The sequence below is a fragment of the Ambystoma mexicanum genome, chromosome 2p (assembly GCF_040938575.1).
Source record: "Ambystoma mexicanum isolate Mex_15411 chromosome 2p, UKY_AmexF1_1, whole genome shotgun sequence".
In the NCBI taxonomy this organism is placed as follows: Eukaryota; Metazoa; Chordata; class Amphibia; order Caudata; family Ambystomatidae; genus Ambystoma; species Ambystoma mexicanum.
Window position 1 is genome coordinate 555251850 of NC_090923.1, and position 288358 is coordinate 555540207.

Genomic DNA, 288358 nt, shown 5'->3' on the forward strand with positions numbered 1-288358 from the left:
TGTCGTCCGCGTAGTTCGTGTACGTGATGCCGTATGAGTCAAGTTTGTCAAAGAGGGGCTTGGTGAACAAGTTATAGAGTGTAGGTGCAGTGCAGGAACCTTGAGGGACCCCGCAGTGGATTGTCGTGGGAGTGGCGTTGGCGATGCCCGAGAAGACTTTCATGGCCCTACCTTCGAGGAAGGAAGTGATCCAGGCGGCTGCTTCTTTGGAGAAGTTGGCTGAGTGCGTGAGGTGGGAAGTGAGAATCTTGTGATCAACCAGATCAAACGCGGCTGAGAGATCTAGAAGAAGCAAAAGAGCCGGCTTGCCTTTGTCCATGATTTGGGTGATCTGGCTCTTCAGATCTACCAGGGCTGTTTCTGTGCCATGTCCTTTCCGGAAGCCCGATTGCCTCGTCCCGAGGATGGAGTGGGTTTCCAGAAAGTGTTGGATTTGGCAGTGTGCGGCTTTGTCCAGTAATTTCAGCAAGAATGGCACAGTGGTTATTGGTCTATAGTTGTTGGGTTGTGAGGGGTCAAGAGTCGGTTTTTTTAGGAGAGGCCCGACCCAAGCCTCTTTGAGGTTGGCTGGGATGATGCCTGTTTTAAAGGACGCATTGATAAATGCCGTGAGGAGCGGCGCAAGGCAGTCTGCGCAGTCTTTGACTAGTTTAGGTGGGCAAATGTCGCCTTTGCATGGGGAGGGTTTGAGGTTTATTAGAAGGTTAATAACTTCTGTTTCAGTGACATCTCTGAAGGAGAAGTCAGGTATGGTGGGCTTGGAGGAAGTGGGTGGGGTGTTGGTCGGTTTGGTTCCTGTCTGGTGAGGAAGTGCTTTGCAGTGGTCTTTGATTTTCTTTTGGAGAAGGTCAATTTTGTGAAGCATGGCAGCTTGAATGCTGGTACACCACGCTTCATCTTTGATTATTTCATCTGGAGTATTGGGGGGGAGATGAGCTCATTAAAGATTGCGAAAATCTCTTTGGAGTGTGACTTGGCATTGGCGATACGAGTGTTGAAGGCGTTGGCTTTGGCATTGGAGATAGCTCTCTTGTATTGGTGGGAGATTAAATTGAATATGTTTTTGGTATTGGTGCAGGGGTCAGATTGCCAGTTTTTTAGTGCTGCTCTTTTGTGGGATCGCATTGAGTGCAGTTCTTCAGTAAACCAGGAGTTGGAGTGTAAGGATTTCTTCTCTTTTTTCCATTCGAGTGGCGCTATTACATTGATAGCTTTGGTGAGGACATCTTTGTAGATGTCTGCTAGGATATTGGGGTCGCTAGCGAATGGGGGGGCTAACACTGGGGTATTGAGGTATGGGCGTAGGTTCTCCTCTGTGAGTTTTTTAGAGCTTCTGACTTGTGCAGCGCTGGCAGGGGTCAGAGTCTTAAGGTTTTTGGTGATAGGAATAGAGAACTCTATGCAGTTGTGGTCAGTCCAAGGCAGTGAGGAGTTGGAGGTGATAGAGGAGAGGCAGTTATGGTCTGCGATCCAGTCAAGTATGCGGCCTTTGATGTGAGTAGGACTTTCTACTTTTTGGATGAAGCCCAAGTCATTGAGTTCCTTGGTGAGAGTGGCTGCAGATTTGTCCTTGGGATCATTAAATCCGAGGTTGAGGTCCCCTAGTAGAATGGTTTTGGTGGAGCTTTTGATATTGTTGCTAAGGATGTGTAAGATGTTGTCCTGGGAGTCTGGGGAGTTGCCTGGGGGCGGTATAGTAGGTGAATGTTGATGGTGCTGTTGGGTGACAATGTGAGTTTGGCCGATAAGAGGTCAGAGTTGTTGGTCGAGGGGTGACTGACAGGTCGGAGCTGTAGGTTCTCTTTGTAGATGAGGGCTACTCCGCCTCCTATTCGATCTGGCCTATCTTGTCTGAGTATGGAGAAGCCCGGTGGTAGTGCAAGTGTAACGGCAGGGCCTGATGCTTCATGTAACCATGTTTCGGTGATGGCTAACAGGTCAATGTTATTACTGGTTATAATGTCATGAATATCAGAGGCATGAGCTGGGAGTGATCGGACATTGAGGAGGGCACATTTGATGTGAGGTGTGTGATGTTTGCTTGTGGAGGTGTGAGTGATGGTCGTGTCTGGTATGTTCTGTGAGGTGGTATTGCAGGGTGTGGCTAGGTTAGTGGGTGGTGGACTGTGGGTGTGTGGGTATTCCGTGCGGGGGCAGCGTGTGGAGGTGGTGCTGGAACTCAGTCTAGAGTTTCTGAATTCAGTGGGAAGGGCTAGTGTGCTAAGTTTTGGGGTCTGTGTGCGCGCTCTAAGTCTTTCTAGTCTGTGCAGAGTTACTACACAGGGTGTACGATCTGTCATGGTTGGTGTGATATCCTTAATAGCGAGATGCTTGTGGCAGAAGAGTGGGCTAGGTGGTGTGTGGATGAGGGGATGGATGGGAGGATAGAGTTTGAGAGTAGTGAGTGTGGAGAGGAGGGTGAGCAGCGTGGTGGCGGCAGCGGTGAGCTTGCAGGACGCTATGGGCATGATTGTGTACTTGGTGGTGCTGTGAGTGGGGGGACTCAACACACAACTTCAAAAGTGGTCTGTAGGCGACCATAGGGCACAACACAACTTCAGAAGTGGTCTGTAGGCGACCATAGGGCACAACACAACTTCAAAGGTGGTCTGTAGGCGACCATAGGGCACAACACAACTTCAGAAGTGGTTTGTAGGCAACCATAGGGCACAACACAACTTCATAAGTGGTCTGTGGGTGACCATAGGGCACAGCACAACTTCAGAAGTGGTCTGTGGGCGACCATAGGGCACAACACCAGGCACAGCATGAGCCAGACCCGTATAACGATCAAAAAGCACAGCATCGGACAATGGGTGGCTGAGCTTGGCCAAAGGGCATAGCAGTGATATGGGTAACAGGAGAGCACTATTGTAACTAGTATAGAATAGCAATTGAACAGCTAGTGACAGTACTCACGTTGTTTATGTCCTAGTAAGAATTTGATCATCCACGTCCATCCATGAACGAATGATACCTTAATGAGGAGAATGTGTGTGATCTTGGAGGTCTAACGGTAACGGTAGCTTCCCGGTGCGAACAGGGGCAAACAGGGCAATCGGCCTTATGTTGGCCTTGGGTGGCCGCCGGCTTCCGCCTGCCGGCGGATGTGTGGCCTTAAGAGCTGCCTACACAGCGTTGCTAGGCAACGTGCAACGCCCAGCCTCGCTTTCGGGCCGCATCGCGCCCGACATTTTGTTTTTTGGAAAAATGTCGGCGCGAGCGGATCTGGGGGCTCTGGAGGCGCAGGGGGCTCCTGTGAAGAGGTGGGGTGCCCAGGGGGGGCAGATGGCCAGATGCAGTTGAGGTCTGCTGCTGATCCTTAGAGGGGATCCACGCCGCCTCGGTCGAGTCGGGGTCTCCGCTGAGGTCCTGGACGGTGGTGGGGGGCTCCTGCCCTCTCCACGGCGATGGGGGTCTGAGGGGGGCAAACAGGGCAATCAGCCTTATGTTGGCCTTGGGTGGCCGCCGGCTTCCGCCTGCCGGCGGATGTGTGGCCTTAAGAGCTGCCTACACAGCGTTGCTAGGCAACGTGCAACGCCCAGCCTCGCTTTCGGGCCGCATCGCGCCCGACATTTTGTTTTTTGGAAAAATGTCGGCGCGAGCGGATCTGGGGGCTCTGTAGGCGCAGGTGGCTCCTGTGAAGAGGTGGGGTGCCCAGGGGGGGCAGATGGCCAGATGCAGTTGAGGTCTGCTGCTGATCCTTAGAGGGGATCCACGCCGCCTCCGTCGAGTCGGGGTCTCCGTTGAGGTCCTGGACGGTGAACAGTTTCAACTTGCAAGAGAACATTACGGACAGATATAGTGTCCTCAGGACACTTACATTTTCATTTATTTACGAACATTTCCGAACAACCGCGCTGTCCGTGGACACCTAAATTGGTTTTAACACAAAGAACTGAAAGTAATTACAACACAATATAAAAAAGTTACTTTATTTGACATATATAAACAATTTATGACTGAGAAGGTGGGGCAGAAACGGAAACAAAAACAGGAGAATTAAGGATTTCAACATAATTGGGACCAGGTGAAGAAGGGATGGAAATGTCATCAAAATGTTTTGGTCCATGTAGAGGGTTTGGGGTTAAATGAGTGGGATATGGTGAGGGGGACAAGTACAGGTGGGACAATGGTATGTTGTTAGTAGTTTTAGGTGATCTTCCACAAAGTTCTTTAAATCGTAAAAATGTGCCATAAGTTGGTCCATTTTTTGGTTAATGTGTTCCAGAGTGTTATCCACCGCTTCTTTTTCTGTGGTAGTGGCAATTTTTGTATGGTCTGTAAAAAAAAAAAATGTATATGTTAAATGTATACAAAATAATATTTATTAATTGGTTTATATAGTAAAGTGTGTACCATTAAGTGCACTATCTTCTGACATTTCGTCTTGTGGGAAATGCTCCTCTAGCCACTCCAGAGTACTACACATTTCTGTGAGAAAACAGAAAAGTAATATTTTTTTTATCTAATACAGACATTTTATAAATATATGAGTAAAATGAAGTGCACTTACTATTTCAGGAAAGTATGTGATGAGTAGTCCGTACGTCTGGTCTTGCTCTTAGTTGTGGAGTGTATGTGAGGTAATTATGTTGGAAGCCACTTTATCTTCTTTTGGTATATTCCATTTTAGAACATATTGTATTTAAATGAATTGTTAGTGTGTTACATATATGGGTTACATTTCTTAAGTATTACTAAATATACTTTGTATGTGTGCTGCTTTGTGAATTTGTTAAATGTTTCTATGTTATGATATAACAATTACATACACCCCCCCAGAGTTTTTAGGTGATGGTACTGTTGTTCGAACATGTCCGCGGACAGTCAAATTCAGTAAAAAAGGTTCAGTATGTTCCATATTACATGTACATAAAGTCAAAGTTATTATTGTTAAGTTGTGCTACTAAAAAACTATGAAATTCAGTAAAAAAACTTTGTTAAAGGGACGTTATGGTTCAGTTGCGCTACGAAAAACCTAAGAAATTCAGTAAAAAAACTTTGTTAAAGGGACGTTATGGTTAAGTTGCGCTACTAAAAACCTATGAAATTCAGTAAAAAAACTTTGTTAAAGGGACATTATGATTAAGTTGCACTACTAAAAAGCTATGAAATTCAGTAAAAAAACTTTGTTAAAGGGACGTTATGGTTCAAAGTAAAACCGAAAAACCCCTGAAATTCGGCAGTTATGGTAAGATAAGCAACCATAACTCGCGCCACCGTGCACTGCTAACACTAACACCCAGGACATCAAAGATGACATCACAAATGTGATTTTTCTCAAGACGTCAACTGAAAGGTGAATCGGTAGATGCTTATATTGCAGCATTGAGGGGACTCATGTCCACATGCAGATTCACCGAAGTCAGTGAGGAGTGCCTCAGAGATCAGTTGGTGTTAAATGTGGCTGTATCACGAATACAACAGAGACTGTGGCAAACCAAAGATCCTTCATTAGAACAAGCTATGGATATTGCTAGGGCCATGGAACTTGGTGACTGATGCATGAACGAAAGTCTTGATAAGACTGAGGATAAGGAGATCAAAATGGTTCAAGAGGAATTGAGGGAAGACACAGATGAATCTTTAGTTACAATGGTGAGAAGAATGTCCACCAACAATTCGAGAGCCAGTTCCAGGAGAGGTAGAGATACCGGATACAAGAATCAGAGTCAGAATCGATGCCAAAAGTGTGGCTGGTATAGACACAATGATGTTGAGAAACAATGTCCTGCTGCAGCTGTTGAATGCTACAAATGCGGTCACATAGGCCATTTTGCCAAGGTATGCAGGAATACCCGTGGTAGAGGAGAGAGATTCAGTAGATACTCATTCAGCAGGCCATCAGGAAACACAGTGAGAGTGGTGGAAGAGAACCCTGGACCCGACAATATGTTAACCATCGGTAGTGAGAATACACAACATATACAGATCCTCACAGTCACGTCAATAGAAGAAAAAAAAAGTCCATGGGTAAACATGCAGATCAATGGAGTATCCCTCCCCATCATGGTGGACACGGGATCTCTGTATACCATGGTTGATATCAACATATTTGTCGACGTACTGTCTGGCAATTTACAGAAAATACAAGACACAGGAGTGGGAGCAACGGATTATGGAAAACCCCCCATTGATATTATGGGATGTACCTGGGTAAAGTTGCGTTTCCGTGAATGAGAAACATATTGTAAACTGTACATAGCAAAGAATGGCTCGTCCGTAGTAGGATGGGAAGAACAAGCTGCCTTACGTGTCAGGATTCACCCAGGAGAGGAAGTTCCCATTTTGAGTGTTTTAAAAGACAAGAATGACTTTAAAGCTACACTTGCAAGGCAGTTTCCCAAAGTGTTCAATGAGAAAATTGGACTTCTGGAAGGATTTCAACACAAGATAATTTTTAAGAAGGGGGCAATACCCATAGCACCTAGAGTAAGAAGTGTTCCCATTGGCACAAAAGAAGCACTTAAAAAAGAACTTTCTCGTTTGTGTGAGCAAAATATAATTGAACCTATAGAAAGTTCAAGTGGCTGGCCTCTATAGTATTAGTTAAAAAAAAAACAGATGGAAACATAAGAATGTGTGTAGAATTGAGAGACCTTAACAAAAATATCTGGATAGATAGACACCCCCTTCCAAATATAGGAGAATTGTTGACGACCATGAAATCAGCCAAGTTTTCGCTATGTACAGATTACAATATGTTTCTCTTTCATGGAAACGCAACTTTACCCAGGTACATCCTATAATATCAATGGGGGGTTTTCCATAACCCGTTGCTCTCACTCCTGTGTCTTGTATTTTCTGTAAGTTGCCAGACAGTGCATCGACAAATATGTTGACATCAACCATAGAGAAGAAGAACAGCAAACAACTATATTAATCGTAGTACATAAAAAAATGTATTTTTCATGTAGGCGCAGGTGGCTCCTGTGAAGAGGTGGGGTGCCCAGGGGGGGCAGATGGCCAGATGCAGTTGAGGTCTGCTGCTGATCCTTAGAGGGGATCCACGCCGCCTCCGTCGAGTCGGGGTCTCCGTTGAGGTCCTGGACGGTGAACAGTTTCAACTTGCAAGAGAACATTACGGACAGATATAGTGTCCTCAGGACACTTACATTTTCATTTATTTACGAACATTTCCGAACAACCGCGCTGTCCGTGGACACCTAAATTGGTTTTAACACAAAGAACTGAAAGTAATTACAACACAATATAAAAAAGTTACTTTATTTGACATATATAAACAATTTATGACTGAGAAGGTGGGGCAGAAACGGAAACAAAAACAGGAGAATTAAGGATTTCAACATAATTGGGACCAGGTGAAGAAGGGATGGAAATGTCATCAAAATGTTTTGGTCCATGTAGAGGGTTTGGGGTTAAATGAGTGGGATATGGTGAGGGGGACAAGTACAGGTGGGACAATGGTATGTTGTTAGTAGTTTTAGGTGATCTTCCACAAAGTTCTTTAAATCGTAAAAATGTGCCATAAGTTGGTCCATTTTTTGGTTAATGTGTTCCAGAGTGTTATCCACCGCTTCTTTTTCTGTGGTAGTGGCAATTTTTGTATGGTCTGTAAAAAAAAAAAATGTATATGTTAAATGTATACAAAATAATATTTATTAATTGGTTTATATAGTAAAGTGTGTACCATTAAGTGCACTATCTTCTGACATTTCGTCTTGTGGGAAATGCTCCTCTAGCCACTCCAGAGTACTACACATTTCTGTGAGAAAACAGAAAAGTAATATTTTTTTTATCTAATACAGACATTTTATAAATATATGAGTAAAATGAAGTGCACTTACTATTTCAGGAAAGTATGTGATGAGTAGTCCGTACGTCTGGTCTTGCTCTTAGTTGTGGAGTGTATGTGAGGTAATTATGTTGGAAGCCACTTTATCTTCTTTTGGTATATTCCATTTTAGAACATATTGTATTTAAATGAATTGTTAGTGTGTTACATATATGGGTTACATTTCTTAAGTATTACTAAATATACTTTGTATGTGTGCTGCTTTGTGAATTTGTTAAATGTTTCTATGTTATGATATAACAATTACATACACCCCCCCAGAGTTTTTAGGTGATGGTACTGTTGTTCGAACATGTCCGCGGACAGTCAAATTCAGTAGAAAAGGTTCAGTATGTTCCATATTACATGTACATAAAGTCAAAGTTATTATTGTTAAGTTGTGCTACTAAAAAACTATGAAATTCAGTAAAAAAACTTTGTTAAAGGGACGTTATGGTTCAGTTGCGCTACGAAAAACCTAAGAAATTCAGTAAAAAAACTTTGTTAAAGGGACGTTATGGTTAAGTTGCGCTACTAAAAACCTATGAAATTCAGTAAAAAAACTTTGTTAAAGGGACATTATGATTAAGTTGCACTACTAAAAAGCTATGAAATTCAGTAAAAAAACTTTGTTAAAGGGACGTTATGGTTCAAAGTAAAACCGAAAAACCCCTGAAATTCGGCAGTTATGGTAAGATAAGCAACCATAACTCGCGCCACCGTGCACTGCTAACACTAACACCCAGGACATCAAAGATGACATCACAAATGTGATTTTTCTCAAGACGTCAACTGAAAGGTGAATCGGTAGATGCTTATATTGCAGCCTTGAGGGGACTCATGTCCACATGCAGATTCACCGAAGTCAGTGAGGAGTGCCTCAGAGATCAGTTGGTGTTAAATGTGGCTGTATCACGAATACAACAGAGACTGTGGCAAACCAAAGATCCTTCATTAGAACAAGCTATGGATATTGCTAGGGCCATGGAACTTGGTGACTGATGCATGAACGAAAGTCTTGATAAGACTGAGGATAAGGAGATCAAAATGGTTCAAGAGGAATTGAGGGAAGACACAGATGAATCTTTAGTTACAATGGTGAGAAGAATGTCCACCAACAATTCGAGAGCCAGTTCCAGGAGAGGTAGAGATACCGGATACAAGAATCAGAGTCAGAATCGATGCCAAAAGTGTGGCTGGTATAGACACAATGATGTTGAGAAACAATGTCCTGCTGCAGCTGTTGAATGCTACAAATGCGGTCACATAGGCCATTTTGCCAAGGTATGCAGGAATACCCGTGGTAGAGGAGAGAGATTCAGTAGATACTCATTCAGCAGGCCATCAGGAAACACAGTGAGAGTGGTGGAAGAGAACCCTGGACCCGACAATATGTTAACCATCGGTAGTGAGAATACACAACATATACAGATCCTCACAGTCACGTCAATAGAAGAAAAAAAAAGTCCATGGGTAAACATGCAGATCAATGGAGTATCCCTCCCCATCATGGTGGACACGGGATCTCTGTATACCATGGTTGATATCAACATATTTGTCGACGTACTGTCTGGCAATTTACAGAAAATACAAGACACAGGAGTGGGAGCAACGGATTATGGAAAACCCCCCATTGATATTATGGGATGTACCTGGGTAAAGTTGCGTTTCCGTGAATGAGAAACATATTGTAAACTGTACATAGCAAAGAATGGCTCGTCCGTAGTAGGATGGGAAGAACAAGCTGCCTTACGTGTCAGGATTCACCCAGGAGAGGAAGTTCCCATTTTGAGTGTTTTAAAAGACAAGAATGACTTTAAAGCTACACTTGCAAGGCAGTTTCCCAAAGTGTTCAATGAGAAAATTGGACTTCTGGAAGGATTTCAACACAAGATAATTTTTAAGAAGGGGGCAATACCCATAGCACCTAGAGTAAGAAGTGTTCCCATTGGCACAAAAGAAGCACTTAAAAAAGAACTTTCTCGTTTGTGTGAGCAAAATATAATTGAACCTATAGAAAGTTCAAGTGGCTGGCCTCTATAGTATTAGTTAAAAAAAAAACAGATGGAAACATAAGAATGTGTGTAGAATTGAGAGACCTTAACAAAAATATCTGGATAGATAGACACCCCCTTCCAAATATAGGAGAATTGTTGACGACCATGAAATCAGCCAAGTTTTCGCTATGTACAGATTACAATATGTTTCTCTTTCATGGAAACGCAACTTTACCCAGGTACATCCTATAATATCAATGGGGGGTTTTCCATAACCCGTTGCTCTCACTCCTGTGTCTTGTATTTTCTGTAAGTTGCCAGACAGTGCATCGACAAATATGTTGACATCAACCATAGAGAAGAAGAACAGCAAACAACTATATTAATCGTAGTACATAAAAAAATGTATTTTTCTCGCTCATGTTTTTTTGATGTACTACGATTAATATAGTTGTTTGTTCTTCTTCTCTCTCTTTTTTAAATGTTCTAAATTGGTCTTAACACTTAATAAATTAACGTGGACTTATTGAAGAATAGTGATGTTGTTAGTGTGTTTTAATTGAGTGGGATGGTTCCACTCCTTTTTCCACAAAGTATGAGATATGTCTTGTATGAACTGGGCTTATCAAATTCGAAGGTGTAAACCCGTGCCACAATAACTCTGTAGATCACCACGCCTGCCCTGGTTGTACAAAGAGTGGGGTAGCCAGTTGTCTCGCTTTAGTATTTTTCCTGACAGTGTGTCTCCTGTTCTAAATACTGGCCCCCGAAAACAAAAATTGAGGGAGATTACCTTTGTAGAGGTAACAGTACTACAAGTAATCCAAAAAAGAGGGCTCACCTTAAACTTGAGAAATGTAAGATCAAGTGCGATAAAGTGTCATATTTGGGCCACTTTATTGACGTCAATGGAATCAGTCCCAAAAAGGAATTGATGAACACCATTTTGGGCATCTCCGAGACAGGAAACAAGGACCAATAGAGAAGTTTCTTGGGCATGATGGAATATTATTCTATGTTTGTTAATGATTACACCAACAAAACTAAAAACATGAGAGGACTCGTAAAGAAATCTGAAAAATTCTTGTGGACAAACGAATGTAAGAATGAATTTGAACAGATAACCACGATAAATGAAGCGCCAACACTGGGGATGTTTGACTCTAAGGTCAAAAGCATAATACCAGTCAACGCCAGCAAAATTGGTTTGGGTGGTTTATTAGAACAACTTCAAGACAAAGATTTGGTCACAATTGCATTTGCATTAGGAGTCCTGAGAGGTGCAGAGTTGAACTATTCTACGATAGAGAGAGAAGCCTTCGGGGTAAAGTGGATCTTAGAACACTTTAGGAACTTAGTATTGGGACTACCCATTTTACACAAAACATACCATAAGCCTCTTGTACATGTGCTACAATCTAAAACACCACATTTAATTTCACCAAGGATTAGGCGCTGGATTTTGGACATAATGCAGTACAACATCTGTGTATGCTATACCCCGGGCAAACTGACAGGGTAATTCATAGAAATTTGCACAAAAGTGGCGCACGCGACTGGCGCACAGCGTGCCCGTGCGAATGTCTGTGCCAGCCGCGTGCGCTAAAATCGATTTCCGCGCACAGCGTATTCATGGATTTTCGCATCCAAAACCAGCCGTGGCGCAGCGTGGTGCAGCGACCCTGCAGCAGCGCCAGTTACGCCCCCAAGAACGTCCTCGCGCAAGGAAAAGCCTTCAAAATCCCCAAATAATCGCAAAGGGCTGCGCTAACCCTGGACCAGTTCACAGGGCTGGCAAAGAGCAAACGCCAAGCGGGGAACGTGTATTTCAGTGGTTCGCGGGAAGTTCCACACGCGATTGTCCTGTGTACGTGTGCATCAGGGGTGCGCGGGAAGTATCACACGCAAAATCAGCAGGGTATGTGTATTTCAGGGGAGCGCGGGTAGTATCACACGCGATTCCAGCAGGGTACGTGTATTTCAGGGGTGCGTGGGAAGTATCACACGTGATTCCAGCAGGGTACGTGTATTAAAGGGGTGCGCGTGAAGTTCCACACACGATTTCAGCAGGGTACGTGTATTTCAGGGGTGCGCGGGAATTTCCACACGCGATTGGCCCCGTGCGAGCAGGGTACGTGTATTTCAGGGGTGCGCGGGAAGTTCCACACGCGATTGGCCCAGTGTGAGCAGGTTACGTGTATTCCAGGGGTGCGCGGGAAGTTCCACATGCGATTTCAGCAGGGTACGTGTATTGCAGGGGTGCGTGGGAAGTTCCACACGTGATTGGCCCCGTGCGAGCAGGGTACGTGTATTTCAGGGGTGCGTGGGAAGTTCCATACGCGATTTCAGCAGGGTACATGTATTTCAGGGGTGCGCGGGAAGTTCCACATGCAATTTCAGCAGGGTACGTGTATTTCAGGGGTGCGCGGGAAGTTCCACATGCGATTCCATCAGGGCACGTGTATTTCAGGGGTGCGCGGGAAGTTCCACACGCGATTGACCCCGTGCGAGCAAGGTACGTGTATTCCAGGGGTGCCCGGGAAGTTCCACACGCGATTTCAGCAGGGTACGTGTATTTCAGGGGTGCGCGGGAAGTTCCACACGCGATTTCAGCAGAGTACGTGTATTTCAGGGGTGTGCGGGAAGTTCCACACGCGATTGGCCCCGTGCGAGCAGGGTACGTGTATTCCAGGGGTGCGCGGGAAGTTCCACACGCAATTTCAGCAGGGTAGGTGTATTTCAGGGGTGCACGGGAAGTTCCACACGCGATTTCAGCAGGGTACGTGTATTTCAGGGGTTCTGGGGAGTACTACACGTGAATTGGCCGTGTGGGTCCTCCCAGGGCCCCTGCAGGCAGCCCACACCACGGGGGACTACCCTGCACCCCTGCTCATGTCCCGCAGGCAGCCCATCCACCATGGGCATGCCCCCCAGCCAACCCACATGTCACCTTGCACTACTGATCAACAATGCATGTCTCCCAGCACCCCCCCCCCCCCCCCGCAGTTAGGGGCACCCTCCACCAGGCCCCCACTCCTGTCTACCAGCACCCCCACCCCCCAGCCACCAGGGGCAGCCTCCACCAGGCCCCCACTCCTGTCTCCCTGCACCCCCCACCCCCAGCAGTCAGGGGCAACCTCCACCAGGCCCCCACTCATGTCCAACTCATGTCTCCCACAACCCCCACCCCCCAGCCACCAGGGGCAGCCTCCACCAGGCCCCCACTCATGTCTCCCATCACCCCCACCCCCCAGCAGTGCAGGGGCAGCCTCCACCAGGCCCCCACTCCTGTCTCCCTGCACCCCCACCCCCCAGCAGTACAGGGGCAGCCTCCACCAGGGCCCCACCCATGTCTACCACCACCCCCACCCCCCAGCAGTGCAGGGGCAGCCTCCACCAGGCCCCCACTCATATCTACCACCACCCCCAACTCCCAGCCACCAGGGCCAGCCTCCACCAGGCCCCCACTCATGTCCCGTATTACCCCCACCCCCAGCAGTGCAGGGGCAGCCTCCACCAGGCCCCCACTCATGTCTACCACCACCCCCACCCCCCAGCCACCAGGGGCAGCCTTCACCAGGCCCCCACTCATGTCCCCTATTACCCCCACCCCCAGCAGTCAGGGGCACCCTCCACCAGGCCCCCACTCCTGTCTCCCTGCACCCCCTACCCCCAGCAGTCAGGGGCACCCTCCACCAGGCTCCCACTCCTGTCACCCAGCACCCCCACCCCCCAGCCACCAGGGGCAGCCTCCACCAGGCCCCCACTCATGTCCCCTATTACCCCCACCCCCCAGCAGTGCAGGGGCAGCCTCCACCAGGCCCCGACTCATGTCTACCACCACCCCCACCCCCCAGCCACCAGGGGCAACCTCCACCAGGACCCCACCCATGTCTACCACCACCCCCACCCCCCAGCAGTGCAGGGGCAGCCTCTACCAGGCCCCCACTCATGTCTCCCATCACCCCCACCCCCCAGCAGTGCAGGGGCAGCCTCCACATTCCCCCACTCCTGTCTCCCTGCACCCCCACCCCCCAGCAGTGCAGGGGCAGCCTCCACCAGGGCCCCACCCATGTCTACCACCACCCCCACACCCCAGCAGTGCAGGGGCAGCCTCCACCAGGCCCCCACTCTTGTCCACTATTACCCCCACCCCCCAGCAGTGCAGGGGCAGCCTCCACCAGGCCCCCACTCATGTCCAACTCATGTCTCCCACCACCCTCACCCCCCAGCCACCAGCGGCAGCCTCCACCAGGCCCCCACTCATGTCTCCCACCACCCCCACCCCCCAGCCACCAGGGGCAGCCTCCACCAGGCCCCCACTCATGTCTCCCACCACCCCCACCCCCCAGCAGTCAGGGGCACCCACTCCTGTCTCCCTGCACCCCCTACCCCTCAGCAGTGCAGGGGCAGCCTCCACCAGGCCCCCACTCATGTCCAACTCATGTCTCCCACCACCCTCACCCCCCAGCCACCAGGGGCACCCTCCACCAGGCTCCCACTCCTGTCTCCCAGCACCCCCACCCCCCAGCCACCAGGGGCAGCCTCCACCAGGCCCCCACTCATGTCCCCTATTACCCCCACCCCCCAGCAGTGCAGGGGCAGCCTCCACCAGGCCCCCACTCATGTGTACCACCACCCCCACCCCCAGCCACTAGGGGCAGCCTCCACCAGGCCCCCACTCATGTCCCCTATTACCCCCACCCCCCAGCAGTGCAGGGGCAATCTCCACCAGGCCCCCACTCATGTCTACTACCACCCCCACCCCCCAGCCACCAGGGGCAGCCTCCACCAGGCCCCCACTCATTTCCCCTATTACCCCACCCCCCAGCAGTCCGGGGCACCCTCCACCAGGCCCCCACTCCTGTCTCCCTGCACCCCCTACCCCCCAGCAGTCAGGGGCAGCCTCCACCAGGCCCCCACTCATGTCTCCCATCACCCCCACCCCCCAGCAGTGCAGGGGCAGCCTCCACTAGGCCCCCACTCCTGTCTCCGTGCACCCCCACCCCCCAGCAGTGCAGGGGCAGCCTCCACCAGGGCCCCACCCATGTCTACCACCACCCCCACCCCCCAGCAGTGCAGGGGCAGCCTCCACCAGGCCCCCACTCTTGTCCCCTATTACCCCCACCCCCCAGCAGTGCAGGGGCAGCCTCCACCAGGCCCCCACTCATGTCCAACTCATGCCTCCCACCACCCTCAACCCCAGCCACCAGGGGCAGCCTCCACCAGGCCCCCACTCATGTCTCCCACCACCCCCACCCCCCAGCCACCAGGGGCAGCATCCACCAGGCCCCCACTCATGTCTCCCACCACCCCCACCCCCCAGCAGTCAGGGGCACCCACTCCTGTCTCCCTGCACCCCCTACCCCTCAGCAGTCAGGGGCACCCTCCACCAGGCTCCCACTCCTGTCTCCCAGCACCCCCACCCCCCAGCCACTAGGGGCAGCCTCCACCAGGCCCCCACTCATGTCCCCTATTACCCCCACCCCTCAGCAGTGCAGGGCAGCCTCCACCAGGCCCCCACTCATGTGTACCACCACCCCCACCCCCCAGCCACCAGGGGCAGCCTCCACCAGGCCCCCACTCATGTCCCCTATTACCCCCACCCCCCAGCAGTGCAGGGGCAGCCTCCACCAGGCCCCCACTCATGTCTACCACCACCCCCACCCCCCAGCCACCAGGGGCAGCCTCCACCAGGCCCCCACTCATGTCCCCTATTACCCCACCCCCCAGCAGTCCGGGGCACCCTCCACCAGGCCCCCACTCCTGTCTCCCTGCACCCCCTACCCCCCAGCAGTCAGGGGCACCCTCCACCAGGCTCCCACTCCTGTCTCCCAGCACCCCCACCCCCAGCCACCAGGTTCAGCCTCCACCAGGCCCCCATGCATGTCCCCTATTACCCCCACCCCCCAGCAGTGCAGGGCAGCCTCCACCAGGCCCCCACTCATGTCTACCACCACCCCCAACCCCCAGCCACCAGGGGCAGCCTCCACCAGGGCCCCACCCATGTCTACCACCACCCCCACCCCCCAGCAGTGCAGGGACAGCCTCCACCAGGCCCCCACTCATGTCTCCCATCACCCCCACCCCCAGCAGTGCAGGGCCAGCCTCCACCAGGCCCCCACTCATATCCCCTATTACCCCCACCCCCGAGCAGTGAAGGGGCAGCCTCCACGAGGCCCCACTCATGTCCAACTCATGTCTCCCATCACCCCCACCCCCAGCAGTGCAGGGGCAGCCTCCACCAGGCCCCCACTCCTGTCTCCCTGCACCCCCACCCCCCAGCAGTGCAGGGGCAGCCTCCACCAGGGCCCCACCCATGTCTACCACCACCCCCACCCCCCAGCAGTGCAGGGGCAGCCTCCACCAGGCCCCCACTCATATCCCCTATTACCCCCACCCCCCAGCAGTGAAGGGGCAGCCTCCACGAGGCCCCCACTCATGTCCAACTCATGTCTCCCACCACCCTCACCCCCCAGCCACCAGGGGCAGCCTCCACCAGGCCCCCACTCATGTCTCCCACCCCCCCCCCACCCCGCAGCCACCAGGGGCAGCCTCCACCAGGCCCCCACTCATGTCTCCCACCACCCCCACCCCCAGCAGTCAGGGGCACCCTCCACCAGGCCCCCACTCCTGTCTCCCTGCACCCCTAACCCCCAGCAGTCAGGGGCACCCTCCACCAGGCTCCCACTCCTGTCTCCCAGCACCCCCACCCCCCAGCCACCAGGGGCAGCACCAGGCCCCCACTCATGTCCCCTATTACCCCCACCCCCCAGCAGTGCAGGGGCATCCTCCACCAGGCCCCCACTCATGTCTACCACCACCCCCACCCCCCAGCCACCAGGGGCAGCCTCCACCAGGCCCCCACTCATGTCTCCCTGCACCCCCACCCCCCAGCAGTGCAGGGCAGCCTCCACCAGGGCCCCACTTATGTCTCCCATCACCCCACCCCCCAGCAGTGCAGGGGCAGCCTCCACCAGGCCCCCACTCCTGTCTCCCTGCACCCCCACCCCCCAGCCCAGCAGTGCAGGGGCAGCCTCCACCAGGGCCCCACCCATGTCTACCACCACCCCCACCCCCCAGCAGTGCAGGGACAGCCTCTACCAGGCCCCCCACTCATGTCTCCCATCACCCCCACCCCCCAGCAGTGCAGGGGCAGCCTCCACCAGCCCCCACTCATGTCTCCCTGCACCCCCACCCCCCAGCAGTGCAGGGGCAGCCTCCACCAGGGCTCCACTCATGTCTCCCTGCACCCCCTACCCCCCCAGCAGTCAGGGGCACCCTCCACCAGGCTCCCACTCCTGTCTCCCATCACCCCCACCCCCCAGCAGTGCAGGGGCAGCCTCCACCAGGCCCCCACTCCTGTCTCCCTGCACCCCCACCCCCCAGCAGTGCAGGGGGAGCCTCCACCAGGGCCCCACCCATGTCTACCACCACCCCCAACCCCCAGCAGTGCAGGGGCAGCCTCCACCAGGCCCCCACTCTTGTCCCCTATTACCCCACCCCCCAGCAGTGCAGGGGCAGCCTCCACCAGGCCCCCACTCATGTCCAACTCATGCCTCCCACCACCCCTCACCCCCCAGCCACCAGGGGCAGCCTCCACCAGGCCCCCACTCATGTCTCCCACCACCCCACCCCCCAGCCACCAGGGGCAGCCTCCACCAGGCCCCCACTCATGTCTCCCACCACCCCCACCCCCCAGCAGTCAGGGGCACCCACTCCTGTCTCCCTGCACCCCCTACCCCTCAGCAGTCAGGGGCACCCTCCACCAGGCTCCCACTCCTGTCTCCCAGCACCCCCACCCCCCAGCCACCAGGGGCAGCCTCCACCAGGCCCCCACTCATGTCCCCTATTACCCCCACCCCCCAGCAGTGCAGGGGCAGCCCTCCACCAGGCCCCCACTCATGTGTACCACCACCCCCACCCCCCAGCCACCAGGGGCAGCCTCCACCAGGCCCCCACTCATGTCCCCTATTACCCCCACCCCCCAGCAGTGCAGGGGCAGCCTCCACCAGGCCCCCACTCATGTCTACCACCACCCCCACCCCCCAGCCACCAGGGGCAGCCTCCACCAGGCCCCCACTCATGTCCCCTATTACCCCACCCCCCAGCAGTCCGGGGCACCCTCCACCAGGCCCCCACTCCTGTCTCCCTACCCCCCAGCAGTCAGGGGCACCCTCCACCAGGCTCCCACTCCTGTCTCCCAGCACCCCCACCCCCAGCCACCAGGGGCAGCCTCCACCAGGCCCCCATGCATGTCCCCTATTACCCCCACCCCCCAGCAGTGCAGGGGCAGCCTCCACCAGGCCCCCACTCATGTCTACCACCACCCCCACCCCCCAGCCACCAGGGGCAGCCTCCACCAGGGCCCCACCCATGTCTACCACCACCCCCACCCCACAGCAGTGCAGGGACAGCCTCCACCAGGCCCCCACTCATGTATCCCATCACCCCCATCCCCAGCAGTGCAGGGGCAGCCTCCTCCAGGCCCCCACTCCTGTCTCCCTGCACCCCCACCCCCCAGCAGTGCAGGGGCAGCCTCCACCAGGGCCCCACCCATGTCTACCACCACCCCCACCCCCCAGCAGCGCAGGGGCAGCCTCCACCAGGCCCCCACTCATGTCCCCTATTACCCCCACCCCCCAGCAGTTCAGGGGCAGCCTCCACCAGGCCCCCACTCATGTCCAACTCATGTCTCCCACCACCCCCACCCCCCAGCAGTCAGGGGCACCCTCCACCAGGCCCCCACTCCTGTCTCCCTGCACCCCCTAACCCCCAGCAGTCAGGGGCACCCTCCACCAGGCTCCCACTCCTGTCTCCCAGCACCCCCACCCCCCAGCCACCAGGGGCAGCCCCAGGCCCCCACTCATGTCCCCTATTACCCCCACCCCCCAGCAGTGCAGGGGCAGCCTCCACCAGGCCCCCACTCATGTCTACCACCACCCCCACCCCCCAGCCACCAGGAGCAGCCTCCACCAGGCCCCCACTCATGTCTCCCTGCGCCCCCACCCCCCAGCAGTGCAGGGGCAGCCTCCACCAGGGCCCCACTTATGTCTCCCATCACCCCACCCCCCAGCAGTGCAGGGGCAGCCTCCACCAGGCCCCCACTCCTGTCTCCCTGCACCCCACCCCCCAGCCCAGCAGTGCAGGGGCAGCCTCCACCAGGGCCCCACCCATGTCTACCACCACCCCCACCCCCCAGCAGTGCAGGGACAGCCTCTACCAGGCCCCCACTCATGTCTCCCATCACCCCCACCCCCCAGCAGTGCAGGGGCAGCCTCCACCAGGCCCCCACTCATGTCTCCCTGCACCCCCACCCCCCAGCAGTGCAGGGGCAGCCTCCACCGGGGCTCCACTCATGTCTCCCTGCACCCCCTACCCCCCCCAGCAGTCAGGGGCACCCTCCACCAGGCTCCCACTCCTGTCTCCCATCACCCCCACCCCCCAGCAGTGCAGGGGCAGCCTCCACCAGGCCCCCACTCCTGTCTCCCTGCACCCCCACCCCCCAGCAGTGCAGGGGCAGCCTCCACCAGGGCCCCACCCATGTCTACCACCACCCTCACCCCCCCAGCAGTGCAGGGGCAGCCTCCACCAGGCCCCCACTCATGTCTCCCATCACCCCCACCCCCAGCAGTGCAGGGGCAACCTCCACCAGGCCCCCACTCCTGTCTCCCTGCACCCCCACCCCCCAGCAGTGCAGGGGCAGCCTCCACCAGGGCCCCACCCATGTCTACCACCACCCCCAACCCCCAGCAATGCAGGGGCAGCCTCCACCAAGCCCCCACTCATGTCTACCACCATCCCACCCCCAGCCACCAGGGGCAGCCTCCACCAGGCCCCCACTCATGTCCCCTATTACCCCTACCCCCCAGCAGTGCATGGGCAGCCTCCACCAGGCCCCCACTCATGTCTACCATCACCCCCACCTCCCAGCCACCAGGGGCAGCCTCCACCAGGCCCCCACTCATGTCCCCTATTACCCCCACCCCCCAGCAGTCAGGGGCACCCTCCACCAGGCCCCTATTCCTGTCTCTCTGCACCCCCTACCCCCCAGCAGTCAGGGGCAGCCTCCACCAGGCTCCCACTCCTGTCTCACAGCACCCCCAGCCACCAGGGGCAGCCTCCACCAGGCCCCCACTCATGTCCCCTATTACCCCCACCCCCCAGCAGTGCAGGGGCAGCCTCCACCAGGCCCCCACTCATGTCTACCACCACCCCCACCCCCCAGCCACCAGGGGCAGCCTCCACCAGGGCCCCACCCATGTCTACCACCACCCCCACCCCCCAGCCACCAGGGGCAGCCTCCACCAGGGCCCCACCCATGTCTACCACCACCCCCACCCCCCAGCAGTGCAGGGACAGCCTCCACCAGGCCCCCACTCATGTCTCCCATCACCCCACCCCCAGCAGTGCAGGGGCAGCCTCCACCAGGCCCCCACTCCTGTCTCCCTGCACTCCCACCCCCCAGCAGTGCAGGGGCAGCCTCCACCAGGCCCCCACTCATGTCCCCTATTACCCCCACCCCCCAGCAGTGCAGGGGCAGCCTCCACCAGGCCCCCACTCATGTCCAACTCATGTCTCCCACCACCCTCACCCCAGCCACCAGGGGCAGCCTCCACCAGGCCCCCACTCATGTCTCCCACCCCTCCCACCCCCCAGCCACCAGGGGCAGCCTCCACCAGGCCCCCACTCATGTCTCCCACCACACCCACCCCCCAGCAGTCAGGGGCACCCTCCACCGGGCCCCCACTCCTGTCTCCCTGCACCCCCTAACCCCCAGCAGTCAGGGGCACCCTCCACCAGGCTCCCACTCCTGTCTCCCAGCACCCCCACCCCCCAGCCACCAGGGGCAGCACCAGGCCCCCACTCATGTCCCCTATTACCCCCACCCCCCAGCAGTGCAGGGGCAGCCTCCACCAGGCCCCCACTCATGTCTACCACCACCCCCACCCCCCAGCCACCAGGGGCAGCCTCCACCAGGCCCCCACTCATGTCTCCCTGCACCCCCACCCCCCAGCAGTGCAGGGGCAGCCTCCACCAGGGCCCCACTTATGTCTCCCATCACCCCACCCCCCAGCAGTGCAGGGGCAGCCTCCACCAGGTCCCCACTCCTGTCTCCCTGCACCCCCACCCCCCAGCCCAGCAGTACAGGGGCAGCCTCCACCAGGGCCCCACCCATGTCTACCACCACCCCCACCCCCCAGCAGTGCAGGGACAGCCTCTACCAGGCCCCCACTCATGTCTCCTATCACCCCCACCCCCCAGCAGTGCAGGGGCAGCCTCCACCAGGCCCCCACTCCTGTCTCCCTGCACCCCCACCCCCCAGCAGTGAAGGGGCAGCCTCCACCAGGGCCCCACCCATGCCTACCACCACCCCCAACCCCCAGCAGTGCAGGGGCAGCCTCCACCAGGCCCCGACTCATGTCTACCACCACCCCACCCCCAGCCACCAGGGGCAGCCTCCATCAGGCCCCCACTCATGTCCCCTACTACCCCCACCCCCAGCAGTGCAGGGGCAGCCTCCACCAGGCCCCCACTCATGTCTACCACCGCCCCCACCTCCCAGCCACCAGGGGCAGCCTCCACCAGGCCCCCACTCATGTCCCCTATTACCCCCACCCCCAGCAGTCAGGGGCACCCTACACCAGGCCCCCACTCCTGTCTCTCTGCATCCCCTACCCCCCCCCAGCAGTCAGGGGCACCCTCCACCAGGCTCCCACTCCTGTCTCCCAGCACCCCCAGCCACCAGGGGCAGCCTCCACCAGGCCCCCACTCATGTCCCCTATTACCCCCACCCCCTAGCAGTGCAGGGGCAGCCTCCACCAGGCCCCCACTCATGTCTACCACCACCCCCACCCCCCAGCCACCAGGGGCAGCCTCCACCAGGGCCCCACCCATGTCTACCACCACCCCCACCCCCCAGCAGTGCAGGGATAGCTTCCACCAGGCCCCCACTCATGTCTCCCATCACCCCCACCCCCAGCAGTGCAGGGGCAGCCTCCACCAGGCCCCCACTCCTGTCTCCCTGCACCCCCACCCCCCAGCAGTGCAGGGGCTGCCTCCACCAGGGCCCCACCCATGTCTACCACCACCCCCACCCCCCAGCAGTGCAGGGGCAGCCTCCACCAGGCCCCCACTCATGTCCCCTATTACCCCCACCCCCCAGCAGTGCAGGGGCAGCCTCCACCAGGCCCCCACTCATGTCCAACTCATGTCTCCCACCACCCTCACCCCCCAGCCACCAGGGGCAGCCTCCACCAGGCCCCCACTCATGTCTCCCACCCACCCACCCCCCAGCCACCAGGGGCAGCCTTCACCAGGCCTCCACTCATGACTCCCACCACCCCCACCCCCCAGCAGTCAGGGGCACCCTCCACCAGGCCCCCACTCCTGTCTCCCTGCACCCCCTAACCTCCAGCAGTCAGGGGCACCCTCCACCAGGCTCCCACTCCTGTCTCCCAGCACCCCCACCCCCCAGCCACCAGGGGCAGCACCAGGCCCCCACTCATGTCCCCTATTACCCCCACCCCCCAGCAGTGCAGAGGCAGCCTCCACCAGGCCCCCACTCATGTCTACCACCACCCCCACCCCCCAGCCACCAGGGGCAGCCTCCACCAGGCCCCCACTCATGTCCCCTATTACCCCCACCCCCCAGCAGTGTAGGGGCAGCTTCCACCAGGCCCCCACCCATGTCTACCACAGCCTTCACCCCCAGCAGTGCAGGGGCAGCCTCCACCAAGCCCCCAATCATGTCTCCCTGCACCCCTTACCCCCCGGCAGTCAGGGGCACCCTCCACCAGACTCCCACTCCTGTCTCCCTGCACCCCCACCCCCCAGCAGTGCAGGGGCAGCCTCCACCAGGCCCCCACTCCTGTCTCCCTGCACCCCCACCCCCCAGCAGTGCAGGGGCAGCCTCCACCAGGCCCCCACTCCTGTCTCCCTGCACACCCACCCCCCAGCCACCAGGGGCAGCCTCCACCAGGCTCCCACTCATGTCCCCTATTACCCCCACCCCCCAGCAGTGCTGGGGCAGCCTCCACCAGGCCCCCACTCATGTCCAACTCATGTCTCCCACCACCCTCACCCCCCAGCCACCAGGGGCAGCCTCCACCAGGCCCCCACTCATGTCTCCCACCCACCCACCCCCCAGCCACCAGGGGCAGCCTTCACCAGGCCTCCACTCATGACTCCCACCACCCCCACCCCCCAGCAGTCAGGGGCACCCTCCACCAGGCCCCCACTCCTGTCTCCCTGCACCCCCTAACCCCCAGCAGTCAGGGGCACCCTCCACCAGGCTCCCACTCCTGTCTCCCAGCACCCCCACCCCCCAGCCACCAGGGGCAGCACCAGGCCCCAACTCATGTCCCCTATTACCCCCACCCCCCAGCAGTGCAGAGGCAGCCTCCAACAGGCCCCCACTCATGTCTACCACCACCCCCACCCCCCAGCCACCAGGGGCAGCCTCCACCAGGCCCCCACTCATGTCTCCCATCATCCCCACCCCCCAGCAGTGCAGGGGCAGCCTCCACCAGGCCCCCACTCCTGTCTCCCTGCACCCCCACCCCCCAGCAGTGCAGGGGCAGCCTCCACCAGGGCCCCACCCATGTCTACCACCACCCCCACCCCCCAGCAGTGCACGGGCAGCCTCCACCAGGCCCCCACTCATGTCTCCCTGCACCCCCTACCCCCCAGCAGTCAGGGGCATCCTCCACCATGGCCCCACCCATGTCTACCACCACCCCCATCCCCCAGCAGTGCAGGGGCAGCCTCCACCAGGCCCCCACTCCTGTCACCCTGCACCCCCACCCCTCAGCCACCAGGGGCAGCCTCCACCAGGCCCCCACTCATGTCCCCTATTACCCCCACCCCCCAGCAGTGCAGGGGCAGCCTCCACCAGGCCCCCACTCATGTCTACCACCACCCCCACCCCCCAGCCACCAGGGGCAGCCTCCACCAGGCCCCCACTCATGTCTCCCACCACACCCACCCCCCAGCAGTGCAGGGGCAGCCTCCACCAGGGCCCCACCCATGTCTACCACCACCCCCACCCCCCAGCAGTGGAGGGGCAGCCTCCAGCAGGCCCCCACTCATGTCTCCCATCATCCCCACCCCCCAGCAGTGCAGGGGCAGCCTCCACGAGGCCCCCACTCCTGTCTCCCTGCACCCCCACCCCCCAGCAGTGTAGGGGCAGCCTCCACCAGGGCCCCACCCATGTCTACCACCACCCCCACCCCCCAGCAGTACAGGGGCAGCCTCCACCAGGCCCCCACTCATGTCTCCCTGCACCCCCTACCCCCCAGCAGTCAGGGGCACCCTCCACCAGGCTCCCACTCCTGTCTCCCAGCACCCCCACCCCCAGCCACCAGGGGCAGCCTCCACCAGGCCCCCACTCATGTCCCCTATTACCCCCACCCCCCAGCAGTGCAGGGGCAGCCTCCACCAGGCCCCCACTCATGTCTACCACCACCCCCACCCCCCAGCCACCAGGGGCAGCCTTCACCAGGCCCCCACTCATGTCCCCTATTACCCCCACCCCCAACAGTCAGGGGCACCCTCCACCAGGCCCCCACTCCTGTCTCCCTGCACCCCCTACCCCCAGCAGTCAGGGGCACCCTCCACCAGGCTCCCACTCCTGTCACCCAGCACCCCCACCCCCCAGCCACCAGGGGCAGCCTCCACCAGGCCCCCACTCATGTCCCCTATTACCCCCACCCCCCAGCAGTGCAGGGGCAGCCTCCACCAGGCCCCGACTCATGTCTACCACCACCCCCACCCCCCAGCCACCAGGGGCAGCCTCCACCAGGCCCCCACTCATGTCTCCCTGCACCCCCACCCCCAGCAGTGCAGGGGCAGCCTCCACCAGGACCCCACCCATGTCTACCACAGCCTCCACCCCCCAGCAGAGCAGGGGCAGCCTCCACCAAGCCCCCACTCCTGTCTCCCTGCACCCCCACGCCCCAGCCCAGCAGTGTAGGGGCAGCCTCCACCAGGGCCCCACCCATGTCTACCACCACCCTCACCCCCCAGCAGTGCAGGGGCAGCCTCCACCAGGCCCCCACTCCTGTCTCCCTGCACCCCCACCCCCCAGCAGTGCAGGGGCAGCCTCCACCAGGGCCGCACCCATGCCTACCACCACCCCCAACCCCCAGCAGTGCAGGGGCAGCCTCCACCAGGCCCCCACTCATGTCTACCACCACTCCACCCCCAGCCACCAGGGGCAGCCTCCACCAGGCCCCCACTCATGTCCCCTATTACCCCCACCCCCCAGCAGTGCAGGGGCAGCCTCCACCAGGCCCCCACTCATGTCTACCACCGCCCCCACCTCCCAGCCACCAGGGGCAGCCTCCACCAGGCCCCCACTCATGTCCCCTATTACCCCCACCCCCAGCAGTCAGGGGCACCCTCCACCAGGCCCCCACTCCTGTCTCTCTGCATCCCCTACCCCCCAGCAGTCAGGGGCACCCTCCACCAGGCTCCCACTCCTGTCTCCCAGCACCCCCAGCCACCAGGGGCAGCCTCCACCAGGCCCCCACTCATGTCCCCTATTACCCCCACCCCCCAGCAGTGCAGGGGCAGCCTCCACCAGGCCCCCACTCATGTCTACCACCACCCCCACCCCCCAGCCACCAGGGGCAGCCTCCACCAGGGCCCCACCCATGTCTACCACCACCCCCACCCCCCAGCAGTGCAGGGATAGCTTCCACCAGGCCCCCACTCATGTCTCCCATCACCCTCACCCCCAGCAGTGCAGGGGCAGCCTCCACCAGGCCCCCACTCCTGTTTCCCTGCACCCCCACCCCCCAGCAGTGCAGGGGCTGCCTCCACCAGGGCCCCACCCATGTCTACCACCACCCCCACCCCCCAGCAGTGCAGGGGCAGCCTCCACCAGGCCCCCACTCATGTCCCCTATTACCCCCACCCCCCAGCAGTGCAGGGGCAGCCTCCACCAGGCCCCCACTCATGTCCAACTCATGTCTCCCACCACCCTCACCCCCCAGCCACCAGGGGCAGCCTCCACCAGGCCCCCACTCATGTCTCCCACCCACCCACCCCCCAGCCACCAGGGGCAGCCTTCACCAGGCCTCCACTCATGACTGCCACCACCCCCAACCCCCAGCAGTCAGGGGCACCCTCCACCAGGCCCCCACTCCTGTCTCCCTGCACCCCCTAGCCCCCAGCAGTCAGGGGCACCCTCCACCAGGCTCCCACTCCTGTCTCCCAGCACCCCCACCCCCCAGCCACCAGGGGCAGCACCAGGCCCCCACTCATGTCCCCTATTACCCCCACCCCCCAGCAGTGCAGAGGCAGCCTCCACCAGGCCCCCACTCATGTCTACCACCACCCCCACCCCCCAGCCACCAGGGGCAGCCTCCACCAGGCCCCCACTCATGTCCCCTATTACCCCCACCCCCCAGCAGTGCAGGGGCAGCCTCCACCAGGCCCCCACTCATGTCTACCACCACCCCCACCCCCCAGCCACCAGGGGCAGCCTCCACCAGGCCCCCAATCATGTCTCCCTGCACCCCTTACCCCCCAGCAGTCAGGGGCACCCTCCACCAGGCTCCCACTCCTGTCTCCCATCACCCCACCCCCCCAGCAGTGCAGGGGTAGCCTCCACCAGGCCCCCACTCCTGTCTCCCCGCACCCCCACCCCCCAGCAGTGCCGGGGCAGCCTCCACCAGGGCCCCACCCATGTCTCCCATCACCCCACCCCCCCAGCAGTGCAGGGGCAGCCTCCACCAGGACCCCACCCATGTCTACCACAGCCTCCACCCCCCAGCAGTGCAGGGGCAGCCTCCACCAAGCCCCCAATCATGTCTCCCTGCACCCCTTACCCCCCAGCAGTCAGGGGCACCCTCCACCAGGCTCCCACTCCTGTCTCCCATCACCCCACCCCCCCAGCAGTGCAGGGGCAGCCTCCACCAGGCCCCCACTCCTGTCTCCCCGCACCCCCACCCCCCAGCAGTGCCGGGGCAGCCTCCACCAGGGCCCCACCCATGTCTACCACCACCCCCACCCCCCAGCAGTGCAGGGGCAGCCTCCACCAGGCCCCCACTCATGTCTCCCTGCACCCCCTACCCCCCAGCAGTCAGGGGCACACTCCACCAGGGCCCCACCCATGTCTACCACCACCCCCACCCCCAAGCAGTGCAGGGGCAGCCTCCACCAGGCCCCCACTCCTGTCTCCCTGCACCCCCCCCCCCAGCCACCAGGGGCAGCCTCCACCAGGCCCCCACTCATGTCCCCTATTACCCCCACCCCCCAGCAGTGCAGGGGCAGCCTCCACCAGGCCCCCACTCATGTCCAACTCATGTCTCCCACCACCCTCACCCCCCAGCCACCAGGGGCAGCCTCCACCAGGCCCCAACTCATGTCTCCCACCCACCAGGGGCAGCCTTCACCAGGCCTCCACTCATGACTCCCACCACCCCCAACACCCAGCAGTCAGGGGCACCCTCCACCAGGCCCCCACTCCTGTCTCCCTGCACCCCCTAACACCCAGCAGTCAGGGGCACCCTCCACCAGGCTCCCACTCCTGTCTCCCAGCACCCCCACCCCCCAGCCACCAGGGGCAGCACCAGGCCCCCACTCATGTCCCCTATTACCCCCACCCCCCAGCAGTGCAGGGGCAGCCTCCACCAGGCCCCCACTCATGTCCAACTCATGTCTCCCACCACCCTCACCCCCCAGCCACCAGGGGCAGCCTCCACCAGGCCCCAACTCATGTCTCCCACCCACCCACCCCCCACCCACCAGGGGCAGCCTTCACCAGGCCTCCACTCATGACTCCCACCACCCCCAACACCCAGCAGTCAGGGGCACCCTCCACCAGGCCCCCACTCCTGTCTCCCTGCACCCCCTAACACCCAGCAGTCAGGGGCACCCTCCACCAGGCTCCCACTCCTGTCTCCCAGCACCCCCACCCCCCAGCCACCAGGGGCAGCACCAGGCCCCCACTCATGTCCCCTATTACCCCCACCCCCCAGCAGTGCAGAGGCAGCCTCCACCAGGCCCCCACTCATGTCTACCACCACCCCCACCCCCCAGCCACCAGGGGCAGCCTCCACCAGGCCCCCACTCATGTCCCCTATTACCCCCACCCCCCAGCAGTGCAGGGGCAGCCTCCACCAGGCCCCCACTCATGTCTACCACCACCCCCACCCCCCAGCCACCAGGGGCAGCCTCCACCAGGCCCCCACTCATGTCTCCCTGCACCCCCACCCCCAGCAGTGCAGGGGCAGCCTCCACCAGGACCCCAACCATGTCTACCACAGCCTCCACCCCCCAGCAGTGCAGGGGCAGCCTCCACCAGCCCCCAATCATGTCTCCCTGCACCCCTTACCCCCCAGCAGTCAGGGGCACCCTCCACCAGGCTCCCACTCCTGTCTCCCATCACCCCACCCGCCAGCAGTGCAGGGGCAGCCTCCACCCGGCCCCCACTCCTGTCTCCCTGCACCCCCACCCCCCAGCAGTGCAGGGGCCGCCTCCACCAGGGCCCCACCCATGTCTACCACCACCCCCACCCCCCAGCAGTGCAGGGGCAGCCTCCACCAGGCCCCCACTCATGTCTCCCTGCACCCCCTACCCCCCAGCAGTCAGGGGCACCCTCCACCAGGGCCCCACCCATGTCTACCACCACCCCCACCCCCCAGCAGTGCAGGGGCAGCCTCCACCAGGCCCCCACTCCTGTCTCCCTGCACCCCCACCCCCCAGCCACCAGGGGCAGCCTCCACCAGGCCCCCACTCATGTCCCCTATTACCCCCACCCCCCAGCAGTGCAGGGGCAGCCTCCACCAGGCCCCCACTCATGTCTACCACCACCCCCACCCCCAGCCACCAGGGGCAGCCTCCACCAGGCCCCCACTCATGTCTCCCACCACACCCACCCCCCAGCAGTGCAGGGGCAGCCTCCACCAGGGCCCCACCCATGTCTCCCACCACCCCCACCCCCCAGCAGTGGAGGGGCAGCCTCCACCAGGCCCCCACTCATGTCTCCCATCATCCCCACCCCCCAGCAGTGCAGGGGCAGCCTCCACCAGGCCCCCACTCCTGTCTCCCTGCACCCCCACCCCCCAGCAGTGTAGGGGCAGCCTCCACCAGGGCCCCACCCATGTCTACCACCACCCCACCCCCCAGCAGTACAGGGGCAGCCTCCACCAGGCCCCCACTCATGTCTCCCTGCACCCCCTACCCCCCAGCAGTCAGGGGCACCTTCCACCAGGCTCCCACTCCTGTCTCCCAGCACCCCCACCCCCAGCCACCAGGGCAGCCTCCACCAGGCCCCCACTCATGTCCCCTATTACCCCCACCCCCCAGCAGTGCAGGGGCAGCCTCCACCAGGCCCCCACTCATGTCCAACTCATGTCTCCCACCACCCCCACCCCCCAGCCACCAGGGGCAGCCTCCACCAGGCCCCCACTCATGTCCCCTATTAACCCCACCCCCCAGCAGTGCAGGGGCAGCCTCCACCAGCCCCCCACCCATGTCTCCCACCACCCCCACCCCCCAGCCACCAGGGGCAGCCTCCACCAGGCCCCCACTCATGTCCCCTATTACCCCCACCCCCCAGCAGTGCAGGGGCAGCCTCCACGAGGCCCCCACTCATGTCCAACTCATGTCTCCCACCACCCCCCAGCCACCGGGGGCAGCCTCCACCAGGTCCCCACTCATGTCTCCCACCACCCCCACCCCCCAGCCACCAGGGGCAGCCTCCACCAGGCCCCCACTCCTGTCTCCCTGCACCCCCACCCCCCAGCCCAGCAGTGCAGGGGCAGCCTCCACCAGGACCCCACCCATGTCTACCACCCCCCCCCACCCCCCAGCAGTGCAGGGACAGCCTCTACCAGGCCCCCACTCATGTCTCCCATCACCCCCACCCCCAGCAGTGCAGGGGCAGCCTCCACCAGGCCCCCACTCATGTCTCCCTGCACCCCCACCCCCCAGCAGTGCAGGGGCAGCCTCCACCAGGGCTCCACTCATGTCTCCCTGCACCCCCTACCCCCCCCAGCAGTCAGGGGCACCCTCCACCAGGCTCCCACTCCTGTCTCCCATCACCCCCACCCCCCAGCAGTGCAGGGGCAGCCTCCACCAGGCCCCCACTCCTGTCTCCCTGCACCCCCACCCCCCAGCAGTGCAGGGGCAGCCTCCACCAGGGCCCCACCCATGTCTACCACCACCCTCACCCCCCAGCAGTGCAGGGGCAGCCTCCACCAGGCCCCCACTCATGTCTCCCATCACCCCTACCCCCCAGCAGTGCAGGGGCAGCCTCCACCAGGCCCCCACTCATGTCCCCTATTACCCCCACCCCCCAGCAGTGCAGGGGCAGCCTCCACCACGCCCCCACCCATGTCTACCACCACCCCTACCCCCCAGCAGTGCATGGGCAGCCTCCACCAGGCCCCCACTCATGTCTACCACCACCCCCACCTCCCAGCCACCAGGGGCAGCCTCCACCAGGCCCCCACTCATGTCCCCTATTACCCCCACTCCCCAGCAGTCATGGGCACCCTCCACCAGGCCCCTACTCCTGTCTCTCTGCACCCCCTACCCCCCAGCAGTCAGGGGCACCCTCCACCAGGCTCCCACTCCTGTCTCCCAGCACCCCCAGCCACCAGGGGCAGCCTCCACCAGGCCCCCACTCATGTCCCCTATTACCCCCACCCCCCAGCAGTGCAGGGGCAGCCTCCACCAGGCCCCCACTCATGTCTACCACCACCCCCACCCCCAGCCACCAGGGGCAGCCTCCACCAGGGCCCCACCCATGTCTACCACCACCCCCACCCCCCAGCCACCAGGGGCAGCCTCCACCAGGCCCCCACTCATGTCCCCTATTACCCCCACCCCCAGCAGTCAGGGGCACCCTCCACCAGGCCCCCACTCCTGTCTCTCTGCATCCCCTACCACCCCAGCAGTCAGGGGCACCCTCCACCAGGCTCCCACTCCTGTCTCCCAGCACCCCCAGCCACCAGGGGCAGCCTCCACCAGGCCCCCACTCATGTCCCCTATTACCCCCACCCCCCAACAGTGCAGGGGCAGCCTCCACCAGGCCCCCACTCATGTCTACCACCACCCCCACCCCCCAGCCACCAGGGGCAGCCTCCACCAGGGCCCCACCCATGTCTACCACCACCCCCACCCCCCAGCAGTGCAGGGATAGCTTCCACCAGGCCCCCACTCATGTCTCCCATCACCCTCACCCCCAGCAGTGCAGGGGCAGCCTCCACCAGGCCCCCACTCCTGTCTCCCTGCACCCCCACCCCCCAGCAGTGCAGGGGCTGCCTCCACCAGGGCCCCACCCATGTCTACCACCACCCCCACCCCCCAGCAGTGCAGGGGCAGCCTCCACCAGGCCCCCACTCATGTCCCCTATTACCCCCACCCCCCAGCAGTGCAGGGGCAGCCTCCACCAGGCCCCCACTCATGTCCAACTCATGTCTCCCACCACCCTCACCCCCCAGCCACCAGGGGCAGCCTCCACCAGGCCCCCACTCATGTCTCCCACCCACCCACCCCCCAGCCACCAGGGGCAGCCTTCACCAGGCCTCCACTCATGACTCCCACCACCCCCAACCCCCAGCAGTCAGGGGCACCCTCCACCAGGCCCCCACTCCTGTCTCCCTGCACCCCCTAGCCCCAGCAGTCAGAGGCACCCTCCACCAGGCTCCCACTCCTGTCTCCCAGCACCCCCACCCCCCAGCCACCAGGGGCAGCACCAGGCCCCCACTCATGTCCCCTATTACCCCCACCCCCCAGCAGTGCAGAGGCAGCCTCCACCAGGCCCCCACTCATGTCTACCACCACCCCCACCCCCCAGCCACCAGGGGCAGCCTCCACCAGGCCCCCACTCATGTCCCCTATTACCCCCACCCCCCAGCAGTGCAGGGGCAGCCTCCACCAGGCCCCCACTCATGTCTACCACCACCCCCACCCCCCAGCCACCAGGGGCAGCCTCCACCAGGCCCCCACTCATGTCTCCCTGCACCCCCACCCCCAGCAGTGCAGGGGCAGCCTCCACCAGGACCCCACCCATGTCTACCACAGCCTCCACCCCCCAGCAGTGCAGGGGCAGCCTCCACCAAGCCCCCAATCATGTCTCCCTGCACCCCTTACCCCCCAGCAGTCAGGGGCACCCTCCACCAGGCTCCCACTCCTGTCTCCCATCACCCCACCCCCCCAGCAGTGCAGGGGCAGCCTCCACCAGGCCCCCACTCCTGTCTCCCTGCACCCCCACCCCCCAGCAGTGCCGGGGCAGCCTCCACCAGGGCCCCACCCATGTCTACCACCACCCCCACCCCCCAGCAGTGCAGGGGCAGCCTCCACCAGGCCCCCACTCATGTCTCCCTGCACCCCCTACCCCCCAGCAGTCAGGGGCACCCTCCACCAGGGCCCCACCCATGTCTACCACCACCCCCACCCCCCAGCAGTGCAGGGGCAGCCTCCACCAGGCCCCCACTCCTGTCTCCCTGCACCCCCACCCCCCAGCCACCAGGGGCAGCCTCCACCAGGCCCCCACTCATGTCCCCTATTACCCCCACCCCCCAGCAGTGCAGGGGCAGCCTCCACCAGGCCCCCACTCATGTCCAACTCATGTCTCCCACCACCCTCACCCCCCAGCCACCAGGGGCAGCCTCCACCAGGCCCCAACTCATGTCTCCCACCCACACACCCACCCCCCACCCACCAGGGGCAGCCTTCACCAGGCCTCCACTCATGACTCCCACCACCCCCAACACCCAGCAGTCAGGGGCACCCTCCACCAGGCCCCCACTCCTGTCTCCCTGCACCCCCTAACACCCAGCAGTCAGGGGCACCCTCCACCAGGCTCCCACTCCTGTCTCCCAGCACCCCCACCCCCCAGCCACCAGGGGCAGCACGAGGCCCCCACTCATGTCCCCTATTAGCCCCACCCCGCAGCAGTGCAGAGGCAGCCTCCACCAGGCCCCCACTCATGTCTACCACCACCCCCACCCCCCAGCCACCAGGGGCAGCCTCCACCAGGCCCCCACTCATGTCCCCTATTACCCCCACCCCCCAGCAGTGCAGGGGCAGCCTCCACCAGGCCCCCACTCATGTCTACCACCACCCCCACCCCCCAGCCACCAGGGGCAGCCTCCACCAGGCCCCCACTCATGTCTCCCTGCACCCCCACCCCCAGCAGTGCAGGGGCAGCCTCCACCAGGACCCCACCCATGTCTACCACAGCCTCCACCCCCAGCAGTGCAGGGGCAGCCTCCACCAGCCCCCAATCATGTCTCCCTGCACCCCTTACCCCCCAGCAGTCAGGGGCACCCTCCACCAGGCTCCCACTCCTGTCTCCCATCACCCCACCCCCCAGCAGTGCAGGGGCAGCCTCCACCAGGCCCCCACTCCTGTCTCCCTGCACCCCCACCCCCCAGCAGTGCAGGGGCAGCCTCCACCAGGGCCCCACCCATGTCTACCACTACCCCCGCCCCCCAGCAGTGCAGGGGCAGCCTCCACCAGGCCCCCACTCATGTCTCCCTGCACCCCCTACCCCCCAGCAGTCAGGGGCACCCTCCACCAGGGCCCCACCCATGTCTACCACCACCCCCACCCCCCAGCAGTGCAGATGCAGCCTCCACCAGGCCCCCACTCCTGTCTCACTGCACCCCCACCCCCCAGCCACCAGGGGCAGCCTCCACCAGGCCCCCACTCATGTCCCCTATTACCCCCACCCCCCAGCAGTGCAGGGGCAGCCTCCACCAGGCCCCCACTCATGTCTACCACCACCCCACCCCCCAGCCACCAGGGGCAGCCTCCACCAGGCCCCCACTCATGTCTCCCACCACACCCACCCCCCAGCAGTGCAGGGGCAGCCTCCACCAGGGCCCCACCCATGTCTACCACCACCCCCACCCCCCAGCAGTGGAGGGGCAGCCTCCACCAGGCCCCCACTCATGTCTCCCATCATCCCCACCCCCCAGCAGTGCAGGGGCAGCCTCCACCAGGCCCCCACTCCTGTCTCCCTGCACCCCCACCCCCCAGCAGTGTAGGGGCAGCCTCCACCAGGGCCCCACCCATGTCTACCACCACCCCCACCCCCCAGCAGTACAGGGGCACCCTCCACCAGGCCCCCACTCATGTCTCCCTGCACCCCCTACCCCCCAGCAGTCAGGGGCACCTTCCACCAGGCTCCCACTCCTGTCTCCCAGCACCCCCACCCCCAGCCACCAGGGGCAGCCTCCACCAGGCCCCCACTCATGTCCCCTATTACCCCCACCCCCCAGCAGTGCAGGGGCAGCCTCCACCAGGCCCCCACTCATGTCCAACTCATGTCTCCCACCACCCCCACCCCCCAGCCACCAGGGGCAGCCTCCACCAGGCCCCCACTCATGTCCCCTATTAACCCCACCCCCCAGCAGTGCAGGGGCAGCCTCCACCAGCCCCCCACCCATGTCTCCCACCACCCCCACCCCCCAGCCACCAGGGGCAGCCTCCACCAGGCCCCCACTCATGTCCCCTATTACCCCCACCCCCCAGCAGTGCAGGGGCAGCCTCCACGAGGCCCCCACCCATGTCCAACTCATGTCTCCCACCACCCCCACCCCCCAGCCACCAGGGGCAGCCTCCACCAGGTCCCCACTCATGTCTCCCACCACCCCCACCCCCCAGCCACCAGGGGCAGCCTCCACCAGGCCCCCACTCCTGTCTCCCAGCACCTCCACCCCCCAGCTACCAGGGGCAGCCTCCACCAGGCCCCCACTCCTGTCTCCCTGCACCCCCCACCCCCCATCAGTCAGGGGCACCCTCCACCAGGCTCCCACTCCTGTCTCCCAGCACCCCCACCCCCCAGCCACCAGGGGCAGCCTCCACCAGGCCCCCACTCATGTCCAACTCATGTCTCCCACCCCCTCACCCCCCAGCACTGTGGGGCACCTCCCAGCAGGCCCCCACTCATGTCCAACTCATGTTCACCTGCATCCCCACCCCCCAGCACTGTGGGGCACCTGGCAGCAGGCCCCCACTCATCTCCAACTCATGTTCCCCAGCCAACATGTCATCACAATCTAGATCCCTGGTCCCTATGGTCAGCCTCCAAATGCAAAACACCCACCCGAGTATTGCATCCACCCACTCAGAAATGGCAATAACATGATAGAACAGCAATTGCAAGTTTGGAAACGAACACATGTCCCTCACATATACCCAATGGGTGTCAGTGAATCTCAAAACCCATATCATGATATGCATGAAACCAATGAGATGATACTACACATTGAAGTTTGATCAAAACATATGTATTAAAGAAAACATGAATTGAATCAAAAATAAACTAACAGAAATGGGAATGTAAAAAAAGTAAAAAGAAGCATGTCCATGAAAAAATGCAAAACCAAAAATCAGAATCCAAAGGAATGGTGTCCAAAGTCACAGTCCAGAAAAGAAAATCCAATGGGAAATTATAATTGAAAGCCATTGCTCCACGGGTAAATTGTAAAAAGAAAAGAAAATCCAACATTGAACTATGTACAGGTGAACAAGCCAGGGTCCATGATCCCAACAAAAGAAATGAAACCTATCTAACAACACTACCTAATAGGTCCAAAGAAAATGCAAAAACAAAGGAAACTTAACACTAACTACATAACTATTTACATGGGCAGCGGGCTAGTCCAACGGCTCACTGGATGTTGTCATGGGCCAGGGCATCATCGAACTCCTGTTCAATGGCTTGGAGGCGGGCATGTTCCCTGGTCCCGAGGTCTCGCAGGGATAAAGCAGTGTCCAGCTCCAACTCCCTGCGAAGACCCTCGAGGCACTCAGCCCGCCTCAGCGCCCTCCGCATGGAGTTCTCCGCCCTGACCATTGTGAGCCGTTCCTCCTCTGCCCGCTGCCGCGCCGCACCTATCTGCTGGCCCAACCGCTCCCACACGGAAGCCACTCCCATTCCAGGGTTCTCCTGCCCTCCGGCCGATGCCTGCACCCCTGATGTTGATGGCCCCGAGCCATGATGCCTCCCACGTCGAGCCTGCCGCTGCCTCCGACGCAACTGCCTGTGCCAGCACGACGGCATCCAGGCTGATGGTATCCACCGACGCCGTCGTGCACGTGCCCTGCCCGATGATGCCGTCACATCCTCCATCTGCTGGGGTCCAGTTGCTGGTGTGTCCACCCCTGCTGGACCTCCGACTCCCGACTGTGGCTGGGATGGGATCCCCACCGAGCCGGCTGCATTGGTCGGGGAAGGTCCACAGGGGGCCCTGGTGGCATCTGGGCCGGAAGACGGCATGGAGAACGACTGGTGCATAGTCTCCACAGAGGAGGAGAGGGTCGCCAGATTGGCCGACACATGTAGGAAACCCCCGACCATGGCCGTTCCCAACTGGGCCACGTCGACACGGTGCTCTCCGCGATGACGTGCATGCTCCTCCCGGGAAGCACGCACCTCATCACGAATTGCACCTGTGCGCAACGCAACACCAATCAGGACCTTCTCCATACGGCCAGGGGTCCCCTCGTCCGCAGGTGGAGGGGAGTCAGATTACATGGACATCCCCCCTACCTGCGGACGGGCCTGGGATGGGGCATCCCTGCTGGTGCATGGTGGTGCAGTCACAGTGTCAGGGACAGTGACATGCACAGGCCCCTCCACGGCGACCTGTGCTGCCTCCTGCCCCTGCCCCTGGACTGCAACACTTGCACCAGCAGGGATGCCCCCACCAGGCCCCATGTGCGCCTCAGTAGCGGCCTCCTCCTCTGTGGAAACCACCAACCTGGATGGCTCCACCCGGTCTTCTGCCGTTGCAAGCCCCTGTGGGGGCTCACCCACCCCTTCCGCTGCAGCCGTGGGGGCATCCCCGCCGCTTTGCTCCACAGAGCCGTCTCCGCCCGCTTCTTCACGTGGCGCTGTGTAGAGGGAGACATAGAACACAAGCATCAGGGTACTGTACAATGGTCCCCTAGACAGGAAGCAATAGCAGATGAGTGGCACTGTCAAAGATCACTTCCATCATGTCCCTCCACAACACATAGCTCAGTGCAGGTAAAACACATGCGGTAACAGGCATGGCACATGCTATGGACATTAGCATACATGTCCAAGTGATTCTTGAAACATACACTGTTGTTTTGGAACTCACATGCATCATGGGCCATGCCTATCACATGCACACACTTCACCCTAGTTTCATCCATCTGGCCTCGTACACCACAGACACAGTGGATACAAGGATGACTAGGTTGCATCAGTGAACCTGAACATTGCGACAGACATGTGTCATGCATCCCTGGCATTCACAAGTCACAGACATGCAGGTCAGACACACAGACATGGACAGCATACATGTACATGGCATCAGCACCCATCCCTCACCCATGTCCAGGAACAGAGACTGGCATGCTTTCATGTGGCCATTCCGCATAGGGCAACCCATGTTGCATTTGAACACATGCACCAACCGTGTGGTTCACACATTACTGGTCTCACATGCATGACGTCCCTGCACACACACATGGCCTATGTCACACATACAGGCAAGTATCAGACAACCAGCACACTGCGACATGCCCTGTCTCACACAGCAATGCTTGGCCACTTACCGCTCAACTCCAGACGGGTCTGCCTCTGAAGGTCGGGGCGTGGAGCGCTGGGCCTACACGTTCTAGGACCCTCATCTGGATGGTACTCATGCGGCCCGTGCCCCCCTCCACGAGGCGCCGGGCCTTCAAGAGCGTCCTGGACCTGCAGTCATCCCAGCGCTTCTTGACATGTTGGTAGTCGCGGACTGCCACCCCCTCCGCGTTGATGGCAGTCACGATGTCCGTCCAGATCCGAGTCCGTCCTTCCTTGTTGGCGCGCTTACTTCCGAAGAGGGCATCCTACTGCCCCAGGACTTGCTCCACCAGGACACCAACTTTGGTTGCAATGAAGCTGGTGCCACTCTGCCTCTCTGGCCGGGGGTTGCCAGTGGTGCCAGATGTTGCAGTGCCAGACATGGCAACCCCAGAGGCAGGAGTGGGTGGGCAACTGGGTCCTGGGGCTGGGCTGTGGAGTGATGGTATCCCAGTCGGGAGTCTTCTGTTCCAGCAGGGGTGGACACAGCAAATGGACCCCTGCAGATGGCTGATGTGCAGGCACCAAATGGCAGGGCACGGTGGCAGCAGGCAGGCAGGCAGGCAGGCAGGCAGGCAGGCAGGCAGGCAGGCAGCAGCAGATGGCTCGTGGGAGGCTGCTCGGGGCTCTGGGGGGCAGTAATTCGGCCTTTTGGTCAGGAGCATGGTCTTCCGTGTGCTTACGCATGGCCAGCTTGATACGGAGTGATTTGGCACGTGAAAATCCTGCACGTCTGTGTGTAAATCGAGGAAAGGCCCTTAGCGCGTATGCACGTCAGCACGCATATGCGATTTCATTGGACCAAAGGCCCTTAGCGCGTGAGCGTGTCTGTGACGTGAGGCGCGCAGGTGTTTCCCTCATTACACGTGATGACAGAGCACACGTGGATTTCCACCAATCGCGTGTGGAACTTCCTGCGCACCCCAGAAATACACGTACCCAGGCCAATCGCGTGTACGCTCACTTCCCTCCGATTACACGCGATGACACTCGGACATGCAGTTTTACCACGTGTGCTCGCATATGCGATTTCATTGGCCCAAAGGCCACCATGCGCAGCTGTGACGTCACGCGCATGGCCGTAGAGAATGGCGCGTGTAAAAATGAAGAGATACACGTCCGAGTGTCAAAGCGCGTAATTGGTGGAAATGGCCTCATCGCGTATGCGCGTCTGTGACGTATCTATAAAAGGTACGTGTAGAACGCCATTTCCTTGTACGTGCTTTTCGTGGAGAGCGAGTGGGTGAAATCTGTACTTCTTGTCGGTTCACACGCGATTTACTTCACGGCGTTTCCAGTTCGTACTCCCTGTTACCTCTGACAGCTTTTTCTCTTTTCCTCTTTTTCCTGGGCCTGTTTCCTCAAACAGCGTTCCCTACTGCTGTTGTCCTGTCTCCTCAGACAGCGTACAATTCTTCTTTTGGCAGGGGTGTTGCCAACGTGCATACGCGCATATTTTTCACGCTTTTGTTCCTGGCAGACTGTAACTCGCGCACGTATTTAACATCTGTGCTTGCCTTGTGTGTCGCGTACCCCTTCAGAGGTCATTCTAGGCTGCGTGTAACACGCATACGTTCATTCTTGTGTTCCTGGGTGCCACAGCGTAGTGCAGGTTTATTTTTCCACGCACGTGGTCTAGGAGGGGTTGCATGCACCTTACTTCGCTTTTTTGGGGTGCCTGTGCGTTGCGTGACCTGTCATCTTTCCCCAGGGGTGACATACAGCCTTGCTAGAGCACTAGGGTACGATTACCATCTGGTACCCAACCCCTTTGACCCCCAATTGCCCAGGACAATAGTTCACATCGACTCCCATACGCACAATAACATCAGTGCCATGGCTGGGAGGCGAACAAGCCGTAAGGGTGGCAAAGGTGGCCGAGCCCCAAGTGGTGGCCGTGGTGGATCCAGTAGGGGACATAGCCGTGACTTGCAGGGTGCCCCTAGCCCCCCATGTGTGGAGGAGCAGTCAGGGACACCCATGCCCCCCCCCCTGGTTGAGGTTACCGTGACTGACACCATCCATGCTCAGCCCTTGTTGGACCAGCCCACTGTGGAACCAGACCTGGCACAGGGTGACTCCATGGCTGACTTCCAGGTCAGCAGGTCTAGGCCACGTGCGCCGGTGAACGTTGGTGTCATCAGGCCACGTGGATCAGGGGCAGCTAGGTCATCTGCTGCCCCGCGTAGGCAGGCTGGGGAGGCTGCAGGGGCAGCTGCGGCTCCATCCACCCCACCTCTCACACACCCATCCAGGACAGTATCGGTCCAAGTCCATCATGCTGACATTCCCCCTGACACCATCAGACTTGAGATAATGCCTGCACCAACTCCCATGCTGAGTGTGCAATCCCACGCTCCTGCCCCTAGTGTCCAGAGCGGCGTAGGACACTCAGGATCCCCACCACCTTCCAAGCGGAAGAGGAAGAGTGCTCGTCCAGTAGAGGCTGATGCCCCAGACACGGCTATACAGTCCAGGCCCGTCAAGGAAGACGAGCTTCAATGAGGCCGAACTGAATGCACTTGTAGAGTATGTCTCCGCACATGACCGCGAAATGGTGATTGTTGCAGGATCCAAGACCACACCTGCACAACGTCAGGCACACTGGCAGACCATTGCGGACATCATACGTGCCCTTGGAATCGTGAGGCGCACAGCTAATGAATGCTACAAGCGCTGGAATGACCTGGAGCGCAGGGCAAAGAATAAGCTGGCCTCAAGCCATGCCGCAACTCTAGTGACTGGAGGTGGGTCTCCAGCAGACAACATAGAACTCACTCCACATGAGCAGGTTGCTGGGACCTACGTCACGGAGGAACAGATCCAAGGCGTGGGAGAACTGGCAGATTACGAGGCATTGTCCGGTGAGTGCACATGCATGTGTGTGTCATCCATGTGCATGGTGTGTGTGGGAGGGCTTCTGTTTGGGTGCCAGGGGAGTGTGTGTGTGCCTGAGTGGTTCGGCTCACCCATGTGCCTCTTCCTATACATTCTTGGCAACAGCATTTGGGTATAGCAGCATCCCTTCGGCCAACATTAGACATCCAGCCCAACACCACGCCAGTTGCCCTTGGAGTGTCATCTTGCCACAACACTGTTGCTTATTTACCTCTGTTTATTCAGGCAGATTGTTTGCATACCACCACTTTTACTCGGGATTTCTCAGTCCTATTGTCACATGTCTGACATGGCTATGGTACAGTGGACTGGCTCAGTTTCGTGGACATGATTAGTTTGGACATGTCCCTGTGCTATAGGACCATTTTTGACTGGCAGCTGCAGGTTAAACATTTGAACCATTACAATGAAAATAATAAATGATATGAACAAACTGGACTGAATGAACAATTGGTGACCTCCTCTCCCTCTTCACTTCATGGCTAGGGTACATGCCATCTGTGTGATGGCATGTGTATTTGACCTGCCAATCACTGGTCAATGTGTGATGCCACTGCTAGGCAGCATGCAGCAAATGTGTTCATCTTCCATCTTGGTGTCATCAATGTGTGCCATCTGCCTCCCCATCACACGCAATGACGGTGCATGCATGGGAGTGTTTTAGTCATGTGGGACATGTGTCAATCAAGTACTGTTTCTGTAGCCTCTCAGCCCTAATTGTGTGCCATAGTGCTAATGCCTGTTTCCATTTGTTTTCTTTTATGTCTTTGCAGGGGAAGACGCACTTGATACTGCTGGGGTTGTGGAGATGGTGCAGACCCAGGAGGGGTCTGAGGGCCGACCGACCACCAGTGAGGGACGTGGTGTGGTGGTGGGTGAGAACCCACAACTGCTGCAGGTCGTGCTCTCAAGGGGTGTCTCTGGCTGCACCTCCCCCGAGCTGTACTCAGGTGTCGTTTCGGATGATGAGACCTACGTGCCGTCGCAGGTGAGTGTTCCTGGGAGGGATTCTGTTCTGTCCGACCCACCTGCACCAGGGTTAGAACCCTCAATGGGGATGTCAGTGTTGGCAGGTACGCCTTTGGTGGTTACGGATGCAGGGTCACACTCCGCAACATCTGATCCTCTTCCTGGGCCAGCAGATCAGAGGGGGAATGCAGTCCTGCAGCCTCAGGCAGTGCCGGCACAGCAAGGCGCAGTTCGCCTTGCCCCAGACAGGTGTGGTGCCCGCCGACGTGGTGGCCGTACGCCACCTGGCAATACCGCATGGGAGCAATCCATTTACAGTATGGCAACCCAACAGGCAGCATCATCAGAGATGATGGCTACGGCCATGGATAGGGAGGCCACTTCCATTGTCCCCCCCGAAAGGCTGATGGAGCGACTACAGCAGGCAACCGACTCCATCTGCCAGTCACACAGGGAGGACATGTTGGCGTCCGACAGGGACAGGCGGGCGGCACTGGTGACTCTGCAGGAAGCCATCTCCATAGTACCAGGGCCACAGGGAAGCCCTGAGGCTGGAATTCCTTCACCTCAGGACGACTCTTGTTGAGCTTGAGGCTTCAACAAACCGAAGGACAGAACAGCAGCTGGAGCGTCTCACCCATACGCTCTCAGCTGAGATGCAGGCAACTAGGGCGAAGGTCCGGGCATCCCGTGAATTGTTGCATGGGGACCTCCGCACACTTATCCTCCAGAACGAGACCTACCACACCCGCATGCTTGCAGCCATGGAGGAACAGACTAGGGCTTTGCGTGGGCTACCTCCCAAATTGCCACCACCTCCTGATGCAGCTGCAGAGGGTGAGGATAGCGACAGCAGTGATACTCCCACAATAGGGTAGCCGTGTAGGCCATGAGCCCATGGAGGTGTTTTTTTTTCTCAAGATCCACACAGGTGGGTTTTGGTGTGCACCCTGTCCTCGGACCTCCTGGGTGGCCTCCCCAACACCCCCCCCCCCCCCAGGCCCGTTAATGGCCATTTTTGATTTTTTTTTTTTTTTGGGACAGTGTGTTGCCTTGTGTGGCTCCGGTGGGCATACGCTGCATTGTGGCTGGGCACATGCAGGCTTGTCATGGATTTGGTTCAGTTGCTTGGGTTTTTGTCACACACACCCCTCCTGCTTCCCGTTTCCATGGGCTTGCAAAGGGTGTGCCCAAGTGACATTGACGTACATTGTGACATTGGACTCCCATGAGCTGTGTGGGCAGTCTGTAGTCAATACTGTGTATACATTCATAGTGCATATTGTTGTATTGTACACTGCGTGGTGTATTGATATGTGCCTCTGCATCCATCTCATCCTCCATATTTGCATGTCCATTCCTCATGTCTTCACAATGCGGTCCACCTTGGAAGTGGAGTCCATGTTGTAAGCAGTGCACCTACACTCTTGCGTGGCGCTAACACTGTATACTTGGAAGTGTTTGGAGGGCTGTCATCATCAGGTGGTGAGGCTGGCTAATTTTTAAGTCTGTAATGTCATGTTTAAGGTAGGTTGGAGGTTGTGTAGGTGATTGGTATTCTTGGTAAGTATTTGGTAATGTGGGTTGTAGGTCCTGCATTACTGTGAGCATTTCATGTGTGGACATGTTTCCATTAGGGACACTGTAGCTTCTGACACTTGGGGCATGTTGTGGGGATTAATTTCTTTCCTCTCACATTGCATGACATGCCATGGTGTGTTGTGTGGCCGTGCCGGGGAGGGGGTGGGTGACATGGCACTGTTTTCATGTAGTATTTTGCAAGTGGGTATTCATTTCTGCAGCATGGAAGTGTCTTTTCATGACACTGCATTGGTGGTGTTTGTGTAGGTAGGGATGCACACATTGTGACACTTCCACATGAACAATCTCAGGCTGCTATGGTTCCGACAGTTGACAGTCCCTTTGTTCGTTTTAATTGTCAGGTCGAGTCATCATTGCTTATCAGATGGTATGTGCCAGGCCTGTGTGCACTCCACTGGGGTGTGATTTCTATGTGAAGTAATTAGCCACCAGCTACGTACGGGCTGCCTCACCCCGTGCCCTCTCCCCTCCCATGCGCAGCGGGCATGCATGTGGTTGGGGATGTGGGGGCACCACCATGTCCACGGCCAGGCCCCGGCATGTTGCAACATTGTGCAGGACACATGCTGCCACTATGATCCTGCACACTACTGGGGGCGCATATAACAGCTGCCCGCCAGAACGGTCAAGGGAGCGAAAGCGTGACTTGAGCACTCCGAATGTGCGCTCCACTATGCCCCGGGTTGCAATACGGGCTGTGTTGTATCTTACCTCTGGAGGCGTGATGGGGTTCTGAATTGGCGTCATCATGTTTGTGCTCAGAGGGTAGGCACTGTCCCCTGGTGAGGAGGTGATGGGTATCATTAGTGGGGTAGTGACATAACTCTGCATCTGACATGCATGCATGTGCAGTGGCATTCATACTCACCAAGCATCCATGTATCGCCAATGCCGCCCAGTTTCTAGGTCCCGGCTTAGGGTAGACATTCGGTAAATGAAGCTGTCGTGGGTGGACCCTGGCTAGTTGGCATATACTGAGGTGATGATTCCCTTAGCATTACATACTACCTGCACGTTGATGGATGCCAGTGCTTGCGGTTCCTATAGATGTGCTCAGATGCCCTGGGGGGACGTAGTGCCACATGGGTGCAGTCAATGGCACCTAGCACTTTTGGGAATTGTGCCACACCGTAGAAATCGAGGGTGGCAGCCTGCCTTTCTGCAGGTGTCCTGGGCAGGTATATGTGCCTACGGACTGATGGGCGTGCAGTGATGATATTCAAGACCTGGTGTAGGCAGCGTGACTGCGTGGCCTGTGACACCCCACCCACTATGGCACTTGTCCGCTGAAATGATCCTGTGGCCAAGAAGTGCAGTACATTGAGGACCTTCTCCAGGGGGCTGAGTGCTTGGGAGCACAGGGTGGGTGATGTGAGGTCATCCTCCCACTCACTGACCAGGTCCAGTATTATGTGTGGGGGAAACCTGTACCTCCCATACACCTGGTCATCAGGCATCCCAAAAAGTCTGGTTCTGGGAGTGAAAATTCGGGCCCTCCCTATCCTCCTCCTCCTCCTTTGGTAACCCACGGCCACTCCTGCTAGGAATGGTATATTCATCCTGGCGTATGAGCTTGTTTGTTGTTTGCGCGCACTTTTATGCTGCGCGGGTCGACGTATGCCTGCTTCAGGCTGGCGTACCTGTCTCGGGATTGGACCATTTATTTTTTGGCACGTCGTAGGCGAACGTGTGAATCTTCCCGCCCACCCCAGGAATACACCTAGCACGCTCTCACAGGCACAGTCGCAGGTAAATATTCCCGCCCACCCCTGGAATACATGTACCCCACTCTCACAGGCCCAATCGCGTGTGGAAGTTCACGCGCACCCCGAAGTACACGTACCCAGGCCAATCGGGTGTGGGACTTCCCGCGCACCCCGAAGTACACGTACCCAGGCTAATCGCGTGTGGAAGTTCACGCGCACCCCGAAGTACACGTACCCAGGCCAATCGCTTGTGGGACTTCCCACACCGTAGAAATCGAGGGTGGCAGCCTGCCTTTCTGCAGGTGTCCTGGGCAGGTATATGTGCCTACGGACTGATGGGCGTGCAGTGATGATGTTCAAGACCTGGTGTAGGCAGCGTGACTGCGTGGCCTGTGACACCCCACCCACTATGGCACTTGTCCGCTGAAATGATCCTGTGGCCAAAAAGTGCAGTACATTGAGGACCTTCTCCAGGGGGCTGAGTGCTTGGGAGCACAGGGTGGGTGATGTGAGGTCATCCTCCCACTCACTGACCAGGTCCAGTATTATGTGTGGGGGAAACCTGTACCTCCCATACACCTGGTCATCAGGCATCCCAAAAAGGCTGGTTTTGCGAGTGAAAATTCGGGCCCTCACTATCCTCCTCCACCTCCTTTGGTAACCCACGGCCACTGCTGCTAGGAATGGTATATTCATCCTGGCGTATGGGCTTGTTTGTTGTTTGCGCGCACTTTTATGCTGCGCGGGTCGACGTACGCCTGCTTCATGCTGGCGTACGTGTCTCGGGATTGGACCATTTATTTTTCGGCACGTCATAGGCGAACGTGTGAATCTTCCCGCCCACCCCAGGAATACATGTAGCACGCTCTCACAGGCACAGTCGCAGGTAAATATTCCCGCCCACCCCTGGAATACATGTACCCCACTCTCACAGGCACAATCGCGTGTGGAAGTTCACGTGCACCCCGAAGTACACGTACCTAGGCCAATCGCGTGTGGGACTTCCCGCGCACCCCGAAGTACACGTACCCAAGCTAATCGCGTGTGGAAGTTCACGCGCACCCCGAAGTACACGTACCCAGGCCAATCGCTTGTGGGACTTCCCACGCACCCCGAAGTACACGTACCCAGGCTAATCACGTATGGAAGTTCACGCGCACCCCGAAGTACACGTACCCAGGCCAATCGCGTGTGGAACTTCCCGCGCACCCCGACGTACACGTACCCAGGCAAATCGCACGGCTGGGGGGGTGGGGGTGCAGGGGGACATGAGTGGGGGCCTGGTGGAGGCTGCCCCTGCACTGCAGGGGGGTGGGGGTGGTGGGAAACATGAGTGGGGGCCTGGTGGAGGTTGCCCCTGGTGGCTGAGGGGTGGGGGTGGTGGGAGACATGAGTTGGACATGAGTGGGGGCCTGGTGGAGGCTGCCCCTGCACTGCTGGGGGGTGGGGGTGGTGGTAGACATGAGTGGGGGCCTGGTGGAGGCTTCCCCTGCACTGCTGGGGGGTCGGGGTGGTGGGAGACATGAGTGGGGGCCTGGTGGAGGCTGCCTCTGGTGGCTGGGGGGTGAGGGTGGTGGGAGACATGAGTTGGACATGAGTGGGGGCCTGGTGGAGGCTGCCCCTGCACTGCTGGGGGGTGGGGGTGGTGGTAGACATGAGTGGGGGCCTGGTGGAGGCTTCCCCTGCACTGCTGGGGGGTGGGGGTGGTGGGAGACATGAGTGGGGGGCTGGTGGAGGCTGCCCCTGCACTGCTGGGGGGTGGGGGTGGTGGGAGACATGAGTGGGGGCCTGATGGAGGCTGCCCCTGCACTGCTGGGGGGTGGGGGTAATAGGAGACATGAGTGGGGGCCCGGTGGAGGCTGCCCCTGGTGGCTGGGGGTGGGGGTGGTGGGAGACATGAGTGGGGGCCTGGTGAAGGCTGCCCCTGCACTGCTGGGGGGTGGGGGTGCATGGAGACATGAGTGGGGCCTGGTGGAGGCTGCCCCTGCACTGCTGGGGGGTGGGGGTAATAGGGGACATGAGTGGGGGCCTGGTGGAGGCTGCCCCTGCACTGCTGGGGGGTGGGGGTGGTGGGAGACATGAGTGGGGGCCTGGTGGAGGCTGCCCCTGCACTGCTGGGGGGTGGGGGTGGTGGTAGACATGAGTGGGGGCCTGGTGGAGGCTGCCCCTGCACTGCTGGGGGGTGGGGGTGGTGGGAGACATGAGTGGGGGCCTGGTGGAGCATGCCCCTGCACTGCTGGGGGGTGGGGGTGGTGGTAGACATGAGTGGGGGCCTGGTGGAGGCTGCCCCTGGTGGCTGGGGAGTGGGGGTGGTGGGAGACATGAGTGGGGTGCTGGTGGAGGCTGCCCCTGGTGGCTGGGGGGTGGGGGTGGTGGTAGACATGGGTGGGGGCCTGGTGGAGGCTGCCCCTGGAGGCTGGGGGGTGGGGGTGGTGGTAGACATGAGTGGGGGCCTGGTGGAGGCTGCCCCTGCAGTGCTGGGGGGTGGGGGTAATAGGGGACATGAGTGGGGGCCTGGTGGAGGCTGCCCCTGCACTGCTGGGGGGTGGGGGTGGTGGGAGACATGAGTGGGGGCCTGGTGGAGGCTGCCCCTGGTGGCTGGGGGGTGGGGGTGGTGGTAGACATGAGTGGGGGCCTGGTGGAGGCTGCCCCTGCACTGCTGGGGGGTGGGGGTAATAGGGGACATGAGTGGGGGCCTGGTGGAGGCTGCCCCTGCACTGCTGGGGGGTGGGGGTAATAGGGGACATGAGTGGGGACCTGGTGGAGGCTGCCCCTGCACTGCTGGGGGGTGGGGGTGGTGGGAGACATGAGTGGGGGCCTGGTGGAGGCTGCCCCTGCACTGCTGGGGGTGGGGGTGGTGGGAGGCATGAGTGGGGGTCTGGTGGAGGCTGCCCCTGCACTGCTGGGGGGTGGGGGTGGTGGTAGACATGAGTGGGGGCCTGGTGGAGGCTGCCCCTGCACTGCTGGGGGTGGGGGTGGTGGGAGACATGAGCGGGGGCCTGGTGGAGGCTGCCCCTGCACTGCTGGGGGGTGGGGGTGGTGGTAGATATGAGTGGGGGCCTGGTGGAGGCTGCCCCTCGTGGCTCGGGGTGGGGGTGGTGGGAGACATGAGTGGGGGCCTGGTGGAGGCTGCCCCTGGTGGCTGGGGGGTGGGGGTGGTGGTAGACATGGGTGGGGGCCTGGTGGAGGCTGCCCCTGCACTGCTGGGGTGTGGGGGTGGTGGGAGACATGAGTGGGGGCCTGGTGGAGGCTGCCCCTGGTGGCTGGGGGGTGAGGGTGGTGGGAGACATGCGTTGGACATGAGTGGGGGCCTGGTGGAGGATGCCCTTGGTGGCTGGGGGGTGGGGGTGGTGGTAGACATGGGTGGGGGCCTGGTGGAGGCTGCCCCTGCACTGCTGGGGGGTGGGGGTGGTGGGAGACATGAGTGGGGGCCTGGTGGAGGCTGCCCCTGGTGGCTGGGGGGTGAGGGTGGTGGGAGACATGAGTTGGACATGAGTGGGGGCCTGGTGGAGGCTGCCCCTGCACTGCTGGGGGGTGGGGGCAATAGGGGACATGAGTGGGGGCCTGGTGGAGGCTGCCCCTGGTGGCTGGGGGGTGGGGGTGGTGGGAGACATGAGTGGGGGCCTGGTAGAGGCTGCCCCTGGTGGCTGGGGGGTGGGGGTGGTGGTAGACATGGGTGGGGGCCTGGTGGAGGCTGCCCCTGGTGGCTGGGGGGTGAGGGTGGTGGGAGACATGAGTTGGACATGAGTGGGGGCCTGGTGGAGGCTGCCCCTGCACTGCTGAGGGGTGGGGGTAATAGGGGACATGAGTGGGGGCCTGGTGGAGGCTGCCCCTGGTGGCTGGGGGGTGGGGGTGCTGGGTGACAGGAGTGGGAGCCTGGTGGAGGGTGCCCCTGACTGCTGGGGGGTAGGGGGTGGTGGGAGACATGAGTGGGGGCCTGGTGGAGGCTCCCCCTGCACTGCTGGGGGGTGGGGGTGGTGGGAGACATGAGTGGGGGCCTGTGGAGGTTGCCCCTGGTGGCTGAGGGGTGGGGGTGGTGGGAGACATGAGTGGGGGCCTGGTGGAGGCTGCCCCTGGTGGCTGGGCGGTGGGGGTGGTGGTAGACATGGGTGGGGGCCTGGTGGAGGCTGCCCCTGCACTGCTGGGGGGTCGGGGTGGTGGGAGACATGAGTGGGGGCCTGGTGGAGGCTGCCTCTGGTGGCTGGGGGGTGAGGGTGGTGGGAGACATGAGTTGGACATGAGTGGGGGCCTGGTGAAGGCTGCCCCTGCACTGCTGGGGGGTGGGGGTGGTGGTAGACATGAGTGGGGGCCTGGGCGAGGCTTCCCCTGCACTGCTGGGGGGTGGGGGTGGTGGGAGACATGAGTGGGGGCCTGGTGGAGGCTGCCCCTGCACTGCTGGGGGGTAGGGGGTGGTGGGAGACATGAGTGGGGGCCTGGTGGAGGCTGCCCCTGGTGGCTGGGGGGTGGGGGTGGTGGTAGACATGAGTGGGGGTCTGGTGGAGGCTGCCCCTGCACTGCTGGGGGGTGGGGGTAATAGGGGACATGAGTGGGGGCCTGGTGGAGGCTGCCCCTGGTGGCTGGGGGGTGGGGATGGTGGTAGACATGGGTGGGGGCCTGGTGGAGGCTGCCCCTGCACTGCTGGGGGGTGGGGGTGGTGGGAGACATGAGTGGGGGCCTGGCGGAGGCTGCCCCTGCACTGCTGGGGGGTGGGGGTAATAGGGGACATGAGTGGGGGCCTGGTGGAGGCTGCCCCTGGTGGCTGGGGGGTGGGGATGGTGGTAGACATGGGTGGGGGCCTGGTGGAGGCTGCCCCTGCACTGCTGGGGGGTGGGGGTGGTGGGAGACCTGAGTGAGGGCCTGGTGGAGGCTGCCCCTGAACTGCTGGGGGGTAGGGGTGGTGGGAGACATGAGTGGGGGCCTGGTGGAGGTTGCCCCTGGTGGCTGAGGGGTGGGGGTGGTGGGAGACATGAGTGGGGGCCTGGTGGAGGCTGCCCCTGGTGGCTGGGCGGTGGGGGTGGTGGTAGACATGGGTGGGGGCCTGGTGGAGGCTGCCCCTGCACTGCTGGGGGGTCGGGGTGGTGGGAGACATGAGTGGGGGCCTGGTGGAGGCTGCCTCTGGTGGCTGGGGGGTGAGGGTGGTGGGAGACATGAGTTGGACATGAGTCGGGGCCTGGTGGAGGCTGCCCCTGCACTGCTGGGGGGTGGGGGTGGTGGTAGACATGAGTGGGGGCCTGGTGGAGGCTTCCCCTGCACTGCTGGGGGGTGGGGGTGGTGGGAGACATGAGTGGGGGCCTGGTGGAGGCTGCCCCTGCACTGCTGGGGGGTGGGGGTGGTGGGAGACATGAGTGGGGGCCTGGTGGAGGATGCCCTTGGTGGCTGGGGGGTGGGGGTGGTGGTAGACATGGGTGGGGGCCTGGTGGAGGCTGCCCCTGCACTGCTGGGGGGTGGGGGTGGTGGGAGACATGAGTGGGGGCCTGGTGGAGGCTGCCCCTGGTGGCTGGGGGGTGAGGGTGGTGGGAGACATGAGTTGGACATGAGTGGGGGCCTGGTGGAGGCTGCCCCTGCACTGCTGGGGGGTGGGGGCAATAGGGGACATGAGTGGGGGCCTGGTGGAGGCTGCCCCTGGTGGCTGGGGGGTGGGGGTGGTGGGAGACATGAGTGGGGGCCTGGTAGAGGCTGCCCCTGGTGGCTGGGGGGTGGGGGTGGTGGTAGACATGGGTGGGGGCCTGGTGGAGGCTGCCCCTGGTGGCTGGGGGGTGAGGGTGGTGGGAGACATGAGTTGGACATGAGTGGGGGCCTGGTGGAGGCTGCCCCTGCACTGCTGAGGGGTGGGGGTAATAGGGGACATGAGTGGGGGCCTGGTGGAGGCTGCCCCTGGTGGCTGGGGGGTGGGGGTGCTGGGTGACAGGAGTGGGAGCCTGGTGGAGGGTGCCCCTGACTGCTGGGGGGTAGGGGGTGGTGGGAGACATGAGTGGGGGCCTGGTGGAGGCTCCCCCTGCACTGCTGGGGGGTGGGGGTGGTGGGAGACATGAGTGGGGGCCTGTGGAGGTTGCCCCTGGTGGCTGAGGGGTGGGGGTGGTGGGAGACATGAGTGGGGGCCTGGTGGAGGCTGCCCCTGGTGGCTGGGCGGTGGGGGTGGTGGTAGACATGGGTGGGGGCCTGGTGGAGGCTGCCCCTGCACTGCTGGGGGGTCGGGGTGGTGGGAGACATGAGTGGGGGCCTGGTGGAGGCTGCCTCTGGTGGCTGGGGGGTGAGGGTGGTGGGAGACATGAGTTGGACATGAGTGGGGGCCTGGTGAAGGCTGCCCCTGCACTGCTGGGGGGTGGGGGTGGTGGTAGACATGAGTGGGGGCCTGGGGGAGGCTTCCCCTGCACTGCTGGGGGGTGGGGGTGGTGGGAGACATGAGTGGGGGCCTGGTGGAGGCTGCCCCTGCACTGCTGGGGGGTAGGGGGTGGTGGGAGACATGAGTGGGGGCCTGGTGGAGGCTGCCCCTGGTGGCTGGGGGGTGGGGGTGGTGGTAGACATGAGTGGGGGTCTGGTGGAGGCTGCCCCTGCACTGCTGGGGGGTGGGGGTAATAGGGGACATGAGTGGGGGCCTGGTGGAGGCTGCCCCTGGTGGCTGGGGGGTGGGGATGGTGGTAGACATGGGTGGGGGCCTGGTGGAGGCTGCCCCTGCACTGCTGGGGGGTGGGGGTGGTGGGAGACATGAGTGGGGGCCTGGCGGAGGCTGCCCCTGCACTGCTGGGGGGTGGGGGTAATAGGGGACATGAGTGGGGGCCTGGTGGAGGCTGCCCCTGGTGGCTGGGGGGTGGGGATGGTGGTAGACATGGGTGGGGGCCTGGTGGAGGCTGCCCCTGCACTGCTGGGGGGTGGGGGTGGTGGGAGACATGAGTGAGGGCCTGGTGGAGGCTGCCCCTGAACTGCTGGGGGGTAGGGGTGGTGGGAGACATGAGTGGGGGCCTGGTGGAGGTTGCCCCTGGTGGCTGAGGGGTGGGGGTGGTGGGAGACATGAGTGGGGGCCTGGTGGAGGCTGCCCCTGGTGGCTGGGCGGTGGGGGTGGTGGTAGACATGGGTGGGGGCCTGGTGGAGGCTGCCCCTGCACTGCTGGGGGGTCGGGGTGGTGGGAGACATGAGTGGGGGCCTGGTGGAGGCTGCCTCTGGTGGCTGGGGGGTGAGGGTGGTGGGAGACATGAGTTGGACATGAGTCGGCGCGTGGTGGAGGCTGCCCCTGCACTGCTGGGGGGTGGGGGTGGTGGTAGACATGAGTGGGGGCCTGGTGGAGGCTTCCCCTGCACTGCTGGGGGGTGGGGGTGGTGGGAGACATGAGTCGGGGCCTGGTGGAGGCTGCCCCTGCACTGCTGGGGGGTGGGGGTGGTGGGAGACATGAGTGGGGGCCTGGTGGAGGCTGCCCCTGCACTGCTGGGGGGTGGGGGTAATAGGAGACATGAGTGGGGGCCTGTTGGAGGCTGCCCCTGCACTGCTGGGGGGTGGGGGTGCATGGGGACATGAGTGGGGCCTGGTGGAGGCTGCCCCTGCACTGCTGGGGGGTGGGGGTAATAGGGGACATGAGTGGGGGCCTGGTGGAGGCTGCCCCTGCACTGCTGGGGGGTGTGGGTAATAGGGGACATGAGTGGGGGCCTGGTGGAGGCTGCCCCTGCACTGCTGGGGGGTGGGGGTGGTGGTAGACATGAGTGGGGGCCTTGTGGAGGCTGCCCCTGCACTGCTGGGGGTGGGGGTGGTGGTAGACATGAGTGGGGGCCTGGTGGAGGCTTCCCCTACACTGCTGGGGGGTGGGGGGGTGGGAGACATGAGTGGGGGCCTGGTGGAGGCTGCCCCTGCACTGCTGGGGGGTGGGGGTGGTGGGAGACATGAGTGGGGGCCTGGTGGAGGCTGCCCCTGCACTGCTGGGGGGTGGGGGTGCATGGGGACATGGTTGGGCCTGGTGGAGGCTGCCCCTGCACTGCTGGGGGGTGGGGGTAATAGGGGACATGAGTGGGGGCCTGGTGGAGGCTGCCCCTCGTGGCTGGGGGTGGGGGTGGTGGGAGACATGAGTGGGGGCCTGGTGGAGGCTGCCCCTGCACTGCTGGGGGGTGGGGGTGCATGGGGACATGGTTGGGCCTGGTGGAGGCTGCCCCTGCACTGCTGGGGGGTGGGGGTAATAGGGGACATGAGTGGGGGCCTGGTGGAGGCTGCCCCTGCACTGCTGGGGGGTGTGGGTAATAGGGGACATGAGTGGGGGCCTGGTGGAGGCTGCCCCTTCACTGCTGGGGGGTGGGGGGGTGGTAGACATGAGTGGGGGCCTTGTGGAGGCTGCCCCTGCACTGCTGGGGGGTGGGGGTGGTGGGAGACATGAGTGGGGGCCTGGTGGAGGCTGCCCCTGCACTGCTGGGGGGTGGGGTGGTGGTAGACATGAGTGGGGGCCTGGTGGAGGCTGCCCCTGCACTGCTGGGGGGTGGGGGTGGTGGGAGACATGAGTGGGGGCCTGGCGGAGGCTGCCCCTGCACTGCTGGGGGGTGGGGGTAATAGGGGACATGAGTGGGGGCCTGGTGGAGGCTGCCCCTGCACTGCTGGGGGGTGGGGGTGGTGGGATTGACATGAGTGGGGGCCTGGTGGAGGCTGCCCCTGGTGGCTGGGGAGTGGGGGTGGTGGTAGACATGGGTGGGGGCCTGGTGGAGGCTGCCCCTGGTGGCTGGGGGGTGGGGGTGGTGGTAGACATGAGTGGGGCCTGGTGGAGGCTGCCCCTGCACTGCTGGGGGGTGGGGGTAATAGGGGACATGAGTGGGGGCCTGGTGGAGGCTGCCCCTGCACTGCTGGGGGGTGGGGGTGGTGGGAGACATGAGTGGGGGCCTGGTGGAGGCTGCCCCTGGTGGCTGGGGGGTGGGGGTGGGGGTAGTGGTAGACATGAGTGGGGACCTGGTGGAGGCTGCCCCTGCACTGCTGGGGGGTGGGGGTAATAGGGGACATGAGTGGGGGCCTGGTGGAGGCTGCCCCTGCAAGGCTGGGGGTGGGGGTAATAGGGGACATGAGTGGGGACCTGGTGGAGGCTGCCCCTGCACTGCTGGGGGGTGGGGGTGGTGGGAGACATGAGTGGGGGCCTGGTGGAGGCTGCCCCTGCACTGCTGGGGGGTGGGGGTGGTGGGAGACATGAGTGGAGGTCTGGTGGAGGCTGCCCCTGCACTGCTGGGGGGTGGGGGTGGTGGTAGACATGAGTGGGGGCCTGGTGGAGGCTGCCCCTGCACTGCTGGGGGGTGGGGGTGGTGGGAGACATGAGTGGGGGCCTGGTGGAGGCTGCCGCTGCACTGCTGGGGGGTGGTGGTAGATATGAGTGGGGGCCTGGTGGAGGCTGCCCCTCGTGGCTCGGGGGTGGGGGTGGTGGGAGACATGAGTGGGGGCCTGGTAGAGGATGCCCCTGCACTGCTGGGGGGTGGGGGTGGTGGTAGACATGAGTGGGGGCCTGGTGGAGGCTGCCCCTGCACTGCTGGGGGTGGTGGGAGACATGAGTGGGGGCCTGGTGGAGGCTGCCCCTGCACTGCTGGGGGGTGGGGGGGTGGTAGATATGAGTGGGGGCCTGGTGGAGGCTGCCCCTCGTGGCTCGGGGGTGGAGGTGGTGGGAGACATGAGTGGGGGCCTGGTGGAGGCTATCCCTGGTGGCTGGGGGGTGGGGGTGTTGGTAGACATGGGTGGGGGCCTGGTGGAGGCTGCCCCTGCACTGCTGGGGTGTGGGGGTGGTGGGAGACATGAGTCGGGGCCTGGTGGAGGCTGCCCCTGGTGGCTGGGGGGGAGGGTGGTGGGAGACATGCGTTGGACATGAGTGGGGGCCTGGTGGAGGCTGCCCCTGCACTGCTGGGGGGTGTGGGTAATAGGGGACATGAGTGGGGGCCTGGTGGAGGCTGCCCCTGCACTGCTGGGGGGTGGGGGGGTGGTAGACATGAGTGGGGGCCTTGTGGAGGCTGCCCCTGCACTGCTGGGGGGTGGGGGTGGTGGGAGACATGAGTGGGGGCCTGGTGGAGGCTGCCCCTGCACTGCTGGGGGGTGGGGTGGTGGTAGACATGAGTGGGGGCCTGGTGGAGGCTGCCCCTGCACTGCTGGGGGGTGGGGTGGTGGTAGACATGAGTGGGGGCCTGGTGGAGGCTGCCCCTGCACTGCTGGGGGGTGGGGGTGGTGGGAGACATGAGTGGGGGCCTGGCGGAGGCTGCCCCTGCACTGCTGGGGGGTGGGGGTAATAGGGGACATGAGTGGGGGCCTGGTGGAGGCTGCCCCTGCACTGCTGGGGGGTGGGGGTGGTGGGATTGACATGAGTGGGGGCCTGGTGGAGCATGCCCCTGCACTGCTGGGGGGTGGGGGTGGTGGTAGACATGAGTGGGGGCCTGGTGGAGGCTGCCCCTGGTGGCTGGGGAGTGGGGGTGGTGGTAGACATGGGTGGGGGCCTGGTGGAGGCTGCCCCTGGTGGCTGGGGGGTGGGGGTGGTGGTAGACATGAGTGGGGCCTGGTGGAGGCTGCCCCTGCACTGCTGGGGGGTGGGGGTAATAGGGGACATGAGTGGGGACCTGGTGGAGGCTGCCCCTGCACTGCTGGGGGGTGGGGGTGGTGGGAGACATGAGTGGGGGCCTGGTGGAGGCTGCCCCTGGTGGCTGCAGGGTGGGGGTGGGGGTGGTGGTAGACATGAGTGGGGGCCTGGTGGAGGCTGCCCCTGCACTGCTGGGGGGTGGGGGTAATAGGGGACATGAGTGGGGGCCTGGTGGAGGCTGCCCCTGCAAGGCTGGGGGTGGGGGTAATAGGGGACATGAGTGGGGGCCTGGTGGAGGCTGCCCCTGCACTGCTGGGGGGTGGGGGTGGTGGGATTGACATGAGTGGGGGCCTGGTGGAGCATGCCCCTGCACTGCTGGGGGGTGGGGGTGGTGGTAGACATGAGTGGGGGCCTGGTGGAGGCTGCCCCTGGTGGCTGGGGAGTGGGGGTGGTGGTAGACATGGGTGGGGGCCTGGTGGAGGCTGCCCCTGGTGGCTGGGGGGTGGGGGTGGTGGTAGACATGAGTGGGGCCTGGTGGAGGCTGCCCCTGCACTGCTGGGGGGTGGGGGTAATAGGGGACATGAGTGGGGACCTGGTGGAGGCTGCCCCTGCACTGCTGGGGGGTGGGGGTGGTGGGAGACATGAGTGGGGGCCTGGTGGAGGCTGCCCCTGGTGGCTGCAGGGTGGGGGTGGGGGTGGTGGTAGACATGAGTGGGGGCCTGGTGGAGGCTGCCCCTGCACTGCTGGGGGGTGGGGGTAATAGGGGACATGAGTGGGGGCCTGGTGGAGGCTGCCCCTGCAAGGCTGGGGGTGGGGGTAATAGGGGACATGAGTGGGGACCTGGTGGAGGCTGCCCCTGCACTGCTGGGGGGTGGGGGTGGTGGGAGACATGAGTGGGGGCCTGGTGGAGGCTGCCCCTGCACTGCTGGGGGGTGGGCGTGGTGGGAGACATGAGTGGAGGTCTGGTGGAGGCTGCCCCTGCACTGCTGGGGGTGGGGGTGGTGGTAGACATGAGTGGGGGCCTGGTGGAGGCTGCCCCTGCACTGCTGGGGGGTGGGGGTGGTGGGAGACATGAGTGGGGGCCTGGTGGAGGCTGCCGCTGCACTGCTGGGGGGTGGTGGTAGATATGAGTGGGGGCCTGGTGGAGGCTGCCCCTCGTGGCTCGGGGGTGGGGGTGGTGGGAGACATGAGTGGGGGCCTGGTGGAGGATGCCCCTGCACTGCTGGGGGTGGGGGTGGTGGGAGGCATGAGTGGAGGCTGCCCCTGCACTGCTGGGGGGTGGGGGTGGTGGTAGACATGAGTGGGGGCCTGGTGGAGGCTGCCCCTGCACTGCTGGGGGTGGGGGTGGTGGGAGACATGAGTGGGGGCCTGGTGGAGGCTGCCCCTGCACTGCTGGGGGGTGGGGGGGGTGGTAGATATGAGTGGGGGCCTGGTGGAGGCTGCCCCTCGTGGCTCGGGGGTGGAGGTGGTGGGAGACATGAGTGGGGGCCTGGTGGAGGCTATCCCTGGTGGCTGGGGGGTGGGGGTGTTGGTAGACATGGGTGGGGGCCTGGTGGAGGCTGCCCCTGCACTGCTGGGGTGTGGGGGTGGTGGGAGACATGATTCGGGGCCTGGTGGAGGCTGCCCCTGGTGGCTGGGGGGGAGGGTGGTGGGAGACATGCGTTGGACATGAGTGGGGGCCTGGTGGAGGCTGCCCTTGGTGGCTGGGGGGTGGGGGTGGTGGTAGACATGGGTGGGGGCCTGGTGGAGGCTGCCCCTGCACTGCTGGGGGGTGGGGGTGGTGGGAGACATGAGTGGGGGCCTGGTGGAGGCTGCCCCTGGTGGCTGGGGGGTGAGGGTGGTGGGAGACATGTGTTGAACATGAGTGGGGGCCTGGTGGAGGCTGCCCCTGCACTGCTGGGGGGTGGGGGTAATAGGGGACATGAGTGGGGGCCTGGTGGAGGCTGCCCCTGGTGGCTGGGGGGTGGGGGTGGTGGGAGACATGAGTGGGGGCCTGGTAGAGGCTGCCCCTGGTGGCTGGGGGGTGGGGGTGGTGGTAGACATGGGTGGGGGCCTGGTGGAGGCTGCCCCTGCACTGCTGGCGGGTGGGGGTGGTGGGAGACATGAGTGGGGGCCTGGTGGAGGCTGCCCCTGGTGGCTGGGGGGTAAGGGTGGTGGGAGACATGAGTTGGACATGAGTGGGGGCCTGGTGGAGGCTGCCCCTGCACTGCTGGGGGGTGGGGGTAATAGGGGACATGAGTGGGGGCCTGGTGGAGGCTGCCTCTGGTGGCTGGGGGGTGGGGGTGGTGGGAGACATGAGTGGGGGCCTGGTGGAGGCTGCCCCTGGTGGCTGGGGGGTGGGGGTAGACATGAGTGGGGGTCTGGTGGAGGCTGCCCCTGCACTGCTGGGGGGTGGGGGTAATAGGGGACATGAGTGGGGGCCTGGTGGAGGCTGCCCCTTGTGGCTGCGGGGTGGGGATGGTGGTAGACATGGGTGGGGGCCTGGTGGAGGCTGCCCCTGCACTGCTGGGGGGTGGGGGTGGTGGGAGACATGAGTGGGGGCCTGGCAGAGGCTGCCCCTGCACTGCTGGGGGGTGGGGGTGGTGGGAGACATGAGTGGGGGCCTGGTGGAGGTTGCCCCTGGTGGCTGAGGGGTGGGGGTGGTGGGAGACATGAGTGGGGGCCTGGTGGAGGCTGCCCCTGGTGGCTGGGCGGTGGGGGTGGTGGTAGAAATGGGTGGGGGCCTGGTGGAGGCTGCCCCTGCACTGCTGGGTGGTCGGGGCGGTGGGAGACATGAGTGGGGGCCTGGTGGAGGCTGCCTCTGGTGGCTGGGGGGTGAGGGTGGTGGGAGATATGAGTTGGACATGAGTGGGGGCCTGGTGGAGGCTGCCCCTGCACTGCTGGGGGGTGGGGGTGGTGGTAGACATGAGTGGGGGCCTGGTGGAGGCTGCCCCTGGTGGCTGGGGGGTGAGGGTGGTGGGAGACATGCGTTGGACATGAGTGTGGGCCTGGTGGAGGCTGCCCTTGGTGGCTGGGGGGTGGGGGTGGTGGTAGACATGGGTGGGGGCCTGGTGGAGGCTGCCCCTGCACTGCTGGGGGGTGGGGGTGGTGGGAGACATGAGTGGGGGCCTGGTGGAGGCTGCCCCTGGTGGCTGGGGGGTGAGGGTGGTGGGAGACATGAGTTGGACATGAGTGGGGGCCTGGTGGAGGCTGCCCCTGGTGGCTGGGGGGTGGGGGTGGTGGGAGACATGAGTGGGGGCCTGGTAGAGGCTGCCCCTGGTGGCTGGGGGGTGGGGGTGGTGGTAGACATGGACATGGGTGGGGGCCTGGTGGAGGCTGCCCCTGCACTGCTGGGGGGTGGGGGTGGTGGGAGACATGAGTGGGGGCCTGGCGGGGGCTGCCCCTGGTGGCTGGGGGGTGAGGGTGGTGGGAGACATGAGTTGGACATGAGTGGGGGCCTGGTGGAGGCTGCCCCTGCACTGCTGAGGGGTGGGGGTAATAGGGGACATGAGTGGGGGCCTGGTGGAGGCTGCCCCTGGTGGCTGGGGGGTGGGGGTGCTGGGAGACAGGAGTGGGAGCCTGGTGGAGGCTGCCCCTGGTGGCTGGGGGTGGGGTGGTGGTAGACATGAGTGGGGGTCTGGTGGAGGCTACCCCTGCACTGCTGGGGGGTGGGGGTAATAGGGGACATGAGTGGGGGCCTGGTGGAGGCTGCCCCTGGTGGCTGGGGGATGGGGATGGTGGTAGACATGGGTGGGGGCCTGGTGGAGGCTGCCCCTGCACTGCTGGGGGGTGGGGTGGTGGGAGACATGAGTGGGGGCCTGGCGGAGGCTGCCCCTGCACTGCTGGGGGGTGGGGGTAATAGGGGACATGAGTGGGGGCCTGGTGGAGGCTGCCCCTGCACTGCTGAGGGGTGGGGGTGGTGGGAGACATGAGTGGGGGCCTGTGGAGGTTGCCCCTGGTGGCTGAGGGGTGGGGGTGGTGGGAGACATGAGTGGGGGCCTGGTGGAGGCTGCCCCTGGTGGCTGGGCGGTGGGGGTGGTGGTAGACATGGGTGGGGGCCTGGTGGAGGCTGCCCCTGCACTGCTGGGCGGTCGGGGTGGTGGGAGACATGAGTGGGGGCCTGGTGGAGGCTGCCTCTGGTGGCTGGGGGGTGAGGGTGGTGGGAGACATGAGTTGGACATGAGTGGGGGCCTAGTGGAGGCTGCCCCTGCACTGCTGGGGGGTGGGGGTGGTGGTAGACATGAGTGGGGGCCTGGTGGAGGCTTCCCCTGCACTGCTGGGGGGTGGGGGTGGTGGGAGACATGAGTGGGGGCCTGGTGGAGGCTGCCCCTGCACTGCTGGGGGGTAGGGGTGGTGGGAGACATGAGTGGGGGCCTGGTGGAGGCTGCCCCTGCACTGCTGGGGGGTGGGGGTGGTGGGAGACATGAGTGGGGGCCTGGTGGAGGCTGCCCCTGGTGGCTGGGGGGTAGGGTGGTGGTAGACATGAGTGGGGGTCTGGTGGAGGCTGCCCCTGCACTGCTGGGGGGTGGGGGTAATAGGGGACATGAGTGGGGGCCTGGTGGAGGCTGCCCCTGGTGGCTGGCGGGTGGGGATGGTGGTAGACATGGGTGGGGGCCTGGTGGAGGCTGCCCCTGCACTGCTGGGGGGTGGGGGTGGTGGGAGACATGAGTGGGGGCCTGGCGGAGGCTGCCCCTGCACTGCTGGGGGGTGGGGGTAATAGGGGACATGAGTGGGGGCCTGGTGGAGGCTGCCCCTGCACTGCTGGGGGGTGGGGGTGGTGGGAGACATGAGTGGGGGCCTGGTGGAGGCTGCCCCTGCACTGCTGGGGGGGTAGGGGTGGTGGGAGACATGAGTGGGGGCCTGGTGGAGGTTGCCCCTGGTGGCTGAGGGGTGGGGGTGGTGTGAGACATGAGTGGGGGCCTGGTGGAGGCTGCCCCTGGTGGCTGGGCGGTGGGGGTGGTGGTAGACATGGGTCGGGGCCTGGTGGAGGCTGCCCCTGCACTGCTGGGGGGTCGGGGTGGTGGGAGACATGAGTGGGGGCCTGGTGGAGGCTGCCCCTGGTGGCTGGGCGGTGGGGGTGGTGGTAGACATGGGTGGGGGCCTGGTGGAGGCTGCCCCTGCACTGCTGGGGGGTCGGGGTGGTGGGAGACATGAGTGGGGGCCTGGTGGAGGCTGCCTCTGGTGGCTGGGGGGTGAGGGTGGTGGGAGACATGAGTTGGACATGAGTCGGGGCCTGGTGGAGGCTGCCCCTGCACTGCTGGGGGGTGGGGGTGGTGGTAGACATGAGTGGGGGCCTGGTGGAGGCTTCCCCTGCACTGCTGGGGGGTGGGGGTGGTGGGAGACATGAGTGGGGGCCTGGTGGAGGCTGCCCCTGCACTGCTCGGGGGTGGGGGTGGTGGGAGACATGAGTGGGGGCCTGGTGGAGGCTGCCCCTGCACTGCTGGGGGGCGGGGGTAATAGGAGACATGAGTGGGGGCCTGGTGGAGGCTGCCCCTCGTGGCTGGGGGTGGGGGTGGTGGGAGAAATGAGTGGGGGCCTGGTGGAGGCTGCCCCTGCACTGCTGGGGTGTGGGGGTGCATGGGGACATGAGTGGGGCCTGGTGGAGGCTGCCCCTGCACTGCTGAGGGGTGGGGGTAATAGGGGACATGAGTGGGGGCCTGGTGGAGGCTGCCCCTGGTGGCTGGAGGGTGGGGGTGCTGGGAGACAGGAGTGGGAGCCTGGTGGAGGCTGCCCCTGGTGGCTGGGGGTGGGGTGGTGGTAGACATGAGTGGGGGTCTGGTGGAGGCTACCCCTGCACTGCTGGGGGGTGGGGGTAATAGGGGACATGAGTGGGGGCCTGGTGGAGGCTGCCCCTGGTGGCTGGGGGATGGGGATGGTGGTAGACATGGGTGGGGGCCTGGTGGAGGCTGCCCCTGCACTGCTGGGGGGTGGGGTGGTGGGAGACATGAGTGGGGGCCTGGCGGAGGCTGCCCCTGCACTGCTGGGGGGTGGGGGTAATAGGGGACATGAGTGGGGGCCTGGTGGAGGCTGCCCCTGCACTGCTGAGGGGTGGGGGTGGTGGGAGACATGAGTGGGGGCCTGTGGAGGTTGCCCCTGGTGGCTGAGGGGTGGGGGTGGTGGGAGACATGAGTGGGGGCCTGGTGGAGGCTGCCCCTGGTGGCTGGGCGGTGGGGGTGGTGGTAGACATGGGTGGGGGCCTGGTGGAGGCTGCCCCTGCACTGCTGGGGGGTCGGGGTGGTGGGAGACATGAGTGGGGGCCTGGTGGAGGCTGCCTCTGGTGGCTGGGGGGTGAGGGTGGTGGGAGACATGAGTTGGACATGAGTGGGGGCCTAGTGGAGGCTGCCCCTGCACTGCTGGGGGGTGGGGGTGGTGGTAGACATGAGTGGGGGCCTGGTGGAGGCTTCCCCTGCACTGCTGGGGGGTGGGGGTGGTGGGAGACATGAGTGGGGGCCTGGTGGAGGCTGCCCCTGCACTGCTGGGGGGTAGGGGTGGTGGGAGACATGAGTGGGGGCCTGGTGGAGGCTGCTCCTGCACTGCTGGGGGGTGGGGGTGGTGGGAGACATGAGTGGGGGCCTGGTGGAGGCTGCCCCTGGTGGCTGGGGGGTGGGGGTGGTGGTAGACATGAGTGGGGGTCTGGTGGAGGCTGCCCCTGCACTGCTGGGGGGTGGGGGTAATAGGGGACATGAGTGGGGGCCTGGTGGAGGCTGCCCCTGGTGGCTGGGGGGTGGGGATGGTGGTAGACATGGGTGGGGGCCTGGTGGAGGCTGCCCCTGCACTGCTGGGGGGTGGGGGTGGTGGGAGACATGAGTGGGGGCCTGGCGGAGGCTGCCCCTGCACTGCTGGGGGGTGGGGGTAATAGGGGACATGAGTGGGGGCCTGGTGGAGGCTGCCCCTGCACTGCTGGGGGGTGGGGGTGGTGGGAGACATGAGTGGGGGCCTGGTGGAGGCTGCCCCTGCAGTGCTGGGGGGTAGGGGTGGTGGGAGACATGAGTGGGGGCCTGGTGGAGGTTGCCCCTGGTGGCTGAGGGGTGGGGGTGGTGTGAGACATGAGTGGGGGCCTGGTGGAGGCTGCCCCTGGTGGCTGGGCGGTGGGGGTGGTGGTAGACATGGGTGGGGGCCTGGTGGAGGCTGCCCCTGCACTGCTGGGGGGTCGGGGTGGTGGGAGACATGAGTGGGGGCCTGGTGGAGGCTGCCTCTGGTGGCTGGGGGGTGAGGGTGGTGGGAGACATGAGTTGGACATGAGTCGGGGCCTGGTGGAGGCTGCCCCTGCACTGCTGGGGGGTGGGGGTGGTGGTAGACATGAGTGGGGGCCTGGTGGAGGCTTCCCCTGCACTGCTGGGGGGTGGGGGTGGTGGGAGACATGAGTGGGGGCCTGGTGGAGGCTGCCCCTGCACTGCTCGGGGGTGGGGGTGGTGAGAGACATGAGTGGGGGCCTGGTGGAGGCTGCCCCTGCACTGCTGGGGGGTGGGGGTAATAGGAGACATGAGTGGGGGCCTGGTGGAGGCTGCCCCTCGTGGCTGGGGGTGGGGGTGGTGGGAGAAATGAGTGGGGGCCTGGTGGAGGCTGCCCCTGCACTGCTGGGGTGTGGGGGTGCATGGGGACATGAGTGGGGCCTGGTGGAGGCTGCCCCTGCACTGCTGGGGGGTGGGGGTAATAGGGGACATGAGTGGGGGCCTGGTGGAGGCTGCCCCTGCACTGCTGGGAGGTGTGGGTAATAGGGGACATGAGTGGGGGCCTGGTGGAGGCTGCCCCTGCACTGCTGGGGGTGGGGGCGGTGGTAGACATGAGTGGGGGCCTTGTGGAGGCTGCCCCTGCACTGCTGGGGGTGGGGGTGGTGGTAGACATGAGTGGGGGCCTGGTGGAGGCTTCCCCTGCACTGCTGGGGGGTGGGGGTGGTGGGAGACATGAGTGGGGGCCTGGTGGAGGCTGCCCCTGCACTGCTGGGGGGTGGGGGTGGTGGGAGACATGAGTGGGGGCCTGGTGGAGGCAGCCCCTGCACTGCTGGGGGGTGGGGGTAATAGGAGACATGAGTGGGGGCCTGGTGGAGGCTGCCCCTCGTGGCTGGGGGTGGGGGTGGTGGGAGACATGAGTGGGGGCCTGGTGGAGGCTGCCCCTGCACTGCTGGGGGGTGGGGGTGCATGGGGACATGAGTGGGGCCTGGTGGAGGCTGCCCCTGCACTGCTGGGGGGTGGGGGTAATAGGGGACATGAGTGGGGGCCTGGTGGAGGCTGCCCCTGCACTGCTGGGGGGTGTGGGTAATAGGGGACATGAGTGGGGGCCTGGTGGAGGCTGCCCCTGCACTGCTGGGGGGTGGGGGTGGTGGTAGACATGAGTGGGGGCCTGGTGGAGGCTGCCCCTGCACTGCTGGGGGTGGGGGTGGTGGGAGACATGAGTGGGGGCCTGGTGGACATGCCCCTGCACTGCTGGGGGGTGGGGGTGGTGGTAGACATGAGTGGGGGCCTGGTGGAGGCTGCCCCTGGTGGCTGGGGAGTGGGGGTGGTGGGAGACATGAGTGGGGTGCTGGTGGAGGCTGCCCCTGGTGGCTGGGGGGTGGGGGTGGTGGTAGACATGGGTGGGGGCCTGGTGGAGGCTGCCCCTGGTGGCTGGGGGGTGGGGGTGGTGGTAGACATGAGTGGGGCCTGGTGGAGGCTGCCCCTGCACTGCTGGGGGGTGGGGATAATAGGGGACATGAGTGGGGGCCTGGTGGAGGCTGCCCCTGCACTGCTGGGGGGTGGGGGTGGTGGGAGACATGAGTGGGGGCCTGGTGGAGGCTGCCCCTGGTGGCTGGGGGGTGGGGGTGGTGGTAGACATGAGTGAGGGCCTGGTGGAGGCTGCCCCTGCACTGCTGGGGGTGGGGGTAATAGGGGACATGAGTGGGGACCTGGTGGAGGCTGCCCCTGCACTGCTGGGGGGTGGGGGTGGTGGGAGACATGAGTGGGGGCCTGGTGGAGGCTGCCCCTCCACTGCTGGGGGTGGGGGTGGTGGGAGACATGAGTGGAGGTCTGGTGGAGGCTGCCCCTGCACTGCTGGGGGGTGGGGGTGGTGGTAGACATGAGTGGGGGCCTGGTGGAGGCTGCCCCTGCACTGCTGGGGGGTGGGGGTGGTGGGAGACATGAGTGGGGGCCTGGTGGAGGCTGCCCCTGCACTGCTGGGGGGTGGTGGTAGATATGAGTGGGGGCCTGGTGGAGGCTGCCCCTCGTGGCTCGGGGGTGGGGGTGGTGGGAGACATGAGTGGGGGCCTGGTGGAGGCTGCCCCTGCACTGCTGGGGGGTGGGGGTGGTGGTAGACATGAGTGGGGGCCTGGTGGAGGCTGCCCCTGCACTGCTGGGGGTGGGGGTGGTGGGAGGCATGAGTGGGGGTCTGGTGGAGGCTGCCCCTGCAATGCTGGGGGGTGGGGGTGGTGGTAGACATGAGTGGGGGCCTGGTGGAGGCTGCCCCTGCACTGCTGGGGGTGGGGGTGGTGGGAGACATGAGTGGGGGCCTGGTGGAGGCTGCCCCTGCACTGCTGGGGGGTGGGGGTGGTGGTAGATATGAGTGGGGGCCTCGTGGAGGCTGCCCCTCGTGCCTCGGGGGTGGAGGTGGTGGGAAACATGAGTGGGGGCCTGGTGGAGGCTGCCCCTGGTGGCTGGGGGGTGGGGGTGTTGGTAGACATGGGTGGGGGCCTGGTGGAGGCTGCCCCTGCACTGCTGGGGTGTGGCGGTGGTGGGAGACATGAGTCGGGGCCTGGTGGAGGCTGCCCCTGGTGGCTGGGGGGTGAGGGTGGTGGGAGACATGCGTTGGACATGAGTGGGGGCCTGGTGGAGGCTGCCCTTGGTGGCTGGGGGGTGGGGGTGGTGGTAGACATGGGTGGGGGCCTGGTGGAGGCTGCCCCTGCACTGCTGGGGGGTGGGGGTGGTGGGAGACATGAGTGGGGGCCTGGTGGAGGCTGCCCCTGGTGGCTGGGGGGTGAGGGTGGTGGGAGACATGAGTTGGACATGAGTGGGGGCCTGGTGGAGGCTGCCCCTGCACTGCTGGGGGGTGGGGGTAATAGGGGACATGAGTGGGGGCCTGGTGGAGGCTGCCCCTGGTGGCTGGGGGTGGTGGGAGACATGAGTGGGGGCCTGGTAGAGGCTGCCCCTGGTGGCTGGGGGGTGGGGGTGGTGGTAGACATGGGTGGGGGACTGGTGGAGGCTGCCCCTGCACTGCTGGGGGGTGGGGGTGGTGGGAGACATGAGTGGGGGCCTGGTGGAGGCTGCCCCTGGTGGCTGGGGGGTAAGGGTGGTGGGAGACATGAGTTGGACATGAGTGGGGGCCTGGTGGAGGCTGCCCCTGCACTGCTGGGGGGTGGGGGTAATAGGGGACATGAGTGGGGGCCTGGTGGAGGCTGCCTCTGGTTACTGGGGGGTGGGGGTGCTGGGAGACATGAGTGGGGGCCTGGTGGAGGCTGCCCCTGGTGGCTGGGGGGTGGGGGTGGTGGTAGACATGAGTGGGGTTCTGGTGGAGGCTGCCCCTGCACTGCTGGGGGGTGGGGGTAATAGGGGATATGAGTGGGGGCCTGGTGGAGGCTGCCCCTGGTGGCTGGGGGGTGGGGATGGTGGTAGACATGGGTGGGGGCCTGGTGGAGGCTGCCCCTGCACTGCTGGGGGGTGGGGGTGGTGGGAGACATGAGTGGGGGCCTGGCAGAGGCTACCCCTGCACTGCTGGGGGGTGGGGGTAATAGGGGACATGAGTGGGGGCCTGGTGGAGGCTGCCCCTGCACTGCTGGGGGGTGGGGGTGGTGGGAGACATGAGTGGGGGCCTGGTGGAGGTTGCCCCTGGTGGCTGAGGGGTGGGGGTGGTGGGAGACATGAGTGGGGGCCTGGTGGAGGCTGCCCCTGGTAGCTGGGCGGTGGGGGTGGTGGTAGACATGGGTGGGGGCCTGGTGCAGGCTGCCCCTGCACTGCTGGGGGGTGGGGGTGGTGGGAGACATGAGTGGGGGCCTGGTGGAGGCTGCCTCTGGTGGCTGGGGGGTGAGGGTGGTGGGAGATATGAGTGGGGCCTGGTGGAGGCTGCCCCTGCACTGCTGGGAGGTGGGGGTAATAGGAGACATGAGTGGGGGCCTGGTGGAGGCTGCCCCTCGTGGCTGGGGGTGGGGGTGGTGGGAGACATGAGTGGGGGCCTGGTGGAGGCTGCCCCTGCACTGCTGGGGGTGGGGGTGCATGGGGACATGAGTGGGGCCTGGTGGAGGCTGCCCCTGCACTGCTGGGGGGTGGGGGTAATAGGAGACATGAGTGGGGGCCTGGTGGAGGCTGCCCCTGCACTGCTGGGGGGTGTGGGTAATAGGGGACATGAGTGGGGGCCTGGTGGAGGCTGCCCTGCACTGCTGGGGGGTGGGGGTGGTGGTAGACATGAGTGGGGGCCTTGTGGAGGCTGCCCCTGCACTGCTGGGGGGTGGTGGGAGACATGAGTGGGGGCCTGGTGGAGGCTGCCCCTGCACTGCTGGGGGGTGGGGTGGTGGGAGATATGAGTGGGGGCCTGGTGGAGGCTGCCCCTGCACTGCTGGGGGGTGGGGGTGGTGGGAGACATGAGTGGGGGCCTGGTGGAGCATGCCCCTGCACTGCTGGGGGGTGGGGGTGGTGGTAGACATGAGTGGGGGCCTGGTGGAGGCTGCCCCTGGTGGCTGGGGAGTGGGGGTGGTGGGAGACATGAGTGGGGTGCTGGTGGAGGCTGCCCCTGGTGGCTGGGGGGTGGGGGTGGTGGTAGACATGGGTGGGGGCCTGGTGGAGGCTGCCCCTGGTGGCTGGGGGGTGGGGGTGGTGGTAGACATGAGTGGGGGCCTGGTGGAGGCCTGCCCTGCACTGCTGGGGGTAATAGGGGACATGAGTGGGGGCCTGGTGGAGGCTGCCCCTGCACTGCTGGGGGGTGGGGGTGGTGGGAGACATGAGTGGGGGCCTGGTGGAGGCTGCCCCTGGTGGCTGGGAGTGGGGGTGGGGGTGGTGGTAGACATGAGTGGGGGCCTGGTGGAGGCTGCCCCTGCACTGCTGGGGGGTGGGGGTAATAGGGGACATGAGTGGGGGCCTGGTGGAGGCTGCCCCTGCACTGCTGGGGCGTGGGGGTAATAGGGGACATGAGTGGGGACCTCGTGGAGGCTGCCCCTGCACTGCTGGGGGGTGGGGGGGTGGGAGACATGAGTGGGGGCCTGGTGGAGGCTGCCCCTGCACTGCTCGGGGGTGGGGGGTGGTGGGAGACATGAGTGGAGGTCTGGTGGAGGCTGCCCCTGCACTGCTGGGGGGTGGGGGTGGTGGTAGACATGAGTGGGGCCTGGTGGAGGCTGCCCCTGCACTGCTGGGGGGTGGGGGTGGTGGTAGATATGAGTGGGGGGCCTGGTGGAGGCTGCCCCTCGTGGCTCGGGGGTGGGAGACATGAGTGGGGGCCTGGTGGAGGCTGCCCCTGGTGGCTGGGGGGTGGGGGTGGTGGTAGACATGGGTGGGGGCCTGGTGGAGGCTGCCCCTGCACTGTTGGGGTGTGGGGGTGGTGGGAGACATGAGTGGGGGCCTGGTGGAGGCTGCCCCTGGTGGCTGGGGGGTGAGGGTGGTGGGAGACATGAGTTGGACATGAGTGGGGGCCTGGTGGAGGCTGCCCCTGGTGGCTGGGGGGTGGGGGTGGTGGTAGACATGGGTGGGGGCCTGGTGGAGGCTGCCCCTGCACTGCTGGGGGGTGGGGGTGGTGGGAGACATGAGTGGGGGCCTGGTGGAGGCTGCCCCTGGTGGCTGGGGGGTGAGGGTGGTGGGAGACATGAGGTGGACATGAGTGGGGGCCTGGTGGAGGCTGCCCCTGCACTGCTTGGGGGTGGGGGTAATAGGGGACATGAGTGGGGGCCTGGTGGAGGCTGCCCCTGGTGGCTGGGGGGTGGGGGTGGTGGGAGACATGAGTGGGGGCCTGGTAGAGGCTGCCCCTGGTGGCTGGGGGGTGGGGGTGGTGGTAGACATGGGTGGGGGCCTGGTGGAGGCTGCCCCTGCACTGCTGGGGTGTGGGGTGGTGGGAGACATGAGTGGGGGCCTGGTGGAGGCTGCCCCTGGTGGCTGGGGGGTGAGGGTGGTGGGAGAGACATGAGTTGGACATGAGTGGGGGCCTGGTGGAGGCTGCCCCTGCACTGCTGGGGGGTGGGGGTAATAGGGGACATGAGTGGGGGCCTGGTGGAGGCTTCCCCTGGTGGCTGGGGGGTGGGGGTGCTGGGAGACAGGAGTGGGAGCCTGGTGGAGGGTGCCCCTGACTGCTGGGGGTAGGGGGTGATGGGAGACATGAGTGGGGGCCTGGTGGAGGCTGCCCCTGCACTGCTGGGGGGTGGGGGTGGTGGGAGACATGAGTGGGGGCCTGGTGGAGGCTGCCCCTGGTGGCTGGGGGTGGGGGTGGTGGTAGACATGAGTGGGGGCCTGGTGGAGGCTGCCCCTGCACTGCTGGGGGGTGGGGGTAATAGGTGACATGAGTGGGGGCCTGTGGAGGCTGCCCCTGGTGGCTGGGGGGTGGGGGTGGTGGTAGACATGGGTGGGGGCCTGGTGGAGGCTGCCCCTGCACTGCTGGGGGGTGGGGGTGGTGGGAGACATGAGTGGGGGCCTGGCGGAGGCTGCCCCTGCACTGCTGGGGGTTTGGGGTAATAGGGGACATGAGTGGGGGCCTGGTGGAGGCTGCCCCTGCACTGCTGGGGGGTAGGAGTGGTGGGAGACATGAGTGGGGGCCTGGTGGAGGCTGCCCCTGGTGGCTGGGGGGTGGGGGTGGTGGGAGACATGTGTTGGTGATCAGTAGTGCAAGGTGACATGTGGGTTGGCTGGTGGGCATGGCCATGGTGGATGGGTTGCCTGTGGGACATGAGCAGGGGTGCAGGGTAGTACCCTGTGGTGTGGGCTGCCTGCAGGGGCCGTGGAGGGTGTAGAGGGAACACCTGGGGGGACCCACATGGCCAAATTACGTGTAGCATTCCCTGGCACCACTGAAATACATGTACCCTGCAGAAATCGAGTGTGAATCTTCCGCGCACATCGGAATACACGTACCCAGGCCAATCGCGTGTGGAACTTCACGCGCACCCCGAAGTACACGTACCCAGGCCAATCGCGTGTGGAACTTCCCGCGCACCCCCACCTACCCAGGCCAATCACGTGTGGAACTTCCAGCGCAGCCCGTAGTACACGTACCCCGGCCAATCGCGTGTGGAACTTCCCACGCACCCCCACCTACCCAGGCCAATCGCATGTGGAACTTCCCGCGCACCCCGTAGTACACGTACCCAGGCTAATCGCGTGTGGAACTTCCCGCGCACCCAGGAACACGCGCACCCGCTATTTTTCACACAGCGGGTGTCCGTGTTTGTCTGTGCCCCTTTGCACCTCATTTGTCCTAGAGGGCCACTGTATGGGCCATTCATCATGGCTGTATATGGGTGCTTTTTGTTAGCGCACATTTTGGCAAACATTTTTTTCAGTCGCAGGGGCGCTACCGCCTGCTTTCTTATGGCGTACTTGTTTGGCCCTGTGCGCGTCTTTGACCGTGCGCTGGTTTGCCCTATTCGATTCCATGAATACGGGTTGTAGGCGAGCGTGTGGGCGTTCCGCGCACTTGCCTCCTGTGCTTCCCCCGTGACGCCCATATTTTCACGCGTTGTTCCCCATTCCGAGTGTTGCACCCCGTGTTCCGCCTACTTTTGTGATGTGCGCCGCGTTATGTGCGATTTTGCAGTGTCCGTGGCGCACGCTGTTGGATGACCTGTGCGCCGGCGTGCGCGGCGCACATTTTTAGCGCACATCCAATGTTTTTCTCGCGCACGGACTTCCATGAATCACTGTGCGCTGGTTTTCCTGCGATTTTCGCACTTGCACTGCGATTTTCGCACTTGCACTGCGATTCGCACGTTTTGGCACCTCTGCGCGGGAATTTTCGGCGCACATTAATTCCATGAATCGACCCCTTAAACTAGTGGCTGATTGTTTGTCCAGGCTGCCACAAGATTATGAAGATACTAATGCCGAGATTATGAAGGAATCAGGTTGTAATGACATCATTGCTACCATAAACCCTCGTGTGACAAAAGAAGAATGGAAGAATATGGCTGATACCGACCAGGAACAAGCAAATATCAGAGAAGCTATTGGTAACGACTGGAACAAATATTATCAAAGTTTGAGAGAGTATGTTCAAATTAAGGAGGAGTTGTGGATGGACTCTGAATACCTTCATAGAGGGGATTGCGTTATTCCTCCAACGAATTTGAGAAACAGGATCATTATATTAGCCCATGAAGGACACTTAGGGAGAAGTTTAAGCAAAAGAAGAGTGAGAAGCAATTACTGGTGGCCTGGCATGAGGAGGGACATTGAAGAGAGTGTCAGGAACTGCATTGCATGTGCCACAAGTGACAAGGAAAAGAACGTGAGGAAAACACTGTTACAGCCTGTAGAAATTCACAGAGTATGGTCTAAATTAGCGATTGACATCATGGGACGTATGAAAATCTTGAGGCTGACAAAATGTACATAGTAGTCCTAATAGACTACACCTCAAAGTGGGTTGAGTGGGGTGTTGTAGAAGGATGCGTCACTACCAAAAAGATCCTTAATTTTCTGAACGAGATGTTCAACAGAGAAGGTGACCCCAAAGAGATAGTTTCAGAAAATGGGGCTCAATTTACCTCACTAGAATTCAAGGTATTTTTGAAGGAGAGAGCGATTAAACATGGAACCACATCACTTTACCATCCCATAGCAAACTGACTTGTTGAGAGGATGAACAAGTTTGTGAAGGGTGTGATTCAATTAGCCATAGCCAACTTACTCCCATGGAGAGAAGCTCTCAAAGAGGCTCTTTGCACATATAGAACAACTCCACATTCAACCACAAATGTAGAACCTAGAAGAGAAGAAGAGAGCAATTGGATATTGATCAAATTATAAAGAGAGTGAGAGAGAAACAAACTAAGTATAAAGAATATTATGATTGCCGAAATGGAGTGAAGGAAAAGATAATCAAGGAAGGGGAATGGGTTTGTATCAGTGAACCTAAGAAGACAATCAAGGGTGAATCCAGATTCAGAGCACCACAGAGAGTACAATGCTGTGTTGGCAAATCAGTTGTGCTAGAAGATGGGAAGATGTGGTCCTGTGATGACATTGTAAAGGATGATAACAGACCAAGTACCAGCAAACATGACATTGGGCAGAAAATGCTGTAGGGGCGCTGCTGTGTGTGGACAGTGTTGTTCAGTAATAACGGCTGTCATGTAAAAGCATGGTGCATGCTACTACCATGGATCCCTAAGGGAAGGCAGAATCAACAGATCCAAGACGCCATCAGAATCAGAGGAGCAAGCAGATTTCTTGCACGGAGCGTATTTGCTGCTCTATGACGTGCTCATTCAAGGAAATCTAGTGGCACAAAAACACCTCGAGTCTGTATGTGCTCAGTTTGAATCTTCATCAACACGAGGGTGTGAGGAGAGTTGCCGTTGAAATGCTTCCATCATCTGAGTGGACCTTGTGAAAAACCAAAGGGCATTTTCCTACCTACTCCCCAGGTATCCGTTTCTTAGGTGACCAGGGGAAAGACCAGGGGAAAGGCATTGCTTATAGATACAGGCCCTGCGGGTAGACTAGCGAAGGAGGCTCACCTGGATATACGGTCACCAAGGATTGGGAAGGGAATACCCGTTTCTAACCAAATCTATCCTACCCTCCCTCTAGTGTCATAGGATATTGTCACTTATGTCCTATACTACCTCATGACTTTCCATCAGCTACTCAAAGGAGAGGATTTGACGGGTCATAACCTTAGCATCCTAAACATCGCTCTAACATTGAGGTGGGGAAATAAAACTAAAAATAATGCAACCTTTCTATCATAAATACCCCTCAAGAATTGAGACATGGTATCTCCCCTTCTCTGACATTGACCTTTGCAACCCCCTCTCAGCCTTCATGAGATATTAAAAGTCCCACCATCTTTTTTGTTAGAAATGTGTTTATTGGTTTTCAACATAAACAAAAATGAACAAACAAGCAAAACCATGCAAAACAATTATAACAAAAAGAGGTCGCATTTCAGGTACATTATTACACATTGTGAGAACAATACTGAAAAATAAGGATTACATTAAAAAACAATACATAGCGGAGGGGTTGTAGATGTCCCAAATCCCCAGGCTCCACGTTCCCAATGAGCTCTATGACATGGGGTATTCCCTTGCCCAGTATTCACCCTGCCCCTTTCCATTTCCCCCAGACCTTCTGATACTTCCCGACAGCTCCTGGCATTGTAAATACGTTTCTCTAGGGATGCACATCGGTCCATTTCATTAGTCTAGCGGCCGAGGCTCAGTCGGTCTGAGGATCACCACTTGGAAGCCATGAGCTTCTTCCCAAGTCCCAACGCCACTGAAAGGAATGCCTTTTCGTGTTTAGTGAACTCTGTTTCCCCCCAGATTCCCCGTATTACTAGTTTTGGGTCTAGCGGAACTGGAGACCCCAAAATACTAGAGATCTTACGGATGCATTTTCGCCAGAAGTCCTGTACTATATCACAGTCCCATATCATGTGGTAGAAAGTGCCTTTGGCCCGCCGGCATTGCAGGCATTTTCTGTTATCCACACCTCCCAGCTAGCCTTCGCTGCACGAGTGTAATAGGCCTGGTGCAGTATTTTATACTGTATCAAGCAAAGTCTGGCGTCAATACCCACTTTCAGAGGGAACATTAATGCCGCTACCCATTCTTCCTATTCCAGCGGGCCCATCACCCTCTCCCATTTCTCACAGAGTCGGGTTAGATCCTTGGCGCCAGATGTAGTAAGTACTTGGTAAAGTGTGGATGTGACCTTTGTCGGGATGCTAGCATGCATGATATTTGCTTCCAGGGGGGAGTACATAGGGATCTCGGGCAGTGCTGAGAACTGGGCACGGATGGCATGTGTGAATTGTAAGTTTTTGGAGTGTTCCCCGGAGGGTAGTGCATACTTCCCCTGCATGGCTTCGAACATCAAGGGGCACCCGTCTTGTACTGCTTCTGCACAGGTGCGTTTTGCCCTATCTTCCCACCTAACGAAGGGCCCCAGTTTTAAAATCTCAGGGATATACATATTGTTCCATAGCAGTTGGTCCATGGTTGGTCTCCCTGCCCACCTGATGTGATGGTGAGTTTCCATCTAAATTTGGCAGACGTGTTTTATAATTTTGGACACACCAAGAATATCCTTCTCCATCCCGTACAGCACTTGGAGAGGTGAGATTGTAACCATGCTCCTAATCTCTCCGCCTATGTGTGGGAGTTCCAAGTCCCCATGAAGCCAGTCATTTACCACTCCAAGCTGTGCAGCCCAGTAGTATGTACGTAGGCAAAGCAGACCAATTCGCCCCTTCTCAGACGGAGCGCTGAAGGGTTTTGAGGGCTGTGCAAAGTTGTTTTTGCTTCTGAAAGACGACGTCCACAGACCTAAAGATTGTGTGCGGGAAATGAAGTGGGGTGTTTTGGAGAACATATAGGAATCTTGGGAGTGATAGCATTTTGAAGAGAGCTGCTTTGCCCATTAGTGTTAGCGGGAGGGATTTCCAGTCGGTTACGTCAGTCCCGAATCTAATCTATCTTTTATCAGTTATAGGTTACGATGGAGGAAATAATCCGAACTGGGGCTGATGTGGATGCCCAAGTATACAAAGCTCTGGATGGTAATCGAGTATGGGCAGTGTCGTGCAATCACCTCAGCCCCACCCTGAAGGGGAAAATGTATAGTTTTATATTTATTCACCTTGAGGCCACAGAAGTCTTGATACTCTGTGAGGATGTTTGATATTACTGGGCAGGAATTCCTTGGGTTGCTCATGTATATGAGTAGGTCATCGGCATAGGGTGAAACCCGGTCTTCCCTCACCACGGCCACACAAATTCTGACCAGTCCATCGCCACCCTGAGTCTAATTGACAGCAGCGCTACAGCTAGTGTGAATAGCAGGGGGGAGAAGGGCCAACCTCCCCAATGCGAAGGGCCTGGACGATGTCTCGTTCACTTGTATCACTGCTTCGGGGGAGTTGTATAGTAATTTCACCCAGGACATATACTTAGCTCCAAAACCCATGCTACCCATGATATCCCATAGGGCCGCCCAACCCACCAAATCAAAGACTTTTTCAAAATCCGCAGCCAAGAGTGCAAGCGTATCATCAATTGCAGTTGCTCGGTCAATGGCAAACTGTACCTTTCGCAGGTTCATATGACTGGACCTAGATGGCAGAAAGCCACATTGTCCGGGTACACAAGGGAGTGTATAACCCCCAGCAATCTGTTTGGCAAGACCAGAGCGAGGACCTTGGCTTCACCATTGATAAGCTATACTGGCCTGTAGGAGGCACAGTGTTCTGGTGGTTTCCCTGGCTTTGGAATCACCACAATGGCTGCCTTTCTGAGATCATGAGGGAGACACCCTTCCTCCGGGCAGCGCACAAACATGCAATGAATGTGGCCTATTATTGATTCCCTCAGGCACTTCAGGCGTTTTCCCAGATTGCAGCTAGCACATCCTCTGTGATGTCTGCTTCCAGTTTCTGTGCCTGGTGCTCAGAGAGCTTGGGGATCGTGATTAAATCAAGGAAGTGTGAGCCACCTGTTTCCCCTGACAACCCAGTGGGGGAGTAGAGATGTTGATAGAATGTGGTGAATGCCTCTGCGATCTTGTCATTATCGGTCAATAATTCCCCTCCAGTTGAGCGTATGGCTCGTACATGCCCCTTGTCCCTGTCTCTTCTTTCCAGCCATGCCAAGGTCTTCCCAGTTTTATCCCCTGTTTTGTATATCTGACTACGTACAGTCCAGTGGGCAGTCCGCGCATTGTCCAGCACCAGATTCTTTAGGATCTCTTGAGCTGTAATTAGGGCTTTGCGCGAGGCCTCTGTCCCTAGTGTTAGGCAAACCTCCTCTGCCCTGGCCGCCTGCTCCTCGGCTTCTACTATTTTGGAGGTTTGTTGTTGGCGATGGGCCGACACCAAAGACACCAAAGAGAGAGCTTCCCCAAGTAGCACCGCTTTATAGTCTTCCCACAGCGTGATCAGGCTGGTGATGGAGCCTTCGTTGAGGGAGAAATATTCTCTGTTTTTTGAGAGAGTCCATCTGCCACCGCTGGAATGCCAAGGTAATATGCATTGAGATGCCAGGTGGGTTTGGTTTTGGCACGGCCATGTTTCAGCATTATACTCAGCGGGGAGTGGTCTGAGATACCTCTGGCCAGATACGTGGCAGTGAGAAGTTTGTGTGTCATGTCTTGTGGGACAAAGCAGTAATCTATATGGGACAGGTGCTCATGTGCATTAGAAAAGAAAGAGAACCCAGAGCCCGTGGGGTGCAGTTTCCACCAAGCATCCACCAACTCAAGTGCTGTTGTAGAAGGAGTTTCATTTGTTTGGGAGGCCGGGGTTTCTAGTGCCCCTATAGGTTCTATCTTTATCCACTTCCATCACCTCATTAAAATCACCCCCAGCACCCAATAGTCTGCTTGTTTGTCTAGCATTGATGGTTGGAGGTCGTTCAGGAGTTCCAGTGTGAGTGGAGGGGGCGCATATACTGCCGCAATGCCCCATATGCGGCCCCCAATGTCACCAGTTACCACCACAAAGTATCCTCTCGGATCCACCTGGAACCCCCCCAAGTGGAATGGGACCCTTTTATGTATAAAGATCATCGTCCCCCTAACCCCTCTAGAGAATCCCGCATGGAAAGCCGTTGCGTAGTTAGACCTTTTAAAGATCATGAATTCTGTGCTCATTAAGTGTGTCTCTGTGAGGATTGCGATGTCAGGTGAATGTCGATTTAGGAACTGGAGCACCAGTCTGCATTTAATACTGTATCCCAGGCCATTGACATTCCATGTGAGCAGGGTTAATTGTCCCTCATGTATCATTGGGGTCCAAGATAGTGTTGTTAGGGCATGGGACAGGTCACCCCTCTAAGTTGTCTACTACCCAGGGGTCCCCCTCAGAGGTGTTGCTAGGGGGGCTGAGGAGGCTAAAGCCCCTGGTCTTTTGATTTTAGTCCCTGATAGAAGCTCAGGGGTTACAACCAAAAAGGTTAGCTAGTCCCCAGTCCCGACAGTCCCAAAATTAGTGTAGCCCCGGATCTTTTCCAGTCCTGGCCACACCCCTGGTCTCCCCAGTGGCATAAAGATCACTGCCCAAGTGATGAGCCATAAGAATGTTGTGTCTGTACTTACATTTACCCGGAGCCAGCAGAGCGCCTGTCTACACTCTGTGTTCCACCCCTCCACCAAATCATGCGACCGACCAAAACAAACCTTAAGTGCTAACATCCAGAACCGAGAGTCTTTAACCATTGTGTGGGCCTGGTTCTGGTCACCGCCGATTAGTCTTTCAAACTCAAGCTCGGGCATCCTGCAGCAGTGGCGTCCCCCCAGTTGGCTGCCTCAGCTTTGTGTGATAAGAACCCCCCTGATTACTCATGGGATGATATGCATAGTATACTCCGTTCTGCTGTACACCATCAGGTCCGCCAGTGAAGATGCCCAGATATCTGGGAGTGATGGCGGGCAGGGGAGGTGTGTGGGGGGAGCGACTGTCATGCCCACAACGATTCCTGGATAATGATGTGTTCCTTCCCCAGGTTCCGGGAGTACTTTCCGGCAGGAGATACTCAATGCCCACTCCCAAAAGTCTGGTCTGATGTGGGAGGCCAGCCCTCCACAGGCAGGAGCAGCACACACTCTGCGGCGGTATATTCTCTGTGTGAGCCTAGTGGTTCCTGGAGTTCAGCCAAGAGTTCAGTCACTTACCCAGGTATAGATACTGTATTTCAAAATTGGCAGGCATGTCCATAGCAGCCCGATGTTAGAGAACCTCCTCTCCTGCTTCCCCAGGGTTATGGAGGCCGTGCACCTGTCCTTAAGTGCTGGCCGCGGATTGCCATCCCTCTCCCTCACTGCCTGTCCTATACGAGGGCTGAGGTGTGCGGCAGGGCCGCAATTGCAGTCTCTCATTCGATGGGGGCAAAGCCCAGACACCCCCCTGGCTCAGGCGGGGAAAGCAAGTCTGCCCCGTCCAAAGTTGCACACTAGTCAGCCTGACATTGTGGTCGCCGCCCTTCCAGTGGGATACATGCCAAGCAGTAGCGCAGCAGGGATCAGGGCCACGACATGTCACCTTGATGGAGCGAGACCCATAGGGGCTGTCAGCCTGTCCCTGCACACAGGGGGGCCCACAAAGCAGGTCCCACCCGCTCCAACGCACACCCCTCTCGAGCCCACACGAGTACTCCCACCTCCAGTATCACTGCTGGCTCATCGAGCCGCCGGCCACCACCATAGGTTCCAGGGTGGGGAGCCGGGCACCCACAAGCACCGATGAGCAGGGGGGCAGCCGTATGCTCGGCCCAGCCTCTCAACCAAGATGGCACCCGTCAGGCTCTCAGCAGGGTCGTTTGGTCCTTGATAGGGTTCCCGGAACCGATTTGTGTCGGGAATGTCACAGGTGGTTGCTGCACTGTTCCGCCTGCAGTGTATGGGGGTTTCCACTTCGGAATGCCGCAAGGAGCCAGGATGTTGGCGGCCTCTGAGAATGATGTAGCTCACATCCACATGAGAGCGTTGCACATGCACAGTCCTCCAAAAGTCCCACCATCTTAATTTCCCAAAGTACCTTTCAAGTACTGTGACGAAGAAGAGGGAGGCAGGAAGAATACAGACTTCCTATGTGAAAAACCAATATGGTACTGGGACAAAGAAGATGCAAACAGAAGCACACCAGTACACTCAATCGAGATGTGTCCCAATAAGAAGATCAGGCAAGGTCAGGCAATTAAAGTCAAGCATGCCCACCTGCAGCCTGTTATAAACTCAGGAGAGTATAAAATGGACACAGTTAGAAAGTAAGGTGAATGAGTTGGGTGCAGAGCTGAGATCCAGGACTGTCCAGGACCAGCTGGAGGAGAACGGGATGCTGAGACGCTGAGGGTCTGGAAACTAAGCAGCCAGGAGAAGAGTGGCTAAGTAGCTGTGTCTCCAAAGCCACAGAGAAGTCTGTGGCAGGGAGCCTCGAGGTGTGCTAATCCCTTTTGAACTATATTCTAGAAAGTGCTCCTTTCCCTGGGCCAGGACAGGAGCCAGACGTGTCTGAGGGGCATGCAGTGAGACCCTGACCACTGAAAGAAAGGACATTGATAAAATAGTTGAGAAAACACAACAATTGAGTTGAATGTAGTGAGAATCCCGGTATGTGACAGCTGCGGGTGAGATACAGTGTAACAGCTCCATCGCATAGTAAGGGAGATGCGCGGAATGAAATTGACGAATGATGAAGAGAAAAAAGCATTGATATAAAGTTACAGAGTGGACGTGTGTATAAAGACATGTTCTCGGAAGCCTCTGTATAACTCACGGAAGCTTTCTGCAAAGAAGTGAACTGTGCGCAGACATAAAGGGAGAGCAAAATAGAAATCACAAAAGGGGGAACCACGGGAGAAGGTGAAGTGGGAGCAAAACACCTAAGGAAAGCAAGGAAAACATATAATTAAAAGAAAGCATGATGATAAGCATTGGGGTGGCTACCAGGCGGGAGATTGATCCAGGATGGCTGCAGAGACCCCACCACAAGGAAAAGAGGACACGACTAAAGCCGAGGGTACCTGTTTGTGCAACCTGTAGTGGGTGGACCGTGCAGTCTGACAACTGCGCCACGACCAAGCCCCATTGAAAAAATGAACTGCCTGCCAAACTAAAGTGAAATAAGCAAAGAGGAGCCATTATAAATGAGGAAGGGAACCCCAAAGGAAACCTGTTGAACTATCATAGTTTTACAAGTGGAACCTTTGTGTTAAGCAAGCTGAACGTTTGTGTTAAAGAAAGTGGAACTTAATCAGTTGAACATTGGTATTGTGAAAGTGAACTCTGTGGAACTGAAAAGGTTTAAGTAGGCAACAACAGTTTCACTCGTGGGTCAAACATTTTGAGTCTCCATAATGTTCTTCTGAGTTTGAGGCTTAGCTTATTCTTCATGAGCTTGCACCTTTTGCCTCTGGTACAGGACTACTCTCCCAATATTCCATATGTTACTATCTCAACTTTAACCTTTCTATGTGAGATGTATGGATACTATGTGGGACATTAGATGCCATATCTTTAAGTGATGAAACCATGTATGTGTTATATAAGACATTCTACAGAATCCATCCAGCCTTCCCAAGACTCCCAGCATGTATCCCCCTAAACATCCCTCAAGATAAGCCATGCTCTTATGAAACACCAAGAGATAGGTTAAATGCAGATCGATAAAGGGCATAGAAACAAAGTGTGTTCTGTCATTGAGGAAGGAGGCAAACCAGTTGAGGATGGTGCCTTAGAGCTTCATTCTGTGGCGCAGGATTTTGAGGAAAATTAAGTGGTTTATGGTATCGAAGGCTAAGGGGTCAAGGAGTATGAGTAGGGCTTTGTGTCCTTTGTCTGTGATGTTGTGGCCGTCATTGAGGATGTGAAGTGTGGCGGTCTCTGTGCTGTGGCAATGTTGAAATCCAGATTGGAAGGGGTTGAGGAGACTCTTTATGCTATTGTGTTGTTGGAGTTGGGTTGTGACAAAGTGTTCCATGATTCTGGTGAGGTATGGCAGATTAATGACGCAGCAGTACTTTTCAGGAAGTGTGGGGTCGAGGAATGGTCTTTTCAAGTAGTGGGGAGATTTGTGCAGGTTTGAGAGTGGAGGGGATAGTACCATGTGAGAGACAGGAGTTGATGATGTTGAGTCAATGCAGAGAAAGGGTGGTGATACAATTGGATACGGCTTAAGGTGGGCATGCGTCATACAGGAAGTGTACAGGTTTTGTTCTGGCAGTGAGGTTGATCAGGGTGTCTCTGTTGATATGGTATGATATGATATGATAGGTTATTTATATCGCGCTTAATACCCAGAGGTTTCTAAGTGCGGACCCGGGGATTGAACGGGTCTTGCTTCCAAGGCGAGCATGTTGCCCCTGAGCTATCCTCCCGAGACAAAATAGGGTAGAAAGTGCCTTAGGGAGCGGGGGTTGGGAGTGGGACAGCACAGGGGAGGGCTTGTCTAATGTTTTGTATTTTAGAGTAGACATAATACATGAGGGGGTTACGTATTGAAATGTATAGGGGTGTGGATACTGATTTGGAGACAGACTTGATGTTGAAAAGTTTCTGTGTACAATTGGTGGTGGATTGAAGTTCTTAGAGGAAGTGGGTGGCTTTGGCATTGCACATGGCTGTTTTGTATTTGTTGTGGCAGTTTTTGAGGGGTGTCTCAGTGGTGGTAGCCAGACTTTTTCGAGGAATCTGGCTTGATAGAGAGGACTGAACTGTTGAACTATGCGTTATGGTGGTGCTTGCAGGGCTTTTATGATTTGAGGGGGGATATTCTGTCAATGTGTTTGTGGGATGATGGCATTGTAATTATTAAGGAGAATGGATGGATGCGTGGGATGGTAAGAGGGGGTGGTTTGAGTGGTGCTAAGGCTGTGTCTGTTTTTATTTATTATTATTATTATTATTATTATTATTATTATTATTATTATTATTATTATTATTATTATTATCATTATTATTATTACTACTATTATTTAGCATTGACTAATTTGGCTATTGGATCCTGCAAGTAAATTAATTGCCTTTCTTTTTCTTGAGAAATTAAAATCTTGGGTGGAGAAGCAAAATATCATATCTATTTTCCAGACTGGTTTTAATGCAAAAATGGCTACTTCACATAAAAGATATGTTAATCAATGTTTTATCTGAGAGAGCATTGAGATTGAAAGATTCACCTCTGTACATTGTGCTTTCAGATCTAACCCCAGAGTTTGACAAGGGTCATAAGGCTATTCTTTGGCAAAATGTAGTGGTACTAAGCATGTATACATGTCTATTAAAACCTATCATACTACTGAATGAATACCTCATGGAAAGGGTCATATGAAGATGTCTGGAGCCATGTCATTGTTGATAAAAACACAACACAGAGTTAAATCAAGAGTGCATATTAGGGCAATTATTATTCAACTTTTTCTTCTTTGTTTTTTATTTAATACGGTTTATACAAACCTTTTAAATAGCACATCATTACAATACCAGTATGACAACTTATATATACCAAATTTGGGCAAGGCTTTAAAGACTGTGCAAAACTGGGAGACTGTAAAATATATCATGTGTCAGATGCACATGATGAATTAATACTAGATGTGACTCCCACAGGGCTACAAAGGAGTTTGTATACCATAACTGACGACTTGCATGGAATAGCTTTGGCAATAAAAAAAAAAATCCAAAAATATGATATTTACTAGAAGGCAAAAAGACATTTTGAACGAAAACAGTCTTCAGGTGAAATTGTAGTGGTGACTGAGTTTACTTATTAAATGTTTTCACATTAATAGCAAACTAAAGATAAACAGAGCTATGGAACAAATTCACTGAAACCTTTCATCTGTAATCGGTGCAATTAGAGGATTTGATGCAATAAATGGAAGTCATTTTTTTACCCTGGCAGCAAGAGGCTCTAATCAAAAGGTGGTTCCAATCTCACTTTATAGCGGTGAAATGAGATTAGTTTAGGATTACATTGGCTTGAATTATCTGGAGAGTCATATTTGGGAAACACTCTTAGGCTCATCAAGTTTATTCCAATACAACAATTGGAATTAATGTCACTCCAGAGAAACGTACATATGAGATTTCTAAATATGTTTTTCAAAATGATCTTGTCCGACTCTAAAAGTCTCTCACCAAAGAAAGGCATTTTTTAATTCACAACAATAAATAATTCATGAAATTTGCATGATTTAATACAAATGTTGTCGAATCACCGAACATTACAATTGACTGGTCCACACCAATATAGGCAATAGTTTGAGAAAAAAAATCGGAATATGATTACTATGCATATATGTAAAATGCTATCTGATATTTATACTAATGTCTCAGACAGAAATTGAAGAAGACTGTTTATGCTGTTCAGAGTTAACAGATTTAATACTATGGAAGGATTACGTGATTTCAATCGAAGATGAATTCTGGAAATTTTGTAAGACAAAAGAAAATGTAGAAACTTTAAAGCACTTAATAGTTGAATCTGCTAAGATTGATGATTTACATCTTGAAGTTCCAGTTGTCTTAAACAAGAATGTTTTTAAAACTGACAATTGTTGCAATAGAATTAAAAATGGGCCACACATTTCTTTGACCTAGGCAATTTTATGTTTTTTTAAAAATAATTGTCATTCTTTTCTGTAAATAACATTTAGAACATTTTGAATCTTTGTCCAAGATTTATTGTAAACAAATGATCTGATTAATATTTGGAATATTAAATGAAAAGTATGTTATGCACAGTTTTTTGGTAAAGATTACGGTCAAAGTGGGCTTTAATTCCTTGGTGAGTCCCTTTTCATTCCCTGATATGTAGTATTCTTTTTTTAGTTGTCAGCACAAGTGAATACCTTCATTGTGACTGCTACAATATATTAGAACAGTCTGCATTCTTGGTTGATTTACTTTCTTTTTTCTTTGTCAGCTATATTTTAATTTTTAGGGTGATTGAATTTTCAACAGTAATCAAAATAATCCATTCATAATTTCATAATTTCAGATCTTACTTGTTTTAATTTGCACATTTGTCAATCGGCGCAGAGAAGGTCAATCGCATCCTACAACCATGAACAACAAGGTCATTCAATAGCGACCAGAAAAACACTAAAAATCGTCAGAAAAGGAAAAAAGGGAAATAAACTGATAATCAGTTTCAAAACTGCAAAAGGAAGTTTAGACAATGCCAAAAAAGGGGATTATCTCCTGATGAGCCATGAAAATAAAACATGCTGAAACGCGTGTATAGAGAAGTAATTAAGTGTGTGGAATAAGAGAGAGAAAAATTAAGTGTATGTAATACACAGAAAATGTGGAAAGCAAATAAAACAAGCAAGATCTGAAATTATGAATGAATTATTGTGATTCATGTTGACAATTCAATCAGCCTAAAAATGTACATATAGCTGGCGCACAGAAAAGGATACCAACATAGAATACCGTATGTTGTGCATAGCACATTACAACACAATTATCAGCTCCTACTGACATGTTGTGTCAGTAGGAGCTGATAATTGTGTTGTAATGTGCTATTCCAGAAATAGTGCATATTTTTGTGTAGTATCAAACATTTGAAACCAAAATCGCACTTTAAATAAATACGACAAAATACATTTCATTGATTGCTTAAACTGATGCTTCTGGACATGGAATAACAGCGGCACTCTCCCAACTTGATGAACAGAACCGGGAACATCCCATCATCTTCATTAATAGGAATCTCAAGGGCAGAGAGCATATGTTGGCTAACGTTGAGAAAAGTGCTTTTCAATTTTGTGGGCCTGTTAATAAGTAGACAGGTGCCAAGTTGAAATAAAGACAATAAGGTCCCTTTTATTCAGGCTGTACAAGAATACGTTCCTGTGGAAAAGGAAAGGAAACTGGACTAGAGATGTCACCTGCTTCTGGCTAGCAGGTGATTAATAAGCCCAGTGGAAGCTTGTGTCGTTCTCACTCCATTCTTCACTGTCACCATCTGTCTGGTCAAGTAAGACAGAACAGAACAACCCAAAGTTTCAGTAATTCCGGCTTTTATCAGGCCAACCTCCCTGTCCCCCCTAACAGCTGCTTTCTTGGATACCTCCCCCGTATACTTCCTGGGATGGGACCTACTCCCAGGCCGCCATCATTCGTCCCAACCTCCTCCAGATCTGAATCACTCTCCCGTAGTCCCGGTTGCAGCGGTAGTTACAGCCATGGTCGAAACACGTCCATGAGGCCATAAGTATGGGGTCTTCCTATTGAGAATTTTTCTGCTGGTTCTGGTCTTTCGGGAGTATACTGGGGTCGGCTTCCATTCATGCCTTCCAGCTATGCCTGGTAGGGCTGGACTCCGATGTTGTATTGCATTCTGGAAGTCGTGGTGTAGATCGAGGAAGACCTCTCGCAATGCTTTCTTGGTGTTGTGCCTGCTCCGGCATTACCATGCATTCTGGGTCTCGTAGTACAGACAGTGGGAGGTCTCTCGCAGCGCTCCTTTGGTGCTTTACCTTTGGGTTGGGCTCCGACGATATCTCGGGCGCTGTAGTGCAACTCCCCCCAGGCATTGTAATGTAAGGTCATATCTCGGTGTGCCAGGGGGCTCTTGAAGTCGGGGCGCTGTGGTGTGCTTGGGCACTGATGGACACACCCTCACAGTGCTCTAAGAAAATGTCAACCCTACCTCAATGGATTCTCTGTAAGGATCCAAACAGACCACAAATCCACAAGTCATTAATACATATTAAGGGGGATGGGGGAACTAAGGCTGCTGAGGTGGGCTATCAACGTACAAGGGATATGTTTTTGCATTGAGCACAGGCCTGATCATGACCATGACAATGCAGACGGTCCTCCTAGACGGTACAACCGACCAACAACTGAGAGCCATCTCAAGGAGATTTGTTTTCCTGTTATTGTTGGTGGGGGTGGGGTGGTTGGAGTGTTAGGTAGAAAACCCACTTTTTGCCTGATGCCTGTGAGGTTGCATCATCTGTACTGGGTTTTGGACTTTATATTTCTCCCAGCTAACCTGAATCCAAAGCCTGACTGAGAATGTAGCTCAGGTTTTATGTGTTGTGTTCTAAGAGTCCTTAAAAAGACAGTGGTACCTCACAGATGCACCAAATTTTTCAAGATGACTGCCTTCTCCGTTAGCCATGCGACTAGACTGGTGGTGGCATTTACGCCACTATAATATATGGCCCTCGATGGAATCCATTTTACATGACTGGGTCCTTTTCAGCCCCATACTTAATTCACCAAAATCCAGGTTGTCTTTGTTGGTCTCAAATGCCTAAGGGGTCACACAACTACCCCTTGCCCCTTTTTGTGTGTGTGAGAGAAAGGGGCCCCCTTACTGGATGCTTTTATTCCCAGAACTGGTGGCTGGAGTCAGCCTAAAAAGGTTCAGAATGGCATATGTGGATGCCTGTCTAGGGTAGTGTGGATTTGTTATTTTTTGTGAGAGACCGTTCCTGAATGCATGGATGTCCTCGGAGGGATGGTCTACCATTGGCTGACCAACCCTCTCTGTTTGGTGTTTGATTGGGTGCTGTGTTCACTCACTGCCTCACTGCCTCCTAAGGGAAATTAAAGCAGCCCCCCTTACCCACTCCCCTTTTCTACTTAGGGAACCTGGTAGCTGCATTCCTGAAAGGTCTGCTGCTCAAGGAAGGACTGGAGCTCTGCATCTGTATCCTTTGACTCTCTGAAGAATCTGATGGCAACACTCTCCCTCTCCAGAAGACCAGAAGGAACCCTTGGTGGTGATCCTTTCCCTTGATCTGGTGGGGACAACTGGATCACAGGTCCTGCTTGAAGGCCTCGTCTTCCTGAAACTCCTGACCGTGTCGGCAACACCTGATCCAGAAGAAGACACCCGTTTGCTTCCAGAGAATCTTCATCTTTGAACATTGTGAATGCACCCTGATTGCATCTCCCCTAACTGGGAAGTTCCAGGAGCCAGTGGTGATTTCTTTCTGAAACCCCACTGCTGAACCTGCCTGGTGGTCTTTCTTCCATGCCTGACTACTCTCCTCTGTGGCTACACTAAATATTCATTCTTACTTGTGGTCTCTCCAAACTGACCCTATCCTCAGAAGCCAAAATCACCAAATTGTGAACAATCATGCGTCCAAAAGGTTTTGTGTTTCCTTCTGCACCAGTGTGTCATCATTGGACTTTAAGGTGGTCGCCAAACAATGTGCGCAGCCACTATCTCCAGAAACTGGTAATTTCTTGCTGCAGAACTACTTCTTCATTCCGAGGGTATTGCTCGCCTTACTCATCGTTGCTGCTTGCGAGGCTCTTCTTTTGTTACTACTTCATCTGTGGGCCCCGTCTTTTTCATTCACTCCTGCTTTGCAGAAGGTAACTCTTCTGAAACCAAAGACTGCCCCAAATCGCATAACTGGTCTCCCCCAGTCTCTTGAAAAATGTTTGCCTAGAAAGGAGAAATGTGTTGCTTACCTGCTACTATATGTCCTTTTCTAGCGAATACTCTTTTTACTGAACCCTAAAAACACTTATTGAAAGTGTTTACTATAGGGCATCTTTTGTTTTACAAAGTTCACTTACTTGTAAGAACAGTGATTTTTCTCTTTGCTTTTGTCATAAAAGCATTTGATTTTCATAAAAATACATAGTCTGTGGACATTCTCTCATTGACATAAATGAAAAATGTGGACTGTGCCTGTTAACCACTCCACTCCGCCACTTGGGAGTTAGGGCTAGTCTCTTCTGCCACGACTACCACTTAGAGAGGCTGGTGAATTTGAGGGAATGACTAGCAATAGTTAAATCAGGAAAATACACATAAAGACCCTGACCACAGGGCTTTAAGAAAGTCTCCCAACATTAATGCAGCCAGAAATGTGGATTCTGAGTGACATTTCTCCTAGTGGTAAGCAATCCTCAAGCCTAGTATGGTAAACACTTTAGCTCTGTTTGGGGAACAGCACCACCTCCGTTATGTTGGACATTGTAAAGTTGTCAAAATTGGTTCTTTGTTCAGGCTTTCCAGATTGAGAAAGATTCTCAACTTCTTTGTTTCTGCCGTCCTAGTGACTAAAATGTGGCTCAAGCCCTCGGCTGTTACCACAAGCTCTATAACTTTGCTGTGTACAGTTTGAGCAGTACTTCCTCAAGGTCTTCTGTTTCAGTGGCAGTCAAATATCTCAATTTTCTTTGCCAGGCATACTTCTATCTTGATGCTTATTTCATCATGGAGGTGGCCTTCCAAGGTCCAGATTGACAGTTGAAAAACCTTTGTGCTTGTCAAGTATCTCCTGTAACCAAGGTCTGGATGACCACTAACAAAACAGCTTCCCTCACATCTAAATGCCTCAACAACTTAGCCCCCCGTATCTAATGGAAAAAATCAATAGGCAAATTCCCACGCGGCCCACAAGATCCGCCAACACCTTTAAACTAGAGACTCCAAGGTTTAAACTATCCACTGCGGGAGGAACTTGCTTTCCCGTCAAAGCTGCTCACTGCTGGAACAACTTACCTCTTGAACTTAGAACTGAACAACCGTACCCGAAATTCAGGCACAAGATAATCAACTGGCTGCGCACCAAGGACTAGCATACTCCCACCCAGCCACTACCGATTTGTTGCCTGGACACCCCAAGACATGCCCTGCTCCTAGGCACTTGTCTGTATATATTCTTGTATATACTTGCTTCTTCCCGCCGCTTGTGTTTTATTTAGGCATATGTTTGTATATAGTCGCACATATATTTGCTCGTGTTCTGCTATGTTGTATATATTCTTGCCAAATACTGTAAACAAGCTTAAGTTGTCATGAAAACTGTTGCGCCCGGCTACCCCTGGGTTTGGCACGCATTACCAAAAAACCTTTCCTCTAGTCTTCCTGTCTTTGAACTGGGGGTAGCCTTCTACGGTTAGTGAATCACCCTTGTAATTATCCAGGTCTGTTTGTCTTATGTGCGTTGTACTTATCTTTGCCCCTTAACCCTCTGAACATTTTCTCAGTGATATTGGTCAGTTGGGATTTTGATTTTCTTCTGCCTACAATTATTTCACAATGTAGTTTTCTTCTCACTCAATTGCCCTCCTATAAGATGATGCTATGTACCATTTCATACCTCATGCTTTCAGCTTCATAAAAACTGTTCACACGTGTTCCCTGTGTGACAACACTTTGATATACCTCTGCACATTTTGCCACGTTGACCTACTTATTTGTATTTGGAGAACTTTCTCTCTTGTGCCATGTGTCCTTTAATTCCGCATCTGTTGATCTCTCTCCTTCTGCTGTCTGGGTTTTTCTTTGCTCTGCTGTGGCTGCCTCCAATTGCCAGGAGGATGTCTCAGTGGCAACGCACTCGTCTTGGAAACAAGACAATGCTGAGCAACATGGGTTCAATACCCGGTCCCCTGCTTAGAGGCTGGAGTCTGGCAATAGGTACTATATGAATAACCAATAGTGGCAATAGAGTCACTTGGCTCTCCTCACTGTTGTGCGGTCCTGATTCTTCAACACTATGGGCAATGTTCATGCCTTCTTCCATCTTTGTATCTTTGTTCTGCATGATCTTTTCTCTTAAACATCCGCTCCTGCATGCCACCAAGATCATGTGTTTGATGGCTATATCAGTGTTTTCGCCAAAGTTACAGGCTGCAGCCCGATTACCGTGGTTTCACTGTGGCTATTTTCACCGTGGTGCTTGTTAGGGGAGTGTTCTTAAAGTTCACTTCAGGCAAGACTTCATAAAACGATCCCTTGGTATAATTAGAATTATAATTGTTCTTTTATACAGGTCCCTAACTCTTAGTATACGTCTATACTTCCCAAAGGATCTTGGTAGAATGGCAGAGCAGTCAGGCATATCATAGGAGGAAGATGTGAGCTGTAGGTAAGTACACTGAACTTAGTAAGTACAATAGTCCAAAAAACACTTACACATAAAATGTTATATTAAAATATACATTTATTATATTTACACAGGGAAGGTAGATAAATACTTAATTTACTTAACCAACACACATAGGAATTCTTTTCAAAGGGCATTACTTAGATAGTAGTTGCATGCGATACACTTGTTACAGAGTTTGACACTAATGATAGTTCTACCATATTATCGGTACTACCACGCACTTGCCTTATTTCACAGGTGTACGGTAATTGTATGAAGTTAGTAAAACCACATAAGATAAACGCCTCATCACGAGTTGGGCGTTATCCCGGCGGTATTACCATCAGGATACAGCCTGGGCAAATAACAATATCACCAACCGGTCCAGCAGTATTACCGCTGGGTTACGGGCTTGGCGGTAGCAGTAACTTCCTATTCCCCATTGGGTCCATTGGTGGTGATCCTGAATGTTCTGGAGACCCATAGGTTAGTCAAAGAAGCAGGGATCATTATTTTGGGTGACTTCAATTTTGAGTGTTTAGATGATTTTCAATATGGTTTGAAAAGTGGAGGAAAATCTCTGCTATAGCGAGGAATAGAGGGAAGATGGTTAATTCTGTCTTAGATTCATGGGTCTTGAAACTTTTGCATGGCAATATTCAGAGTGATGTGCTGCCAAAATGCACTTGGACTAATGGTTTGGTGCACTCAACTCTGGATTATGCATCCGTCTCATTGAATGTCGAGAGTAGATGTGTTTCTTTGGAAATCATAGGTAATACGAGCCGAGACCACGCTCAACTGATCATTTCTTTAGCTTGGCTGAAAAAAAAGATCACTTTATTGCCCGAAAGGGATTTTTAAAAATAAGGGAGCGTGATCATGCAGTTATATTTAAGGCCAAGTTGGATTAGTGTTACTTGGAGGGTAGGTTTGGAGACATGTCCCCACATGATTTTGCACCATTTCTCCAGCAATAATTTCAAGGGTTTAACATCGGCGAAAAGCTTTAACTAAAGGTGGTACTTTTGCCAGCCCTGCTCTCAAATTTAATGAGTTGGTTCGGCTCAAGAAAAAAGTGCTAAGAAGAGAGGTTAGGCAGCAGCCAAATTGGGAGTTCTGGGACGTTTAAAAATAAAGAAATTGAAACAGGCCTGCACAAATTGGGTTAAAGGGTATAGACATCTGTTGCTTCAAAGAGATACTGCAATTATGTTGCCCACCATTAACTGTAGAGATATTTCTACTTTCTGGAGACTATTAGGGGGAAACTCTTCCCAAACTCTTCCCAAAGTTCTCTACAAGCTGAGTTACATTCTGGGGCACAGTGGGAATTGTATTTCAGTATATATATATGAAAGCCCTGAAAGTACGGCACTCATGGTCTTTCCTTAATGTAGACTTGGATGGGATTTTGACTGCCATTAGTAGGGAGAAAACATTGAATGACCCAGGGCCCAATGGCCTTACCGATGTGACTTTAAAATCGGATCCATTGCTTTGGGCCAAGGTGTTATGGCAAGTCTTTCAAAATTAATTACTACTCATCGATTTCCTTCTTCTTGGAAGGATGCAATTGTGATTTCGATTTTTAAAAAGGGAAATAGGATGGATCCAGTTAATTGTCACCCCTCCCTTTTGGATGCATCCTACAAGAATTTTTCTCTTGAAAGCTGGGTGAACGATTCGGAGAAGTTAGGCATACATCAATCTGGCTTCCCTGAATTGCTTGTTGATCCATCTTTTAGCCAAACCGGTGGTCACAACTAAGAGACGGCTTTACTTGGCATTTTTGGATGTCAGTAAGGCATTCAACTGCGCTGATCGCCTAAACTTGTGGAACAAGATGAGGGCTGTGGGTTGCCCGGAAGTATTGGTGGATATGCTTGAGTTGTTGCATAGAGACATCAGATTAAAAGTAAGGTTAGATCAAAGGGGTCTCATTCAGGCTGGATCTATGTTAAGATGGGGTTGCGCCAGTGTCGCATTTTAGCCCTGTTTTTGTTTAATATGTATATTTTTGATATAGGTGCTTCCTTGTGCAGCATTGGAGCTATTCCCCAGAAACCGGGCTCCCTAAAAGTGCATTATCTTCTATATGCCAATGATTTGGTTTTACTAGAATACACTCCATTTGGCCTGCAAAGGTCATTGAAAGCGGCTGGTGTGTATTTCGACGGTATCCATCTGAAAATAAACATACCAAAGTCAAACATTTTGAACAATTTAAGGGGAACGAACCATATACCTAAATTTGCTTAGAACATCAACTCACAGAAAATTGAGGTACTGGCCGACTTTGAATATCTTGGAGTGCTAGTTAAGTCCAAACCATTGGTAGGAGACCTTAACCAGACCTTAAAAATTGAAGCAATCTCTGCTGCCTCGCAATTATGTATGAGTGAAAGAAAGTATGGGCGTTTTCTTAACTGCCAGTACTTAAAATGACCAATCAAATGATTATTCCTTGAATTATCCATGGGGCAGGGGTACGTGAAGAAAAGCTGTATTGGTCTAAAGTTGAGTCTCTTGTTTGAAAACGAGTACTATCTTTGCCAATGGGGACCCCCTTTCCTGCTGTCCATCACATGTTGGGTTTAGTCTCCTTGCAGGCACGGGTCAGTTGGAGGAGGTTACAGTTACTGAGATCTATTTTACTTCCTCTGAGAGCACTCTGTGAAAATAAATGTATTTTGGAGGCAGAGTATATGTCGATCTCTGAATGACTGGGTGAGTGTTTACTTAAATTTGCTAGCAATTAATTCACTCACGCTAGACAAATTAGTACAGCGCCCTTGTAGAGTTAAGAAGAGAATCTTTGAAAATGATTGGATTAATAACAGAAAATGATTACTTATAAGATATTTGATCATTTTAGTATGGACATAAAGCCGTACAATACTCTACAGTCTTTTCTTTTGAGGTGCTGGTCTAAGAAATTAGGAGAGTTTTCGGTCCAAGTCCAGATAAATCTATTCTTTACTAATGACTTTAAGGGGCAAGGAATACAATTCCATAGGAAGAGGGGTTATGCCGATTTTGCAACAATCATAGGGAAACGCTGATACACTTGTTAATTAATTGCATTCCCCTGCTTAATCTTTGCAGAACATATTTTTATGTGTTTTTTTCAAAAAATGCCTTTCTTATCCTGGGAAACTGTGTGGTGGCACCTGATCATAGATCCAAATGATCAATTGGCATTTGCAGCAATGCATTTCCTGCAAACTCTTTGGTGATGAATGATTTCTTTTAAACAAAGTGGTATGTAATGTATGCTTTTATTGGAACTTTAGCTCATGTTTTTATTTTTCGATGTTCTATATGTGGTTATTAATGTTTTTATTGTTTCTTAATTTGTTGAAATGTTGTAACAATTTTCTATGTGAGTAAAGTTTTGCTAAAGTTGAAACTATATCACACAATATATAAATAAGTTTATTTAGTAATATAGCACAATGCGGGGGACTCTGCAAATGCACTCCCTAAAGGGACACAAGCGGCAAGAATGGGTCAGAGGTAGGGTGGACCCCCAGACACCTCTTCACTCACTCCAGTCATCCTGGAGTGACTCTTCGGTTCAAGGTAGGTTCTACCTTTCACCCCACAGTACCTTAGGTTAGAATAAAGGCTCATAGCTGGATTCTCCTCTGTGCAGCAGCGATAGACCCGGTCTCCTGATTCCCTGGTCTGGTGACGAAAGGAAGTACTCTGAATGGGATGTCTCAGCAGTAGTTCATGGGCATGGATTTCTTCAATCTCCTTTGTCGGTCTGCATTTTTGGTGCCTTATCCTTGGCACCAACAAATGACAGTATTTGCCCAGTCGATCTTCTTTGATTCTGCAGACCTGGACTCTGGTGAGGGGATGTAGATGAGTTGAATGGAGCCTCTGGAATTCCAGCTGGAACGCACCAAAGTTCTGCATGTATTTGGCCTCTCAAAGATGTTGCACTGCAAATAGGTCAGAGACCTCCTGGTATTCGCAGTATGCAGCTCTGCAAAGGCACAGCAACTTGGAAGATGGCTCAATTTGTAGTTTGTCTCAGGGCTGGGTGGTCCCACTAGCCAAAGGGAAGGAGTCGTCCTCTTTGCAGCTCCTCTGTAGATAAGAATGCAGGTTCAGGACAGCAGTGGTCACCTCACAGTGATTGGAAGGGTGTGCAGGCATCTCTGGTCATCTTCAGCTTCGGTTCTTCTGTTTCAGTGGTGGACTTGCCTTTCACCTCAGGGACCTCACCTTTTATTCAGTTTTTCCACACACTCCTCGGCAAACTCTCTCAGCATTTTACAGAAAGGGGCGGGTGGCTGTCCAGTCAAGACATCCACCCCCCAGTGGGAACTGGTTCCATTCAGGCACTCTGGCAGACACAGTGAGGGAAGTGAAAAACTCCTCCCCCACTTCCTGCCGCCCAGACACACTGGAGCCTAGGCCGGGACAGCCAAGGGTTCCCACCACAGGCAAACCACACACACAGACATCCCTCTCCCAGAATGGTAGAGCAAGGGCTAACAAAGAACAACCACGATAGAAATGGTAAAAAAAAGGAACCATGTTAGAGCATAAGTGACCCTATTGTGCACAACCGGGACTGTGAACACAATCTGCAGTACAAAAATAGCACAATAGTTGGTACAACGCGTCCCCTGCCACCAGCCATAACTATAGGATTGCCTATGTGACTAAATACTTACAGGAGCAGTGAGAAGGGAGATACTAGGTATCCCCTCAGCACTCCGCATAAGATGGTGTGTGCTAATCTCTCATAGTATAAAGTTTTAGGAAGGATGCAAGGTATCCCTCTGTCGTTAAGATCTGTAGTACGTAAGGATAATGAAAGAATCTAAAAGGAGAACCCAAAGGGTTTCGCACAACACTGCACCTAGGGTACTGTGTGCTTCAAATGTTAAACACAGATGCCTTTAAGGAGGTATGGAGGAAAGTAGACTCAATAGTAAACATAACACACTGCAAACAAAGTTCCAAAAGCCTGAGAAAATAAGAATGAATGAGTGGGAAAAAGCTGCCCTCATTCAGGATACAAAGAACAAGATCCCGTAGTCCAGAAAAATATGCTGGGGGTCTCACTAGGAGAGGGGGTGAAGCATATAAATGATAAATCTCCCTAACAGTGCTTTCACTGCTGCCGTTTTTGGTGAATTGTTCTTTAAATGCATATGTGTGTTATGTGTTGTGTGCTTGGGGTGGGGGATTGGGGGTGGTGGGTGGCAAGGTGTGGGTATAGGTTAGATGGGAGTTTGGGGGCTGGGGCACCCCTTTAAAAGACATCTCCAAAAAAACATCATCGTTGAAAATAGCAGTAGTGAAAATAGCTGTGAGAAAAACATGGGAAACCCTACAGCCACCTCCGTCAAATCACTTGGAAATGTTACTACTGTGTTCCTTTTTTCATAGTGTAGAACTTCAAATGGTGCTTCATTATGTTCACCTTTCTACGAAATGCTGCTTGCTTGAAAGCCTCTTTGTGTATGTCTTGGATGACTGTACTCTTTGTTTCCTTCTCGGCAGAATCTCTGTTCTTCTACTAGCTGGCAGAGGCGTTGCTAGGGGGTGGGGGGGCTAAGGAGGCTATAGACCCGGGTCTTTTGGTTGTAGCCCCGGATAGAAGCTCAGGGGATACAACCAAAAGACTAGCTAGCCCCGAGTCCCGACAGTCCCAACATTAGCCTAGCCCCGATCCTTTCCAGAGCTAGCAACACCCCTGGCTGGCACGTCCTCTACATTCACAGCATGTAGGTATATCATGAAGTGTGTGCTTGATCGCCTTCACGGGATTGCTGGCAGGCCTGGAGTGGTCAAAATTGCAGGCAGCTGTATCACACTGTGGGTTATGTGTAGCTGTTTGTCCCTCAATACATGTGTGGTTGAAGTCTCCTTGTTCTTCTGCGCCCGATTCAGCTCTGCTTTGCTAAAAAAACACAAAAAATACAGACTTTTGTGAAAGGGCACTTTGGGTAGATGAGCAGGGGTGTTCCGACACAACTTTGGTGCAAGTTTTACTGTTTAAGGGAATGTCTTAAAGAACAAGCTAGAGAAGGGAGGCTTAAAAGTCACTATGGTCCAAAAAGTGGATGAGGGGTACTGAACTTCTTCAAATACCTTATGTTGCTGTCTCGGGGCTCAACACCGTTAAGCAAAGCTTTTTAGCATTGAACTGCGTGTCTTGTCTCTGTGCTTTCAGCAGCAAGTCGGTGTCAAATCGGCTAGCAGCGGTGCCAGGTCCTATGATGCAGGGCTGTCCATTAGCTATGGCTTGGAGGTTGAATATACTGGGAAAGGGAGGCTATATCAGGTTAGTGGTGCAGGAATGCTCAGCGACCTTGGGTGCAGAGAAGCAGAGATTGGCCTTCAGTGTGGCCTGGTTGGCTAGGCCTATGATGGGTTATGGTCTCAGCAATGGCCATGAGCTACACCATTATGGGCTACCACCAGATACATATCAAAGATTAGCAGGCTGACTCACACCAAAGGACTACAGCATTGAAAATCCCCTTCGAAGGGCAAGTGTTTGGAGATGCACTGGAGGATTAAGTGCAAAAGGTTTTTAAGGCCGATATACATGCTGGGAAACGGACAAATAAATTGGTCCTTAAAACGAAGTCATCTTCTGTAACGCTCACCTGTTTCCCACAGAGGCGCAGGTCTAGTCTGGATTGCTGTGGCCTCTTCAAGCGTGATGCGCAGAGCCCAGAACACCGATTGAACTGGTTCCCCAAATCTTGCTTGACTGGCCCGTAGGAATATCCTTCTGCAGATGAGAAAGGGAATTAACCGTCTGCCGAATAGTGTGCTTGATTCCCCCCTTGTTCCCCTTCGTTCCCCTCTAACTTCCTCCTCCAAACCCCCGGTTTAAGCTCACCTTATGGTTTGGAAGGATGAACTCTCCATCCTGCGTCTGGTGCAGGGGCGCACGTTAGTCCAGTTACTTCACTGGTTTTCAGAATGGCACTGGCAAAATCCTCTTGACTTTTCTGAGCGAAACGCTGTAAGTATGAAGATTCAAAAGTTCAAGAGTGAGCCCCCTTTTATGTTGTCTTCCTAACTTGTGATCTGTCCCTTATTTCAGATGCAGAATGAAGACGATGCGTTGAAGGGGTTAATTGCCGATGGTAATCTCAGGTGAGTTAGTGAGGGCGATTCCTCTAAATGTCTTTATCATTTCCCAATAATGTCTTTTGTCCTTTCCCCATAGGGGCCGGGGTGCGATACCTGCCAACGGAGCGGCGCCGACCCGAAATATGGGATGACACCAAGAAAAGCTGGTAAGTATTATGGCTGTAAATTAGGCTTTCCCCCGGTGTTCCCTTTGCTCACCTTTTGTCTCTTCTTCTCTCCCCTAGGCGCAGAGATGTGGCGACATGTGCTGACAGCCGCGATGGAGCCGCGAGATGTCTTGAGGACAGGTGAGTGAAGAGCGCGCTGCAGCGAGCAACGCAATGCTTTTAAATGGAAGTCCTTCTTCAGGGATGCTGGAGTGAAGATTCCGGATGCAGGTAAGAAGTTTGAAATACTTCATGGTTTTCACCTTTCTCTTCTTTCCTAACAGGAGTTCCAGGTTCGAGGCGGGCGTGGCTGGAGTCCAGGAGCAGACACGGTGAGCGTTCAGCTGCTGGAATGCAGAACAACGCGAAGCATGAGCTGCAGTCTGGGCGTGGCTTAAATAGCCTCCAAAGAAGTCCCAGGTATGTATCCTTCCCCAACTAGGTATGTATCCTTCCCTGGCCACGCCCGAGTGAAAAAATAGTCCCTATGAAAAAATAGTCCCTTTCAGGTCTCAGGGAGGCCTGAAGCGTGCAGCATGGTCTGCATCAGGTAAGTGCACCAAACACCTCCCTTTATGAGCCTGGCGCCTAAAGCACCAGGACTGATGTCCAACATGAGCCTGGCGCCAAAGGCGCCAGGACTGAGTCCAAAGAGCCCCTATAAGGGGCCGCTGCGCTTTTACCCGAGGGCATGATGCCTGCTTCCGGGGATGCTGGGCCTGGTCTGGTGCTCCGGGGGCAGGCATCATGACAGCACTCCCCCCCAAGGCCCCTCCCAAGGTCGTTCCTTCTGGAGGTTTCGGTTTGTTTGGGAAATTCCGATGGAACCTTTTTACCAGCCGAGGTGCATGTACGTGGTCACTGGGTTCCCAAGACCTTTCCTGAGGCCCGTAACCTTTCCAATCAATTAGATAGAAAAGTTTTGATTTTGAGATCTTAGAATCCAAAATGTTCTTAACCTCGAATTCAGGTTCCCCATCTATCTGAATCGGTTCTGGTGGCTTTGTTAATATGGTTCCTGGGTGCACTGGTTTCAAAAGTGACACATGAAAAACGGGGTGAATATGTTAGCTGGTAGATCGAGCTTGACTGCCACTGGGTTGATTATAGCTTTGATCGAGTAAGGGCCTAAATACCTTGGATTAAAAGTTCGAGGCCCCTTGAGTGATAGGTGTTTGGTAGCCAACCATACTTGATCACCTATTTGGTATGGAGGCGCCTCTCTTCGATGCAGATCCGCATTCTTTTTGTATTTCCCTTTCGCATGTTGCAAATGTGCAGTTGCATTCTTGAAGGCTTGAGTAATCGTAGAATGCAAATGGTCCACTGCGGGCATTTCAAGGCTCAGAGATGAGTCCAAGTCTGAAGTACGAGGGTGATGTCCATATAGGGTATAAAAGGAGCTCTGACCAGTTCCAGAGTGTATCGAGTTATTGTATGCATATTCAGCCACCCATAAAATGTCCTTCCAATTAGCCTACGATAGGTGCAATATACATCGTAGATATTATTCAAGGGTCTGGTTCGTTCTCTCCGTCTGACCATCGGTCTGTGGGTGGTGGCTGGTTGAGAGTCTTACGTCGATTTGTGCCAGTTGACAACACTTTTTCCAAAAATGAGAAATAAACTGGCTTCCCCGATCTGAGACTAGTATGGACGGGAATCCATGCAATCGGATGATATTTCCGAGGAATTCCTTGGCAAGAACAAAAGCTGTAGGTAATCAATAGAATAAAATGGGCCATTTTGGAAAATAAATCCACCACGACCAGAATAGTATTGTATCCATTACAGGAGGGCAGGTCCGTGATAAAATCTAGTGACAAGGTGTGCCAAGGTGCTGGTGGAATGTCTAAGGGCTGAAGAAAACCGGCGGGTTTTGTTTTCTGACCTTTGTTTTGGGCGCAAACTCCACAGGACATCACGAAAGATTTAATATCCTTTCGCCAGGAAGGCCACCAGAATTGTCGTTTAATCTTTTCCTCTGTTTTGGCAATGCCAGGATGTACTTCCATCAGGGTAAAATGGTGACGGGAAATAACCAGTTCTTGCAATTCCTTTTCTGGCAGAAATAAGCGTCCTTGGAAGTAAGGTAAGCCATCGGTTACTGAAAAGTAAGACCCCCTTTTGATCCAATCCTGCAAGGCTGAAGAGTCCAGGAATTGTTTTACTCGTGCTTGAATGTCTTCAAGGGATTGTAAAATCCCCAAAATTCTTTGTTCGGGAATTATCGGCACAGGCTCTGAGTTTGTGTCTATTTCTCCCATTCCAATTCGAGATAGAGCGTCCGCCTTGCCATTCTTACAGCCGGGGCGGTAGGTGATTACAAAATCGAACTCAGCAAAGAATAAAGCCCATCGGAGCTGTCGAGACGATTGAGCCTTGGGAGTTTTTAAATATTGCAAATTTCGGTGATCAGTGATCACGGTGATGGTATGCCGGGCGCCAAGAAGGTAATGCCGCCAAGCCTTAAAGGCGGACTTAATGGCTAATAATTCCTTATCGGTGATTGCATAATTTATCTCCGGCGGCGAGAACTTCCTGGACCAAAATGCTACGGGGTGCAGTTGGTTAGTTTCACGGTCTCTCTGAGACAGGACAGCTCCCATGGCTAAACTGGAGGCATCGGTTCCAACTATATATGGGAGATCGGGACGTGGGTGCTTCAAAATAGGTGCGGACGTAAATTTAGCTTTCAATTCCTAAAAGGCCTGTTCGGCTTCCTTGGTCCATTCAAAACGTCTATTTTTCCGTAAGAGTGCAGTGATGGGTTGCACCACACATGAAAATTCCAGGATAAACCTGCGATAAAAATTGGCAAAACCAAGCATGCTTTGGACGCCTTTCACCGAACTAGGTGATGGCCATTTGAGGATGGCATCCACTTTCCGTGAGTCCATTCGGACCCCTCTAGGTGTCAAGATGAATCCAAGAAACTCAACCTCGGTGGTATGGAAAACGCATTTTTCCAGCTTTGCAAACAGTTTGTGCAGGCGCAATTTCTCTAGAACGGCCCTGACATGCTTTCTGTGATCAGATTCTGAAGAGGAGTACACAAGAATGTCATCGATATACACGACAACACAGACATCGATGAGTTCCCGAAGGACATCGTTCATGAAGAATTGAAAGGCAGCAGGCGCGTTGCACGACCCGAAAGGCATCACCTGGTATTCGAATAGTCCATATTTTGCACGGAAGGCCGTTTTCCATTCGTCGCCTTCTTTTATTCGTACCAGATGATAAGCCCCCCGGAGATCTAACTTGGTGTATATGCAAGCGTCCTTCACCTGGTCAAGGACTTCAGGGATCAGAGGCAGAGGGTAACGATTTTTAACAGTTATCTGGTTCAATGCGCGGTAATCGATACAAGTTCTAAGGTCGCCTTCTTTTTTAGGCACGAAGAACAAAGCCGAGGATGCCGGAGACTTTGACGGGCGAATGAAACCATTGGCTAGGTATTGATCTAAATATTGTCTTAAATGCTGATTTTCCGGTTCTGTAAGGGCGTAAATCCTGCTACAAGGGGGTTGTGCACCGGGCACCAGATCGATTTGGCAATCGTACGATCGGTGGGGAGGTAACGTGTTGGCCTGTTCCTTTTGGAAGACGTCCTGAAAGTCTTGGTATTCTGGAGGTAGTTGCATGGAGTCAGAGGTTACTGATGCTAGACTAATTTTCAGATTTTCTGGGTAGCAGGTTTGTGCACAATCCGGGAAGGTTATTCTCTTCGCTCGCCAAACAATTCGAGGGTTATGTGTCTCTAACCAAGGAATTCCAAGAATAACCTGAAACTGTGGAGCCTTGATTACGTCAAACACAACAGCCTCCCGATGGCCGTCTGGACCAATAAGAGTCACTTCAGTAGTGGAATGTGTTACCGGTCCAGAGGCAATTTCAGTTCCATATGACTGTGGTGATGACATCTTTGCTGGTTTTAGGACGCAGAGGGCGGTTAATCCTAGAGACCAATTCACAATCCACATAGTTTCCTATAGCCCCACTATTGATGTATGCCTTTATTGCATGCAACCGTTTAGGCTGTTCCGGATCTACGAGAACCATTGGCACAATGAAATGCGAGGTCTAAGAGTTAGTTTTCAAGCTCGGCAAGCGGACCCCTACGCTTGTCGGGCGGGGTTGTTTCCCGAAACAGAGTCTTCATGGTTTTTATCAGCGGCTCCTATCACCTTCTTGGGCGGTTTTGCCGGGCAATCTCGTAGAAAGTGTCCAGAGTTCCCACAATAAAGACATCATTTTAACTGCCACCTCCTTTCACGTTCCTTTTGGGTTAAGGGTCCTTTAACCTCTCCAATTTGCATAGGCGCGGAGATATCGGCACCCTTGGGATTCACGTGGGTCTTGACCAACGGCCGGGTTTCAAACTTGGACCGATCTGCTTTTCTGTTTTGAAGTCTGTGATCCAATTGGATCACTAAGTCTATATATTCTGTGCATTCTTGGGGCGGATTCACAACTTGGGCCAGGACATCTATAAGTTCTCCGCGTAAACCTCGATAAAATAACGTGATTCTCTTATCCTCTGGCCACCCAGTTTACACAATTAGTCTATTAAAGGTTGCAATGTAGGATGGGAGGTACTGATTGCCCTATCGCAGTGATAGAAGTTCATCATCCAGAGCCTGCCCCTGAGAGTGTCGAGCAAATAACCTTTCCATGCTTGCTTGAAATCCTTGAAAGTCACGGAGAATCGGGTCATCTTGAGTAACCAGTGGAACTGACCAATCGGCAGCACAGCCGCTGAGATATGAGGCTACCTTAGTCTGGTCATTAGGGAAGGCTTCAGGTCTGCATAGGAAGTGCAAACGACACTGATTCATGAATACGGCAAATCGTTTGGGGTCCCCTGCAAAGCGTTCGGGTGGGGCCAGCGGCATGTTTCCAGTTAGATTAATCTGTACAGGGTTACTGGAAACCACAGGAGTGGGGTTCCCCCCGGAACCGGGTAAAGGGGTTTGTCCAGCTTGACCTTGCAAAAGCTGTCTAGCCAGGTCATCAGTTCTTTCCCTTGTTACAATCACTTCTCTCCTGAGGGCATTAGTCTCTTGACAAGCGCCGTGTACCTCGACCCGTAATTCCCCCAGTAGTTGGGCCAGTTGGTCAGTCTCTGAAGTTTCCATAGCGCCTAGGTGGGAAGTGAAGAGCGCGCTGCAGCGAGCAACGCAATGCTTTTAAATGGAAGTCCTTCTTCAGGGATGCTGGAGTGAAGATTCCGGATGCAGGTAAGAAGATTGAAATACTTCGTGATTTTCACCTTTCTCTTTTCTTCTTTCCTTACAGGAGTTCCAGGTTTGAGGCGGGCGTGGCTGGAGTCCAGGAGCAGGAGCAGACACGGTGAGCGTTCAGCTGCTGGAATGCAGAACAACGCGAAGCATGAGCTGCTGTCTGGGCGTGGCTTAAATAGCCTCCAAAGAAGTCCCAGGTATGTATCCTTCCCCAACTAGGTATGTATCCTTCCCTGCCCACGCCCGAGTGAAAAAATAGTCCCCATGAAAAAATAGTCCCTTTCAGGTCTCAGGGAGGCCTGAAGCGTGCAGCATGGTCTGCATCAGGTAAGTGCACCAAACACCTCCCTTTATGAGCCTGGCGCCTATGGCGCCAGGACTGATGTCCAACATGAGCCTCGCGCCAGAGGCGCCAGGACTGAGTCCAAAGAACCCCTATAAGGGGCCGCTGGGCTTTTACCCGATGGCATGATGCCTGCTTCTGGGGGTGCTGGGCCTGGCCTGGTGCTCCGGGGGAAGGCATCATGACATCTTCCTACTCAGTAAGAATATGTCACGGGCAACAGATTTCAAGCAATTCCCAAAGGAGATATCCTAGGGGAAAGGCATAAGTGGTCAGAGAAGAAGGAGGCCTCTGTCTCCCCAAAACACAGAAGTCCTGATGCAAAGCCAGTCGGGGGCCGATTCCAGTAATTTTTGCAAGTGTGGTGCAGGATGTCAATGGATTCTTGAGTCATCAGACTGGTACAATGGGGGTACTGGATCGAGTTCATTACAATATCAGTGAAATTGGGAATCATTTGCACTCCTATGCTCAGGGGTAGGGCCAAGAGAAGGGGAATGTTGCAGGCCATTTAAAACCTGGTCTGAAATAAGATCATTTTTAAAGTTCGTGGGCAGGAAAGGGGGAAAGGAATCTACTCCATGGTGTATCTTGAACCAAAGCCTTTGCGAAGTTCCGGCTGGTCTTGAACCAGTAGGTCACCACTAAAAACGTCAACATGGAATGTCGCAGAAAGTGAGACCCTTCATATGGGAAGGAGATTTTCTGTCATCATTGGACTTGCATGACATTTTCTCACATTTCATTTTGGAAGGAGCATTTAAGGTTCCCGAAATTTGCAGTGGGCAAACGCCATTCCAGGTCAGGGCACTGTCATTTGGGGGTGATGTCGCTCCTTAGATGTTCAGGAATGTCCTAGGGCCGGTAATGGCATTTCTCCTCCAAAAGAGAATACAGACATTCCCATATCTGGATGACTGGCTCTTCAGAGCATCACGCCAGTAGCAACGTGGCCGCTATGTGGAATTCACATGTCACACACTGGGGTCAGTGGGATTCATCATCAAAAGAGAAACATCTCACATGGCTCCCACTCTTTATCTCAAGATTCTGGGGTTCCATGTAATAAAAGCCCCTCATAAATGTCTCCAGACAAAGTCGCAGTTTTTTACGGAGACATTATTACATTGAACATGCGGGGAACACCCCGGCGGCACCCAAATTATTTTCTTATTACAACGGGAGCATACATAATGCACCCATAAATAATGTTGCCAATGGGGACATTATGTATGGGGACATTATTACCTGATACTGATTCTGGGTGGCTGTGGATGATGTTGCTGGAGCACAGGGCAATCAAACTCCAGCTGACCCGCTGATATCTCTTGGCCCTGAATCAGGCTTCAGCAAGAGACTTTCTTTAGGTGCAGGGCCATAAGGCTTGCTGTGTGCTCTTGGGGCTCTGTGGACACGGCTGTATTGTCTCATCTGCACAGACACTAGAAGGCGTGGTCCCAGGACTTCTATAGGGTTGCCCCAATTCCGCAGGGACTGAAAAGCATGCTGCAGTGGTTGTTGCAGAAAAGCACTCTTCTGCGATGGTTCCCCTGGCACGGCTTTTGACGATTATTCTTACCACCAATGTCAGTACGATAGGATGGGGGGCAGTGGTCGAGGGCCAAAGCCACCGGGAAAAATGTACTTTACAAGAGACAACTCGGTCTTCCAACTGGAAAGAACTAGCAGCAGCTCTATGAGCCCTGAAGATCTTCCTGCCAAAACCTCCCTGAAAAGCAGTGGTTCTGCAAACAGACAACACGTCAGCAAGGGCATACATCAATAGGCAGGGGGGTACCTGCTGCAGAGCCCTGGAGCAGTTGACGAGAAAACTGTGGCAATGGGCAGAGAAGAACTTCTCGTCCATCAGGGAACTACATATAAGGGTCATGGACAATTCCGAGGTGGACAAACTGAGCAGGGTGTTTCCATCAGGAAACACTTCACAATATATGCAGGCGGTTCGGAACTACAGTTCAGGACCTCCTTGCATCACAGCGGATTACAAAAATCCCACAGAGCTGATGTATGGGGGGGGGAGGGGTGCTGTGGTTCAGGATCAGTGCCCCTGACCTCCTGGGCAGAGGTCAGCAGGAAAATGAGGTGGTTCTTTGTACAAAATATTTGGACAGTGTTCATAAACAGCCATATGGCGGTGGCATAAAGCAAAGTTCACACAATAAATGTCTATCTTTCAGAGTTGCGTCTTATTTTCTGGCTACAAAGTGAGGTCATAAACTATTGGCATCCTTGCTTAAATTCTAGAAAGGGTGTCAAAGGTTTAACACACCCAGATCTAACAATCATTGACAAAGACATAACTTTGGTGTAAAGTGACAGACTGAAGTGTTTAGTGTAAAGACGTGCTGAAATTAATACAATAGGTGTTAAATGGTAACCAGACTGTGCTCTCTCGGCGTAGAGATCAAAAAAAGACTGACCATGCATCTAAACATTCTCTTTTTTTCTGGGTAGGTGCAAAGCACCCTAGTGAGCAGTCTGAGATGCTACCAGCTCTTCTAATCAGGCTCGTAACGGCACAAAAATCAGCCTCTCCCAGCACAGCTGCCTTGCCTCAATCAAAAGGAAACATTTATTTTGCTTTTGATCAGATCCGTGACATTTTTAATGCACATTAACAGCATTTCTCCGAACTGTTGCTATACTTTTAGAAACAATGTCAGGACTTCTCAGCATGAAGATATACTGTGTAGTGGGTGAGAACCAGCACTGCTGAGAAAAGATGCAATACGTTCAATGGCACAATTCCGCCACACCTTGGCAGTGTGAAGGGCAAGACAAAGGACACAATGGGCATTTTGGTGGGACCCTCTCCCAGCCTGACTGAGCAGGCATGATAAAGACTGCTTGGCATGATGTCATTAAGTTTACTTTATTTTTTTTATACATCACTGAATGCTGCTTCTTCTTGAAGCTCTGCCAAGGCACCTTTTAGAAGAGCTACAAGAAATTAAAGGAATGGTTCAAATCACTTCTGAGAAGGGCAGGTCTAGCTTAACGTGGCAGTGCACTATTCAGGTGGCCAGGGATGGGCTGATGCTCTCAGATCTCAACCCCTGGGAGTGGACGAGCGTGCGAGGATCACCTGGGTAGGGGACCCCGGTGGTTATGCTCACCGGAATGCCCCAGGTAGACGTGGTACTATACCAGAGAAAGGGACGCAGAAGACGAGGTCCTCCAGTCGTTTATGGGCCGTACCAACTTGCCCTCCCAATGAACCTCCTTTTCTAGAATCCACCATCCCCTCCGCATCTTGTGAATCCATTAGACACCCTGTTGCACTTATGATATGATATATTTTATTTGTATCGCGCTCAGACAGAAGTGTTTCAGAGCGCAACAAGGCAAGGGAGGGGAACACGGGAGGAAAAAAACAACGCTCTTACTAGGCCCAGTGACAATGAGAACGTGCAAGCACAGGGGAAAGGGAAGAGGGAAAGTGCAAGGGAGAGGGGAGAAATGGAAAGTGCTGAGCAAGGGATAACAACACAACAAAAGGCAGTGCAGCCAGCAAGGTAGCAAGTGCAGGATTAAAGCGCAGACATGGGATATCTGATGATAAGTGCAAGAAGGGGACTGTAGGGTTACAGATACAGAAACAAGTGCAAGTGTTGCCAGGAGGCAGTGCGGGAGTGAGGCTGGGTGGGCATGGACCTGGGCCCAAAATCAGAGGGTAATTCAGGTGTGCGGTGCGGAAGCAGATAGAATCAGCAGGGGAGAAGAAGACCGAAGGCAGAAGCAAAGAGGAAGGTTGTGAGGTGCTTCCGGAACCCGGAGATGATTCTCCTCAAGTTTCAGAGTGGCAGGGAGGCTGTTCCAGAGGGAGGCACCAGCCGGTGAGAGATATCTGCCACCAACTTGTTGCATGGAGAAGCGACTGACCCTGAGGGAGTTGGAGGTGGAATAGCGAACAGCATGAGTGGGAAGGTATTTACGAAGGGAGAGTTGAAGGTATTTTGGACCCAGGCCCCAGAAAACCTTGTGGACAATGCAAAGGGTCTTGAATGTAATCCTTGCAGCCACTGGGAGCCAATAGACATATTTCAGGGCTGGAGAGATACAATCCCAGGGCTTGAGGCCAAGGACCAGTCTCGCTGTCCCGTTCTGGATGAGTTGCAGAGGGCGGAGAGTAGAAGCAGACATATCAAGAAAGCCTGGAAAGAACCAGAGCTCTAGAGACAGTAAGCTTCTGGGGGAAGAAGAGGAAAGGAAGAATAGGTGCTGTTGGTAGTTTGACTTTTTAGAGATGTGAGGAGAAAAGGAGAGTGTGGAGTCGAATATGACCCGAGGTTCCTAGCTTCAAAGGTGGGCGCAGGAGGAGGGCCAAGGGAGGCCAGCCAGAGAGTGACAGGAAAGGAGGTTGCAGGTGTGCCGTAGAGGAGAATCTCTGTCTTACTGGCATTGAGGCACAGATCATTAGCGGCACATTCCCCAGAATCGCTGTTTCCCTGTTTCCTACCTGAATACTCCCAGTCATTCTTCTTCACGTCCCTTTGATTATTCTTTCCCGAAACCCCAGTAACTGCATTGACAAGACACTACCATTCCCACAATCCCCTCTATTCAGGTTTCGCTAAACACTCAGGCCATTTTTGTTCCTTCCACAACCCCTACCAATCTCACTCTTCCGAATTTACCCAAACCCCTAGTAAGAGGGCTATAATACCATATAACACCCTTTCTCCATCCTACCCACTAGGATACTCAGAAGCTCTACCACCCTCCTTTTCCAACCCAAACACTTCCTTACAATGTGACAGTCAATGGATTAATGCTAAAACTGTTTATCTGACATGTCCCAACCCAAGCATCTGGCAGAGTCAGGCAATTGATAATAACCGCACACACCAGACGACCGTTTACCTTCCCCACAGGGATAAATGGTGGAGCGCGAGAGCACAAGAGGGGCAAGGCAGACTGCACGACGAGAGAGCTAACTCAGCATGGCAGTTCAGGAGTTGGAGAAAGACGGCGCGAATCGAGAGGGTGACTAGGAGAGAAGCGACCTTGCCCTTTCCGAGCCAGACCTGTGAATCCTCTGCAGAAGGAAGTGTAAGACCGGAAACAATAGCCAGAGTGTGTTGCAGCAAATATCAATGGTACACGGGGCCCTCCTCCGCTGATAACCAAGCCGGGAGAGACACTTGCCACCATGGTACCAGTCTTGACTTCAAAAGACAAGAAAAGCCAAGCGGTTCATCACAGCCGGTGAGTCGAGGGGAGAGCCGATAAAGAAACCGAACTGTGTTGAACCAAAAGTAGCAAACGGCTAATTGAACTGTAAAAGTACAAAGGACTATTGATACTATGAAGGGGAAATCCAGAAACCGAGGGGTCCCGCACCACGTGGGTGCTTATTCCAGAGAAACTGAGGTATTAACCGATTGTTGAAACTACAATTACCAGAAGGCCTTGGGAAAGGCGAGAAACCAGTCAAAATGGTCATAATGCGGTCTAGTAAAATCCTCAGTACAGTCGAAAGTCTTTGACCGACAGATGATTGTGAAGCTAAGCAAAGTGAATCCCGCAACGTAAGAGTTGAATGAGAAAATGTGCGATTGACAAGATTGGCCAGAGTGAACCGAAAAGAGGGATGCTGATAAAGAGGGCGCAAAGTTTAAAGTCCCGAAATACAGGGTGTTGACAAGAGTGAACCCGGCTGAGGGATGTCCACAGTGAACTGTTTAAAAAGACATTAAGATTTGTGAGAAGTAGTGGTCAAAGTGGGCGGGAGCGGTCGGGAGCGATGCTCCTCTACTTCTTTTAATTCACTTTTACCGTTCCAAAAAGAAACTGTTCTGGAATGGTTTCATTGTAAAATAAAAGTATAGGAAGAAGTTGAAACTTGCACTTAAACGCATGGGAGGGGGCATGGCGATGGGTTTTGTGGAGACCGGTGCAGGCCAGTAGGGAACATAGCTCGACTACTACTTTTTGTACACTTCGACCACTGACTGAAAGCCGCAGTGAACCCGACGAAGGGAAGCTAACATTCGAGAAGGGTCTGAGCCCAAAAGAGGGGGATCCAAGTGGTGAACAGCCGTCACCCGAAGACTTGTGAATGCCAAAGGAGAAAGTGTGTGAGTGAGAGCCTTGGTGAACCCGACATCCACCAACACGTGAAGGTGACAGAACAGATTATTCAAAGACAGAAGAGCAAACCCGAAAGGAGAAAATAACTTTTGTTGAACCTTTGTTTTGTACTTTGAACCTGTCAGGCCCTCGGAAAGCAAGAAAACATAGCTATCAGAGGTCCTGATATCATTAAGTACTTTTGTGGATCTTAGCCCGGACAAGGGGAGCATACAGGGGTGAAAAGGTATCACCCAACGTACAAGCAGAGAGCAACATTTGTTTGTTATTGTTGGATACATCAGGTCCATGGAGACAAGAGACTTTTTGTAGAAAAAGAGACTTAACCACCGAAGGCCCTGATACCTGAGAGCGGAACTGTTGGCTTGTTCTGGGAAAGCTCAAGCGTGTGCTGTGCTCTGGAATCCTACCTTATCCCATGCTTAAAACGTGGGGAAGGGAGACCCCAACTACCGCATCCTGACCTATTCTTTGTGAACACTTCCTTCTTTCTTATGAACATTAGCCCACACTTCTTTTGTATTTAGCGTAAGGATTGGCTATAGGTCTTTCTTATTGTTAGGCAGAAACCTGTGCAGTTCCCTTGGGGAACACTGCAAAAGATTTAAGACTACAGGTATAGCAGTAAACCCACTTGGTAGCAGTCTGTACCACCCAGATTTACCTGGTAGCTGTGGCTGAGCAGTCAGACTTCCCTCAAGAAGAGTTAGGCAGTATGCAAAGTATACACAATATGTACTCAGGCACAATAGCACAAGCAAACACTGACCAGAGCTTGGTTTCAAAAGTATATAGTTATTTATTTTTAAGAACACACAAATTGAAAACACTCTAGCAAAATATAATAAAACACTCCAAACACAGTTATGTGGAAAGCAGTCCCAATCCTTATTCCTATCTAGACAACTCTAGGTTAACACCACATAATTAAAACAGAGGTGAGCGCTTAACGTTAGATGACACTCTAGTAGGTTAAAGAAGGGAGGGAAAAAGAGCAGAATTAGGATAAACACACCACTCTAAGGTCAAGAACACTTTTGGTAAGCTCAAAGAAGCACAAAGTCACAGGTGAGCAAAAGTCACTAAGCAGGGCCCACTCTTAGAGCAGACAGAGCGAAAACGTGCCCAAGATCACACAGTTGGTAGGGATTCAGAGTCTTGCAAAAGAGTTCGGAAAAGAGTTAGAGAGGCTCAGAAAGTTTAGCCAAAGTGTCCCAAGCAATCCCAGGATCGAAAGCCGAGGGCTAAAACTACCTCGTACAGTCGGTGGCAAGGGAAGCCAGGCGGAACACGGTACCTTAACGGAAAGGATCCTCCAGCGGGGGCAGTTGTTCCAGGCAGTGGCAGCAAGGCTCGACGTCGGTCAGGGGAGAAGAAGATCTCGCTGAAGAGCAGAAGAAGAAGGTCGTTGCACTGCCCGGGAAGAAACCAGCCGCGGAGTCCTCCGGTTAAAGGGTTGCACCGACTTTCGTGGTTGGGGTAAAAGTGGTGGGGTTCCAGTTGCCGGGGTGCTTGGCACTGGCAAGGCGGCCACGGGATACCTCGAAGAACGGAAAGAAGGTGAAAACTGGTTGTCCCCACCAGTCAAGGGAAGGAGCCACTCCGTTAAGAGTTCTCCTCGGTCGTCGGGAAAAGTGGTGAGATGGTTCAGCAGGGCTCCACCGGCGGTGTCGTCGTAGCAGATCAGCTCAGCTCGTCCCTCGTTGGATTCTTAGGTCCTGTGGCGACTTCTGAAGTTCCAGTCCCCAAAGCCCTGCTTTTATGCAGCAAACCCCCATTCACCCAGCCTAGCTGTCACTCAACCATGCTAAGTGGTGAGCCGGCCGGCTCACCCCTTGGGCCAATCAGGACGGAGTGCGACTTGAGTTACCTAGGTAACTCAGTCCAGGGTGCCTAAATCCCCCTCCACCCCTCCTAAGTACCCCAGACAGAGTGGCACCACTTTGGAGGGCTTCTGTGGAGAAGCCCGCCAAAAGTGGGACAAAGGGCTCCACTTTGGGTCAGAGTTACAGAGGCGAACGCCAACGCCATTTTAGTATCAAGTTTTGGCAAAAAAATCCCAACCGGAGTTATAATAATAAATATATAAACCGGCGGTATGTTTAAGGCTACCGTAAATAAATAATTAAATGTGTTAGCCTAAAACAATGGGAAATCCCATAGGAAAATATTCGCGGTCGAATATAAAAAGTAGTTTCCACTGCCACCAGCCAAAACTCGATCAGGGGGGACGGAGACGTGCCCCCTCAACTAACAGACCCTGGGGCAATCGAATTGCCCCAGCCAGTACGTCCACAATATGATGGTTTGTACTGGTTCTGTTCAGGATTTAAGACTAGTAATGTCTTTGGTGACTTTACATGTCCTGGGAGACAGTAGTCAGTCCCAGGGTATGGAGTCTATGTTGGGGAGTCCCTAGGACACCCCTGGGTTACGGCACAGAGGGTGCTGTGTAACCCACATCCAAAAAATACATGAGGCCCTATGGAGTAAAAGACCCCATAGCCCATTCAACACAAGGTTTAACCAAGACAACACACTTCAACATGCCCAAGAGTGAGGGTAAAAGAGTCTCACTCTTGGCAGGAGAAAAAAATAAACCCCAGAAATCCAGCAAAGCTGCTGGGGGACTCACTAGGTAGGGAAATTCAGCCTAAACAGAGAATTCTCCCTAACACTCGCCCCCCCCAGACTAAGGGACAGGAGGATTTAATCCACTCCTGGATGAACCTCATACCTCTAGTCGATGATATACATCCTAGAGAGTCCATCAGCATTTTGATGGTGACACCCTGACCTGTGCTCAATGGTGAAATCAAACCCTTGCAGGCAGATTGACCATCTCAATAGTTTTGGATTTTCCCCTTTCATTTGCATTAACCATCTCAAGGGTTGGTGGTCAGTCTGAATAACAAAAGTAGAACCATACAAGTATGGCCTAAACTTCTTCAGTGCCCACACAATAGCAAAGCATTCTCTTTCGATAGTTGCCCACCTTGTCTCAGGATCCTTCAGTTTCCTACTGATGAAGCAAATGGGGTGCTCCCTACCCTTCTCATCCAGTTGGCTTAGAACTGCACCTATACCTACATTGGAAGCATCAGTTTGTACAATGAAAGTTTGGTGGTAGTCAGGAGCTCTTAACACTGGAGCTTGGCAAAGAGCTCTCTTCAGTTTTTCAAAGGCCTGATTGCACTCCTCATTCCATTTTACCTTTTTTGGGAATTTGGGAGAGGAGATTACATTCAGTGGAGAAGCTATGGTCCCATAGTTCTCAATGAAATTCCTGTAATACCCAGTGAGGCCTAGGAAAGCTCTCACTAGGGTTTGAGTAGTTGGTGTTGTCCAATTTTGCACAGCTTCAATCTTGCTGAGCAAAGGCCTTATTTCTCCACCTCCTACCTCATGTCCAAGGTAGACCACCTTACTTTGACCAATCTGGCACTTACTGGCTTTGATTGTCAAATGGGCCTGTTCAAGGGCCTGCAACACATGTCCTAGGTGGTTCACATGCTCCTCCCAGGAGTGGCTGAAGACTGCAATGTCATCCAAGTATGCCATGCAGAAATCTTCCATCCCAGCTAGAACTTGGTTCACCATCCTTTGGAATGTGGCAGGTGCATTTTTTAGTCCAAAAGGCATGACCTTAAACTGGTACAAGCCAACTGGGGTTGAAAATGCAGTTTTCTCCTTGGCATGGTCTGTCAGGGCTATTTGCCAATAGCCTGACGTCAGGTCAAATGTGCTGAGGTACTTGGCTGCACCAAGTTTATCCACCAACTCATCGGTCCTGGGCAAAGGGTGGGCATCAGTCTTGGTGACTGCATTTAGAGCTCTATAGTCCACACAGAATCTCAAGTCTTTGGATCCTGCCTTTGGTACTAACACAACTGGGCTAGACCATGGACTAGTAGAGGGCTCTATTACCCCGAGATCAAGCATCTTCTTGACCTCTCCTTTGATGTGGGTTCTGATATGTTCTGACATTCTGTATCCTCTGCTTTTGACTGGCAGACAGTCACCAGTGAGTATCTCATGCTGGCCCCAAGGGGTCAAGCCTGGTGACAGTGAGAACAGGGAGGCAAACTGATTTAACATAGATTTGCACTCCTCTTGTTGCTCAGGTGTCAGGTCTGAAGAGAGATTGACTCCTTCAACTTTTTCATCTAAAGGCACACCTCTGAGGAGATCAGGGAGAGATTCACTCTCTTCTTCCTCTGCAGCTGAAGCTAGAAGCAAGGCTCCTACATCAGGTCTGGAGATGTATGCTTTTAGTCGGTTGGTGTGGAAGACTCTAGGAGCTTCCCTGGGTCTGCCCAGATCCACCAGATAGTTGACCTCTCCAAGTTTTCCCACAATCTTGAAGGGTCCCATCCATTTGTCTTGCAAGGCCCTCTGCCTTGTTGGGAGCATAACTAGAACTAGCTGGTCTTGAGTAAACTCAACCATGTTAGCCTTCTGGTCGTGCCAATGTTTGACCAGAGCTTGACCAGCTTTCAAGTTGTCACTTGCTTCTGCCATCATGTGTGACATTCTCCTCCGGAGACCTATCACATAGTCAGTCACTCTGACTGGCTTGAGGGGAGGAGCACCTTCCAATCCCTCCTTAATCAGGGCCAATGGACCTCTGACTGGATGGCCATAGAGAAGCTCAAAGGGAGAATAACCTACTCCCTCCTGAGGGACTTCTCTATAAGCAAAGAGAAGGCATGGCAGTAGAAGGTCCCACTTTTTCTTAAGGGGTTCTTCTAGAGCACCTATCATGCTCTTCATGGTTCTGTTAAACCTTTCAACCAACCCGTTTGTCTGAGGGTGGTATGCGGTTGAGAACTTGTAGGTAACTCCACAGGTTTTCCACATGGCTTTCATGTAGTGGGACATAAAGTTTGACCCCCTGTCAGAGATTACCTCCTTAGGAAACCCAACCCTGGTAAAAATACCAAGGAGGGCCTTAGCCACAGCCGGAGCTGTAACAGTCCTCATAGGAATTGCCTCAGGGTACCTAGTAGCATGGCCTACTACAACAAGGATAAACCTGTTGCCTGAGGAGGTTGGGGGATCAAGGGGACCAACAATGTCAATCCCTACCCTCTCAAATGGGACTCCCACAACTGGGAGAGGCACTAAAGGTGCCACATTCTTGGAACCAACTTTACCAGAAGTCTGGCAGGTGTGGCAGCTCTTACAATATCTGTCTACTTCAGCCCCCATCTTTGGCCAATAAAAGTAGAGAGAGAGCCTTTCCTTGGTCTTCTTGAAACTCAAGTGACCAGCCAAAGGTATCTCATGGGCTAGTTGTAAGAACTGTTGTCTGTTCTCTTGTGGGACTACAAGGCGTTTGTAGTCTCCAGGTTCAGACTCAGTTGGTTCACTGTAGAAGAGGCCATCTTCCCAGTGTAACCTATACTTCCCAGGCTCTTGCCCATCAGCCTGAGAAGCTGCCTGGTGGCGGAGGCCTTCCAGAGTTGGACATTCTCTTTGCCCCTTACGAAAAGCTGCCCTGCTAGGCCCACCTTCTGCCAGTAAAGACTGCAGCTCAGGATGGTCCTCAGGGTCCAAATCTCCAATAAGGTTTGGGCCTCCTTCTAGCTCTTCCTCAGAGTCTAGCTCAACCACACAGGGTTGTACCTCCCTCTCAGCCTCAGCTGGAGGTGGAGTTACAGGTGTAACTTTGGACAACCTAGGGGAAGTCCTTGTTGGAAGCACTGGAGTGCTTGCTGCTGGCTTTTTCCTAGGAGTCTTGGGTTGCCCCTTTGCTCCTGATCTGGTAGTTACTGCAGTAAGTTGCTCCAGTGGGAGAGGAGTGATCTCTGTCATCATCTCCTGAGATAACCCTCGCAGGGTTTTCTCTCTTGCAGGTTTTGTGAGCTCCTGTAACCTTCTGCTAGGTGGTCTGGGGGTATGTGACACAACTCCAAGAGCCTTGAGGTCATTACCCAACAGAACCCTACCTGGCACTTCACATTGTACACTGACAGGTATTTTTACAGCCATATCATTACATTGGATGAGAACTGGTAACTGGGGACACATCTGCACAGGCCCACCAGCTAACTTGGTGAGGCATTTGGGTGCCTTAGCAACATCCTCTGCCTTGAAAAATGATTCATCCACCACAGTTATGCTGGCTCCAGTGTCCCTAATGGCAGGAGTCTCCTGACCATTCACCTGGACACTGTCCTTATAATACTCTTTAGTATTATCTGGGATAGAGTTATAGACATCTAAATTCTGTTGTTCCCACAACCCCAGAGAGACTAAAGAAACACTAGCTGAGACTCCAGTGGGTTCATCAGCTAGTAATAGAAAGTTTCCACTTGCCATATGTACTTCCTCTTCTGGAGCGAAGGCTAAGGAGGCAAGCTGGACCCCTGAAGGTTTACCCTTACATCTGGGATCTCCTTTCACATGGTCAGTAGCCTTACAAACAAAGCATGAGCCAAAGGCTCGCTGGAATGGAGGCTTGTTCTGACCTCCTTCTGGTCTGGGACCAGAAGGTACACTAGCCTGATTCGGTTTCCCTGGTGGCTTACCCTTATAGTTTTGTTTGGGGCCCTCTTTGGAATTTGTAGTATTAGAATTCTCTTTGGAGTCCTTTTTAGGCTGTTTCTCCCCATCCCTCTTCTGAGTTACCCCAGAGTCCTTGTGAGTGGCCCTGTTGGCAACCCACAAGTCAGCAGCCTTAGCTAGCTTCCGGGAATCTAATTCCTTGGAATCAGCCAAGTGTTGTCTGAGCTCAGGAGAGCAGGCATCATAAATAGTCTCCAACATAAACAAATTCTTCATACCTTCATAAGTGTTCACCTTGTAACCCTTAATCCATCCCTCTAAGTTTTTCAACCCTTCACTCACCCAGGTAGCCCAAGGGGTACCATCATGCTTTTTGAGGCTCCTAAACCTCTTAAGATACTGGGAAGGGGTCTTCCCAAATCTAGCTATCAAAGCTAGCTTCACACATTCATAGTCCTTCTTATCCTCCTCCCCCATCTCCATTACCACATCAGTTGCAACAGGGGGAAGCCTAGAGAACAACCAGGTGAGTAAGTCATTTCCTGTGATGTTCTGGAGCCCATGATTATATTCAAACAGAGACAACCAATCCAACACATCCAACTTAGGCTCATACATACCAACCAATTCTTTAGGCATCCGGGGTCTTTTAGGACTGGAACTTCTAGATGAGCCAGAGAGAGAAGCATTTTCAACAGATAATTTCTTCATTTCTAAGTCATACTTGAGCTCCATTTCCCTTAGCCTTAGTTCTTTGTCAGTTTGAGCATTAAGTTTCTTATACTCCAATTCTAGTTTCATTTTCTCCAGTTCAAAGTACTGAGGACTAAATGTGGGACCTGGTAAAGGTCCAGTGGGTACAGCAGGTAGAGCAGGCAGAGGCCTAGGGGGGACAGTCACAACAGCCTCACCCTCCTCTTCTGACTCTTCCTCAGAATCATCAACATTTTGCTCCATGTTAATTTCAATACTGTCATCTACAGTTGCTGGAGTGGTAGGTTGCTCTGAACCATCACCCAGACTTTGGTTAGCTAACAATCTTTCAATCAGCTCCATTTTCTTGCCCTTAGTCAGGAGATCCTTATGTTTACAGAGCACTCTTAAACAATCAGCAGTTTTGGCTGCAAGGGACTCTTGACTATAGCTTTCTATAACTGACATGTTAGAGGATTACTTTTACAGTGCTAAGCTTTGTGGTTAGTTGCACTAAGGTATCTAGAGCACAATAAAATGTATACTCAATACAAATCCCACCGCTGTACACCAGTGTTAGGCAGAAACCTGTGCAGTTCCCTTGGGGAACACTGCAAAAGATTTAAGACTACAGGTATAGCAGTAAACCCACTTGGTAGCAGTCTGTACCACCCAGATTTACCTGGTAGCTGTGGCTGAGCAGTCAGACTTCTCTCAAGAAGAGTTAGGCAGTATGCAAAGTATACACAATATGTACTCAGGCACAATAGCACAAGCAAACACTGACCAGAGCTTGGTTTCAAAAGTATATAGTTATTTATTTTTAAGAACACACAAATTGAAAACACTCTAGCAAAATATAATAAAACACTCCAAACACAGTTATGTGGAAAGCAGTCCCAATCCTTATTCCTATCTAGACAACTCTAGGTTAACACCACATAATTAAAACAGAGGTGAGCGCTTAACGTTAGATGACACTCTAGTAGGTTAAAGAAGGGAGGGAAAAAGAGCAGAATTAGGATAAACACACCACTCTAAGGTCAAGAACACTTTTGGTAAGCTCAAAGAAGCACAAAGTCACAGGTGAGCAAAAGTCACTAAGCAGGGCCCACTCTTAGAGCAGACAGAGCGAAAACGTGCCCAAGATCACACAGTTGGTAGGGATTCAGAGTCTTGCAAAAGAGTTCGGAAAAGAGTTAGAGAGGCTCAGAAAGTTTAGCCAAAGTGTCCCAGGCAATCCCAGGATCGAAAGCCGAGGGCTAAAACTACCTCGTACAGTCGGTGGCAAGGGAAGCCAGGCGGAACACGGTACCTTAACGGAAAGGATCCTCCAGCGGGGGCAGTTGTTCCAGGCAGTGGCAGCAAGGCTCGACGTCGGTCAGGGGAGAAGAAGATCTCGCTGAAGAGCAGAAGAAGAAGGTCGTTGCACTGCCCGGGAAGAAACCAGCCGCGGAGTCCTCCGGTTAAAGGGTTGTACCGACTTTCGCGGTTGGGGTAAAAGTGGTGGGGTTCCGGTTGCCGGGGTGCTTGGCACTGGCAAGGCGGCCACGGGATACCTCGAAGAACGGAAAGAAGGTGAAAACTGGTTGTCCCCACCAGTCAAGGGAAGGAGCCACTCCGTTAAGAGTTCTCGGTCGTCGGGAAAAGTGGTGAGATGGTTCAGCAGGGCTCCACCGGCGGTGTCGTCGTAGCAGATCAGCTCAGCTCGTCCCTCGTTGGATTCTTAGGTCCTGTGGCGACTTCTGAAGTTCCAGTCCCCAAAGCCCTGCTTTTATGCAGCAAACCCCCATTCACCCAGCCTAGCTGTCACTCAACCATGCTAAGTGGTGAGCCGGCCGGCTCACCCCTTGGGCCAATCAGGACGGAGTGCGACTTGAGTTACCTAGGTAACTCAGTCCAGGGTGCCTAAATCCCCCTCCACCCCTCCTAAGTACCCCAGACAGAGTGGCACCACTTTGGAGGGCTTCTGTGGAGAAGCCCGCCAAAAGTGGGACAAAGGGCTCCACTTTGGGTCAGAGTTACAGAGGCGAATGCCAACGCCATTTTAGTATCAAGTTTTGGCAAAAAAATCCCAACCGGAGTTATAATAATAAATATATAAACCGGCGGTATGTTTAAGGCTACCGTAAATAAATAATTAAATGTGTTAGCCTAAAACAATGGGAAATCCCATAGGAAAATATTCGCGGTCGAATATAAAAAGTAGTTTCCACTGCCACCAGCCAAAACTCGATCAGGGGGGACGGAGACGTGCCCCCTCGACTAACAGACCCTGGGGCAATCGAATTGCCCCAGCCAGTACGTCCACAATATGATGGTTTGTACTGGTTCTGTTCAGGATTTAAGACTAGTAAAGTCGTTGGTGACTTTACATGTCCTGGGAGACAGTAGTCAGTCCCAGGGTATGGAGTCTATGTTGGGGAGTCCCTAGGACACCCCTGGGTTACGGCACAGAGGGTGCTGTGTAACCCACATCCAAAAAATACATGAGGCCCTATGGAGTAAAAGACCCCATAGCCCATTCAACACAAGGTTTAACCAAGACAACACACTTCAACATGCCCAAGAGTGAGGGTAAAAGAGTCTCACTCTTGGCAGGAGAAAAAAATAAACCCCAGAAATCCAGCAAAGCTGCTGGGGGACTCACTAGGTAGGGAAATTCAGCCTAAACAGAGAATTCTCCCTAACACTTATTATAGGTCCTTTTATTTGACAAGACGCCACCAGGACTGCCTTATTATTATTTGATGGTCGAAGCTTGCTCCAATCTTAGATTGAGGTTTAGATTAGGCATTTTTCCAACCTACCTTTACAGTCTAATAAACACCTTTGAACTGTGATCACTTGTGTCTGTCTTTACTGTTGCCACCATGAGTTCCTTACAGCGCAGATACAAGTTGAACAACAGGGGGGATAATGCTGAATACTGAGGTATGCCACACATAAGTGTCAATGGCAAGGATTTAAATGGAAAGAGCGACACTATCTGAAATCTCTCAGACAGAAATGACGAAAACCCTCAAAGAGGAGAGCCAGTGATACCAATCCGTTCCAGACTTCATAGTAAAATCCTGTGATCGATAGTATCAAAAGCTGTAGAGAGGTCAAGGAGAATCAGTACTCTGACCTCTCTGCGATCTTGCACGAGCAAGGTATCATCAAGAATTGAAATCATTATGGAATGGGTGGAGGACACTTGGCGTCAAGGAATTGGGAGAATTGCGGAGTGGCAATTGCCTCCATCAGCTTCCTGAGACCTGTGAGGAGTAAGATGGGCCGATAATTCTCTACCAATGACGGTTCAAGATAAGCCTTCTTAAGAAGCAGAAAAACCATTGCATGCTTTAAGGTCTTGGGGATCATCCCCGTTAAAAACGAATGATGTAGAGCTGCTGTAAATAAGGCAATAGCCTTTCCGGAAAGGCTTGAATGACAGACAAAGGAATAGGGTCTGCAGGAGAGGCTGATCTAAGTTTAGATAAAGCGGACAGAACCATGTTCACAGTCACTGGAGCAAAATGAAAAGAGCTTACTGGATAAGTATTAAATGGAGCCGACCTACACAACTTCTGTGAGCCCGGACGGGCAGCCTCAATAGACTGCCAGATCTTATGGATCTTCTCACCAAAATTAGAACCAATCTGATCACACTGTGTGTGCAAAATATCGGCCAGCGGCCGCACAGGCGCTGACAGTTCCCTAGCCACACTGAATAGTTACCAAGCAGAGCAGGAAGCTTTCAAAATGTGATTAGCAAAAAACAGAGCTTTAGCTGTTTTAATGCCAGTGTGATATACTGTCATGGCTGATTTGTATATCTGTTTGGCGGAGGGCTCAAGGTGCCTATACCATTTACATTCTGCCCAGCGACAGGCTTGTTTGAGCAACCTGAGAGTCTCGGAGTACCAAGGAGCTGAAAGTTTCAGGCAACCTATGGATGATTTTTTAGGAACAAATACATCAGTTGTGTCAGTCATGGCCTTGGCCAGTGCAGAACAGGGGTCTAAATTTCCATTATCAGTTCCCTTCTATAGAAAATATTGGCTAATATTTGACTAGAATAGTAAAAGGACTTCTCAGCAGTGGCAGAGATGATTTATTCAGTGGTGCTTGACAGCACTTGTTTTCATTCTCTGCAGCGATCCAATTATTAAGATGGCGTGGACTTTAATCTACCACCTTCCACTAGCTAACCTGGGATGTCTACAAAAAGGAACAGTCTTGTCATGCAGGCATGCTCCAACCCCTCCGAAGATATATTGATGGACGAACAAGCACAAGGGAAAGTCTCTGATGGCATAAATCAATTTGTAGCTCAACTTTTGGAATGGTCTGGAGTAAATACAAGTCCATTGCCAGGATTTAAAGGATTCGCGGGTGGAGGTACAGTACCAGAAGATAATACAAAAGTCTCAAACCAGTTTCATCCCATTCACCAAGTATTTAGAAGCACAACTACAGCCATGTTGCTGTAATTTACAACACCACAGCCCATTAAAAAAACACACTGTAGAGAGACGAGAATCATTTTACACATTAGTAATATGCATAATGCAAGGCGGTGCCAGTCACCATGACATCGCGATTCGCACCACATAGGTCCAATTTTAGCCATGCAGTTAACACATGCAATCTATAATGTTTCTGAATCTGCTCCTACCGCTTACTTCTGTGTTTGTCACTGTAACCAAGTTCTCAAGTATTCTTGTAATGTTTGCGCCCGGCTACCTGCGGGTTTGGTTTTGCGCTATATTAAATAAACAAACAAACAAACAAGGGAAAGCTTTGTCCAGAATGCAACTTTGGCCCCAACTAAGACCTCACCCTAAGACTCAGAATGTCAACCTGGCCCACAGCACCATAGATGCTTCACTGGACCCAACACTATGGCATGACCGACACAGAAAGAGTATGATCTCTGACGATGCTGATCAAAAGTCCAGACTGATTTTCATTTTGGTATCATGTATTGATAGTGGTGAAAAATGATGGAAAGGGGTTGTGATCTATGGCTATACTTTCCAACTTGCTGCCACCTTGGAGCATTGAATTCATACAAAGCACACAGCATACTATTGACCAGCACTGTTTCACCACCCTCACACAGATTAAATTCATCATCTACATCCAATTTACCATATAGCTCATCACCACCATCCACATTGCTTTCCGCATATACATAACCAATCACCTACACATAGGCATAGCCATCCATCATTGTCCATCTCCACATCAATGTCGTCATCCAAATAACCTTCCAGGTCCACATCACCATCCACATCCATATCCATGTAATCACGCACACGTTCATATGCAGATCACTGCACTTCCATATCCCCATTCTCACCTGCAGGTGTCATGGAAGGTTGCAGAGCATGGCAGCCCTGACTGAAGAAGCCACACTCACCAACCACTGTAGACAGCAAACCTAAACCAACATTCACACTCATGAGTTTGGAATGTGCCTCAATAGAAAAAAAGCACGCTATTTGAGTGAAAAAACTTGCAGTAACATTTACAGGCAGGTGTAAATGTTAGATGGTTGTTCAGGTGACTGCCATGATAGAACAAGCAACACTCACCAACCACTCTAGGATATCAGGAAGGACCTCATTTCTGTCCCCCTCCACCTCCTTTATTTAGAAAATACTGTCTTGGAGATTCTAGAATGCAGGCAGCAGAGGCAGCAGCATAATCCAGCAGCTCCTGGCCCTCTCCTTTGTGGATTATGAAAAGATATGAACTCAACAAAAAAGAAGATTGAAGTGGCTGATAACCCCATCCCTAAGAAGCCTAAATCAACCTCTGAGATGACAGAAGTACTCGGCCCTCAGGATATTTATTCTCTCCTTTTAAAGATGGCACAAGACTTGAATAAAGTGGCACAGGATGTGGGAGATGTCAAGGCTTCTATGGAAGATCTCACCATGAAAGTTTCCCAGATTGATGGTCGCGTTTCTGCCCTGGAAAATGGGACTGCCTCTACGTCCTCTGAGATCTCAGGTAGCTACATGGCTTATAAAAACCTGTGGGATGAATTTCACAAAGGAACTGTGAAAACTATGGAGATTGTTCTCAAGATAAGAGGCAAGAATCTGCGGATAGTGGGCATTGAAGAATCACCAGAGGAAAACTTGATCAAAACTGTACTGGATGTATTTAAAACTACCTACAGATGTGATCATATTACCTCCAATGACATTGACAATACATACAGAGTGGGAAGGAAACTGATTTCCAAGTCAAGACAGATCCTGGTTTCTCTTATAAGCTCTAGAAGCAAGGAAGACATACTAAGAGCAGCCAGGAGCAGAGAAATTGCCACTTTCAAAGGTAACAGAGTCCCAATCTACCCGGATTACCCCAAAGAGGTGCTGAAAATTAGGAAATCTTTTAAAGGTCCCAAGGATCAGGCAAAAACTATGGGTATTAAGGCTTTTTTAAACAGGATGAACCTGTTAACATTGGTTTTTCCGGATGGTGAGAAGACAACATATGACCCTGCTGAAGCTGTGAAATGGTTATATGTGTCAAAGAATGGCTCCACTACTATGGGTTAATCCATTTCTGATGTCCTCCCTGTTGTGAGAAGGTTATTATTAGTTTTTTTAATGTATATTCGTTTTGGAACATTTTTGTCTGTTTTCTCGCCCATTAAAATGGTGCTGCATTGTTTTTACAGTTCAATGTTTTCCTTTTGATTTAAAGAATGCTTACTTCATCACTTTCATTTTCGTTCAGATTCACTCCGCTCTGCAGGCTTTGGGAATGGGGTAAAAGACTTCTCCATGCACGCGTACGCGTGTGTTAGATCAGCTGATCAGCCTCGTTTTCTCATGGCTCGTATGTGAATGGAAGTCCATAAGCGTCATAGTCGGCGTTACACAGACGACGCTAGTCAGGTGACATTGTTGGGACTGTAATTCATCGGAGCCCTCCTGTCCACTCCGCACATCAATACATCCCTCCCCAGAGAAGCTGGTCAAAACGATGCATGCGGTAAGATCACTGAGACTGCGTATGCTTGGACAGGACTATTTTCAAGTGGATGGATGATTTTCTGTATGCCTTCGAACTTGAATAATTGCACAGCAGCAGCTAAAACTGCCAGTGCAGTTTTATTGCTTGGGATTGGCAATGTCTACTGCAATTGTAAGAAACAAAATGCATCCATACTGCTGCGGAACAGGAGCATAATCACCTACATGCCTTGCACTCCGGACTATGACAGTCTGTGGTGGTTTTAAATATAAGTGTGGTTTCGATGGATTATGTACACTAATTATGTATATGGTTTATCGTGGATGATGTGAAGTTCTTGTTTTTTAGATTGAACCCTTATGTAATGTCTGCCGAAATCTGCATGAATGTCATCTTTTCCCATGGAATTACTATGTTGTCTGGAGTTTTTGACTGCTCAGGCGATATGATTGAAGGCTTCACTCATTTGGTTTTCTGTATATGGTGGGCATGGGTGGTATGGTTATTTGCCCTTTAATAGGTTAGTATCTGGTGCCACACAATCAACACACGATTGGGATATGATGAAACACCAGTTTTAAGATTTTAGTCTAGCTCTGTCTCATGTTTTTTATCTCTCAATGGATGTGGATATATTTTGGCGGATAGTCAACCTTTAATCCTGTGTTGGATTGATTGTCTGTGGTTCGTTTACATGTATTGTTGATCCCATGCCATATATACTTTGCATGCTTGTTGGTTATTCATAGGAAGATCTTGGGATTTCATTGGGCCCTTTTTTATTGACAGGTGGGTTTGGGCATTGGGGTATTGGTGTGTGCGGGAGTCTAACATGGGACTGGGACAAGGTTGTTTTGGAGAATGGCAGGGTTATAGAATGTCCCTTGTTTAATGTTTTATTTGATTGGTTCCAGTTTTACAATTGAATAGGGTTTTTCAACAGCACTTGGTTTGGTTGATAGTTCTGGATGGGAGGAGGGTGCCCTTATGGGCTTATGTTTTATAGATGTTGCATGATTGTTAGATAGATCAATAATATATATTGTCTATGTGGAAGGCTGCCTTCATTCCACCCACTCTTCTTCTTAAAATGTTTGAGCTTTTCATTCATGGTGTTGGAACAAGGGTTAATTGGGAGTGTATAAATGTTTTGTTTTTTTAAATCAATAAAATGGGGAGGACGTTGTTCTTTAGGGAATTTACTTTGGATGTGGGTTTGGGATGTTGTTTTTCTTTTATTGTTGTTTTTCAAAGGTGTTTAAGAGTTCAGATAAAATAAGGAGAGGTGTCCAGGGCGCCGGACATCTCCATTTGTAGTATACGAACACATATTATCCACTGGTTTTTGCGCTTTGCATCTACATTGGGGTTGGGGAAGCAGGGTTCACGTCTTGTTATTCTATTGAGGTTTTATAACCAATTGATAGTTCTCTACAGACCTGAAAACCTGGGCTAAATCTAATATTCAGAATGGATGGCCTTTTGAGAACAGTCACCTGGAATGTGAATGGTTTAAATAATGTGCGAAAAAAGGAAGAAGGTTATGTCTTATCTAAATGGTCTGAAAAGGGACATTTGTCTTCTGCAGGAGACGCATCTAGTTAAGGAGGAAATTGATGTTCTACAGAAGGGATGGGTTGGAAGAGTGTATGGTTCAATGTTCAACTCAAGATCTAGGGGGGTAGTGATCTTGATTAGAAAAAATGCCCCAATAAAAGTTTTAAAGGAATTTTCAGACAAAGATGGTAGGATTGTTGCCATACTGACTAATATTCAAGGTACTGATGTAATTTTCTGTAATATTTATGCACCTACGGTTGACGATGGCTCCTTTTTTAGGAAGGTGGCTCAAGTTATTCAAAATCTGGGAGCAAGAAATATTGTCCTGGGTGGGGATTTTAATGTAGTTCTTGATCAGAATGTGGATAGATCCAATTCAAGATATGGCAGACCAACTGACAGCCACTCTAGAGCTCTGATTGACCTTTTAAAAGAACACAATTTAACGGATGGGTGGAGGGTTGAACAGCCATTGACCAGGGATTACACCTTTTATTCAGGTGCACATTTGACATATTCGAGGCTGGATATGTTGCTAACTTCCGAAAGGATTACTAAAAATTACTTAAAGTCCAATATTGGAAATATTGTATTGTCAGACCATGCTCATATTATCATGTATATAAAGCTTGACTTCGCTTTGCACAAAAATTATACATGAAGGATGAACACTAGGGTTTTGGATGATGAAAAAGGCATGGAGAAAATTGCCACAGAAATTGCACAGGGGAGGTCTGCCCTACCACTGTCTGGGAAGCCTTTAAATGTACAGTGCGAGGTATGCTCATCAGTTTGGCAAGTGGTCTAAAGAAGAGTACTGATTGTAGACATCGGGAGTTGGAGACAAGCAGTAAGGACGTCACTAAAGTTTTAATGCTTAATCCTGGAAATTCAATCTTGATTCAGAAACTTAAACACTTGCGTCTGGAATTGAGAAATCTGATTTCAGATGTAGCAGACAAAAAACATTTTAAATAGAAATTTACATATTTTGAGAAAGGAAAAAAATGTGACCGTTGGTTGGCATTTAGACTGAGAAAGAGTGAGTCGGAAAGATCTATAACTTCCATTCGGGGACAAGATAACCAGATCACTTTCAGACCTAAAGAAATCAACGAGGTTTTCCAGAATTTTTATTCTGACCTGTTAAAAAAACGAAACACATATCTCCTCAGATGATGGTGGGTTCCTGTCGGGTTTACCGATTCCAACAGTTACGGGAATGGAATCGGTTTCCTAAGATGAAGATATATCATTGGATGAGGTGAAAAAAGCAATCAGTACATTGAATACGGGAAAGTCTCCTGGACCAGATGGTCTACCAGTTGAATTTTACAAGTGGCTGCCTAATTCTGCTTTGTCTCTCTTATTGGACATGTTCAAAACATCCCACTTAAATAGTTTACTCCCGCCTACTACGCGACACGCTATGGCGTCAGTGTTCTTGAAAAAGGGAAAAGATGAGACGTTAGCAACCAGTTACAGGCCAATTAGTTTACTCAACGTCGATAACAAAATCTTGGCAAAAATTCTGGCTCTGAGATTAGAAAATGTATTGCCAAAATTGATTCATCCTGATCAATCGGGTTTTGTGAAGGAGAGGAATACCACAAGCAACATAAGGAAACTATTGTGCACTGTTTCTATTGCTACTTGGTCAAAGAAAGACACTGCAGTTCTTTCCCTAGATGCAGAAAAAGCCTTTGACAGGGTGAACTGGCAATTCTTGTTCAAGGTCCTGGAGAAGATGGGGTTTGGTCCAAATTATATTTCCTGAATTAAACTTCTTTACAACAAACCAATGGCTGACGTGAATACTGATGGTCTTAGATCTGGGACATTTGAATGGGAGAGAGGTATGAGACAGGGATGTCCCCTCTCCCCACTGCTTTTTGTCATTAGTATTGAACCTCTGGCACTAGTGCTAAGGCTGGAGGAAAATCTACAGGGTGTGAGCTGTTGGGGTGTACAACAAAAGGTGTGGTTCTATGCAGATGACATGCTGTTGGTTCTGAAAAACCTTAGGCTTTCAATTCCAACCCTTATGAACATTTTGACAAACTATAAACGAATATCAGGTTATAAAATAAACTGGTCCAAGTCAGAATTACTACCGGTGGTGGCGCTTTGTGATAAGAACTTTGTTACACAGTGGGGTTTTAAATGGTGCACTAGTAAATTGGTGTATTTAGGTGTTTGGATCTTACCGAATTTATGTGAATATGTAACGGAAAACATGAACATGGTCTGTACTGCATATAAGCTTGATTTGGAGAGATGGAGTGCTTTACATTTGTCCTTGTGGGGTAAGGTTAACGCACTGAAAATGGACTCCACGGCAAGAATTTATTATGTACTTAGCATTATCTCTCTGGATAGTGGAAAGAAATTTTGGAAGGAATTTGATAGGCTGACACAGGGTTTTTTATGGGACCATAAAATGCCGAGGTTGAAGCTATGTAAATTACAATTGCCCCTCGAAAAGGGAGGATTGGGTGTGCCAAATTATAGGTCTTACCACTTGGCTTATATGTCACAAACATTAATGGAAGTTATGAAGCCAATTCTGGAGGAATGGTTGTGTGCTGAGAGTAGTCATTTTGGTCCTTTACTCCCTAGAGCTCTGTTGACAACTGTATCAAATATACCGGGTGTAGCTGACCCTTTGACAAAATGCCTGCATAGTTCATGGAAGAGTCTGAATGATTGTTTGGGGTATGATGCCTTGAGAGATGCTAAGGCTTCAATTTGGTTGAATCCAGGTATTAGATGTGATGGGAAAACCTTGTTTTGGTCGGAATGGTTTCTGGCGGGAGTGCGATGGGTGGAAGACCGCTTGAGAATGGGAATTGGTTGACTTCAAGGGCGTTGCAATCAAAATTCAATATTTCACTTTTCAATGCGAGTGATTACCGTAAAATCCGAAGAGCTGTTGGAGATATTGACTCAGAGCGAGGTCTAGATGTTAGCTTGTTATGGCAGAATCCTAAAGTGGGTGGAGGTGGTCAGGTGAGTCGTGTCTATGGTTTGATTGCTGGAAAGTCTGAACAGAATGCTTTGTTGAGGGAGGAATGGAGTAGAAAGATTGGGTGTGCTATTGAAAAAGATCACTGGTTACGTATTTGTGATAATACAAGACTATGCTCTTTAGGTTTAGTGGAAAGGTCCCGACAGATTAAAATCATCAATAGAGTGTACTGGACTCCAGAAAGGCTGTTCAATAGAGGAATGTCAGACAACTCAGATTGTTGGTCATGTGTTCATGATATGGGTACATTTGAGCATATGCTTTGGACGTGTACTATTTGGTAGGATTTGTGATGCAGTGTTGGATGAGAAAATAAATTTTGATTTTAAGACTTTGATACTCGGTTGAGACGTTCTTTTGGAGGATCTATCATTATCTCAAAGGAAGTGGCTCTATCGTGGTGCGATGGTTGGTAAGAAAATGATTTTGAGAGGGTGGAAGACGTCAAATCCTGTTCTGATTGAAATTTGGATTGATGAAATGCATGATATGGCTGAGATGGAAAGGGTTATATTTCGTAGGAACAAGAAACTTATGGTATTTGAGAGAATAGGGGGGAAATTCCTCGACATGTATTGATTTCTAACTGATGATTTGATGTGGACCCTGCTTGTGGGTGGGTTTTTTTTTTTTGAAATATGTACAGGTTACATGTTGTAAGCTAATGTATTTTTAAATGTTGTTGTTTCTTTTAATTGTTTTGTATTTGTTACTATTATAATCTTAAAATAAAGTTTCAAACAAAAAAAAAATAGAAAATACTGCCTTGTTTGGCCCAGAGAAAGTTTACGGGGCATCCCATAGTCATTCTCATTTATTTCTCGTCAGTTGGCAGGGGGCAGTCACTGGACATCATCCATCGTCCTTCAAAACACAGTCACCGTAGGAATTTGGGACTTGTAAATGATTGGAATGCAAGTAACAAATGATGTATAATTTGTATTATTTACAACAGGGCACCATGTTAAACACTACATTACAGGCCTTGCAGCTCTGGGGGCAGCCTAACAGAGGCACAGTAAAATCCAAAATGGCAGATCGGCCATTTGAAGGCTTGATCAAGCCCACTTGGCCTTGAATGAAAACAGGTGTGCTAGGTAATACCCCACCAATCCCATCCCCTGACCAATCTGGTCACAAAGGTGCAAACCCTCACATGGAGTCTAGCCTAGGGGAAGGGGATCCTGGGGTGTATAAGCCCATGTTCTCAATTTGGTAGTGTGAGTGTTTGGAGAAAGAGCAGCTGGAAAATGTTTGAAGACAGTTGGCGAGTAGAAGAATTTTGAGAGGAGAAAGAGCATGGGTCGGAGGAGCAGGGTTTGAGACAAGAGGATGAGGTGGTGAAAGAAATTAAGAAGGAGGAAGAGAATCATCCTGAAATGGTCAGTCCATCGGGGATCCACTGGGGGAAGAAGAGGCAGACAATGGAGGTAAGTTACTTTGTGGCAGCCCACAGTGTATTGAATCGATTGCCTCAAACCAAAAGGAAACGTTCTTAAAAGAAATGCAGAATGGTGCACACACACATGCGCACAAAGTTACAACACACGCCCCCCCCTTGCCTAACACTCACAAAGGAATGAGCAGAAAGGAAAGCCTGTGGCGTTTGCGTCTAGGGTTTTGTGCGACCCAGAGACCAGGTACTCTGTCATTGAAAAGGCGCTGGCTGTGTTCTGGGCGTCCAAGCATTTTCAGACGTTTCTGTGGGCTTTGCCCTATGTGGTGCAGCCCAATCATAAGCTGTTTGTGCATGTACTTACTATCAAGGGGTTGGGGTCAGGTTCCCCAAGAATTGCGTGTTGGATGGTGGGGTTGCAGGACTATAGCTTTGTGGTGGAGTACGTTCTGTGTCTGAGGAATGCAGTGGCAGATTGTCTAGCTTAGTTTCCAGGGCATGTAGGTGAGGTGGAGAGTTTGATGAGTAAGGTGTGTGTTTAGGTTGCGCATGTCCTACCAGGGATAGACAAGCAGGAGTGGAGAAGGGAGAGCCCTTGTGATCCAGAGTTGGTAGAGATTAGGAGGGGTTTGCAGGAAGGGTGGACTGACATTAAGGATTTGGAGATTGGTAAAAGGTATGCGCTAGTTGCCAATGACCTTGCGGAGCATGCTTGGCGTGTGACAAGGGGGGGCCAGTGTACATGGTCGGTTGGTGGTTTTAGCCCATGATGGACATCTGGGGTTCACTTTGACCAAGAAGAGGTTGAGGGAGTGTTGCTGGTGGCCTGTGATGGACAGTGTCATGGAGAGAGTGGTCAGGGACTGTGTTCCATGTGCTGTGAGTGATAAGAGTCAGGTGGCCATGACGCAGCCGGTGCATCCAGTTGTGATTCGGACACGGTGTGGAGCCAAGTTGCGTTGGACATGATGGGACCTTTTGATGTGTTGGGTGAGGGGAAGAGGTTCGTTTTTGCTTTGATTGATTACACGTATATGTGGATTGAGTGTGCCCCTATGCGTTCTGGTCTGACTGGTTCGGTGCTGACGTTTCTTAAGGAAGTTTTTGCCAGGCAGGGTTGACCGGAGGGCATTGTCACTGACAACGGTGTAAAGTTTGTCTCACAGGAGATGATGGATTTTTTGAAGGAAAGGGGGATACATCGTAGGACTGTGTTGTACAACAAAAGGGCCAATGGGCAGATAGAGTGTGCTAATGGATTTGTGAAGGGAGTGATTCAGTTAGCGTTGGCTAATGGTTTGGATTGGCGGGTTGTGTTGACAGATGCTGTCATGGCACATAGGGAGACACATAACAGGATGACTGAGTGTGCGCCCATTGAGGTCATGAGTTGCAGGAATGCAAGTGGGAGGCTCAGTCCTGGATGGTTGGGTGGGGGGTATGCAGTCTGTGTTGAATTTGGAAGATGTTGCTGCAGCAAAGGAGAAGCAAAGGGTTGCAGCAGAAAGAGAGAGTGCATGACACAAAGTATGCTTGTCCAGGTGGGGGACATGGTGAGAGTTAAGAGTCCACATTTTGTGAGAAAAGGCTTGCCCATGTTTCTTCCACACAGGGAGGTGATTAGACTGGGTGGTGGCTGCGTGATGGCACTGTGCGGAGGGAGGATTTCTGTGCAGGATGTGTCTGGGGTGTGGTGGAGGGATGAAGGGTCGAAGGAGGTGAGTGTGACTACTGGTCGGGGTCAGGTGCACCAGCAGAATTTAACTGTGGTAGGGGTGCCCACCTCTAACACAGAGGAGAAGTTAAGTTTATTTGTAGAGGACATGTGTGTTATTGGAGCTGTGACCATAAGTCCTCAGCATGCACAGCATGCATGCAAAGCCCCCACTGTCCTACTTGCCCAGCCCTGGGGAACCAGCAATACCCTGTTAACTGTGGTTGGATTCTTTCAAGGTTTACTTCAGGGCAGTGGGTTGTGCAAGCTACACCGATGAACAGAAGGAGGCAGCACTACTAAACTGTTTGGGGATGGAGGGCCTATGCATTTTCAGACATCTGTCAGGCAAACAGGTCACCATAGAGGCTGAAAGTGGAGACAGGGTGGTGAGTGTTTATGAGACCGCCCTACAGAAGCTGATGAAACGCTTTGGGAAGATGGTGAATGTCATTTTGGAGAGGTACCATTTTTTCTCGAGAGTTCAAGGCTCTGACGAGTCCCTGGACAGTTACGTAACAGCTCCCAGAACCCTGATGGTGACATGTAGGTTCACGGGGTGTTGGATGAATACATAAGGGACTGCATAATGATGGGCATGTGTAGCATGAAGATAAGGGAGAGACTGTGGATTGAAAGGGATCCCTCCCTCGAAAAGATGATGAAGATGGCCTGAGCAATCGAGGAGACTACCAAGACTACTAAGAGTATTAGGGCAATGATGCACAAAGTTGGTGTGCAAGTTAGCAGTGGAGGGCTAATGGTGCAGGGTGTGTACCTGACAAAGAAGGCAGAGATGGGACAACTCTACTGGAGGAGGACAGAAGGGCAACCCAACGCTGCAACAAGGCCCTGCTGCAATAGATGTTCATGTAACCGTCACTCCACAGAGGCCAGAGACTGCCTGGCTCTGTTCATGGAGTGTCGGAGGTGAGGCACGAGTAGGCACTTTGGGAGGCAGTGCAGAGTGGCTAAGGAAGGCTCACGCCGAATGAAAGGTTAATTTGGTTCAAGAACCAGATGATTTGAGGGTCCCAGTAGCAGAGGAGAGGTTGTTGCTCCATGTCCAAGGGGAGAAGAAGTATGGACCGTGGGATATGATGACAGTGAATGCTGCTGACATCAAAATGATGGTAGACTCAAGGTCCCTGTACACCATGGTGTCTCCTGAGTTGTATAATGAGACCTTTAAGAAATAAGTTGCTGGAGACATGTGTTCCGCCAAACAAACATCCCAGTGCCTTCGGGCAGGTTAATTAATTTAATTCATTATTTTTTCTTAATTACGGGCCTAATATTGGAGTCCAGTTTCTAAGCATGAGACCAGGATTCAAACCTGTGTTGCACTGTGTCATCTTGCTTCCATGACAAAGCGTTGCCCCTGAGCTATCCTCCAAGCCCCCTCACTGTGTTGGTGTACAAGTGGGCTGGCATCCAATTCAAAGGGAGATAAATAAAGGGGAAGGTGTATGTGGCACATAAGGGAGCCAGTGTACTTGGTTGGAGAGAGCAGGCAGCGTTGGACATACAAATATGCTCGGGAAGGGCTGTGCCTGCATTGTGTGTGGAGCCAGGGGGGCAAATGTCTAAGGAAAGCCTCAAGGTTATGTATCCCACCATGTTCAGCGACAAGCTAGGAAAGTTGAAGGGTTTCGCACACAAGATCGTGCTGAGGAAGTGACTAACGCTGGTTGCTCACAGAGTGAGGAATGTACTAGTTTTGGCTTGAGAGGGGCTCAAGACGGAGTTGAACAAGCTGATGAAGGAGGGGGTAATTGTAGCAATTGAGTAGTCGGAGTACTATCGCCAGTGGTGTTGGAGAGGAAGCAGGATTGGGGCCTAAGGATGTGTGTAGACTTGCAGGATCTGGACAGTAATATCTGTGTCGACAGACACCCTCTCCTGTACATCAACGAACTGCTGACTACGATGGCCCAGTGTCATGGTTTACCACATTGGATTTATCTTCGGCCTACCATCACATTGAGCTGCATGAGGCCTCATGCCATTTGACTTCCTTTGTCATGGCATTTAGGGCTTTCATGTTCTGCAGGATGTAATTTGGGTTAGGGTCGGCGGCAGCAGTGTTTCAGCATTTGATGCAAGAGTTGTTTGGGGGCCTGGCTGGTGTGAATTATTTTCAAGATGATATCCTGGTGTGGGGGAGGATGGAGGATAAACATGACCGGAGGTTTCATCAGATGTTGAGAGTGCTGCAGGAGAAAGGGCTGATGGTGAAACTCACAAAGGGCCCGTTCAAAAGCAAACATTCTTAAAAGGAACAGAACGGTGCTTGCACACATGCATACAAAGCTACAACACATCCTGTTAGAAGAATTTAAAGTGGAGGAAGGGAACATTAGGAGGAGGTGATAGAGGAAATGAAGTAAGAAGAACGTGAACATAAAGAGGAAGGGGAAGGAAAGAGACCACAGGAGGAGGTTTGTGAACATCGGGTGTAAGAGGGGGATATTCAAAAGAGGTTTGAGAAAGGAAGTCTGAGTCAATGCAAGTAAAAGGGGAAAGACCCTGATCTGAAGGCGTAGCAACCAAAGTGGGAGGAGGACTGATATGTGACAGAACATCATAAAGGTGGGGCAGGTTGAGTACAGATGTACCCTGCAGCCAGAAAGGACATGTCAGTACCCTAGGAGTAGATTTTGACAATCCTTGAGAAGAGCTCATTACAAAGCACCATTACACCAAGCTCCCTGGCTCCACCAGACGCTTCCTCATAGCCTCTTCTCACCACCTGGCATTGGGGGAACAGACACTAAACCATTAGACATGAACCAAAGACTGAGTATGGAAGATGGAGCTTAAAACAGAGAGATGGATAAAGAATAGGTGCAATAAATACCTTTCAGACCCAGAAATAAGAAAGAAACCTGCAACCAAAGAAGAGAGTAGGGCTGGATAATACTGTATGTGACAACGCCAGTAACTTGGCCTTGTCAAGAGGGTATAGGAACTGCTCCCAGCTGGAGGTGAGAGACCCACCAGGGAGAAATCCAGAGCCAGTCCTACCCCTGCATTGGACAGTGCCAGTTGATAAGGCCCCAATTTCTGTCACCCCGATTCCAGTTCCCGCTCTTGTGCCAGTTTGTTTCTGTTTCTGTGCAGACCACATTGTACTCGAGTCATACATATGTTGCAAAATGCTTGCCATTCTTCCTCTGATTTTCCTAGCGAATCAACATGAGAATCCAGTATGGTGCAGAGCAAGGAGAGCTCCTGCTAGAGGCCACACAACAATGACAGAGAAGACTCAAGCAGACCACCAGGCAGCATGTCACCAGTTACCGGCATGAATCATTCTCCGGGGTGGAAGAGGAGAGAGAAACCCACAGCCCTTATACATGGAAGCAGAGACAGCTGCACGGTACATCCAAGGAAGTGTGGTGTTCAGACGCAGCAGCCACGGGCTTCCCTAGACCACCAGAGACTTGTGGAGAAACAAAAACCCGATTCTTACTTGGGGATACCGGCGGGGCAACCCGACTGGGTGGGCACTAACACGAACAGAGAAAATAGTCTTCTCAGCTGTTCTGCAACGGGTCCATGCAACTAATGTGGGCAGGACTTAGTCCGGTACTTCAGAATTCATATGAAAAAGCACCACCCCGGGTGGCCAATACAAGGTCAGATTGGCCACAGAAAGATGACCAATCCCAGTGAGGAAGGAGGGATATAAGCAATGAGCAGGAAGTTGGAAGTGTGAATTATTGGGGAAAAACCAGAGCAGGTGGAAGACCCACAAACCAGCAGGAGGGATGAAGGAGTGGTGGAGCGTGGAGGTGTTTTCTGAAAAAAATGAGGTGTTGGTTAGTGAGTGGACGTGGTGCTGAAGTTTGAGTATGCGTGTTTGTGTGGCAGCTGTGGTGAGTATAGTTAGTCGAAGGAGTGATTGTAAAGTGAATGACACTGAGTGGAAGGAGGGTGAATGAGTAGTGCTGTGGTGGGGTGAGTAGTGGTTTTGAGGGAGGAGTAATGGTTTTGAGGGAGAAGTAGTATGGTGGAGAGAGTAGTAGTGCAGAGGAGGGAGAGGTTACATCAAAGGTTGGAGCAGAGTCCAGGAGAGAGAGAGAGACAATTAAAGGGCATGAAACAGGATGGAGGTGTGAGGGGAAAGAGCAGGAAACAAAGAGAATGAGAGTGGACGTGGTAGGTGGAGTCTGAATCAAACAGAGTATTTGTATGGCACAATCCCTATCCCGTGTTTAAAAAATGGGTACTCCCTGTTTTTTGTTATTGGGGGGTCAACGCTATCAAATGGGAGACTATTTGACAAAACACAGAGTGATAGGCCGACTACCCCTACCTTTAGTCCCTGTGGAACACCAGGTTAGATCCAAGATAATCTAATTAAATTTAAGATTACTCATACCACAAAGATTATACATTGAAAAACCAATTCATTTTATTTTAGGACATCTAATGCCAAGAATAAAAAGGCTCACAAAAGGCCTATACATATAAAAAACAAATTTGTGCTATCCACTTACATTCTAGCTGGTGTACTGACACCAGACCTTTCATAGTGAAAAAATACACAAAATAACTTCAGACATAGGAGAAACGGGAAAAACAGTGTGAATTACTATGAACATAAACAATCATAGTCAGAAGCGGATCAGTAATCTTGATTTTTGTATTTTTTCACCTTATAATCATGCTAAACGAACAACCGACTGAATTTCTCATTGACACAGGAGCCACGGTGAACGTGGTCAGCGAAAACATATACAACAAACTACCTCAGAAGCCAAAACGACACCCCGCAACAGTAGACATTTACGCCTACGGTGCCAAAGCACCTCTCAAATGTCTGAAGATACCCATACATGTTCTGGCCACTGAGACAGACAGCGGCTGCGTTCTGAGCTTCAAAGCCGCCGCAGACATGGGACTCATTCACATCTTGTACAACATAATGGTTCACAAGTACACCGCCCCCGTTGAAATAGTCAACAACCTGTAGCCCCGGATATTCAAAGGCATTGGCAAACTAAATAATAGACAGATCAAACTCCATGTGGATGACTCAGTACGCACGGTAGCCCAACCTTACAGAGGGATTCCCGTTAACATCCAGAAGAAATTAGAGGATGAGCTATACAAGCTGCTCGAACACAACATCATTGAGCATGCCATGGCCCCACCACCTGGATGTCCCCGATAGTGCCCGTGCCCAAGAATATGATCCACTTACTGAACAGAGCCAAGGTATTCTCCAAACTCAATCTACAGAAAGGATACCATCAACTCGTACTGAGTCCCGAAAGTAGGAACATCACTACTTTTGTCACGCACGTGCCCATTCAGGTACAAGAGGTTGAGCTTTGGGGTGTCCTCGGCCACGGAAATATTTCAGGCCGAGGTACATAATGTCATCAAACACATCTCGAACTGTCTCAATTACAGTGATGACATCCTAGTGTTCGGCACAGATGTAAACAAACACGACGAAACATTGATGAAAGTGTGCAAAGCCCTGAATGATGCAAACCTCACTCTGAACCAAGACAAATGTGAGTTTCACAAAAGCACACTGAAATTCTTCAGACACATCTTCTCGGAGACGGGCATGACACCAGACCCAGAAAAAGGGGCAGCGCTAAACGAAACCTCAGCAAATGTCTCTGAATTGCACTCTTTTCTAGGCCTGGCCAGCTATTGCAACCGATACATCAATGACTTCACCTCTGTCAGCGAGCCGCTGAGACAACTGACGCATCAGGATGTTGCATTTCGGTGGACTGACGACTGTCAGAGGGCCTTTGAGATCATCAGAGAAAGAGTTGCACAAGCGGAAAACATGGCTTACGACGACCCAAGCCGCAAAACCGAACTGACTGTGGACGCGAGTCCAGTAGGCTTGGGAGCCATATTAGCCCAAGTGGACCAGAGAGACCCCTCCCAAACACACATCGTTGCATATGCCAGCAGGAGCCTCTTCGCCACTGAGCAAGCTTACTCTCAAGCGGAGAAGGAAGGTCTTGCAGTTGTATGAGCGTGCAAGCACTTTCATCTGTTTCTATACGGGAAACCGTTTAGAGTCATCACAGATCACCAAGCCCTGCTGTTCCGGTACGGAAATCCACAGGCAAAAATGCCACCCCGAATTGCTCGATGGGGGCTGAGACTACAAGACTATGCGTTCGAGATAGTCTACCGGCCAGGGAAAGGTGAAAACCCTGCAGACTTTCTGTCCAGACGGCCCCAGGAGGGGTGTGCGCCAGAACCCTCAGTGGCGGACAGGTACCTCAGACACCTTATACATCAGACCACCCCGGAGGGAACCAATAACGAGCTAATAGCGAGGGAAACAGAAAATGACCAAGCCTGTCAGATCATATGCGAGGGACCCGAATCTGGCATGTGGCGGAGAGCAAAAGAAAGAGGGAGAGCGGCAGGGGACTTGATACAAGCGGATGTAGAGCACCTGATACAAGTGAAAGACGAGCTAGCACTCTCCAATGACCATCTCCTGCTAAAAGACTGTAAACTAGTCATCCCGTCAGCTCTGAGAACAAAGATCATCGAGCTGGCCCATGAAAGTCACCAGGGCATGGTATCCACCAAGCGCATGCTCCGCCAGAAAGTTTGGTTCCCTAACATGGACTTCATGGTGGAGGCTGCGTTAAAAGCTTGTTCCACGTGCAGCCTCATCACCCCTAATCGACACCCAGAACCACTGATCATGTCTGACCTCCCACAAGGAATATGGGACGCTGTGGCTGCTGACTTCTTTGGGCCCATTGAAGGCGGGAAATACGTCTTAGCGGTGATGGATGAATATTCTCGATATCCGGCAACTTACTTGATATCGTCGACCGCATCTCATCATGTCATCCCTGCTCTAGACCGCATCTTCTCGGCGTACGGAGTACCCAAGGTACTCAAGACTGACAATGGCCCCTCATTCAGTGGGCATCAGTTTGCCCAGTTCGCAGACTACCTGGGGTTTCACCATAAGAAAATAACTCCCCTGTGGCCCCAAGCAAATAGCATGATGGAGCGCTTCATGGCAAACCTAAAGAGAGCGTTACAGATTGGCAAGTTAATGGGACAGCCAAACGAACAAGTGCTAAATCAGCTCATGAGAGACTACCAGAGAACACCCCGGGGAGGATCCCTGCGGAACTAATGTTCAGACGCAACCTACAAACACAATTCCGCAAGCCAGCCAGATCAGCCACCAGCCTGAGCTGGACCAGGAAGTGCGGGAGCGGGATGTGACCGTGAAGGCTCGCATGAAGGCGTACGCAGACACCCGCCGAAAAGAGCGAAGAGGCCTCAGATTGAGGTGGGAGACGTGGTAGTCGTGCAACAGCCGCAAATGCATAAGCACACGCCCACGTTTGAGAGGAACCCCTACTCGTCACGCAAAAGGAAGGCTCCATGGTCACGGCCCAAGATCCGGAAGGGTCAGTCACTCAGAATTCCTCCCACTTCAAGGGAGTCACAGTTCTGGGATCGAGGCGCCTAAGTGGGCGAGTGCACGCTCCCCTGGACTATGAATCTGATGACGCATATGAAGGAGACCATGGGGACACTGAGGACTCTGATCAAGAAGCTCAGAGGGAGAGTGAGGGTGGCGTGCAGTCTCCTGTGAACTTCAGTGCGTGCCTGCAGTGGGCTCAGAACAAGCCTCGCCATTGGATCGAGGAAATGGACTAAGCGCGGTCCATCAGACCGACACTCGTTGTGAAGAGTCTGGTAACTGTTTAAAATGGGGGGGGGTGTCACGTTGACGTTGCCCTGGGAGCGGGAGGTGGGCATTTGGAAAAGGGAACGGACGTTGGGAAAGGGAAGTGACGGGGAGGGGCCAGGGGAAGGGGTAGTCTCAGTTGTAAAGGTATAAAGAAGGATGTGATGTTGAGTCTCACGTCCGTGTGATTTCTTGCTGTGCCATCTGCGCTTCTGGGCCTACCCGCGCCGTTAGAGTACCTCACAAGTAAGTACTGAGGCTAGGAAGAGGAACATGAAGGAAATGCTTGAATTGCTTGTTGGTACTCTTAATTACTCTCATCCTCATCACAGTACCATAGCTCTCAACTCACCCGCTTTTGGCGTGTGTCACCCACCAAGAGCATCCACACACCCGCCCACCCGCCAGCTCCTTTCTTTCACCCGCTGTCACCCGCACCTCACGACACTCGCATTACTATACTACGCAGGCGCTGGCTGCACTCAATGAGCCAGCACAGCGAGAAAATGACAGTCTCCTCAGTGGCTATTCCAAGCAAGCATTTTGCCTCTCTGACCTTCGGCTTCGTGCTGCCTTTGAGGATCCGACAGGCTGCTTCACTCTGCTACTGCTGCCCGAACTAACACTGTGGAGGACTCTGCAGCAGCCTTCCCGATTAGATCACGGCTGCTGCTGTCTCTGAATTCTCCTTCTGCTCTTGTCGTGCCGTGCCCATAGGCCCTGCTGACAGTGACCGCAGCCTGCCAAATGCTGAGATGAGGGTTCACGACATAATGTCAGAGTCAAGACCCTGCACACTGTATACACACACCCGTGGCATTTGAATCTGGTTTTGGGCACACTTTCGGTATTGTCTGACTTCACATTTTATCTGCCGACATAATAAACTTGATACCACAGATATCGAAAGGCTTTGAAAGCAGTTCATATTGTTTTAAATTAGGTAGGTGCTCACAAACCGCCTACCGCTGCCCCAATCTACCTTTTTGGTAACATTAGTGGCAGATGGCATTTTAACACATAACAAAAAAAAACTGCCCTCCTAATTTGCATATGGATTGCACCAACAGAAGTGACTTCACAGAAAAGGTCTTCGCATCAGTCTTTGATACTTGGAGGCACCATGGAAGTGACTTTAGCCAAGTGGCAAATAACTTTGTGGTTCAAAATACATAAATTGCACGATTGTTATATATGGAGCAACTCTATAGTCAGGCTTTTTTAAATTACAGAGCTGCAGATCTGCCCAGGATCACACACTTTGGTTAAATGGTGGAACTGGGATGTTTACAATTTTAAGCAACTGACCACATATTGACAGATTTAGTTGATATAGATATTCATTGAGGTGCATTTCCCTTTGCATTTCATTTCCTTAAATAATACTTTATTTGTAGCAATGCCTTTCATAATTAGCTTTACATTATATACATCATCATAGAAATATGTTGAGCAATAAGAGTATGGATTTAGTTTTATTCTCCCCATCCTGCATGCAAAGTCACAATAGCATCATGCAGGTTAATGTGAGCCACTTGGGTAAAACCATAGTCATTATTTTACTTGCGCGTATTAAAAAAAAAGAAAGCACGCAAAATGATGTACCCTTTTCTTCTACCTGCTGATCACTCCATCCTCAGCCCATTTCTAAAGGGATAAAAGTCCCTGCTAATAGTCCCGCCTCCCTCCCATCAGTGCCCAATGGCTCACATTGAAATGCTCTATTAACAAAGAGCAACGTGAGAGCTCCTCTGCTGCCCAAAGCTCCTTGGGACATTGTCCTGGCAGCAGGACACCTCTCCTGTTCAGAAAGGGTAAGGTGTCCCTCAGTGAGGTGCTGCACGGGAGAAGTGTCCTGCTGACAGAAATCCGGTCTGACTCCCAAAAGAGCCTGTGCGGGGGCAGCTTGCCCCCTCCGGCCACCCTGCTCGGTATGCCACTGGTGACAACGCACTATGCAACACCTGCCACAGGCCTCCTGGTCCTTGTTGGCCATACAGAACCTGAGTATTCCATAGAGCCCAAGTGCTGCTTGCATAACATTACAATTTCCATCCCCATTGCTACTAGTGGCAAAAATGCCCTATGTCCATGGCTTCAGCACCCTCTTACACAGAGTTTTAAATACTGCCTCTGTTCCACTATTTCGGGTTTAAACATCATATGAGCACAGTTGGTTTCTTGTGACAGTTGTACCATACTTGCCAACATTCTATGACCAAAAAGCTGTAGGATTTTTTAAGTTTGAAAAATGGTAATTAGCGTAGAGATAACTTCATGGGAAATGAGATCACTTGACTAGATAACATCTCAGGAAATAACATCACATGCCATATGGCACTCAACAACAAGGTTCTAAGCATAACAATTTGAAATAAATAGCATAGGTAATGGTTTAAAATGCGCACTTTGCCGCGCTCACCTTACAAACTGCTTGCTGGAGCCCTTCCCACCATAATTTCCCATGGACATGCATGCCAACCCTCCCGATTAAGTCAGGAGACTCCTGATTTTTCAGTGAAAAATGTTGATGATATTTTTCACGTTCTCCCGCCTAAAATAATTCTAGCCCCAATTCATTCCTATGGGAAACTTTAAGTCTCCCGATTTTTCAGAGGAAACCTCTGTCACAGGTGCCTTGGAATGTTGCATGTATGGTTGGGTATACCAAAGTGTTATCACCTTGTTGCCTTTGACACCAGTTCATCTGCATCAGCCACAAAGGATTTATAGATTTCTAGTGGGTATTTATTGTTTTGACTCCCTGATGGCTGGAAGTCTCGTGATAATCGGTGGCAATAAGCCCCCCCTTGTATTTCTTTGTCTCCAACAAAATGTATGCACCCGATGGGTGCCGTGGACTTTTTTCTGCTCCAGGCAAGGCCCCCACTTCAACCGTCATGTTGCAATGGGCCCTCACACATCTCTAGCCGGGCCCATCCAAGCACAACCACTGTTAACACCAGCCGACGCCACTGAAATACAGTCAACCCATTCTGTTGCCAAATCTGCATGCAGGCCATAGTGTTTTTTGAGGGCTCCATCAAAAATACCCTGCATGTGCTCCGTGCAACTCTGTTCTAAACCAACTGCAATATCATGTGATTCGGGGGCTACTACGTCACTATACAGCTAGTAGCCCAGCACACCAACCGCGGTCATTGTATGCTGACTTCATTTGTGTTCCAAACACTCCACGTATGTTTTCTCTGTTCTGCACACATCATCTAAACTCTGGGCATGTTTAATGTACTACCTCAGACCCTTTGGAGTTAGCTTACTTCCTATGTGCTAGTTACGTCTGTACTCATGGACTTGTGCCTCGCTTACCCAGATATGCTGCATTTCTGAATGCCCCTAAAGTCCCAGATGAAATAATGCAGTACATTTCTTTCAGGGAGATCAGGATATAGAAATAAGTAAAAACAGCAGGAAACTTGCCCCAGTGAGCACTCGAGGTAGCCGGGAAGAGTGCTCACTCTGAATAAATGTAGTTTTGGGGAGGCCATAGTTCACGGCATTAGTAGAATGCTGTGATCAAAATGGGCGGGAGAATTGCAGCCCATGCATTTTCTGTTGCTACAAGTACCAATGATTTAGGCAATACGCAAAATACCGTACCTTTTACATTTCGTCATGCAAAAGCCCAATGTAAGCATCGAACATATAGTAATACCTGATGTCCAGTCAAAGGGTCGAATGAAAAAGGGTCGAATACAATACGTTAGACTCAAAAGGATCGAAAAAAAAGGATTGAATGCCTTTTTTTTAAAAGTATTTTTTTTGGGGGGGCCTGGTCTAGGTAAAAAATGTCGTAACTCCTCTTCACATAATTCCTTGCCTAAGCATAGAATCCTGCATTACACTTTACAGCCCGATTCTTCCATTAACCCCCCATGGCTGTGTCAATCTGGAAAAGTGAATACCCTTCATTTGAATGACAGACGTAACTTGATGGCCGTAGGCCAACCGTCTTATGCACCAAATTATAAAAATATAGACTGTTATGCTTGACCAACAAGCGGCCATTTTAAACATAGCAAGAATCGCCATTTTGCTTGTTAACCATTGCTCATTGCTTTCTGTCTAAAACTGCTTTGCAGCTTGCAATTCTTGTGGATTCTGCTTACTCTTCTCAACTGTTAACATTGTTGTCTGAATATGAAAGGGCAAGATTGCAGGACTGAGGAGTTCGTTGAAAACTCCTCAAGAGTAGCCCAGAAAGGAATGCCCACGCTCCCTCTCTGTAGCCTTGAGGGAGAGCTGCAGGGCATTTAATCACTTCACAGCTGCCAGCCAGTCTCGTACGATGGTAGAATATGTTAGAATAAAACAGCTAAAGGCTTGAATTATGCTCTTCCTACGGCCCCCCTTCGCAAAACCTTTTAGAGCGTGTCGGCTCCCAGGACACGAATAGTACCTCATAGATAGCAAAGCATGGAATGTGGCTCTTCCCCCGTGTGCAGCTTGCTTCCAAGAACAGAACCACCGTGTTCTGTTCAACAACTAAAAGATGCCTCCGCACTTTCCAAATTGCACATTGTTACTAGAATAGACATCGAAAGTGTCATAATTGTCATACCCGTCGGAAATGTCCATCGTCATCCCGAGTTCAAAGAAACTTAATAAAGGAGGGTGTTAAACATGACATAGCTGATTTGTATGATATGCATTTTGTATATATGTAACTGATGTACGTAATTCGCTCTCTTGCGTCCCTCGAGGTCTAGCAAACTCACGTTGCGGGGCGTGCGACCAGAATTGACCAATTGGGACTATTTTTGCTTGCAATAAACCCTAGCATTGGGAATTTGAACCTTGTGCATCTTTTTGTGTATGGTTATTGCCTTGTTTCCATATCACGGGGGACCCCTAGGGGCCCCTTTCAAGATGGCACCCGAATAGGGACCCTCCCCCATTTGCCCCATCGTATACGTTGTAACGAAGTAAAGGCGGAAGAACGGCGAGGACGGGACGATCGAGCCGGGATCAAGAGGTGTACGGGGCGCCCTGTAGAAGTGAGGAGAGATTCCTTCCGCAGATCTGCACACATCTGATCCCTGATCGACGTACCGGGCCAGAGGGCAAAGGAGGTGAGGGTCCCGAGACGAGGCAGAAGCCAGAGAAGCGCAGACACGACGTTGGGAGAGGTTGCATTAGGACAGGCGACTTGTTTTATCAGGTGAGTCATTCCCTGATTCAAATAAAAACCTGATTTTTGGTAGAGTGTTGATTTTGCAAATTCAAACGTCCAGGTAAAGGTTAGCTAACCAAAGGGGAAGGTTAAAGAAACATGCCTGGAGTACTGTCCACTTCAGCAGGGCTTTTCAGTTGCGGTAGACAGTCCTTGGACTATGGCCAAAGTGCACCGCCTGGGGGAACGCCGGCTTATGACATGTATGCAAAATATGGTGTGGGTGCGATAATATTTTGTGAAATTTGGCATAGGCAAACTAGAAAGCAACCCGACCATCAGTGGCCGATTAATGGCAGCTTTGAGATTGCGAGGATAGATAACCTAGAAAGGGTGCTGATAAGGAAAAAAGCACGACCCGCAGCTTTTGAGACTGACAAAGATTGGAGGAGGGAAGCAATGCTCCGACTTAGGAGTAGAGAGAAGCATGCGCGTAGGCACAAAACGAAGCTTGAGGTAGCAGAAGAAAAGGAGGAGGAGGAGTGGACGGCAAGTCTAAAATGGGAAGGGAGACGTGAGCAAATGGACATAGAAGGAGTATACCCGCAGAGGGAACTACACATAGCAGACGAATTAATGGAACATTTGTTAACTAATACGGGTCGAGGCCCAAAACCAGAATCGAAACCAAACACGCCAGTAGTGACTGCGCAGGCCCAACTAGTAGCTCTCGTACCCGCTCCCGTAGCCCAAGCACTTCCCCTCACGCAAGCATTAACCCAAGCCCCACCCACAGCTCGAGCCCTCCCACAAGCGCAGACCGCAGACACGCAGTTTCCCAGCACCCGGGAAGGCCCTTCACAGATGCCACCTGTGTCACTTGTCCCATCCGCACCTCCCGCTCCAGAGACAGATTCAGCACCATCCGCCCCTCCCAAAGTCAAAATTGAGACCGGGGAGGCGAGAGGCGGGGCTGAAGGAACAGGATTTGGACGGGTAACTCGAAGCGTGATCAGCAAAGAAAGAAAGATTGAATTACGGCAAGAGGCAGAAATGTACATAGAAGGAAACGATGGGACGGCAGCATTGGCCTCATTGTATGGGTACCGAAGAAGCAACGAGAAACAGGTAGTGTTGGAATGCATGGGGAAATTTTTGGTGGGAGAATAGGAACATGTGAATGGACTTTTTGATCTTAAAAATGAGTTGGATAATGAATATGCCGAAATGTTTGCTGCACCTGGATACAGGGGTTGGGATATTAGAAGAGATGGAAGAGGGACGGTAGAATCATACATACAGCGGAGACATTCAATGTCATCTGTACAGAGGGGCGACAAGCTGAAAGTGTGTATACGAGAAGCGATAAAGTGGGTGTCGAATCCTAGTATCCCAACAATGGTCATACATGACATATTTGACGAATATTCCATGCCAATGAAAAGAAAGGCACTGCAATCGATGGCTGAACATTTGATGGAGAAGGATATAAAAAATAATAAGGCCAGCCCACCTGAGATACTAGCGGTATACAAGAGAGCATTCAAGCGAAGTACAGGAGAAACAGGCCTATCACTGGACTTAGGAATACTATTGAACCTAAGAGAAGGGGGAGGGATCGTGAGTGGGGCATTTCCCTGCGACGGGTACAGTAGGAGCGCAGGTAACACCAGCCCATTTCACCGCCCAGTATGTGCATGTCCCCTTTTCTAGGCAAGAGGTGAATACTATAAAACAGACGATTCCCGATATAAGAAAGAATCCAGCAGGTTTCTACAAGGAAGTAGAGTCAACCCTGAGATCAGCAGTGCTTACTATGAGCGATATAGATTTGATTTTCCCAGTCATTTTGCCAGCAGATATATGGAAACAGATGAGGACGGTAGATGACGTGGGGGCTTTTGGCGCCACATGGGCGGAGTTACTATTGGAGGACAAAAATCGAAAAGTAGGGGAAAATCCGGGAACCCTCAGGGCAGATCTACCAGAACGGATAATGCGGAGATTGAGGGAAATAATTCCAGAAAAAAGGATTCAGTAGGACAAATTAACTACATGTGTACAGGGCAAAGATGAGCCAGTAACGGATTATTTCAATAGATTTGAAGGAGTAGTCACAGACTTCAGTGGGCAGGATGTGAGCACAGAGTTGGGGAAAAGGCTATTTGTTGATAAATATGTGAGGGGACTGATATCACCAATTCAAGATATGTTAATGACGTCGGAATGTTCCTGGGCAGCAAAACCGGTGAGTGAGATATTACACATAGCCCAATATTACGAGAACAGGGTAAATGTGGCGAAAGAAAGAGAGGTGAAGGATAGAGTACATTTAAAAACGAGGGTGTTACTGCAGCAGGTCATTGGATACAATATAGGTAGAGGAAATGCACAAGGCAGAGGAAATTTGAATAATATGCACGGGGTGTCATTGGGAGTAAATCAATGTGCGTACTGTAAGGAGGAAGGACACTTGCGCAGAGCAATGCTCGCACCTACAGAATAGAGGTGGGTTTGGTCAGAGAAGGCCTCAGCAGCAGCAGGGATATACCAATGGCGGTACTCAAAACCAATCCTATGGTCAAAACCAAGCGCAACAGAACCAGTCATTGAACCAAAGTGTTTCAAACCAAAATCAGCGCGGGCAGGGCCAACAGAGAAATGATCATAGTGGAGGACACCGAGGGGGAAATGGGAATATTTTTGTTACACAGCCAAACACGTATTATAGCAGCAGCGGTGACTACACATCGGACAATGTGTTATTTTCACGATAGGACAGCCCACGGCAGGGGTCGGAACCAGTGTCTATTCCCGTGAATCAGAGAGGACCCTACGTAGAAATGAGAGTCGGGAATAAGGAGCACCGTTTCCTTGTAGATACAGGAGCACAGAAGTGTTCGATAGACCACCACTTGGTTCCGGAGAGCCCACTGTCGGGGCAAAGGAATGTTTCTGTAGGGTTCGCAGGTACACCAGTAATTAACCCCATGTCCGAAGCTGTCCCAATTACAATAGGACCATTTACGGAACAGTGTCCATTTCTTTTGACAGAAAATTGTGGAGAGAACTTGCTAGGATTAAATTTGTTGAGAAAATTGGGGGCAGTCATACATTGTACGGCAGATGGGGTGTTCCTCACGATGTGGCCTCACGATGCACCGGTGACGGAATTTATGTCAAAAGCGTTACCAGAAGAGCTAAGTAGAGTACCAACCTGCCTGTGGGCAATGCATGATAACGATGTAGGATGCTTGAAAATAGAGCCAGCAAAAATAACTTTGAAAGAAGGTGTTACACTACCACGAATTCCCCAGTATAAAATTTCTGTTGAAGGTGAGAAGGGATTAAAAAGTATTGTTACTGACCTGGTGAGATTGGGGGTGGTTAAAGAAATTGCAGGTAGCACGTGTAACAGCCCGATTCTTCCAGTTTACAAGAAAGGAGGCAATGAAGTACCCTATCGTTTCATAATTGATCTGCGCGCATTAAACAAAGTGGTAGACCCACAATTCCCTTTGGTCCCAGATGTCACAACGATACTGACAATGATACCGGCCACTGCAGAATACTTTAGTGTAGTTGATCTGAAGAACGTGTTCTTTAGCATTCCAGTGGATAAAAGCAGTAGATATCTGTTCGCATTCACTCTAGGAGGTCGATCATTCACATTCACACGCATTCCACAAGGATACACAGAAAGCCCGAGCATTTACAGCAGAGCGCTAAAAGAGCAGCTAGACATGCTAGAATTACCCAAAGGTTGCGTACTCTTGCAGTACATAGATGACTTGTTATTAGCTGCTGACACGAAAGAGATCTGCAAAGAAAGTACTATATTACTATTGACTCACTTAGCGACCCATGGTCACAAGGCAACTTTGAAGAAATTCCAGTATAATCAGAAGAAGGTGTCTTATTTGGGTTACCTACTTTCGAAAGAAGGGAGAAGATTAACACCAGAACGCATAGAAAGTATTTCTAGTATGCCTATTCCAAAAACTCAAAAAGGAGTGAGAGCTGTATTAGGCATGGCCTCTTATTGTCGGCAGTGGATCAGTAATTTTGCTTTGATTGTGAAGCCGATGATAACGTTAACTAAAAAGGATGCAGTGATGCCTTTACAGTGGGATGAGGAATGTCAGAAAGCGTTTGAGCAATTGATAGCTGCATTGTGTGCTGCGCCAGTTTTAGGCACTCCTAACTATAAAAAGATCTTTAGACTATTTGTGAGTGAGAGTGAAGGATGTGCATTGGCGGTTTTGACACAGGAACAAGGTGGAAGAAATAGGCTGTGCGGCTATTATTCTTCCGCGCTGGACCCTGTAGCGTGCGCACTACCACGATGTTTGCGATCCGTCGCAGCGGCTGCTGCGTCAGTGAAACAAACGGAAGGAATGGTATTGAGGCACACTTTAATTCTGATGGTGCCACATGCTATAGACGTTCTATTAAATAGGACACAGACGCAACACCTCACCTCAGCTAGACTGACAAGATATGAGCTCCTCTTGTTTGCACCCCACATCCAAATCATGAGGTGTAGCGCATTGAATCCTGCAGAATTAATGCCACTGCCCATAGCAGAAATTGGTGACAACGAATCACCACCCCATGATTGTTTAATGGTCACTGAAGAAGAAACAAAGGGAAGAATTGACTTGAGCGACATCCCACAGAAAGAGCCAGATGGGGAGTTATTTTGTGACGGCTCTTGTTTTAAATTACCTGATGGCACATCAACGGCCGCATATGCAATTACTACCCTAGAGAGTGTTGTAGAAAGCAGACGAATCCCCTACAATTCGGCACAAGCCGCAGAAATAATAGCACTGACCCGAGCCTGTGAACTCTGAGAATTTGAACGTGAATATTTAGACTGACAGCCAGTACGCCTTTGGCGTGGTTCATAACTTTGGCCGACTTTGGGCTGAGAGGGGTTTCTTGACATCACATGGGGCCAGGATTCAGCATGGCCCTTTGATTGTGCGATTGTTGTCTGCACTCACGTTTCCGAAGCGCCTAGCTATAGTGAAATGTGAGGCGCATAAAAAAGTAACATGTAAAGTGGGAGAGGGAAACGCATTTGCAGACAGGATTGCGAAGCAAACAACCACAGATTTGGGAAATAAAACGATGACAGTACAGACTGAGGAAGTATCTTGTATGATAGAGAATGGAGTTGCCACAGTCAAAGAAATGCAGGCTGAGGCCACGACCGAAGAGATTCAGGGGTGGGCTGAGGGCTCTGCTGAGTTAGATTTGGAGGGATGTTGGGTGGACAAAGAGAACAAGAACTGGATGTTGCCAAATTGTTACATAACCGCAATGGTTACAATGGCGCATAGCCCTACCCACATTTGCGCGAAGAAGATGATACAGCATTTATCCACAGTATGGAAAAATGAGCACATAAAAAAGAATGCAGAAAGGCTAGTGCAGAATTGTATTACGTGCCTGCAACACAATGTAGGGAAAAGAACCATGACTCTAGTAGGTAGTTTTGGCCCACCCTCTATGCCATTTGAGGTGATCCATTTTGATTTCATAGAAATGGAAAGGTGCCAGAACTACAAATATGTGTTAGTGGTGATTGGTGCATTCAGCAAGTGGGTGGAGGCATATCCTTTAAAAGACTGTACTGCCATGTCAACGGCAAAAGTAATGTTGAAGGAGTATTTCTTCTGGTTTGGGTTGCCCCGTGTCCTGTGGTCAGACAACGGCCCAGACTTTGTGGGTGCAGTAGTGCTACAGATCTGTGCAGGTCTGCAGATAGAGAAGCGATTTCACAGTTCCAGGCATCCCAGTTCTGCCGGGCTTGTTGAGAGACATAACAGTATCTTAAAGTCAAAGATAGTTAAAATCTGTGCTGGGAGCAAGTTGAATTGGGTGGATGCATTACCCCTAGAGCTATTGTGCATGCGCACGTCTGTGCAGGCTAAAACTGGGCTCTCCCCCTATGAAATTATAATGGGGAGACCGGCAAATGTATGGTGCGCACCGCAGCCCAAAAGATTATGTGAGGTCGAGCATCCTATGTTAAGCACGTACTGTGGCCTTTTAATGCAGAAGTTGCGTTTGATTCATCAGCAGGTGCAGGAGGCGTTAACAGTGCGATACACCGGACCGGGGCACTCGCTGGAGCCTGGAAGTTGGGTCTTAATAAAGAACTTTGAGTGGAAGACAGCATTAGCACCCAGGTGGCGCGGCCCCTACCAAGTACTTTTGGCGACGCAAACGGCCATTCGAGTGGATGGACGGAAGGCATGGATCCATGCGACACATGCCAAAAGATTCCCAGGACTGCTGACAACTTCTGATGACCAGAGAAAGGAAACGGTCTCGGAAACGAAAGAAACTGTTGCCTGTACATTGCCACAGCATCAGCCTGAGCGAGAAGTGAAAGTTGAAACAAAGCCCAAGCGAGAAGTGAAACTCAAAACAGAGCCTGAGGAGGCTGCCAGTAAGGGGAGAGGGCGAAAAGTGCCCCAACGTTGCTCAGCGGAAACAACATCACTGCCGAGTGACACAAACCCTGCATTGCAAACACGAGCAGAAACAACACGTGTACCCCTTTGGCACCCACCAGTTTCTGCAAATGCACCAAAGCCAAAGAAAGAAACTACATCATTGCCATGGCGCTCATCGCTACCCATCATTGTGCCACAGGCTGACACTGAGCCTGATACTGGAAGTGCAACGGCACTATTCACGGATCATACAATATCAGGAGTGAAACGGTATAATTTGCGGCCTTGACAGGTAAAGTGATCCACAGATCTTTGGTGCTTTTCTTTTGCCTTTGGTTCCACTCACGGACGGAGTAGGAACCAGGGGCGTAGAGGAGAGAAGTGTGAGAGTTGTGCAAGTAGGACAATTCAAGACTCACGGCTCCTAGGTGCGCTTATAAAAAGTACATGTGTGAGGAGCTAGAGCAGGACAAGCTGGACGCACATAAGTACTAAGACTGATAGAGTGCATGTGTCCTAAATCAGAGCGGGACAAGCTGGATGCACATAGTACTCTATCAATAAAAAAACTGTTCAGAAATCGTCTGAGCAGTGGGAGGAAGAACAACTAATCTTGCTCGGAGTGGATAGGTGATCTAGGCTGTGAAAGGGCTGGCAGAATTGAACTGTGAAATTTTTCGTTGAACTTTTCTGGCATCAAGAACGAGAGACATTTGCGACGAACTTTGCCAGCAAGAAGAAGGACGATGAAGAACAAATCAAGGCCGGTTTCAGCCTCCTCCTGCACCCCTGCTGAAAAGATGATAGATTTAGAGACTGTAAATTTAGGGAAAAAGCATGGTAAAAGGAATAAGGTACTGATTTGGACATTGGTCATGTGTTTCTTAAGTATGGTAGTACCAACAATAACAGCTATTACACTATGGTTCCTGGAGTCCGCGCACCCATTAGAAACACTTTTGCCTAAAGCAGCTACTGAAAGCCCGGTTCATGTAATCACTGGTACTTTGCTCCCAATGGAAGAAAGACATAGAGAAGGATACAGCAACAATACATTGTTGCTCATCATGAACATGACCCATGCGGTTTTAAAGAAAAAAGATTGCTGGGTTTGTGCCCATTTACCACAGCACGGTGGGAAAGGGATAGGCTGGTATGTACAACCGTTACCATTGGTTTATTCATGTGAAGTATCATTGAGTGCAATGTTCTTTGGGAAATGGAACAAGAGTAATACGGGTCAGCTAGATGAGACCAATATGAATGAATTTGAGGAAGTGATCATGAGACCTGTGGGTTGTTCCATATTCCACAAAGCTCGCGTGTTTTCACCAGATCCCATGAGGAAGAATACACGAAAGACAACAAGACTAGATAGATTACATAGGCAGAATAGACCAACCCCGCCAGCAGAAGTAACATCAGTAATGACATTTCGAATGAGGGATGAATGGAATAAAGATGCTGTGCCCCCTGCCTATACAGTGGATCACAGCCCCGAAACTGCTCCCCTATGTTTACAGAAAAAGGGTTCCTATAAAGTAGGAACGTTTAGCAACTGCCTGAACAGAGTGGTTTTAAAGCACAAAATAGAACCCGTGTACGTAGGGGACCCTGTTTACTTTATATGTGGGAAAAAAGCATATCCATGGTTACCTAGGAACTGGGGAGGTACATGCTACCTAGGTCTACTGTTTCCAGGAGTGTTCCTCTTGGAGACAGCAGAAGTAGCCAGACGAACAAAAGGTAGAACTCAAAGGAGTAGCGAGGATGGAATGATAGCAATAGATATAGCCAAATCATTTATACCATTTGTGTCCCAAATAGAAAATTCCTACAATATAAGAAAACTGTCTAGAATATTAAAAAATACAATAGATTCAACAACGGATATTTTATTGAATATGACGTTAGAAGAAAAAGGAATAGGACTAATGGCACTCCAAAAAAGGGTGGCTCTCGATATTATATTAGTTGATCATGGGGGAGTTTGCAAACTCGTAAAAACTGCATGCTGTGTGTATATAGATGATTACTCCCCTACGATATTTAAAGCAATCCGGAAATTACATGTCCTAAGTTCCACACTCTCTACTGAAGAAGGGGTTTGGGGGATAGGATCCTGGTGTTGGGGATTGTTGCGCTCTTGGGGATGGAAGTTAATTTCGATACTAATGATGGTACTTGGTATATTCATAACATGTTGCTGTTGCATACAATGCTTACCAATAGTTTGCACTGAAAAAACTGATGGATGTACTAAGGGAAGTATGCACATGGTGTCGAGAGGAAAACAAACGCATGGCCAAAATAACAGAGACACTGATGAAACAAAAACAGTAAAACAATTCATGGCTATAGACATTAATGATGAAGATGATGCTGATAATAGCATGAAAGGTTCAGACATAGATACCCCAGACTTATCCTCCTCGGAGGAGGATACAATGAATGAATAAGACGTTTGGCATACGGCCAAAAGGAGGGTTTGTCAATCTGGAAAAGTGAATACCCTTCATTTGAATGACAGACGTAACTTGATGGCCGTAGGCCAACCGTCTTATGCACCAAATTATAGAAATATAGACTGTTATGCTTGACCAACAAGCGGCCATTTTAAACGTAGCAAGAATCGCCATTTTGCTTGTTAACCATTGCTCATTGCTTTCTGTCTAAAACTGCTTTGCAGCTTGCAATTCTTGCAGATTCTGCTTACTCTGCTCAACTGTTAAAATTGTTGTCTGAATATGAAAGGGCAAGGTCGCGGGACTGAGGAGTTTGTTGAAAACTCCTCATGAGTAGCCCAGAAAGGAATGCCCACACTCCCTCTCTGTAGCCTTGAGGGAGAGCTGCAGGGCATTTAATCACTTCACAGCTGCCAGCCAGTCTCGTACGATGGTAGAATATGTTAGAATAAAACAGCTAAAGGCTTGAATTATGCTCTTCCTACGGCCCCCCTTCGCAAAACCCTTTAGAGTGTGTCGGCTCCCAGGACACGTACCTCATAGATAGCAAAGCATGGAATGTGGCTCTTCCCCCGTGTGCAGCTTGCTTCCAAGAACAGAACCGCCGTGTTCTGTTCAACAACTAAAAGATGCCTCCGCACTTTCTAAATTGCACATTGTTACTAGAATAGACATCGAAAGTGTCATAATTGTCATACCCGTCGGAAATGTCCATCGTCATCCCGAGTTCAAAGAAACTTAATAAAGGAGGGTGTTAAACGTGACATAGCTGATTTGTATGATATGCATTTTGTATATATGTAACTGATGTACGTAATTCGCTCTCTTGCGTCCCTCAAGGTCTAGGAAACTCACGTCGCGGGGCGTGAGACCAGAATTGGCCAATTGGGACTATTTTTGCTTGCAATAAACCCTAGCATTTGAACCTCGTGTCTGGCGCATCTTTTCGTGTATGGTTATTGCCTTGTTTCCATATCACGAGGGACCCCTAGGGGCCCCTAGGGGCCCCTTTCAGCCGAGGGTCATCTGAAATGAGTGAGGTGGGGCATTTAAAAACATTCTCATCAAAGCGATTGCTCTGGGAGAATATCATTTCGAAAGTCAAAACCGAACATTGCACATTTATTCCTCTAGCAAATTAATAATATGCTTATCTGGCCCCTGAAATGACAATGGCAGAGAACCAGACAGAAGCCACTTAATCTTGAGTTCAAATGAACAAGTCCTTATCAGTCTGAACACACTTGAGGTGAAATGCCCCAGTGACAACCTTACTGTTGTGTGGGGGTCTAGTTGTTTGGTCAACGTGAGCGCCGTGACTGTGTCATGACGCTCACATGCTCCTTTAATAAAAGGGGCTCTGTTGGCGCTGCGAGGGCAGAGCAGCAGAGCCCCAGGAAGTGGCAACTCGTGTCTGTGTTTCCTTGGGTTGTGGGCCTGCCACGTGGACGTGGCCTCTTGTGTGCCGCGGCCGAGTGCCCTCGGAGCTGCGGCTGTGGAAACTGGGGGTGACACCCCCACGCTGTGAGTCTTGCGCCCGGTGACACCGGGGGCCGTAGGGTGCTCCCCGGCGCAAGGTTCGCTGGCTGCTACCTGGCACACCTCTCGTGTCGGGTGATCCCGACACCATCGGTGGGCTGCCCCAGAGACCGGAGGCAGCCCATAACACTGGCGACGAAGGTGGGATTACCGGGCCCTCCTGGTTGAAACCACGCGCCTGGAGGCCGTGCGGAGGTGCGCGCCTGCCCCAGAACAAAGAAGAGGGGCGGGGCCAGTCCTCCGGTGCAGTGCAGCGTCAGCTGCTGGAGGAGAGGCTGTGCAGCGGTGTCAAGCGCTGCGACAACGGCAAAAAGGGGAAAGTGAGAGTCTTCCCTAGCCCACCCTGGGCCGCGGCGGTGATCGGACCGGCCCTGCCCCGCTCCCATCGCACCGGGGACAAAGAGCGAGGGCGTGGCCCCAGCGGGCTTGGCAGTCGGGCCGAGAACGAAGAGGGGCGTGGCCCCAGCTGACACACAAAGGAAAGGGGCGGGGCCTGGAGCTCCGGCCCGCTGCTTGCTTGCACATCTCGTCGGAGCGGGGTGAACACCCGCTGAACACGGTTCAGATGAGGGGCAGCTATTCACCTTGCCCATAGTTTAGTATAAGGAAAGGGTGGCATGCACCCCACCACCACTGCCCCATAAACAAAATAAGGGGCGTGGCCTATACAGACACACGGCCTGTAGTGTCCCTAGAGAAAGGGGAGAACCGGGCCGTGGGGCTGAGGAGCCGGGGCTGGGCCACACTGCATGTGGGCCCATCAACATCTGGGCCTGAATAATATGGATGTGAAGACTGCCTGAAAAAGGGGTGTCATATCAACCCTGCGAGCTGTGACTGCTCAGGCCCTAGAGGTTGCGGCTCCACTTGGAGTGCTCGTGCGCCCCTGGGCAGGAAGAACGGCGGGCACCCATCAGCACCGGTGACTGCATTCGACATTCCCAGCGGCTGTCAGCATGTCGGACGACGAGGGAGTATGTCGGGGTCAGCTGGCACCAATACCCCATTTCGATATCCTGGGGGCGCCTGCAAGTCTGGGGTCCCGGTGGGCGGCCTGGGTGGAGAACCTGGAGCTATACATCGCTGCGGTGGAGATCAAGGATGCAGCTAAGCACCCGACGATCCTGTACTCCGCCGGACTGGCTGTTCAGAGGTTGTTTAAGACACTAAGGCCAGCAGATCAGTCCTACGGCGCTGCCATCACGGCCCTGAACGGGTACTTCCGACCCATGGTCAACCGGGACTACGAACGGTTCAGAATGAGGTGTGCCAGGCAGGAAGAAGGGGAGAGCCTCGATGCATTCCACGGCAAGTTGCGTGGCATTGCACTGTCCTGCGATCTGGGAAACTTCGAGGAAGACGAGGTCAGAGCGCAGATCATCTACGGCTGCAGCTCCACCAAACTGCGCACGCAGGTTCTGAGGGACCCAGCGCTGACCCTTGATCGAATACTGGAGCTTGGCCGGGCCCAGGAACTGGCGGAGGTGCGGGCCTCGGCCATGGATTCCTCTAGACACCACCCTAAAGATGGAGGTCCCCACTCAGCGAGTGAAGGTTGAGGAGGTGGCGGCTGTCGGCAGGTGGCCAGGAGGAAGAGTGATGAGGAGGGGAGACTGGCCGAGGAGAGACCCCAATGCCACAATATGTCATCAGTGTGGGTGGGATCTGCCACACCCGTAGGACTGCCCGGCGATGGGACACATCTGTGGAAGGTGCGGAAAAGGAGACCACTTCGCAAGAGTGTGTCTCGCTCCAGCCCCAGCCGGCATGGCAGGGGCATAAGGGGGGAGTTAGGTGAAGGGGAGAAAGAGCCCCAAGGTGGCGGCGGTCCAGGTGGCGGAGAGTCCCCGAGAAGCACCGTATGATATGGGGGAGGAGGAGTACGAAGAGAATATATTCTTCTTATCATGCAGCGGCGCCAGGGGCCAGTTTGATCCCGGGATTTTCGGAGTTGGAGGACCCCGTCATAGGGCCCCGTGGTGTGAGGACTGGAACACACCTGTTTGTTTTGCAGTGTCAAAAATGTTTGAGTTTGAGTAGCGGTTAGGTGGTGCGCGGACTGGAATGCACCAAATGTTTGCGGTGGGTTTTTGTTTGATTTTTGTTTGGTCATAATAAAGGAGGGAAGTTGTGTGGGGTCTAGTTGTTTGGTCAACGTGAGCGCCGTGACTGTGTCATGACGCTCACATGCTCCTTTAATAAAAGGGGCTCTGCTGGCGCTGCGAGGGCAGAGCAGCAGAGCCCCAGGAAGTGGCAACTCGTGTCTGTGTTTCCTTGGGTTGTGGGCCTGCCACGTGGATGTGGCCTCTTGTGTGCCGCGGCCCGAGTGCTCTCGGAGCTGCGGCTGTGGAAACTGGGGGTGACACCCCCACGCTGTGAGTCTTGCGCCCGGTGACACCGGGCGCCATAGGGTGCTCCCCGGCGCAAGGTTCGCCGGCTGTTACCCGGCGCACCTCTCGTGTCGGGTGATCCCAACACCATCGGTGGGCTGCCCCAGAGACCGGAGGCAGCCCACAACACTGACGTTCTCTGCACACATGTGCCTAGAGTTTCATCAGGTCAGTAACAGTTCATCACGTAAATCAAATAAATGACTTCACACCCACCCACCAGCCAAAATCGAATGCTTTCATTTTGCAGCTCTGCAACTACTGGCTCTGTGTCTTGATCTGACTCCGAGACATGAGAGCCTGGGGATCCATAAAGCAACTTCACAGACACCATAGCTCTCAACCATTTGTGCTGCAAAGGCGGGTGAAATCACCCGATTTTGTTTTTGGCGGGTGAGACGCCCATTGGAATGAATGGGCGTGCAGGAGGCTTGGCGGGTGATGCAGCCCTTTACAAGACGGGTGACACCCGCCAAAAGCGTGTGAGTTGAGAGCTATGCAGACACACTAAAAAGCGGTAGGATCAAACACCCTAATCTGTAGGCAAGCAGCAGCCTACCGCCTAAATCGGTAGGGTTGGCAAATATGTTGTACATTTCTTTTTAGACAGTTGCACTTCTGGGGGAAAAAATTAAACTGTACAGAATGAACATGTATTTGTATTTTTTTAACTGCATTTACTTGGTACAATGGGTGCATGCAAAAGGGCCTATTGTTGCAGCACCCTAGTTAGTTAATATTGGGATATTTCGCGCACACCTTCCTGTGATGTCACTTCCTCTAACACCGGACGCCACCTCCGGTGGCCAACCCAGGCTTCTCGCCTTCCAAGTAGTTGCGAAAGGTTGAGAGCTATGCAGTACTTCCCAGCCCAGCAAGGATGGAATGGAGAAAAAAGTGATAATTAACTACAGCATGCTTGGTAATGGGGGTGTTATACACCCGAGGGAAGGGGTGAGGCATGTGAAAGATTGTAAATAAAGGGTTTCTGACTTCCTTACATGGAGGTTAGCCGTACATCACAAGTACTGTGACGAGGTAGAACACGACTAGTGAAGATTACTTGTAAATATTCCGAACATTACTGGCAGGTCCCAGAGGTTGTTAAGATTCACAAACTGTATTTTCCAACTAGCCTGCAGGGGTCTCTGCAGTCCATATCCACACGTGTCCTTCCCTTCGGTTCCGTCTATATCCAGCAGCAGGTTTTCTTCTGTGCTTCAGCCCGCCTCCACCCACTCGACTTCGGACCTTGGAGTCTGAACTGAAGGTTGAGGAAGCTGCACGTTCCCGTGGGACAGGTTGGTATCTTGGGGGGCGTACATACTGATAGTTTCCACCCAGCGCCTCTCCGTAGACTGTACAGCAGCCTTCGGAGGGGGCGGAGGTGGTTTTAGCAATGTTCTGCGTGTTTTTAGTTTGCACATTTGTATCTGGTGCTGGCACTAACCGGGGCTCCGATTTTGCTCTCCCAAGAATGCACAGCAAAAACACATGTTTTGTATATAAGTTGTTAAACTAAAATCACAGTGTTTGAAGCGCGGCCGCTGGTTCAAGCAACAATTGAAGCCGGATAGATTTAATTTTTCGCTGTGTTCATAGACTGGTGGGATGGGCCATTGCAGTGTGAAGGAGAGAAACGGCGAGATCGAGGGTGGAGCTGCAGAGCAAAGTAAACAGTGCTTCAGTCAACTTTTGTTTGTAGGTGGAATGAAGTGATCAAATTCCAAGCCTAAAAATATGGGCTCATGCATGGTATTTTGGTAGTCAAAATAGTTCCATGCTTAAAAATGGTAACAAACAACTATTATTAAACAATGTAAGTAATTTATTAAGGTACAAGCAGCTGGTAGCATCCTGCTGTCTTTCAAAACAAAAAACGGAAGGTAAAGCAGCAATTCCACTTTTCCAATTTAGCATCAGGCTTGTCCATTGGAAGTGACTAATGAAGATTAGCCCTGCTTACTGTGCAGGGAGTCTTGATTCTATTAAAGACTAGGAGGCGGGCATTATGCTTCAAATTCTTTAATATCTCTCTTCAGCAGTTTCAAAAAATATAACAGGAAAAAGTCTTCCACTACTCATTTTCCCTTTTTTCTTTCTTTGAAAGCTACATTTGCCACTGCCTGTGTAGTCCTTGACCGTGCTAGTCCAGTCTATGTATCACTTCCAGTCTGTGGACTCCTCTTCTCGGCCACCAAAACTTGTTCCCTTAATGTTGATATCAAATTAATTTCTAATGTTTTGAATAACAGGCTTGGGAAAGTTATTCCACACATGATTTATGAGTCTGAAGTAGGTTTCGTACTGGTCTGATATGCAAGAGACAATATGAGTACTCTTTTTGCACCTACCTGGTATGGCAGGAAAACAATGCTTTCGACCCCAGACTCTTTGATATTGGGAAAAACTTTGAAATGGGTAAATGAAGTTTCTTTTTGATGCCTTGCCTAGATTTGACTTTGGTCCTAGCTTTATCGATAACATTGGTCTTTTGCTTTGCCACCCATCAATTAGTGTAAATTGTGGCAGATTTATATTGAGGTCTTTTGTAATTGGTAGAGGCACTAGGGGCGTTGCTTATCCCCTCTTATTTTTAACCTTATAGCATCTATCCACAGGTATTAGATTAGATGACAATATGAGGGGCATACATTCTATTGTCGGGTAGATTACGTTTTCTTTATGCAGAGACATACGATTTATGGTCTTATCCTGCATCTTCTATTACATTGTTAACGATTCAAGACTTTTTGTCGTTTTACGGATAGACCAAATCGGAACAAGTGTCAGGTGCAGACATTACCAAAGGAGCCTCTACATTTTATTTTAATTTCCCTTTTAAATCCATTTAATCAAATCTAAATTACTTGGCCATTAGGCTGAATGGGGTACTTGATAATATGATAACAAATAAATACCTTTTTCTTTTCATGGTAGAATGAGTTATATATCTCCAGATGAAACAACTGACCTGAATCTTTTGTTGGGGGATCCAATGTCTAAATACTGTAATCACTGCAAGAGTTAATATTTTATTTTTTTATTTTAATGTTTTTATTTATTAAACAAACACAAAAGTAAAAAGGAAACAAGAAACAAAAATACAGACAAGTTTCACCATATTAATACAGTAATACAGGCGCACGTCAATATGGGCATCCTCTGGGGGGGGGGGTCAGCCTTTTTCATAATGGACCTTTGCATCTATTCCCTCCAGCGCTTGTGTCCCATACCTTTCTAGGTTCCTGCATTCAATGGGGATTTTCCATTTCAGGACTTCTCCCCGTTCACCTTGAATCCCTGAGAATTTGACCAACTCGTCAATGACGTCCAGCAGGCGTGGTAAGTTGCCTTCTGGGTTATTTACATAAAGCAGCATGTCATCCGCATACAGAGAGACTAAGTGTACCCCACCCCCGTCTAATGTTATTCCTGCTGCTTCATACTCCCTCCTAAGAAAAACAACCAGCGGCCCCAATGCCAAGATGTACCGTGTATATCAGTTTCACCCATTGCAAAAAGGTTACCCCATTTCCGAAGTGTCTCGGAGCGTTTGCAGCCATTCCCAACGGACCGAGTTAAAGGCCTTGACCACATCTAGTGTTGCCACTGCGCACTCCACTGACAGGTGATTAGTGCTGTCCATGATGTGGTGTAACCTCCCGAGTTTCCATGTAGTGTTTCGCTCTGGGACATATGACATATCCAGTTTGTTCTGTGTGTACTGTGTCCCCTATGACCCTTTTTAACCTATTTTCCAAGACCGTTATCATGATTTTGTAGTCTTGGTTTACCATTGATAGAGGCCTATATGATCTGCAGTGTTGTGGTGTTTTACCTGATTTAAGAATTGGTATAATGGTTGCCTCCGTTATGCTGCTGGGCAGTACTCCTAATTTGAATGCTTCTGTGAAGACACTCAGCGTTTTAGGCACTAGCGTTTCTACATATGCTTTATAAAACTCCAATGGGAGTCCATCTGGTCCCGGGGCTTTGGAGGTAGGAGGCTGTCTTATCACCTCACTTATCTCCTCTAGCGTCAGCGGGGCGTCTAGCTCCGCGCTCTGATCTTTCCCAAGTCTCGGCAGGTCTATTAGGGCCATGCTTCTTCTATGTCTCCCTCCTCTCCCGCTAACTCGACAGTGTACAAGGACTCATAAAACACAGAGAACACCTAATTTATCTCAACATGGTACCTGACTAGGTTTCCTAGTGTGTCGTAATGGCAGTGATCCCAAACCTTGGTTCTTCTCGCTTGCAGAGCCACGCCAGCAGTCGCCCTGGTTGGTCTCCACAAAATAAAGTCAAAATCTGCACACAGGTGAAGTCTAGGCATCCCAGTTGGTCCCATGTTTCCATACATGTTTGTCTTAGTTCTATCAGCCGCCCAGCCGTTCCCCCCCCCCTCCCACCCTCTCTGTGCTTGCTATCTCATTTTTGTGTTTCTTTAGTGTTTCTGATCCAAGACCTCCTATTTTCCCTGTCGCCTTAACCCGTATCACTACTTTAAATTCGTCCTACACTGTGCTAATTTTTGAAACACTGTGTTGATAGTGAAGTACTCCTCTTTCTAATCTCTCAAGTGGTTGTTGAACACCTCTTCTTGTAGGGCTTCCGCTCTCAGGCACCATGTAGGTATCCGGTGCCGATGGGGTTTCGTCTGATGTGAACATGTAGCCTATGCATGTATGTATCGCATGGGGAGCTGAGAAGTGCGAGTAGCCTTGTTCAGCTCTGTCTCTCTCTTGCCTTATGTATACCAGTCGTGGGTTTTGCAGCAGGCCACTGAGGGTTTTGGCCGGCGGCGCCGGTTTCCTATACTTTGTGTCTGTTCTATCCAGCTCAGGATTGAGGGTGCGAAAGTCTCCTCCACACACCCCTTTTGCCCCCCTGTATTTGGACAGCCTCGAATATAATGATCTGAAGAACACTGTGGTGTCATGGTTTGGGGCGTATGTGTTTATAAAACAGACTTCTCTATTCTCCCACCATCCATGCACAACAATCATTCTTCCTTCGTCATCTTTCTTGAAACCTGACAACTGAAAAGGGGCTGTCGGGGCTATCAAGACTATAACCCCTCTTGCATATGCTGAAAAAGATGAGCCATACAATTTACCTCCCCATTTGCTGGCTAGTGTAGCCTGTCTATCTTCTGTCAGGTGTGTTTCTTGCAACATTGCTACTTGGATGCCTTTCCTAGTCAAGTAAGTTTGGATCTGCAGTCTCTTAATATAATTATTTAGGCCTCTCATGTTCCAGGTAAGTATATTCACACCCTTACCTCCCACCATAATGATTCGCATTTGGGCTCTCAAAGTCCCACCGCACTACCATGCCTATTCGGACCTCAATGTGCGTTGGTTCCCCGCTAGTCCTTGCACTCCTTTGGTCAAATTTACCGTGATATTTCACTATTGTGCGATTCTCGCCCAGTGCCCTATATTCATGGTTCCACTTGTATGGTAACTTAACTGTTACTCCCCATATGTCTCCCTCCCCTACCTTCTCCACCACCCTTCCAGCTTCAACAACAACTCAACCAAACTGTACTAAACCAAATAACGGCGCAGCAGTAGTGTTACCGCTCAGGCCCAGCTGCTTCTCTTGTTCCTGTCTTCCCCTCCATCGGCAACATGCAGCAGCCTGACGTCTTGAAACTGACATCCAAAGATTCAACTTGAGTATGTGGCCGTAGTCAGGGCTCTTGCCCGGTGGGCACCTGTTGTTGTTGCAGTGTCCCTGCTTCTTGTGCTCCTCATTACTTCTCACTTTGTCTGTTTGCCTTCACATTGAGAGCCATTGCATGTGCAGTGGTCCTCTGGGTGAGATGTATGTTTCGCTCGGGATCGCCTCACTATGGAGCGCCGTCACTTCTGTGCGCAAGTTGAGGTATGCCCTTTGTATCCATCCAAGCTTGCACTTCTCTCGTAATGTCGAAGAAGAGCAACCTTCCACTGTGTAGTATGTTCATTTTGGCAGGGTATATTAACAGATAGCATAAGTTTGCTCTTCTCAGCCGCTCTTTGGTTGGGCCAAACAGTGCTCTTCGCCTTTGGACCAGAGCAGTGTAGTCTGTATATATTGCTAGTTTCGAGGATCCACTCGTAATGGTTCCCCACTTTCCTGGAAAAAGCAAGGACCTTCTCCCTGTCCATGTAGTTCAGGATTTTGGCAATAATCAGTCTTGGATGAGCACCCGGTGGGGGCTTCTTCGTCAGCGGCCTGTGTGCCCTTTCAACTGTGAATCCTTTGCTTAGCGCACTTGGGCCTACTTCCTGCTGCTGCATGTTCTCTATTCTGTAGGACCTCTCCCCTCCTCCCCTTCAGGGAGTCCGAGTATTCTTGTATTATTCTTGCAGGCTCTCCCTTCTGCGTCCTCTGCGCGGTGCCCCAATGCTTTACCCTTATCAATCAGGTTGTCCACTTGGGTTCGGGTGTTGGCTATGTTTGTCATGTTGTCCTGCACTTGCTGTTCCGCTGTGTCTAGTCGATCCGCCAGCACCCATACGTCTTGTCGCAGAAGGCCCACATCCACTATGACTGCATCAATTTTGTACTCCAATGCTGTCTTCAGTGATATGCTATGGCCGCCAGTATCTGACCTTCTTCTTGCATAGTCACCTGCTGTGTGGAGGCTGTCCCTGCTTGCTTTCCTTGCTGATTCGGCTGTTGTCTTTGTTCTGTGCATAGGCCTCTAAGACGGTTTGTCGGCCTTTCCCTTTCCGTCCTTTCTCTACCATTTAGGAGCAGTACGCGTAACGGGCTGTTCTGATTGCTGGAGGTCACTTTTCTCTGGGTCACCCCGGACTGTGTTCCTCCATCTGCCTGCTTTCCGCTGCTGGGGTCTCGATCTTTCTGTGTGTGCACCTGCTAGCACATTCACAGGACTATAGGTGTTGTCGTGACCCCACAGTGCCTCCACTCCTCCAGAATCTAGTCTGCTTGCCCTTTGTACAGCTAGCTCGCTTACTGTTTCTTCCGTTGCTCGCACCGGTGTCTTATTGCGGGTGCAGCCGTCAAGCGTGGCACCAGGTAGGGCCAGTGAGAGTGGTAGGCAGTCTTCCCTCTGTTGTCCAATGAGTCTGTGTGTGTAAGTGCTATTCGCCGGTGCTGCTGTGTGTCGGAGCTAGTCCTCACTATTGTGCCTGGGTTCTTATTGGTCTGGGTCGCCGTTACTCGGTCTTCCAGTGGCCTTGGGTCAGGTAGTTCCAGGTCCCTTGGCCTTAACGCGGCCAATGGTCATTCCATGTGTTAGGTTAGAATTGGTGCGGTCACACTGTGTGAGACTACACAACACTTATCTGCTTAGTATTAGGTAACCCACCTTTTGGTATAGGTCTGTACTACACCAGTTGGTAGTGTGACTGAGCAGCCAGGCCCATCTCAAGAGTGGTAAATGGGAGCTGTAGAGCTCTAGCAATGAAATTTGTCTATAGAAGTAACACTTACACTCACGGTTTCTGTTATAAATAGTTATTTATTTAACTGAAAGTTTTAAATGAGCATTCTCTAAAAGGGCAATTTGTTTAACAATGAAAAAATGTTTAACAAATACTGCTCAGAATCAGCACACGTTAGTGGGTATGCTTCTTACACAATTCCTACACCGTGAGGTGACTTCAATCACAAGGACTACTTTGCAGATTATGAGGTTGCAGAAAGGAAAGGTTTAAGGAAGGAAAAGGGTTAAACAGGTTCTGAGTAAATATGAAGACACTTAAATCTTCCAATGACATCTAGACAATCCTTTCCCAGCAATAACAGTTGAAAACAAGCTACCACCTATGAGGGACAAACAATATCAGTGAATGGGCTAGAAGAGTCTGCAGGGAGCCAGGACAGCCAAAGTTGATTTGAAACAGCCTATGGAGCTGAGGCACTTCTTAGAATCTTAGAGTCTTGCACAAAGTTAGAGAGTTTGTTAGAAAATAACTTGTAGGGTCACAAACTGTGAAGCCTGTGGAAGGAGATTTGGAATCTACTCTAAAGGTAAGTCAGTGCAATTCTCAACTGAGAAATGCACAGCTAAAAGACGATGAGGTAAGTATCCCAAGTCTAAACAGTACCTCTGGTTTAAAGAAGAGTGGACCAGCTGGATTCTGTCCTGTTACAGCGGTGCAGATCCTGTGTTCCTGAGCTTCAGTCATGGGGACAAGGAGTACGTCTGGAGGGCTCCTGCAGCGGTAGTTTGGGGGTTGTCGGCAGCTACGGGCTCTTTTTGGTTCAGTGGCACTTCGCGGGTTCAGCGCTTAGTAAACAGCACTGTCATGGATCCTGGATACCGGCTGGGCTTCCTTCACCCCTTTGGCCCTGCACTCTGGTGAAGGGCCTCGAGCTATGGTCGTCCTGCTTCTGGAGGGTCCTTAGGAGACTTCTGGAGCTTCTGGCTGGATTTCAGAAGTTGCACTCGACTACGGATTTCTCGACCCCTGGCACTTGGTTCTTAAAGCAGCGAAGAACTACAGCCAGTCAGAGAAGAGGGTCCAGTGGAGTTTGTGTCCTTGTTAGTTGGTCTGACTAACCCAAGGGAAGAAGTTGCCCTGTCAGATTGAAAAAGGAGTTTTAGCACAGCAGCAGGGATTCACCAGGCAATTCAAAGGTCCAGGAGGATGCAGCAAGCTTTGTTCACGGTTTCTTTATCTGGTATTACTCCCAGTGGTCGACTCTGCCTCTAGTCTCAAAACCCTTGCCTTTTAAGCAGGATTCTCCCACTCATGCACAGCCTAGGCTGTCAATCACACAGCAGGGTGGCTGTCCTGAAAGGACAGTCAGCTAGCCAATCGGGACTGGTTGCATTCAGACACTCCTCGAGACAAAGGACATTAGAATTTCGGAAACCTCCCTAACATCCTGCCTTTCCAGACACACTGGAGCTAAAGGCGGACTTCAGGGCTGAAGCCTGTTAAAGGCAAAATGAACAAAGTGATCAAACCTGGCTCAACGCACATAAAACCCAAGAAAGACCTCACAAACAGAAAATGGCGACAAAAGAAGACCACAGCCGTTTTGTCAAAATGGTCAGCCATGAGTGCTGCACTGCAGCTGAGGATTCAGCCTGCAGTAGAAAAGCACAATGGTAGTACAATTAAATCACTGCCAGCAGCCATTTGGACCCCCCAGCACCTCACATTTGATGGTGTGTGCTGGGCCTACAAAGAGAAAAGGTAAGTAAAACCAATTTCACTTTACTATTTTTGGGAACAGTAGTTCATACAAGAAAAGGTATTTAAACCTTATGACAAATCTAAAGGATATCTCTTTGACACTGCACTGAAGGTGCTTTGTGTCACCATACAAAAACTAGATGCCTATGGAGTTTGTCATACTTCAAAAACAGACGAAACACATAATCCAAATCAGAACAAAACACATGAGAGAGTGATAAAAAAAGGTCCCACTCCAGGGTTAAAATGAAAAAGTCCTAAAGTCCAGCTAAAAGGCTGAGGGCCTTTAAGGTTGAAGGGAATTAGCACAGAAATTAGATTTCTCCCTAACACCTTGGACTCGGGGCAGCTTGAAAGCTTCTTCGTACTTAGTGTTGGGTAACACCTGTTATGCAGTTAGGCTGCCCTTCATTTTTCCAATGTGCTCAGCCACGCCATGTTCGGCGCTCTGCACTCCCCTGCCTTCCCGACACCTAGGAGGCCGGAGAGGGGCCCGGGAGGAGGTCCAGTTTGCCCCCTTTGTGCCTTCTGCGTACGCAGCAGCTCGGGACTGGTTACCGCAGTTGAGGACGCTCTTGCCACCAGCTTACCGGGGGTCTGTTGAGCACGCTGGCAGGGCGCTCACTATGGGGTCTGCTCTCCCATCCCACAGCCATCTGTCTCCGATTCGTCAGGGCTTTGCCTCACTTGCTGTGCTCATTCTGTGTTGTGCCTGCCATCTTGGGGGATTTTCGTACAAACTCACAGGGTCAGTAACTTCGCCAGCGCAGCTCTACTGCCTGCGGTTTCACTCTCTGTCTGCTCTTGCTCCATTCCTCTTCAGGTGGGTGCAATTTGTGGGCTAAACGTTCTCATGCAGCGTTGTAATCTTGGTTAGTTGGAGGAACTTCCAGGAGCTAACGAGAGGAGCTGCTTACTCCATGGCTGCAGGCCACGCCCCATCCCCCTAGACTTAATTATGTATTTACTGTGTTGCCACTTAAACCAGTGTGTTTATTTTGGAAACTATTAAAAAATCCAGTGGACAAACATTAAAGGTGCAAGCTACTAGTTAGCAATAAAAAAGTCCCTCACCACCTTGATTCTGTACATACACACAACACACTGTTTCTTACTTGACAAGAGTCAAATATCACTAGTCAATGGCTAGTGGCGAGCACACGTTTTGGACCCTGATGAAATCCATCATAGCAGTTATACTGGATGATGTTAGACACAGTTTGAGTAGAGCACCATGCATATGCTTCCTGCAGTGGCTTTGGGCTTCCTGATATGGCCATCTATTGGTTGACTCGTCAATTAGCATATTGGTTTTCTGTTCCTGATACTGTACCTGCTAATATTTGCATGGGGAAACACATGCTAGGGAATTTAGCTGATCATAAATCCTTATATAGCAATATTATTCGCGAAACGCATCAACCTTTTTTAAAAAAATAAAACCTTTTGTTAGTCTGGAATACATACTTTCTGACATTGATTCATAGATGCATCTTGAAGCCTCATCATAGCATAATCGGGGTTAAAATTGGGAGTAAAACATTTGCTTACTACTCTTGATTTTTTTTTTTAGGAAAGTCTGCTCATGTGATGAGTAGGATGGAGTGCTTCAGACATTTTGAAATCACTCAGTAGTTGGGGTGACCTTCTTTCAATGTTCTATTCCTGCATGATTGACGATTTATATTTCAGCAGCGTTTCCTCCACCATTAAGAGTAAATGGGAAGTTGAGGTAAATACTCAGCACACTGATGGTCACTGGTCTAGAAAAGCATCTAGTCCTAATAACAGTATAAGGGAATCTAGACACCACGTGTGCAAAGAAGGACTTTGCATGGGTGGCATTGTTCTCGTCTGACCTTAAATTATTATCCAATGATCTTAGTTGGTGTTGTTCAAATATGCATTGGTAGGTTTGGCATATATTTTGGGATTGTCCAATGTTGTCTCAATACTGATCCAATGTTTGGCTGAAAATGAATAGTACAACAGAAGATTTGACCTCAAAACTGCGGAGTTGCTTTACCTCAGGGGTAACGTTTTCAAGTAGCACATTACTAGGCAGATAATAAAGTTACTTGCATGCTGCATTCTCCACGTGCAAAGTGCACGCCTTTCTTACTCTCCAAGAATGAATTATGTCAATCTCTCGTTTTTTTTAGAGAATTTTCAGGCCAGTTTACTTCATGGCTTTTCTGGATATAGTAAACATAATAAACGTGTGTACATTGATAGCTCTGGTAACCATACTTCGAAATTGTAAGAAACTGCTGGCACTACATTTCAACCTTGGTTAGATGTTTTGGCTAATATGAACGCCTTATTTAAGGAGTCAGTGGGCCTCATTACAAATCCTGGTGGCCCGGGATGTCAGGCGGCGGGAACTGTAAGTCCTCATTCCCGTGGGGTCCATTAGGACTCCACTGGAATGGGGACACGGAATCACCAGCATCGCTTCTAATGGTGGCAGTGTTTCTGTGAAAACCATGCCCGCAGGGGCCGGTGCTCCTTGCAGGTCCCCTGCAGACATTCTCGTAGTCTGGTGGTCCGGAAAGGGTGCTGGTACTGGTGGTCCGGAAAGGGTGCTGGTACGTTGCTACCGGCACCCTTATTTTCTGATTTAATGTAGATGAGTATTTGCGGAAAGTAAAACCTCTGATACAGCTGGGTTGATGTTGAATATTTAATCTGGATGAATTTATATATTCTAGTGGAACAGAGAGGGCCTTTTTTAATACCCGTTTCTCTCTTGGAGTTTGATCTATTTATAGGGGCATGCGTTCTTTTGTTTTGCAAGTGTTTTGTTAAATAGATGTATAGATCACTGATGCTACCTTTTTGAAGTTCAAACCGTGAACATAAGAACTTGTATTTATCGCATTGGTTCTGTAAGGCTTAAGCTGATGCACAAAGCTGATAACACTTGCACTTTACCTTATTATTTCTCTTTTGAAAAGGAGATGTTTTCATCTAGATCTATTTGATTGGTCTATGTTCGATATTATGGGGATAGCTCGTTCGTATATGATTACTGAATACTTACATTCTGTTTGAGATATAAAGACCTGTTGATGTAATCTCTTATCTATTTTAATTTGTCCTTGTGCCTTTATGAATTGTGTATTCTTCCTAATTTCTGGAATATAAAGGAGTATTAAAAACTTGCCATTTCCTTCCCCTTGAGCGCCATGGGAATGGATTGAATGCCGTAGCAGGTCATAGCGCTCCTGCCCACCGTCAAATAATGCAGGTAAGGTCAGGAAATACCTTCTGTCCATCATACGGCAAAGGAGGAGAGAAAGAGGGCATCGCGGTTTCACACATGTTCACCCCCTGGCAATTCTGCTGCCCCCTTGTGTCCTTTATGTTGAAAGTGTGTGCGGGCTTAAAGGGCAAAACGATGTTTTCTTGCTGTGGGGTTTTTCAGTTTTGGTAAGGACGTTTTTAAGGAATGTATCTCATTATGCAATATTAACTGCATGGAGTATTTCTCGGGAATACTGCATGAGGAGAATACCCCATGAGCAGTGAAAAGGGTGGCAAGAGAAATGATGCCTGTTTTTGCTGTCATCACTCGACTCCTAATAATAGCCTAAACCAGAAGGGCTACCACATGAGCTTAATAACCTATTCAGAATTAATCCATCCAATGTCTTAGAGCAGAAATAGCACAGTGCTATATAAAACCATAGGAGCTTCATAACAAGATGTGTTGGAAACACACCGTGTATTGTATTGCTCATAATACATCTAATAGCATTACAAACATGTCATATAGCAGTGTAAGATAAACGAATAATCAATAACACGACCTCCATATATTCTACATGTCATTTGAAGACTTTTAATGGCGACCTTTTAGAGCCTTTGCCCGTCACTGTTTAGTGAAGGGCAAAGGCCATGAGTTCACACTCCTCTGGGGAGTGAGGCTAAACAAGCAGAATGTTGGAATATCCAAATATGGAGGTTGACGTCAGAATATGGAACTTGCGGTGCAATAGAGCTGTCCAGCCAGTGATCTGGACTAAAGCATACAGTACTGGCATGAAGTCTCCAGACCAGCCTTGCATCAGTTTGGCATCGCTCTGGCACGGGATAATAAGACGACACTTACATTGGCCCTCATAGCCTGTCTCCACTTGTCCCTCCGACAAGTAAGACACGAGACACTGCGATTGGGCCACAGAGCCAGCGTCTTCATCACAGACACTCTGCGGGGATATTGAATTAATGAGGGAAGACGCACTGTAAATGAAGCCAGTCTCGTCAAGGAACACAGTTGCTAGCAGATGTTCAACCTTTGTAGCAATATATGCAACAGAGTTTGTTGAAGTTGAAAGGAATTTGAAATCACGACGAGTGGGCATCTTCTTTGCACAGATTTCAATTTGCATTAGTTAACCCTTTGCATTTCAGGTTACCACCTGTTGGAAGAGTCACAGGCAACATCATGGTGATAAAGGGTGATGGTGTGCTGTTGTTAGTATTCACTATGGCATTTTAGCACTGTTCAGTGGAAGTTTGCATCCTCTCCTTCCAAACATTTAATTGAGGGTATAATTCTCACTGTTGGTTCTCCTGCTCCTCTTTGGTGATTCCCAGCTCTCCCGCCTTTTGAGCAGAGACATCCAGTTAAGTTGTTTCTCCTGCTGTTTTAGATGTTGATCACAAACTCCTTTTCACAACCACAGAAATGGAAGGGTCATATTTCAACTGATGCTTTTGTCCCCAGCCTGTTTGACACTTCAGAGGCAGCACAACCAAACCTTTTTTCCTGAGGCCCCCAGGACAGGAGGGCACAGGATTACTTAGTGTCCTCCAGCTCCAAGATCTCTTATGTATGGCGTATATATACCTAAAGGGTTAACAGTGATCTTTATAAATCTCTCGAGTATATTCTGTTCACTAGTTTGTCTTTCTTTTTGCCTTTTAGAGTCAGGCCTGCTATACACCATGAGTGGCGTTCGGCAGTCAGAAGGGACCATCGAGGTAGATGGGCAAGCCTTATTCTACCGGCAGGCAGAGCCAGACGTGGGGAAACCAGCGTTAAGTGTCCTGCTGCTCCATGGTATCCGCTTCTCCTCTGAGACCTGGCAAACCCTGAAGACACTCTCCATACTGGCAGAAGCGGGATACCGAGCAGTTGCCATTGATTTGCCAGGTACAGTTGCGATCCTGACACATAGGATGGGTAGGGGAAGAATGTCCAGGCGATGGACATGCGCAGAGAGGTGTTGGGTTTTGCCGCTGATGAAGTTCTGGGAGCCGGAGTAGCCATGTTCACTTGTTGCATTTAGTAGTTGACTGGATCTGGAGGTTGCTCAGCATTGCTGCTGCCCAGGCTGGTGGAGGTTGCTTGTGTTCATTACAAAATGGCCGAATATCGGGTGTAACGTAACAAACCTATCTTTGTACTGGGAAGCCCCACAGCTTCAAAAACAAAATGTGGTCAACTTTTTTCTGCGCTCAGTTGAATGTCTTCAACTTGTGCCGAACATGTTGCTAATTTCCGAGTCTGACAGCAGTGCCATTGAGCCTAATCCATGGCATTAAATGGCTTCGAAATTGGGTCACGTGAGATATGTGGGAGTATGTCTGTGTTCTAGAATGAGCTGCAAGCACTTATTGTTGAAGTCTTCCCCTAGATTCGTTCCGTTCTGTGGAAATATGATTGTGTCCTTTGAATTGAGTTTCAGTTGCTGGTAGACCTTGGAAAATGCATTGATTATTTTGAGATTCCGGATTAGTCCACTGGAAAAGAACAAATTTTAACTCTGAATTTCATGGTTCTAAAATGATCTTTGAAAGTGATCTCTGTCTTGAAATGTGTTTGCAGGGTTGGGCAATTCTAAAGAAGCGACAGCACCAGCTCCTATTGGCCAGCCTGCACCAGGCAGTTTCCTTAAGGTGGTCTTGGAAGCACTGAAGCTAGACTCGGCTGTGCTGATCAGCCCATCTCTCAGTGGCATGTACTCACTTCCCTTCCTCATGCAGCATGGTGAGATGGTGAAGGCCTATGTCCCTGTGGCACCCATCTGCACGGACAAGTTTACAGCTGAGCAGTATGCGGCAGTTCAGGTAGGTAGAGCAGTGTTTATCAGTTTTGGGTGGTTCAATGACTTAGAAATGTTCTTCATTCTTCATTCGAGGTCCATATAAGACTGCCTGTCTAAAATTTAAATGGCCTTTCCCTTTGATGGAGTCAACATCTCTTTCCCTCTTCTGATTTTGTACAGTTGTACAATGTTGAAGAACAGTCTAGTAATGAGTGAACAGATTACTGGTAATGGCATAGGTAAGTTCAGTTGAGTCAGGTTACTATGAGTGGAATATGCTAATAACATTGAGGAATGTTTATGTGTGCAGCCGGGTTAGTGACAGCGTAGCAGTCCAGAGGCAGTGAGGCAGGCTAACAAGAGGGGAACACTTGGCAGCAAGGCAGTAGATTTTGGGACTGTGAACCTGAGGACAAAGAGCAAATATGATACGGAAAAAATAATGTGACCGGTCAGAAGCATGTAATGATGCATGTAAAGCCTCACAAAACCTCTTTTCGGAGTGCTCCTAATACAGGATGTAATGCAACCGGTGGTAATCCTTTTGGAATGCTTCCCCAAAGCTTAGGAACTTCCTTTCATCAGCAATCCACAATGACATTGACCATCAGAGGTTGCAGGGACACCATTCCTTCATCGATTGGCACCAAGAAGCCTCTTGACAAATGTCTGTGCTTTACTAATAGACTCACAAATACAGTATATGCAGGCAACTTTCTGCTGATACTTTTACTGCCGTCTTTCTTTTAAATTCCTCCGTCTTTCTATTCCTCTTTTCTTCACGCCTCTCTTTTTCAGTCTTTCATCCTCATGCCTCTTATTTTCATACTCGTTTTGTCTGCCTCTTATCCCCCTTTGATTCTTCCTAACACTACCTCCCCTTTTCTTCCTTATCTTAACTTCTTATTATCCTTTATTATGCCTCTCATTCTTAACCCACGCCTTTATCCCAGCAACTCCCTGTGATTCATCCCTAATCAGGAATCGAGGGAGGAGGGTGTTTTCCTGGACTCAATAACTTGACCTCTTTATTAATCCCTAGTTGCACACAGTCATGATCACTCGTAGCATTTCAGTGCAGTTTGGTTCTTTATTGATTGAGAGATAAATGTATTTTGATAACACTGTATGTCACAATGGTTACATCTGCCCATACTACCGGATTGGTAGATGTAACTATTGCCCCAACTTCAAATCCTTTAAAATGTTCTGTCAGTGGAGATCACGTCAGTGGAGGTATTGTACCACTTATGTGAAATTCATTCGCTGATTGAATCTGGCAGTTCAGGTATATCCCAAGTACCCATGTAAGATGATAAATGTCAATCGTCAGCATTGAACTGCTGTACCTCTTTACATGTTATTGCATGTGGTCTCTGTCTTCATCCCATGTTTGGGCTCTCGGGAGGTCCGCTGGAGCAGCCACATCAGAGTGCTGATCAGCCTTGGCCAATGCGGTGCCAGTGCACTGATGGCATGGAATCAATTGAATGGCCATTCTTACGGGTATATTTGGCATTTCGATTATTTTGAATCGGATATTGAAACAATTTTAAATGATAGGAGTTAACTGTATACCATCTTCATGGATAATACACATTAGCAAATACATGCTCTCTGCCTTTAACACATCAAGGATATGAGATCAATATGCCCCCCCCAGTGTCTGTAACATAGGAAACATTTGACAGAATCAACAGTTCTGTCATTGAAAAAAATTACAAAATCGGACAGATCCTCAAATCATCCTCCAGCACACACCGCCCGCCCTTCACACTAGTATGCACAATTCTCTACACTCTGTCTCTCTCTCTCCCTCAGAACTCCTAAACTGCTCACCTCCCTCAAATTCTTACTCTGACAATATAATCCCAGCCTCCAACATTAAACAATTTTCATTCCCAGACGCCCTTAAGGCTGCTCTCATACAACCTCTTTTGAAAAATAAACGGCCCTAGACCCAGACAACCTAGACAACTTCTTGCCCATATTGAAACTCCCATTTTCTTTTTTTTTTTATCTTGGAAATGGTAGTCGCTACACAACAACACACCGGAATCAAACGAATACACTGTTTGACTAATTAAGGGATTCAGCCACTTCTCCCCAGGGAGGTGCAATATTCCCCATAGGGGAGACGGCAAGTGGGACCTCGAGGGAGACACTCCCCCTATGGTGACAAGTACTCCCGTTTCGATGACAAACTCCCTTTTCACGTCCTCAGAAACCTACCAATAACATACCAGTGGACAGAAAACCAGACTCCTCTTACATCTACCATTGTGATCTTCCTGCATAAGATACGAAGAGTAAGGTTACAACAAACATTGAGTCAATATCTGCTAACTACTGTGGCAAAGAAACCCAAGCAGTTGTATGAATATAGCTCTGACACAGAGAAATGGTAATTAACTCTTTCTATGTGTGTTTTATGTACCTGAAGGTTTTACACTGAATACAAGTTGTTTGACTGACTGACAAAGAAAGGACTATTATGACGATCTGGGGAAGCCCCAGAGCTCCATCATAAAAGCGGGACGAGTAAGAGAATGTCAGAGAGAAGCGTTGGGAGCTTCAAAGCAGCTGTCCGAAGGAAGCTGAGAGACTGGAAAGAAGGCTGTGTCCCGAGGTGGAGGTGAAACCTGGGAACCAGAGCCTTAATCTTTCCTCCTTGATAGACAGGGTAATTGGAACCAGCAAGGTTGCCTTAAGTTCCAGGAGGGACACAAAAAAGAAACAGAGGGACAACAGGCTACCGAGAGCCTGCAAGGTTACCTTTTAGTCCCAGGATGGGCATACGAGGAAACCAGAGCATTGACGGGCTAGAGAGAGTCCATGAAGGAAAGCTTAGTCCGCTAAGAGACTCATGCAGAGGGAGAGGTGACCGGACTAGGGAAAGAGAAATATGTACCCGACACCTTCCATCGAGAAGCACGACGGAAGGTGCCAGAAAGGGAAGCTGAACTGCATGCATGGAGCATCCTGACAAGCCAGAAAGTACCCAAGAAAGAGAATGCCGATCCGGTGATGCAGCCCGACAACAAGAGAGGTAACTGGGAGAGTGGGAGACCCGGTGGGGAAAAGCCAGTGATAATGATTGGCAGATAAATAATTATGAGACTGGGAAAAACTTGTATAACGATTGGAGTAATCTTCCTCATCACAGTGCAGAACAAAATAATATAAAAAGAAAGAGCCAGTATGGGTCCTATAATACTTGTCCCAGTAGGAACTTAAGTAAACGAGAGATTGTAAATCATTACTGGGGCCATCCCACTTGTCCCAGTGAGAGAAGGTGAATCAGGGACTGAATTGTTACTGGGTAATCCTACTCATCACATTGACAGAGAAAGTAAACAAGAGACTGTGAATCATTGTTGGGGCCATCCTATTAGTCCCAGCGAGAGAGTGGAGAATCAAGAAACAGTCAAGCGGTATCGGGGCTATCATAATTGTCCCAGTGAGTGAGGATTCAAGAAAGTGGGAAGCATTCAGGGACACAACCTACTCGTCCCAGTGAATGGTACAACATTAAGAAGAGTGAGAATCATAAAGTGACTCAGACTACTCGTCCCAGTGAATGTGAATACATCAAGAAGAGTGAGAATTACACAGGAGAGCGGAATGCTTGTCTCAGTGATTGTTGAAATAAGTAGAGTGAGACATTTTCAGGAACTCCACCCATTTGTCCCAGTGAATAGAAAGCCTGCAAAGGGAGTGAAACGGGTCAGTGGGTACATTACACAGATCCCAGTGTGAATACAGGGATACCACAAGGGATAGCCAGTAGTAATCCAGGAGCTATGGAATTTTGAGGAACTGGTGTCAGAAAAAGAACAGTTCTCATTAATAAGTGAGAGGAGCTGACTAAATAAACATTCAGAGGCCTGTGCACCTAGAGAGAGTAACTTCAGAGATGAAACGGAAATAAAGAAAGAGATGTGGAGAAATACCTCGAAAGAACTGAACAAACTGGTACAGGAAATAGCAAGAAGCTATTTGAAAATTCTATACTGACAAGTACTTGCTGGCAAAGCAATCACAGGAGAAGGGAGTCATTCTCCTGGATTGCAGTTATTTAGTAGAAGTGGGGGCAAGGGTCAGTAAGGATTGGCTTTTGGACGGGGGACAGACTTGCTTTGGACTTTAAACCAGACGACGAGCACCCTAGTTAAGTTGTGTTAGGTAGGGGAAGTCCTTAGAATAGGGAAAGTTAGGTATTTTCTTTGTTTCAATAAACATCCTTTAAAATGGAAACTATTGGTCTGCCTCCTTCTTCTGACCTACCACTACTTCCTGCACGACTATCAGTCAGGGTTACTCCTCAAGTGTAGCATCCAGACAGTAACAGTCCAGGTGTTGGATGATGCACTCAATCATGAATAAGGGTGATTCATTCCTCCTCCTTGTCCTTGACCTCTTGGCTGCATTAGACCCTGTCGACCACCACATTACCCTCTGCCTCCTAGCCAGCAGTAATGGGATTCACTGGCACTGTCGAAAATTGGAACACCAGGCTGTCCAGATAAACATGTTCATTATCCAACTCCCAATATCCTGTGGAGTCCCCCAAGGGTTCAGCCTCTCACTGATTTTCTTTAACCTTTATATGGTGCCTTTTGGCATTGTGGCGAACGAGAAGGAGAGGGAATCGAGAATAACCTGTTAAATGTGATTAATGAACGTAAGGGGAAAATGTCTCCCTGTCTCTACTGCTATGAAGCATTTCCCTACCTATAAAATAAACTAAGGGTGCTTGTCAGTCATCAACAAACAGCACCAGTCCCCAGTCCAGTCCTGAGTCCATAACCTATCTGCTATCTAGCCCTACCACTGTATACAAACGACATCAAAATGAGCCCAAGTGATGGCCTCCTCACTCAGGTTTCTTGGGCCAATGTTCAGAGGATGTCACTCTGCAGCTAGTTTTCACAAACAGTTCAAAAATAAAATGGGTTTTCGCTTATCTTTAAATGAAATGTTTCTAGTCTTTTGAAATGTGGGAAAGATTTCCTTATCCTTTTCCCACCTATTTATTGGCCTTTATAGCTTGGCCCACTTGCTCTGACCCTTCAGTTTCACTTCTCTTTGGATTTCCCAAATGTCTCTTTGGAGAAATATCAGGATCCCCTTGGTTGAATCCTCCAAATTTGTCTTGGGAGGATGGCTCGGGGGCAACTTGCTCGACTTGGAAGCAAGACGAGTACAACAGGTTCGATCCCCGGGTCTGTGCTTAGAAACCTTATTATGCACGTTATAAATAACCTATCATATCATATCCTTGGGGTTTCCCAAATGTCTCTTGGCTTTATATTATAACCTCCTTGCTGGAATCCTCCAGATTCCCTTCGATTTCCCAAATGTCTCTTATTTCTCTTGGGCCTTTCAGACCCTTTTTGCTTGCTGTGTTTAAGTGTTGTGTTGGCTTCAATATTCCTATCACATATTCATCTCTCTGGTTTCTTAAGCTCCGGTGACCTTCCTCCTCTCTGTTCGTGGGGTTCCGTTCCCAACCCTCCACCCTGGGCAACTCTGGTACTTTCTTTATTTAGTGGGGTTGTGGCCTTTTGCCTCACTTCTCAGTGCTGTTGGGCCGTAAGTGTCTCCTTCTCGAATGTTGCCTGACACGACAGACTCCTTGATTTCTTGTTTTCAGAATTGAGGAGTCTTTCCTCTGTTCCCTCTTTGTCTTGCAACTGTTTTTCATGTCCCTGACCCACCACGGCTGCACCGGGGTCAAGCCACCAAGGAAGACAGCTTTCCCATCTCTGTTTCTTGTTCAGCTGAGTTGCCTCCAAAGGCGTCTGCTTCTCAGATACTGCCCGGCATTGCAGACTCCTTGGCGACCGTATCCAGAACGGAGGATTCTTTCCTTTGTTCTCTCCTGGTCTTGGCCTTGTTTCTCGGGTCCCTGACCCACCCCGTGTGGTCACGCCACCAATTAGGACCGTTCACCCGTAACCATCTCTCGTACGAAGGCGTCGCCTCTCTCAGCGACAGTCTCCTGCGTCTTTGCATCCTCGGTTCTCTTCCACACTACCGCAGACTCCACGGTCTAGCACAGCTCTGCCCCTCCAGGATGTTTGTATGCTACTATTTGCTAATGGTAATGCTGGAGTTCAGACGAGAATCCTACACATAGGCGAGCCTCAGCGTAGGATTCTCCTCCCTCCATTCACGATTCTTCATTTCTATATCCACGCTCACATACATCAAAGGGGCATGTTGCTGTACGTTCACGACTGACTTCAACTGCCCTGCAGCATTACCTTTAGCCAATATCAGAAACGTGATGTCAGTCTTGATTGCAGGCCATATAGTTGTACCATTAGTTTCTTCTATTCCCATAGAGGCAGAAATGTTGTTCTTTTAATATGGAGTTCCTTAAAGGAATGAGAGTCCTTGTCCCACAGAGGGGAGTCGGTCCTAGTGAGGTTCTGCTTTCCCTTGCATCCTCTTCAAAGATCCCGATATAGCCATCCACCAATAAACTGATGCAACTCAGTTGTACATGGGAGTAAAAAGCCTAAAAAACATTAGTCCTCTCCACGATTACCTCGCCTTCATCCAGTCCTGGATGTCGACTGCCTACCACAAACTCAATCCCTGCAAGACTGAATTTGTCCTCATTGGTCCCAACCGCTAAACAACTCGTCGACTCCATGATTTGCGCCTCAAAGCACTCCATCCCCAAAATCTTGAATTCAGCAAAATCCTTAAGTTTCACCATCAACAGCAGCCTGTCCTTCCAGAAACACATAGCCAACAAGGTCCAAACGGCCTGGCTCCAAATCTCCACCCTTCGAAAATCAAACCCTTCTTCCTGCTGAAAGACTTGGGGACTCTAATTCAGCCCCCGTGGTCTCCCACATCGATGAGGGAAAATGCCCTCCTAACTGAGCTCCTAGCCACTCACTTAACTCCAGTAAAAGTAGTCCACCATGGTGCAGCGTGCCTTACGCAGACAGTTCACTGATTACCCCCGTCCTATGCAAACTACACTTGTGTCCTCTCCAAACCAGGATAATATTCAAGGCTGCATTTTCGTCTAAAAAGCAGTCACGAGTAGAACACCAGCTTACTGTGAGAAGCCTGAGGATCTTCTCACTTCTACTCCCTCCCCTATGCAGGTGGCCAGGGAAAGGCCATTTCTTGTGGATCCTGCCTTTGGGCCGGACAAGCATCACCCGGATGGAGGGTCCTCGGAGATTGGAGGTGGAATGCCCTTAGGTGACACACAGTATTCCACATCCTCGTTTCCGAAAGAAACCCCTATCCTAGAAGTGGTTATGGGATATTGTTCATCTTGTTCCCTGGTTTCTAAGAAAGGTAGGAGACATTATCCCACCAGACGCGTTAAACAGAGGAAGAGACGGAGTAGGGATGAGATACTTTGGAACAAATTACGGTGTCCCCCTTATCCTCAGGATAACCAATCTAACCTTTCCCTGACCTTTTCATTATAAGAGTGTTCCACTTCATTCCCCCTTTAAGATGCCTAACAGTACTGAGACGAGGAAGAAACAACTGGGAGCTATGAGGTTTACCTCCTTTTCCCATTCAAGAACTGGGACGAAGAAGATGCCTGGAGGTTAGGCATGTCCCACTGATTTAGTTAATAGTGGTCAAGTAAGTCCGCTAATATAAACCCCTGACTCGCAACGGCAGCCTGTTAGCCCAACACAGGTGTATAAAAGATGGAGCTGCTGGAACAGAAGGAGGCAGGAGAATGAAAGTAGAAGCTGTGCAGGAGCGAGAGAAGCAGAGATGCCAGTACGCCAAACAAGACCCTGGTAGTCCTGCTGGATGGTGAATGCAGACCGGCGATCCCACCGAGCGCAAGGCAGACAGCAGGCGCTGCCAGAGGGCGAAGGTGAAGCTCTGCATAGCAGCCGGCGAGTGCGAAGTGGAGTGCCCAGCTATTTGGCTTTCCCTTGGAAGGAGAAAAACAGAGAAAAGGAGCTGCCGAGACCGGGTAAGTGTCAGGAATACTTAAAATACCCGGGGTGCTCGAAGGAGACGGGGAATACAGTAACGGTGAAATAAATTAGTGCAGTCAAGTTCATTGAATAAAGTTGCTTTTATTACTTAATACAATAGTTATATCTACCCATCTGGTTACTTTTATTGAATACCGAACTGAATGAAACAAGCGAAAGGAACTTTATTGAATACTGTATTGCATGAAAGAAGCAAGGTGGCATTTATTTGAACACAGAATTGAAAGAAAGAAGCAAAGGTGCACTTGATTAAGTAAAAGCAACATCTATGACAAACTGAACTACTTATCTGAGTAGGATATGAAGTAAATAAAGAATAAAGTAGAATCCAGATTAAGGAACAACACATCTGGTAAAGTTGTGAAGTTGCACTTTAGGATACTGCTTGTTGAGCCAAATACTGTACTTTGAAAGAAACCTAGAAGTTCCTGGTTGCATGACCTGTAATGGGTGGACCGTGTGGTCTGAAACTGCTCCAACACCAGAGAACTACTATTTGTGAAACAAAGGATGATGGAAAAGTGAATGCTAAGTTCCTGTTTATGTGACCTGTAATGGGTGAACTTTGTGGTCTAAAACTGGGCTTAGACCAGAGAACCTTTATATGCCAACAAGGAAGTTTGCTATGGTGAAAGCGAGAAATCAACTATTGATTAACATCAGACTTGGGGAAGGAAACCCTGAGTTCTCCAGCTTGAAATCTGGCATGGATTCACATGCTCATACGAAGTCCAGTTGAAAGACAAAGCTTCAAGATATTTGTTTTTGGTGTTGACATTAAGCTTAGGGAAGGATTGCCCAAGTTTTGGTGCCCTGGAAGTGTTATCCTGGAACTGTGTTGAACTTGGGGAAGTTCACCTTGACCTTCACAAAGGTATAAAACTGTATTTCTTCTAATGTTCAAAGGAAGATAAATTGGACTTTGTAGTGAACTTGGTGACATTTGGGAAAAGAAGCTGAAGAGTAAGCCAGAGCTGGAAATGACTCAGAACTTTGTTTGGGACACTATTTCCGTTATGGTTGACGTCCCTATTGTTTTATAGCAGTTGTGAGGGCAAATATAGGATTTGGACACAGACTTTTAAGTTGAACTTACTGACACAGACTTTCCTTAGCTTCTTTAGGTAGGGAATACCTCTTTAGCATAGGGGAAGTTGGGCCTTTCTCCATCCTGTACTTTTCTTTAATAAAATACTATTGTTCAACGTTGAATCCCTTGTCTGTGTCTCCTTCCAAGATGCCAAGCGCACAATACATGGCAGCTAAGCTCCACACATCTGGTGGCACATGCTCCTCGCTCAGCAACCGGTTCAAATCACAATTCCTCCGCAAAGAGAGGACCGGCAAACAATCATTCTCTTGTCACACACCCACTCTCTGGAACTCGTATTTTACCAAAACTAATCCAAATGCACGGTTGGAAATTCATATCCATTGAGCAGGAGTTAAAACTACCTCTTGTGTGTCTGGCATCACCCTGTAGGCAGGAGCTACTGGAGGGGAACCGGGAGCTACCAGCGGGTGCTACTTTTACTTTTTGCACATTATGTATGATTCATTGTGTTTAGATGTGTGTTAGAAGTGTCCTATTTCTTCTTTACAAAACATTCTCAAATACATAAGGTTTATATCAAATATCTGTGTTTGTACGGCACTAGTTGGTCTGTGGAGCCCAACGTATCTCCTGGCAACTGTTGGTTTCAGGCAAACCAGGCTCTCCTAGGCTAGAAGCAGGAGCAAAATAGCTCCAAGCAATGTCGAGCCCTGTAATGGACGCACAGCTTTCCCTGGGAAGGAGGAAAACAGAGACACACAGCTCCTAGTACAGTACTGTGCTGCTGTTAAAAGACGTCAGCCCAAACCCTGGGTACCCACATCCTGCATGGTGGTTTGCTGCTCTTGAGCTAGGTCTGCGGTTTAAACAATACAATGAAAAAAATAAAAAATAACTGAACACATGTAATGTAGAAACTACATCCGATTCAGAAAAATGTAGTTTCGATATAATTTTGGGCTTTTTTTGTGGAACAAACACATTATTATTTTTAACTTTGCTTTCAAAGCCTTATTGGGTATTCAAGATGAAGTTAATCAAAGCCCTCTAAAGGGACTGCATTCCAAAGCCACCCCAAAGTCTAGGCACTGGTCCTTCTAGGAGCCCCTGGTTGTTTTTGATTTTAGTCATGAGCTTGAACAGGAAAACACTTGGATCACGTAAAATATTTTGTTGACTTTTACAATTTTGTATGTGTTTTATCAGAATCACAAAATAATTGAAAGATCAAGGAATGTACACACAAAATACACTTCTAATATAGTTGCATGGAAAGAAAGATAGAGAGCAAGACTCCGGCTCTCTATCTGAGAGCCATCCCACCAACAACAAGGTGGTGGACCGGCGGGCTGGAGAGCAGGTATCCCCCACGCCCATCGGAAGCACGGACCCACCGTCACGAGAAGGAGGAGACCACCACCAAAGGAGCGACAGCCCCACCCAGGAGAGAAGACTGCAGAACAGCAGGGATGCAGTGTCTGAGCCATAGAGGGGTATGGCAGTTGAATTCCACAGCGAGCCATGGGAAGCTCAGAATCCCCTAACTCTGTGAAGAAGCCTGCTTGCGACCTATAAAAAGGGGAAGCAGTATCCCTCACAACCAAAGGGACTCGTAGAAAGCAGAGCTAGAACTAGAACAGAATACCCCTCAAGTGGGTGTAGGTCAAAGTGAGCAAAAGCGAAGGACTTGAGTGGGGTCTAGGTGAACATGCTAGTTTGCTCACTAGAGATATGTAGTCAAGACACAGAGCTCTGAGTCAACCCAATAATCCAAGCTATTTAGAAAAAGTAAAGGACTTTAATTCAGCACTGGGACGCAGAATCCATAGGTCCACACGTTACCACCTGAAATGGCCCCAAACGATAAGGTGAACTGGCCCCAAAGGGGGGAGCCAAAAGAGCTACCAAAATTACCCTCAATGCTACACAACCTACTAAAGCAAGGGGGAAGTACACTTGTAAATATTGAGTGTATGCAAGGGCTGAGCCGCCTGCCCTGTTAATTTGAATCAAACAACTTTTGAGAATTGTCGTGATTAAGATCTACAAAGGTTTAAAACGAAGATCTCCGTTATTTTTCCGTGGATTATAAAAGACTGTGAAGAGACCAGACAAGATGAGTAATTTCAACTTTATAAAAGAACATGTTTAGATTTAGATTTGTGTTGGAACTGTGATGAGAAGCAAACGCCTGGAAGCTGAAAAGAACATTTCAAGGTACATTTAGTGGAAGGGGGCCAAGCACCAACGAACAACCAGGAGTATTCATCTGTATTTCTTTTTGTTTTTCTTTTTTTAGTGGTAAGGCCAATTAGGTAGTTTAGGTTTGGACAGAGGACAGTATTGTGTCATGTAAGACGCCCCGATGAACACCTTTTTCATATTCACTTTATTAGATGGAGAACTCCTCGAAGCAATGGGGCTAGATGAGGCATTTTCTTTCTTCTGTTAATAAAACTCGCATGTTAAACAAGTCCTGTTGTGCAGGTCCTACCGCCGGCCCACAACAGTCCCTCCTTTCTTTGCCAGAACCTGGTTAGGTTATGTCCCTACGGACATCTGGGATCAGCTAATGTTCTGGCACAGCACATTTTTAGATGGTGTGTAAAGAAAAGCATTGTTAACATTCACTGCACAAATATTGAAACTCGCCCCCTCACTTCAGGGCCTTTCATGATAAGGTTAGGAAGCAGTTTAAAATCTTGCTCTTCCCAATGGTGACTCTGTCTGAATACTGCAAAACAGAGGGGGATCTGGGAAACTCTACCAGCACGAACACAGCCCATTGACTTGTTCTTGGGTGGATGGCCCCTGGGAGAGTCTCAACCAAGTCCTTAGCTCACTGTTCTTTACACAGAGAGGAAATGTCCCCGCATATCAGTCTTTGTCCTGCTCATGGGCAGTCCAGCACCGAAATGCTAGAGAGGCACAGCTTCACCTCACTGATGATGCCCACCAAGGCTGAAACACGTGTATGGGGTTGCTGTGGTACTCTTGTTCAGAGGAGAATTGCCTAGCATTTCGGTGCTGGACTGCCCCTGGACAGGACAAAGACTGATATGCGGGGACATGTCTTCTCTGTGAAAAGAACAGTGAGCTAAAGACTTGGTTGAGACTCTCCTAGGGGCCATCCACCGAAGAACAATTCAATGGGCTGTGTTCGTGCTGGTAGAGAGTTTCCCAGGCCCCCCCCCTTGTTTTGCTATCTGAATACTGCCTCACTCTTGCTTCTTATATGCAGCACCAAGTGGGCCAGTTCCTGATAAACCTGCACTTGATGTATACATTTACTCCACATTCGTTCATGCACATAGACCCCTTGAGGTGCTGCCAATATGCTGGTATAGACAATGCATAATGCATTTACTTTACTGTAAAAAGTGGGGGGGGGGGGCACTTGCGCACATACACATCTCACACTTTCACATAGCTCTACCTCATGCATACCAGATATCTACACAGCAGCACATCCGCCATTTAATGTACACTCGCAACTCTCAAAGCACAGACATTCTGCTAAGCTGGCACTAAAATGTCAGCATAGAACCATTCTCACAAAGATACATGCATCACTCACTACCATACACCGTCAGCCTATCAGTGTGTAAAAACAATTCACCGTAAAACTTTGCATTCACATACAAGTGTATATATCCCAGGAGATGTGCAAAGCTGCACACATCTGTGCACCTTTCCCATCCATAACACCTCTGGTATACCCAGAAATTCATTCACCAGCAGACAGATTTCATACACTCTTCACTAGTGGCTAACTGACAAACACACACCACTAAATTGACCGCACTTAACAGAGAAACTACAAGTTTTTATTTCACTAACAGATAAACAGTCTAATCTCAGTTGTAAGTAGCACAACATGTTGGCATTTGTAAAGGAAGGACAATTGTTATATTATTCAAGAAGGGAGTTCTGTATCATGGCGCTATCTCATGCCTCATTCACCAGTGGTTGCTGGGAAACATAAGGAGAAGCGAATGTAAACATGTTATGATGGCAGGCAGGAAAAAAAAGGTTCGCTTGAGAGGGGGAGAAAGAGACGAGGATGTGAAGGGAGCTCCTTGGGGGTCTTTGGGCAGAACCTATCTTCAACAATAAATACAATTTACAATAGACGAAGCTTACCTCAAATCAATGGGGCTTCAACAAGTGGCGATTGTTCATGTTTGTATGTCTGTCACAGCCTATGTCTCTGTATGCAAATCACAATTTATTAAGTAATCCAGAAAGTGTATAATGACATAGCATTACATAGAATGGGTCTGATAACCTTGAGGCAGAGTGGTGCTTTGCAGCAGCCAGCCTGCTAGGGGCACTAAAGTACTTTCCCTGCCCCAGTTCACTTTCAACAGACATATTTTTGACGCTGGAATTTGAATCTATGCATGCCATCTTTTTTTAATTGTAGCTTTAAATATTAAGTTAAATACCCAAGGAGTCATTGTGCGAATGGTACAATCTATTGCTGTATTTCCAAGAAAATGTACAATCATTATGCTCTGGTCACTTGCCTTATACTTTTAAATAAAAGTTCTTATATTTAAAAAAACAAAAAAAAAACAAGTGGCGATGAGTTTGCAGCACCACAGACCCCTAGCAATCCCCGGTGCGACCGGGTGCGTCATCCTCTGAGTCAAATACTCATTCAGTCAAGCAGATGTCTCTCTCGGCGGTCATCGGTAGGCAGTGTGGTGTCCGGCGCAAGCAGAGCAGAGAGGCGTGACAGCCGAGGAAAGGAGCGGTTCAGGCTAGTGCTGAGCACCACGGTTGTTGCAGAGAGAAGTATCTGAGACTCCCGCTGTGCCAAGTAAGTGGCTTCACAATATGTGGCTGCTGCGGCTGCGTTCGAGAATGAAGGGTGGTAGGGCAGTCGAGGGGACAGGCGCTGGATGCACCACAGATGTTAGGAAACACCGAAGATATACTTGGTTTTTCTGCCAACCTGAAAAGACGCCAAACAATGTTTTGTGGTAGAATAACGGACAATAATGCAGTGGTATAACCCATCATAGGCAGATCTGTATCAACTTGACTGGTGATGCCACCAGAGGGAAGACAATGAATAAAAGAACAGCGGCTTGGCCAGACGGCGATCCAGGCACAGGGGAGGCCCTAATGCAGGCAAGGGATAGGATAGTGACGATGGTCATGGAGTTATGCACTAGAAAAACTGATTTGGCAAAAATATCGAATTGTAAACAAAATAAGGGCGATTATCACCTTTTTAGATAGACTGTACTATTTAGATAGACTGTACTTAGTGTTCACTCTGCAGTCAGTATTGCAAAACCAGAAAATACAGAGCAGGAGGATATAGCCAACTCTTTTGTTGCAGGATGCTCACGCAATTACAGATGCATCTTAAAAACTTGTGCGTATGATGGCAGACTAAGCCATTAGCGGAGTTAGTGGCTGTGGCATATCATTGCGTCGCTTGCCAAGATCAGAGAAACGAGAAGTCTGATAATAAACGTATGACATACAGATGCATAGTCTACAGGAACAGGTGCAGGGACCGCAGAAGGGAACGGCTAACTTTCAGGGGAATCGTGTGAGGAGGCGGCCGACCTAGAGGCGGAGGTCAAATGGCCTGGCAGGCATATCCGAACCCGCAGGGAGCATACGGGGGGGGGTAGCTTCAGCGACTGAGACAACCGGGACAGTTTGACCAGCAACAAGCATGGCGAAGACAGGGCTATCGGGGGGCAGAGGAATTGGAATAACCAGCAGGTCCTAGAGCTGAGGTACCAAACCCGTTGATTTGCAATTATTGTAAGCAGGAGGGACATTGGAAAAATGAATGTCCATTCAGACCACAAGCAAGGCAACAGCTGCCAGGGGGAACTGACCCAGGTAATACACAAATGCAACTACAGGGAGGACCGGTGTAGGGACCAACCGTGCCCATGGGCCAGATTTCTCAGTTCCCAAATCCCCATGTTGTTATCCCGGAGACACCACATGGGCAAGGGGTACCTCTAATTGGGTATTGACAATCGGAAGGGGAACGGACTCTGGAAGCACTGATGTTACCAATTGATCAGGAGGTAGGTTCAGGGAATGTATTGTGGCGACTTCCATGGCGCATTTAGCCTTTGCCTGCACGCGCTGTAGTCTCCACACGGCCAGCTCTCCTGTGGGCATGACAGCCAAGAGGGCATTCTTTGAATCCGTCCTCGTGGCTGACACAGATGCAGGGAAGATGTCGTTGGGAGAGAGTGATGAAAAAAGCACCAGCGCGGTTCGCTGCTTTGACCTAAAGCTAATTAAGATCTTTAAAACTTTGCTGGTCTCGTCTGGATTCTTCAGGTGCCCTGCAAACCTCAACATTTTGGCGATGAACTGGAGAAAAAAAAACTTGATTTGTGATTCAACGCTGTCCTCTAGTGGCAAAGTCCAGTAATACGCACTGCTAAAAAATAATAAAGAATAAAAGCTGCAATACCGGCATCATTGGTGCTCCAGTTTTGATGTGAGTACAGTCAGTGTTGCAGCGGTACCTTAAGGTCTTTTACTTCGGTCCAGAGAGGTACCTTTATAAGTGGCCACCTCAATACATTTTAAATAAACCTAAAAGGTTATGGAGGCCTCTATTCAAGCACCCCCACCCATCCAGCCCACTACAGAAGAACCCAGGATACTATGGGTACAATGGAAAAAGATATTTGACACATACTTGATAGCAATTCGAGAGAAGAGTTTTGATGAAGAAAGAAAGAAGGGTTTTTTTCTGAACTGCCTGGGGGTGGAAGGAAGAGGGATTTTTGAAACTCCTCCACTTCCTGTGGGGGGAGGTGATGGCAAAGCACTGGATGTTTTATCAGGTGACAGAACAAGACTTAAAGGAGCATTTTGGCACTAGCATTAACGTGGTGATGAAGCGTCACCTGTTCTTTTTCCCCCAAAAAGAAACAAATGAGAACATGAGTTTTATTGTGGCAGCTTTGAGAGGAGTGATCTGGGATTGTCTATTTGGCACCCTCGCAGACAGTCTCTTCAGAGACCTTATTGTACCTTGCACCAAAGATAAAGTTACAAGGAAGTTTTTTTAATGATCAGGGACCTGACATTAGGTCAAGCCAGAAGCATGTTAAAATGTGCAGAACATGCAGCAGCATATTCAATGACATTGGCGATCACATCAAAGTGTGAAGTGCACATGTGGATACGAAGCGTAACAGGGAAGGAGGGAATTTGGCAAAGAATAACAAACAAAGGACATTTCAGAGACAACCGCCTAATTAACAAAAGGGGGGCAGGATTGTATGTTATGCATGTGGAGATGGTGGTCACATTTCCACACGTGAGTTTTGTCCTCTAAAAAATGTTGCATGCAGTAAATGCAAGAAACGTGGCCATGTAACAGAAATGTAGAAGAATGACAAGTATGCAAATGATGCGCGGAATACAAATGATGACATGCAATTCATGCAAGATGAAGTAGTTGATTCCATGATAGCTACAGTTGATCAACATGATGTGTAGGCACTGTGGTGCAATGTGCGAATTGAAGGCCATGATGGTTGACTCTGGGTCAAAGTACACTGCGATTGATGCAAACACCTTTGAGAATTTGGGGTATAAGATGACAGAATTGCAGGACCCGGAAATACACCCAAGAGGGTATGTGGATATACCAGTAATGATTTTAGGGTCAGAGATTGTGGAAATTGAATTCAAAGTCAGAGCTTCTCAAGGAAGGTTGTATGTAGCAGACAAAGGTGTTTCCCTTTTTAAACTGGAAGGAGCAGAGAGCCTTAAGAATTGTATTAAACCCGAATGCGCATGAACCTGTAATGTTGGTGGAAGGTGATTTGAGCAGTGAATTCATAGATGTTTTCAAGGACAAAATTGGCTATTTTAAAGGTTTTCAGCATACATAGAATCCTTCTAAAGAGGGGAACAAAGGCTGGATTTCACAAAGTGAGGGCAGTAGCATTAATGCTTAAGGAGAAGCCCAAGTCTGAACAAGATATATTGTGTAAGGCAGAAATTGTTCAACCTATTGAAACAGCAGAGTGGGCATAGTCTATAGTGATAGTGAAAAAAGCTGATTGAGTAATCTGCATGTGTGTAAAATTCCGCTCCTTGAACAGCAGCATATTGGTGAACCGACACCCACTACCTAGAGTACAGAAAACCATGGGGCAAGATATTTTACAACAATAGACTTGTCGAGTGCATGCCATCAAATTGAATTACCGGATTCAAGAGGTCTCACTTCATGAATAACACAGTTTGGAGCTTATAGGTTCAGGAGGATGACATGTGCCTTCGACTCTGCTGCTTCTGTATTTCAGCGTGTAATAGAATTTTTGTTTGCAGGGATGGAAAATGTAAGATGTTTTAGGATGATATTTTGATATTCACGTCAGATTCTGAACAGCCAGATAAATGTGTACGAAAAGTTTTGTCTGCCCTCCAGCAAGCAGGTTTAATGGTAAAGATAGAAAAGTGCAGGTTTAAAGTAAATGAAGTGTCATATTTGTGGCATGTGATCAATGAGTGTGACGTTAGGGCAAAGACGGATCTGGTGGAAGCCTTGGTCAAAACCCCTGTATCACACGACAAAGACACCCTGGGAGCATTCCTAGGACTGGCGGAGTACTACTCAAAATATGTGGAAAGCTTTGCTACGTTGAGTGCTCCGTTGAGGGGACCAAGGGTGGCAGGTGTTGGTGTCCCGCTCCGGGGAGGACTTCTGTTCCACTTTGCTGCTTGGCCATGCCCCTTCCCCTCCTTACCTGTAGTGGATCTTCCGGCCAGGGCCGAAGCCTGCCAGGGATCAAGGGCAGTGGGTGTTGGCGTACCACAGGGAGTTTGTGTGCCGTGGGGGCACCCTCCTGTTACTTCCCTGTTGGATGAAGGCTCTGGAGTCTGCCCTTGCTCCCTGATGCTGGAGGGGCCTACTGCCGTAGTAAGAGGGCAATAAGGAAGATAACTTTCTTTTTTCATAGCACTTTCACTCCAAGCACAGCAACTTGCTGGCTTGTTTTTCCCCTGTCAGTAACATCGCTTAAACCCAGCCCAACCAAACAGTCGGTCAGACACGTTCAAGGCCAGGGGCTGCCTGTCTGTCTGTTCGACTGGTTTGAGAGATTATTCTCTACACCGTCATGTCTCACCATGCCGGCGTCATTTGGCAAAGAAAATGGGGAGAATCATCTACCTTCAACTACGCTCTCACATGGCCCGAGCCTGGCCAAGGGCCTGAACTAAGCACCAAGCCGAAATGTTTACGAATACAGAAAAGGAGGAATTTCCAACAATGTTGAAACCTTATTTGCTTTCGGTGACGCCCATATGGTGATCAATGGAATCCAGCAGTTCTTGGGTGGCCCGGGGGAGGGAGATCCCATTTCATCTGCTATTGACAACAATGTTTCTGCACCAGACCCCCAGCTGTGTATTTTAGTTGCCCAGTCAGGTGCTGATTGCTTTGCCTCGCTGGGTGAGGGAGAGCGAGAGGGGGGGGGGGTCTCCTACTAATCATCGTACTGAGCAACCTATCCGGATTCAATTGATGCCCAAGGAGGGACTTCCTTGCCTCTCTGACCCAACTGTTTTGCCCCCCTCCCCCGTTTGCCTTATCACCGTGGGTGGGCAGACCGAAGCCTCGGAGGTCCCCCAACTCGTGCCAGATTGGAGAGGGGGAGGCCAGTGTTCTTTGCTGTCCAGAGGATGGTTGGTAAGAGGAGGGCTGGACTTAACTAACTACCCTGAGTGGAAAGCCGGTTGAGCTAGCACCCCAAGACCCTGGCCCAATGATTGTAGGGAAGGATGTTGATTTTAGGGGGTGGTCCGGCATTGGACCAATGGCCCAAAATTACCTTCCACAGACAAATGTGGCTGGCCCAGTTGCTATTTCAGCGGTTACATCAGCACTTAAGTGGAAAGAGGGGAGAGTGCTGGGGGGCAAGGTGTGTTGCTGCAATTGCAGCTTAGTCCTGGTCAACCATTCCCTAATAATAAAGAAGCTGCTTCTGTCTCGAACTACAGTTATCAGCAAAGGAGCAATGGCAGGGGTGAACTCCACCATCCAGGGAGAAGACGTGCACGTTAAATGTAATGGTATCAATCCGGAATCTCAAACGTACCCAAATTGCTCCACCGAAGAAACTTGCCTAACCCTGCCTAAACCTATACAGGACAACCATGGATCTAGAGGTAGGCCCACCCATGTGAGAACCCAAGGGTGGGAGGGGTCATCTTGCATTTAAACGCCACTCAATCGTGTTCCAATGGAGCCCGTGAATCACGATGTCCCCCTCAGACGGGAGACTGAGAATCCACACCATTCCCCAGCCAAGGACAAAAGGCCCTCGGCTGTGAACTACAGGGGCATGTCCCTTTGTGAACAGGGAACACATTGTCGAATGCACTACATTCTGCAAAATGGGTGTGGACACGACTGATTCTGTCAAACTGGAATTTTGCCATCCTGGAGTCACAAGAGACATAGTGAGAGCCTATAGGTCACGTATCTGCCCAGTTAGTAGTGTAATTGAATTGTGTCCACACCCCAGGGTTTCTGGGTTACAGGGGCTCGTCCTGTCATGCGAAAATGCTATCCATTTGCGGGGGTGGAATGACCAAAGAGTTATTTCTTGGTGCCGAGCGAGAAACCAATGTGTGCTAATGTTTTTAATTGTCTGCACAGTCTGTGGAGGCTCACGGAAATATGACTTTCGGGACTCCCCTGTCACTGTGACATAATCTCTGGATGGTGTAAAGGATGGAAATGTTTTGTATCGAATATTTGTGATGTGTACATGTTCATGGCTTCGCGGCTAATAAATGTATGTTATGATGAAAAAGAATGTCACTTTTACATGGGCTGAAAGGAAGGACCGGGCTCTAGAGAGTATCGAGTAGGGGATTGTCAGTGCTCCTGAACTAGGAATGGTCGATCCTTGTAAGAACACAGTGCTTGCTGCAGACGCAAGCGGAGTGGGGCTGGGAACCATACTTGCGCAAATGAAGGCTAGGTAGAAGATCGTTATTGCATTTGCCATAAGGGCTTTACAAGGGGCAGAAAATCATGATAGAACATGAGGCGTTGGCTGATATTGTGCTGTGAACCATTTTAAATTCGTCCTGTGGGTAAACCCGTTTCTGATGAAAACAGAACACAAGCCTCTTGTTCGTGCATTAGTGGGGCATAACTGGTGTGTATCACCAAGAATAAACGGGTGGGCCCTGGCTCTACAAGTGTACAATTTCCCAATGGTGTATACTCCTGGGTTAACCAGCGTTGTTTCAGATTGCTTGTCCAGGCAACCCATAGAACAGGAACAGGGACTGCTGGTAGAACAGGAGGTAATGCTAGCACATGTAACACAGGGTGCAGTTTTAGAACCAGTGAAGTGGCTTGAGGAATGCGCCACAGACGTGGCGTGGAAAAGTTTGCAACTTGCTAGAGAAAGTGCGGCCAAAACACTCGTTGGGAGTGAGTGTTCAATTTGACCAGGTACGAAATGAGCTGTGGGTGGACGCTAACTTGTTCAGGGGTGAGCAAAAAGTACCTCCCAACGGAATGAGGGCAGGAATACTAGAGCTTGGTCATCAGGGACGTAACCTGACCAAAAGTAGAGTAAGAGAAACATACTGGTGGCCATGTATGGATTCAGATGTTGAACACATGGTAGTAGATTGTTTTCTCTTTGTGGTCAGTGGTAACACATGTTTCTGTGGAACCACCGTTAAATCCAGTTCAGATACCAATGCAGCCATGGGAGAAAATAGCATTGGTTAATATTGGTCCACTGCCTGAAAAATATTAAGCGAAGAAGTATATCGTTACATTAATTGATTACCACAGTAAATGGCTATATGTTGGTTGTGCTGAGGAGATCACTGCCGCGGCAGTGGTGGCGTTTCTTAACTGCATTTTTCAGAGAGCAGGTTTTCCATAAGTGATATTGACAGATAATGGGGTACGGTTCCAATCAAAGGTTTTTGCGAATTATCTGAATAGTGCAGGAGTGAGACATGAAACAACAGCTCTGTACTCTTCCAGGCAGAACGGGATTGTGGAAAAATTCAACAGAGTTATGAAAGGGATATTGCAATTGGCTTGCATGTCTAAATTAGAAGTGATGACAACTGTGAGGGATATGATCTGGGCTTACAGGACCACACCACATTCAGTAACGGGAGTCTCACCTTTTTGTATCCTTGGGGTGGGGGTGGCATTAGTGAATTGGCACCGGAATGGTTGGGCACATCGGGTCCAGTCAAGGTAAAATGTCAAGAGAGATACAAAAGGTTGTAAAAAGTAAAGAAACTGATAAATCGGGAACCGTTTCAAGCCAGAGATAAAGCAAGGATATGGAATTACAGGATAAGGGGGAAGGAGGTTCAGTATTTGTCGGGTACTAAAGGGTTCGTAAGATACTGGGTACTGTGGTTGTATTAGAAGATGGCACAAAGTAAGTGGAGTATGAATCAACTTTTCAACCACCATTAAGCAGAGGACGTAGTGTGTGACAGAGAGTATTTGAGAGACGCATGGATTTATGAGTATAGTGAAGGAAATACAAGAGTTTTAGAGCAGAGTATTGCAAGATCTGAGAATGATAAAGCAATGAACATCAGGGATGTGAGGCAGGGCACAATATCAGAGGAAATTAGAGACTGTTTTTTCTGGGAATGAGTTTGAACCAGTAGGTTCTGGAGCAAATGTGGAACCAATGACTTTGGTGGAGGATCCACCGATCAGAGAAGAGTCTACACCAAGCAGTGGCGGGAATGAAGGCGAGAGGGCGAGAGAACTTGGAAGAGTTTGAGATTATGGTGTGTTCTGTAAGGGAAGCATGGTATCACAAGAATGACACTGACACAAAACCTTTATTATATTCTTGGAGTTTGGAAAAACGTTGCCCTATAGCTATGATGGGAGTAGTCTCTTACCATCAAATAATAAAGAAGACACAGTCCTAGTCAGTCTGTGTCAAATCAAAATGTCATATACTAACAAAACCTCATGCCTGCCCTATCTCTTACACAAAAGGTGTGTAAAGACGAACGTATATGCAAAGGAAAGTCTGTGTTATAACATAAAGGATCAAGGTGGCTGAGTCAGCTCTTCTCCCCACTTTGGACAGCACGGGAGTAAGACGGCCCCCTTAAACAGGATGACACACTCGGGCTGAGGTTATCAAAAAAAGGCAGTTCAAAATGTGGGTTGAGGCTTGCTTGGCTTTCACGTTAGTCACTTATTCCAGCTTTCCAAAGGTTCTTTCACAGTTCAACAAAAGTTCACATAGGTCTCCCTCAGACCTCTCAAGGCATCAATAGTTGTTGTGTTGGCCTCCCTCTGACCTTTCAACCAAAGTGTACCTAATTCAACGTAGATCTCCCTCAGCCGGGCTCGGACCTCATAATCGCAGCACTTGCAGGGGTTCCCTTCCCCAAGCTTCATTCACATTCTTTAGGGGTTCCCTTCTCCTAACTTATTTCATGTTTCCAGTCTCCCTCATTGGGCTCGGACCTTTCACTGATGTTGAAGACTTTCGGATGTGCGAGGCTTCTACCAAAGACCTCTGCAGGACCACTTCAACTTTCACTTTAACCCTTAATGTTATTTGTCCCAATGTCTCTTGGTATTGGTAGTTCCATACCCCAATCAGAAAAGTCCAAAGAAATCTTCCTCATAAAGCAATCACCTTTTAACTTCCCCTTTCGCTGGGATTAATCTTGACCATTACGCATTTCAAAGTTTGTTCACTTTACCGCTTTATAACAAGATATCAAACTTTTTGCAGAGACTTTCGAGTGGGCTATTTCTTTTTCGCCGGACCACTCTGCTACTCTGTATCGCTGGCTTCACAGTTATCGGTAACTTAAAGGTTAAATTCTGGTTTGCTTTCATTCACGACTCCTCCGCATGCGCGTCAACCTTCAATTGTGAGATGCACTGTCGTGGTTTCGATCTTTCCTTGACACAAACCAGCCATTCATGTCTTTCGCTAACTCACTCGTTGTGTGCATTCCTTTCTTGCTTCTGCGGCTTTGCTTCACGAGCCAAGGTTGATACCACAGGTTTGGCCTCTCCTCCCCAACTCTGTTGTTCACCCGGGAGGGTCACTGGCGTCCTTGAAACACAATGCAGGCTTCTTGTCTGGGATTTGTCCTTCTTCGCGTCTCCACAGTTTCCTGGAGGAAATGACCTCCTGTAGGGAACGTCAGGGTTTCCCTACCCTTCGCTCTGGTCCCTTGATCAGTCGTCCTGCTCCAGTGGGTTTGCCTTCGCCCCGGAAGAACTGCTCCTTCTCGTGTCTCACCTTGCTCAGAGTGTGTCTCTATGTTCGTCCTTTTATCCATGTGGGGGGAGTTAATGGGTATCAGATGTATGTGATTAAGGTCACGTGCCTGACTTTGCCTGACCTTATTAGCGGGACATGTCCAATGAGATATGTAAGTGTTAGCCTCTTTACTCTCAGTCGTCCTCTTCCTTGGCCCTGTGTTTGTGTAGAAAGGGGGGTTGGCACGTTGGAGAATTCTATAAAATAGGATGGTGCATACCGTGTCTCGCCAGCGGTTGCCTCACCCCCACTCCCCAAAGATCCGCCCCCCCCCACCCAGATGATCCTCCCTCACTGGTCCACCCCCAGGGTCAGAATCCAAAGGTGATGGACGTGCTATGGCCACCTGAGAGAGGTCCCCAGGGACTAGCAAGTGAGACACCCTTTGGGTGCCAGTTGCATGAGGACTCTCTGTGGCGAGACAGGTAGGGTCGGTTAGTGGCTCCAAAAATATTGTTGCACCGAATAAATAGTATCATGGACATGCATATGTTGGTAGAGATAAAATGACCATGCTAGTGGGACAATCCTAGTTGCCACCAAAACTTACAACTATGGTTTAAGAATACTGTCAAAGGTGTGACATGTTTACAAAAAAATGTGGGAAGTGTGTGCCCATCACATCTCACTGCATTGCCCATTTGTGGGGCTACAAAATGATTTTCTCCAACTGCCAACATGGTGGCAATACCCACTAGTAATAGTGGACGTTTTATTAGGATGGGTGGAGGCGCACCCTTATAGAATGGAAGATGCAGTGACTGTCGCAGAAAATGTGATTCGGAAATGTGTTCCTAGAATTGTAATGCCGGTATGTATTAACAGTGATCAGGGAACTGATTTTGTTAATAATATTATCAAAACACTGTTGTCCACTTTGAAGGTTCAGCATAATTTGCAATGCTCTCACCCTTCTCAATCAGATATGGAGTATTGGAAAATACATTTTTCAAACTATGCCAAGAAATGGGGTTGAGGTGGCCACATGCCCTTCCACTAGTTCTTTTAGCATTAGAAGCACACCCTGCAGGAAAACTGGGCTGAGTCAGTGTAAACCCTGGTGACATTGTCCTGATAAAGGTCCATCAGAGAAAGATTGCTATAGCCCCAAGGTGAAAGGGGCCTTACCTGATCCTACTAACTCAGCTGTGAAGGTTCAGGGACGTGCAGCATGGGTGCATATAAGCCACTGCAAATGGGCGGTAGCCCCCGCAGTGTAGCTGCTATTATCTGGCTGATCTGTTTTTCTGTATTGTTTTATGCTGACGTAGTTTTAGGAGATCCTGATTCTATTGTACAAAGTATATTGGCAATGAAAAACATTATTAATGTTGTGACATGGGCAGATGTCAAGGCTTGGCCGTGGTCTAAGAAATGATGGATAATCCAGTGGCATGGAGGAGCTTGCGATCTATATGGATTATGGGACTGTGGAGTAGATGTTTGGTTAGGATTTATACCACAGCCAGCCGAGTGTTCTGCAGGGTTAGTACCATCTCCCTGTGTGGCTCTACCTAATGGACTCACCAATAGAAGAACCCACAAGGAAACCCCAACCTATCCTTAGAGATACTAGTACGGTTACTAATATACCTACTATGGTAATTGAAAAACAAGCCATTTTGTACCCTAAACTGTTTCTGATTTTCTATAGTTTTGTAACTCTGTTATCTTTAATAGGAGGAGAAATAAAATGATTTCAAAGATCATATATTGGTATGAGTGGTGAACTGGGACCACAGTAGGGACAACATGGACAGAACTTGGTGGTAATGGAAGCATGATTTCAGAAGTGGTGTACCGGCTGGTGGTGCCAGGCTATTGTGAGATGGAAGATCTCGGTGCTATAATAAGGAAAGAGAGGGGATAAAAAGTATGGTTGGAGTGTAACTTATTAACCATAGTGGATAGGTGTAACAGTACAAGTGTAGAGGCGGGCCCCTAATCACCTTAACCCAAAACGGGCCCACCTCTTAGAAGCGTGTGCACGTTTTGGACGTAATGCAAGTTTATTGTACAATCATCCGGGGAGCAGATAGATGACTATTGCGCCAAACTAACCCAAGTCTCACTGAACCACATACATTGACATATATATACATTTTTGCAACTGTTAAAACACTCCCATATATTTTGTTACAATCCACATCCAACATTTGATTAGACAACCCCTCTACAAAGAAATACCATCTTTCTCCAATTCTTCCATTCTCATTGACCACTTGTTATCTTAACTACTATCTTGAGATCCTATTCATAACACACCCCTTCTTGGGATTGGGATACCTACAACGGATGTACGGAGACAAGACTTTGAGGGGATATAAGGGAAGGCGAACTGGAGGCAGGTTGGATTATTAGTTTGGGCGGTGGGTTGCTAGGATGCTATCTGATACTGGTTGTAACCTGTTAATAAATGTAGTCTTTCGTTGTCCATTTCCGGTACAACTCCTAAATCCTTTTGTCTGATTTTGATTTCATAATGGTAAGGAAGCCTACAGGTAAGATAAGTGTGATGAAGTGCCTCCTGGAGGCAGCAGGTAAGTTCTCAAGAGGTTCCTTTATTAAGATGCAGGTTAAGTGAGGTCAGGAACAAGACAGGTACATGTCAGGATAAGAGGGTACAGGACAAGAGCCCACTTGCTCCCACCACCCAGGCTCACATATCTAACTTCCTGGGTGTAGAACCCCTTTTGCACACAAACATTCTCAACACTCTCTCAACATTCTCCCAAAGACATCACTCAGGCAGCCAGGAAGGCACGATACAAACACCTCCCTTCCTTCAACATTCAGATACGTTGCACCCCCACTATCTGCACACCGCAAGACATGGTGTTCATATCATATATACTTATGTTGCTACTGTAAGGAAGGCATGGTATCAAACCGTGAAGACAGACACAAGTGATCACAGTTCAAGGTTTTTGAACTTCAATGGGTTGATTGAACGCCTATCTAAGCCTAACTCTAAAGATGGGAGCAAGCTACGACTGTCAAATAAAAATAACGCAGTCCTAGTCAAGTCTGTCAAAATACAAGGGCCTCACTCCTTCAAGCCTGGACCCCTTTTTACCCACAATTTTCACAACTGGTCTCCCTCGTTCAGGCTCGGACCATGGATCTCCCTCATTCGGGCTCGGATCCTTTTAGCACAATATTCACATTTGGTCTCCCTCATTCGGGCTCGGACCATGCAATCTCACTTACTACGTTTTCCTCTTGATATCAAAAATCAAAGGCATTCGAATGTGCGATGGGTTTTGCCCAACTGTTGCAGGACCACTTCGATTCACTTCACAGAATGTTCTTACTTTCGTTTCTGCCACCTCTTGGCTGTATAACTTTACAGAAACCTTTGATTGAGCACCCACGCAGCGCCGGACCACTCTGTCACTGGTAGTGTATCTTTCCTTCTCCGAGTTCAAACATTCATCATCAATTTAGCTTTACTCTCGTCTTTCATTACACGTGTCTAAGAATGTGCGTTCCTCCACTCGTTTTACACTGTTGCCGCTCGCAACCTTGGTTTCAACACAGACCAGTCTTGCATCACCCTCTCCAACTCACTGGCTGTGTTGATCTCTCTGATGCTACTTTGTACTTTGTACTTGGAGTCAAGTCACAGGACGCCTCTGGTATCTCCGACACAGAATGCAGGATTCTTTGGTTTTCTGTTCTACAAAACAAGGGTTTTGAAAGTAACAGTTTCCTGTCTGAAAGGTCAAGGGTATTTCCGTCCTTGCAAGCCCTTCTTGGCTTGCCATCTTTCTCCCCTCGTTGAGCTGCCTTCTCAAAACTGCTGCTCCTTCGTTTGCTTTGCCTCGCTCAGAGTGTGCTCTCGTGCTCTGCCTTTTATCATTGTGGGGAAGTTTAATGGAAGTCAGGTGTGAGTGATTGTCAGTAATTGTCTGACTTCGCCTGACCATAGTCGCAGGGCATGTGAGGTACACTGCTCGGTGTGAGTCTGTTTTCTTCTCCCAGAGCAGGCTGTCCATGTGGAAGTGTTTCTGAAGGGAAAGGGGTGGAGGTAAATGTTCCCAAGTATCCTACCTTGTAGGATGGGGTAACGGTGTTACAGGGGGAGGGATAGATACCGTGACTCACCATCCAGTGGCCCTCTCCACGAAGACACCCCCCCACCCCCACCCTCCCGCATTGGTCGGCCCACAGGGTCTGGATCCAAAGGTGATGGCCGTGACCTGGCCACCTGAGAGATCCCTGGGAACTAGCGGCTGAGACACCGTCTGTTTTCTCACACCACCCACAGCACACCCGCCTCACCTGGCCAACATTCTAAACCAGGACAAGAGAACAAGATACAATGTATTCAAGGATGCCACCTTTGAATTCCAGGCCTGCCACGCCCGAGCACAACTAGCCCGACCGTGGGCAACCAAACCATACTAACTCCAAGCCACCATAGGAAAGCTGTGCACCTTTTACCTAGACCTGACACCGCAGGTCTCGAGCCTGCCACATTTGAGCACAAACCGCAAACTGCAGTGTGGGATACTCTGACAACTGCTCAACCAAACACTGAACTTCATGCTTAAAAGAACCAGCCACCAGCAAAGGTTAACCACATGCAGGAAAACACCTACCAGACACATAGCAAGAACCATTCAACCCACACACATACAAGATGCACAATCCTCTCCCTTCGTACTACACACAGATGTTACCATAAGGGAGAAAAAAATCACGGGGCATGCACAAGCTTGGATGTGATGGAACACCCTAACTTTGCCAACTAAAGAAAAGACAGAACTTGCTCCACATCCTTAACTGCTGGACAGGCAGTTCAGGATCCACAAAGTCTAACTCAATGAAAAAGTCACAGCAACCCAACATTCCTGCATCACTTGGCACACCCTATGTACATGCTGTGAGCACAACCGAACTCCAAAGATGTCACTTCAGTAAAACTCTTTGAAAGTGTCCCCTCCACAGAAGAAGGACCTACTCAACCTGAACAAGAGCTACTACCGAGCTCGCCATTTGAATTTCCCACAATGCCGGGACATGCAAACCAATATCGAACTGAATAGAGTAACGGTTGAGAGAAAATAAAAAAAGATCAAACTGGACCGGTCTCAAAATCAAAAATCTCTTAACAGCCCAAATTACACTCGCTACATTGAGCTCTGCCAGCATCACAGAACACCTCAAACTCCAAATGCATGTCTCTGCACCTACCATTTAAACCATTTACCACCAGAGATGTTCTTACCATACAGCAATAAGAGACGAGGTGCAAATCTTGCTCTAAAGGCTGTAAACACTGCAAACCACATATAGAGGTGGACATCTCAATACTTTTCTAGAAGTGTTGCCCTTTCCACTGTAACATCAGCTTAAACTACTTGATACTAAAAACTACATCTATACGATCACCAATCAACACAGGTGGATACCTGAACGCTCATTTTGGAGTGTTGTCTCTATTGCAATCCATAGCACAGCAACTTCCTCACCACTATAAATGTGATGTTGTCAGATTCATGTCGCACACAAACAACATGTACGAGCACCAACCACCTGGAGAAGGTGTAGTATACACCCAGCAACACACACACTTGAATACAACAATCAGTGTACATTAACCCATTCATGGCTCAAGATTTGGCAAAATGCTGAAGCAGATGCCACTTCACACTTGCTACAACTACCCGAAACTCTTTAAACCCTAAATACTTAAGGTGATAGGTTTTTGCTGTAAATCCTCATAATTGTCATTTAAAATAAACCTATTCACAAAACTTGTTAACATCCTCACAGCAATAATTGCACACATTTCAAGTTCATGCGTGAGCTTTTCCTAAGAATCCTTGTTGCACACAGCAACTCCACAGCTGCAAATTCTCATTATCAAATGTCATTCTAACATGAAAATGTACATATTATCACTAGGCATCACTTTAAATAACCACACATTCTATTAGGGCAGACTTGCGCATCAAGTTGAAATGTGTGCAATTATTGCTGTGCGGATGCGTTTTATTAATTGCTTTAGTGGACAGGTTTCCTCTACCCAATATGGGAGTGTTAGTGAGTCCAGTAGGCGAAGCAAAGGTGTTCAGTAGTCTAATGAAGGTGCATATTGAGCGCCAGACAGGGTGACACAATTACCTTGTGGGTGTGGGTCTGAGGGGTGTGGGCCAATGCACCCCCCATTGGGGACACATGGAGTCCCTGGAATATTGTGGCTAGCCCCAGGGGTCTACCTGGGAGGGGGGGGAAGCGAAGGAGACCCTTGTATATGACACATTATGGACAACAGGGGACTTGGTACGCGAACATGAGGGAAAACCACAGGCAAGGTACACTTCACAGGGGCACCGCAGGCAGAAAGCACCCCGTGAGTCATTTCTGAGCATGCTATCTGCATATCGCGGCCGAGGGAGGGTGGAAGCTGATGGCATCTCCAGCAGACCACAGTTGCTGGGAACAGCATCTGGGCGATACACTCAAAGCCAGCGAGCCAGTCCCATGGCAATAGAGAGAGAGCAGGGGCAATTGACCTAATCTAGAGATGCACTTACATTGCCCAAAGGCGCTTTCAAATCACCCCTTGGACGGGATGTATGGGAATATGGATGTGGGGGTGGAGGGACGGTTCAAGAAGAGCCAATCAGATCAGACGGTAAGTTTTGGTGTCCGCGGAACGTAACAAACTCCCGTAGTATATACAAGAAGGTCATCACCAAGCAGGTGACTGTCTCCCATCCCACTAGTACAGGGTGTCTCGTGTTCCTTCCTCCTTGGTGCTGGCCAATGGCAAATGAATAAAGACCCGAAGGTCAGCACAATGATGTCATTAATAATTGCAAATTGTTTGCGGTGAAAGGCAGGACGCAGTGTGGCACCACATCGGGAGGGGATGAGCCGGGAAGGGGCAGGATCATTTTGCTCCAATAATGTCTAGCTTTAGGGGTATGACAAAGTGTGACCAGTCAGCTCCATGGGAACAGAAGAGACAACTGCCAACTGCTGTGTGCGATGAGCCATTTTGTCGGCTCTCGTCAATCCGTTCTGTCCAACTGCGCTGCTTGATCTGTGCTCGGCCAGCTGTAATAAACAGCATCCCTTCTTGCCTGGCGTACGTTCCTTATTGGGATTAGTATTGGTAACGTATCTATTGTTTGCCCAGATAGACTGCGAGTACAGTACTTTGGTCTTGGCCTCCTCCTACCATCAGATTATACTCCACCCCAAATTGAGGGCAATCACTGCATAATTGCACCAGAAGGCACATTTCAGTTCAAGAGAATGCCTTTTGGTCTGTTTTGGCGACTGGTCTATTCCAGAGGATCGTGCACAAACTGTTGCTGGAAATACAAATATCACTTTCTGCTAGGATGATCTACTGATCGTGTGGGAGTGCCTAAAAGAACATTATGAGAGGCTAGTCATGGTATTGGGAATTCTCAAAGATGCGGGTCTTGCATTGAAGCGGGAGAAATGCACATTCAAGATAGATTCCATAATTACCTGGGGGCTGAGATTAACAACACGGGCTTAGAACCTATGAAGGAACTTGTAGATGCCATAGTGGATAGTGTGGTTGCCAAGGACAAACAGGAAATCATGTCACTTCCTGGTTTTGTGGAATATTATCTAAATGCATTCCATATTTTGCTGACAGGTGCAGCAACATAAGGACAATGTGCAAGGATGGTACGCAATGTTAATGGACAGAGACATGTGAAAAGGAGTTTTAAGGGCATACAAAGATGCTATAGTAAAGGCTACTGCCTTATCATGCTTTGATGTAGCGGACAACTGCATAGTAATAATTGAGGCCAGTGATGGATGGTTAGGGGCTTTTTTATTAGGGGGTATGGAAAAAGTAATTATGTTTGCTTCTTGTACCCTGAGAGGAGCAAAGGAGAAGCATTCAGTCAAAGAAAAAGAAGTTCTTAGTGTTTTCTGGGCGGTAGGAAATTTAAAGGGACTTTCTCATTAGGACTGATCCCAAGCTATTGGTGGGGATTTTCAACAATAAACGGTTAGAAAGGACTTCCGTAGGATACAAAAGTGTGTAATAGCCTTGCAAGGTCATGAGATGAAAGATATGTTGTAGCAGATTATTTTTCCAGGTATGGTATCCAGGTATGACACCAGGGGTGAAGTTGAAAACATAGAGGAGGAAGAAGAGCTGGATGCAGAGGATCAAGTACTTCTTATAACGAGGCAGATTGTCAGTGAGGAGGATTGTGGTCTGCTGAAAGACAGGATGAAATGAAGACACTGCTAACGTCCACCCGTGTTCAAGAAACCTGCAGGCCTTCACTGCTGCATGCCGCCAGCTACCCTCATCCTCTTTTTTGCTACACTTTTCCCATCACCCCTTCCCATTCCCAATTGCCTGTTTGTTGCGGCGGCACCCAACGCTGCTGCCGCAGCTGTTCCCTTTTCGCTTTTCTGGCAGCCATGGTAATAGAAGAGGGGCTCCATACGGAACCCCGCCTTCTGCAACTATGGCAGCCATTTTGGATAAGTATTTTCATTCATTGGGCCTGATCACGAGTTGGGTGGTAGTCCTTAAATGCAGCGATAACGGTGTTAATGCCTATTTAAGGGTCTGCCCAATCTCAAGTTTGGCGTGTGTACCCCCAGCTCTAAGCTCTAAGCTGGGGGTAAACACACCGGAAAAATGCCAATTTTTGGCGCAATTACCAGCGGCGGTATTACCACATGATAATTGCGATGAAAATTCACATGAATCGAACAGTTACCGGCCAACCTGTGATCCGGCGGTAATACCACTAGGAGGGTGGGCTCTAACGCAAATAAAGTTGGGCAGTATCCCATCCGGGATACTGTGAGAAACCTGAGAGTATTCTCCAAGTAGACCTCGAGAATCCCTTAATCAGGTAGCAAGGGGAGGGCTAGCGCTCTCAGATTCCAACTCTGGAGATGGACGAGCGAGGGAGGAACACCTGGGTAGGGGAGCTTGATGTTGTGTTCGGGGAAATACCCCAGGTGAGACGCTGTATCATAGCAGGGAAGGAGAGGACGAGATCCCTGAGACCTTTGTAGGTTGTACTACATCTGTCTTCCTTCCTCCCAATGAATCTCCCTTATCCAATTCCAATGACCCCTCCACATCTGGTAAATGCCCTAGGAGCCTAAACCCTGTTGCTCTCAAACTACAACTCTCAGAATCCCTGCTTTCCTGTTTCCTACCCAAATACTCCCCATCATTCTTCTCCACGTCCCTCTGATTCTTTCCCAAACTCCCGTCTACTTTGACAAAACACTACCATTACCACAATCCCCCCTGTTCATTTCACGATAATAATCGCAGCCATTACAGTTTGTTTCACAAATCCCACCAATCTCACCCTTCTGAGTTTATCAACCCCCCTAGTACGAGGGCTATAATTCCATATAACACCTTTTCCCCATCCTATCCTGTAGGATACATGCAAACTCTACCACCCCCCTTTCCAACATGAACACTTTCCCATACTGTGAAAAACAACAGACTAACAATGGAGCCATTTACCTGACATGTCCCAACACAAGGGTCGGGCAATTAATATTAACAACACACACACCTGACAGCACTTTCCTTCCCCCACAGGGATAAAAGGTGGAGCACGAGAGCACACTGCGAGCAAGGCAAATACCGCACGACAAGACAGGTATCCCAGGGCGGCAGTTCAAGAGGAAGAGAAAGGCAGCGAGAACCGAATGGGTGACAAGGAGAGAAGCAACGTTGCCCTTTTCGAACCAGACCCGTGAATCCTCCGTGGAAGGAATCGTAAGACTTCGAACAATAGCCAGCGTATGTTGCAGCAGATGTTAACGGTACACAAAGCTCTCCTACACTGATGAGCTGGACTGGGATAGATGCTTGCTACCGTGGTACCGTCCTTGACTCCAGAGACGAGAAAAGCCAAGCGGTTCATCACAGCCGGCGAGTCGAGGGGAGAACTGATAAGAAACCGAACTGTGTTGAACAAAAGTGGCAAATGGAAAAATAAGGGAAGTTCAAAGAACTGTTAACATTTTAGTGGAAAACTAGCTGCAGAGGGGTCCGGCGCCATGTGGGTGCTCACTTGAGAGACTCTAGGTGATTTCCCCTTTTTGTTGAAACTACTGATACAAGAAGGCCTTACGAGAGCTGCTAGGAAACTGTCAAAGTTGTCATACAGAGGTCTAAAAAAATCCCCTGTACAGTCGAAGGTCTTTGACTGACAAACCATTGGAAAACTAAGGAAAGCAAATCCTGCATAGTGGGAAAGTAGAAGGAACTGTGATGCTGACAAACGTGAACCCAACGGAGAGATGCCTGCAAAGCGGGATGAAGCATGATGCCCCAATGGACATTGTGTTGACAAGAGTGAACCCGACACAGGGATGTCGACAGTGTATTGTATAAAAATACATTAAGACGTGTGAATGCAACAGTTGACATCTTTTGGAATAAAATCCATGATGAACGCAACGGAAGGAGGCTAACATTCGAGAACGGTCTGCGCCCGGGAGAAGGGTATCCAGGTTTGAAAAGCCATCACCCAACGACACGTGAATGAAGCAGAGGAAATCTTTGGAATACAGGCTGTAGTGAACCCGATGGAGGGAGGCTGACATTCGAGAGGGGTCTGATGCCGGAAGAGGGGACCTGACATTCGAGAGGGGTCTGAGCCTGGAAAAGGAGGGACGCAGGGGTGAAGAATCATCATCCTAAAGTGCAATCAGAAAGGAACTTTTGTTTGTTATTTTGAACATATCAGGCCTTCGGAGGATTTGCCCACCGACAGTCCTGATATCGCTAGGAATGTTTTGTGGATCTGCGTCCAGAAGAGGGGGATCCAAGGGTCCCAATGTACATAAGAAAAGGAACTTTTTGTTTGTTATTTTGAACACATCAGGTCCTTGGAGGCAAAAGATTTTTTGAAGAAAAGAAACATACCCACCGGAGGGCCTGATACCGGAAAACGGAACTTTGGTCTCGTGCTGGGAAAGCTTGAGGGTGTGCTGTGCTCAGGAGTCCGTCCTTGTCCCGTGCCTAAAACGTGGGGAAGGGAGACCCCCGGGTACCACATCCTGACTTATCATTTGTGAATACTCCTTTCTTCTGAACACTTCCCCACAATCTTTTTGTATTTAGTTGTAAGGATTGGCAATAGTTCTGTTTTAGTATAGGCCCTTTTATTTGACAAGACGCCACTAGGACTGCCTTATTATTATTTGATGGTCATAGATTGATTTGGGTTTAGGGTAGGCATTTTTCCAACCTACCTATACAGTTTAATAAACACCCTTGAACTGTGATCACTTGTGTCTGTCTTTACTGTTGCCACCATGAGTTCCTTACAATACTGCCCAATTCGTGATGAGGCCCACTGAAGGGGACACGTGTGGTGTCCCGTTCAATGAATGAAAATACTTTTATTTTTAGCACCCCATTCCAAGGGCTGGTACTGGGGGTAACGGCCCGAGCCCTCATTAACCACCCTTGCTTCGCTCGGGCCATTAACTCTGGCTGCTGGCCCGTTAGCACCGTTCTACCCCTTGGAATGGGGTGCTAACGCCACAAGAATGAAGTTCCATATGATATCACTATCTCATGCAGCATGTACCAGCAATTGCTGGGAAACATAATGGGAAATGAATGTAAACCTGTTATGTTGGAATGTGGAAGAGAACATTTGGCTGAGCGCGAAAGAGCGAGGATGTGAAAGGACCTTCTCGGGGGTCTGTGGTGTGAGAAACCTGCAGGTGTCTCACCCGCTAGTCTCCAGGGAGCTGTTATCCAGGTGGCCAGGATTCAGCCATCGCTTTTGGATTCAGTTCCTGGGGGTGGACCAGTGCAGGCGGATCACCTGGATGGGGGGTTCGTTGTGGAGTGGAAGTGGAACACTGGACGGCGAGAAGCGGTATCCCCTTCCCTATAACACCATTCTCCATCCTAACAGGTAGGATACCTAAGGATTCAACCACTGCCCTCTTTTCTGACACAAACACTTTCTCACGGACAACTCACTGTGGGGGAAAATGGATTAACACCTGAGCTGTATACCTGACATGTCCCAACACGATGGTCAGGCAGGGCTAGGCAATTACTGATCATTACACACACCTGACTTCCATCACACTTCCCCCCCACATGGATAAAAGGCAGAGCATGAGAGCACACTCAGAGTGAAGCAAAGCACATGAGGAAGCAGCAGTTGCAAGATAGCAGTTTAATACAAGGTGAAAGATGGCGAGACCACAAAGGAACCCTCCGGGATCTCATTATCCCATTGGGATCCATGTGACTACCCACGCTGTCGGACACTAAGCCTCTCTGTGATCGAATCTGAGAACTTGGGATTCACAGCACCGGCAGGTAATACATTAGCCTGGTACTGTGAGAACAGATCTACAACTATAGTGCCCAGTAATTAATGGCACATCATAACCTCACTCACTGGAGATTTCTGTACCCCCAACAGGGTCGCCCACATGGAGCCCTGATGAAGGCGGACTTGTTTCACTCTAACACCGCTGAAACATAAAGAAAACGGGGAACACCCGATCAAGTCTGTTTCCCTGTTTACAGATCCTGTTCAGTCAGCTTCTGCCACGTCGGCAAAGATATCTTTTAGCCTCTGACCCTGGAACATTCATTGTTCATTTGAAATTATGTTCTTCCAAGGGAGAATTTGAAACCCCCCTGACATAACAGTGCAGTAGATCCATTGAACCTTTAGCCTGCACCTGAGCCAAAATTGTAAATATATAGTGCGATTCTATAGGCACTGTGCTACGCTTGAGTGAACTGCCTTGTCCACTGCTAAAAACGTGGGCAAGGGAGGCCAACGGCCTGAACATCCTGACATATCATTTTGAACACTCCTTTCTTTTTGTAACATTATTCCCCACACTGTTTGTGTTTGGAGATAAGGCTTGCCAATAGGTTTTTTAGTATAGGCCCTTTTATTTTGACAAGACACCACTAGGACTGCGTTATTATTTGATAGTCATACTTGCTCCCATCTGTAGATTTAGGTCTAGATAGGAGTTTATCATACCCTTCTTGAGGTTCAATAAACACCCTTGAACTGTGGTCGCTTGTGTCTGTCTTACTTTTGATACCATGCCTTCCTTACAGTGGGCAGTACCTATCTTCAATAATACATAACATTTAAAATCGAAGTGGCTCTCCTCAAATGATCGGGGCGTCAATAACAATCTTGTGCCTATTCCTAAAATAAGCCTCTTGTTGCAGAGTTGCATGGGACCAAAAGAAATCCAAGACTGTATATTGGCTTTCAGCAACTTTTATTAAGATGATTAATTACAAGAATCGGCCAATGGAAAGTATAAGTGGGTTCTTCCCAAACAAATAATGTTAGGATGCTTTTCTATTTTAATTTCCCTGCATATCCCCATCCTCAGGACATCGCCACAATGTGCACCCATTCCTGGGGTTCCAGGCTTTCTTGGCCCAACAAATGTTTTTTGCAGTTCTCACAGTTCAGAATGGGAGTTGTTACTCCTTTTAGATTCCTCTGGGAGTTATAGGCTTCTGAGTTTCCTGAATCCTTCTGCTGATTGTCTAGTTTCAGGCGTTCACGTGCTCACATACCCCAAAACTTAACCTGGTATGTGGTCTTGCCAGAAAACGGGTCCACGGTTGTGGCCAGCAGGGAGAGCTGGAGAGGAGTCTTTGAGGTCTGTCTTCACCGGGGTCCCCCCTAAGTTTTCTCCTCTCACACCTCTGGTCTCAACATAACTTTCCAGGTATACTCTTGTCATTCCACCCGATGTCTGGACCTGCCTAGGGTTGACCTGGCCCACCAGAACTTTCCTGTCCTCTGCTCAATTCCATCTTTACCACCTGATGCCCCCACCTCCTCCTCTTCTGTATCACTTTAACCTCCTGGTGTTGCTCCATCCTTCTACTTGCTTGCAATTACCAGGTTGCCTTCACCACCTTCACAATCTGATTTTACCACATCCAAACCACATTCCCCTCCTCTTGGCACCGTCTCCTCCAGGCTTCCACCTTCTCTCTACTACTTTTGCCACTTGCTGTTTCCACCTTGTTCGTATCACATTTGACACCTGATAGTATTACCTCCTCTGTCACTTCTGGCCCTTGATGACTTCCCCTCCTCCTCTCCTGTGTGTCTTGCCATCTCCTCCACATCTTCTGATGTTTCTGCCACCGTCTGCACTTTTGCTCTTACCACCTACTCCTGCATACCTGGCTATACAATCTGCACTTTTATTCCCTTTTCTCACACTACTTCCTCCTTCTCCTCCCACCTCTCAAACTTGCGCTGTCTATCTAGCCGCCACACTTTTCAGTTCTCTCCATCCACCATTATACTTCAGCTTGCTGTTCCAACCTAGGTCACTGGGATCTAAGTTTCCTAGTTTTGTCTGTGAGGGGTCAGTACTGCTTGTAGTTTTCCCAAAATTAGACATTTTATTTAGAACAAAATAATGCAAACAAAACCTAACTAAGCCTACTCTACCAGGGAATTCCCTGCATATTCTAGGTTCTGAGGGAAAATCTACTAGCATATACAAAACTGTCCCTCACACTAAACAACAAAACATTTACAATAATCCTAAACAAGTGATTACCAAACAACCATCGACTTGGATGATCTTCAACTGTCCAGGGTAGATCCCTTCCCCAGGATTATCCAAGGATCATTTCTCCTAGTGTTCATAAAGCAAAGCAAAGACTTGAATCAGTTCTTGAAAGTTCAAAAAGAAACAAAAATTCACCCAAACAAAAATACACTGGTAACAGTTCATTATCCGTCTGTTGAAAAGTCCTCCTTCCAATTTCAGTAAAGAAAACAGCACTAGTGGTAGTCCTGGATATCTTCCTTCAAGGATAGTATTGTTATAGTTCAAAAGATGAAAGTACCACTTCTGCTTCAACGACTGCCTGTCTGATTATCACTTATCTTTAGTATGATTTGTCAGGATACTTCTTCTACGGGTGTTACTACTTCTTGACAACCTCCTTCTACTACTGTTACTGTGGAGGCAGGATACTTTACCCCATAGTAGTCCTCTGCTTCCACTACGTCAATTTACAGAAAGTCTCATAGACAATCACAGTTCTGATACGTCTGCTTCAACATAGTCTCTTAGGAAATTTAAGTACAAGATTCTTTGACCCTCACAGGTAGGCAAGGCACTCTTCTCCCCTAGGTTTCCTGTCTCACTGCCACTAGGATAATCTGTTTCGGCTTCCCAACTGTTTCTCCTCCTCTCTCTGCTGCCACAGCCTCAGCCTTACAGATTGTTGGCTTAATCTTTTTATAAGCACCCTGCTCCCTTCCCCAGCTTTATTCATACCTTCTTGGTTCCAGTAGCTAACCCAGAGCTGTATCGCTACTATTTCAGCTTTGGCTAATTGTGTCACACTTATATCAGAGGACACTGGACCTTTAGCAGCTTTAACAACATCAAAGGAAAGGTGGTTAGGTTTTAATAGGGCTGGTTTAAATATGTAAAGGGTTTGCCTATCGGCTGCTTGTTCTTCGCTTTGCTTCAACAACTTTTACAATACCTGTTCAGTGTGCTACAAGGTTTAGGCTACCCCAAGAAAACTGATTTAGGTACATGCGATCACTCCTTGATGTAGATTTTAACCATTAAGAAAGTGTAGAGACTGGAGTTCCCTTTTCATTAATACAGGGTGATACTTTGGGCCTCATTACCAGTGTGGCAGTCCAGAAACAAGGGTGCCGGTAAGCCTACATGCACGCTGGTTTCCAGAGTGCAACACTCCAAGTCTGCCTGCAGGGGCCATTGCGTAGTCATGTCTGACCCTGCCGAGCTCAATGGCCCCGGTAGGCAGAGTTGTCACAGAAGCATCGGCACCATTAGCAACTGTGCCAGTGCTTCTGGGGCCCCATTCCCATGGGACTCCACGGGAATGGGGACTTACCAAATCCGACGCCCGATTTCCCACGCCGCTGGGACTTGTAATGTCCCGGTGGCACCGGGAAGTGGGGCGCAGGAAACAGTGTTTCGGGGTCGGCGGGAACCCGCCGGCGGGTTACCGCCAACCTCCTAATGAGGCTGACTCTGAGCTGGAATCGTAATTGTCCACATGCAACCTCTTTGTTGTTCTATCCCTTGTAACAGTGTGCAAAAGTCAGTTTAAACTTCTCAGGTGATTAACACGGCGTTCCTCCCTTCTCAATTGGAGATGCGTTACCACTTCAGTACATTTAAAAAGTTGAACAATGGTAATGAAAAGCGTTTTCATTCACGGAAGCACTTCAACTTGCACACGCGTTACATTTCCTTTGTTCTGAGACTTTCTACAACAACAAACTTCAGATGACTTCTACTCGCTTCTACGTGAATAATAATGGAGCTGGTAGCAGTTACTGGAAAGAGCTTTTCAGTGCTTCTGAGTAGAGCGCTTCGCTCACTGGCTCCAGAAACACTGCGGTTGAAGGCTTCTTCCACTTTTCTTGTTTCTACTACTACTACTTCAGGCACTCTTGGGACCTACCCACACCCCTCTGCAGCACGGGTGTCTCTGGGCTGACCTCGACTACAGGGAGTTTCCTTCACTCCTTCACTCCCCAATCTCTCGGCTTACTTTTGCACATGGGCCCCAGGCTGTAGCACTATTTCTGGTCTGCAATCAGTGCACCCACGGCCAGACAGGGTTTGTGATTACAGGACCAACTCAGAGCCTGCGGGTGAAATCTACACTTCTCTCATCCCGGCATCCCATAAGTGGTCACACTTCCTCGTGAACTGCCAGCCTTGTGCTCTTCTTCTGCTACGACTGCTAGCCTTCGAGCTCCTGCTCTTGCTCCAGCTCTTTCCTTCTGTCTTGTATGCCTCCCAGGTGATGAGGTTAAGTTCAGGTGCAGGCCGCCAGTGTCAATTGTCTGATCTAGGCAAAGGCTTTTAGTCCTAGTTGCCTGTCCTTTACTTCTGCATGCTTCCTGAGCCCTCATCTTCGTCTCAGTCTTTGGGGAATTGTGGGAGATGTAGTTCATTTTTAGTGAACTTTGGTTTTCCTGCTTCTTTGGATTGGCAAAAAGCCATCAAACAGGAGGGATTATGCAGAAGGTTAAAAAGAGGTTCCTCCCAGTCTTCCTGGTCTGATTGCCTCCCAAGTGATTCCTCCGCAGTACACCACCCCTCCGGGTCGGGATCAGGCAATGCCTGTCTTTCCCTGGCCACATGAGGAGGGTCCCAGACCAGGTTCCCTGGGCGAATCCTATCATATTTTCCACATGTCCTTTGCTGGGCTCTTGGTGAGTGAATGCTGCAGGGTCTTGTAATTGGTTACGGACTTGGGTTGGATGCTGCTTCTGTGTGGACTGGACCAAACCTCCATTTGGTCAGTCTTCCATCTAGGTTCCCAGTCCTCCCTCTCTTTCCCTTGTGTTGCCTGTGCTGGGTTGATTTTCTGTTTCCCCAGTGTGGGAATTCAATATTGGAAACACCCTGGGTGAGTTCTGCAAATCCCCAGTGTGTCGACATTGAAGGTTTGAAGTGGCACTGCAGCATTATGTCCATAGCCAGGGAATGCTCTGCCGGCAGATTATTGAGTGGTAACTTTAAATCACATGCAGCAAGATATGCTGTCGGAAAACAGTTTGAAACATTGTATCAGCACTGCATCTGTAGCTCATTCACAAAGAAACCCACATTCAGAGACCTACAAACTGGGAACATTGTGTCATGCACAGGACTCCAGAGCTTGTGTAATGTTTCACTGGAGTTTGGGGCTGTCTTTTCTGACCCCACATCGGAACACACGCTCGTAACAGCATGGGAATGGAATTGAATCTGGTTGAAGGGTAAGATTTGTTTTCCCTTCTGGCAGTTTGGGTATGCTTAGAAAGAGCTCCAGGCACTCTGTGTGGGAATGGGTCCATAGAAAGGGTCTGTGGCTATCCTCTAGCACATGAGGCAACCCCATATCATACCTGCACCCATCGTCCACTGCCTTGGGGAGTCACCAGGCCCCCTGAGTTACCCTACTTGTATGCAGAGCCAAGCAGGGGACCTCATCACAGTCTCCTCATTATTTGTCCTTCTAGAGATCTCCAAGTGGGTTTATAGTCATAATGTCGACAAAAAAATGTCGACAGACAAAAATGTCGAAAAAATAATGTCGAAAATAATAATGTCGACATTCTATACTTTTAATGTAAAAAGTCATAATGTCGAAAAAAAAATGTCGACATTTTTTTTTCGACAATATGACTATAAACCCTTAACACTATCAACACCTCACCCAACACCCTCCTGCAACCCCCCCACACCCCACACCACCACCCTCCCACCCCTCATATGCAACACATTCTAATTATTTATATATTTATTTATTTATTTTTTCAATAAATAAATAACCAACAAAAAGTATCATTTACTATGGGGGGGTCCCCCCCCAACCCCCCCTCACCCAACACCCCCCTGCCACCCCACCACACCCCCTAACCACCCTCTCACCCCTCATACTCAACACAATCTAATTATTTATTTATTTATTTTTTTTTTCAATAAATAAATAACCAAAAAGAGTCTAATTTACTATGGGGGGGGGTCCCCCCCCAACCCCCCCTCACCCAACACCCCCCTGACACCCCCCCACACCCCCCCCAACCACCCTCTCACCCTCATTCCCAACACATAGTAATTATATATTTATTTATTTATTATTCAATAAATAAATAAACAAATAAATAAAAAGAATATCATTTACTATGGGGATGTCCCCCCCAACCCCTCTCACCCAATACCCCCTGCCACCCCCCACCCCTCATACTCAACACATACAACACAACAATAAATATATATTTATTTATTTATACAACATTTCGAAAAAATGTCGACATTAATGTAAAATGTCGACATTTTTGTATGTCGACATTATTGATTTTCGACATTAATTTGTCGACATTTTGACTGTCGACATTATTGATGTCGACATTATGACTGCACACCCTCCAAGTGTCTCTTGTCAGGAGCCGGAATCTCCTCCAGTCCTGTTTTTTGCTTTGGATTCAAGAGCTTGGATGTTTGCTTTTCCCATTATAAATGCTTGACTTTCCAGAAAAACTCACACTTCAACTGCAACAACTTGAATGTTATTTTGTTTTCCTTTGTTGTCTGTTTTTATTTCATTCAAGTCTTATTGCCTTCTATAACGCGTACCCAGGACCATAAAACTCTTCAATACTAGATATACTTCTTTTGGTGTGTGTCTCTCTTCCACTCTCAGCCATTACCTTTATGCAATAAGGACCAGAGGAGAAAGAGAAGACAGAAAACAAAAAGACAAAATCCTACCCCTATTATTTTTACATCAAGCTTAGTTTTTTCCATTCCCCCCTTGCTCTCCTGCTCATTTTCTCCTTCATTTGTGGGCATTCTGTAAATTCTCATAGCCGAAAATAAAGTCAATGATAAATCCCTGTCACGTGGCGTTTCTCTTTTTCTTCTGCCGCACTGTTGTTGTCCTTGCGGACATCAGTGATATGGGTCCATGCCCTCCTTTGTTTACCCTTCACCGCAGTGGGCACTCTGTATACAACCTTGTAGGGACCACAAGACCTAGGTGCCTTCCACTTCCATACAACGTTACGGAAAAAAATTGAAACCCCGGATAAAAAGGCTGTGCTTGCGGAAAGTACCTCTTTTCTGTGGGTGTTTGTCTGTTGGTCAATGTGGTTGGCCGACACGTCAATCGCTGTACCTGGTGGGAAATGTATTTGATAGCATCGATCATTTCAGTCAAGTATTTTTTCATTTCTGCTCATAGAATCTCTGCTGTAGTGTTAGCTTCCGAAATTAAACGTGCAGGAGGGACAGGCGCATGTATCCTCCTACCTGTTACAATTTCACGCAGAGCCAAGTGGTGATCCGTGTAGGGTGAGTTGCGAAGAGCAAAATGCGCCAATTGGAGGCAATAAAGCACATTTTGGCACAATGAGATGGTTCGCTTTACTAAGCGTTCTTGAAGTAAGCCGTTTAATCGCTCTACAAGCCTGTTCACTTCCAGCCGTTAGACCGTGCCTAGCCTGTGTTTTATTCCTTGGAGGTGTGTTATCTCCTTAAAAAGGTTGTTGGCAAAATGCTGCCCATTGTCAGACGTATCTCATCACAAAACCCCCCCTTGGAAACACTTCCCTTACTAGGAACTCTGTGTTGTTTTCTGCTCAGGACCCTGCCTCAAGCCAACGTGAGAATGGACAGACAACCACGATCATGTACCTGTAAGATGAACATCTATCTTGAATATAAACTCGGTCGATGTGCAATTGCGGGAAGTGCCCTTCCGGTTGCGATAATATTCTTTTCATAGTCCTCAAAGTATGGCTGTTTATGGACTACACAATTTCCAATAAATTCTGCCACTCGCTCATGCAAATTTGGCACATACCACCCTTCATTTATTTCTGTCACTATATCCTCTTTGGATATGTGGGCAGGGAAGTGTAATTGCTCTAGTGCTATGCCTCGCAATTTTCGGGGGAATGAAGGCTTTTCCATGGTATCCTGCCTCCAGATCAAATTGCTCAGAGAAACGGAACACCCTCTCTGTATCCAGAAGTCTTTTATTTTTTCTTCCCTCAGGGCCTCTTCTTGAAGTTCTATAATGTGAACAATTGGTATCGTATTGCAACCTTCCTCCTTCTCTTTGTCTTGCCCTTACCTCTTTTCTCCTATCATCATTTGTGTTTTCCGTTTTGCCGATGGGAATAGTATCATGCTTCCTTCGGGTAAGTGGGACACTTGTTTGACTGCTTTGTTGGCCATTTCGTTTTCCCAAAGTTATTTGGTCCTGCCCACCTGTATGGGCTGCACATTTCATTATTGCAACTTCCACTGGGAGTGTTAGTGCTTCGATCAACTGGCCGAGCAATTCTGCATGTTGTACCAGGGACCCTTCACGTCTCCTGAACCCCCCCTTCTCTCCCATCGTTCCAATCCGGAATGGATTGTAGATGTTACATGGGCGGAATCTGAAAATGTTAGCTGCGTGTCCTCCTTTCATGTTTAATACACTTATCATTGCCATTAACTCAGCAGCCTTTGCTGAATAATGTGCTGGTAAGCGCTGCTGGTACGCTATCACATAATCCCTGTTTGGTAGCACAATACTGCTGCTCCTGTATGTCTCCTTCCAGTTTCAGTGTCTATACTTGATGACCCCTCAATATACACCACGTCTGCACCTTCTATTGCTTCTTCTTTAACCTGTATGTTCCCTTCCATTCGGTCAGTATGTGTTGCACAGTCATGCACAGTACCCCCTCCATTTCAGGTTCCACTTTGAAGGTTGCCGGATTTACCATGCAACACCTCACTACCTCAATTGCTGGGTTTGTCAGTATCACTTCGTAACCCGTTTCTCTCTGTGTTGTCAGTGTGCATTTCGATTTTTTTTTTTATTTTTTTTTTATTTTTTTTTTCCAAGATGGCAAATGAGTGCTCCACGTACAGTACTACGGAGCACCCCATGACAATTGTCGCTTCCTTCTCTATTGCAGACACTGCATCTGCGAGTGCTTGTTTGCAGGGGAAGTGTCCCTGCATTACTGAATAAAGATTTTCCATAATAACTTACAAGAAATTCTTGATTCTATTAAAGACACGGAGGCGAGCATTATGCTTCTCTTTCTTTTATTAATATATAAATAGAAAGCTCAGCAGCAAGTGTTAATGCACCTTATTGAAAGCGCAGGAGTGCGTGGCAGACAAAAGGTGCATGAAAAAACACAAAGAACTTAGTAAATATTAACAAAAACAGTGTAAGTCCAAGAAAAAACTCCATTTCCCAAGATGCTTCAGGAAAAGGTCCAGCAAAGGGTCACAAACATGTGACTTAGTCCACCAATGAATAACTGGCTGTCCATATAAACAGTCATGCAAATTATGTCACTTCCTCTTTCGAAAGCTGCGAACTTGAAAATGAAAAAAAAAAAAAAACGGTGAAAAGAAGAACTGTAACTGAGGTCATCTTGAGACTGAAGCCGAAGCAGAGCTGATTAGGCGATCAGGAGGGCTTGTCTGAAGCCGCTGTCAGAGAAGAGAAAGTAACTAGAATTAGTTCATGCATCAGAGAACCTTAGTTCCCCTTACGGGGGTGGGAGAGAAATAGTGTGTTAACTTGACATACATAAGTCAGTCCAATAAGCAGTAACATTCCCAAACAAGTCGCACAATTATTACCCAAAGGTGGTAGCGCTGTTATTTCTCTTGCTGGGCGGGATAATGCTCGCCTCCGTGTCTTTAATAGAATCAAGAATTTCTAGTAAGTTATTATGGAAAATCTTTATTCTATGTCAAGATCGGAGGCTCCCATTATGCTTGTTTAAAGCTTACTTACCACGATAGATGCTGGTTGTTCTAGCGGTTTCAGGTTGAATATTGATTCACCTGACCAATCCGCCATTCTCATGATATCTTCTAGACGTACTCCGACCTGAAATGCTTTGGAGGCCATGGCTCCTCTCACGGAGTGGGCCCCGAAATGCAGGGTATCTATTCCTGCTCGAGTCAGAGTCCAGCGCACCCAGCGTGCTAGGGTTGGAGACAAAACTGCCTTGTGCGGTTTACGCAGGGCTATTAGCAGTTGCCCGTTAGGGGAAGTCCTAAGCGGGGCAGTCTGCTCCTCGTAAACTTTTAAGCATTTAACTAGGCAAAGCTTAGGTTGATCTTTGAAAGCGGGGTACGAAATAACCCTAGAGTTACATTTCGTTCTCCTGTGCAAATGGAATACCACCCCATCAGGAGAAAAGGTCCTGCCCGCCAGATCCAGAGCTCTAACTTCAGAGACCCTCCTGCAGGAGACTAAGGAGAGCAGTGTAGTAAGTTTGCCTGACAAGGCAGTCCGAGACAGGTCCTTGTTATGCGGCCATGACAGAAAAAGATTTAGAACCTTGTTGACGTCCCAAAGCTTATCATAGCGGGACGGGGGCGGAATTGTGAGTCTTATTCCTTTAAGGAGTCTCCAGACGAGCTGATGCTGTCCAGCTGGAAGCCCCTGAATGAGATCATGCCCGGCGGAAATAGCTGAGCGGTAGGCGTTAACTGTCCTATAGGCGAGGCCTCTTTCAACTAATGATGCCAGGAAATTTAGGATTTCCTCTATAGGTGCTGAAACTGGATGTGAACCGTTCCTACGGCACCAGTTACTCCAGGCGTTCCAGGAGTTAGAATATCTCTTGAGGGTAGCAGGGGCCCAGCTTTCCTCAATGAGGTTGATTGCCATGGCTGATATGCCGGGAATCCTCCACCTTGACCTGAAATCCTCCAGGCTGCTAGGTTCAGTGATCCGTTGAGGAGAAGGGGGTGACGCTGTCCTGACGGATCCAGAAGGAGATCTGGAAATTGGGGTAGAAGGATTGGAAAATCCGAAGAAAGTTCCAGAAGAACTGGATACCAGGGCTGAGAGGTCCAGACCGGGGCTATGAGGACCAGGTCTGTATGCTCCTGACGGGCCTTCGCCAGGGTCCTCGCTATCATTGTAAATGGAGGAAAGGCATAGTGAATCCCCTGGGTCCACTGCTGTAGGAATGCATCGGTCGCAGCTGCTGCTGGGTCCGGTCTCCAACTGTAAAAGATGGGTAGCTGGGAGTTGAGACGGGATGCAAAGAGATCTACGGACATGGGGCCCCATGTTCGCTGGAGGCGGAGAAAGACTTCTCTGTCGAGCCTCCAGTCGCTGAAATCTGTGGAGTGACGGGAGTGCCAGTCCGCCACTACGTTTGTGAGCCCTGGGAGATATTCCGCTGTCACCGAGATCTGGTGTTCCAGACAGAAATGCCAAAAATCCTTGGCTAATTCCGTTAGAGGTCTTGACTTGGTCCCTCCCAGGTGATTGATGTACCGTACTGCGGAGATGTTGTCCATCTTTAGTAAGATACAACAACTCGCTTTGCCTCTGGCAAAGGAGCGCACAGCGAATGAGCCGACGAGAAGCTCCAGACAATTTATATGCATTTTCAGCTCCTGAGGAGACCAGAACCCTCCTGTGGCTACAGAGCCGCATCTCGCTCCCCAACCGGAGCGACTGGCGTCTGATTCTATGATAATATCGGGGGTGGATCCGAAAATGGCTCTGCTGTTCCAAGCTTCCATATGAGTGAGCCACCAATTGAGCTCCGTGCGCACAGAGGTCGACAGTGTCAGACGTTGAGAGTAAGAGAGGCTCCGTCTCAGATGCTGACCCTTGAGCCTTTGCAATTCTCTGTAATGAAGAGGACCGAGAAACATCGCTTGAATGGAAGACGACAGGAGACCGATTACTCTTGCCAACTCTCGAAGAGATATGAGGTCTCTCTGTAGAAGTCTGCGGATCTCCCTCCGTGTCGCATTTATGTTGGCCACGGGAAGATGAAGTTGCGAGTTCAAGGTGTACACCAAGAATCCGAGAAATTCTAGATTCTGAGATGGACGGAGTACAGATTTCTCCCAGTTTATGAGGAAACCAAGACTGTGCAGTAGGTCGATGGCTATTCTGGCCTGATGCACTACTAGGGCTTGAGAATGAGCCATGAAGATAATGTCGTCTAGATAGACTATTAATCTTACTCCCAGTTCTCTCAAGCGGGCTACTACGGGTCGCAGAAGTTTGGTAAAGGCCCAAGGCGCTGAGGAGAGCCCGAAGGGTAAACTCGTGCACTCCCAGTCTTGGTTTTTCCAGGAAAATCTGAGATCGCTTATGTGGGCCTGGTGAATAGGAACTGCTAGGTAAGCGTCCTTCAAGTCCAGGCGCACAAGCCAATCGTTTGGCCTCAGGATGTCCCTGAGCATGTGTATCCCTTCCATCTTGAAATGATGGTAGACAATGAAGTCGTTGAGAGCTCTCAAATTTATAACTGGGCGTACTTTTTGCTTCCTGCGAACCAAGAATATGGGACTGAAGAACCCGCCTTGGCTTGAGCAGGGGCGAATTGCTTGTTTTAGATGTAGACTGCGTATTTCGCCATCTAACGCTTCCTCGTCTGCTATGGACATAACTAATGGTGCAGGACGAGTGGTTTGATGAGGTTGAGCGAAAAACTCTAAGAGCAGGCCGCGCGCTGCGTCCCTGATCCATGCATCTCCTGATAAGGAGTCTCATGCCTGTGCAAAAAGAGCTAACCTCCCCCCTACGGGTGTCTGTGGCGCAGGCGCTGCTATGGGTACACTGACCTGTAGTTTGCTGTTGGGCTGGATATCTTGCACTTCTTCTCCATCCACGACCTCTTCCCCGCCCTCTTGAGGGGAAGAAAGTGTCTGAGCGGTCCTGCCAAGAATTGTATTAGTCCCGGGATTGCTGAGGTCTTCGATCAAAGGCGAAGCGGCCGGAGGAGCGACCTCTGCCTCGTCCGGCCCTGGAGAAAACCTTAGTAGCAAAAACCCTTCTGATGGAGGCTTGAGCCTTATCCAAGGCTGTAAATGTGCCGACGAATTTTGACATTTCTTTCATGAATGGGTCTCCGAAAAGCAGACCTTGGGCTGCTGCTCCTGATTCTGTATCTGCTAGCTCGGTTAGTTTGCTGTCAATTTTGTATAAAATACCTTTACGGCGTTCAGCCGAGATGGCGCAACTGGCATTACCCAGTAGACAGAGGGCTCTTTGCGCCCAACCTGAAAGGATTGTTGGATCGATGGGATCACTGGAATCAATGGCCGCCTCGGCCCGGTCCATAATCTTGGCTAGAGGACCAGTAATGTCCAGGACTCTGTCCTGACAGGACTTCCAAGCGCGGTCGATACCCTTTCTCGGGTCTTTCACATTCTTTCCTAGAAATGTGATCATCTTGGAGTCTAGCTCCGGGGTGAGGGCTACTTTTCCAGGAATATTGGGACAGGGGCATTCTGCCTTTAATCTGGCCCTTACTTCCTTATCTAGAGGCTTGCGAAGTCTGTTCATGATGTAATTGGTTGTTCTGGACGAAGGTTCCCAGTCAGAGGATCTGGGGTGCACAGGATCTTCTGGAGCAAACATCCCGCTGGAAGTGGGGGGTTCCTCCGTTACCTTCTTGGGGATGGGGACTGCCACAATCCCAGAGGTAGAGGGTCGTGACCCTATAGTTTGAGAATCCTCATCAGAGGATGAAAGGGGATGGTAGTTATCATAGACCCCTCTATCTTCGTCATCAGTGCCCTGTTGTTCTCCCTCCGGGCTTGAGGGTCTAATACCCCTGTTGTCTTCCTCGGGGTAAGAGGGTCTTTCGAGGGAAGGGGTGTCCTTCCTGTCCATGAAGGCTTTTTTAAGCCTGGAGAAGGCGTCTGAGACGGCAGCGGTGGCAGGAGTAGGCTGGCTCGGGGGGGTCATGGAGTCTTTGCTCCTACGAGCCGGAGTACATCCCCCATCTATAAGGTGCTTTCTTTTGCGGGTTTTCTTTATCCCTGTTGGGGAGGTCTCCTGAAGATGCTCCTCCATGCTGTCTAGGCGCTGCTGGATAGGCAGGTGCATCTCAGATACTGCCTTCTTGATGGTGGTCTCCACTGAGGATCCCAGCACCTTTTTGAGGCTGTCTGCCATTGCCACCTCATCTATCGGATACTCTTCCTCCTCATGATCAGACCAATCCTGATCTGCCTGGGGGAAGTACTGAGCTGCCATAATCAATTTCAAATGCACCTCTTTTTTTTTTTTTTTAAATATAAATGCTCTTTGTGGGCAACAGACAGTCTTCTCTCAGCCCACTTAATTTCAGACAAGGAAGGTGTGGAGCACGATACCTTGCTGAAAAGGAAAATCAATCTGCTTCTGTGGAAGTTATCTGTAGAGACTTCCTTCGATTTCCGTTTTCTTTCTTTTTTTTTTTTATGATGTTAAACAGAAAGGAAAGGAAAGGGGGCTCGTAATTGCAGCTGGCGCTCGCTTTCAAAATCCGTTGTAAAAGCAACAGAAATGACAAGCGAGCGCCAGCTGTTTGAGGAAAGGACTCAGGGAGCAGAGGCTCCCTCTAGTGGCCACGGAAGGCCACCGCAGCGAAATGCTCTCCGTGTGCGGCCTTCCCGGGCTCTGTGGGAGTGAAGAGCGAGCCGGGGGCCGCGCACGGAGGAGTGAATAAATGAACAGGGCCGCTCGCGAACGCGAGGGCTCCTGTCAGCAGCAGAGATCCTCTCGCGGCAGGGAAGCTGCTAACGCGGAGGATCGAGTGAAACTGACACGGAGACAATGAAGTGTGTTACGCGCGCGTATACTAATTATAGTTACGAACGCTAAATAAAATATGTACATATATCATTCACCTTATTAAAATATATTTAAATTTAAAATTCTAAAATGTTTTTTTTTATGAACAAGGAGATAAAAAATGGGTACTTATCTTTGCTGTGAGCAGCAAGAAAGAGGAAGTGACATAATTCTTGGACTTACACTGTTTTTGTTAATATTTACTAAGTTCTTTGTGTTTTTTCATGCATCTTTTGTCTGCCACGCACTCCTGCGCTTTCAATAAGGTGCATTAACACTTGCTGCTGAGCTTTCTATTTATATATTAATAAAAGAAAGAGAAGCATAATGGGAGCCTCCGGTCTTGACATAGAATCTAAAATTCAACTGTAGTAGGCCAATGGCTTGTGTCCCTGTGGTTTCTTTTTCGTGAGGACCACAGTAATCATTGATCTGTTTGAGTGGGAGTAAAAGTAGAATTTCTCTTTATAGTTAGTGGTGTCCAACACTGGCGCATGGACTAATGCTTCTTTTAATTCTGTAAAGCTTTCCTTCATTTCTGATGCCCATTTTAACACCCTCTACTCTTGCGCTTCATTAAGGGCTTGCAGTAATGGTTTTGTGTAGTTTGAGTAGTCAAAAACCCTTGCTCTGCAGTTATTGCATAACGCCAGGAATGTTTGCATTTCCTTCACTGTGCATGGATGTGCTGTTAAATGAATTGCATCCACCCACTCTGTTATCCTACACCCGTCAATGGATATTATTTGTCCCAGGTACATAACCTCCTCCTGGCAGTATTGCAGTTCTGCCTTGTCCCCCTTTTCTGCTAGTGGTGTTAACAGGTGCACTGAGTCTGCCCAACACCCCTACTCAGTCTAGATGCATATTAACAAATGGCCAACATACTGGATCACTGTGATTGGCATGTGTAAATTGCTCGGTCAATTTGGATCCCTCTATTGAAAATGCTAGTTGATTAGCAGTACCACTGGGGGAGCCTAGTGGGTTCGAATCTAGTTCCTCGATAAGTAAATGCTGTTGGATATCTTGAATCGGGGTGTAATGGAATGGAGAAGGATGCATTTTTCAAGTTAATGACTGTGAAGTACTTTGCCTGCGTTGGAGTGTTGCACATTATTGTAGCAGGGTTCCGTACTAATGGAAATTCGGGCTCAACCACATTGGAGGGCGTAAACCCTGTATGAATCTCCATGACCCACACTTTGATTTCTTTATCGGGTATATAGCCATGTTACATGGCGAGGAGGATGTCTGTATGACGCCCTGCTGCCATAGTTAATTCAGGGTCAAGTATATTCCCTCATCCTCTTCTTTGGACAATGAGTATTGCTTAGCACGGGGGAACAATTCTCCCCACTCCTTTTCAGTACCCCTACATCATGGGGCCCTTTGGTCCATAACTTCTCTGGAACCCATTTAATATCTTCATGTGTGTGTTTGCTGCTCTTTTTCACCAGTTGTCAGTGTGGGAACCAGCTTTTCTACTATTTTCACTGGGAAAAGTATCTGCCGCTGGAATACCATCTCTTCCTCCTTATTGGAGAGCAGCTGTTCATCCGTTACTCCTGTTACTGTTAATGTTGGGTCGATGCATAGCACTGTACGTCATTCCATGTTGTCCTTGTCCATCCCGCATAGGATCACCATGTCTCTGCGTATCACTACCTCCCCTCGCTGTAGTACAAGTGTAGTACCTTTTTACGTCATCCCTTTGGCACTGTGGTCTGATCAGGAATTCTGATGCCAGTCTGAACACCTTCTCTCGTATTCCTGGACCCATCCCAGCTGTATCTCCACTCAGTACAGCAACATGCTTGGGTACATGGGTTGGCCTTATAGTGTGCTTTGAGTATGTGCCGCTAATAGGAGTGCGGCACTCGTGTAATAAATGTCTGGCATTGTGCACACCATCCCTTTCTCTGTGAATGATATTGTGGCGTTTAGGTTGCTGAGTAAATCTCTCCCCAGTATGTTAATAGGAGTGTCTTTGGAATACAGAAGTGGTGCTATGCTGTTTTGCCTCCCTATAGTTAGCGGCAAATCTTTTATTACTGGAACCGTCACCACCACCCTGAGAAGCCCTGCATATCCATTACCTTGTATGACAGTGGGAATCCCCCTTCCCCTATACAGGATTTTGTCGCTCCTGTATGTATGAGGAAGGAAAACTGTTTTGGTCCTATTTTCACTGCTACTTCAGATTTCTCCTCGTGCCCATCAGTTACTGCTAGGACTGGACACACTTGGGTTCCCGCTGACAACACTTACCCCACTGTAGTGGGGCACCACGTTCTGTCCTAGCAACACTGTATTCCCCTCTGCTACTGCTGGTGTTTGTGTCACAGTTGTAGAACCTATTCCACTTTCCATAGCCCCCCGTACACTTGTGGGGCTCCCTGCTGCAGGGGAGGCTGTACCTGCTGCAGCATTGCTGGAAGAGGCTGCATCTGTTGCCACTTTGGCGGTGCTATGACTAATCCTTGTTGCTGTGCCATTTGTATTGCCTGTGCTTGAGCTTGTTGAACAAAAGTACAGGTGTGTGCAAGGTGCCCCATGTTTTGGTATATAAAGCACGGGCCAAAGACCCTATATCCTGCCCCTCTATATCCTCCACCCCTTCCTCGTTGATGGTACCCTCTCCCCATGCCTCGTTGATGGTACCCTCTCCCCATGGGAAAAAAACCCATGCATATAACTCACCTGCTGTGGCGAATCCTGCAGCTGCATGTAGCTCCCTTGCTTTGGCGTGTTCCCTATGGGAAACCCTCCCTGTTGGGTGGGACCCACTGCGGCAGTGTCAGGCACAAGCATTGCTCGTTCAAATGTATAATTTGCCAGTTTCTTTTGCACCAGTTTGTTTTGTGCTTTTTGCAGCATTTTTGTCTGTGTGCCCCTTGCTCTCCTGTTTCCTTTTACAGTAGTGTACTATCGCTGCCTCTATCTCTGGCCACCTCTTCGCTTCTATTCCCACAATCTTGGCTAATAATGCCTGGACATCTGTCTGCAGTCTCTTGACCAATATGTGGTAAAACAAGGGTATGCACTTGTCCCAGGACCTTCGTGTCTCCTGTGTCCAGAGGTCTTGCACCTGTTTTACATAGTTCGCTGGGTCATCGTCAGTCTTCATTTTATGATCCATTACTATCCCCAGGTCGTAGCTATCGCGATACATGCTTCTCAGAACCTCGCATATGTGTGCTCGACAGTTATTGAATGGAGCTCAATTGTGGGCATTATTATTATTAATTAGTGCTTAATTTCAACCCTTTTACCCTGCCTGCTCCCATATTTTGTCCCTTGTTGTCCTATGATGGTTGCGAATAAACTTTTAATGTCCCCTCTGGCCAGAATCACCCCTGCTGTCTTTTTGCCGGCCACAAGGGAAGGTAGGCTGCATATTAGATTGTCCCGGTCCGTTGCCTGCCATGGCCTGCCATGTGCGTCCCCTATTCCTTTCTGCAACAGCATTTTTCTTGTCCTGGGCCCTATTCAACCTCCCCCTTTGGTGGCTTGGGTCAAACCCATTTTTATCTTTCCCTTTCTGTTGTGGAGGGAAGTTGACCAGTCCCTTCTATTCTCATCGCTGTCCTGTTGCTGTCTTTCTCTCCTCCCTGTCTCCTTTTTCTGTCAGGTGTCCACTCATCACTGTCTCCATCTCTCCACTCTTTCCCTATTGCCCCCTCATCTGAGGCTGCACCACCCTCTTCCCCTCCTTCCACTTCTTCAATGTTTTCCTTCTTCCTCCAGTCTAAATTGTATCCTCCCTGATAGCCATTCCCCTTCCCCCCTTTATTTTTCCTCTGCAACTCTTCTAACGCTCTCACTGCTTCACTGAAAAATGCCTCCACCTGCTGTCGTGTATTTTTTTCAATAGCCGCAAAGTACTTCCTCTGCCCACTCGTGGGTATCTCCTGCCTCCTTGCATCTCAGTGCTTTTCGCCTTTAGTTGTTTCTTTGTCCCTTCCTGTGTTTTCCCGCTGTGGGTTTGTATATACTGCCGCGGCCAGTAATGTCCGATAGATACCATAGGGCGGGGGCAGAGAGTATGGTCCGACCCCTTCCGTTTTTCTCTTTCTCTCTTTCTTCACTTGTTCCCCTTTTTGTTTCTTCGTAAAATTTCCAGAGCCCCAAAACATCCGGCCTACTTTTCAACTTTGAGCCCTTGTAATTTGTTAACAAGTACGAGAACATGTTTTCTATTATTCTGCTATCAAATGTTCCTTCTCTGGACCATGCATGGAAACAGCGTCCTGCAGTCTCCTGGACCCACTGAACTGAAAGTTATACTTTAATATTTGTGATACTGGGGCAGTTTCTTGCACATGTGATCCAGGGGGCTATCTCCCTTCCTCTGACCGTCCCTCCTCTGTATCCCAATTAACCTAGGCACCCTTCCCACTTCTCTTTGTATACCCTTTTCCTCACAACACCCACACTCGCTCCCGATCATGCCCCTCTCGTGGTTCACTCTGGCCTTGTCCACAGGCCCACCACGCACTCCCACTCGTCACATCGGCCTTCTCCTCAGGCTGGTCCACTCACTTTGTTGTAGTACCCAAAGGCCCTCTCCACATGCTCACCTTTCCCTATGTTAGTGGAGATAAGCGTTGATCCACCTCTGCTCCTTTTGCACACGCTTACCGCTAAAATGCCAAGCGGACTATTATACACAAGGTACTTCTGGGTGTTGATCCTTCCACCATGAGTCAACACCATGTGACAATACTAACAACACTGTCTACCACATGAGCGTTCCTCTCTATAACCTTGAAACAATAAAATTACACTTGTCCTCGCCAAATGATGCAACTATACAATCGCCGGTGCTACACGCAACTCCCGTCTAACGGGTTCCACCTCCTACTATGCACCTCCCCTGCTCTAATGCTGCCGTGCAGACACCCACATCCACTCCCTGTAGGGTGGCATGTGCTAAATTATAATACTACTATGGCCGATCGTTCTCCCTCTTTGAGGATGCATCCTAGACACCATAAAATCCTGTCTTCCCCCCGTCGTGGGCATGCAACCATGATGCAGCGCTTTCTTTCACAGTTAATACTCATGTCCTAGAGATTCTCGAGTCCCCCTGGCACTGATCCTCCAGCATGAGCTCCCCTCTCTCCCTGAGCACAGGCTCTGCTCTGGTACAGGCGCTTCGAGAACTCGGCATCTACAAGGCCTCCTCAATTATACACATAGATCAGGTCTGCAGTAGCCAGATCCGTGCCCCCAACGATAACGGCCAGGATACCCTCAGTTGACCGGGAGCACAGAGGCTCTCACTGGGGCCTCCAAAAATGTATTTGGTGTCCTCCAAGCACTTGAAATGAATAGTTACCACATATAGTCCAAAAAGGAGCACAGACCGGGCAAGAAGTAACATGGTTTATTACAGCTGGGCGAGCACAAATCAAACTGGACAGTGGAACAGAACTGGTTGATGAGAGCTGACACATGAGCACACAGCAAGCATCAGTTTTATGCTGCTAATACAATGTTCACAGTATTGGACGCAGTTGCTGTTGAAAACTTCACGTCTTTGCGGTTGCCAGAAAGTTCACTGGTTAAATTGTGTCATACTCCCTGTGGCTAGACGTACATTAGTAAGACATGGTTGGAGCAAACGGGTCGGCCCTCCCCCGATTCATCTCCTCCCCATGTGGCGCCACATTGCAAAATGTTTGCGGAAGGAGTGAAAAGCAATTAGTAAAATAATATTTGTGCTGACCTCCGGGCCTTTATCCATCTGCCATTGGTCGGCACCACAGCGGAAAGAACACGAGGCGCCCTGATCTAGTGGGAAGGGAGACATTCACACGGCACCTGCTAGATAGCGACCTTCGCAAACACTGGTGGACACTCTGAGGGCTCGTTACTTCTCAGGGACACCATAACTTACCGTCTGATTGGTTCTTCAAGGAACACCACTCCATTCCACTTCCCCGTTCACATACCCATAGACCAAAAAGCAGTTAAGGCTGTGTGACCATTCCTCTGGCTCGGGTCCACTTCCCCGGTACCCACAAGAAGCCGTGGGACTGGGTTGTCGACCTTCATTACATCACCCAGTGCTGTCTCAGCGACTGGTCTGCTGGAGATGTGCAGCTCAAGGTCAGTTTTACCCACTCCCTAAACCGTGGCACGCTGGCCATGTGTTCAGAGCGGGCCTCCAGGACGAGGCCCTACCTGTAGCATCGCTGCTGAGTGCATTTACCTGGAGCATTGCTTTTCTTGTAGTTGTACATACATGATCACTGTGCCGATGGCATATACAAAGCATCCACATCCCCTTATTCCTTTCCAGGCCTTATTCGAAGTATCAGTACAGCTCCCAGAGTGCCCTTGCCTCCCCCCTAGGAGGGATCCCAGCCTATCCCGCTCATTCCCTCAATTTGTAGGTGCGCCCCCTTAACCCCATGAAGCGCAGAATCGGCACGTTCAGTACAAAGTCATGGAGATAAGGGGCTCTTCAAGTTGAGCCCTAAGAAGGGCTCTGGAACATGATATGCAATCATATAGGCATTCATAGATGACTCTTGTTTAAACGTACAAGTCTAGCAGTCTTGGTGAAGGTGATGTGCTCCAGACATATCCATTCTGGGTGCTGTATGTATAGTGCAGTACTTGAAGCCCAGTAGCAGTGGGAACATTTGCATACAGAACTATAAATAAATACAAGTATTCTGTTGATGTGTGATGTCCCTGTCCAGGTTTTAATCAGGATCTATCCTTTCAACCTGCTGGACCACATTAGGTTCACTGATCACCATCAACTATTGGATATTGCACTGTGTTGTAATAGGTTATGTCAGGCTGATGTGGAATTCTACAATGGTAGAATTCCACGTCCAGTGTTCCCGGTTTGTTTACCTAGGGGTGGGGATTGGAGACGACAGTTGAAGGGAGTCTCTGTCAGAGCTGGAGCACCGCTGGTTGCGGGTTGATCAAATAAACAGGTTATTTACACACTCCGCCGTGTATGCCTCATTATTACACACTGCAAAGGGAATGCATCAGCCAGTTGTTTTTCTTATGCACATAGTTTCTGATTGTAGTACTTTTTCTTCAGTAAATAAAAATATATGCATAAAAATAAATGCAAATGAACCTGCCTTCGGATTGTAGGTTGCTGATAGACCTTTCACATTTCCTACCCTATGGTCTCTTTAACCTTTTCATCAGTGAGGATATTTTTTATGTTGATTACAGTTAACATCCTTTGTGCATAGTTTTGTTGGACCCCTAAAATATGGCAGTGCACAGTCATAGGTCCCAGTTACTAAGAAGAAATTGAACGACTTTGAGGGCTAACTTTCAAAATGGAAATTGGGAAAGAGTCTGGTGTTCTGTCAACTGGTTAAATCCCCCAAGTTGCTCCACTTTTATTTCTGTTGTGCCCAGGCCTAGATAATATCACATACTTTGGTTGTCTTTTAGTGCAATAATTAGATTTCCCTAGACAATTCTCGAGCATCCCTGATAATTTGAACAACTTATCCATCTGTGAAGCTGCGCCTCGGCTGGTGCCGCGGCGTGTAGCCGGCCCGCATGAGTCAGGAGGCGCTGCCATGTCCGTCCTTTCCCTTGCGGCAAGGGAAGGGAAACCCGCTGCGGGTAGCCGCGGCTGGGCTGCGGCTAAAACCGCTATGGGCAGCCGAGGCAAGGCCGCGGAAGGAGCCGCTGTGTACAGCCGCGGCGGGGCCGCCAGGTACTCACCTGATCACCCCGGTCCGGGGGAGGGGTAGCAGTGCCCACGACGGCACCGAGATGTGGGAGAACGGCGCCCGGCTCGCCGCCCCCGTGCGCCTCCTGACGGTGCCAGAGCTGCGCATTGCTGGGGAGGGACGCCCAGCATCCGGATGCGTCCCTACACGGCGCGGCCACAACCGCATGGCCAACGCAACCGCCCACCATCACAAGGGGAACGGGAATGGCGACACCCCGGGACGGCAACCCTTAAGAGGGGCAGGACCACGTCCCAGGAACCAATGAGAAGGGGGTTAACCCAAACCCTCAGTGATTGGAGGGGGCTTGAAACCTCCAGGTGTGTTAAAAGCGCGGCAAACGAGACTAATGGGTTGCTCTCATTCCACAGGACACGGAGAAGAGAGAGGAGAGAGAACCAGAGTGGTGGGCGTATCCGGACACCGGCTCGAGATAGGACCAAGCCAGGACTAACGCCGCTGTACTACAGGAGGCCAAAACACCGGTGAAGCTAACCGGGAGGACTTGATAGTTATTCTTTCAGCATTTGCTGCCCTTAGCCAGTGAATAAATATTGTTTTAGCATTTGCCTGTCTCCGACTATAATTCCACACTTCACACCATCATATCTTTACAAAATTTCCCAGTTGCCATTGTTGCAAGGAAGGCCTAAACATTGTACGTGTTGGAGAGAATAGTGGCAAAATATCAAACCGCCCATGTTCAGCAGTGCAATTAGTCAGGTAAGGCTCTTCTCCTTGCTGTCTGCTGCAGGGAGATCTCCCATTCAGCACTGGCATCCCTAGGACTGAGGTCTGCGACCTATCGTTCTGCAGATATTGTGTATTACCATTCCAAACAGCCCTAACCAGCATAGTAAATGGTAACTAATCATGAGAGTCCTAGTCCTGAACATTGAGAGAGCCACACCTTGTGGACACCTGCCCCTAGTTCAAATTTTGGATGCTTTTTTGTTCTGTGTGTGTTACGTCTGTGTTGTTTTTGGTCACATTTAGTGATTCGCTACCTTTTTTTGTGTTTGTTGATTTGCAGCATGCTCGGTGAACATCTCAGGTGCTTTAGTGCTTGCTACTTTTTGGTTTGAACATATGTGCTTTAGAGTGAAGGGAAAGAATGTTGTGACGCATAATGTTTGTTTGGCCAGGTAACTGGCATTGATACTAGCATACATTGTCTGCATCACAGATTTTCTTTGTCCTACCTCACTATGCTTTCTTCTGCCAGATGCCCTGGAAGAGGTATGAGTAAACAAAAGAGAACTCCAAACCATGTATCCTAGTCTCTCGTCCGCAGTCTTCTTTTTTTTTGTGCCACATTTTAAATGGTGGTTTGGCACTTTCAGCGACTGTCGATTTGCTGGGTCACTTAAATTTGAACTCATGACTGCCTTCTAGTGTTAGTATTTTAGCACAGTTGTGGGAAAAGCGGGTTAGCATACTTTGAATTTGCTCAGTTTTGCCACTGCCTTTTAGACATCCACACAATCGTTACTGGCTCTTTGTTCATTTATTCTATGCTGGTTTTTACTGTGTGAAGATTTGTGTCTAGGAAGCAAGGATTCAGAGGAGAAAAGGGGCCTGAGTAGGCATGGAGTGATGCTGGGCTGCAAGGTACCTTGGTCCTGTGGAGTTGGCTAGACCGTTGGAGATTGACCAGTGGCCTGAGTGCCAGAGAATGTTGGCAAGCACCATAGGACACACACACTAGAGGATATGACTGCTGAGGGACATGCATTGCTGCTGCTGTTTGTGGAACATCGGCAAGTGAAAGGTTTATCATGTGGATGCAGAGCACTGGGTTAGGGGAAGAGGCAAGCTCCTACCTGAGTTTGTGCCCTGTTTTGATGGTATACTCCTGGGGATCTATACTGTCTTCCCCATGGTTACTGACCGGTCCACCAAATTATGTATATGTGCTTGAGCTTGTTATGGGTGACAACCGCCTCTAAATTATATGTATGGCATTCGTGCTGCATTCACATCACCCCCCACTGTTCTGTCCAACATTTGAGGAACGGGAAAGCGGTTAGAGCATCAGTTATCCCAGGCCTATGCTGGTTTCCAGATTACATGGATAAACACATAGATTTGTTCTTTTTTAAAGAGCAGCTATACTCGTGCCACGTCCAACATGAAATTATGAACTCAAAGGCAATGTGTGAAGCGCTTGTAAACACTCTTCCTCTCAGATCCCGCAATGTTACAATTGTTTTAGGGATATTTAGAAACCCAGAGCCTCTATAGAGTTTCTTATTCGTCTACCGAATACCTCTGAGCATGTAAGAGATGGCATATCTCTTAAACTTTTACAGTGAGATATCTAAAGACACATATTTTGTTAGTCTGTCACATCCCCATCAACTGAGAGATCCCTAGAAGCCGCCATGGACTGCTCCAGAGTATTCTCACCGACCGGTGACAGCTATGAAATATAGGTTATCTTCTGCTTTGTATGTTGGTTGGTTTGGCACCCACCTATGGGAAGGGGAGGAAGCCCCAGGTGTTTTTCAAAGGAAACTCCCTTAGTCCTCAGACATTTAGCAAACCCCTTATCGACTCAACTAACGTCTTCAGAAACCAACTCTACACAGGGATTCTGATGACTAGTTACAACTGTCAATGTAGCCAATATGTTGCACCTAGAAGACCTGTGAAGATTAGCGAATATGTGCACTTAGAAGAATTGTAAAGGATAGCCAGTATTTTGCACTTAGAAGAATTGTGAAGGTTAGACTCTGTATTGCACTTAGCAGAATTGGGATATAGCCGCTATGTTACACTTAAAGGAACTGTGTAAGTTAGCCAAAATGTACTGCATGTAGAATAATTGTGTAGGTTAGCATATGTACTGCTCTTAGCACTTGTAGAATCTAGCCTCGGACTTAACCTAGGTGATTTGGAGCGTAGCCAGCGTGCCTAATCTATGAAACTGCAATGTTTTGAGCCTTGTCACACTCCATGCATATGGAATTCTAGCCAAAGGCACGGCCACAGACATGCATGCATCTGCCACCATACACCACTCGAAGACTCTTCGCAAAACACCTCTGCTGTAGGAATGCAGCTTCTATTCATGACAATCATGTGCTAGGTAGCTGCTGTAAGGAAGGCATCAAACAGTAAAGACAGACACAAGTGATCACGGTTCAAGGGTGTTCATTGAACTTCAATGGATTGGTTGAACGTCTATCTAATCCTAAATCTAAGGATGGGAGCAAGCTACAACCATCAAATAATAACACAGTCCTAGTGGAAGCTTGTCAAAATAAAAAGGGCCTATACTAATAAACCTATTGCCAATCCCTACTTCTAAATACAAATGGTGTGGGGAAAATGATGTATGCAAAAGAAAGAGTGTTCAAGGAACGACGTCAGGACTGCCAGACAATTAGCTTCCCTTCTCCACATTTTCAGCAGGGGTAAGGTGGCACACTCAAACTTAGCACCGACTCTGGCTTCTCTAGCACGAGGATGCAGTTCAGGATATAAATAGGGGCCTTCTGCAAGAAAGTTTCTTCTGTTTAAAAGTCTCTCATTCGTAGAATGCTGGGATACAATACAGGTCTTGGATGCACAGTTCACCCTGGCTCTCCCTAAACTGGGCTCGGACCCCTTCTTTATACACAAATTCACAATAGGTCTCCCTCGATCTGGCTCAGACCTTGCACTCTCGCTTTCTCCTTGTTTCACAGTTTGATAAATTCACAATGGGTCTCCCTCCGCCGGGCTTTGACCTTGATGCATTTACATAATTGAAGACTTTTGACTGTAAGATGGATTTTACTTGTACTCTTGCAGGACCACTTCGATTCATTCTTACTTGATTTCTATTCTTCGATTTCACTTTCACATATTACAGTTCCTTTTGGCCACTTCTTTGTGGGATACATCAGTCAGAGACTTTCAATTGGGCACACATGCAGTGCCGGGCCACTTTGCTATCTTGTATCTTAGTTCACGTTAAATGTTCAAACAGTTCATCAGCCGTCTGGCCTTTACTTGTGTCTTTCATCAAACGCATCAATGTTCTCTCATTCGTGTAACAATGTTACCGCTTGCAACCTTCACTTCAACATTGTAAGGAAACCATGGTATCAACAGTAAGACGACAGACACTAGTAATCACAGTTTAAGGGTGTTTATTAAACTTCAAAAAGGCTTTGATAAACGCCTATCTAATCCTAAATCTACAGATGGGAGCTAGCTAAGACCATCAAATAATATTAATGCAGTCCTAGTGGAGTCTTGTCAAATTAAAAGGGCCTATAATAAACCTATTGCCAAACATTACCTCGAATTACACATTGTGTGGGAAACAGTGTTATGTAAAAGAAAGAAGTGTCCAACAAATGATAAGTCAGGATATTCAGGCCATTGGCCTCCCATCCCCACGTTTTCAGCACAGGACAAGGCAGCACATTTGAGCATAGCACAGTCTCTTGCTTCTCTAGCGTAAGGGTGCAGTTCAAACATTAGCATCAGGGCCTTCCGTGGCCAAGTCTCTTTGCCTCTCAAAGTCTCTTATTTCAGAGGACCTGATGTAACAAACCAACATTAAAGTTCCTTTCTTCTCACAATTTAACTCAATCGAACACTCTCTGTAGCTTCGGGGCCTCTCATCTGTGTGCAGACCCCCTTTCCAAATAATTGTTAAACAGGTCTCCCTTGATTGGGTTCGGACCCTCTTTAAACTCAAAAGTCCCAATAGACCTCCCTCAGCCGTGCACAGACCTTTGTTCCATTTATAATTCTTATTAACTGTTTACTTGTATCAAATACTTTCGACTGTGTGAAGGATTTGTCTTAAACCCTCGCAGGACCACTTCGATTCACTGTTTCTCTTAATTATTTCAACTCAAATTCCCTTATTTATTTCAACTCAAATTCCCCTTCGTAAGATACACTAATTCAGAGACCTTCGACTGGGCACACCTGCGGTGCCGGACCACTCTATCTTTTCTGGGTTTAATGTTCAAACATAATTATCAGCTTTCAATTCCTTTTGCTTGCGTTTTTCAGCAACCGCTTCCATACTTTTTCTTTAGGATATATTGTCGCTTCTTGCAACGTCTGTTCAAACATACAGACCGGTCTTGCACAGTTTCTTCCAACTCACCGGCTGTGTGGAACTTGTGTTTGCAGCTTTTATCTTGGAGTCAAGGATGGTACCACAGCGGAGTCTGTTCCTCCTCGATTCGACTGGTCATGCAGGATGGCCCCTGGTATCGCGGCCATACAATGCAGGATTCTCTGGCTACACTTCCAGGCCTTACACCTGCTGTTCTCAAGGTTTTAAATGTACAGCAATCACTTGTGGGAATAGTTTGAAGGCAACTTCCTTCTTGTTCGCTCTTCTCCCTTGATTTAGCTGCTGCCTTCAGTAAGCTGCTCCTTCGTGGGCTCTGTATCGCTCCTCGCCTTGCTCCCCAAAAGTTCTTAGGTTTCTCTCTCTTCAATGTTTGCACAAGGGACTTCCCAACCAGTCGTGCTCAGACCCCTCTCAATTTGCAAAGTCTAAAGTCAAAGTCTCACAGTTTGGGAGCATCGGGAGCAAAAAGGGGATCTTCTGATTGAGGTCAGGGTCCTACCACCTGCCTCTCAAAGTCCTGGGCTCTCTGGTTTGGCCCAGGGGAGGAGCTCTTATGTGGGTACCACCAGGTGACCCCCCGCTGCCCCTCGTTTGGCTTCCTGGAGCCACAGCTTCCACTCTACAGTGCAGCCTCCCCTGTGCTCACTAGTCCAGTGTCTAAGCAGTTTTTCCTCCTCCAGGCCTTCCAGGTTTTCTCTGGCAACAATCGTCTCCCTCTGGCGTCTCAGCACCCTTCAGCATCCCCAGCCCGCTCAAAATGCTGTTTCTGGCTACTGCTTTAATACTCCCACCTAGAGTTGATTGGAGTCAGGTGTGAGTAGTTGTTCCTCCCTGCCTGATTCTGCTTCACCTCATCATTTGGACAACATGGAGACTGCCCATAGGAATCCATTGCCTATGGATTCCTATGGCTAATCCTCATGACTCCCATCTGCCTCTTCTTCGACCCACTCCTTGGATATTTCAATAGGGGAATGGGGTTATGGGAAATGTGGTGTTCTGCAAAAAAGGCATAAAGATGTAGATTTTTGTCAGGAAAAGGGGTTTGAATGTAGGGTTGTTTGAAAAGTGGTTTTCGAGGAAAGAGGGGTAAAACTCTTATTGGAATTTAGGTATAGTCTTCGTTTTCCCTGATGGTTTCACCTTTTCCTTACAGAAAGGTAGTGGTGTATGATGGCACACTGTTGACAATATCCCATGACAACTGAGGTGATGTCGGTAAGGGGCGTATCGGAATGGGAGAAATACTATGTCTCGCCTGAGGGTGTGTCTCCCATAGTCTCCAAGGACCCCTGCCAAGGTATCCTCCCTCGCTCGTCTGCCCCAATGGTTAGGATCCAAGAGCGATGGCCCTCTAATGGCCACCTGAACAAAGGTTCCCCGGGAATAGACTGGGAGAAACGCCTCTGGTTTCGATACCACTGAGGCTGCTGCTCCTCCCTGACTCGGCCAGTCATGCAGGAGGGCCCCGGATATCTCACACACATACAGGATTTGCCGGTTACCCTTCTTGGACTTGCACGTGCTGCTATCAAGTTCCCAGGAGTATAACGCTCACTCTTCAAAAAAGTCAAGGGTATCTCCTTCCTTGTTCTCCTTTCTCGGTCTGCCGTTTCTCTCTGCTGCCTGGGAAGAACTGTTCCTTCATGTGCTTTGCCTCGCTCAGAGTGTGCTCTCGTGCTGCGCCTTTTATCCGTGTGTGGAAGTTCAATTGAAGTCGGGTGTGTATTGTCGAAGGTAATTGCCTGACTCTGCCTGACTATGGTAGTGGGACAGGTCGGGTACATTGCTCCGGTACTAGTCTGTTTTCTCCCAGAGTGGGCTGTCTGTGTAGCAGTGTTCGTGTAGGAAAGGGGAGGGGAGTTAAAGTTCCCCGGTCTCCTATCTGCTAGGAGGTGTTAGAGGGAAAGGGACACCGCGTCTCGCCATCAGCCATCAAGGGTGCCACTCCCTAAGGACCCCTCACCCAGGTGATCCTCCTGCACTAGTCCACTGCCGTGCCATGGCCACCTGAGGGAGAGATTCCGGGGACTAGCGGGTGAGACACCTTCTGATTTCTCACACTGCACACACAAATACTAGCACTGATAGCCGGACTCTGGTCCTCACAAAGGGTGTTGAACCTACAGTACGTTGTGACCATACTAATGGTGAAAGGTGCTATACAAATCACATACTACTACTACAACTACTACTATTACTACTACTATTCTTTCAGTTCCTCCACTATCATCTTTCTTAGCTGGAACTCACAGTAAGTCCTCTCCCGTTAAGAACCACATAGCACAGATCTGCCCATGCAGGAAGGTGTGGCACTGTAGTGCAGGCAAGCTGACCAATGGAATTGAATGATGTCGTAGCTAAAAACCACTAAGAAAACCTAAAATCCTGTTCTCCAGCGCACAGCTCCCAGTAGATGGGTAAAGCACAAACTGAACAAAAAGATACAGGCTGCTGCTGACCCCAGCATTGAGCAGTGGGTTAGACCATGTCTTCCTGCCCTACAGGCTTCCTTTTGACCTTGCAGAATACTGCCACTGGTGGGCTATTTATGCTGCCACCCAAATCATGAGTTTAGGTAAATTATGCCTTGGGGCAATGCCACCTCTTCCATACCATATTCCTTACTCAACATTTCCCATCAGATCGAGTGGCTCTCCAAGGCTGGCAATTGTCTAACTAGTCGGGCACCTTAGGCTGGACTTCTAAGATTCTACCCCTTGATGAAAACAATGCCTGATGTGGGATATCAGTCAGAAACGTTGTACCCCTGCACCGTTACCTGTTTTTCTAGTTTTCAGGTCATGGTTTTTGTTATTTTTATGGGGTCTTCCATGGTTGTCACTTGTTTGCCCTCTGTTGATCTGTACAACACCATCTACTGTCTTCACATCGCCAAAGCAACTTTGGGTGAAGATTGCGCTCCAGAAACAATCAAAATCACCTGCACTCTTTGAATCATCTCTGTGGTCAAGCGTCAGTGTTTTCACGCTGTGTGCTTTAACCTTCCGAGGCTAAGACAGTGTTCCCTATCCAGCTATGTAGTGATGGACTGGTTAGGACAAAGCAGTAATACCTGTCAAGCTTGCATGTGCTCATTAGACTACTTGCTGCAGCAAGCGGGAAGATGAAGAAAGGAGAGTTGTCATGGCTTTTCTGAGAACCTTAATATTCTCAGTAAAGCTCAGAGGTTGGGAGTTTACTAGTGCAGGTGCCTGATTTCAAAAAAGATCATCCGAGTCTTTTTTTAAAAAAGTATTGCCTGGACAGGTTAATGGCAAGAAAGCTGTGGTTTTTTGATCTCAGGATGCATGAAAGGCTGTAGTAACACGTTCATTTATCATCAATGAAAAGTGTTTCTTGTTAGTAAAATGGCCAATGTGTGATATGCAGCACTTTAACGAGGCAAATGTTTGATAGGAAAATGGCAAACTGTGGGAGACGTGCTGTGGAAAAGCATTGTTTTACATTTATTTTAAAACGACAGATTTAATGTGTTTGACTTGTAAACCATAAACTACAAGTATGTTAGAAAACCAGAATACAAAAATCTCTCTGTTGAGTTATGCATTGTTTAAGGAAGTTCACCCATATCTGTGAGGGTGGGGTTTGTGATATAATCGTGACCAAAAAGTGTCCTGGATCTATCCTCTTTAGAATTGTGTTGAACAAAGTGTGGTCTCACTCCTATCTGTCCTTTTCCAGACACCGACGCTGATCGTGTATGGGGACCAGGATGCCCAGCTGGGGGAGTTGTCACTCAACAACCTGAAGAACTTGGCCAACCACAGGGTGATGATGATGAAAGGTGCCGGGCATCCCTGCTACCTCGACAAACCGGAGGAATGGCACCAAGGCCTGCTGGATTTCCTGAAGACCCTCGCTTAAATAACCAGGCTTCTTCTGCTGCAAACTCGTAATCCGTATATTCTGATGGCCAATTATTACTTGCACTGCCGCGTAGAACCCAAACACCGCGAATAAGGGAACCATAGGTACTAATGATTTTATCTTAGTTACGTAGGACACTGAGATTTAACAGTAACCTGAGACTGCCCAAACTGAAGTAATGAGAAATATAGACTTGAGTTATTCCCACCCATAAGTAACTCAAAGGTCTAAGAAACAAGCATGCAAGTGCAGAGAGTTACCCATGACCTGGAGTGGGAAGCGGAGCCAGAAGGGTCACCATAGAAACCCATTGATCCTGAAGCAATTTGGTATAAGTAATTGGGCAAATAGGAGAGACCTGTGATATTCTTGAATTGAAGTACCCTACATATCTGAGACCAGAAACTTAGGAGGCCTTGGCCCAAGGTACAAGGCAACGTCTGGCTTTATAGCCATCCATGCTACAATATCAGCTAAATAATTATTCGTGACTAACAGACCTTCTTAGACTCTCATTTGTGAGCGTCTTACAAGGTGCCACTAACAAGACTGTCCAGTCCCCTGAAGAACCATTTATATGGTTACATTTAAAAACGTTCCAAATCTTGGGCAGACGCCAGACTGGCTTGTTCTGGAGTCTGACTAATACAGTCTAAGAACACATTTCTATAAGCCGTCAAGCAAGTCCCATAGTCCTCCGAATATTAGTTTGTGCCTCTCGTTAGCATTGTGTAAATTAGAAAGCAGCCATGTCACCAAAGTAGCTGCTACATTCTTCTCCAATTAGGTTTATCTTCACCTTGACAGTGTTTCTTTCCTGGTGCATTGTCCAGATTTGTTTTAATCGGTGAAGTGGTTTGAGCAACTCTAATATTCCATAATCAATGGGGTCAGTTTCTTGGCATTCAATCCCTTCTCTCCAATCAACGTCTCAAACTTAAAATACAATTCTTCCTAACAAGTATGCAAGTTTACTGAGATGCCAACTGAGATGCCAAGGTTACCAGAGCTAAAACCAAATGTTAGATGCCATCCTTTGGAGTGATGTCACATGAACTTTGCCCATGATGACATCGCAGGTTGTGGCATTGTGTGTGAAGAAAGCAATTAAATATGATTAGTAAACAACGGTTAAATAGCTGCTAAAGCACTTAGCTGGCAACATATTTTAATTAGGGACGTGCTTTAGTATGCCATGATTGGGGTCTTGAATATGGATGCTATTTGGCCTCCATAGTATAGATGTCATAAAATGCCTGGTGTACTCCCTGCAGGCCCGACGGAGGCCAGTGTTGCTGCCTTCATATCTTATTACAGCCTTGTGAGGCCATGTCAGTTCTAACCTCACACACCAGGTATTCTCATCATATACTAAGCACAACCCTACATTCACAACTGGGTACTGCCTCTTCATGGCAATTGTTGCCTTACGTGCTGGATATAGTCTTGGTTTGTACGCTATTACTGTGTAATATGCCAGTTATTGCCTCATATACCTGGTACCGTTTTCACATGCAAGGTATAGTGCTACACGTCCAGGCGCTGCCATCACATGCCAAATGCAGCCTAATATGCCAGTAATATGCCCCATATGTCTGGTATAGTCACCATACACAGGGCACATCCTGACATGTTCAGGAAATGCCCTTCAGTTCAAAGTGCATCCTCAAATCTCCCAGTAATGCTACCTAATGCCAGTTAATACCTTCTATACCAAGTACAGTCATTTGTAAGGTGGAGCATCGGGTGCGCCATCATGCTAATCGCAGTTTCAAATGCCCCAGTGAAGACATATAATGGCAGTTAATTCCTCACGTCTAGTACAGTCATCATTTGTAAGACACAGTATCATATGGCCAGATGCCCAATTCAGCTTCTTGACAGTGTATTGTCTTTTTTGCCATGTATAACTAGCATAGTCACTATATGAAAAGGCACTGACTCACATGTGCATGGGCTGCCATCCCATGCAACGTGCACCTTACATGCCTCATCAATGCCGTCTAATGTCACTTAGTGCCTCATATACCTTATCGTCCTGCAGGGACCAGGGAGGATCATTTCACTATAACAGAAAAAAATCCAGTCTGCAATCTAAGAATCATGCAAGTGAATCCCACCACCCAACCTCAATAAGATCATGCATTGTGTACTAAAGTAAGGCATTTGTTTTGTACATAGCATTTGGTTTGTGGGATTTACTTGAATGATTAAATCTCTTTTTGGCATTGAATACATTTGGTGAATGATTCTTACATCACCTACTAGTGACTTGATCTGTTCTGTCCTATATTGGATATAGTCGCCATATAGGAGGTGCAGCCCATCCACACTTGCCATCAAAGAGGACATGCACATGTGGCCCTGGATCTCGGCTAGAAAGACATGATGTACTCCGGGGTCGACAACGTGATTATCTGCTGGTTTTTCTTCTGCTGGACTCTACTTTTCCAACTCGCTCCAGGTGGGCACCCTTAGTCATTCCCCTCTGCCACTCCCGAAGCTACAGAGGTGGCTTTGGGTGTGACCAGGCTTGGGAACTGCAGAAAGTAAACGGGTCTATAATGGAAGCTGGTATACTTTGTGTTCATGTCATCACACCTGATATCACTAAACCAGAGGTTGCAAAGGTGGCAGCATGAGTACCAGGTGGTGCCCTCGATGATGCTTAAATTATGCCCAATCTTTGTAAGCCATTGTGACTCATATTTAAGAAACATGTTTCTTGTTTACACTGCAAATTCTATTTTCTTACCTCAAACCACAAAATTATCTTTACCAGCATCTGGTACTGGCAAATCTGAAACTGCGCCGGCCTCTTTTGCAACCCGTTCAACATTCCCTCTGTCACTAAGAACGTGAGAGATACCCACCAATAAGAACTGGAATGATGCCTGAGCTGAGGAAGCCAAGAGACATGACAATTTAAAAAGGAATCCCCATGAAACAGTGTTTCAATACACCGTGGGTGATAGCCAAACCAGAGTAACACAAGAATACAGGATTCTGGTGGATGGGGCAGAACTTACCTGAATAAACTACTTTTCACAAGTATGTGGGTGTGTGAGACATAAGAAGCGAAACATAAGTATGTGGTAACCTTCTACATATGCTACTGAACTATAACAACCACCGGAGTTGAAAGGGCAGGGGCCTTTTTAGATACCAGGAGCATGAAAGTCCAACAAGTAATTGCTTGAGGCATGGCTCCAATCAGACACCCAACATCAAGAAACAATTGTTCTACAGCCATGGCTCTCCTGATGGAGAAAGGAGACTGCAAAAACAAGTTCCAAAGAAGACCTGGTGACTGGTTCAGAAGCAATCCTTCCAAAACGTAAGGATCCAGGCAAATGCCCCAGCACAAAAGACATTGAGATAGCCAGTGCCAAAAAAGAGCTAAGGACTGTAGAGACCTTGGAACAGGAGAGGTACTGGACAACCTGAAGCACACTTTTTCAAAAGCTATAGGGCATTTTAATACAGCTGACTCCAAGAAAAACAACACTTAAAAAGCTGTGTAGACCTGATTGATACTGCCAATACAAACAGATTGGTTACAGAGGTTTGGGAGCCAGAAACTGATTGAAGAATAGAAAATATCTATGAGGCATTTAGTAATTGTGAGACATTTGGTCCTAAGAAAATACAAAGTTTCAATAAACCGGTTGGAGTGTGGACCAGTTGAAACAAGGGGCCAAGGTATTGCGAGAGAGGCAAAAACGAATACATTGATTTTTAATGGGGTGCTCGGAGCACAAAGACGCAATAACCAAAAGACAACGAATGAGCGTAACCCTCTCCATAGTAACCCATAGGTGCAGAGGGCTGTGAAATAATGAGGTTGACAACCCTCAAGCTACAATAAAGGGGACTGTACGTGAAAGTAAGTGAGGGGATAACGCTTACCCTGGAGAAATTAAGGTGCAAGAGATGTTCAACTTCAGCGACTATGTTAACTAATACAAAATCCTAACACAGGTTAAAGAGTGGGACTAAAATACAATGTTGACTGGAGGAATGGTGGAGGGAAAACTAGAAATAACAAATCTATGGCCTGAGAGGTACTAAAGCTAATGGCACACAGGAGTGAGGCGACAAGGTAGATCTGCGAAAATCAGGATGCCGGGAAACCCAAGCTATTAAGAGCCAATTATTGCACTTAGAATAAAGGCACCCACCACTACAAATCCAAAGCAACACATGTATTCGGGATCCTTTGAGAAAGTGCTGCCCAAAGACTATGTTTCCAAGAAGTGCCAGTGTGGTGAGACTCCCCAAAAGTAAAATTAAGTCCACTAAACATTCCACATCATAACTACAAGGGCACAAAATGCGGATAGCTCTGTGTGAAACTGCATCATGCTAAGAGCACTATCTCTTTATAAAGTGTGTGTGTGTGTGTGTGTGTGTGTGTGCAAAGTTTTTCAGTCACAACTTAAATCGTTTAACATTCCGAATCATGCTACTTGAGCCCAACACATTTCATGCTGCTTTAGAAATCAACCAGATGTTTAGGAAATAAAATTCACTGCTAACTGCACTTGTGTCTGTGTGGTAGTCTTTCTTTCTGAGCAGTATGTCCTACCTGGTGACATGTAGTGTCCTCTCTAAACAGATGCTATGATATACCGCCTTATTGCAGAAGGTTTTATTTTGTTTTACGCCGCACGTGTAAAATAACAAATGCAGAAAATGAGCAAAAATGGAAATGGATACAATATTATGACTCAGAAACATGTCTTATTAGCTGTTATTCTTTGCTGGTCAAGTTAGCTTTTTTATAGCACCTCTAATAACTTTCCCCTTCACTCGTATTCCCTATTTCATTAGGTGGTAGTGGTAAATGCATTGCCCCCAACTGTAATTGCATCTCTGACTGCTCTCCCCATTACAGGAAACGCATCCTCCAAAGCCGTGGAAAATATCATCTGCCCTGGGCTGAGCAAAGACTGTATATACCCTGATGCCTTGTAACTTAGATTTTCTTACCAAACGCTCAGCCAAAGTCATTTGGGCTGCTCGGTCCATGACTCCACTTCCTGAAAATTTGATACATTTTGAACAGTGGAAAATGCCCCCTACTACCTGGAAATAGCCTACATTATAGCCGTCAGTAGCCTTGGCCACCAGATTTCGTTTGTTTTACAGGTGAATTGTTGACAGTAGCAAGACATTGGGCCTCAAAAATGTGAGATCTCAGTGGTAAATACGAGATACCACCAAACTGCATTACTGTTGTGTTCTTGTTTATACCTGCGCTTCCTCCCGTATCTATGGAGTTTGGAGTGTTGTAATGAAAATGTGGAATGAGAGGCTTGTGAGAAGCGAGAGGATGGTTGAGAGAGTGTGGATGCGGAGGGATTGCACGGTCGTTGATAAGAATAAACTCTTTGCACCTACCTTTGGGCCCGATCCACTGGTCAGTTAAGTGTGGTGTGGCCAGAATGGAGGGAGTAATGGAAAAACTATATGAAGACAGTGGAACAAGATGGGTTGTCCCCACAGAAGAAAAAGTGACTCTTATTACATGTGTTGGGGCTTGAAGGACAGCGTAAATATAGAGAATTACCAGAACTGTCGGCTGATGAAGCTGGTGATGTGGATGAATATGAACGAGCACTAAGACAATTAGACAAATACTATGCCCCAGAGGTAAATGTTGGAATAAACAGGTACAACTTTTACACAAGATCACAAAAGGAGGATAAAACAATTGAAGAGTATGTGTCAGCTCTAAGGAAATTATCTCAGACTTGCCATTTCGGCACATTCATCACGCTTGATGAACTAATTAGAGACCAGAATTTTATACACACCAGAGACCCATTGATACAAGACAGATTATGGATGGTGGGTAACCCCACACTGCCGGAAGCTGTAGCTATAGCAAAAACAGTGGAACACATGCACCTCTGTTCGAAAGAGATGAAGAGCAACAAGATGGAAGCAATACAAGCACAAAGTGTTGGGCAAGGTCAAGCTAAGCCAGCTCAAGAGTCTGGAGAGCACTCCTCTGTGAATGAGGTGAGGAGCAAAAGAGAAAAGCAAGAAGCTGATGAATCAAATGGGAGAAGTTATAAACCTAAAGACAAAGATCGTAGTGAAAACAAAGGAAACATGAAAAAGTCTTGGTTCAGGAATGAAGTCTGAGACAAGGACAGGTGCTATAAGTGTGGCAGAGTGGGACATTATGCCAAATCAAGGAAGGGTTCAAAGCGAAAGTGCGTCCACCGGATATTAAGAATCCTGGAGGATTCGAGGGTTCAAAAATTCACATCACAGGCTGGTTCAAGAGTGCTCTACAATGCAAAGGTTGCCAAGCGGATATCAAGGTTTATATAGCAAAGAAGGGTGTAAATATACTTGGCTGGAGGGACCAGGCAGCGCTGAAAATACATCCATGCAAAGAGGAACCAGTGCTGTTAGTGAAGAGCAGCAGTCCTTGTGTGGAAGGGAACTTAAGAAAGGATACTGGTGATGTGTTTCAAAAGCAGTTGGGATTGTTGAAGAACTATGCCCACAAGATAGTTTTGAAACCGGGAGCAAGGCCTGTTGCGCATAGCAAAGCTAGGCCTATACCGTTTGCTTTGGTGGATGGGGTTGAACAAGAATTAAACAGACTTGAGGAGGATGATATAGAGAAAATTGAGTCGTCCCAATGGGTGAATCCCATTGTCGTTGCGGTAAAGAACAGGAAGTTAAGGATTTGTGTGGACCGCAGGGATTTGAATAAGAACATATTGGTGGGCAAATATCCGTTACCCATTATTTCGGAGATGTTGAACTGCATTGAAGGAGCAGACACATTTACCACGCTGGATTTGTCCAATGTATATCATCTGATTAGACTCACTGAAGACTGCAGAGATCTTGCTGCGTTTATTACGTCATTTGGGTTGTACCATTACAAGAGGATGCCGTTTGGGTTGGCCTCTGCTGCCCCTGTGTTTCAAAGGCTCATGACCCAAGTACTTGAAGGATTTAAGGGGACATTAGTTTACCAAGATGATATTATTGAGTTTGGAAGAGGGGAGCGTGAACATGATGAGAGGTTGCAGAGTGCGTTGTCAAGACTGAATGAGAAATGGTTGAAAGTGGAGAAGAGCAAGTGTAGGTTTAAAGAGGTCGAGGTTGAGTATTTAGGACTTGTGGTCAGTGGAAAGGGTTGGTTATACACCCAAACTGGAGGCCATGAAAGCTATCAAAGATGCACCAGATCCCAAGATTAGGGAAGAACTCAGATAATTTTTTTGTCTTTGTGAATTGTATAATAAGTTTGTACAGAATTTTGCCAGCTTACAAAAACCCATGAGAAGGATGCTGAAAAAGGAGGTCAAGCTTGAGTGGGATACTAAGTGCGAAAAATCAGCAGAGTGCATCAGAAACAGCTTATGTGAATCAATGCATCTGAGTGGATTTGTGTTTGGAAACCAAACCAAGATCACTGTTGAAGCCAGTGGGGTTAGTTTGGTGGCCGTTCTTTCACATGTTTTGGAGAATGGAAGTGAAAAGGTAATCTGCCATGCGTCTAGGGCAATAACAGACATACGGCCTGATCACGACTTTGGCGGTAACGCCGGCGGTATTAGCCCTACCGTCGAACTCCCCGGCACTAATAGCGCTGGATCACGAGTTCGGCAATAATGTAATTTCCCATTGAGCCCATTCGGGAATGCCCCATTCCCCATAATGTGCGCTCTTACCGCCAGTGGATTTCCCGCCGGCGGTAATAGCGCAAATTTTCAGCGAATTTCCCCCCAGCCAAGAGCTGGAGCGAAAATCCGCCGAAGTCCGGATTTGGCGGACCCTTAAATCCGGCGGTAATAGCGTGACCGCCGGATTTAAGGGTTACCGCCAAAGTCGTGATGAGGCCCATAGAGTGTAGGTACTCTGTAATTGAAGGAGAGATGTTGGCTTGTGTGTGGGCAGTGAACTACTTCAGGAAATGTGTGGGGAAATCAGTTTATTGTCTGTAAGGATCATAAGCCTTTGATGGAAGTGTTGTCGGTGTGAGGGATGTGCAGGGCATCCCCCAGACTTACTAGGTTAAGTTTGAAATTGCAAGATTATCACTTTGAAGTGAAATATGTGCCTGGGAAGAAGAATCAGGTTGCCGATTTTCTTTCTAGAATGCCTCTCGATTTTGAGGATCAAGAGCAGGTTGAAGATGAGCGAGGTGTTGCTGTTGCTGCAATTTTGGAAGTGGTATTTAGGGAAAAATGGATTCAGGAGATACAAGAGGATGAAGGTTTGTGCAAACTTACAGAATATACGAGGAAAGGTTGGCCGGATAAGAGATTGGTAGATGAAAATTGCCTTCCGTTTTGCGAAGTTAAGGATGAGTGCTCTATTGAGGATGATATGTTACTGAGCTGAGACAAGTTGATACCGCCCTGGGATCTTAGGGAAGGGCTAATAGAGAGAGCTCATCAGGGACATCCAGGTTCCACTGGCACCAAACGCAATATTGGCTCCAAATATTGGTTCCCTGGTGTAGATCTCATGGTTGAGGTGTTGTTGGCCTTGCCAGAGTTCTGACAAGTGTTGTAAGGTGTTGAAAGTGATGCCCATTACCATACATAAGCCGAAACAACCATGGGTCAAAATGGAATTGACATAGTGTGTCCATATGATAATTTGGCGAGTGAAAATAAGTTTTTAATGGTCATGGTGGATTATTGTTCAAGATGGATGGAGATTAAAATGGTAAATATAGTTGACACCCATGAGGTAATTCGATTCATGCAACATATGTTTAGAAGGGAGGGATATCCCAAGGTGATTGTTTGCGACAATGGTGTGCAGTTCAGAAGTAAAGAGATGATGGAATATGCCAGATTAGTAGGTATTGACTGGAGATTTTCTGCTAATTATTATCCTCAAACAAATGGGTTAGTGGAGAAGTGCAATAGGGTGATTGTGGAAGCAGTGGAACAAGCCTTGAGCAATAATATGTCTGAGAAGGCTCTAGAGGAGAAGTTGTGGAGTTGCAGGACATCGGTTCGGGCTGATACAGGTAAATTGCCGTTTGAGTTAATGAGAGGCACAGAACCCAATACTGTGTTAGATCTGGTATCGGTGAATCGTAGGAGACCAAAGTTTGGTAGCAGTGGAGGATTGGATTATAGGAGGAATGACTGTCCATTGAGAGCAAAGTGGTGCCTGGTGATCTTGTCAGAATAAGAAAAGGTAGAATGGTGAGAAAGGGGGAATCAAGTACACCAAGCCTGTGAGAGATTTTCGAAAATGCCATTAGGATTCAAGATGGTTCCATATGGTATCTAGATAGTCAGTAGATGGAGATGGCAAGGAGCAACCATGGGTGTTGAGAAAGGTGAAGGAGTATACCAAAATGGCATTGAGTGGTTTGAGGAAGAGAGTGGAATGGAAGGAAGTTGGAGGAGAGGAGAACATGGCAGTGATTCTAGAAGACTGGGGGAGAATAACGTGAATGAGACGACTGGTGTCTCGAGAGGTAGAGCCAGGAAACCCCCTGCGTGGTTGAGAGATTACGTCATGAACTGATGGTGAAGAATCAAAATATCTTCTACTTATTTTTTAGTTGTCAATTCTGAGTCATTATGGTTTTGTCTTTTAAATTGCTATTGGGTTGTTAGGTTGGGAAAAGGGGTGTGTGTTTTGTGTTCTGTTTTATACTTGTGCTTCCTCCAGTATGCGTATGTATGGAGTTTGGAGTGAGAATGTGGAATGAGAGGCTTGTGAGAAGCAAGAAGACGGTTGAGAGAGAGCGTGGATGCGGAGGGAGCGCAGGGTCGTTGATCAGAATAAATTCTTTGAACTTACCTTCGGGCCCGATCCAGTAATTTGCAAAGCACTACAATTACAATGAACGCCACTTGCTCTGGCGGTATTACTGCCAGATTGCAAGTCGTGGTGTTAGTCCAATTTTAATTGGAGTTCAAAGGACTCATGGGGGATTTCGTTGTTATTAATGTGGCAGTAATTCTGCTGAAATTTGCTAGAAAGAATTGCAGATTTTCTTCCACCTAAAAGCTGGAGATGAATCCACCAACTTCAGACCAAAGTCATAATTGGGCGGTGCAGTAATGCAGCGGTATTCAGTAATATCGCCACATTTTACCGCACCACCCAACTTGTAGTGAGGCCCATTGTACTATCACTGACAGCAGAGTGTAATTGCAAAGTTGTTGGCACTACCACTAGTGCAGAGTGGTATTTTCTGCAGAGCATTATTTTATCTCTGATGGAATGCTTTATCCTGTCTCAGGAGGATCGCCCCAGGGAAGTAATTTCGCCTAAATGCCAGGGGTAGCGGAAGTGACATGCCCCTTGACCTCTGATGACATCACAGGACATGTCATTTGACCCCACGCCAAAGTAACATCACCGGAAGCGATGGAACGTGACCTTTCACCCCTTGACAAAACAGGAAATAGCATCACATAGCATTGTTCCTAAGTACAGTATGAAAAATATGGTTACGATATCACTATAATGTGATCTACATTTCATACAATAATGGATCGCCATATGTATCATTAAGATCAGTGTGTATAGGCACATACTACCAAATTACAGTGACTGCAAGCAGACACCAATGGCCAAATGATAATGATGTGTTATAATATAGCTCTTGAGCTTAAGAGATTTATATAGAACAAATACACATACAATATCACCCAACCTGTGTTGATACTCATTTATAGACCTCGGAAGGATGAAAGGCTGAGTTGAGGTGTTTAAGAACAGACTAAATCAGTGACTTGCCCCATGAAGTGCGCCTGAAATAAACCTTTAATGAGTCTAGCAATTATTGTATAGAATTCCAGAAACAGAAATTATTTGGTATTCATATTCTTTCTTATTTAGGGTCACTGTTGTGGAACCCCTGTTCTTTTTCTGAGGCCTGAACAAGAAAGCCAGCCACTCCAGAAGCAAAAAGCCACATGGTGCGGGACGCTGCCCAGTAGCATGCATTTAAAAATAAGATGTTTAGGGGTAGCAAGGGAGACCACAGGGGTTACAGTTCCGACCCCTAAATGATGTCCCTGGATAGCTCAGGGGCAACACGCTCATCTTGGAAGCAAGACGACGCGGAGCAACACAGGTTTGATCACCGGGTCCATGCTTCGAAACCTCTGCGTATTAAGCATGTTAAAAAAACAATCCTAATTGTAAACAGCTGATAACATTGGGAAAATGATTGAAGAGAAGATGAGTGGGCATTAGCACTGTCACAAATTAAGTATCTCCTGAAATGTAATGAATGAAAATTAAGACCACCAAAATAAGTAGCACCAGCTGGGCATCACACCGTCTTGGGTGGGATTAGTGTCTCTGAAATGGGTTACGCAGAGACGTTCAACTTTCTGTCAAAGATAGACTGCTCAAGGTCTAGCTTCTAGGAGTGTGCAGTGCGGCAACAGACACATGGGAACCATATTATCACAGGCAATGAATATAGATTAATGTTTAGCCAGATGTATTGGTCTTTATAAGAAAATAGCTCTTTATTGACACAGCTAATTCTATTGCAATTATAATAAAAATAACGCGGAAAAGGTAGTAGTTGGATTTAAAAGGAACATGCAGTGAAACGAGGTCTTGGTCAGGCTTATTGGACTTCTGGTTTATGGTGCGTTGGCAATCTCATGGCTGCAGTTCCAGTGTTCGGTCTCTCTTTTGGTAGACAGTCCTGTTGGCCTAAGTCTCAATTCTAAGATGACCCTGTTTCTTTTTGCTGCATGGTCTCTTCATGAGGCAGCTGGCAGTCAGACCCAGAGTCTGATGGTTGAAAGGAGTGTTCTTGGCTTTCCCTGTGAAGGAGGAAATGTGTGCCACGCTCGTGGACTGATCGAGTAAGGAGCTCTCTAATGTTCTCAAAAGTCCTTCAAAGGATTATCATCAGAATACTCTGTGGGTTCCTCAGCATCTTTTGCTGTAGCGTTTTGCCTCATCAGTAGTGTTTCAGCCACATCATCTAAGTACTCACACCATAACACTTCTTTAGTGAACGAAAGCAACGCCTCCAGTTTAAAGGGGAGTAGGGTTTGATATGGAGCTCTTACTGCCCAATCGGAAGGTTGCATTTATTGTAAGGCGCAGTCAGGGCTACAGTACCCAAAGGGATAACTTAAAAACAGTTGGGAACAATGAGTATTACAAGTCAAAACAAGGTTTGTCCCCAAATGAACTATTCAAAACCTGATTCCGGTCAAGATTATTTAACCACACAATAAATGAGGCTACAGGCAGTTGTAAGCTAAGACACAACAAATAAATATGACATATAAAGAGTATTTAATATACAAAATATACCATTTTATTGCATTTTAGACAAATTAACCGTCCAAAGCAAAGGGTTTTTCAATATCCCATATAAAACATACACAGAACAAATTGAAACTTAATTTGTAAAATATACAAAATACTTATTCTTTTTAGAACAACGTAATGCAAATAAAGATAAACATATTAAGGGAAACAAGGAACACAGTTTCCCACTTAGTTTGAAAGAAATTCCTCTTTTAAAATGGCTATATGGATACCCCCAACCTTATTAAGGCATGGAAATGAAAACAGTACTCCCATGCAGATACTAATATAGCGAGTAAGGTAGTTGTTTGGAGGTCCAGATGTAAGAGGCCAGGAATTCATTTGTTTTGTTTGTGGCCTAATGACACAACCCAGGTCTACATCCCAGATGTAAGCACCTGGAACCCGATGTGTGCAAGGGGTACTTGATGCCGAGTGTGGACGTTTCGACAGGTAGACTGATAAGCCGCCTTCTTCAGGAACCCAGGGGAGATTGGAGCACTGTGGATGTGGAGAAACTAACTGTTTAGAAAAACATAAAAACAGGTAACTAGCCCATGTGGATAAAATAAGATAGACCCATGCACAATTGAAAATTAACATAAAAGACCCTCTATGTGTACCATCACCAACACAAGAAACCATGCTAACATGCTAAGTAGCATGTGGTTCCAACAACAAACACATTGTGTATCTAGAGCGGGTGGAGGAAGGAACACGCACACAAAGTCTGATCTGCCATCTCGTTCAGACCCCCTTCACTAGGTGTCATGAGATCAAAGTGGGGTTGTACCCCGTGCTCCCACATAAAAAGATTTTTTAGGTAGGGGAAAAACTGTATATAGAGCCAAGACGAACCAGGTGGAACTATGCAGATTGGCAACTGGAAAAGAATTGGAGGGCTACCCGTCTGACAGAAACCATAATGAATACAGGAACCAGAGCGATACCTGGCAGGAACAAGACATATGCTGAGCCACGAGGGCTGGTGAAGAGCTACTTGCTGTGTAGCTCAATCAAAATAAGTCTCTGCAAGTGTGACAAGCTGATGTGTACGGTACATGATACCGGTAAAGAGGGTCTCATACATACTGTGAAAAAGAGAGATAGATCCTAGTAAAGAGTGGTGACTATCGTCTGTGTACCTGAAATCAGGAGTGAATAACTTGAACTTAGGTCAGTCTGTCGCTGCTGGGCCGGTCCATACGGTCCTGGGTATACATATTTGTGGGCTGCAGTGCCTCAAGGTGGTAGGGCAATATATGCCCATGAATGGAGGAAATTCCTACAATAAACAAAAGTCGTAGTAAGTAGAGGTATTATCTAGGTTAGATAGGAATAGATCAAAAGGAATGAGAAATAAATCTCATATGAAGGCCTAATGAATGGCCTGGGGCCACAGAGCAAAGCTGTTGAACCCTTAAATCAGTAACGCGTCCTACTCGGGATGGGATGCAGAATAACTGTTGCACCAAAAAAAAGACCGGCTCAGGAAGTTGGCAAAAAGTCTCACGACTGTTTTATTTTCAATTGTCTGAAACAGGGAGTTACAACGGATATCAACAGACGTTGCACAGCATTATCTCAATGCATTTCATAAAAAATTATACTTTTATAGCAAGAACTCGTCGAACGTGACATCGTACTACGTGGCAAGCTAAGAAACACTTATGGGTGTGATTGGCTTAAGGGGAACATCTGAGTATATTTTCTTTAACGGATTGGGTTGTGATTGAATCTCTACAGTCGGGTCGACAACTTATGCCCACCTTTAGTGCAAGTCATCTTCAACCGTTCTTAAGTTCATGATACACCATTGGCTATCAAACTATAAGGCCCTTCGTTATATGGCCCTCGACAATTGGTTGGCATGCTTGTACCCTTGTGGAACATTCGGCTCACTAGAAACACGTATGCTGGTACCCCAGGTGTCAGCAGGTGGGCGTGACCGTGTCTCCCCACCCAATTAGCACCACATCTCTCATTGCTCATGCTGTCTGCCATTCAGATTGTATTTGAACTTGTCCTTGCAAAGTATCCTCGCTCCTGAGAATAAAAGGGAGTATAGACACACTCCAATCGTAGTTCTGGTCTGCACGCCCAACTCCTATTTCCATCCTTGACTCATGTGACAGGAGACTGCATTTAGGCCTGTTTTGCAGCGTTGAATTGTCTTGAATTAATAAACTTGGCACTCATGGTGTTGTTTCTTACACCTTAACAAGGGCTGATTCAGCTTCTCACATTCACTGTTTTTCAAGGATAGATAACCAGTTCTTGGCTGCTCCATCCTTTGACACCAGGCCAGACCGCTATTTCATGCCTTTCCTCATCTTCAGCTGCTTTCTTACTGTGACGCAGCTTTCTGATCCTTCTTTTTTCAAGGGTCTGACATTACTAAATGTTTGACACTGATGTCCAGATTCTATGTAATGGCGACACCCCCTGCAGTCTATTCACTGCGTATAGCTAACCTTTAAGATTACTTAGTCTACTTGCATTGCTGCATCTGTACAGTTATAAAACTGCTTGCATTTTCTGTAGTGCTCTTCATACGTGCAATCTTCATTCCCCATATGAAAGTTTATTTGATTCTTTACTTTGCCATCAGTTTCTATAAGGTCTATGCATCTTCTTCTCCGACCTCTCTTCTCAGTGCATCACACTCATTTCTTGTGTCGTCACCAGCCTCCTCTTCTCTCATTTTCATATTCTTTCGGGGGTCTCCTCCAAGAGATTGTCATCTCTACGGGGATACATCATGTAGGGTTTTCTCAATGGATACCTTTTCTTGAAATCTCTCCATGCAATAGGCACCATCACTTGTGTGGTGCATGTTGCAATTCCCGGTTTCCAACATATAGGAAGAATGGGGGCGAGACCTCCTTCAGAGGCATTCAGCTGCTCCTCTACACTCCCCCGCTGGTTGATTCATCGACCACTCTTTCACCAGTCTCTGGAATACTGGAAACTTCTCTTGAAGTGCTTCTTCGGAGTTCAGATCTTCACCACTCCCAATTTGGGATACAATAGATCCCACACACTTTTTATGGTTCTTTGGATACAGTAACTGTGTTCCCTCAGGTGCTATAATGCTGGCCTTTCAATTCCTTGGGTCCAAACCCTAACTCGACATTGATCATTATTTTCATTCCTACTGCTTTCTTTGCTGTTTTCTTGCACTGTGTAATTATTATCCTGATAACACAGAATCCAAACATCACCATCACTAATACTGCTCTGAGAAACTTGAAGATATTCGCCATCCATTGTGGAACCCATGAGAAGATAGATGCAAACCAGCTATCACCCGCAATGTCTTCTATCTCATCTTCCATTTTGTTTTGCAGGTTCGTCGGCAACGTTATGGTCTCTATCAAGGTCCCATTCTTGTCATCGTGAGAAGGTATGAACGTGCAACGTGATGGCCCCATTTTGGCGCAAACTCCTCCTTCCTTTGCTGTGATTATGTCAAGGACATATCTGTTCTGGAGTGTCATCCGTCTTATGGCCCTCAGTTCTTCCCTTATATCATTGAATCCCTTTATGGTGGTGTTGATTGTCTGCAGGAGCTCCCAGCGAATGATTTGCAACCACTTTGCATTGGCCATTGTCTGGATCCCTGGCATAAGGATAGTCGTGAAGATTGGAGCAGTTTTGCTGAATAGCCTATGCTCATAAAGAATAGCATCAAAGGCTTCTATTGATTTTGCTGAGAAATAATTTTCCCTCCTTGTTCGATTGAGGAATTCAAGAGCTCTTCTCCTCATCATATGGGCATCCGCTTTTGGAAACTCTCCAATGTTCATTTAACTTTGAGGAATCACTAACTCTGGAACATGAATCAGTACTAAGGAACACGTTCCTCCCCAGTCTTTGGGCAGCTTCATGTAGGCTCTGGATCCAAAAGCCCAATAGTGGTCAACCAGGACTGTTGTTCCTGCTTCCGTTTTAGTAACGTCAACTGTCTTGCAGCCTCTGTTATTTCCCACATGATTCTTTCCTTCTCTCCTAAAGCAGAACGTTGCAACTGTTAATGGGATCACAAATAGTGGAAATGATTCATCCTCGACCCATGTAAGCAGTTTGACATGTTCAGTCCATGACTTTAAACACTCATTCACCTTTTGTACTTCTTGCACATATTCTGACTTTAATAAATGAGCTGCACAGGACGTCAATCCTTCTTCCCTTCCCTTCTTTGTGTTTACCCATCCATATACTAGCAGCTGAGATTGTTCCCAGCATCCAGGTGCCCACATTGTTTCTACTCTATCAGGACAGTCCATTCTCTTCATTTAATTTATGACCACTTCATCTTGTCCTGCCCTAGGAAATGTGAGCATAGTGCTTTTCCATGCAGACTCCCTTTCCATCTGTGCAGTCTAAATATAACCATCCTGGAACAGAAACAACCATTTCTACCTCCATCGCAGAGTGGGCCAAGTTCCTTGGAATTGTCCTTGATTCATACATGCAGCAAGATGAACAAGACATCTAGCATCTTATTCTGGAATTTCTCTAGAGATGAAAGTTTGGGCAGCGTTCATGGCAGAAGGTATGAGAGCACAGACGTAGCAACTCTCCTTATACTTTCTCTCTCCCACCTTTTGCATGTGCTGGTACATGTTGTGACCCAAATGTGCTGCATGATCTAGATAAGTGTTTATCCCATTATTGTCTTCCTCTGTACTTCTGTGTCTCATTAGTAAAATATTTGCAGCCCATGGAAACAACTCGAAAGCTGCTCTATGCTGTGGAGACAACACAAGGGGCCTCAGCTCATTGGTAATGGACAAATCTACAACAGTTCATGGAGTGGGGAGAATCAAAGGGATTTCTGCCTTTTTTGGATCAAAAGTATAAAAAAGGTGATTCATGAGAAACAAAAAGACACAAAGCATAACTGTGCATATGCGTATCGTAAACCGACATATTAATCCCCACCACTTATGCCACTCTGGAACTTCTTGAGCTTGCTCATTCTCTGAAATAGTGTTAACTTCAAAATTTCTCATCTTTACTGCAATTTAAGGACGGAAAAAACACTTTACTCTGGCAACTGTAATACATTTGGTAGCTGCGGTAATTCCTCTACTATTGCTGTAAGCAGCCTTCTAATTACAGGGCCATTCTTAGGATCCTGTAAAAAAAAGTGTGGATATCCACATCTCGTCTAAAAAGGGCCGGATAAGCTTGACGAATAACAACGAAAATAGCAAGCACAATACGAGGAACATCACTTTCTGGAGAACCATAAATGGAGCCAAACAAATATTCACTAAGAAATGAATCAGGGTACTGTTCACGTTTTCAATTCTTAACCAAGTGTTGTCATTTAGGCATAATCGTGATATATCAGCATTTCTCTAAAGTTAATTTTCAAAGATTCCTGTGGCTCAAGCAAAAGAGTTGCACGCCTGCTTTAATATTTATAAGGAGTGTTCCAGGAGAGCCACAGTCCAAATGCAAATCTGCATTTATTAAACAATTTGTAGCCTTATCGTCCTTCTTCTTTGTCATCGATCGAGTCTGCACATGCTGAAATTCTTCTTCTTGTCTTGCTTCTGGATTGATGGCTGGGTGCTGCCAGTGTATAGCTTGACATTGTTCAGGTGAATCCATGCTCGTCTGCCTTGACTTTTACTGCTGAGGGAGTAATATTCTCTACAACAAACGGGCCATCAAACCGTGGCTCGTGCCACTTCCTAGTGACGTTTTTAATCCGCAAGGTATCGCCAATAAAGAGTAATGGTGCTGATAAAAGTTCAGAAGATCCGGTTGCTGAATAGTTTTCATCTGTGTTCTGAGACCGACCCCCCTGGTGTTTGAGTTGATCTGAAATGAGAGAGATACTAGTGGTCATACATGTCAAATTATCATGTAACTCACTTCCTTAAATGTTTGCTGTACTCTGGGCATCACTTCTACTCTTCGATGGAGGAATTAACGGCATTCTCATTTGCCTTCCTGTCACTAGTTCGTGGGGTGTGAGGTGATGGTCCGAACCGGGCCAATTCCTTAGGGCATATAGAGCTAAAGGCAGGCAATATAACCATCCCTTTGTCAGCGCTAACTTGAGTTTGGCAATCCTATCTGTAAGGAGGCCGTTGTGTCTCTCACATTGCAGTGATAAGCAGAAGAAAACTTGTGCTTAATACTAAACAATAATTCTATCTGTTCAAACACTTCATTGACAAAATGTGGCCCATTATCGGATCTCAGCACTTCACACACTCCTCATCTAGGAAAGACGTCATGTACTCGAAACGTTGCTGCTCAAGTGGCATCAGGGTGTGTATATGGACCTGCTTCGATCCACCTGGAGAAGGGACACACCACCACTATCAGATACCTGTATCCACTACACACTTGCAGCATATCAACATAGTCAATATGTAAATGCTGAAAAGGACCATTCAGTCGAGGAATTACTCCTCTAATTGTTCGCAGTTTATGCCCAGCGGTAAATCTTAGACATACAATGCAGTTTACTACATAAAATGCAAAGTGTTCTAACAGATTTGGAACAAACCATTCTTCCGCAATTGTTGCAGCAAGACTTACACTAGTTATATGCACAGGGTAGTTCAGCTGTTCAAGTACTACCCCGAACAAGTCTTCTGGCATCAGAGGCTTTCCAGTGCTGTCCTGTCAGCGTAATACCTCAGTGGGGTATACAGAACACCCCCTTCGTTGCTATAATTCCTGCTCTTTCTGTGGTGCACTTCCTTGAATCTCCATTAATTGCATTCTCAGTAAAGGATTAAATCCTTCTTTCACTACCATAATCGTGACTATTATTTCCTTAACATCTGGAGTATCAAAACTTGAAATATCTGGTGAATATGCAACCCTTTTGGCTTCTGCATCTGCGTTCGAGCAAGAATCAAAGTTGGTTTGCTTAGTGTGCATTTAACTATCGCTATGGCTATTGGGAGTTGTAGTGCCTTAATAAGCCTGTCCAATAAGGATGCGTGCCGCACTGAAGTGCCGTCCGCTCGGAGGTAACCCCTCCTTTTCCAACGTGCAAGCCCTGCATGTACTGTTGACTACACATAGGCGGAGTCACTTCATGCCCTTCATGATTCTCGAGCGCGACAATAAGCTACCAATTCTGCTGCTTGCACCAAAAAGGGAGAAGGTAGTCTTGCACTTGCTATAACTTCAAACTTGCCATTTGCTCTGTGCCTCACCACAGCTGCGCCAGAATGCCTTTCTCAACTTGTTTGATCAATTTTCAAAGAACCATCAATAAAGAGAATTTCCTCTCCTGTCAACGCATTTTCCTTTACGCATGGTATATCATCATAAAACCCTAAATAATTCGCACAGTCATGCACATGCTCGCCCTCTGCCCCTGGCTCAGCTACAAAGTTTGCAGGGTTCACTATTTTATATCTGACAATATTAATCCGAAATTATCACTTAGTAAGGAGAAGGTCTTTGGGATGTCAATGTAGCTTTGGGTTTCTCTAATATGGCAAACAAAGCATGTTCCAGAAAAAGGGTCATAGAGCAGCCCATTACAATGCTTGTATTTCTCAATTACGAACACGGTGGCTGCCAATCACTGTTCGCAAGGAAAGTGTCCCTTCATAACTGGGTCTAGAATCCCACTATAGTACGCTAGAGGCTTGTACCCCAATGTGGTCCTCTGAGTAAGCACTGCATTCATGATGTCCCATTTGTGTGCGAAAATGAGTAAAACTCCTGTCAGGAAAAAGGGCTGGTGCAAGAAAGGTGTGTGCAAAAGGCGGTAGAGGTCTGTGGAATTCACGAATTCAACTCTAACTACATTTCCCAGCATTCTTTGTGGAAATTGTAGTTGCGGGCCGTGCGGCCGTTGACACAGCTGGTAAGGATTAACAACCGTTTATAATGAGTAACGAAGCCACGGCAGGTGTGGCTTATTTTGTGTATCGAAGCAGGAGCAGGCGAAGCTACGACGCAGGCAGCAGCATGTGAAAACTCTTTACGGAACACGGACTACCGGCGGCGGCAGAATCCACTTTAGAAGCTGAAAACTGCTACGTCCGGGAAGGCTCGCGGGCCTCCCGGACCTGAGTTAAGTACAGGGTGAGTGGCGGCGGGCAATATCACGCACATAAGGGTATTATTTGCTGTGTGTGGAACGGCGCGCTAACCGCTCGGACATAAGTAGTTTGTCCTTGTTTCTAGTACCCTGCTGCCTTGAAAATTCAGTGCTAGAAGTTTGCTCGCTCGCAAGTTTCATTTATCAATGTGGGTGGAAGAGCCATTACTGCATTACATGACAGCAAAGCACGTTCTAAAATCAAAAGGGGCATATGTTATTTGTTATTCATGTTGCTGCAAATACGTTCAATGTTTCATGTTACATGTTCATACTCATTGTTTTCTGTAAGCCCACGGGCCATGTGTTTGTTGATTCATTGTGGGATTTTCTCCCAAGTATGACATGTGCTGGGTATCATCTATGTTTTGTGTTTATGAAGTCATAGGGGCAGGTCTAAGACTATGGTAGATGCACGTATTAAGGTGTTTCAAATCTTAGGTCTATATGCTGTGTATGGTATGCCTGATACAGGTGTAAAGTGTTCAGAGGAAAAATAGGTAGGGTTTTTCCCGTTGCTTCCCCTTGTCCTATCCAACATAGGTTTTCCTAACCCTCTTACCGGTGTTCCTATTTTTCCCCCACCCTATCCACAACCTCTTCCTAACTACTCTTCCCCCCCATTGGCTGCCACGTGGTGTCCTGTTTATTCTATCAGGTGCCTGTGCCAACCACGGGTGGAGGGTCGACTTCATTCGGCTTCTGTGGTTCGGGAGAGAATGTCGAATTTTCTTCCCTTGTACTGAGTATTATTGACAACTCCTCAGCATAATTGGGAATTGCTAAAACAGGAGCTGTACAAATTTCTTTCTTCAACTCCTGAAAGCCTCCCTTCGGCCATTCTATTTTCTGCTTGTTTGCCTGTGCTTTCTTTAAAGCCCTCAAATGGGGTCTTGTTTACGAACTGTACTCAAACACCCAGCCTCTTACATAATTACATAGGCCCAAAAATGGTTGCATCTGCTTTACTATGTGAGGTTTTGCAGTTTTCATAATCGTCTCAGCTCTTTCAGGTGTCACTCTCTTTCCCTCATGTCAAATCAACTGGCCTATGTATAACACCTCTCCTTAGCAGTACTGTAGCTTCTCTTTGTCTACCTTATATCCCTCGTCTGCTGTGATAGTCATCAACTGAATCAAGTCCTGCCTGCAGTCATCTTCTGTGGTGCTACAAATTAAAATGTCATCTACGTACTGTATCACAACACTCTTCAAATCAATATTGCCTAAGTCCATCTGTAGGACCCTGTTAAAGATCGATGGGCACTCACAGTACCCTTGGGGCAGCCTATTGTGTTTCAGACGAGTCTGGCTATATGTAAATTAAATCGAGTCTTTGTGCAATGGGATTGAGAAAAACACATTTTTCAAATCAACCACCATGAAATATCGTACTACTACTGGGATACTGCATAATATCGTCGCTGGGTTAGGAAGGAAAGGAAACTCTGCATCTACAATCTGGTTAATTGGTCTCATATTTTGTATGAATCTCCACAATCCTCTCTTGGATTTTTTTTCCCAGGATACACTGCGGTATTACACAATGATTCTCACGGTACCAGAATACCTTGTTCCATCAGTGCTGAAATAGTATTAAAAATGCCCTCATCCGCCTATTGAGACATTGGGAACTGTCTTGCTAGAGGTAAAATTGCTCCTGGTTTCAGCTTTATTTTAACTTCCCCTATTCCCTTCAATAGGCCTACTTCATAAGGGTTTGTAGTCCATCGGACGCTTGTCACCTTCTCAAAGTCTTCGTCAAGAAATACTGCGCGCTGCCGCATTATGGCCATTCGCTGTGGGATCTCTCTTTTCTCTATTCTGTGATGCTCTCAAAGAACACGACTTCATCTGTGGGGTTGTCTGTAAACATGTCATTGTCGGTGGCATCAGTCAACCTATACCCTTAGTTAATAGCTATCACTGTTCTCCATGGTGTACCCTCGTTGTCCGTTCCTTCGAGCATTGCCATTTCCCCTCGTAGTATAGCTGCATCTAATTGTAGATGGATGGTCTGTCCCCCCTCTTCCTCCATGGGTACCTGTGGTCTGAATAAGAATTTGTCAGATATTCTCATATTCTTCCCCACTAAGCCAGATCGCCATGTTTACAAGATGCTCACCCCCATAAAGAAAAACCTCTGGCTCTACTGGGACACCTCGCAGAGCCACTTGCCCTGTGAATGCCAATATAAATTCACCCACATTCATGTAGTCTATTCCAGGAGTGGAACACACAATACCTTTTGTCAGTAAAACAAACAGTCATGTTGAGTGTTGTTATCAAATCTCTTCCCAAAATGTTAACTGGTGTGGTGTCTGTCGGGAATACCACAATGGAACAGACATGTCACACTCTCCTATAGAGACTGGTAATTTGTCAGTAAAAGCAAATCGACTTGTAGCTCCAGAGCACCCTTGAGCATTCATGGCATTTCCTGACATTGGATATTTTGCCTCTCGTGTATATGAACGAGTAGCCCCAGTGTCTACTAAAAAAGAAAAGGATTTGCCTCCTATCGTCACATCGACCCTTGGTTTCTCTTGTGGGTCTGGTGTCACAGATGGTACTGAACACATCAAGTCACCCTGTGAGCTGTCCTATTCTGGATACATGCATACCCATGTACCCGTGGAAGGATTTCCTCCTACCACAGTGACATCCCCTATTCTAGGTGTCAATAATTGCCCCGTGTTTGCATTTTGCTGTTTCTGATAGGGGCGTGTTGCGACTGCCCTTGCGGTGGATTCATTTGCGCTTGCGGTGGTTGCTGTGCTTGTTGTATTTGCGGTGTCTGTGTTTGGCACACTGTCTGATCTTGGGCAAACCCTTTCCTAGCTTGTGAGCTATATGTTGGAGGATAAGCTGTCCCCCCTCTTGAGAATTGACCATTCTGTACATACCCTTGGCTCCCACCCACTTGTGCAATGTGCCCTGTCATCCCACAAGTCCAACATATGGGAGGAGCCCTTTTAACTCGTCCCCCTTGGTTGAACACTCCTTGCGCATTCTGATTCTCATTCTATGCATTCTGAAACCCACCTTGATTGTTTTGGAATCTACCCCTACCTCTGTATCTCATGCCTCTATCTCATGGTACAAACCCATTCCCTCCTTGGTCCATCAGACGCTGATTATTTGCCTGCAATATACCCACTGCTTGCTGTACTCCAAGCCCTTCTCCTCTTGTCAATACCGCCCCTTCTATTGCATATCTTGACAATTGCTTCTTAACTAGTTTACCTTCCTCAAGTTTTCTAGCCTTGTCTCTCTTCTTGTTTTTTTCCTGCAACAGCTGATAGTGATGCACTATTGGCAACTGTATTTCTGCCCATGGTTTTGCTTCCATTCCCACTTGCTTTTTCATTTGCCTCTGCACTTGCTCGGACAACCCTTGACATGCAATTTAGTAAAGAAATGCCACTGTTCTTTCCCACAGTTCCCTCATTTCAAGAGGCATTGCTCTTGAATGTCCTGAATGTAAGCAAGAGGATATTCATCTTCTTTCATCTTATGTGTCATGATTGCACCCATGTCTGCCGTGTCAAGATACTGTACCCTGAGAGCTCTCCAGACATCTGTTCTACAATTATTAAACAGCGCTCCATCGTGCACTGTGTTCTGTGCTGTCACACTCGAATAGCCCGCTCTCTTCCATATGCTATCAGCTCTTTCCCCAAGAATGGCTGCTAAGAGACCCTTAATGTCCCCTTTGGCTAGCTTGTTTCCTCCTGTCATTTTTTCCAATTCATAAATCCAATTGCCTGCACCCAATGTCAAACTCGGAGAGTTTGCATCTTAAATTATCCTTGTCCATCTGCGGCCATGGAATATACTGTAGTCTTGCTCCCCCTTTTTCCAATAAGGGAATCTGCGTAAACCCTAACCGGAAATCGGCTCCCATCATCTGCCTATGCATAGTAATGACAATGGTTCCTGACCACCTCCTCCCTGGCAATGATCTTAACCTGCTCACATATGGTGGTGATTCTCCCTTCTCACTATACGATCGTCCTTTGGGACGCTCTGGATATGCTATGCGATCCGGCGTCCTATCTTTAGGTTGCTCTATATTGGACCATCTTACTTCCTTGTCGCCTGCAGGCTTCCCTCAGCGGCACATACACCTCCTCCTTCCTCCCCTTGGAAGGATTTGCTTTCTTCGTCAGACATATCTAGTCCCCAACTTGTGTGACTAGTGTGACTCTCGTCCCCTTCACCCTTATCTAAGGTCAGTATGCTTAAGAATACGGCTCTATGCTCGAGGCTGAACAGGTTTTCCTCTATACTTTGTGATTGGAAGACCAGCTTGTGATTTCCCGTTCCCTCGAATTCCTGATTTACTACCGTCCCTTAATTCTTGATAGGCTTTATCGATCTTGTCTTTGATGCTTCCTATATCAAAGTTCTCTTCTAAGGCTACTCTAGATTGCCCTGACGCTGCTCCATGTAATGGGAGGAGCTCCTCCATACTGCCCAATTGTATTGCTGGACTTGGCTCCATTAGCTCCTTTTGAATGAGGTTAATATCGCGCTCCTGCTGTCTTCTCTTATGTTCTAGTTCCTCATCTAGTTGTCTTCGCTTTCTCACCTACCATCTAGCTCTCTCCTCTTCCTGTCTCATCTCCTCTCTTCTTGCCCCTGCTCTTCATTCTTCCTCTTCTCTTCATCTCTGTATTCTTTTGTTCTTTAAGTTCTGCGCTTCCTCCTCTTCTCTTTTCCTTTCTTGCCTATCTCGTTCTTCTATTGCTCTCTGCCTGTTGTCATGCTTCCTTTGCTTCTCTGCTCTTTCTTTTGTTCTCCTCCTGATACATCTGTTCTTGCTGCTGCCTGTTTTCCTTTATGCTCCCCTTCCTTTAATCTCTTTTCTCGTTCCCTGTCTTTTCTATCCTGTTAATCTTGATCTTCTTTGCCTTACTTCCTCAATCCTTTTCCTATCTAACTTGAGCAATATCTGTACTCCCATCCATTCATTCTGTATGAGCGTTACCTCGTCAGCTTTATCCTGCTCTCCTTTCCATCTCTTAATCTGTATTCTATATCTAGATCTGTCGATACATTCGATTTTTCGCTTTTCCCCTCTTTATCCGGTAAGATGTTAAAGATCACTTCTTTTCCCTTACTCTCCTCTGGACTATCGTCACTGCTATAAGCAAGTGGTTCGTATATCGGATTACTATACCCCATTGCCACTTTCAGTTCCTTTAAAGGATACAATCCTATTTTGTCCATACTGTCGCTGTTTACTTCCGGCGAGGTAAGGGGAGCTGAGGGCTCGACACCTTCCTCCTTACACTGAATAATCATCCACTCCTCATGTGGCGGATCCTGTCTCTCTTCTGGTACATCTTTCAGAGCTCTAAAATAGCTAACCTTTTCTCTAATTTCTTTCCTGTGTACGCAGCGTGCAAGTATGTGGTCATCTATTGCAATACTGCTTTTGACAGTGATCCCCCTTGTGGCCATGGCATGAACATCTTATCTGCTGTGCCTTTCACCCATTCCGCACTATACTGTTTGAGCTTGGGCATGTGCTTTGGCAATGTCTTACATAAATGCATCAGAGGAGTAATGTCTCTCATTGTGACGAGTCTCAATTGACTGTCAATATTTACCAGTGTTTACAAAATACCCTTATAAAAACAACAAATATGAGCGCTCTCCATCAATCTCCACTCAAAATATTATCTCCAATTTTCTCAGTCTACCTCTGGATTGGTACCAACCACTTCCCTAGATAGATAGTATCACTTTGCAACCTCGTTGCAGTTCTCATGCAACATTGTGTTGCTCCTCCACACCTTAATTCAACACAAATACATAAACAGACAGACAAGTCGACTCTTCACATAAATACCTCGAGTTTTGATTGTCACTTTATCCGAACCTGGCCTGGCCACACTCCAAGCCTAGTTTACTCAGATTGGAGTGTGAGACAACCTCTTTTAAACCCCTTTGGTTAGGACTGTCAGGCCTTTTTATCTCTTTATCTCTTTTTACACATTATTTCCCATTCCTCCTGTTACTTGTGTTACTTTTAAAATGATCACAACCCCATCCTCTTAGTTTGCCATTCCCCTTAGTCTACTCACCATTCGCTCTTTCGGCTCTAAGCCCTCTATCGTCCCCTCCTCTAATCAACCACTTTTGCCTTCTGTCCGCAAAGTGCCTGTGGAAACCAGGTAGGGATTTCGTCAGAGGGAGCCTGGCCACCGTCTGGATTTTACTTGCAAGAATTCTGTTCGGCTGCTCTCCACAGGAAACCCCACGATCTTCCACTAGATGGCAGAAAATATCCCATCGTCCAAAGCTCTGGAGTCAACAGGTTGATGGGTCTTCTATAAAAGTCATCTGACAATGCTACCACGTGAACCCTTAGGGGGCCCTTAAATCAGTAAGACGTAATAGTCGGGATGGGATGCAGACTAACTCTTACACCAAATAATAAAACCAACTCAGGAAGTTGGCAAAAAGTCTTTCCCAACTGTTTTATTTTCAATTGTCTAAAACGGGGAGTTACAACGGACATCAACAGACGTCGCACAGCATTATCTCAAAGCATTTTGTAAAAAATTATACTTTTATAGCAGAAACTCGTCATACGTGACGTCATACTACGTGGAAAACTAAGAAAAACCTATGGGGGGGGGTTTAATTGGCTTAAGGGGAACATTTAAATATACTTTCTTTAAGGTATCGGGTTGTGATTGGATCTCTACAGTGACATGTCTGTTCCATTGTTGTATTCAAGGCAGACACCAGTTAACATTTTGGGAAGAGACTTCATGACAAAGCTTAACATGACGATTTCTTTTACTGATGAAGGCATAGTGTGTTCTTCTCCTGGATTTTATATTTGCATTCACAGGGCAAGTGGCTCTGCGAGGTGTACCGATGGAGCCAGAAGGTTTCCTTTATGGGGTGAGTATTTTGTTAACATGGCTTCCTGGTTTAGTGGAAGAACTATGAGGATACCGCATGAATTTCTGTTTACACCACAGACACCTATGAACGAAGAGGGGAGACCGATACTACCTCTAGAATTAGATGCAGCCATAGTACGAGGAAACATGACAATGCTCGAAGGAACAGGTGATGAGGGTAGACCACAGAGGACAGTGATTGCCGTTGGGGAAGGGCATAGATTGACTGACAATGACATGTTTAGAGATGATCCATCAGATGGTGAAGTAGTGTTCTTTATGAGCATTACATATTGGATTAGAAATGAGAAAAGAGAGATCCCACAGTGCATGGCGATAATGCGGCAGCACGCAACATTTTTTTACAAAGTCTTGGAGAAAGTGCCCAGTGCCTTATGGACTACAGGCCCTTGTGACGTAGGCCTTTTGAAGGGAATAGGGGAAGTTAAGATAAAGTTGAAGCCAGGAGCAATTTTACCTCGAGCGAGAAAGTATCCAATGTCTTGAGAGGGTACAAGGGTATTTTTTAGACTATTTCAGCACTGATGGAGCAAGGTGGTCTGGTACCATCAGAATCATTGTGCAACACCGCAGTGTACACTTTGAAAAAATAAAAGGGAGGATTGTGGAGATTTATACAAGACATGAGACCAATTAACCAGATTGTAGAGGCAGAGTTTCCTTTAGTTCCTAATCCTGCAACGATACTATGCAGCATCCCAGTAGAAGCGCAATATTTCACGGTGGTTGATTTGAAAAATACGTTTTTCTCAATTCGTTTGCACAAGGACTTGCAAGACTGAACTTCATTTATGTTCTGCCAAATTCGCCTGAAACATACTCTGCTGCCCCAAGGGTACTGTGAGTCTCCATCGATCTTCTACAGAGTCCTAAAGATGGACTTGATTTGAAAAGCACTGTGATACAGTATGTAGATGACATTTTGATTTGTAGCATGACAGAGGATGAGTGCAGACAAGATTTGATTCAGTTAATGACTATTCTAGCAGACAAGGGATACAAAGTAGACAAGCAGAGGTTACAGTACTGTCAAGAAGAGGTGCTGTACATAGGCCAGTTGATTTTGCATGAGGTAAAGAGGGTAATGCCTGAAAAGGCTGGGGTGATTATGAAGTCTGCGAAACCGCACACGGTAAAGCAGATGCAACATTTTCTGGGACTATGTAATTATGTAAAAGCATAGGTGTTTTTGATCATAGTTCATATACAATACCCCTTTTGCAGACTTTAAAGAAAGCACAAGTGAACAAGGAGAACATAGAATGGACTGAGGAAATGGAGGAAGGGTTTGAAGAGTTCAAAAAAGCACTTTGTACAGCTCCTGTTTTATGAATTCCCAATTATGCTGAGGAGTTTTTCTAGTTTTCACACATGAATGGGACAGTCATGACGGCAGTGCTTACACAGAGGACTACATTAGGATGCAAACCTCTGGCATATTACAGTGGGATTTTAGATCCAGTTATGAAAGGATACTTTCCTTGCGAACAGCCCTTCACAGCCGCCGCGTTCGCAATTGAGAAATCTACAAGTATTGTTATGGGCTGCTCTATGACACTTTTTGTAGAACACTCTTTGTTTGCCCTATTAGGAAATCCCAAAGGGACATTGACATCCTAGAGAGCTTTTGCTTATAAAGTAATAATATCAAATCCAGCTAAGAAAATGGTTAGCTGTAAAATAATGAACCCCGACACATTTGTAGCTGAGCCAGTAGCGGAGAGCGAGAATGTGCATGACTGCTCAAATTATATAGAGTTTTATGATGATATACCACGCATAAAGGAAAATTCGTTAGGGGGAGGGGAAAATCTCTTTATTAATGGTTCTTTGAAAATTTATCAAATGAGTGGAGGAAGGCATTCTTGCACTGCTTTAGTGAGGCACAGAGCAAATGGCGAGTTTGAAGTTGTAGCAAGTACAGATTATCGTCTCACTTTTAGGCTCAGGCGCCAGAATTGGTAGGGCTCATTGTCGCGCTCAAGAATTACACACGGCAGAAAGTGCCGGTTTATAGTGACTCCGCCTATGTGACATCATCCATACACGCAGGGCTAGAATTCTGGAAAAGGAGGGGCTACCTCAGAATGGACGGCAATCCAGTGCAACTGGCATTTTTATTGGACAGTCTTTAAGGCACTACAACTCTCAGTAGCCATAGCAATAGGCGCAGCACATACTAAACAAACTGACTGTATCTCTTGTGGAAACAAAGCCACAGGCGCAGAAGCCAAAAGGGTTGCATATTCACCAGATGTTTTAAGTTTTGATACTCCAGATGTTAAGGAAAGGATAGCCCTGATCATGGTAGTGACAGAAAGATTTAATCATTTACAGAGATCCAATTAATGGGGATACAGGGCAGTGAACCACAGGAAGAGCAGGAATTATGGAAATTAAGGGGTGTTCTTTATCCCCCACAGAAGCATTATGGCGACAGGACAGCACTGGAAAATTAGTGATGCCAGTAGCTTTGTTGAGGGTAGTGCTTGATCAGCTGCACTACATTGCACATGTAACTAGGGTAAGTCTTGCTGCAACAATTGGAGAAGACTGGTTTGTACCAAACCTGTTAGAACACGTTGCATTTTATGTAGTAAATTGCATCGTATGTCAAAATGTTACCGCTCGGCATACACTGTGAATGATTAAAGGAGTAATTCCTCGACCGAATGGTCCTTTTCAGCATTTACATATCGATTATGTTTATATGCTGCAAGTATGTAATGAATACAGGTATCTGATAGTGGTGGTGTGTCCCTTGTCTAGGTGGATTGAAACAGGTCCATGTACACACCCTGACGCCACTTGCACAGCAAAGTGTTTAGTACGTGAAGTCTTCCCAAGATGGGGTGTGTGTGAGGTGCTGAGATCCGATAATGGGCCACATTTTGTCAATGAAGTATTGGAGCAGATAAATCTGTTTTAAATAGTAAACACAAATTTCCTTCTGCTCATCACCCACAAACGAATGGGATATATGAGAGACTCAATAGTCTCCTTAAAGAGAGAATTGCCAAGCTCAAGTTAACTCTGAAGAAGGGATGGCTATATTGTCTGCCCTTAGCTTTATATGCCCTAAGGAATCAGCCTGGCTCGGCCACCACCTCACACCCCAAAAACAAGTGACAGGAAGGCGAATGAGAACACCTTTAACTCCTCGAATGAGGAGTAGAAGTGATTCCCAGAGTACAGCAACTATTTTAGGAAATTAATTGAATGAATATTTGACATGTATCATGGCTAGTAGCTCTGTCATTTCAGATTCACTAAAGAGCCAGTGGGGTTGGTCTCAGAACCCAGATGAAAACCATTCAGCAACTGGATTTTCTGAACTTTTATCAGCGCCAAAGCTCATTACTGGTGATGCCGTGCTGGTAAAAAACTTCACTAAGAAGTGGCATGAGCCAAGATTCATTAGACCATATGTAGTAGAAAACATTACTCCCTCAGCAGTGAAAGTCCAAGGCAGACGAGCTTGGATCCATCTGAATGACATGAAGTTACACACCAGCGAGGCCGCAGCACCCACAAAGATCAATTCAGAAGCAAGTAAACAAGAAGAATTTCAGTGAGTGCAGACTCGATCTATTTAAGAAAAAGAACGATAAACCACTAGATTAATAAATGCAGATTGCATTCCGACTGTGGCTTGGACACTTTATTATAGATATTATAGCTTGAGAGCAATTCTTTTCTCAAGCCACGGGAATCTTTGAAAATAAACTTTAGAGAGTTGTTGATGTATCACAAATATGCCTGAACTCTATTTCGAATTTGGATTCGATAACTGTAAATGTGAGCAGTACCCCGATTCGTTTTTCACTCAGTGTTTATTTGACTAGCCCTATGGTCCTGACCAACGGAGATGCCCCTCAGACTTGTACTTGCTGTCTTTGTGTTCATTCTTCAAGCTTATCCTACTCTTGTTAGAAGAGATGTGGACATTCACACTTTCTTGCATGATCCTAAGAATGGCCCTGTGATTAGAAGGCTGCTTGTAGCGATAGTTGAAGTCCTCCAACTATCAGACCTACCATAATTAACTGATTAAAAGGTGTTTTTCTTCCTTAATTGAGTATAGCTAACACGAGAGATGTTGAAAGTGGCACGGTTTTAGGGAATGAGCAAGCTCAACGAAGTGCAGAATATCACCATACTTAGTGTCTTTCTGTTTAGCCTTCCCTATTACATTAACAGTCCTGCTAAGACAGGTACTACTATGATTCCTCCTACTACAAATGCTGCTCTTGATTTATTTGCTTCCACTAAGGTAGAGACTCCTATGGTTCTCCCCAGAGAGAGAGAGAACTCTTCTTGATATACTTCATGATTATTATGTGAGCACTGATTTGATAGTAGTGAGAAGCAAGAGAAATACAGAGGAAGATAATGAAGGGATAAACATATATTTCGACAGTACAGCACACTTGGGTAACAATGTGGTAACAGCACATGAAAAAGGTGGGAGAGAAAACATCTAAGGAGAGTTGCTATGTCTGCACTCTCATATCCTATGCCATGGATGCAACACGAACCTTAATTTCTAGAGAATTCCCAGAATACGATGCCAGATGTCTCGTTCATCTTGCGGCAAGCATGACAAGAGGTCATGGGCTAACCATGCCAGACTGTTCCCATGGGTGGAAGATGAATCGAGCCCGATGATGGTGGTTCCATTGATGAATGCAACATTATGCTTTTCAAAGAAAGGGAAAGAATTATGTGGGAAGAAATAAAGGCTGCAAGACCACAGTTGACGTTATTAGAATGGGAGCAGGGACACCCGTCCTGATGGATCGATATTGGGCTGGTCGGTCCAGAGCCTACATGAATCTGCCCAAGGACCAGGGAGGGACGTGTTCCTTAGTACTCATACATGTTCTAATGTTAGTGATTCCTAAAAGTGACCTGAACATTGGAGAGTTTCCAAAAGCAGATGCCCATTTGAGGAAGAGAAGATCACTCGAATCCCTCAACCGGACAAGGAGGGAGAATTACTTTTCATCAAAATCAATAGAAGCCTTCTATGCTATTGCGTATGAGCACAGATTGTTCAGCCAGACTTCAGCAATGTTCCTGACTATCTTTATGTCGGGGATCTAGATGATGGCCAATGCAAAGTGGTTGCAGACGATCAACACTACCATACAGAGATTCAACGCTATCAAGGAAGTATTGAGGGCCATATGGTTGATGACCCACCAGAACAGATATGTCCTTGATATGATCACAGCAATAGATGGAGGAGTTTGTACCATAATCGCCCATCATGTTGAACGTTCATAAATTCTCATGATGACGAGAATGGGACCTTGACAGAGGCCATAACATTGCTGACGAAGCTGCACGACAAGATGGAAGATGAGACAGAAGATATTGCAAATGACAGTTGGTTTGCGTTGATCTTCTCATGGTTCCCCAAAAGATGACAAACATCTTCAGGTTTCTTGGAGCAGTATTAGTGATGATAATGTTTGGATTATGTGTGATCAGGATAATAATTACACAGTGCAAGAAGATAGCAAAGAAGGCTGTAGAAATGAAGATCATGATCGATGTTGAATCAGGGTTTGGACCCAAGGAGTTGACAGATGAAGAAATTAGAAAGTGCATATAGACCAGCACCGTATCGCCTGATGGAACAAAGTTCCTGGATCTAAGCAATCACAAGAAGTACGTAGGATGATGGGTCTACTGTGGCCCGAAAGGCCAGTGCAGTTACATGACCTGGAGTGTTGACGAACATGTAAAATCAGCAGGATCCCTGAAGTAAGTAGTGAAGATCTGGACCACAAAGAAGCATTTCTTCAAAATCGGATGTCTAGATGTGGAGACCGGTGAAGGTGTGGTTGAGGGATTAACCAGAGAGGGGAGTGTAGAGGAGCAGCCAAATGCCTCTACTGAAAGTCCTGCACCCATTCTACCTGTATGCTGGAAACCAGAAGTTGCAACGTGCCCAACATCAGTAACTGTGACTATTCCGAGGAGAGTCTTCGAGACAAGGTATCCGCTAAGAAATCCCTATCTTATGTATCCCCGGAGACTGACACTCTCCTAGAGGAGGGCCCCGAAGGAATATGAAAGAGGAAAAGAAGCTGGTGACATCACAAGACATGAGCGTGACACACTGAGAAGAATGGCCGAAGAAGAAGATGCATAGACCTTATAGAATCTGATGACGAAGTAAAGAATCGAGTAAACTTCCATATGCAGATTGAAGATTGCACTTCTGAAGAGCTCTGCAGAAAATGTAAACCGTTTTACAACTGTACAGATGCTGTAATGCAAGTAGACTAAGTAATCATAAGGCTGGCTATACGTAGTGAAATAGACTGCAGTCAGTGCTGCCATTGTATAGAATCTGGATGTTCGATGTCACAATTTTAGTAAGCTCAAACACATGGAGAAAGAAGGATGGATAGCTATGCATGTGACGCAGCAAAGAATTCGCTGAAGCTCGAAGCAAGACCAGGACGGCTGTCTGGCCTGATGTCAAAAGGCCTTGAAGAACAGTGAATGTGGGATGCTGAGGCATCCCTTGTTAAGTTGCAAAGAGAGAACACCATGAGTGCCAAGTTTCTTTATTCATGACAATTAAATGCTATAAAAACAAGCCGATTCATGTTCCTCTGTCATGTGAGTCCAGGATGGAAATGGAAGTGGGCATGCAGACCTGAACCTTGATTAGAACATGCTCACACTCCCTTAAATTCCCAGGAGCACGAAGCAAATACAAGGTATTGTGGTTTGGTCTGCCTTTTCTGCTATTGCAGAATACCTTAGAATGTGAAGAATGCCTGATCCTGATAAGAGTGTTGTGTGCTGGACATTCCTATTTTGTCAGAGAGAGTGAGTGGACTTGTAGAAAAGGGGCTGGTGGATGTTTCCCTCATGTATCTTACTTACCCGAGTCCCTACTAAGCCCAAACCCATATATGTAACCTGAATATAAGTAAAGAGCTTACCCCTCAGTGTGGCTCTTGGCTCATCTGTCGTTGAAGGCTTCATCTCAATATTGGCGACTTGGTGATCTGTCTTGGAAGGCTTGATAGGATATGGCATTTATAACACGCCTATACACAAGTGTTTTAAGGCACGACAAGGCAGGGTAGGGGAAACCGAGGGAGGACAAAGAACAGCGATCTTACTAGGCGTAGTGACATTGAGATTGCGCAAGTGCAGGGGAGAAGGGGAGGGGAGAAGTGCCAGGGGGTGTTGTATACCGCCATTATACAACTATAATTATGGTGTCACCATTAAATAATAACATAAAACAGTCTGCACATCTTTACATCTTTATTCATCTTCATCGGCTGCATTTCCTTCCCTTCTCCCCATTCCATGCCTCCTTCCAGTTCTACTCCAGCTACATTCCACCTTCTACCAGCCACAACATCCCCCCTTGCTTATCATATAAGCTCACTCCTTAATCTGTCCAGCAGGATCACCTCTATATCTGCTCAATAAGTAAGGGTTTACAAATAGTTATTTGAGGCCAGATAGTGGCTGCCCCTCGAATTCCCTCGACCGGCAAACAAGCTGGAGAATGTCCACAGTCTTTAAGTTACATGAGATGAACAGGTTCTTCGTCCCCCCCCTCACGTGGTTCTTCATTCCACCTTTACTCACTTGTTTATCCTCCATCTGAATCATCCTGGAACATTGCATGAGCGAATGAAGCATCCCCAGCTACCTCACTACCATCCCTCATGACAGTGACCATGGGCCTTTTAACAGCCGTCACAGTTAGGGGCTCTGACTCATCACTAGAGCCCATCTTCCTTCTCTGCCACCCTAGTATAGTCTCATCTACCAGCATCTGATGTTCTTCAGCTCTCCTCTTGCAAGCTGTCCAAACTTTTTCCTTCTTTCTTATTTCACTTTCCTTTTTACCAGTTGCTTCACCTTTTATGCGGTTATAACCTTCATGCTGTGGAATGTGGTCCTTCAGCTGATATTTGATCACTCTCTCAATGGGGGCACACCCCATCAACTCATGGGGAATCTTTCAATAACTTTTTAGGATTTGTGTTTTGTCCTGCAGCTCTTCCAGAGGCAGCCAACTTCTTCTTCTAGACATTAGTCCTTGATCAGTTGTGTTCACATTACTTTGCTCTCTCATTAGTCTTTTCAAATCCCTCTGGCTCACCTCCCCATTCTCAACACATTCCGTGGTTATGCATTGCCCTCCATTTGATATTAACTGTGCATTGGATCTGTAGGTTGGTAATAAAGAGGCTCGCTCTCTGCACATGGCCCAGATGTGATCTCCCCGACCACATTGCATACACATTCTCCCAATGGCTCGACACCGACCTTTGTGTGAAAACCCAAATCCACAAATATAACGCAATCTTCCCGGGCGACTCCTGCCAATACCATTCCATTTGCTTTGGCAGAGTAACATGCTTGAATATTGGGACTGTCTTTGTACGTTACCTCTGATGTCGGCCATTATATCCAGCTCCCTCTTGTTTTCCTTATTGGCTGCTTGTTTCTCAATTCTTTCATACATTCTTGCTAATTCCAGGATATCTTTCAACGGGAGGGGTACTCTTAGAAGATGTTTCCGAAACACCAATGATGCTCTTCATTTATTTTCCTACCAGATTCATAAATATGTCTAATTTGTTTGGAACATTTTCATTTCCCAGTGCTCTTAGAAATTCTTCAAATTCATCCACCCATTCTTGCCAGCGCCGTCCCTGGTCGTCATGTTGCTCAAGGCTGAATGGGTTTGGGCGTCGTAGATAACCTACTACATTCGTGAATGAAGGCATTCCCAGCATGTTTTGAGCTGGGTTTATATCTCCACTTACACTCTCAGATGACATCTTTTTTTAAAATGTATTTATTTATTTTGGAAGTGAATGTTTCAGTGCTTGAACGTGATACGCTCCATGTAACTGTCCTCTATTGTATAGGCTCTGAATTGGCTGTTTTGTCACGATACCTTTTTGACCTTGCTGTGCACATGCAGCAGCCTAGCCCTTTTCTTCTTATCTGCTTTGTTCTTCTTTCTTTAGTTGTTCATCTTGCCTTTGATCTTTGTCGTTCTCACTCTGCTTTTGTGTGCATGGTTTATCTATTGTTCAGCCCACTCATTCAGAATTGGGTCAAGAAAAGTTCTCTGTTGCGATAGTGTGTCTTTATTGGTGTTAACACGCTGTTTTTATTATCACAGAATAGAATGAAAGAAAGTACTGCTTTGTAGCATGTTGCGTATCCTATGTTATCATATTTTAATGCTATCTTCTCTCTTTTAAAGTTCATGCACACTCCAACGTTGTTGTGTCTGTAAAGCTATAAAATTCAATTGATTAATCTCTTATTATCTTTGTTATAACAATAACTACATTCCAATTCCTTTCCGACTCCCTTTACGTGTATTATTTACAATGCAGCATCAGAAACATTTTCGTTTGTAACCACTGCATCGTTATGGCAATCTCTATGAATCTCTTAGTGAAAACAAACATGGCCATACGTTTCCTTTCCTTGCGCTCTCGGTTCCCTTCCTCTAAATTTTGACGCTATGCGGCGGCTTTCATCACCATTCTTGGAACTCCAGGCTCTGCGCTCTGGTAAGTAACACAAGCTCAGATTCTTTTTTTTTAAAATATGCACTCTTCTTATGGCGGCTTATTGTCATTCGCTATTTCCTACATTTCATTATGTTTATTTCAGAGCCACATTTGAAACAGCTGCGCATCTCGCCACCTTTCATGACCACCGTTGCCTTTCTTCTTTTCTGTGTCGCTGCATGCCTTTCTTCCTTTTTTGTGCTGCTGCTTTCTCTTTCCCCAGCTCGGTTCACAGCTTTTCATGTGTTATCCTTTCTTTGTTGCAGTCGCCCACCTGTGGCTTGCTTTATTGGACAGTTCCTTTTCTTCACTTTACTCTCCACTTCGGACACTCTGGGCTACGACCTCCTCCTCAGGTCGCTCACGCATCCGCACTTCAGTCTTGGTTCCTTTGTTTTGTTTAATATATATATATCCTCCTCCGTAGGCTGTCAATATTCTTCCGTTATCCCATCAGTCACCTCTGCAGGCCGTCAGCCACCTCCATAGGCTGCCCTTCCCTCTGTCTTTCCGCCATTATTTCAACAGTTTCATTTTCAAACAGTAGCGGAGGTCGTCATCTCCTCGTTGCCAAATGTTGTGTACCTCCATTATACAACTATAATTTTGGTGTCACCATTAAATAATACCATAGGACCGTCCGCACATCTTTACTTCTTTATTCATCTTCATCAACTGCCTTTCCTTCCCTTCTCCCCATTCCATTCCTCCTTCCAGTTCTACTCCAGCTACATTCCACGTTCTACCAGCCACAACCGGGGGTTGGGAGGGAGCAAGGATGGACAAGTGTGGGACAAGAAATCAACACAACAAATAGTACAGCCAGCAGGTGGAAAGGGCAAGTGTTAGATGTGCAGACAGCAGGTGTCTAATAAGTGCAGAAAAGGGGACTGCAGGGTTACAGATGCAGACCATTAGTGCCAGGAGACCGTGCTGGGGTGCAGCTGGACGGGCAGGGACCTGGGCCTGAATTCAGAGGGTAGCCATGCGACCAGTGCAAGTATCAGACGAAGATCAGCAGGGGAGAGGAAGAGAAAAGGCAGGAGCAAAGAAGAAGGTGTTGAGGTGCTTCTGGAACCAGAGATGGTTCTGCTCAAGTTTCAGAGATGCAGGGATGATGTTCCAGAGGAAGGCACCAGCCGAAGAAAGAGATCTGCCCCCAATTCGTTGCTTGGAGAAGCCACTGACCCTCAAGGAGTTGGAGGTAGAGAAGCGAAGAGCATTAGTGGGAAGATATTTCCGTAGAGCTAGTTGGAGGTATTATGGCCCCAGGCCCCAGAAGGGCTTGTGGACAATGCAGAAGGTCTTGAACTTGATCCTTGTCCTCCCTGGGAGCCAATGGAGAGATTTCAGAGCTGGAGAGATATGATCCCTGGGCTTGAGGCCAAGGACAAGTCTTGCAGTTGTGTTCTGGATGAGGTGTAGAGGACAGAGAGTAGAGGCAGGAAGATTTAGAAGGAGGCTGTTACAGTAGTCCAGCCTAGAGAGAACCAGAGCTCTGGAGACAGTGAGCTTCTGGGGAAATGTGAGGAAAGGAAGACTACCTCTGAGGAGGTGCAGCTGGTAGTTTTGACTTCTTAGAGACGTCAGAGATCTGAGGAGAGAAGGAGAGAGCGTGGAGTCAAAGATGACTCTGTGGTTCTTGGCCTCACAGGTGGGAGCAGGAAGATGGCCCAGAGTGGCCAGCCAGAGAGTGACGGGAAAGGAAGGTGCAGGTGAGCCGATGAGCAGGATCTCCGTCTTACTGGCATTAAGTCAGAGGTCATTAGCAGCACACCACTCCTGAATTGCGGAAAGACAATCCGGGATGAGAGAGGGAGAAGAGGTGGCTGAGGGGAGCCTGAAGGCGAGCTGTATCATCCGCATACCACTGAAAGTTGGAGCAGAGGGCAGCAAAGCGGTGGGCGCGAGGTGCCAGGTATTGGTTGAACAGCCAGGGAAAAAGATTAGACCCCCGGGGAACACCACAGGTAGAGAGAGAGACAGATGAGAGGAAGGACATGAATTGGACATGGGAGGGTTGGTCAGAGAGAAAGGAGATCAGCCAGGCCAGGGCCTGATCAGTGATACCCAGGTTATCACGGAGCCGGTTGAGCAGGCTGGCATGGTTGACAGTACAAAAAGCAGAAGAGAGATCAAGTAGGATGAGGACAGAGGGGTGGTTATTATCCAGGTTTGAGAGCAGATCTGCACAGATGTTCAGGAGAGCAGTTTCCGTGCTTCTGGCAGCTCTGAAGCCAGACTGATGGTCATGTGGACAATCAACAGATTTGGTGTTAAGGTTAAGCTGGGAGATGTAGAAGAAGTCAGAGGATCCATAGTTAGGAGATGGCTAGCTTTTCCAAGAGTTTGCCCAGAAAAGGAGCAATGGCAATAGTTAGCCGGACAGTAGGGGTCGGCTGAGGATTTCTTAAGAATAGGGTGCACAAGAAAGTGCTTCAGGGGGGAAGGGAAGGTTCCAGTTGCGAAAGAGTGGTTACAAAAGTCAGCCAAGGCTGGAGCAGGGTGTCAATGTGGTCCTTGATGGTTTTTGATGAACAGGGAAGAACCTGTTTTGACGAGACTTTCATAGATCGACTTGTCTAGAAAGCTTCGGGGGTGAACAAAGGAAAAAGAGAGGAGGAAGGAGGAGCGGTGGCCGCAGGAAGGCCAGAGGTAGAGGAAAAAGTAGAGGAAGAGGGAGGAGAGGAAGAGAGGGTGGGCATCTCAATACAACAGCTGGCTGATGGGTTAAGTAACTGGTGGAAACATGCCTTTACAAAAGACAAACTGTTGCGTTTGCCAAGGCTTGTTGGTTTTAGCGACAAATGGGAATCATTATTTGGCCGTCAAGTGCAAGTAAGTGGAACGCGTGTAATACGTTTTATTGAGTTGAGTTGTTTCTCATGTTGTGGTTTGGAGCACTGCAAACCAATTGTATGTTTGACATGGTTGTTGGTATTATTAATTGGAGGGCTAAAGAGAACATAAAGTAAAACCTGAAAGGTGCAGGTTGAAGTTGAAACTGCGATTGTGTAAAGTAAATCGTTGCTAAGAGACGTTGTGCCGTTCCCCAAGGCACGCAACGCCATTGTCCCTGATCGCTTGTGACACTCTTGTGTTACGGGCACGTGTCTGCCTCTGGCAGACCTTTCCCTGTACATTTCCAGGAGCTATTTCAGTCCCACTCTTAATGTACACGTAATCTGCTTTAATGGCATGGGGGATGGGATGAATTGGCAGCGCTGGTTGCCATCACAGGTTAACGTCCAAAAACGCATGCCATGAACTAACGGAGAGTAATCTGAGCTGCCATCGCCATTTAAATCAGTTCTGAAAGATGCATTGGGCGGGAGTACAGTAGTGCATTGGCTAGCGGGAGGGGGCCTGCACGAAGATTGACAGTGAGCAATACCTTTGATGGAAGGGGATACCGCGAGAGCACGTCGTCGCAATGCTTTGTGTGAGATCAGCATAGCTCAGGCAGTCCAAGGCACCAGGCACCTTTTCGAAAAATGACATCACCCCCCTGCCGTGAAATAATTCAGCGGATAGTGGGAAAATGAGATTACACTTACAGCCGTCCTTGAAAAGGTCTCTCAGACGCTCAGAGTTTTCAAGGTTGGGGCTGTTCAGCTTCCCAAAAAGGCAATGCTTAATTTCCGCCCTTGAAGCAATGCTCGCCATATTTTATTCATGAAAGCCGGGATGGTCTGCGCATTACAACGTGCGTCTAATTGCTAGGATCTGGACGACTTCCTGGTGTAGTTTCTTTAGAGCTTTCCACGCGCACGCGCATTTTCAATAATTCCCGTGTTTTCAGAATGTCATTCCATTGGCCGTGCTGCCTCCCTGGGCCCTGGCTGACACGGATGAGCAAATCTCTTCTCCCTGTTCCTCCTCCCATCTGTGCGTCCGGCAGAGCCGCTTCCCGCCGCCCATGTCCCTCCTAGAGATTAATAATGTAGTCTGCACAAGCTTACAGAGAGCAGGACAAAAACGCAGGCCCAAAGTGCATTAGAAGTGGCTTCCTGTCAAGGCACGACTAGAGGATTATCAAATTAGGAGCCACAGTGGGAACAGATGGAAGCAGGCATTGAGGGGGTAGACTGTGTATGGGGTGGTCGTATGGCCACGAGGGAGTTATTCCCCAGGTCCTGCACGCACTGCTGACAGGCTGCCGGCTCTCACCGGGCTTGTCCCGGATTACTTGAGCTGCGGATATGACCTAGACCCCAACAATTTGCCTCTAGGATTAAGACCTAGCAGTGCTGGCCCCGACACACCATAGAGCCTCATCACTAGGACAATACCTGCCGATAGTGTTTTGATAAAGTCACGTTTAATGTAATTCTCTATTAGCAAGGCATGCCCTATAAGCATGTTTAGTACCCGGTCTCGCAATAACAGTGGGGTTATGTAAACAAACCAGGCCCTAAGAGATACTCTACCCAAACAATACCCCAACAAAGGGCTATTATACCAAACACCTCTCTTAAAAAATGGCTCAGTCCATGTTAATAGTGTTCTATCATATGATATATGATATGATAGGTTATTTGGAACGCGTTTAATACCCAGAGGTTTCCAAGCGCGGACCCGTGGATCGAACCTGTGTTGCTCCGTGTCGTCTTGCTTCCAAAGAGAGCACGTTGCCGCTGAGCTATCCTCCCAAGACACATGCATTGCCCTAGCGGTGGTACTCTTTTTCCCCATTAGTGCTCTAGTAGAGATGCACTATAACAAAAGCATGCCCGAACCGTGTTTCTTCCTAAACAACCCAAGCTTTAGTGTAGGAGCTCTGTAACCAAACCATACCCTAATAGAGTTAACCTTTAAGTGAACTGTGCTTTAACAGAGAGGCTAAAAACCCTAGCATGCCCCAACACAAGGACACTATAACTGAGCAAAACCCTAAAAATAGTAGTCTATAAAGCGACCATGACCTGGGGCTCTTCAAATGAACAATGCTCTAACGGAGTAGCTCTAAAGCTTAATCAGTCTCTATTGTACTTAATAATGACACCATTCCCAAACAGTGATACTAATAACCAAACTTCTCCTAAGCGAGAATCTCTATAACCAAACAGTGTCATTTGGTGTTCCATATCTGAACTATACCGAACCCGATTTAAACCTGAGCCTTTAGGAATCATACCCCAGGTGACTTGGTTGGGCTATAACAAGAGATTTTCACTTAGCGCCATACCTGCCATGATGTATTAGGTGTAATAAGGATGAGCTGAGGCTTACATGCCCACTCATCCCTCACACTGCTACAAACCAAGAGCCAACATAATCATAAAGGTAAACAGGTACTGTTAAAAGGTATACCTCCTTCGCCTTTTATGAAAACATGGGCTGAGCGAAGGCTTTACTCTCAAGTGGGGTGTGAATGTGGTACATTAGCGACACACACTGCATAGTTTTGCAGTCCAAAATGAAGGGACTGCAAAAAACAAGGTGGGTCTTGGGAAGTCCCTCTGCCAGACATTAGTCCCAGTTACGAGAGCTTTACCCAGATTCTTTAGCTCACTAACTTTCACAGAGGAGAAATATCCAAAACATTCCAGTCTTTGTCCTGCCCTGGGGCAGTCCCGCACCGAAATGCTAGGTAATTCTCCTCTGAACAAGAGTACCAAGAGCAACCCCAGAAACATGTTTCGGTCTGTTTGGACCTCGTCATTAGGGTGGATCTGTGCCTCTTGTTGTAATTGGATGCGTGGGTGTATGAGTATGGTGCTGTGTTGGGAGTCTGGTTGCTGCCTGTGATGTTGCTGCTGGTTGTTGCCTGTGATGTTGCTGCTGGTTGCTGCGAGTGATGTCATTTTAGGTAATGTTAGGACTGGGAGGATTCTGAGAAAGACAGTTGGTGATATCTGGCTTGGTGGGGTCCGGTACATTGATTACTGTTGATCTACTTGTAACGAATAAACACTGTGTGATAACTTACCTTAGCGTGGTATCTTCTGTTACACATTGGCGACGAGGATATACTGCCGTGGAGGGGGCAGCAGATCAGTGTACCTCCCTCCGTCGTCTTCACCCCAGTGTGCGGAGCCAGGCCACTAGGATCGTGGACTATGGTTCAGCTGGTAGAAGGGATGTCAGTTGGCCGGGCGGCGCTGACGAAGGTTGTTGGTCTCGTGGATGTCCAATTATTGTCATTGGCCTATATGAACGAGAAGACAGAATCAGACAATATGGACGAGTGTTGAGGATCATCATCCTCAGGGTTGTGCCAGGAGCCGAGAAATAAAGTTGGTACCCTTTAGTGCGCTCCTTGGAAAGAATTACTCAATCACTTGGTTATGTTAATTCCAATTTGTTTATTCAGTATAGGTTCTGGATACTCCATACACTTAAAGTTTCAATAAACAAACTTTGCCTCCCAAATTGTCTCCCAACACGTGTTTCCCCATGACTTTAGCCACGGTTCCTCAGGGGAGATTCCTTGTCATGTTTCTCATAATTCTGATTCAGTATTGATTGGTATTCAATTTTCTTTCTCATTGGCTCTCTATTTGTCTTCCTTTTGTTCTTTTTCCCTTTCTTCTTTTTTTCTTTTTTTTCCCCTTGTGTATAGATTCTTGTGGATTCAAAGATGTTCCTTTCTCTCGGTACGATTGCCTCTGTGCATCCGTGGAAGAAAAAAAGAAAAAAAGAAAAAAGGGAAAAAGAACAAAAGGAAGACAAATAGAGAGCCAATGAGAAAGAAAATTGAATACCAATCAATACTGAATCAGAATTATGAGAAACATGACAAGGAATCTCCCCTGAGGAACCGTGGCTAAAGTCATGGGAAAACACGTGTTGGGAGACAATTTGGGAGACAAAGTTTGTTTATTGAAACTTTAAGTGTATGGAGTATCCAGAACCTATACTGAATAAACAAATTGGAATTAACATAACCAAGTGATTGAGTAATTCTTTCCAAGGAGCGCACTAAAGGGTACCAACTTTATTTCTCGGAATTGTACATATATTGCTGCAGCCACAATACAGGCACCCCTGGTGCAGACCCTTGGCCATCTGAGAAAGGAACCAGAGAGGCACAAAGGCTTCGCTCTAGATAGGAACTCAAGCCGACATTGGCTGCAACATCTGTTTTTTTCAAAAATATTGTGCCAGGAGCCGTCCGTGTTGGCCAAGAGTGCTGGGAGTGGTGGCACGTTGAGGTCGGGCCATTCGGAGGTGTGCTGATGTGCTACGTTGGACAGGGGAGCCATGGTGGTTGGCGTGTGTCAGGAGTGGCGCACGTGTCCCGAGGGTACCGCGGCCGACTGTACGGGGTGGACAGGCAGAGTGCAGGCGAGCCAGGGATCTGTGGTGGCAGGCGGCACCTCGGCAGTGGTTGTTCCTTCGGAAGAATCACGTGACTTGTTGGGTGGCACCAGTCGGAGCGACAGGGTGCTGCAGGTCCTTTCTTCCGAAGGGGTTTCTGATGATCAGTGTCTTTTAACTGGTTGCGTGAAGAACCTACACAGTGCTGTAAGGCCTGTCGTGGATGTGATGGGATGCAAAGCGTGAAGAGGAGTTTATCTAATCTTCGGGGCGGTGTGAAGTTGGTACCAAAGGTTTGGAGCAAGTGGGCCTGTTTATCCATTTGTTCTTTTTGTGATGCAGAGGACGGTGGTATCAGGAGCTGTTGTGAGGGGTGCGGGCATATCCACGTCTGGATTCCCCAAATAACTTAGGGTGAGACCCAAAGTTACTTAAATTATGCAAAAAAATAAATGGGTTCCCCAGATTCTTTAGCTCACTATCTTTCACAGAGGAGAACTATCCAAAACATATCAGTCTTTGTCCTGTCCTGGGGCAGTCCAGCACCAAAATGCTAGGCAATTCTCCTCTGAACAAGACTACCAACAGCAACCCCAGACACATGTTTTGGTCTGGTTGGATCTCATCAGTAGGGTGGAGCTATGCCTCTCTAAGAATAGTGAGCAAGGGGTCCAAGCCTGGATTCCCCTTGTAACATAGGGTGAGACCCAAAGTTACTTAAATTATGCAAAAATCAAGGGGGTCCTGGGAAGTCCCTCTGCCTGACATTAGTCCTGGTTTTGAGAGCGTTTACCCAGATTCTTTAGCTCACTTTTTTTGACAGAGGAGAAATATCCAAAACATATCAGTCTTTGTCCTGCCTTGGGGCAGTCCAGCCCTGAAATGCTAGGCAATTCTTCTCTGAGCAAGACTACCAACAGCAACCCCAGACACGCGTTTCGGACAAATGGGGCAGTTACTAGCCAATTGTACCTTTTTGCAGTTCTTTAGCAGTCTGACAGACTAAAACTAGGTTTCAACCTGTTGGGCCTGTGGGTCAAACCAGGTTCGATGACTGTGCCTTGTAGTTGATCCAAGTATAGGGAGGCCGTCGTCCCAGGTCGAATATGGGAACGAAGGAGATCAAAGGCGGCACTCGAGCGATGCAGGTCAGAATGTGTATCGGGGTCGAGTCAAAGTCAAACCGGTACAAGACAGGTGTATCTGTTGGTTAGGATCATTGAGTGATGCTCCAGCAGTTCGTGTTGAAATCCTGTATGGGTTCTAAGCAGTGACTTTATGCAGTTCGATGAGGCAGCAGTTTTAGGTTGAGCGTGATCTAGTCGTTTGGTAATAGCCAGGAGGGAGTCCTGGATTCAGTATCGCCCTCTGTTCCCTCGGAGATGTTTAGGGGAGGGATCTTGCTTCCCTCTTTGAGGTCCTGGCCTTCTTTCACTGGTGGAAGATGTAAGGCAGACTGTACATTCAGCCAGGATTCAATGCTGAGTTATTCTTGTTATTCCTTGCAAAGCCTTCAGATGATTTGGCCAAAAGAGGGGCTCAGCCCTCTTTTAAAGCCAAATGGGCCACAGTGATTGGTGTAGGCTAAACCTACCTTAACCAACCAATACTTGGTCACCACCAACAATCTCCTGTATGCATGAGGTCATACCCAGAGTGCGTTGCAACAAAAAGGGTAAAGGGGTGAAAACATGTAAAACTAAATCCCACCTATCTTCCTGTGTGTTGTGGATCAAATGGTCTCTCTAGTTAATGGAGCTCTCTGTGGTTCTTGACTAAAGTGACAGGTCTCCCTTGAAGCTGTGGCGTGACGAGACTTTCTGGCTTCTGCAAACCACATTCTCCTACCTTCTGAATGGGGTCCCCTGCGGGATGATTACTGTAAACAGCTGTCCCTGGCATGACAGTTCACTGCCCTTGATACTGAGAGGCGGGAGATGACATAGTGGATATCAAATGTTGTTGGGGTTTCCTGTCTCCTTTGTTAACCTCTGCAGCCAGGCCTCATGTGGGCCTGTTTGAAGTATACTCTATTAGTATGTTACGTATGTCAATGGCTGCCACCATCTGCAGTGCTTGCACAAAAGGACAGGGGTAGATCCATGGAGCATTTGATAGTTAACTATGCTGGCCATGGCAGTATGAAGGTTTTGCCCTCCCCCTTTTAAGATTGCATGGTGTACTCTTGGATGTCATATCCCAACTAAATATTAAAGGGGGATATCACTTGTAGGCTGTATCCACCCAGAGTACACAGGTCTATGTATATTTCGGGCAGTGAGCATAGGAAAATGTGTGTGCATTAGTCCCACACATTTTATAGAGGTTGATCTACCATCATTCAATTTCATTTAGAATTTCAAAAAAGCCCAGGTGAGCGCACACCTACCACGCGGTTGGTCGAATTCCTCACACTCCATGACCACCAGTCTGGATTTAGAGCTGCTAGAGGCACGGAAACCGCTCTCCTGAACACCTGTGAAGACTTGCTCACTAATCTTTATTCAAGCTCTTCTTCTTTTCTCATCCTTCTTGACCTCTCCTCTGCCTTTGACACCATCAATCACCCCACCCTGATAGAACGGCTCAGTGACACCCTTGGTATCATGGACCTGGCTCTGGACTGATTGCCCTCCTTCCTCTCTGATCGACCCTCCCATGTTCAATTGGGCCCTTTCTTCTGCACCATCTCACTCTCAACCTGCGTTGTCCCTCAGGGCTCTATCCTCTTGCTCTGGCTATTCAATATCTACATGGCCCCTCTAGCCCATCTGATCTCCACCTTCTCTCCTAATTGTCAGTGTTATGCTGATGACACACAGTTCTCTTTCAAGCTACCCTTTTTTACCTACTATTCTTACTCTTTCATTCCTGACTGCCTGTCTGCTATCCAGGCATGGTGCACTACTAATGATCTCTGCCTTAATGCCAGTAAGACACAGACCTGTCTTATTGGGACCCCTACTCCCTCTGTAACGCTCACCTGATTCCCGTAGAGATGCCGGTCTTGACTGGGCGTATACCGTATCTTCAAAGGTGATGTGTAACACACGGCTGGCTCTTTGGGCTGGACCTCTGTGCACTGTATGTTTGACTCGAAGGGTAAGATGTCTGCAGATAGAAAATATGGGATTAAGGAACTGGTTTATTGAATGTCTCTCTCTTCTTCCCTTTCTCTTCTCCTGTAGAACCCCAAAGGTTAACGCTCTCACCTTAGGTAAGTGAACGCCGTGCTCTCCATCTGCCTCGGGGCAGGGTGCTGTAACCAGTTTCTTCACTGGATAAGGGGAGCAGGCCTCTTGACTTCAGAGGACTGCTGTCCGTCGTTTACTGCACGAACGGTAAGTTTCGAGTAATTCTAATGTCTTTAAAGTCTTTAGTAATGATGTTTCTTGTTTTGCAGGGTTCCGGCGATGGCGGATGACGGGCTGAAGTGAGTTGAAGATGGAGCCCGTGTGATGAATAGAAGCGCCTGGAAGCACGTAAGTAAGCGCTAGTTGCCTGCTTCACGATGCGCTCTAACTGTCTTTTTATTTTGCAGGTACAAGTTCGGAGCGGCTGCAGGGTGCCGGAATACCCACTGGGTTAGAGGTGGAAAGGAGTAATGGCACGTGAGTATTAAAGTGAGTATTAAAGTTCCCCAATGTCTTTAAACGCACCTGTTTTGTCTTTCAGATGTGGGATGCAGCGCCGAAGTCCTCCGGAGCGTGCGAAGAGTTGGTAAGCTTTTGTCTTTCAGATGCCGGAATGCAGTGTGAAGACCTCCGGAGCGCACGAAGAGTAGGTAAGCCTTTGTCTTTCAGATGCCTGAATGCAGCACGAGGCGTTGGTGACAGCCGATGGACCAGGTAAGTGAAGAGCTGTCACTGAAGACCGTAATGCTAACCTGTTCTTTCTTTTCTTTATAGGTGTTGCTGAAGACTGGATTCAGGATGGTAAGCCTTTTTCCTTAGGCCCAGGATCAGATGCAGAAGACACGATGAGCGTTCTGCTGCAGAGGATGCAGAATAACGCAAAGCAAGATTCATCCATCGGGTGTGGTTTAAATAGCCTCCTGTAGTGCTTAGGTGTCTCCTTCCACAGCCACGCTTAGGTAAGAAAAGAGTTCCTGCTTTCCAGAAGAGTTCCAGTGTTCTGAATCTAGGGAGTGGCTCCTGCCCCACCCAACAGGAAAAGTAGTTCCAAACAGAAGAGGATCAGAGGCTCAACTGGCAGGCAAGTAAGCAGCATGGTCTGCTGCAGGTAAGTCCACCCAATCATTATGAGCCCGGCGCTTCCAGCGCTGGGACTGGGCATATTTATGAGCCTGGTGCCACTGGCGCCAGGACTGGGTCCAAAAGGTCCCAATTGGGACTGGTTGGCACTCGGAACCTGGGTTATGGATCTGCTTCCAAGGGAGTTGGGAAAACCCTGACCTTTTGGAAGCAGAGATCATGACACTCTCTCCCTCCCACATTCTGGCCAACCTCGTTGGGCCCCCTCCCCTCACCATTGTGGGAAGCAATAAACCTTGGCGTCATCATCGACTCCTCCCTCTCCTTTTCTCTTGACATCATGGACCTGGACAAGAAAGCCCACTTACATCTACACCTCAGAGGCATTCTTCCCCTTCTCACCTTTCCCCAGAAACTCGATGTCTCCAGAGCTGTGGTTCTCTCCAGGCTGGACTACTGCAACAGCCTCTACCTCAATCCTCCTAACTCTGCCCTTCACCCCTTCCACTAATCCATAATAGGACTGAGAGACTTGTCCTTAGCCTCAAGCCCATGATCTGCATCTCTCCAACCCTTAAATCTCTCCAGTTGCTCCTGATTACTGCGAGGATCAAATCCAAGACACACTGCATCATCCACAAGGCTTTTCGGGGCCTGGGACCATGCTATATCCAACTCTGTCTCTCTAAATACCTCCCTTTTAGAGCACTTCGCTCCTCTAGCTCCAACTCTCTGCAAATCAGATGTTTTTTTTTAAGCAGAGAGTGGTGGGTAGATCTCTCTCCTCTGCAGGTGCCTTCTTCTGGAATGGCCTCCTTGCCCCTCTCAGACTTTAGCCGGATCTCCTTCCTTTTCTCTTCCTCCTTCTCCACCCCTTTCCCCTGCTAATGTCCCCTCTGCATGAGACTGGTGGCCTGGTTCCTTCATAGTCATACAGGGGTTCAGGTCCTGCCCTGTCCAGTCTACCTCTGCACTTGTTTCACATGACCCTGCCCATCCTGCACTTTCCTTCACAGGCCCCCCGCCTACAATTGCTGGTTGACTTGCACCGCTTGGAGTCATTCCACCACCTTCACTTGCACTTATTTGTGGACCCCCCTCACTCTCTGCTTCCCCCTGGTCCTGTCCACCTGTCCTCCCTGGCACTTTCCTTTCTCATGGGCCCTCGCACCCAGCTCCTACATTTCCCCACCTCCCTCCCCCTCATGCACTTCTCGTTACTGCACTTGCATGATCTGAATGTCGTAAGGCCTACTATGATCACTACTTTTCTTCTACATTCCCCGTCGTGCCTTGCTGTGCCTTGAAATACTTGTGTACAATACATAAATAAATCAGGTGGCTAGAACAGTGGGTGAGAATACATATTCCCTGCCTGCTGTTCCAGCCACCCGAGACCCTTCCCCGGGTGGCTCCTTTTTTCCTTTTTTTTTCTGATGTGCGGAGTCAACAGGGAGCTTCTCCCTACTGCCTCCCCGTGTTAGAAAAACCCAATTCCCCTTCCCACCCACCCCAATTTACCTGCGGGACCAGAGACTTGCGCTCTGGTCACCGATGCGCCTCCAGTCTGGCTGACGCCAATAAAATAGAAAAGGGACTAGCTCCCTTTTCGGATAACAGTGACCATTTTGGAACATGTTATCCATAGCCGCCGTCATCCGAAATGTTTCTATTTTCATGGCAGGGGCTATTTTTGTAAAACGTTTTCTTTTCCCCAATGGGAAATGGGATCGCGCTGAGGTCATCTCTTGTCGGAAGGAAAAAAAAGAAAACTATCCGCACCCCAGTAAATCCGCTTCGCTCGGGCCTACCAAAGCTCAGGCTGGAGGGCCATTGAACCCCATGTCCGCCTCCCAGGTGGGGCGTGAAGGCGATCTGTTTTGCCCATACATAATCACTGATGGAATTCTCTTGTGATGCCTCAATTTTGGAAGGTGAATTATTGATTACATTCCAAAACTGTCTTACATCGTTTCTAACAATTATGCACAGCATGGTGTTTTATTGATCGTTTATTCTACTCATTTTATGACATTTGATCTAGTTTTTGTGTTCCTGCAAAATTGACTTTCTAATTCTTGTGAAATTTAATTATGTCAACCCTGGAAGTTCAATTGGAGCTTATAATTTTTTTTTCCAAAGCTGATTTTTGCACATTGCAATTGCTATATCATGTTTTATACTTGTCCCCTTTTTAATGGGTGCTATTGGCATGCAGTTTTTTTTCTGCATCTAATCTGCGATCACATCAAGTATGACTCGCAGGTCTTCTGCATCTAATCTACAATCACCTCAAGTATGGCTTTGCGGATCTATCCGTCAATACCAGAGCATATTCCCCTTAGATACCTTACTTTGGCAGATGTAAAAAAAAAAAAAATCTTGTATTAATTGCACATTATGTCTGACAATCTTGAACTATT

The 288358-nt window shown here is 49.8% G+C and overlaps 1 protein-coding gene across 5 annotated transcripts; it reads left to right on the forward strand.

The window, feature by feature from the left end:
• The first annotated feature begins 121531 nt into the window (after positions 1 to 121531).
• On the forward strand, positions 121532 to 242072 carry ABHD14B (abhydrolase domain containing 14B). Of its 5 annotated transcripts, XM_069644016.1 has the most exons (5): positions 156019 to 156362; positions 158339 to 158406; positions 169165 to 169392; positions 170068 to 170309; positions 237344 to 242072. In XM_069644016.1, the coding sequence occupies exons 2-5, from the start codon at positions 158388 to 158390 to the stop codon at positions 237524 to 237526; spliced, it is 672 nt and encodes a 223-aa protein (XP_069500117.1). In that variant the 5' UTR covers positions 156019 to 156362; positions 158339 to 158387; the 3' UTR covers positions 237527 to 242072. The 5 variants fall into 5 exon arrangements, with proteins under 5 accessions (XP_069500119.1, XP_069500116.1, XP_069500120.1 ...); XM_069644018.1 differs by lacking the exons at positions 156019 to 156362; positions 158339 to 158406 and adding an exon at positions 121532 to 121669; XM_069644015.1 differs by lacking the exons at positions 156019 to 156362; positions 158339 to 158406 and adding an exon at positions 155854 to 155983.
• Positions 242073 to 288358: the final 46286 nt, after the last annotated feature.

Excerpts from the sequence above, each read along its gene's own strand:
- ABHD14B (XM_069644015.1), top strand. The coding sequence starts at position 155,947 with ATGGAGAAAAAAGTGATAATTAACTACAGCATGCTTG. Across the intron at positions 155,984-169,164 it reads AATTAACTACAGCATGCTTG|AGTCAGGCCTGCTATACACC; the intron begins GTAATGGGGGTG and ends TTTGCCTTTTAG. Across the intron at positions 169,393-170,067 it reads AGTTGCCATTGATTTGCCAG|GGTTGGGCAATTCTAAAGAA; the intron begins GTACAGTTGCGA and ends ATGTGTTTGCAG.